Below are 246,058 nucleotides of genomic sequence, written 5' to 3' on the forward strand. Positions count from 1 at the left end.
AGGTATATTGCGATTGTTGTCTCAACATTGTTTTTGGTTGCGCAAAAGTACGAAAATTAAAGTTTTACGGATCTCGTCGTTGAATTATCTCATTTTCGAATTTCTTGTTGGTTATATTTCGGGAAAAATTTGACGCGGCTGTCAAACGATCGGAGAGAAAAGTCGCTCTGACTCGAAAAATTCCATTTCAATGTGTTCGATACTTTGAAAAACCAAATTTTCATCGAGGAACCTCGAATTTTTTTTTTAACTCGATTTTTCGGCAGGCGATTCCTATATTTTGGAATGGCAAACTGACATTTCTTGTCACAGGCCAAAGAGTTGGTGAGTTCGAATGAATAATTTTGCTGAAAATTGGATGAAAATACTGGAAAATCGATGCAGCCAATTACAAAACTCTTTTTTTAATGCTTTCATCGGAGAGAAGCAATTTTCAAATTGAAAATTTCGCGAGAAATGCGAGCGTTGCAGGTCTCGGGAGTTTTTACTCGATCGAATCGACTCTCGAGTTCCTTCCAGAGCCATCCCGTCGGCATTTGTCGGCGGTGTTCGCGCAGCAGATTTTCCTCGTTAGCCCCTCGCGGTAACTGGCGTCCCACGGCGTCGGTAAGTCCGCAACGGCGGCTTATCGGCCGTCGGTAATCCAGAAATTCGTAAACAACTTGAAATACTTGAATAAACAATTTTCCGACGTTTAACTAAGTTTCCTGACAAACCGACGTCGAGGACGGGACAAATGAGTGCGAAACGATCAACCCTAATATTATCGTTTAATCAAAAAATCTGTACGGAATTGAATAACTAATAAAACTAATAAAAAAAAGTCGTTATTTGACGCTGAAACGCCGACGGAGCTTCGGCCACGCATAAATATTATATGATACAAAAACATAAACGCTTAAATATTATTAAATATTATAATACAAATAATGAAATAAATTCACGGAGGTTCGAAAAGCTCGAAAAAGTCTTTGGGGCTTTCACATTGATCGAGGGTCGCTTTCAGCTCATCGATTAAAAGTCGTACACAAATGCCGTCATGAGCATATTACAGTCGGTTTACCCGGACGCATTTCCATCGTCCCCGAGATGAGCCGGTAAGCCGATCGCCCGATTTATAATCTCGCACTTTCTCAACTCTTGTTCGTCTCAACTCATCACTTTGTCTATCCACGGAACGAACTTTTGAATGTTCGTATAAACACCGGGCAAGTGCTCCCGACCGCAGCCGATTCCCCAGGACACCAAACCGATGAGGACGTGCCTCCCCTCGACCGCCATCGTCAACGGGCCTCCCGAATCTCCCTGGAATGAAATCGCCCGATTAGCGGCATTTCCCCCCGCCCAAGCGCGTGCCCCCGGGTCGGGTATCTCCCAAAAGATCTCACCTGGCAAGAATCTCGACCCCCTTCTTTGTATCCAGCGCATAAAAAGACGTCGTGAATGGTTTCCCGGCGACCAGCAGCCCTGAACCATCGCTGGCATCGCTCGTTCGGTATTACCTGCGATAAAATCCTTCATTTACAAGAAAACGAGGCTTCGGGTGGCCTGGATCTCGGGGAAAACGCTTCCCTTCGGCGTTCTCCTCATTTTTGGAATATCGCGCCGAGTAAACTCGCCGGAACACCGGAAACGCGAGATTTTATAGATTTCTTTTGCTCAAGGTCGAAACGGGAGTTCGGTACAACGGGAGATAGAAACATTTTTCTCACTCTCACCGCTTCACGATGCCGAGAACGAGGCCGATATAGAAACGCCTCCGAACAAAAATTGCTGCGCACTTTACCGCGGTTTCGCTACGGCGAGCGAATTTTCGGCAGCGAATAAATCTGACAAAATAATCATCAACACCGGTCGTCTTGGGACAAACAATCCAAAAATTCTGGACGACGAAACGCCGAGGATTTTAATTTAAAAAATTAGCCGATCTTTATCGGATTTTGAAAAAACGTGCTCAAAGCTTGTTTCCGCAAGTGCTCCAAGTGCAAAACAGCGATCGGTCGATCACAGCAAAATTAAAGGCGCCACCATTCTTTGTTGTCGTTCAAACGCCGCGAACCGACGTCCCTCTTTCGGCCTAACGAAGGCCCTTAATTAATAGGCGAAGCGGGTCGTGAATAATAATAGAAAATCACCTCGACGTCGACCTCTTGAAGTACCGACGGTGCGGTGCTCTGACCGTGACGAGTTCTCCCCCAGCCGGCAACCGTGGCCGTACGACCCGATAGTTTGAGGTTTCTCGCTGGTAGGCAGACCGGGACAATGTGCTGCTTGAAGGCCACGACCCTCGAGAGTTTAACGAGTGCGACATCGTTGCGGAAATCGGTTGGCGAGTACTGCGGGTGGACTTCTTTCCTCTCGATGTTGTATTCCTCGTGCAAATACTTTTCGGCAGCGTCCCGAACGTCCCACTCGCCGAGGCGGACCTTAAGGTTGTTGTTGGGTGTCCTGGAAGCAAGGATTTCGTCGTTGAGTAGAAACTTCCCCGGGGAAAGCTTCCTGGAAATAACTTGTCAAAAATAACTTTATTCGAAAATAACTTGTACACGAATAACTTCGGCGACAATAACTTTTGCAATAATATCTTTCGTACTAACAACTTGAATATATAATAACTTTTATGAATTATTAGAATACCATAAGATATTCTGAACTATTATAATGCTATGGCTGTTCACACTTGTGTGCGCGCGCGTGTGTGTGTAATGTGTCAATGCTTTGTATACGACAGATATAATCGTTGTTTGAGAAAATTTATTCAGTATGGCAGTGATCATTATGCGGTGAACTTGGATTATAAAAATGACGCTGGAAAGACTATTGCTGGGGATATTGTAGTTCGAAAAGAAAATGCTTCAGTTCTGTGGCCGAAAAATAAAAGTTATTGTTGCGGAAGTTATTTATGTAGAAGTTATTTTTGAATAAAGTTATTTTTTTTTTTAAGTTATTTTGACCAAGTTATTTTGAACAAGTTATTTAGACATGGAGCCCTAAAATACTGACGTGGCGACGCAGTGGGCGGCGGTGACGACCCATCGGTTGTTCAGCAAGGCGCCCCCGCAGGAGAGTTTCTTCGACAGGAATCCCGACTTGATAATCGCCGCCTCAAAAGGAAAAAAGAAATCGTGAAAATCGTCACGGAGAGGTTGGAGAAGCCGGAGAACGCGAATTTGGGGAACCGGAAACGCCGACTCTCACCTGCCACGGATGGCTGCCGAATCCGGAGCTGTGCCCACCCACGATGCGGTTGCTTCGCGTGTACAGTTCGCCGCAGCCTGAAAACCGACGGAATCGATTACTCCCCCCTTCCCGGCTTCCCATTCGCTTATTTCGCCTTCATAAAGCCCCCGCCGATAAATCGGTATTGAGATAAAAAGAGACAGGCACTCGAGACTATTTAGCGTGTCGTTTTGTGCATGTGCCTGAAAACAAAGTCCGAGGACGAGCCGAGAAAATCGAAGGAAAAACGAGGCACGCCTTCCGCCGATTTAGTCGGAAGAGACTCGAGTCGCCGAGCCGAAACGCCGAAGCAGCTGATAAGTTTACAGAGAGTGCGTCGTTGCTTAGTGCTTTGTGCCATGATTGAAGAAAGCTGGCTTTTATGTGTGTCCTTGCATTACCCCGGTACGAGGAGTGGTAAGAGTGAGATTCCTGGGGCCTCAGGAACGGCCCCGAGCTCTCGTAATCGTCCTGCTGCTGGCCGTAATCGCCGATCGGTTGATACGGACCGATTTCCGGTCGATCCGGTTTCGCGTACGGACGCTCGTAGATCAAATCGTTCGGACGGTTCTCGTGCTCCCAACTCCCCCCGAAATTCTGCTCGTACGGCACGCTCGTCGGCTTAACAGCGTTCATGCTCGTGTAAAAATGCCCCGGCGAATTGCCCAGCGACGGCCGCGTCGACATCGACTCGTGATGGAAGTGCTCCTGCGGCTTCGGCCGCGTCAAACCAGGCCCCGAACTGTAGATATTCACCTCCTCGTCAACGTACGGACGCTGGTTCGCCAGGTTTAACGAGAACGCTAAAATTCCATCTCCCACTCATTTAACACACCAGCGCTCACAGCCCCTTAACGATTTACTGATCAACCAACTTTTACTACCGATCCTACTGGCTTTCCAACAAAACGCCAACTACGACAACAATTTTTCGTCTAAAGGTACCAAAAACACTTTAATTAGTGAAAAATCAATAAACTCTGGGGACGAATCTTTTGGTACTCGGACTCTGGACTTGCCATGGTATTTTTAGTGATTTGACAGTTTTTGAATAACGCCTGCTGACACTCACTTTCACTATTTCGTTGGAAAAAGTGTCCCCCATCCCTGCTGTGTGGGCACCTCACGGTGAAAAATTCGATTTTTTATGTTAAAGAATGCGAGTTTTAAGGGCAGACTTTGTCGATTAGTTCCGAACCGCCTTAAGGTTGTTGTGGGAATTATTACCAACTGTCGTTAAATTATCGCCGCGATGCCATTTTTCGAGGGAAAAATCCGCATCGGTTTAAAAGAATATGCATTTTTGACAAAGTCATGGTTACAGGAATTATTTCTATTAGTTTACGACCGTATTTTCGATAATTTGTTAGAGACCGATTATCTGTTTCTTATTTACGGCTTGGGTTAATATTCAAAATACTTACTTTTGCTAAGAAGCCTGCCAAATTTTTATTTTAGGGAGGGGTCAAGTATTATTAAAAATGTTCTTTTTAAATCTAAACAAATACGAAGGAGCAGATATGAAAATCAAAATACGAAATAAAAATTTTTTTTAGCCTCCCCAATATTAAAATTAATCGTAATATAATTTTTTATCGATACTACACGCTGTCCAAAATTTTGGGACCATTTTCCATTGATGACAGTGGCGAAGAAACTGAAATTTCATTCGGATTTTTACAAATTTTTTTTTTGCTTCTTGTACTCCTTAAAATGAAACCCCGTGTCATTTTTTGTTGATAATAATACTGAAAAACAATTTTAGGACCATTTCTAGCAAAATTAAGTATTGCAAATATTTACCACGACTCGGTGCCGTCTACGCTGTTGCCACGATTCCGAAGCCTCGCATATTTCGTACTCAATTTTTGGATAAATTCGCTATTAAAATAATTAATAACTCTGAATCGCTGCTGCAAATCATTATTTTCAAGGCACCAAAAGTTAGTCCCAAATTCCATTAAACCGTGGCTGTTTTTTCGGCAGATATATTTAATAATATACTGAAAAATGTTCGGAATATTGCGATAAAAAAAATGTTACGAGCACGCGCCAAAAGTCCAACTTTGGGATTTTTTTTCTAAATAACTGTTCTGCCGATCGTTTTGAAATTTGACAGTTTCATTAGTGAAGGGATCATGAACGTTTACAAAAAATTTCGCTTAATTTATTTAAAAATTCGTACCTCCTCGTTGCTTCGAGGTCGTTTTACTGGCGCTTGCAATAATTGCGATTACATTTTGCAACGTGCTTCACCAAAGAAATACGGTGGTTCACGCTGAGATGAACTTTGATTCCTTTTCGAGGGAAAAATGGTGTGGAAATCGCCGCGGTTGCGCTGCAAGCGATTTGCTCGCGTATGGACAGAGCCCACAAAGGGGCCCAGTAATTCTGTTTCTTTATTCGTTTGTTTATTTCTGTTTACCCATGGAGGAGGCTCTGCGAGATTTTTCGCTGGGCTTAATAGCCCTCATTACACTCGGTTTAGTGCGTGGGAACAAGCGCATCTTGCCAAACGCTCAATCATCATTTTCCTCAAGATGAAATTTTTCGTTTCCTTTCGCATTTTTTTTTTTTCACGCCTTCTTATCACGGGAGCTGACATTAAAGTATTGCGCGATGGCATCGAGGTGCAGAGTGATTATTAACGATCGGTATACTTACTCGCATTTTGTAGCAAACCGACACTCGGTCTAGGAACTTTGTCAGGAATATCGTCGTCGTCGACGCAACAGCTCCAAATTAATCCACCCGAGCACAGATCGACGGGGCGACCGCCACCGAGGACGCAACTTATGCTCAAACCGCACTCGAACTTAGCACCTTTGTACTTGCAGGTTTGGGGGATCACTGAAAAACAAAAGATCGTTTATGAGATTCACGAAGACTCTTGGGCCTCCGGATCAACAGCGGAGTTCCGTAAAACCGTTTTCGCTAATTTCACTACTTTTGAGGGGAGCGAGAAATCTTTTGAATTTCCGATTCAAGTTATTTTGGGCGCGCGACCCCGAGGACCTCGGCCCCTTGCAAGGACGTACTTCTACCGAGCATATCCATGATTCCACTGTTAACAGCGTTGCTCGAGTAGCCTCGATAGTCGTCGGCGCCCCCAGGCTTCCCGGGGCTCGTGTAGTTGCGCTTTTTCCGGAGTGTCTCGACGAGGAGCAGGCCTTGCTCGTGGCTCGTTAGCTTCCTCCTGCGTCCGCCCCTCCGGCCTGGTTGGACAGCGTCGCCGTTGAACTCTTGGGACCGGATGTTGCGAGTGTCGGCCAAGTTTCTGAGGAAAGTAGCGAGGTTTTCGGGGCTGCTGGGTTCCGCGGTGTCGTCCTCTTTGTTCCAGGAGTCGAGGCTCTCGTCGAGCTCGAATTCGTCGACGAAGCGTCGGGAGTTGGAGTGCTCGGGGGCGTGCCGTCTGACGTGGGGGTTGTTGCGGCTCGCCGAGGAGGTTGCAGCAGCCGCGGGTTCCTCGAAGTCGTTCTCGAGGGCGAGTCGGTAGGCCCGGGGCTCCTGGTCGTCCCTCGGCTCGTGGGGGGCGCGCCGGACGTCCGGGAACCTCGTCGGCAGAGCCTCGTTCCGTTGATACTGAAAATGTCGCCTGGCTGCGGTGGAGCTCGGGCCGATCGCGAGGAAGAGGATGAGGAGCCTCGTGCAACGGAGTCTCCGGGCTGCTCCGAGCGCCCTTCCACCAGGTCTCGATGCCTTCACCATTTTAAATGCTCAAACCGCGTGCAGCGACTTCGGGGACGCTTCTGCTCTTCGCCGAGCCTCCTCGCATCGTCCGGTCCCCAGTCCCTTCGGCCCTGGTCACTTCCGGTGATCGCGATTCCACGGAACCTGGGTCCGGACCCCCCCGGACATGTTCGAGCCCCCCGAGACCGACCCGACCTCAAGCAAAGGCCCCCGACGCTTGCAGAGCCGCGGTTGCAACTTTTCTCACTAAATTCGGAACGTCCAGCCTCGAAAGAACTGCGAAGCTTCTCGAACCGTTGGACGCGCGGGCACTCGAGCCTCTTTGCTCCAGCGGATGCTCCCGTTCCCCGACAATTGTCACCGCGGCTCCGTGTACTCTGCACTGCGCCGTCGAGCCTCTCCGCGTCGTTCCCTCGGCCCCTCCTCAGCGCAGGCAAGAGGGAGAACACCAGCCGAGCATCGCGCCGAGCTCGCTTCTTCTCCGCTTTCACCGTGAACGCGAGAGCCTCGCCGCCAACGGTTTGGCTTTCCCGCACGAGAGCTAGCGTGTCAGCCGCGAGCCCCTGCCCCCCGGACAACAACGAGCGACTCTCGACCGTTCGTCCCCCGTTCCCCGGCCCGCTTTTCTCCGTTAAACTTCTCCGGGCCCCCTTCTGACCGCGCTCCTTTCTTATTATGTATGCACCCCGTGCACGACTACTCTTTTCCCTTTCCTCGACCCCCGACCCGCTGCTTTCTTTTGCTCTGCGATCTCCCACCTCCCGACGCAGCCTTCGATCAATCGGAGCCCCTCCCAGCTCCTTCCGGGCGAGCCGAACGCTCCGAATGACAATCAACGCTCCTGGCGAACCTCAAACTCCCGAGGCGCCCTCCATCGAGGGGATCCGTCCGCGATCCTCCGGAGAGGGACTCCCTGCAGGGGCTTCTGGGACTTCCGGAGACCGGTGGCCTCCACCGTTTTCGCGGTGACACGCTGGAGCCTCAATTCGAAGCTACGCTTCCCGCGAATCCCGAGAAACCTGGAGAACGGCCTGGACCGGGTACCCGGAAAGCCAAACGCACCGGGCCCAGCCGAGGCTTTTGAACTTTGACGTCGAATCGACCTGGAGCTGGCCGAGTCTCCGGTCCCCGATCTCCGGAGCGTCGCTTCGCACATTCTTCCAACGAATGTCGCCGGGTTTTTCGCCGGGAAAACCTCTTCGTCAAAACCTCCGGAAGGCTCCACATTTTCCGGTCCCCCGGAAGTGCCGCCGGGCCCAAATCTCCGTACCGGAAGTTCCCCGCGCCTCAGGCTCCTCCCGCGATGAGACTTGGCCCCCTAAAAACCGTTCCTGGCTCATCGACACTCGCCCCTCCCTCTTTTCGTTTCTTCCCAACGAAACCGAACTTCCGGATTCTCCGCACGGACAATCGGGGCCCGTTAGTCGCCGATAATCGAGCCCGGCGTCGCCTCCGAACGCCTCATAATGCACGGGGAGGCACACTCGACCCAAGAATCGGCCTTTCTCTTTCGTGCGAAAGCAACGAGTAGCTTGGCTTCAATTTGAGCCTCCGACTGACACACGCACGAAAAGAAAACGGACGCGGCAGATGGCGCTCTCTCGCTTCCGCGAGCGGCTACAAACCGCTCGACGAAAATCCTTGCACAAACTCGTACACGACAATTTTTAGTGATATCTTGATACGCTCTACCTTCCTTGAGCGCACGGTGACGAGCACGCCGGGACAGGCGTCCGCGCCGGGAGGGGGGACTTGTGACTCGAATGCCGAGTCGCTTGGAACCGCGCCTCTGTACCGTCGCACCAATTTTCTCATTTTTACACAATTATTTCGATGCTTTTCTCGCAAGAAAACTCAGCTTGCTCTACCCCCACAACGTGGGTCGAAAATATCACATTTTGGAGACCACGTCGAAGTGTGAAGCCTCACAAACCGTTTGCTCTCCGCTCACGTTCTTAAGGAGTTTCAGTACAGAAGTCAAAATATTAAGAAATTGATCAAATTTGGTGATAATGTTCTTCAACATCAAGTGCGAAAACTCAAATTTTTTCAAAATTTTCTTCTACTTAGTTATCGAGTAATTACGCATTAAAGCAGATTTATCATGCCCGGAATGTATACCTATATATATGGAAACGCTATGCTTATACACGTAAACTTTAGTGATCAATTACTCGATAACTGTGTAGAAGAAAAATCTTAAAAAATTTGTGTCGTCAAACTTGGCACTAAAGAATATGTTCACCAAATTTTATAAAATTCTGAACTTTTTGAATTTTTTAATTTTTTTAGCATGGATTAGCATGGCAACATTGTATCGCCTGTACCGAAACTCCTTAAGGGGCCAAATTAATTCACAAAAATCAATGATTTTCTCCTTTTCGCTGATATCAACGAAACTGAAATGGATACGGCAGAAGTTCGGATGGCAAATTTATTCGTTTTTTCGTGCTCTGCAGTAATGTGTTAGAAATTTTACAAATTTTTTTTATTCTCCTTTTACTTTCATTGAAAAACCTGTTTTTCGTACATTTTTGTATACTTTTTTATATTAAATCTTACTTTTCGCATTCGAAATTCAATCGTATCAATCCACATTGCTTTTCTTCCGGATCGAGTGCTCATTAAGGAGGGTGGATCGCGACGATACAACGTTGCCATGCCAAACCATGTTGAAAATATAAATAATTTCAAAATTATAAGAATTTCGTAAAATTTGGTAAATGTATTCTTTCAAAATATATAAGACGATACACATTTTTTTAGAGTTTCCTACCACGTATGACTCCCGAGTAATTGAACACTAAAGTTCACGTGTATAAGCATAGAGCTCTTCGATTTAACTTTATTTAATTTCAAAAGTTCTTCGTTTAACTTGGATTTAACGCTCGATTGTGCGGCAACCACGGGGTAAAAAAATTTGAAAAAAATTGTATTTCTGTACTCGATGCCAAAGAATGTTATCACCAAATTTCATCAAATTCCGATTATTCTGATTCCGTGATCCAGCCTCCTTAAGGAGATTTAATTTTTTGAAGCCCAAAAAATTTATAGATTGCTACTGATAACATGTTTTCACCAAACTGTGAAGTAGGCTTCTTAAGGTAGTTCGTGCACGAAAGGATTTTATTAAGAAAGTCTTGAAATTTACACAGACTTTGAATGGCTAGTCGACTCGCGCGCGTATCAAATTTTAAAGGCTTCCTCTCATTGGTTATTTATACAAACGTCCTTAAATATGAAGAAAAATACACGGGGTTGTAGGGACTGTGCTTAAAAAATCACGATACACAATAACGATGAAGTGCCCCACGAAGGTCTGGCAAAAAATTCGAGACGATTGACTTGCCAGTAATAAAGATGTACTGCCTTAAAGACCGAACGAAATTGGTGATGAGCAATCGTGACCTCACTCATTTCAGCATTTCGTTTTCTCTTGGCTCGGCCCATTCCTGTCACAGTCTTCTGCCTTTCATCAACACTTTTTTCGTGATCCATTTCCATTTGTGTTTTCCCTTTGCCCTCTCCGACGCGATTTTTCCCATAAAAAACTACAGTATTTTAGCCAGGGACGGATGAAATTTCGGGTTCGGTCAGTGGTGGATTCCAGTTTGATCAATCACTTGTCATTTCATTCGCCAAAAGATAAGTTTGGAAAAATTTATTTACAATTTCGAATTAATAACTCTCGCATTAATTTAGAGTGATAATATCCTTTATTGGGAGGTGAAAATCGACCGAATTTAGACACCCAAAAAATACGATCCTACGGGCACGATCTACCTTAAAATATCCTGTGACGTTTGCTTTTGGAGATTATTTTGAACCACGATGTCACGTTTGTGGTGAATTAGCTGTCATAACATGTTCGTGATACTAAAGACTTCGCGTCTCAAACATTTCTCCGAGGAGTATCATCATTGAAATTAACACACTCCATATTATTAAGGTGAAATAACTGACAAGTGCATAGGAGGCTTTCCCATTCTGCTTGTCACGAGTGCTAAGCACCTTAATAACTACAATACGCATGAATTGAAGACTTCTGGTTAATGAAATATAAATATATGTATATTGAATAAAGTTTCGAGTTTTATATTTGCGCATGTTAACATTTTCTGCTTGACAAATGTTCTCATCTCATTGTATTTTCAGGTTAAATCAAATTCGACGATAAGACAAAGGAAGATGTACAAAAATCCCGTTTTTTTAAGTAAATATAAAATCAATAAAAAAAGCTGCACAACTTTCAATAACACATTATTACAGAGCACTAAAAAATGAATAAATTTGCCATTCAAACTTTCGCCTTATCGATTTTAGTTTCGTACAAGTCAAAAACGAGAAAACTATCGATTTTCACGAGTTCCTTTACCCCCTTAAATATGCGAGCGGCCAGCTCATTTTTTGTCAGGCTTTACACTTTGGCGTGAACCACAAAAAGTAATTTTTCCGACCCAAGTTGTGGGGCTACAGTAGCACGGCCTCCCTCGTCAGTGGATTTTTCCCTCCTTAATAACTTACATCCAAGTTCGTCGAAGAATCTCGACTCCTCGGCTCCAGCTTCGACCTGGCCGTTGTTCAGCTCGTTCGTCGATTCCTCGTCCCCTGAAAACCGTTAAAAAATCATTTTTCCATCGAATCACTCCCTCCCTAGGTTTCTCAGGCCTCGTACTACCTTCTGCCAAATATCTGTCGTTCCGCCGACTCCTCGAGGACTTGAGAGACTCCCCGCTCATCCGGGGTACGCTCAACAGCAACGAAATCACCAGGAGCCTTAAAATCGAGCCGAATCTTTGGCTCACACTCATATTTCGGCAGAATTTATCCACGTTCGCATTCTCCTTCAATTGACATCTTCAGAGGCCCCCTCGCCCCCCCCCCTGCGGCTTCTTGATCTTTCTAACTCCCCTCGCCAGCAGCCAATTTTTTTCTCATCGTTTTTTTACTATTTTTCTCATAGTATTTATCATCACACATATAAAGACTCGAACCGTCGACGCCGCTCTTTGGTACACTCCCCGACAAAAGTGGGACACGAAACCAGGCCACTGAAACAAGTGGAACGTCTTTTAGTACACGTCGAAGCATCCTATCCGAGAGAAGCAAGGATCGTGCTGTACGATCGCTCGCTACTCGCGACGCTCCTCCTCTCTCCTATTTCAAACTCCCTCACGAGCAGCACACCGGCCTTTTATCGACGCTTCTCGCACTCGAATCTCTATCGGGGGCTCAACAACCGAATTTTCTACTTTCGCTCTTCAACCTCCAATCCCCCCGCACCAGTTTCGAAATCTCAGTCTCCGAAACTCCAGCTCCGAATATTCATTTCAATCAGCTCTTTTCTCCTCATTATATTTCATGGAAATTAAATTATTTATTCAAATAGAAATTATTAAAATTTATAATGGAAAAAAAAAAATTGTGCCTCATTTTTTAAATTGTTTTGAAGGCAACGATCAAATTGGAAACAGCTCGTGTCTTTCGAACATAATGCCATCAAAATAGAAAGTTTTTCGGCTTTGAGAGTGTCGATCAAAATAATTAAAATGAAAGAAAAATCAGAAAAATTTATACTTTCATCGAAGGAATTATTTCTTGGAGTTTTCATACTTCATTTCTGTTCTCTCAACCGAATAATGTTCGAGTTTGTAGACTTCTATATAAAAAAATTGAAAGAAATGAGCGAAAAAGCTTTTCCCTGCAGTTTTTGAGCTTAATGCGTTCCTCGTGATTGAAAAAGGCAATTCAAATTTTCTGCACTTTTAATGATCAAAGAAACGATTCAAATTTATTCTCGCTATTATTACATACAATTGTGGGAAATTTATTTTTTGAGATTGATCAACTTTTAATATTATCACAGCGATTCAAATACTTTCGAAGATAAATCTTCAAGCAAAACGTGACAACAGCCATTTTCTATTTATGTGCGAATGCATATCTGTACTTTATGCCAGCTGGCTCACGGTGCTGTCAAACCTTCCACCGTTTGTGTCGTTATTACTCGTTAACCTCAAATAAGTAGTATTTTTCTTTTTCCATTCCCAAGTGATTTTCACCGGTAACAAAAGCTTTCTCAAGACATCATTGATGTATAAAAACATTATTTTTTCTTATTCACGTTTTTGGTTCTTTAAATTTGGGAGGATCTTATTCATTAAATCCCAATCTTCGCACAGAGAGTGTGCCTGCCATAAGAGCCTGTGTATAACCCTCAAAAAAATGTGATTTTCGTTAATTGTTTTCTCGACAGCTAGACGCTGGATCCTACAATAATAATTCCGGGAATCGATGCACGCTGTATATTTCTGGAATATTTCCAAATTTCGATTCTCAAAGTTGGAATTTTCGTTTTCCATTAGATTCGCGTGAACTTTCTTAAAATATTTGTCGAGTCGCGAGTGGAACGGTTTGGAAAGAGTTGGTGCTTCGTACTTTGCAGTATAAAATTCGTGTTTATAATTCCCTTCGAAAATGGTAGTGTGGCGCTATAGTCGAGTGGATACTCGAGTGCGCCTCGAGACTTTTCGTCGTCGTCAGTGAAAGTTTTTCCTGGCCGTGTGACTTTCGACTTTAGAGCGGAGGGTCTGCTCCGGCGCGTTTTGCCTGCGTTTCTTCAAAGCGAATATATTACGATATTATTATCTCGAGTGCTGGTAACCCGGCTCCTCTTTCACCAGTTTGAAAAAGCGAGTTTACCAAGTAGTTGCATCTTATAAAAACGAAACGCGGGGCGGCGGCGTACATTGTCTGAGATAGAGAAACTGGCGCTGCTGGTAACAAAGAAAGTAAACCGCGCGTTGTTTCAGATGATTCGTGCGTTTGTGGCTATTTATCGCTCTCCGCAGCGCCGCAGTCGGGATTTCGGATCGTTACAAGGGCATGCGCACTTTCACCGGAGCGTGCCTCGGACCTTGCTTTGCTCATCCGAATCGGGGATACGCACTGAGAAACAAGCGAATCTCCCTTCAGCGATCGCTCAGCCCCCCTTAACTAACGGCTTCGAGGTGAGATCGACTCGAAAACACCTTTGCTCGGGTTCCCCGTTGCATTTGACCCTGAGACGCAATCGTCCGATCTGCTCCCTTTTCTATTCTCATATACGCGACGGTGTAAAGTAGTTCGGCCGTTCTACGACTAGTCAAGTTTGCAACTATTTTATGCAGATTTATCTCAAGTCTAAATTATTAATAAAATTTACTTATTTATTAATAATTAATTAATTAATAATAATTAAAGTAAATAATAATTTACTTTAATTATTAATAAATTATTATAAAATTATTAATAAGACTTACATTGAGAATATTTTAATCATAATAATGTAATAAAATCCTTGAAAAATATCGTAAAAGATCGAATTTATACTTCAACTTGACTAGTTAAGGATATATTATCGATCATATGACTTCCGAGTCATAAAAGAGCCCAGAATTATTAAACTCGTGGCTGTTCTGATTTATGGTTAACGGTGTTGAATATTCGTGTTATCAATTTTAAGGAGGGTGGATAGCGACGATACAATGTTGCCATGCTAAACCATGCTAAATACATTAAAAATTTCAAAATGATAAGAATTTAATAAAATTTGGTGCACATATTCTTTAGTGCCAAATTTGACGATACAAATTTTTTAAGATTTTTCTTCTGTACAGTTATCGAGTAATTGATCACTAAAGTTCACGCATAGCGTTTCCATATATATGGGTATACATTCCGAGCATAAGAGATCTGTTTTAAGGTATAACTGGATGAATAGCTCGACCAAAAATTATATCTGATTGGAATTTCCGTACTTCGTGATGCAATAAAAAACTGAAAACATTCAGCAACATTTGAAAAGCTATGAACAACAATTATCAATAATAATTGTTGCCCAAAAGTTGATAACAAATTGTTTAAACAATTAATTATTCAATAATTTTGCGGTGACCTATTGTTTTTTTTTACGAATCAAATGTGTGTATTTTTCCAAACGCTCGTGAATTTTTTCAGGATTTTCGTCGATTTTTCAAATTTCTCGAAATAATTTTGAAAAAAATTTTTAAAAATTTGAATTTTCGATATGTTTTAGAAGACATATTTACCATCACTTTTGAAAAGTCTCAAGGTTACTGAATAAAAAATGTACAAATAGAGCCACTTAAAAAATTTAAAAAAGGGAATTTCAAAAATCCACGAACATTCTGAAAAAAATCATGAGCATTCAGAAAAATGGGCACATTCGATTCGTAAAAAAAAACAAGGGTTTACTGTAAAATTTTTTAAAAATTATTTGTTTAAACAATTTATTAATAACTTTTGGGCAATATTATTATTGATAGTCGTAGTTCATAACTTTCCAAATGTTGCTGAATTTCTTCAGATTTTCATTGCATCACGAAGTACGGAAATTCCGATGAGGTATACCTTAATGCGTAATTACTCGATAACTAAGCAGAAGAAAATTTTGAAAAAAATTGTCTTTTCGCACTTGATGATGAAGAACATTATCACCAAATTTGATCAATTTCTAATTATTTAGACTCCTTACGGCCCAACCTCCTTAAGGAGCATAATTATCAACGACTCCGTAGTATTCTCCATATTAAATTACATATCGTCAAAGACTCCTTAGTTTTCTCATATAAGAATAGTAAACAAAAGACACTTGGCAACGTTGTCATTGTCCATATCCAGTATTGTTATTTCAAGTTAAGCTAGCTTATGAGCGCTGGCGACATTATCCGTTGTTTGTATGGCGTTGCCACATTTTTTAATACTACTTTGTCGTTCTCGCAATTTTAAACCGGGAATGAAAACTTTTTTGGAAGATTATTTTGTTAAAAACCTGGTGAGATACGATTTTTCTATTTTTTTTCAAATTCTTAATGACAAGACGTGAAGACGGTGAAAACCGTCTTCACGGCACTTCCGCTCGATCTTTTTCCACAATCGACGCGTTCCTCAAAATTCTCGACTTCGCAACTTAATTACAAAATAACTGGATGGTCAATCCAGCCCAAAATTTGCTTATCGTCCCGTTAAATATTCGTCTACACGACAGAAAAATTTCAATTCACGTTCTTGCATTCGACCTCGTGGTCAACCATCCTTAATGATTGACTCGGTACCGCGGTGACACTTGAAATACGCATAAACTACAGGCAACATTTTTATTGCGCGGAAGAAAGTTTGTATCGGTGTAACGCCATCGAGAAAAAGGAATGGTCCATTCGTTAGAAAAAGCGAAGCTACTCGACGAACGAAAGCACGTGAGTCAGTTTCGAAATAAAATTTGATGAAATTCCCGCGATTCCCGAATTCGCCCGAAGTTCAATCAGCTGTTACCAGCAGTCCAGCATGCGATGACTGACGTCCGCATCCGCGGCGCGTTAAAAACTCAAGTTTTTTCACCTTTTCTTTCTCAAAGTCTCGCAAGCTAATGTTTTTTTAAGGAAACGGAATCTGTGATAAATTTTCTTACAAACTTTTCCGAAGCTCGAACACCCTACAATTTTTTAACGATTAATATTTTATTGTGAGTTGTTCCACAGGGTGCCGTGTTAAAAACTCAAAATGGCGAATGAAATAATTGGAAATTGAGGCCCGTAGGAGGTATCGGAGGACCTTAAACTATAATTTGCCGCAAAAAAGTGGAGCTTCACCGCACTCGATCGAACGGCCGAACCACCTTAAGGGGCTTGAGCACTTTCTCCCGGGGCCGTTGGCGTGCATGCGCCGAGTCGGGATCGGAGTTCTCGAAATCCGGATGAATATCTCAATCGTTTAACTTGGCACGCTAATCCTCATTAAAATGGCACTTTTTCTCGGACCCGGAATACCCCGGAGGCGGGAATGTGGGTCACCTTGGTACCCGATATCTCGGAGGCGCAAGGAGCGTCGACAGAAAAAATTGTGTTGACACGCGGAAGAGTCACTTCGATCGCGAGCGTCGTATCGAGTTTCCTACCGGGATCAGGGTCAGAACCTTGGATCGCGACGATCCACTGTAACGCCGAGATTTAAAGGTGTTTCATTTTTTTACAGATTCGGAAAAGCGTTTTCTCAGTAGAAGAAAGAAAAACTCACCGAGACACCTGGAGGACGATTTCCGGCTCCCTTCCCAGGAGAAGCTTCGGAAGTTCCGCGCGCGATTAGCCGCTCGGGTGAAGTTCGCTCCTATATGACTTGGTCCGGCGAGCTCGACAGCCTGCACTGGCTCCAGCCCCGCGAGGACGGTTCCTCTAAAACTCGCGGATGCTGCTCCGTCAATACGCGCTCTCTCGCTCGCCCGCCTCGCGAGAACACCGCTCTGACTACTGATGAGGAACGGCGGATACCTCCGCACCACGGAGTTCGCCGCTTCCTCGCATCCTCACGCACACACCGCACGACAATCTCCTTCCTTTTATCCTCGATCCCTCTCGGCCTCATCGCCGATATCCGTCTCACTCTCACTCCAAAACTCAACGACGATCGCTCGACGATCCCCACGTTTCCGCGTCACCCACCGCATGTGCGGATACGCATACGTTTACACAAGACGTATCGCGATATCTCGCCTCTCCTTTCTCGTCATTGCTTCCCGTACCCTCACCTCGAAAGACAAACTTTCGGTCCATCACTCTTCAATTTCGTGTCCTTCCGTCTGATCGCACCAGCGAAAATCTCATTCCAAACGTCTAGCGTCGAGTGTTCTTTTTTTACGTGTTTTTCACCAAAAAATATTCGGATTTTATTTGATTTTTTTTTATTTTTTTTTATTTTTTGAATTGGTTATTTTTGTATTTCGAATAATAAAATACTGGAAAATGTTTTGCTTAATTATGATAATCGTAACAATGTTAATTAGGAATTATTATGATTTTTTGTGATACGAATTACCGCAGTTCGGTGCGAAGTTTCGTTGCGTAGGGAAAAAGAAGTTTTTAAATATATTTGTTGTTCGTGGGCTTGTATTTGAACTTGGGGGAACGATGCAATCGAATGAAGATAAAAAGTTCGTTCGCATGAAATTGTCGGCAAAACGATTTTCTGGTAGGAACATTTTTCTTCTTTATCACACGATGTGTTTTGGCTTGAATTATTTTTTTAGCGACCGATGGTCAGCATTTGGTGGGACACGAAATTGGATTGCGAGTGAGGATGGCGTCTGCGAGGTGGCGCCATGTGTCATGTCCCCCCGCGACGGCCGACGAGGCTTTCGGCAAATAGTTTTTTTTTAGCCCGGAGCTGTCAAAAAATCGAAATAAGAGAAAAAAACAAGAGCGAAGGAGTTTCTCGCTTATTTGCGTTGTGTTATGGTCGTTCCCGCAAAAATTCTCGCTACTTGAGACTCGTTTGATGATAATAACAATAGTTATTCGAATAATCACGGTATGGGGGAATCGGAAAAACCATTCGCCTGCCCCTCGCCAGGCTGTAACATGGTGAGTGTCGTTTCAATTGATTTTTTCAACTATTTCACACTTTCGGGTCATTCGAAACATTCGGATTTTTGAACTTGGGCTCCAATAAATTTTGATGTGAATTTTATGTTATTATAGAGCTTCACCAACGAGGATCATCTCGTTGTGCACAAAAAGAAACACGACATGGTTTTGAATCTTGGCAACAATGGGAAAAACACGTTTGTCGGTATGTAAAACAACGTTTCACGATTCTTTTCATCGTTCCTTCAATTTTTTTTTACCTTTTACCTCCGAACTTTTGATTTTGAGCTTTAATCATTCGCAGCCGATCAAACTCCAACGCCCACTAGATTCATCAGAAATTGCGAAGAAGTCGGACTCTTTCAAGACTTGCAGAACGTCAACCCTTTTGAAGAAACTTTCAGGAGGGCTGTCGAAGATGGGAAAACTGTCGCTCTCTCCGAGCCAGAGGTCTACTGAAGTTTTGTTGAGAATTTATCGAGTCAATGATACGGAACAATAACTTGATTCATTGGACATTTTTTGCGGAGGTGATTCAATTACTATTTTTGGATAACAAACTTTTAGGGAGTCGGGACCGACGACACGCTCCACACGCCACACATTTTTCCCAATTTGCCAGAAACCTCGATGACTACCGTCGAGCCCTCGGCTGACAATCCCAAAGAGAGTGAAACCCTGTCGAGGGAACATGGAAATGACGGCACTAAAAACGAGGCTGCTGTGGAAGTGAAAAAACTCGAAGAGTCCAAGAGAGCCGATCCTGTCAACAGAATCGTCGTTCAAGAAGTCACTAAATTTATTGCACCTAAAATCATTGAAACTACAAAAGCTTGCACGAATTTGTAAGTTTACGAATTTTAACTTTTATGTTGCAATCGTTGCAATTACTGAAAGGCGTGATGAAATTCAATGGAGAAAGATTTTTCAGGTCCATCAATGGGCAGGAAGTTCAATTGTTGCTCAAAACAGCCGATGGCAAGTTGATGCAGCTCTCCACTGTTCCGGTCTGCGAAAATCAAGTCGATGCTATTGAAATTCGAAACGTTCAAACCAAGGTCGAAGAACCTTCCAAAGAAATTAAGAAAAATCCATCGAGCAACGGAAACAGACTGAATTTTGCAAAAATGGTGAGTCATTCCCAATCATCATTTGAAGGCACTTTAAGGCATGATCAATCGATAATTCAATGCTAAAGTCAATCAATCTGAATTTTCAGCGGCTGAAACAAACTCTAACAAAAAATAGCTCGCCGAGCAACGAGATCTCGAAAAATTCGTCCGACCACGTGGAAAAACTAAAAAGCAATAAAAACAGCCCGGAAAAAAATTTTCCCAACTCGGAACAATGCAGAAAACAGGATGTTCTTGCCAGGAATCGCGCCAGCTCGATGAGAGCTCGAGCCAAGAGAAAAGCTTGGATTCAGCAGCTTCAAAAAGCTGCATCCAATGCCAACGAAAAAAACGCGCTTCTCCAACTCGAGATCAAAGCTCTTAGATCCGAGGTGACTAGGCTCAGGACTTTGTTGTTCGCGCATCAAAATTGTCCAATTACGAAATCAATGGAAAAGGGTAAGATTTTCTACTCAATCGATTCCCAAAAATAAGCTAATGTAATAAATTTTTGTCATCTCGATAAGTAGAAAAATCTTTTTATGTTTTTCGAAATTCGCTGTCAAATTTTGTATGGAATTTTCCATTTGAATAACTGGAAAATCTTTGGTTCAAGGAAAAGTTCGAATTGAGCCAATTTTTTTTTGTCATTATCACGAGAAATTTTAATTCTCGTGGATTTTGAAGAATTTTCATGCATTTTTTCGAATCTAATCAGTTGAATCGATGCGATACTGAAGATTTGACTGAAATTTTTTTAAATCGCAGGTGCAGTCATAGGATTAGAAGCGAAAAATGCGGAAATAGTTGAAACGATCGTGAGCTCGAGTCAACCGCAGATTTCGACGCGTGTGAAGCGGATTAGTACCAGCGAAACTCCGATAGCGCCGAAGATCCCAAAAATTTCATTGAATCCACCAATTTTGCCGAAACTTGCTGAAGCCAAGCAAAGTTTCGTCGTGAACGATCTGTCTGCTGTAAAAATCGTGGACGTCCGCTCGATTCCCGAAGACGAAATGAAGAAAATCGTCCTCGTTGACAGCTCGCACAAAAGAATAGAATTCGTAAAATCAGCTCCCAGGCAACAAATCATACACATCAATCCTACGATTTTACAGATAGAAAACGCTGCTTCAAAGTGCACGGGGACTTGATCGTATCACTAAAAAATCCTCCTCCAGGATTTCGATTTCGACTCATTCCCAATTTCAAGCTCGAAAATTGTTCCTCGGATCGTCGCTGTGAGAGGCCAATAACATGCATTTGCCATAACTCTTGCTACTGTCACATTCGATTATGGTATGTCGTTATTAGCTCAATCGATAAATTCAGGGATCTGAGAATCTGGTAATTCTTTTATTAATCAGAATATTTTAATCGTTTTTATTTTTATTTACAAAAAACTAGAGCATAAGTAGATACAAAATGCATAGCTTAATAAAAACTTGTTACAAGATTGAAGAACAAAGTTTAATTATTTCTTGTCGAAATTTCTCAGGAGGCCACCCCCCCGATTAGTCCAGAACCCGAGAATTTTTGTCATTTTTCCACAAAAGCATTGCGAGTATCCAACAAAATTTTTTTTCACTCATTCCACCAAGACCAAAATGATGAACTGAATTCAGGTTCCCTTTTTGTTTTTCACACAATAAAAATCATTCTCAAAACTCGACATATTTCTTCTTTTTTTCCCGGATGGTTTCTTGAGCCGAGTGTTTTGTTGTTTTTGATGTGCCAAGAATTTTGGATCAGCATACAGAGGAAAAATTTCTGATGATTCTGCAACCCTTGGGCCCTTATCAGTTCTCCGTCCAGTAGCGAATAAACATAAACACCGGACAGGAGAATGATAAGGGACTGTGGTCACGTTAAAAAATCCTTAATAGGATCCAGTTTCATACGAGGCCGTGTGTGCAGCCTTTTTCCTTTCTGCCATTCTTGATGCAGCGACTCATTGAGGCCACAGCTCGTTTTTCCCATTTGAGAGTAATACAATACTCAACTGTGAACAGTAAAAAAATGTGTCATTATCAAAATGATTCATGAAAATACAAAGAAAGTTAACAAAATTGGGAAAAACAAATTTTTTCATCAAATCTTAACAAAGTAATGAAGAATTCAACATTTTTATGCCACGTTAAAAATATTTCGATCGATGAAAACAATAATTTCATAAGAATTGAAGAAAGTAACATGAGATTAGAAAATTATTAATTGAAATTTTGTGCAAAAATAACTTTGTTTTGGATGCTCGACCACTTGAATTTTTATTAAAAAAAAATTCGTATATTCGAAAACATCGGGCAGGACAAAAAAAGTTACGGTCAACGCGATTGGAACGCAAATCCTCATTTTTATTTAATTCTTCATCGGCTCAAGCGTTTCGATAGATAAGGGAATCTCGTAACGTTTCCAGTGAGAGGAGATTGGAGGGTTCAATGATTTGTAATACAAAAAAATTTTCGAATCACAAATTATCAAAATATGAGAAATCGATCGAAAATAATTCAACTTTATTATTTTTTTCTTTCACTTTCGAACGATTTTGATTAATTGAAGAATTCTCGTATCAGTGGATGCATTGCGCACGAAAGTGAAGCGCTGCAAACCGTTTTCCTGTCCCGATAACGCGGAATCATGAACCGATAAGAAGTTTACAAAAAAAAAAAAAAAAAGCGAAACGAAAATCAAGGATTCCGTTGTCGTTCCATCAAGTAGAAACTTCGAAAAAATGTTTGGAGTATTTATCCTTGAAGAATTTGATAACGAGAAAATTGCGTTTTCGAAAAGTTGGAAAAATCGAATAAAAAGAAATTTGAATTTATCGGTGACGTGAGAGTGTCTGGAATTCTAGGATCACGCGTGAAAAATACGAAAGGGGATGATGATGGGGGGGTGGGGCTCGGATCACTCAACGAATCCCCAGACGGAGGGTGGAAAGGACAATTTCTAAGATTTTACGAAGTTTTCGAATAACGGAAATAATTTTCGGATAAAATTGTATATATATAAAGGCACAACTGACCAAAATAGCAGAGCCGGGGGTCACGACAGGCCGAAATTAATCCGTCGATTATTACGCATAGAATTTCGCAACAAATTTGTCGCGCCGGTCACGTGTTTTTCATTTGGTGTTTTTTTTCTATTCTTCACACACGAGATATAGAACAATGAGAGCGCCGGACTTTAGACTTTATACCTGCAAAAGGCGTGTATCTTAGAAAATCGTAGACAACGATTGCACAAGTTATTTATTTCGTTTTTCTCGCGCCACAATCGCGAACAAAGACATTCTGACAATTTTCGACGATACGCAAGAATTCGAAAATTCGAAACTGAAGATGAAAGTAAAATGAGAAGACGCGAACTACCCCATACGAGAGACGATCGTCAACTGGCGAAAATGAGCTTCGGAGAGCTTCGAGCAGTGCGAACTGTGAACTGCGATTGCTGCGAAGCTCTGCGACGATTGGCTTCGTCGCTCGCGCGCGGCCCATGCGCGCGCGCACCCGCGCGTCCTTTTTTGGAAACATGTTCACGCGCGTGATGAATTCTTCGTTTCGCCATCTTTTTTTGTATATTTCAAATGTATTCGATCACTAAATTATTTTTCCGAATATCGGACGCGATTTTTCCGGCAATTTCAACCGCGTTTGTGAAAACTTGACACTTTGTGCGAGAAAAAAACCGCTTTGCAGGGAATATTAAGAGTTGAGAAGCAATTCGTGGTTCGAGCGGTCCCGCAGCGATACGATTCCTGCGACGTTCGCTCTTCGACTGCAGAGAGACTAATTTTCTTGCCATCTCATAAAAATGTGTGCGTTCGAACGAATTTTCGTAATGTCTGCGACAGAACTGAAGTGCTCGACTTCGGAAGTGGCAGGTCATGGGATCAACTTTTGGCGGGACGAGCCGTAGCACGGGAGCGCGCGTTGTCTGTTTTTTTTTCTCATTCCAAATTGGAAGTAGCTCTCGCGAATTCGTGTTTTTTTTTTGTGTTTAACAAAGTGTGGACAAACAGAGTTCAGCTGCACATCGAAAAAGGCTCTAACGCTTGTCACCCTCAACGACTTTTGGACTTTCCAGGAACGCCCCGAACGTCTGAAAGGTAAACAAAGTAGAAGTCCATTATTCTCCGAACTTTGGTTGTATTGGAAATGAAAAAAAAAAATTAAAAAAAAAAAAATATATATATATATCGGGTTTTACCGTAGTAGCTTCGAACATAACAGGAAATACGTCTGTTTTATATGACTCGATGAAACAACGATATGCCCAGATAATGTGGCCCGTAGGCAGGAATTAGTATGGTCGTTTTTTTATCGCTCGCTCCATACATACACAGATATAGAAAGATATTTTTTCAAAGTTTACTCGTCCAGGGGTCGAGTCAAGGTGAATACACTATCGAAATGTGTTTGTATATATAAAACGTACAACCGAGACTTTTGCCCTGGGACAGACGAAATGCTAAATAGCCGAGGCGTTTTTTTTTCATTCTCCTTTTCCATTGTATTCAAAAAAGTTTGACTCTGTAAATCGTTCGAAGTGTACTTCGTCACGTTTTCTTCAAATCCCCTGCTCACTCGATTCCGGCTATAAATCCGATTTTTCTTTCTCCCCCCAAAATCAATATATTATAAAAGAAGATCACAGAGCGCGATTCAATCGCTTTCTCAATACATTTATCATGTTTTATTCATCCGAGTTGAACGACTGGAAAATAACACAACAAATTCGTGCCTTTCTCGCGCCGCGCACACAGCATTTATTTGTCTCGTTAATTTCATGCTTTTTACTTCATTCACATGCCTAACCGTCGTCCTCGCTCTAGACTACTATTCGCTCGCTCGCGCTTCGAGCATATGGAAATGAGACGTTGCCCCGGAGCTGCTGGCTCTGCTGCCTCGATCCCACGTGTTGACCCCTATATCTTTGTTACACGTACTCGGCCGCTCGACCCCACGGATATACGCGTTTCGTCTCTCGCCCTTACCGCCGAATATACGCGCGCGTAGATATATTTTTTTTTAATTATTTTTTTTTCTCCGGAGTCTCGCACGCACAAGAGCCCGCGCGCGCGCGCGCGCGTTATCGCTCGATTGCACAACGCTACTTTCAAATATACTCCCGATTAAACGATAAAGAGTTTCTTTCAAAAGATTCTCGACGCTCCTGCATTTTTTTTCCTTGTTTTTTTTTTCTCTTTTTTCATTGGAAATTCTATCGATGCCTCGCAGCACGCATTTTTTCGCAGTAATCTACTGCGAATTCATTTTTATCACTTTTTTCACATTTATTTATTTTTTTCTTTGACAGTTCCAGACTTTTTGTGGTTCTTTTAGTAATAATTTAAGGGGGGAGTGACGAATACGATTGCTGTTTTTGAATTGGTCACGAATTGCACATCAACGTAATAATTAAGTTTTTTATCGATTCGAAAGTAAATTTAATGACGAAAATTGGAGTTTTTCGACTCGATATTTTTAGGATTTTGGAGATGAAGATTGCGGCGAGGAGAAAAGCCGCGGGGAATCGCTCGGTTCTGGCTCGATTGGAAATCGATCGTCGTTAAGGGGAAAAGTTAATTAGCGATTTTAAGTTCGCTGCGCGGGATAATTGGGTCGCGGTTCGAGATGCAGGCTTCAGTGGTTGACCGAATTCTTTTGGCTCGATGTCTCTCGATGATGAGCCAGACGCGATTTCGGATCGCGAGTCAATGCGGCCCACTTGCAGCGGGATTCGCTGATTCCGCGGCCTGGAAAATACAAAATGAGACTCATCGGCAGACAATCGTACGCGCTCGGGCGAAATCGCGATGGAGACGAAATCGGATCATTATTTTTCCGCTTGGAGCAAGAAAATGGCGCTCGCGTAATTGTGGAAACTCGAAGCGAACGGCGACAGAATCCGGGCCCGTTACTTTTGTCAAAACGCATCGAAATACTCTCGCGCGAGACTCGCCTCGCCTCAGAGATAAAACAGCGCCGGGGGCGACTCTTTTATCTCCTTATTAGACACTCGATTCCGCCTTTCGTGTCAGATACAACCTCGTCGCGCTATCAGCCAACACACTCTCGCGCGTCCCACTTTGCCCATTTTTCTTCCAACCGCATTCTACTCATTCCACGGGATAGAAACCAAATCCAAACGGCTGGAAAATCGAAATTCTACGCGGAGGACATTTCGCTACGTTCCGTAGTCAATAAACACTCTCGACATACATTTTACAACGATCGCCCGAACAGTCGTATTTTTTTATGGGTCCGTCTATAATTCGCTCGATTTTTACTTCATAATTAAATATATTATGTTAACACTCTGAATCAGTGTCAGAGTTTTTCATTCAAAACTATAAATACATTTGTCCAACTTATTTTTTGTCGAATGAAATTACGAGAGCCGTTAATTAATCGGGGATCCATCACCGCGACTCGGCCCCAAATTTCATTCGTCCCTGGCTAAAATACTGCAGTTTTTCGTCTCAAAAATCGCATTCGAGAGCGCTAAGGGAAATGGATCGAGATAAAAGTTTTAATAAAAACATATAAATAGGAATGGGCCAAGTCAAGAATAAACGAAATGCTGAAATAAACAAATGTGAGGTTCCCAGTGCTCGTTACCAATTTCGTTCAATCTTTAAGGCAGTTTACAATGAGACGAGTACATTTATGTTATGACGAGTTTTGCTGTCGCAGAGACTCTTTACCGACAGCGTTTCCAATTGTTTTCGAAAATTAATTATTTAATTATTGTATTTCAGAGAATATTGCAAGTTGACGTATTTTTGCTTCCTCATAGAAAAAGCTATGTGACGATGAACATTTTTTTTTTCCAGTTTTCAATGCCAATGTCCTCCAAATGTCCCAAAACATCGAAAAATCATGTCTAGAATAAATGTCCGGATGTGTATGTGCGTGTGTGTGTGTGTGTGTGTGTTGTGGGACTGCAAAATTAAAACGCTTATAACTCGAAAACGATTTGAGATGCAGGGCTACCGTTTTGCATGGATGTCAATCTGAACGAGCTCTACATTCTGCTCTGACAATTTTGTCAGAATTCGAAAAAAAATACGAATCCTACGACGTTTTGAAATTTTTAAAAAAAGGCTGTCGACGCTCTAACTTCCGGAAATTTGAGGATTTATTGCTAATTTTTTTTTTCATAAATAGATTATCATAATAGGAAGGTTGGTATTGAATTTGGGAAATATCGGTCGAGCGGTTGAAGTTTTATGATTTTTCGAATTTTACGGAAATATGAGTTTTTCGAAAAATCGGCTTGAATATTTGGAAATTAATTTGGAATAGTTAAAAGTCGATAAATAAGTTGAAATCTTATTAAAAAAAAGATTAAAAGTAACAAGTTGCTTTCTCAAGCTTTTAGAACAATGCTTGAAGCTTCCCCTTTGAAAATTTCAATTTCCAGCATTTTTCATTTATTTTTTCCTTTCGATTGCGACCTCTTCGAACGCGTGAATTATTTATTTTTTAATTCCATCAAAAAATGGGTACGATTTTCACATCTTTATTACTGTTTTTCATAAACTTCGTAAGAATTCGTGGAAAGATGAACGATTTTTTAAGCACAGTTCCTAAAATCCCTTTTTTTTCATCATATTGAAGCACGTTTATCTCAATAACCAATAAGACGACCCCCTTAAAGTTTGACACGCGCGTCAGTCGACTATTCAAAGTCTGTGTAAATTAAAAGACTTCCTTAAGCAAATCGTTTCGTGCATGAACCACTTTAAGGAAGTTGAGGCTGTACAGTCATTTTTTTTATCCAAAAGTTATGACCTGTACCTTTCAAAAGTTAGGCCAGTTTACAGTTTGGCAATGTTGCATACACTTTAAAGAAAAGTTGGGGAAAAAGAGACGAAAAACTGGTGAAAGCTCAGTCGAAAACACGAACGGTGACGATCCTAGCCTCAAAAAACTGCACGGGAAACAGATTATTATTAATATAATCTCAGCAAATCTCCTAATAAATCTGAAAAAAATTGGCATTATTCAGCAAGCCTTGCTCATGTTGCCCAAAAAAATTTCATATTTTTAGCATCATTTTTAACGGAGATATCACTGAATGTGTCTTGACTTCCATAAGATTACATGTTATTTGGGCCAAATTGTTATTGATTTTTCTCAGCAACGACGCTCCTAAACTGTCTGAAAATTTAACTGATTTTTTTTTACACTTCACTTTATAAGATGCAATCGGTTTAAAAGCGGTGACATCATTTTCATTCTAATGCCTCAACTTCCTTAATTAATTTATTCATCAGAATATTTCAATCGTTATTATTTTTATTTACAAAAAACCAGAGCATAAGAAGATACAAAATGTGTAGCTTAAATGCAACAAGATCGGAGGCCAAAGTTTAAGGTATTACTCGATGGATAGCCCAGCCGATAAATTGTACCTGATCGGAATTTCCGCGATGCAATAAAAATCTGAAAGAATTCAGCAACATTTGGAAAGTTATGAACTACAATTATCAATAATAATGTTGCCCAAAAGTTATTAATAAATTGTTTAAATAAATAATTTTTTTAAAATTTTACAGTAAACCCTTGTTTTTTTTTTTACGAATCGAACGTGCCCATTTTTCTGAGTGCTCATCATATTATTCCGAATTTTCGTGGATTTTTCAAATTCCCTTTTTTTAATTTTTTCAAGTGACTCTATTTGTACATTTTTGATCCAGTAACCTTGAGACTTTTCAGAACTGATGGTAACCATGTCTTCTAAAACATATCGAAAATTCAAATTTAAAAAAATTTTTTTCAAAATTATTTCGAGAAATTTGAAAAATCGACGAAAATCCTGAAAAAATTCACGAGCGTTCGGAAAAATACACACATTTGATTCGTAAAAAAAACAATAGGCCACCGCAAAATGATTGAATAATTAACTGTTTAAACAATTTGTTATTAACTTTTGGGCAACAATTATTATTGATAATTTTTGGTCGAGCTATCCGTCCAGTCGTACCTTAATTCTTTCAATTCGAAAAGCACAGCAGGGAGTATGAAAAAAAGTCTATTCGTTGATTCGATCTGTGAAAGTTTATAATTTCCGTGCGAATCGCCGTGTTTTATCTGAAAATTGTATTTAACTCGAGTTTTTGAAATTCGTCATAAAAAATCGTGAAAAATCGTGCGTTTTTCCGAGCCCGTTGTGCATTCGCATTCCCAGAAGCCTGAAATTCGGACTCGTCTAATAAATGGCAAGGTTTCGGTAAAGAGTTTCCAAAACATTGGGAGAGCCCTGCCCGCCAAAGTTTGGGCGCGAAAGCTCGCGCCGGAAGAATCGTGTATAATTCGCGAAGCGAAAAGCAAGAAGTGCGTTCTGGCGCGGAGTGGCTTGTGGGAGAGAATCGTCCGAAACCGAAAGTACTAAGTTGATTGAATAAAGTCTCGCGCATGTAGAGGGACTCGGAGTGAATGACTAAACGCAACGTGACAAAGCCCCTCTCTTTTTCCCTCGGAGCGAGAGCGCTCGAACACATGGCAGGGGTCTCTCGCGCCGAGAGCGAGAGTAAATGGATATTAATATACGCGTATGTGGTCTCGCACGGGGGAGGAGGAGGCGCGCGACGTAGTTGGCTGCACGCCGGAGATCGGTCTCCCCCCGGCTTATCTCCGGGCTGCTTGCACCTCGTCGATGTGCGCGGCACACAGAGCAAAGTGATTTCCAGGCCGTGTGTGCTGCGGGAAGGAGAGCGAGTCGCCGGCGAGTCGAGGAGGACACAAAAGCTCGTGCTCTCTCGGGGCTCTCCGGGAGTGTCTTATCTGGGAGTGTACGCACAGGCCCGCGCTCGCCCTAGACTCGTTAAGATCCGTGCTCGCATAATCTCCGATCGGCCTCGAAAGCCGGAGGAAGCGATGGGAGTCGAGAGAGAGAGAGAGAGAGAGAGGGGGACGCGTGCGTTAAAGAAGCGAGGAAAGTCGCTGCGTCGCGGTCCGAATTGGTCGCAGCGAGCTCGCTCGCAGCGCGGCGTGCACCACGCGAGGAAACGTTTCGTAAGGTCAATGTTTTTGGGACTGTGGTCTCGCCTGCGTGCTGCTACTGGTGCTCGGCTAAGAGAGCAGTTGCCATGCCAACGCGGAAGAGACGCGCGCCGGGGCAGGGGCAGAGGGTACTGAAATAGGGGAGGCCGGGGAGCGAGCCAGACTGCGCCGGGAAAGAGCGAGAGACTCGGGGAAGAGAGAGAGAGACCGGGCGGGATGCTGCGAGGAAGGAGGCGAGATTTTGAGGAGGAAAAGTCCGGAGATTTTTCGCAAAATACGCGGACCGGCTCGTCACCGCGACCGACACGATCGAGGCGAGGACTCTGCGAGGGCTCTAGCTCGAGCGGCCTCGAGGGGCCGAGGGGAAGCGATTTCCTCTCGGTCTCGTTACCGACGGTGCCGAGGGGCGAGAAACGCTCGAAACGGAGCTCAATAAACTTCTGCAATCGCCCGATTTTTATTTGACGAAGTATCGGTCAACTACGAAGGGGAGATTATGGACGGGGAACGAAATCGTAGAACCGCTGGAATAATTGGGAGGTTTTCCGACCGATTGAAAAAACGATGCGAGTGGGAAGGAGGCTTCCTGGAAAGTGATGAGAAAATGTTGAGATCGCTCGATCGCAAGCCCGCTGCGAGGAGGCTGAACGCGTGAGCGGAGCCGGGCACCGTTCGGTTCGATACAGGACGAGGCAATTGGGCCCAATCTTTTAATTCGTTTGTGAATTACTGCGGTGCGCGTCTCGAGCGACGTGATCTCTCTGGCTCTCGGTGTGCGAGAGCGTTCGGGGCGCGAGCGTCGGCAGTTGAGAGTAAGAAGGGAGGCGGGGATCGCGGCCGTTGAATAATCCACGGGGAGAGTCGAGCAACGAGAGAAAGAGAGAGAAGCGAGAGTGCAAGCGAGCGGAGCTTAAAGACGCGCGGTGTCGCCGTCGGGCTCTTGCGAAAAGCCGCTCTTCCAACTCCTCCTAAATCCCATTTTTTAACCCTAGAACGCATGACTGGGGTGTGAGCACACCCCAGCACGCGAGCTTCAAACTACGCTCCCGTCCTAACAAGCGACATTATCGACTGATTATCGACGGATTTTTTAATATATAAATTCAATTGAAATTAGTTTTATCGAGCATCGTTCTTTTCGTTATAAAAAAACGAAGAAAGTGGTGTAGGATAAAGTCAGTTTAGCATCGTAGGACCGGATTTATAAGCAGAAAAAGATTGGGGTGCGTTCAAACCCCGGTCATGAGGTTGACGGTATGAAAAAAGGCACATGAGTTGTACGGTTAAGGGTGAATGATACAAAAGTCGAAATAATTAGAAATTGATCAAATTTGGTGATAATGTTCTTCAACATCAAGCGCGAAAACACAAATTTTTTCAAAATTTTCTTCTGTTTAGTTATCAAGTAATTACGCATTAAAGCAGATTTCTTATGCCCGGAATGTATACCTATATATATGGAAACGCTATGCTTATACACGTGAACTTTAGTGATCAATTACTCGATAACTGTGTAGAAGAAAAATCTTAAAAAATTTGTATTGGCAAATTTGGCACTAAAGAATATGTTCACCAAATTTTATTAAATTCTGATCATTTTGAATTTTTTTATGTTTTTAGCATGGTTTAGCATGGCAACATTGTATCGCCTGTGCAATATATCCTTAAGAGGATGGATCAGTCGGTATATCGTAACCGTGAGTGCGAGAGAGATAGCTGCAAATTTCGAAATCAAAATTCTTTGACACAGTTTGACCGATTAAAAAAAGGCTCTGTCAGTCGATTTTTGCCATCGTTCTGCGTAGGCTGACAGAGCCTTTTTTTAATCGGTCAAACCGTGTCAGAGAATTTCAATTTCAAAAATTCCAAGTGAGGTTAATCGACTGATCCATACTCTTAAGGGTGAATGATACAAAAGTCGAAATAATTAGAAATTGATCAAATTTGGTGATAATGTTCTTCAACATCAAGTGCGAAAACACAAATTTTTTCAAAATTTACTTCTGTTTAGTTATCAAGTAATTACGCATTAAAGCAGATTTCTTATGCCCGGAAACGCTATGCTTATACACGTGAACTTTAGTGATCAATTACTCGATAACTGTGCAGAAGAAAAATCTTAAAAAATTAGTATTGTCAAATTTGGCACTAAAGAATATGTTCACCAAATTTTATTAAATTCTGATAATTTTGAATTTTTTTATGTTTTTAGCATGGTTTAGCACGGCAAGATTGTATCGCCTGTGCAATATATCCTTAAATTCCCACTGCGAGCTTGGAGACGAAGCCTCGAAGCATCGGAGCCTCCGTCCCGCGCTGCCCGTGTCAAGAGCTCCGGGAAGTCTCCGCAGATGCGGAAGCGAGCGGGACTCGAGTATCAGCGGACGCTGAGCCCATCGTTCCGATATGAACGTCGGAAGATGTGTGCCGGGCTGTTTGTGCGCAGCTTTCGAGTACCTTGAGATGAGATCCCCAGGTACACAGAGTTTTCAGAGCCCGCTCACGGCGGAGAGCGCCCTTCCAGCTTTCCTCCATTTCCGCCTCGCAGCCTCTTTCTCACTCCCTCGTTTTCTCGTTTGGCCCGGTTTCTGCTCTCCAGCCGCCGCGTATTCCTCGTTCTCTGCCTCTCAGCCATTTTCCTCCCTCCGGCGACTCGCCCCCGTGGGGCCTCCACACGCGTAGCACTCTTGTTTCCTGTCCACGAGAACAAGCCCGATAGTGGGCTTTCTAGTGGCCCAACACAGGCGCGCGCACACGCACACGGGACACGGAACGTTTTCTCCCGCTTATGCGGAATCCCGAGGCTTCTCTTTACGGCCTCGTTTTTCCGCGCGCCCCCCGCCCCCGGTACTTCCTCGCAAATAAGCCTCGTCGTAGGCTCGTTATGACGCGACGTGTACGAGGAGAAACATATTCGTCCGGATGTATTTTCGCCGGCGGTACAGTTGCTCGCCGGGAAACCGTAACGAGCCTCGGCCAGCTTGGGGCTGCTGCGAACACCCAAAGCACGGCTTCGCGGTCCAACGTGTTCCGCAGAGCTCGAAAGCGATAACGGTTCGTTGATAAGGGCTCGCATTTACCTTTATGCGGCCCCTTCCACTTTTTCTATCTCATCCCGCCCCGCGGCGACGAGCCCGTTGCCTCCCGCGATCCGCAAAGGCTCCTCGCTCGCGCCTCTCTCTTTTAATATCTCCGCGGGCACACGAGCAACGTCCTCTCGCGCTCTCCCTTTTTAATTATCTCCCCCGGTTGTGATGGAAGCTTTTCCATCTTTCGACGAAATAAACGTAAAAGCACGGATGTGTTACGGGCTGACGAGCGGCGCCGAGTCGCGGGGAAGCCTTCCTCCGGCTCACAGCGCTGGCACCGCTGCCACTGCTAATGCCACCCCGATGTGTACGCGGGCCCAACGTCGTGCAGAAACTGTTGCTCCGTTATCCCGGCCTCTTTCCCTCCCAGCTCCAAAACGTCTCTTTTCCACTCCCTTCGCTTTCGTGCGAAATGTCAGATTTTAAAAACTAATCTCCCGATTGCCAGGTTTTGCGAGTCTGCGCTAAACGAATCACTCCTTCGTTTCTCAGACGCCCCCCCGTCGAGGCAAACTTTATTGCATTTTATAGAGCGGAGTCTCTGTCTCGGCCTCCGAGGTTTACTGCTGAGAGAGACTGGTACATGAAAACCGACAAGCTTCCCCCGTGTACCGAAATTCGCCTGATTCTCCGAGGCATTAAAAGGTGTCGGGATGACTTTTCGTCATATTACGACGACGCGACTCTTGAATCCATTAGGGCCTTCGCTTCTTCAGCCCAAGGCACTTTTTGTCTCCCTTTCTCTTGGTCTCTCTCTCTCTCTCGTGCTTTTTCGAGTGAAACGCTCCGTCGTAGCTTCATCCTAGCAATTATTCTGTCGGCGGTTCTCCCCTCCCGCGCTGCAGCGAGCAGGGCCGCTTCTAATGCGACGAGCAAATCGCACGAAGGGGGGAATAAAAATTCTTCGCGCTGTGTCGCCAACGAATTGAGTTTAGTTTCTCCTCGCTTGCTCCTCTCCGAGGGTTTGTTCTGCGAGAACATTATCTTACGGCTCCACTGAAGTCGGGAGCGTCGATCGCCATTTTGGAAAGCGTGTTTTTCCGCTAATACCTCGCAAAGGAGGCCTCCCGGGGGGAGAATGACGGGGACCTTTTTCACGGAAAATTCAATTCCCTGAAACTTTCCGTCGAAACGTTTTTTCCCCACAACCCTTATTTTTCGAGTTATCATCGACCGAACGACTCCACGCACGCTTTTTCCGCGATATCTCGTCAACGCTTGGAAAAACGGTAAGAATCGTAAGAAGCCAATTTTTAGAGGGGCAAATTCCCCACACATTCTGCCCCGAGCTTTTTCTCGAGGGGCCAACGGCTCGCGAGATACGGCCCACGAAAACTCGTCCAATCTCATTTCCACTATTTATAAGCCCAAGGCTCCAACTTCCCCGAATACGAGACTTCCCAAAGATTATCAACGAGCCCCAACAACCACAGCCCTATAGAGAAAAGCAAATAAATTGGCTCCCTCGCGCAGCCAATAAACACGCAAACGCGGGGGAGAGTCCTCGAGGAAAGCCCATCTGCGGAGGTGCGCGCGTGTCCTGGCCCGGGTGTCCGAAGTTTCATCGACTAATGACCGTTGTTGGCTCCTACAAACGCCGCGCACCGTTTCTTACGCGTCCGAGTTTTTTCTTCGTCCCCTTTCGACGATCCGACAAACGAATCGTCGTAAACGGGTCTCGTTGCGAAGGATGACGCTGGAGTTTCCAACGTCGGAGTCCAACGAAACGATCGAAAAAAACTCTCCAATAATTCCGGTAATTCTCCTATTTTGTTCTCTGCGATATTTTTGCGATTCGTAGCGATTCGTAGTTTCGCAAGCTGCACCAACGATTCGTGAAATAAAAAATTGGTGTATTACAAACGATGACGCTGAAGTTTCCAACGTTGGAGTCCAACGAATTGATCGAAATAAACTCTCCAATTATTCCAGTAATTCTCCTATTTTGTTCCCTGCCAAATTTGCGATTCGTAGTTTTTCGAGCTGCACCAACGATTCGTGAAATAAAAAATTGGTGAATTACAAACATTTTTTTCGTTCATTTCGTTGGACTCCAACGTTGGAAACTTCAGCGTCGTTTACAAACGTTTTTTTCGTTCATTTCGTGGGACTCCAACGTTGGAAACTTCAGCGTCGTTTCCGAAGGCTCATCCCGAAATCGATGACGACGACGGACTTTCCCCGAAGTTCGAGCCCCCCTGGTCACCGGAACGCTCGAAGTACGCGCGCCAGTGTGTGCTCCGGTCCGTTAATATTATTAGCTGCGCCGAAGCGTATAAGCGGCTGTGACACACGCGGCCTCGAAGTGGCCGAGCAGCGGATCGAGGCATTTTAATTGAGAGTCTGCTGCCTCGGTTGTTAGGTCATCGCTGTTAGGGCTCCTCGCGGGCGTGTGTGCGCGGCCCGCGAGGCGTATCCACGGAAGCGTAGACGCGTCCGCGCGCAGATCTGGCTTTAGTGTTATTCCGAACGAGACGGAGGAGTCGGGCGCGAGGTTTCGCGGGAGACAGCCTCGCGGTTGAGCCCGATATCTCCCGTTGAGTAGCCGAAAAGCGGGGCTTTCCTCCTCGATCAAACGAGCGGAATAAAAAGACGTCGGAGCGAGCGTCTTTCCGGGCAAGGCGGAGCGTCCCGAGGCTCGAGCCGGAGAAATAATGCGCGCGGAATCGCGCGAGAGCTCTCAAGACGCCTCTCGGATCGGCTCGCAGCCTCGAGAGTCTGACCTGCGCTGCTCGGCCGCTCTCGACGGGCCGCAGCTGCTCCACATTCGGAGGATGGATTCTTCGGGGGCTTTGTCAGCGGGCACAAAAGAACGAGAAGCTTCCGAGCGACGCTCAACAAAAGCCTCGAGCTCGACACGCACACTCGCACGAAACCCTACACCGGGCGATCTTCCCGCGAACGCTCTCCGTGGCTCGAGCCCTCTGGCTTCGTCGTGCTCGATTTTCACGGGCTGAAATCGCCCGGCTCCGCGGGACCGTGCGAGCCTCGCGGAGCTTGCTCTCGAGAAAAGCTTCTTCGGGGGTTCGAGCCGCTTCCACTTGCCCGAATTCGGGCAATCGATTGGAGCCCATTTCCTCCGATTTTATCCCGAATTTTTCGGCCTTTCTTCTCGGCCCTCTTCTTTAAGGTTTGCAAGCTGCGTGGCTCCATCGATTTTGGAGCAGATCCTCGAGCCGCGAGCATCCGAGAGATCATTTCGTCATTAGAAGCCTCCGTCTTCGAGTGAAAAAACGCCTCGCGGTGCTGGCGCCTCTTCGCAACATTCGATCGGTCGCTTAACAAATAAAGAGAGCGTTTATACGCCCAGAGAATAATAAGTCCTCAAAGTCCATTAAGACCGGAGACGTCAGCGGAGTGCAGCACGCATGCACAGAGACTGACTCGAAAAAAGAATAAGCCAAAGAAAGAGCAAGTGCGCCAAGAGAGGAGAGTGAGAAAAAATAAAAGAGCGCGAGGAATGAAAATAAAAAAAGGAGCTCAAATGAGGCGCGGGGGGGGGGGGGGGGGGGGGCTCGATAGCATTGGCGCGGGAGGGAGGCTCTCCAATTCGCAACAATGCAACATCTTTGAATACTCTCTGAATAGGAATTTGTCCCCTTCTCTCTTTCTCTCTCGCGCGGTCGCCGCATTAATGGGCAAACTTTTTATTCGGGGTGCGGGGGGTGCGGTATAAACGTGAGCTGGGAAGGGCGAAGTAAAACGCCTGAGGGAACCGGAGGGAATGAGGAAATATAAAGGAGGTGTGCGCGGGGGCAGGAAGAAGGAAAAAAAGCTTCGCGGAGCTTTTAATAAATGATAGGGAAGCCCGAGGGATAGGACACTCCGAGGTGTATACAATATTTTCTGTTTTATGCCTCTCCCTCTATATACGTATATTTATAAATATACGCGCTCGTACGTACGTCGGAGCACGGGAGCGAGGGGGGGGGGGGGGGGGGGAATTGAGGGGATTCCTTTTCCGGAGAGGTTCCGCGGGCGCGAGGGATGCGGAAAGTTGCATGTACGATATCGAGCAGGCTGCGGAAGGAGAATGCGTGTGACGCTTCGCGAGCCTATATCGAGTATTTTCTCATTCCGCAGCCCCCACCCCGAGCGATCCTTCTGCCAGCCATTACAATATCTTTTTTCATCTTTTCCTCTCGGCCCCTCTCTCTCTCTCCTTCTCCATCGGTTTGCCACGTTTTTTATCATTTTTTCCATCCTTACCGAGCTCTCATCGTCTCCAGCGCACATTGTCTCCCGGCGGCGCAAGACCTCGCGACGTTTGCTTCTTCCCTTTCATCCCCCCCTGCGCCTCCTCCTTTCAATAAACACGGCCGCCGCAGCCCCGACGATTGCAGCCGCAAAAAATCCTCGGAGACGTAGAAAACTGCGCTCACGCCGGGAAACGTTAACGAGGAATACACGCGCTGATTGAAAGAAAGGAAGAAAGAAAAAAAAAAATAATAATAAAAAATTAAAAAGGAAGATAAAAGCGTGGAATATCAACCGCGGGGCGAGCTAAAACTCGCGCTTTTCCTTGACGAACTTCTCGATATTGTTTTTCTCGACCCCCAACCCCAACCTCGCTCGCTCTCTTCCAACAGTTATTATTTGTTTTTTATTTTTGAATACTCAAGTCCCGAAACTGTTTGACACTCGAACGCTGCGTGCTCTAGAAACGAAACGGTCTGGCGACACGTCGCAGATGGAGCCAGAACACATGTGCACTAACGGCTTCGGAGCGCCGCGGCGGGGGACGCTTATCGCGTGTAGGAAGGCAAAGACAACTCACGGAAATACCGAATTAGGCGGGTTAGGAAGTCGCTCGGGCTAGCGGGCGTGAATGTTTGGCATTTTAATGAGGAAACGAGCGTTTACCTTGCAGCTCTTGTCGATGCAGCACGCGTCAGACTTTTACATGTAAAACCCCCCCCGCACTCCGCGCCTCTACCTCGCGCAGCTTTTATACCGTTGGACACGGGTCAGCGACGTTCTTTTTCTCCCCTTAATCCTCGCGGATTCACACACGCTCGTGCGCGCGGCCTCTTTCTAACGACGTTATAGCTATGGAAACTTCCGCAGTCGTTGTATCCGATATTGGAGCGGATTCTGCTGGGTTGATTCGGAGCCCGGGGGGACTCAGAAAATGTGCGTTTTCCAGTTTTTCGCAATCGCCACAGTCTTTGGTGCGGCGGATTCGGTGATTTTTTTTTTTTCGTTTCTTCGTCGTTACGTTTGTTGCGCCCGTACATCGCAGTCATTAAAACAAATAAAGCACTCTCAGCGGAAACGCAGCAGTGGTGAAATATCGATGCTCCCGAACGAGCGCATCGACCGTCGATCCGTCAACATCGAAACTTCCAGAATGAAGTCTAGGTTACATTCGCACGAGAAGGGGAAACCCCCAAATCTATAAAATTATCGAGTAACAAAAAATTCGACAGTCCTTGACGAGAATTGTAGCGATTGGTCTCGAGGCAATAAAACCTCGAATTAGTAACTTCTTAAATAAACTTATTGTTAACTTGTTGTAAAAGTATCGAGTTGGAGTTGAGCTCTTTCGGCTTACATCCCTTAAATACTCGTCCTTGATAACTCGTCCCTTCGCGACGGTCTTCGCGGACACGACACGTTGAAAAGTCTCAAATGCGGGGAATCGAAGTTTTTGGCATGCGCAGCCCCGGCCCGAGGAGCAATTTTCTCAGTGTCTTTCATCAACGTTCCCCCATGTTTCTTGATCCCTGATTGGGATCCCCGAGCAAAAGAGCTCTTGGCCTCTTTGAGCTCGGCATGCATGACGAATCCCGAAGCAAAATAGTGAAAAGAGCTCAGCCGGAAGTCCGCCGGCCGATTGGCCAATGGACACGTTCTCTTTGTCGATCGCAGGGGCCAACTCGCCGACGCGAGTCCACCGGGAAGTCTTAAGGGCGAATTAAACCCACGAGCGGGGAGGACGAGAAGAAAAAACTTGTAAAGGAGTGACTCGCGCGAGCGCGGCGACTATTTTTCTTCCATGCCTCGCCTCGAGGTCTATTTCATTGTTATGGAAAAGTAAATCCTTAAAAAATAAACTCGCAATGCAGATCTCGGACGCGAGTGTCCATCGGAGCCTCCTTTCCGCACGAGAAATCCGGTTTTTTCAAGCCCACTCTTGCGATCGTGTCCTCCCAACTGCGCTGCTTTTTGTTCTCTTCTCTTTTGTGCGCGTGTCGCTCCGCTCCCGTCGCCGCAACACGCTCTTCACCGAAGCTTCGTCCTCGTTTGGCTTTCTTACGACTCGGGGACGAATTTCTCAATCCTTTCCATCAAAATCCGAAGCTCCTCGTCGACGAGGTCTCTCCCGTGTTCGCGGAATATTCGCGACCTCGAAACACCACGATTCATCGCACTCGCACGACGCGTGTGCGAACGTTGAAATTTAATTAAAAGTTTTTGATGAAAATTTAATTACGCGCTATCGAATATCGATACGAACGTGTTATTACGAATTTATCACAATAAGCTAAAGCCCCGCCGCTCATTTTCCCCCGACTTTCAATCCCCTTTTACTGCTCCCACGACTCCCTCACAAGCCCCCATTCGCACCTTTTTTTTCTTTAACCTGCGACAGCCTCGTCGAAGATTCTTCACACTTTCTTCTCCGGCGACCCGCCCCCTCCAACAAATCTCCTTGTTTACGACGTTAAACCACCGGAACGGCGGATAAAAGAGATTGAGAGAGGCAGAGCGACTCGGATCGATGCCCGAAGCCGTATGCACGTGCATCCGACTTTTATTTCGACCCAAATATTCAAATGCGACGTCCGCACCTCCAGCCATGTAGTTTTCCAGTTAAAATCGATTCCATCGTCCCAAAGCCAGAGATTCGGCATTTATGACTAAACTGTCACAACAATTTTGACAAAAGTAAGAAATTTTCGAGCTCGTTACTTTCGTGGCTCTTTTATTTCGAGCCGAGTATTCAAACGCGATGTCCGCACCTCGAGTAACGCAGTTTTACAGTAAAAATCAATTTCTCCCCGCCCCGAATTCAGTGATTCGAAATTTGAGCCAAAATAGGGTTAAAAAATATATAAAAATGCATGTTTATGATAGATTTCGTAAAAAGGAAAGGAGAAACGTCAATATTTATTCATAAAAATGGAATCTTAATTTTATAATTCAATTTTAATAATCGTCCCTTTTCATCTGTTTTTCAAATGTCTAAAACGCCATCCGCCATATTCGATTCCAACGTGACGTCACTCCGATAGTAAACAATCTAGATTCTCATCGTGGGCTCTGTGTTTTTTCAAATTTTACAAGTTGTTGCGTACGTTTGTGAACTTTTATCATTAATTTTATTAAAATCGCATCGCGGAAGACGGTTTTGTGGAAGCAAAAAGTACAAACCTACCAATGATAAATATGTCGATGGTGGCGATGAATCCACAATTTTTGTGACATTTTTACACTCGTATTATCGCATTCAGGCACGAGACACCAATTATGTACTATTATAACTCATTGTATTGACAAATCTTGTTACTTGCTCTTTCGCAACCGCATTGTTTGCTGACGGAGTGACGTCACAAACCGAAACAACACGGCGGTTAGCGTTTCCGCGCGAAAATTCAAAATTATAAATAAAAAATAGTTTTCAAGACACTTTTCGGTCTTACAAAATTTAAATAAACATTCCACTGGTTTATTACGATCTCAGGATTATTTTGAAACGGTTTTCAAAAAAATACGCTCAAAAGAAATCGCTGTAAATATATATTTATATATATAAAAAATAAATGAATGATAATCTTGTTTTAGTAACGAGAAGAAAATAAAAGAAGAGTTGCTGTGGTTCATCGCGAGACTTCGAGCGATATACACGTAACGTTTAAACGTGCAGTACAAACGTTCAATATTAATTTATATTTCAATACAACATTTCACAACTAATCACAATAAAATACAAGGCAGCGATCGGTCTGGCCAGCCGATCCAAAGCCCGAGGTCTGACCCTCGATAAAAGCGACTTTTACTAAAGTCCATAGGAGTCGAAAATAATTTCCTCCTCGTAATAATCCACGGAGTCGAGAATAATATCCTCCCAATCTTCATCACACTTTTACATACTACACATATTCACACCATAATTTTTTCAATTTGTTAATCTTTTGTTAAATTTAATTCGTTCAATAAATTGGGTTTTTTAATGCGATAAAGGCTTTTTCCCAAAACCTTGTTTGTTAATTATTTCTATTATATTAATTTTCTCGTAACATAAAAACAAAATAAAAAAAAAGAAACTTTATATACAAAACACCGATTTCAACAAAAATTTGAAAATTTCGTGAAAAATTTGTAAATTTCATCTCGTTTGGGTCTCCTCCGATCGAGCGAATTGCTCGGAGCGCGCGTTCGGCAGTTTTCGTGGACGAAGGGTTTTTCAGAGGCTCGCGGCAAAGAGAGCCGGAAGTTAGGAAAGCTCGAGGAATGCGTTGAACGGGAATGCGAGCGGTAATCGATATCGCGTTCATCTATTCCCTCTCTCGTATTCGCCGGTGTCTCCCCTCGACAAAGGGAAGTGCGGAGTGAGTGTCTCCGGGAGGGAAGGATGAGCGAACGTCGGGGATCGGAGCGGAACGTTCCGCGCCGGAAAAATATGTCCCGGGGGTGTGCTGAGAGGGGCGGCAGATCGGGAGAGAGCTGTCGACATTAGGAAAATGTCATTGAATGTCAGGAGGCCAGAGCGCTGCGGCGTTCTGTTCTGGGTTAGCAGCGTCGGTTTATTTGCCCACGTTTTGTTGTGCACGGGCGAGGGCGCTAGTTTCCATGGCCTCAATAGCGCTCGCTCTCGCATTTGACGAGTCGCAACTGCGAGGAAAGAAAAAAGCAGGGAGCTTCGCATGAGCGTTGCTGTCAATTTATTTTTCCGCTCGATTGAAAAGTCGCCTCTGCGAGCGAGGCATCGCCTCGCGGTGATCAATGAAAGTGCACCAGGAACGCGCCGCGGATAAAATGATTTCTCGACTCGGGATAAAAACCTCAGCCAGCACGCGAATTAATGAATAAATAATTAGTAAATTCATTTTCGAGCGCACTCGCTCCCGCTTTTCTCTCGTTCCATTCAACTCCGAAAGCCTTTCTTCGCTCCAGCTCGGAGCGTGTTTAAGGCAGAGGCGAAAAAATGAAGCAGCCTCTCGCACTAGTGAAATTCGATGTAACGCGTATGAATTCTTCGATAATGGACGCTACTAATTAATAAGGCGGAGGCGAAAAGCGAGTCCGGAGCTCGGGCCTCCTCATTACCCACCCCGGCGCTCCATACAACGCGTTTTTTTAATTAGTCTCTCTCGCCCCGTCTTCGCGCGCCCCGCACGAATATCCGCGTATCGAGAACCACGTGCATGTGTGCACTCAGCCACCCCCGCCGCCGCTCCGCCTTTTTATTTCTCTCGGTGAATACGCGAGCCTCGTTCCATCGGCAGTCTCGAGATTCATGCCCCGTCGCATACGTACCAGCGAATATTTTGCTATTGTTTTAAGCCCCCGGAAAAATCTTGTTCCCCAATGCGCTGCGCCGCGGCGACGCATTTATGCGAGGCGGCTCGGGTTGGCTCAGCCTCCCATTTCTTCGGGAGCTCCTAGTTTTAGGATTAATTTTTCTCCTGGCGTTTAACTCTTTCAGTGTCGCCGGCAGGCTTGCCTCGGTGCGGAATTCTCGCTCATTTTTTCGGGAGAAAAATAACGCACCCTCGGAAATGGCCAATTCAAAATTTCAAGTTTACAATATAGCTTCTGTCGAATTTAGAAAATTCCGATATAATTCATAAACCGTTTTGGAAGCTTTTTTATTGCCCTACGAATTAGAGGGAAAACTTGCCAAGGTGGCAAACATCGGGGGCGCGGGGTTGGTTCGCGTTATACGAGTTCGGAGCCCGAGGCGCCTCATTTAATCCCGGATCGCTCGCTAACCCACATTCGAGTAAATTCTGCCTGTCGAGGCTGCCTGTTTTGCGCGTCATTCTCTTCCATTCTCACTTGCGTAGGATCGCCGAGTGCAGCTCGTACAAAGGCTCTTCATTCAGCAGGATTTCTTTGAGTTGATTTTTCAAAGGTTTTTGAGGAGAGATTATTGGAGGAGGGGTCGGGATTGATCGAGTCCTCGGCAGTGACCTCGTTGGGCTTCGAAACGCGATTTTCTTGATTTTTTCGACAATAAAATAAATGTTTATAAAATAAGTGTGAACGGTGTGTTCGTTAGGACACGTGATCGTGTACTCGTACAATTTTTTTCATCAAAAAGTTTCTCAAAATGGCGCAACTATTAATCCGATCCATGCGAAATTTATAGCATGGATTTATTATAATAACAGTTCGGGCCTGGACAGAGGATTTGTAAAAATAGAGATTTAAAAAAATGCCGGCAGTTTTAACAAAAATTCATTTCCTCAGGTGCTGAACTTTCGGTTTCTCGTTACAGGTTTTTTTTCCAACAAAATACGAAATCCTTCGTCCAGGCTCTAGCTGTTGTCATGAAAAATGACTGGTACGAATTTCGTACGGATGATTGGATCGGTAGTTTTTGAGTAATCGCCTCCACCGCAAAGGGATTTTTCAAAAAACACGATTCCGAGATAATCGCGTTAAGGAAATTGAGGCATTAGAAAGAAAAGGATGTCATCGCTTTTTATCCAATGGCATCTTACACAGTGAAGCCTAAAAAAAATCAACTAAATTTTCAGACAATTTAGGAGCGTCGATGCTGAGAAAAATCAATAACAATTTGGGCCAAATAACACGAAATCTTATCGAAGTCAAGACACATTCAGTGATATCTCTGTTAAAAATAATGCTAAAAATATGAAGTTTTTTGAGCAACATGTGCAAGGCTCGCTGAATAATGTCAATTTTTTTCAGATTTATTAGGAAATTTGCTCAAATTATATTTTAATAATAATCTGTTTCCCGTGCAGTTTTTGAGTCTGGGATCGTCACCGTCCGTGTTTTCGACTGTGTTTTCACCAGTTTTTCGTCTTTTTTCCCAACTCTTCTTTAAGGAGGGTACGAAATAAAAATAATGAGAATTTCATCAAATTTGGTGATATTCTTTGGCATCGAGTATACAAATACAATTTTTTTCAAATTTTCTAACCACATTATTTGTATATTATTTGTGATTTCTTAAGCACATAACCCCGTGTATTTTTCTTCATATTTAAGCACGTTTATCTAAATAACCAATGAGACGAAGCCTTCAAAATTTGATACGCGTGTGAGTCGACTAGCCATTTAAAGTCTGTGCAAATTTCAAGACTTTCTTAAGAAAATCGTTTCGTGCACGAACTACCTTAAGAAGCCTACTTCATAGTTTGGTGAAAACATGTTATCAGTAGTAACGTATAAATTTTTTGGATTTCAAAAAATCAATTCTCCTTAAGGAGGGTGGATCACAAAGTCAAAATAATCAGAATTTGATAAAATTTGGTGATAATATTCTTTGGCATCGAGTATACAATAACATTTTTTTTCAAATTTTTTTACCACATGGTTATCGCATAATTGAGCGTTAAATCCAAGTTCTCGTGCACGAGATGTGTGTGTGTAAACTCTGTTCTTATACACGTGAACTTTATTGTTCAATTACTCGAGAGCTGTGGTAGAAAAATCTAAAGAAATTTATATTCTCATATATATTTTGAAAGAATAAATTTACCAAATATTATGAAATTCTTAATATTTTTAACATGATTTAGCATGGCAATAACATTGTATCGTCGCGATCCACCCTCCTTAAAGTGTATGCAACATTGCGAATCTGTAAACTCGTCTAAATTTTGAAAGGTCATAACTTTTGGGTAAAAAAATGAGTGTACGGCCTCAACTTCCTTAAGGAGGAACATCAGCTTGAGAAAAATGGTGATAGCCTAATAAAATTTTTAGAATACATTTCCGGAAATATTTTCTACAGCCTCTTCAATTTTTAATCCATTTCTTTCAGCCATTTTTTAGCTAATAATTTCCAAACTTTGAATATTTAACATCTGCGCATAGGAAATATCTCCACAGGCCCCATCTTTCGATAAGTTAGAAAAAAATTACTATTCCGCAGTTTGAGCTCTAAAGAACATGTGTCCAAAATTGGAGGTCGTTTTTATAGTTCTGGAATGTTTAAATATTTCACACAAATTTCACCCAAAAATGACGTACTTCGTAATCGCATGGTTGCTTCAAATTCATATTAACATAACCTCACTTTACGCGAAGCTGATGTCCCTCCTTAAAGATTGAAGTATTAGAGGAGACCGCGCGCACGCAGGGCCGTCGGTCGGAAAAGCCTCGAAGCGCGAATCGAATGTTCCGCGATCTTTCCAAAATTTCTCGAAAATACTCTCCAGAGATTCCGCTCGAAGAAAATCTAATAAAAAGAATTTTCGATATTTCCGGCCAGCACCGCGAGTGTACCCAAGCCCTTAAAGCTTTGAAAACACGAAGGCAGCAGGAGCCAGAGAGAGCGACGAACGAGCAGGGAATGTTTGAAATCACTGCGAGCGGATTCCTGCGCTTTTAGCGCTATATCATCTCGCTCGTAACTAGCGACGCCATTGTCAGAAATTCCTAGCATTGTGAATGCAGAGAGAGAGAGAGAGAGAGAGAGAGAGATCATTGCAACGGTGTAGGTTGCAACCGCGAGTGGATTTTGCCTGCCCTCGGTCCTTGCCGGTGGAAGTTGGTTCGGCGGCAGGGAGCCGGAGGTTCGTGCAACCCTTGCAGCCTCCTTCTCGAGGTCTATACATGTCGTGTCTGCGAGCCGGGAGAGAGCGAGATGCTCGCTCGGATGCAGCGGGAGGCGACAGTGGCGCGTCCAGCAGCGGGAGACCGCGATCCCCGAAGGTCCGCTTCCGGGGTACGAAAAGCTCTCGAGAAGCGTTTTTTCAAAGTTCGACGAGGCTCGTGGAGCCTCGGGGAGCTCGGAGTTAGTTCCTCGGCCGGGAGGAGGGGCTTTCGAGACCTCAGAATCCTCGGAGCGCGCTCGGCAGCCCAAAAATCGTAGCTCACTCGAGGCACGCTGCTCCTCCTTAAAATTTCTCTTATTTTTTTGTTCTCAGGCTTGTCTAGCAGCGTGCAAATGCGAGCGTGTGTTATAACGAGGGCTGGCTGCGTATGTACCTATCGATCGGGGTTGGAGGCCTCGAAGGGGGTTCTCGGGAATGTACGTGGAAGCCGGCCGAATCACTTGGCTGCACCGAAACTCTGAGGGAGAGCGGGAGCGAGAGCTGGGGGCGCGAGGAGGAGAGTGTGACGACACCGCGAGAGGTTAATGGCCGCTCGGACGCGGAAATTTTAGCGCCCCGAGCGCCGTCCCTTCGAGAGGCGAATATACCGAGCGAGCGAGGCAGCTTTCCACGCCAATTTTTCAGCGGGAGGAACGTCCTCGGTATTTTTCTCTCCGGAAACGGTATTTCGTCGTGTCCGAGAGAAGCCGGAGTACGCGGAGCAGCAGTGGCAGCGGGACGTAGCGTGCGAAGCGAGTAGAGATGTCGCTGATAACTCGACGTCGCTCACAAGGTCGCGGCGTGCTCGGACTCGGTTACCTCATCGTTGCTCGCGTCAGCGGGCCAATTGATGCGGGGAGTTGAGCAAAAGAGGGGATTTTTCATGATTTTCAGGAACTCGCCTGTACTTTCAGGGCTCGCCGGTAAGGAAATAGTCGCGAAACGAGTGTAGAGCTTGATAGAAAAAGCATTCGAGTGGATTTTGATGGGGACTCACCGTTCGGGGAGCGGAAAATCGACGCTGGCTTGCCGTTCCCTCGGTGCGTGGTCTCCTCGTGCTCTCGGGGCCGTTATCGGGGCGTAGCTCCTCGTCACAGAGCCTTAAAGCCAGTATTTCGAGAAACTTTCGAAATGCGAGGCTCCTCGTTGGAGTTCGCTTCGGAGGTGTGCTCGCAGAGGCGAAAGATCGTCGCGGCAAGCTCGCCGAAATAATAGTGATCGAGTGCGTTTAGTGTCTCGTGAGAGAGTCGAGAGGCGAGTGCGAGCGAGATGAAAAATCGAGAGGGAGAGAGAGAGAGAGAGAGAGACTGGCAGATGTAGCACGCTTATTGTGTAAATCTCACAGCGGAGTCAACGATACGCTCCTCTCGGACGAACTGAGCTCTCCCCCCCTCGCGTATTCCATTTATAGCACCCCCACCCCTCCGTTTTTGGCCCCTACTGTTTCCCACTTCGCGCTAGCATCCCTTCCAGCACCGAGAGGCTCTCGCGCCCCATCGCGAGAGCGTGGGGACACGGACGTTTCTCTGCCCCTTAAATTTCCACGGCGCGCGTATTGCTCCGACGATATTGTACGAATCCGCACGCTCGCCTCCGCAACAATATGCTTTCCCAACTTTTCAAAGCCTCTCCCAACCTCGCCGGCTCTATTTTTCTTTATACTCGGCCCTCGAAAGGCTCCTGCTGGACTACTGACGTTTCAAATAACCCTTAATTCGGGCAGCACTCGTCGTCCCCCGTCACGGGGACTCGCGTGAGGAACGGAACTATCCAAATTTATTAATCGAGCCTGGGCCGGAATCGTTTCAACTACTTTTTGGCAAGCTGCCCAAAAATTAGCCTCTCTACTCTACATTTCGGCTTTTTTTGTAGGCTCCTCAAAGCCGGTGCAAAAAAATTGGTTCCAAGTTTCGTCTAGGCTCCGCCAGGGAAAAAAGTATCGAAGGGGGCTGCAGCCGGGGGGGGGGGGGGGGGGGGGGGGGGATGGAGGCTAGCAAAGAAGGGGGTTTCTCCTAGCTCCGCTAGTTTCGACGCTCCGCGGCCTAGCTTGATTTCTCGATCCCGCCAGGTGGCCAGGTGTAGGTCAATGTGGGTATCCGCAAGTATAGGAGCGAAGGGGTGCCACGGAGCATGGGAAGGGATGCTGTAGCCATGGCGACGATTGAAATGTGCAAGAGAGTGGGGCTCCGAGGCTTCGGGGGCGAGCGAGAGAAGGAGCGATCTCGAGGGGAGTAGGGGACTCGAGGAGCGGGAGAGCGACTCGTACATCTCGCGTTTGCAACCCCCTCGCACGCTCGATCTTTCGCCATCCTTCTCCAGCTGCTGTGCCTTGCCTCTCTCCTCGTGTACTCTGGCATTGATCGCGCTCGGAGCATGGACCATGCGTCCACCACCACCGGCAGAGACCCCGACTCCTCACCGTTACCTCCACACTCCTTCGGGACTGACACACCGACGTAAAACACCCCTCGACTCACCTCTTCGCTGAGAGGCTCCTGCTGCTTCGCGCGCGCACACAGACACACACGGGCGCACACACGCTTCGTGTGTCAACTATCGTCTCAAAAGTACATCTTATACCGCATTAAAACACTAATAGCATTTCACTCTCATTGTCCCTCTCTTAGCGTCCGGAGACTCCGGTGGCCCCGGCGTAGCCGTTAAAAGCACATCGTCTTTTCAGCTTCTCGCCCTACCTCCCTGAGATGCTGTATTAAAATTCTTGGCTAGGCATTTTTTTCACCCGCCAGCATTAATCCCTGAGCGCCGGAGCAGTGTGTGAATTAGAATTCCCTGAATTCTTTTTTCCAGGCTTTTATTTCTAGGATTATTGGGTTTAAGGGGCTCGAGGATTCGTTAGATCGACGAATTTCGAGTCGGAGGTTATCGTTTTATCGATCCTTGGGACTCGGACCTGAACCAGGTTCTCGATGAATTTTTTTTCGGATCGGAAGCAGCGGGGAGCGACACGGCACGGCGCTCTTTCGGCCGGGATACCACTTGCTCGGGATTCTTAAGGCAGATCGTCCCCGAAGGATCGCGCTTTATGGGTGTCTAAATTGAATCGATTTTTACTACCTAATAAAGATATCATCACTCTGAATTCATGTAATTGTTATTCATTCGAAATTGTAAATACATTTTTCCAACTTCATTTCTGGCGAATGAAATTACAAGCCTTTAAACTGAACCCCAAATTTTATTCGTCCCTGGCGAAAAACTGCAGTTTTTTCTGTTAAAAATCACTTTAGAGAGCGCTAAGGGAAATGGATCGAGATAAAAGTGTTAATTAAAAGACAGAAGGCTGTGACAGGAATGGGCCAAGCGAAGAAGAAACAAAATTCCGAAATAAGCAAATGTGCGAGGTTGTACGAGTGCTCATTACCAATTTCGTTCAATCTTCAACGTAATTTATCTTTATTACTAGTAAGACAACCGTCTCGAACTCTTTTCCGGACCTTCCTTTTCTGTACGTTTTTCATAAACTTCGTAAGAAGCGTTCATTCGTTATATGGAAAGATGAACGATTTTTTAAGCACAGTCCCTATAACCCTGTGCATTTTTCTTCATATTTAAACATGTTTGTCTCAATACCCAATAAGACGAAATCTTCTAAATTTGATATGCGTGTCAGCCCATTTAAACTCTAAATTTCAAGACTTTCTTTTTTTTATTATAACTTTAACTATAAGCTCCTATCAATATAGCATTAAGGTTGATCCTCTGCGACAGCCCCAACCAAAAGTTATGTACTGTCTGCATATTAAAAGGCTTCATAATTCGTTCGGATCGTAATCAATAACTTTGTAAAGAGCCTATATACGTACTCGGTGCCAGCAGATATAGTACAAATATCATTTGCTTTCGTAAAATTTATTCTAAAAGTATTTTTGATCCGACATCGTGAGTAAATTTTTTGACGGAACTATCCAGGTTACGCTTCAACACACAGAAAAGGTTGTCTATACAGACGACATTCGCTTGTTCGTTTGCAAAATATATCGTATGCAGCCTAAACCTTCGTACTTCTCGAGGCTATATCTGCCAAACTAGATGGTCAATCACCTTGATTTTTTTTCACAATATCTGTGATATCCTGCTCTAACTCCTCCTCGTTTTTTATAAACTTCCTAATTTTAGTACTAGCGGTAGAATTAATAATGTGCCGTTTGCTTATGCATGGTCCATATGTTACGTGTTAATTGAGTCAACTTCAATTACATATATCTCGGGTTCGGGATGGTGAAACTTGTTAAAATTTTATAGAGGTGTTGTTCATATGTTAAACAATACGTATGCCAAATTTAAATAATTTCCTAATTTAACTGTCTCGTGGAGGAACCACCTTAAATAGTTGTCTTATCTTATACATAGGTCTTATTTTTGTAATGTTATTCACGATTTCGTACATTGTTCTGGAATCGTTCTGGAATTATGTCCAGTGTTTCGAACTTCTTCAGCCTTCTGATGATGTTTAAAACTTTGTTAATAAAATTGTTTTGTCCATGTACTACCACCTTAAACTCCCCAGGTTATATAATCGCTCGATCCCTCTTCACACTTCGCAATGCGAAGTCTCTTTGGTGCAGAGGCTGCAAAGAAACCGATTGAAATAGTCGCTCGCCTCATATTCGCATGTGCGCCCTCGTGAAAGCAGAAATCATACTCGCTCTCTCCCTTCCCCGGGTTTGCTCTCTCGATGCCGAGCGTTGAATGATTCCCGCGCGACACGCTGCGTCGACCGATATCAGCCAGTTTCCAGACACCCCGCGGACACCGTCTCTCTCGCTCCGACGCTCGACCGGATCGAACCCCTTCGTGGGTAGGGTTCAATATGTCAAATAACCAAATTATATCATATTGGGGAAAAATAAGAAATTGGAAATTCTTATTTCCGATCGAGTATTTAGCAGATTATGTGCGTAATCGAATAGTCCTTCTTTGAATTCGTATTTACTCGAAAATCTATATTTCGATGGTTTTCATTTCGAATGCAATTTTAACAGACCACACGAATGTCAAAAGTTCATATTTTCGAATTGAAAATGGAGACGAGTTGTTTTATAAACAGACCAGAATACAGCGAGTAGCGAAAATCGAAAGTGAATTTTTCGAGCCTATAAAACTTGGATATGCAGAACAGCGATGGCCCGAAAAGGCAAAAGTCAAAGTAGCGATTTTTTGAAATTGGAGATCGCCGGTCTGAGTAAACGAGTGAGTGAGACGCGTGTATTTTGAGCTCCGCTGCATTTATTTATTTTGATCCCTCGACTTTCTAACGTTTCGCCATTTCGACCGTTCGACTTTTTGCTCTCTCAGTGTTTCAACCTCAGTAATATTTAGTCTTAGAGTAGAAAATCGATATTTTAGTCGTCCTTCTACGGACGATTTTATTTTTTCGATGTGAACGTTCTTCGAACCTTGAAGTTTCTAACATTCGAAGTTTATAAACTCGAGATTTTAGATGTTGAAAATTTTATTTATTCCAACATTTTATCCCTCCCCTCGCATTCAGCAGCCTCCGATGTCCCATTCCGCATCTCTCAATTTTCTCTTCGGATCCTCCTCCGTGTCCGGGCCGCATAATTCCTCGGAGAATGTGACGCTCTGCTAATTATCCATTCGCTGATCCAACTTCGTCATTTCGATCGGACGATCCGGAGCAGCTCTCGTTTTTTCCATCGAACAAATCCCCAGGAGAATAAGTCGTTGGATCTTCCCCACATTCGCCACCAAACGCCTCGTCTCTCGCCTCATTCCTTCGCCCTGTGCACACTCCGAGATATTTTTACCGGTGCAATATCCCGCGATCTAATGTATATAAAAGGGACGCCCTTCGTGTCTGCTGCCCCGAGATCGATCGGGAGGCTCTCATAAGAGTGCGTTATACGACGCGTGTGTACGTGCTTTTTCTATTTTCCTCAACGATTGCGCGCAGGATATTTTAAGCTTCCCTTTCTCTCCTCCCCGATTAATAACGTGTTTCTTCGCCACCAAGTAAAGCTTCGATTCACCTGCGATAGACGCTTTTTTATCGAGCCACTCTTACAGCGACAAAACCCATTTATTTTAGCCCCACCAGATTCATCCACTCTTCCCAACATCATTCCGGAAGCTCGCACAACCACATTGCTCAGCAACTTCGGCCAGGAGGATCGTGGACCTTCAATTCCAAGTGGAAATATACTGCGCCTCAGCTTCTTCTAGCAATTGGCTCATCAGCAGGTAGGTCAAAGAATTTATTGCATCGTCGCAGTGAAATAATGTCTACAAATGTCTGAGAAAGCTAATAAATATCAATCAATCAATTAATAAATCAATCAATCAATGGCCATTCTTAAGGAAGTTGAGGCATTAGAATGAAAATGATGTCACCGCTTTTAAATCGATTGCATCTTATAAAGTGAAGTGTAAAAAAAAAATCAGTTAAATTTTCAGACAGTTTAGGAGCGTCGTTGCTGAGAAAAATCAATAACAATTTGGGCCAAATAACATGTAATCTTATGGAAGTCAAGACACATTCAGTGATATCTCCGTTAAAAATGATGCTAAAAATATGAAATTTTTTGGGCAACATGAGCAAGGCTTGCCGAATAATGTCAATTTTTTTCAGATTTATTAGGAGATTTGCTGAGATTATATTAATAATAATCTGTTTTCCCTGCAGTTTTTTGAGGCTAGGATCGTCACTGTTCGTGTTTTCGACTGAGCTTTCACCAGTTTTTCGTCTTTTTTCCCCAACTTTTCTTTAAAGTGTTTGCAACATTGCCAAACTGTAAACTGGCCTAACTTTTGAAAGGTACAGGTCATCACTTTTGGGTAAAAAAATGACTGTACAGCCTCAACTTCCTTAAGGACCCATTTGCGTACGTTGATAAATAAATGGACTACAAATAGTTGGGAAAGCTAATAAACATCAATCAATAAAAAAATTCTCATTCGTGAGTACTCGACGACTCGGCCACATGCTCTGCGCCCAACGGCTTCACGCCTGAGGTTATTTCCAGCGATAAAATGAGGCTCGACATTATTGAAATCGTAGACTCAACGAAAAATAATTTTTTCATCTCTGCGCTCAGCCTCCCGGTTTGTTGAAAACTTTCTCACTTACATTTCGTTTGACTTGAGGTATCACCGGCACGAGACTCGAGCAAAGTCTAAGGTCGCAATCACAATCGGAATGTCGAAAAAGCGATGACAATGAAGAGCTAATTCACGGGTTACTCGGCTACTTAATAAAAAGGGTATTCGCCGGAATCTTTTAGCCATAAGCGCGGTGAGAGAATTCGGGTTGGTCAGCGGGGTTTGGGGCAGGAGTCGCGATCTCGATTCGAGCATCCACAACTATATAGCTACTTAACGTATGCCGGGGCACGAATCCAAACGAAACGCTTACCACTTTCCGGCCCCAAGTGTACTTTCGGAGGCTCTATACATGTACGTTTATTTAGAAGAGCAACGTCGACGCAGGATCGCGGTGGGCATCGGATTTTTTTCATGCAACGTGTACTAATTAAAAAATTCCACGAAGATAGAGATTCCGTGGGCTCGGGGGCGGGGGGCTCTGCACTGTTATCCGTGGCGCATCCCGAAGCTCCCTCCGTTTTCTCCTCTTTCTCTCTCTCTCTCCTTGTGGCTTTTCCTGCGTTGCAAATGTTTCCCTCGATATGTGTTACCGTACGTGTAAAACCGCCGGGCGTACACAGGCTCCCGAATAAATCGAATACGCTGAGCTTCCGGCCGCTTCTTTTTTTCCCCTCACCCCTAACGTCCATTTAATTCGTTACCAATAGCCCGGTGGGCGGCTCTCTCTCGCGCAGTTTTTCCCTCCGCACGTCATCGATGTGTACCTGTACACACGTCCACTGGGTTTGACGTTACCAAAGTGTTTTAACGGTTTTATGTCATTTCGCACACTTTGGCTAGTGACGGTGTCGCGAATGCTCAGGAAAATTTTAGTGTCGGGCGATTCACATGTTTTGAGGAAATTAAATGCTCTGCGGAGCAACACGTCCTTCGGATCTTAAGGTAGATCGTGCCCGAACGATCGTATTTTATGGGGGTCTAAATTGGGTCGATTTTTACTTCCTAATTAAAGATATTATCACTCTAAATTAATGTCTGAGTCATTAATTCGAAATTGTAAATACATTTTTCCAACTTATCTTTTCGCGAATGAAATTACCAGCCGTTAATTCATCAGAGTACCATCACTTACTGAACCCGAAATTTCAGTCATCCCCGGCGAAAATACTATAGTTTTTTATGTAAATTTCATCATATTTAAACTTTTTATTTATATTTATTTATCTATTTAAATTTATTTAAATTTATCATTTAAATAACCAATAAGACGAATTCTTTAAAATTTGATATGCGCGTCGGTCGTCTACCCATTTAAACTCTGTATAAATTTCAAGACTTTCTTAAGAAAATCGTTTCGTATATGAACTACTTTAGGGAGGAACATCAGCTTCGCGTAGAGTGAGGTTATGTAAATACGGATTTGATTGTTTTTATCTAAGTTATCTAGGTTATGTAAACCCTGTTTGCTTTGTCTATTAGCTCAATCTATAAATTCAGAGGTCTGATAATCTAGTAATTCTTTTATTAATCAGAATATTTCTATCCTTTTTATTTTCATTTACAAAAAACTAGAGCATGAGTAGATACAAAATTTATAGCTTATCGTCGACTATCTATTTAAACTCTGTGTAAATTTCAAGACTTTCTTAAGAAAATCGTTTCGTGCATGAGCTACCTTAAGGGAGGAACTAAATTCGAGAAAAAATCGGAGATCATCTTCGATCGCTGCTCCCAACGATCGTCATTGTTTCTGAAAACCCTTTTTTTCCATACACGACGGAGCTTTATTTGTGGGTATATATCGGTGCTTAGTGGTCCGTGCACAGGAGCAATCTGCAGGGGAGTTTGCTGCCTTTAGCAAGAATTTGCGGGAGTATTGCGAGCTCCGGAGGAGCGAGCTGGGAGGTCGACGCAGGGTGGCTTTTCCACACGGGTGTATATAGTCGTAGCGAGACGCGAATGCGACGGAGGAGTCGGTATCAATTGACGGGTGAACGTTGATGTTTCACTGCGCTTACAGAGGTCATTTCCATTGGAAATAACGAGAGTAGCCAACGAGAAATGCTATTTTTAGGATTCTCGTTTGTCCACGTTTAGAGAAACCGTCGAGAACAACGAGGCCGCCAGAAAATGACTTCGGACTCGATCCGTTGGAAGGGTCAGGGTCGCCACCGGGACCAATCGAGACGAGATGTCCTTTAGAAGCTCGCGTTAAGATCGACCTATCACTATACAGTCTTGGTGCAATGTAGGCCCATTGTTTCGTTGAGACAAAACAGAGGCCACTCTCTCTCTCTCTCTCTCTCTATTTCGTAGTACAAAGTGGCTATGCGTTCGTACAAACGTGTACTCGAACATCGGGGAGTACATAGAGAAACAGGAGGAAGAACGGCTGCACGAGAGCAGCTCGTTTTCGCGCAGGGCTTGGGCGCGAGAGACGAAGAGATTCCAAAAGAGAGGCAAACTCCGATGAAGCTTTGTCTTTGCCATGTGTATATTTGCGTGTGTGTGTGTGTGTGTGTGTGCGAGCGCATTTTCCTGACATAGAGTACACACGTGTGGAGCTGCTCTCTGCGTCGAGAGGCCCTACCAGTCACTGTTTTACACAACACTGTACAGTTGAGCCCTGATAAAACGTGGCCAGTTGTTCCAACCTGCTCCGCCCAGCAGCCTCCTTCTAGCTTGTACTAATCAAGCGAACACTCTACTGTTTTTACTGCGTTTACCCTCACGTAGGCTCTCTCTGTACTTGGACTAGTTGTAGTCAGCTCTCGTGGAAACTTCCCCTTTCCTCTCTCTCTCTCGCTCTCGCTCTCCTCTCTATATAGAAGGGTTTTGTTAACCGGTGGACCCGGAGAAATGCTCGAGAATCAACCTCCTATCAGCACAGAAAAGAGAGAGAGAGAAAGTGCTACGTATTGTCTACAGAGCTAATCAAAACCCCGGTGTTCCCTTTCAACGAAACGCCATCAAGAGAATGAGCGAGAGCAGAGAAATTTCTCTGCTCTCGATCCTCCCCCCTCGCTCGATCCTCTCTGCCTCTCTCTCTCTTTTCGTTTTGAAACTCAAAGCAGTCATGCCGGATGCACTAGGCAAGGGAACAGCTAAAGAACCCACTTCCTCAAACCGTCGAGCTTTCCCGACCTCTTTTTCATCCATTTTTCCTGCATCCTCGCCCTGAAGAAATTGGACTCCGCATCGGCGATTTTGCATCTTCCGTTTTGCCAACTATCCGATTCAACATATTTCGGAAACTCCTAATTTTGGACTCCGCTGAATAATGGAAAACGTAAAAACAACGTTACACTACCGGAACGTAAACACGTTCGATACGCCGATCGAGCCTTCCATGAGAAATCGAGTGTGCTCATCTTCATGAATATTTCAATGGCGAGTCGAAGCCCCCGGAACGAGAAGCGCTCCTTCAGCTCGCCCAACGGCACACTCCTCCCTCAACTCTCCCCTGTTTTTACCACCGAATGCTTCGCCCCCAGCCCCTCCCCGGAGGAAGCTATTTCGAAAATTGCACTCCCCCCGCCGCCGTCTCCTCGACCACTCCAAACGTATGGATTCACTTTTATTCCCTATAAGGCCCAGCATCCAAATCGAATATCCGACTGCAATTTCGACATTGACGAAAAACCTACGCCCAATGAGAACCTCAATTAATGAGCTTCCATCTCGTGCACACGCAGAAACTCTTGAAACAAATTTTCTTTCACACCAAAAACTCAATAACTCGTTAAACTCAAAATTTCATTTCTTCAAATAAATCGAAGCTTCCCATTTTCTTTTCCACGATCCCCTGAGTCTTTCCCCATATTCCCCCAGTCCATTCTCAATATAATCACTAACTAGTGATACGCAGATACGAGTTAGCTTCAACTCGCCCTCATTTCGTTCGCTCAATATTTTTCCCTTCAATTTTCATTTGTATTCTTGTCCTGTTATTTCTCATATCTTTATTTTCCGCTGTCGTGCCTTAATCGTACATGTTAAAAATTGCCTAAAAGTTCGCTAAAGCGTAATAAACTATGAAACTGACGGAGCTGCATCCCTCTGTCGATGCGTGAACGAGCCCTCGATTTTTCCTCGTGTTCATCTTCCGCACAGAAAGTGGACCGCCGCAGAGTCCTCGTCCTCGTAAAATTAATTCGATGTAAACGCGCCAGTTTTAAATGAACGGAAGCTCGGAATAGGAACAAGCTGATTGGATGAAAAATAAGATAATGGAGAAGGCCGAGAGTACGGAGGTATCGAGCGGTTGGTTGGTGCATCGAGCTCGTCGTATATTGCGGATAGAAAATGGATATAAACATTGAGAAGAAGAAGAAGAAGAAGAAGAAGAAGGAGGCGGCTGCGGATAAAAAGTAGGCTGGCAGAATACGTGTATTCGGGGTGTCAAATAAATCTACTATTAGAGGATCCCTTGGGGAAAGTGGGGCTTGGCCCTGGCGAAGTATATCGTAGGAGCTTGTCTGGCTGGAAAGGGCATATGGGGACGTTGTTGGTGGGGCGGGGTGGTTTCTCTCACTCTCGATTCGCATCTCCCGATGCTGATCCTCTGCGGAGCTCATACGTGTCGTGTGTTACCTTTCATACACGTACACGTGTCCTTTTATACGAAAGCGAATACACTCCACAAGTTGGCCAGCTGGCACGCGACCCTAAACTTGGCTTCCACCCTGCGGGTGGTGTTGCTTGTGTTTTTCTGCGTTGTCTTATGTCCCTTTGGCTGGATCTTCTCGGGGGGCTCTCCGAGGTCTCGTCCCGGGCTGGTATAGCATCTTTAGGAAATCCCAACGTGACGATATATTTTTGTTTTACTGTGGAAATCTTACGGGGATTCTGATTCATCATTTTCTCGAGGTTGCGAGATCGTCATACGCGGGGGGTGGCCGCCGGGTGCGAGGGGACACTGCATTGTTGAGAAATTCATGACGCGCGTGGGATTAAGATCGCGGGGCGAAATCCATTAGGGAGGTTGGCTCGGGCTGAACGCGGCTGCTACCTGGAGCCGAGTCCTTCGTGCTGCTCGCGGCTCTACGGCGCTTCGGGTTCGTCGATGCCAAAGACGCTAAATCAATTAAAATGGTTTTAGAGACTGTCTCGGTGCGGGGAGGAGTCCGGATTTCTCAAAATTTCCATAACTGACAATGGGCCCTTTCCCCGATTTAGTAAATACCAGGGGTCGGTGCATGAAAGCACGTCAGGGCGAATCCACTGCTTGTAGAGCTCTGTGTCTGCGGCGGTATATTTTTCCATAGCACTCACCGCGCTGCGGTTCGTCCGCGGTGGAGGGGCGAGGAGCAGTAAAAAAGATGGAGCACGCGAGAGAGAGAGCGAGGGAGAGAAAGAAAAGGCAGGAGGAGGAAGAAAAAATCGAAGCGAGTGCTTACCGGAGAATAAAACGAGAAAAATTGTCATTGTGCTGAAGAGGTGGACGATTCCGAGAGACGAATAGCGGGGTAGAGGAGCCAAAGCTAGAGCGTTGTATTGGAGAGAGTAAAAAAAAGGGAAGAGAGCGCGCGCGCGGCGGGCAGAGAAGCGCATGCACATAACAATGACAGGCGCTGACGCAGCTACGCTTTCTGCTACAGATCATCCCCTGGATATTAAAAAAGTCGGCTTCCATTCGTCTATCGCGCTGTTAGTCCACCCGATACCGAGCCCGTCGCGGCGCGCTCGCCTCATATACACATCCTCCGTCTTCCTCTTACTCTCCCATAGTTTGCTGGTACTAGAAAACGCGCCACGCGCCCGGCCATCCGCCACTGTGGAAACAATGCAACCCAACAGCGCCCCGGGTACTTGGCATCTCGATGCTTTGCCTCTCCCATCCCCTTATGCGGGAGCAGCTTTCTTCCAGCCCCGCAGTTTCATACCAGCCAGGATCGACTCTCTCGAATTATTCTTCCGCGACTCTTCTTCAGAGTTCCAACTGCCCCAACCCCCCAGCCTCCCACTCTTTGCTTTTATTCATCTTTCAATCCGAAGCAACCCCTCGGTGTCCCACAGTCATTTTCCTCCTTCCCGCCGATCCGCGTATATCTGTGTCGATGCATAATCGAGCTAATCGTCGCGACGATTAGCGCCCAGTGCCTGGCTCCGTTACACTCCCGGACGTGGACACTCGTCCGATCGGCATCGGCGTTCGTTTTCGAGTTAAAATCGTCGTCGTGGCATCATCCTGGATGCATCAAAGTTCGTTCCCTCCTCCATATGGGATTATAAAATAATCGATATTCATGCATTAAAACTCGAAACGTTTATGAGAACGGGACTAATGGAAGGAAATATCTTGCCATTAGCTTGCCTCGCCGGGGCGTCGGAGGCTCCGCCAGATTAATAAGTCAGTTTGGTACAAGGATAAAACGAGGCGGGAATTAATTGACGAGTATAAACTCAAGAGATTTCCATCTGTCGTAACGTCCTTTATTGTATTCCGGGGCGGTCGGCAGGGCTGATGCACAGAGAAAAGCTCGCCAGGGAAGAGGACACGTTGAAGCGGTTTCGAGTGGTCAGGGCATTTGTCGAGCAATGTTAAGTCCACCAGGCGTCGAGAAGTGCGGGGTTGATGCACTCGCCAAGAGGCAGGAGGAGGCAAGCAGGAGGAAGGGAGAGAGCGAGATGGAGAGCGCTGCCAAAAGCTCGAAAGCCTCTGGCGACGATTATATCATTGCAATATTACCCGGGCGTGGAGATGTTGATGCGCGTTTACTCGCAGCCATCCAACGATCCTCGCGTATCAGTACTAAATGCCCTTACACGAACAGCGTTGCGCGATTCAGTGGCAATAGAGAAGTTATCCATACGCTGTACTGGGCGATACACACCGAGCGAGGGAAGGTACACGCGATACAGTGTAGTAATGCAAATGTGACGGGTGCGTGACGGCGGCGTGGCTTTTGACGTCTAGTGGCCTGCCGATGACATTTACTGCTACAACCACGCCCCGAGCCCGAAGCAGCGTTGGCTTCCCTCTGCGCCCATCTCTCCTGGCTCTGTCAACGGCTCTGCGAGCCGTTACAACGAGAGCCGAACCCGGGCAGCGCCCTCTGGCGGACTAGTACATTATGGACTTCCGATGCCGCGTTCCTATCGGTTCTCCCTCTTCCCGGTTGGATCGCATCGCTCAATATCTCACGTGCAACGTTGCCCGGCGCTATCCATCCTCCCCAGACCAGCCGGGATGTCTCCTCAATTATCTTATCAACCAAGAACTCCCGGACGACAAGCGAGCAGCGCGGCACGTCGATATGTGGCTCGGGACTCCTTCGCCTTCACCGAAGAATGGATACGAATGTGGCAACCCTTTTGCGACACAATGCAACCCAGATTCGAGGCTGCTCCGGAGTGTTCTTGCCACAAAGCCTTCTTATTGACGATAAGAGCCCCGAGCACACTAGTCCTTTTTCGAGGATTCGATAGAGACGCGACTCCGACGAGTTCCGGTCTTTCGTAGCACGCTCAAGTGCACAGTTTTTCTGTGCACTCCCATGGATTTTATATTCCTTCGGAATGTACGTGTGCAGACGCATTGTCACCACGCGGATGTCTCAGGAACAGAGGGGCTCTGCCCAGCTCCTGCGTTATTGACGGAGCTCCGTCTTCCGTTAAATATTTCATAGCAACGCGGACCGAAGGAGCCTCCTCACAGCTATCCCCGGCCAGAACAACCTCCCTGCATCCTTCACCCGCAACGATGTGGTCGCCTGAGAAAAAAGGGAAAATAAGCTTCGGCTGAGGGACGAAAAAATTCACCAATTGATACCCCGCAGACGCCGGACGAGAGAAGTCCCCACCAGGGCGAATGGCACTCCCGGGAGCCCCAACGGCTTCTCCGGCACACGATCAACTCCTTCAGGATCCTCGTAGCGAGGATCGAGGACTTTCGACCGGGCCGCTGTCTCCACCTCACATAATCCTGGATGTCCCTGCCTCCGATGAATTTCCGTCAGACTCCAAGGCCACCTACAACGTCCATCTTGATTCCGCGCCGCAGAGACCATTTCCCCTTAGTCCCATTCGTCCGGCTCCCCGACGACGAGTCGGGCGACACGCTAAATCCCTTTGTCCCTTTCTACTTTTATTCCCTGGCATCGCGTCGCCCCATCGGAAAATCAGACCTGTAGCTAATACACCCGACTCGCTCGCCTTAATATCCGGCATCCCTGCTCGATCGCCGGTGCCCGGAGAGTGGCTGTTGTTAAATATTGCGAAACAAGACCATCTTTTAAGGGCAAAGGTGCGGTACACGCGCGTTAAGCGTTAGTGGGAGGCTTCTCGTTAGCCACCGACCTTGCTAAGTGATCTCGTATACAATGAGATTTTATGCAGAGTGCATGCTGCTCCACCAGAGTCTTTCTCCGTCCCTCGCATCACCGGAGGCTGACCCGGGTCTCTCTCTCTCTTTCTCGGTCTATTATCTTCCGGGTCAGACCCGCGCCTTCCTCGGATCCTTTTACTCCGCACTGATCGTCAATTTCACGAGTGCTTTTCCCTTCGGCTTCTCTGCAGCGCACCACTTCCGCGGCAAACTTTAAGCTCAGCCATTTCTCTCAGGTGTCTCGTGCCCCATAACTTCCGATGGACAACATCGGAGGCTGCATGACGAAGCGAGGTCGCCCGATGCCCCGGAGACGAGTGTGACGAGCCGGAGCTTTCGGGGTGTCGCGCGCGTCCCCAGGTATGACCGAGAGCCCTGTTCAAGGTCATTAATATATATTGGTAAATCACGAGAGTTTGATTATGAACTGGGCATCCTCACGGTAAATTGGCTCTGAAATATTAATCAGTAAAGTTGGGACGATCGGGCGTGATAACGGACGCGGATGAGCCATCGTCTTGTTCCCTCGAACTTCGTCGCCCCTAATTAAACGCTCTCCGATTTTTATGTCTCGATTCCACTCTCCCCTGCTCCCCCCCCCCCCCCCTCCACCGGCCGCGAGACTTCTCTGTGAAAACAGACAACATGGCAACACGTGTACACACCCAGAACGACGGCTCAGCTCGTTCCGGAGCGTTTTATCCCTTCTACCTGCTCAGCCTCTAATATAGCATGCTTACAAATGGCGCACCTACAGACCGGCCTGAAATTTGTTTGTCTCCGAGGTTTTACGACTCCAGCAGACCCGCTCTCGAGCAGCTTATTGGATTTCGTAGAGAATCTCGTCTCCGTCGATGTGCCATTCACCAGCGAACTTATTTACCGGCTCGAGCATGACCTCTTTCCTCATACATCTTGGAGGACATGTGCGCTCCTGGGGCGCCGCAGTAATCGCCCTGCCTCGGCGAGGATGCCGCGCGATCCGATGCGGAATTCAACGCGCATATAACAATGACGTGGTTTTCCACGTGGCCGGGTTCTCCCCGAGGAGCGCCAGATTGGATCTGCTGCCGGGGAGCCCTCCGTGCGGACTCCTCCGGGAACATGTGTCCGGGAAACAAAAGCCTAGACGCGCCACCGGCGGGGCTTCCGGGAGGCGGTTATCAGCGTCGCGAAGTCGCTCCGTGACGAGTACTGCCGGCTCCTCGCGGAGCCCGTCTGGAGCCCGTCTCCCGGAGTCCGTTCCTCGAATCGTAGAATCCCGTCGCGTAGGTGTTTACCGGCGGATCTGGCGGACCTAAGCCGAGGAGGCTTGGTGGAAGCACCTGGTGCGCGTTCCCCCGGGACTCTGCTTGTTATTCCTGCCGCGCCGGGCGCTTTTCTTGCCTCGTTGCTCGTCCCTCATTCTTCTCCGCCGAGGATCCCGCTTCCGGGAGGAGTCGCGGGCTGCTTTTATCCTCGGAGACTTAGCGTCAAGGTACGCGAGCGCGTCTAGACGCCTTCGGAAACTCATTTCGTTGGGATCTCCAAGTCGAGGCGCGGGCTCCCCCTCCCCGGAGGGGGACCGAGCACAAATGTTAACCAGGCGTCGTCCTCCTGCCCGGATGATTAGAGTCCCTCATCCAGCCGCGAAGGCTCCCTACAAAAAGCCCGTAAAAAGGGTAGACACCCGCGGCGGGCTACGAGCACCTTCCTCTCGACAAAAGCCCCCGGCACACGGAGACTCGCTCTCCTAAAAAAATTCTAAAGTTTAGGAGTTTCGCAAAGCCCCCAAGAAAAGGAATATCGAGTATCGGATCCCAGCCATATGGAAAAGCCCTCGAGCATTTCGCCTCCTCAGTCTCCACCGCGACGAGCCTCCCGACCGTTTTCAACTACACCACCGCACTCGCCCATAATAGTAGCAGTAACAATAATCACAATCATAATAATATATGTACGCGGAGGATTTGCCTGAGACTCCGGCACCCAGCCAGCCAATGGGAACAGAAAGATTTTCCGGGTTACGTAGTTGGCCGATCGGGAGGCTGCTAGGAGGGACGTAGGTGGAGCTCCGCCGAGGAACGCCCAGTAAAACAGGTGGAAAATACAGGTGATCGTACCGCCAAGGGGGCCACCAACCGTCGCTCGGGCTCCACACACCTTCGCCTTTTCTCACCTACGCCCGTACCTTTATACTCGCGCGTTTGTAAGCCCCGCGGAGTAAACTTGCCGATGCTTCCTCCATCGCCCCGGCTCGCCGATCCCCCCGCGAGCTCTAACTTCACCCACGAGCTGTATCCCCGGTCGTTCGCTACCGGCCTCTCGTGCAGCCGCAATTACTCTTCCCATCTCGCTCCCTCTGGCTCCCTCCAGCCTTCTCTTTTTATATTTTCGTTATTTCGCGAGTACGTGCGTACTCCACTATTTATCGAGCTCCGTCTCGCCGATCCTCGTCTCCCCGAGCCTCGGGGCTCGGGGAGAAAAATTCTCACGGGGAGAGCCTTCCTGGAGGAGCCTCCTCGCGGCTCTTCAGGAGTCATCAGAATTCCTGGATTTTCGAACAGACTCGCCGTGGTCCGGAGACCCCCCCCAGGAAGATTCTCCCGCGTCACTCATCCGCTGAACTAAAATTCTCGTTCTCCGGCGATGCTCGTTGTTTTTTGTCCTCACGTGCGCCGGGGGATGCTTTCCGATAAAGTGAAAAAGAAAAGATGAAAGATAAAAGTGCCGCGCACTTGCTTCCTTTCGCTTTGATCCGGGAGCTCGCACGCCACCAACTTTTTCGCTTTATTCAACGACAAACGCAGATGCATTAGAGAAAATAAAGGAAAACAGTGGAAATGGGAGTGAACGAGAAGTTAAAAGCAGATGCGGAGACGAGGAGCTCTGCGCCCAGGGAAAAACGTCGAGCCAACGAAAGACCGATCGATTCGCCTCCGATCTTCCGCTCTCAAATTTCCGTGCCTGCGGACTCTCCGATGATTTTTCGCATTCCTGGAAGACTCACGGGCTTCTGGGACACGCGTAATCCTGCGAGAGTCGTGCGCCGCGTACATTTGTGCGATTGCGGCAACGCTCGCCCCCGAGACGCCTCCTCTCCCTTTTTTTTTTCAGGGGTGCTTACAGAGTTCGCGCCCTTTGCTCCTTTAGATTCCTCGATAGAGCGCAGCCCCGTTCGGCACGTTCGGCGCCGCTTTCCCGTCTCGTTTAATCGCCCTCGAAATCCATCGGAAATTCAATCTCGCGCGATGCGGCGTCCAGGCCGTTTTTAATCTTCGTTATTAGAAGCTCTCGCGGTGACGAGAGGAAACTCGATCGGCACGTTCTTCCGGCGTTATCGCCAATTTCGAATTCACTTGCGCGAAGAAATCGACCTTTCGAAAACGAAACCCCTTCCACCCTTTTCCTTTCGCGCTCTAATCCTCCGGACGAGAAACCTCCGTACTTTCAGCCCTTCCCCAGCCTCTGCGGCGCTCCGCCCTTATTTATTTTCTTCAATAAATTCCATACACTTGGACACTTTAATCCGCACAAATTTTGCGACCTCGCCCTGTCACTTCGCTACCGCGCCTACTTCTTCCCACTTTAAGCATTTTAATGGACAAGTTATTAGTCTGATATATCGAGTTTTAAGCCGCGCTCCCGCGGAGACAATCTTCGAGTCTTCTTATCGCGCGTCTCGTCTCGCCCGCGCTTCCACCGCGCGACGAATTTATTTTCCGTCTCATCGTACCCTGCTACTTTCCTGTTTTTTCCATCATTCCGACCTGACCGTTTCATTTACCTCGCTGCACAAGTTCGAACAAACCCGCGGAATAACTCGTCCTCTGAGCTGCAAAAATAAATATTTATACCGCGGACAAACCTCTCGCTTTACGCGGAGAGCGCAGCTTCGCTACAAACTTGCTTCGGATCACGAAACCGGGCGACACTTTTAATTAAAAAATAACGCATTCCCGTTGCGCGAGACTTTTCTCCAGCTTTTGGCTTCCACGATCTTTTTTCTGTCCCCCAGATTCCTCAGCAAAAGAGCCGCTTTTTCGGTCCATTTGCACCAAAGTACGCTTCCGTCTTGCACGGCACGATCGAGCTCGGAACGTAGGAATCATTACTGAAAATATAAAAAATAGTAGAGCAACGTAAAAGTATATTTGACACTAGGCACGACGATTCAAGGATTTCAATAAAATTTCAAATTTTTAGGTGATTTTGAACGGGCCGTAATTCGGAGGAAAATGATCGCACAGGGGATAAAAAAAAAGCAAATTGTAGCTTCGAGTGTCTAGTTTCCGGAGCCGTCCTCGAAATTTCTTTAACTTCAGTGGTTCGGGAGTAATTCCAAGAAAACTATCGACCAAAAAATTTGTCGAATTTTTGTCGTCTTTCAAAACGGTGCACGAGCTTAAAAAATGTTTCCAAGTGATTCTACGATGATGGTTTTATAGGAAATTTAATTCCCTTCAATTTGACCGGCTTGCGAACTCTGTACGATCATTTCTCCCAGAGTTATCATCGATCAAAGCAAAAAAGTCATTTTCGACTTTATTGGTTACGAGACGTCAAATAAAAAGATGAGTAAAGTCACGAGAAATCGAGGCCCGAGGCCACCGACGGCTCCGTCGATTAATCCAAAAAAAAATCCCAAAAGTGTCCCAAATCGTGTGCCAAACGAGCTCGAAAGAATTCGTTACTTCGATTACGTCACATCCAGTCGCAATCGAGTTCAGAAAAAGTCCCATTTCATCAATTATTTCGGTCTCTCTTCAGAGTCAAGAATTTTTCTCAACTTTTCTAAAAATCCCCCAACTTTGTCCATTTTTCCACCCATTTTCCTCTCACCGAGGCTCTCAAAGTAAAAATTCGATAGAATTTCCTCATCGACCGAAAAACCCTTCGTCCAATAACGACGGGTTCACGCTGATCGTCGCGATGAAGCGAGACGAAGTTTGACAGCTAACAACCTTAAAGCAGCAGGCGGAGGGAGCATCCGAGCGAGCGAGTGTACAAGGACTATTGAAATTCCGAGTGGGGTTTAGGGTAGAAAAATGTTGCTTACCCGCTCCTCTCTCCCTCGGAGCAGGTCGGCCTCCTCGAGTAGGCAACGGTAGCAGCATCTTTTGGTAATGCGCACAGCCGATATGCATCTACGTGCCTGCCAAGAGCAGAGCTCCGGCTCTCTCGCTCTCCTCCAGCTCCTTTTTTTCCTCTCCGGTATTTCCGCCAGGCTGTTTTCCCTCTCTTTCTCTGGGAGCTTATTAATATTAAACAGTACGTAACCCGGCCGCGGGAAATGCTCGCCTTTGCCACCGCACTTCGGTACACGAAGAACAGTCACTTTTCTCGGGCTCGCCCTCGCCCGGGCACTTGCACGAAAAACGATCGTCTTTCCTCCACGTACGCGGTGTCTCCCCCGGCCCCGGCTACGAGTTGCCGAAATCGAACGGGCGGGGCCCCCCCGTTCGATTTCGGAAGCTTCGACGGCCTTAAATTCTTGATCCTTCGCCGAGGCGACGAGCCTCGGACTCCCGGTTGGCTCCCCGGCAGCTTTTTACCCCGGAAGTGGTGGTTACGCCCGCGCTTTTTTCCGTCCCTGACGAATTTATCAACGAAAAGTTCGCCCCAGAAGCTCCAGCCTCGAGATAACGCCGGGAGCACCGTTTTTTCTCAAACCCGCGAAGCCTCCACCCGCCGCAAGTAGGCCGCGCTCCAAGCGCATCCGAGGAAAGTAGCGCATCGGGAATCTCACAGCGGCAAACCTGCTTGCCGGAGGGAAAAGCCCAGAGAGAAACAACGCGCACCACCGGCAACTACAGCCAGAGCGAGCGAGGCAACTCCAAAGAGCGAAGGCACCAGTTATCTGTAATGGAATAAGTTGGTAACAATAGCCCATTGTTGAAAGAGCCTCCTGACTACACGCCACCAGCCCACCGTTGACGGACATTATCGCCGGACGTCGCGTTTCCGCGCTTCCGCGACATCCTCCCCTCGCTCTCTCCGTCCCTACAACGCTGCATCACAAGCACAAATATACGTTTCTGCAGAGCCCATTGATACACTCCGATGTACACGAGCCTCGCGACGCTCTTCTCGAACGAGCAGATCGGCCCCGCGTCGCCCATCGGGACGAGAAAACCCAGAGAAGGACTGCGACATCGACCCAGAACACGAAGACGTCAGGCGACCACCCTCGACCAACATACTTTGCGAGAAACCCCGCAGACTTTGCGCCCAACAACGTCGCAACTCGTTCCAACCCGGCCCCTTGACCCCGACCACCTTTCATTCGTTCTTCAAGGTTATTTTCGAGGTTTTTCGCTCCAGGGATCCCAGCAAAATGGCATTTTCCAGGAGGCCTTTTCCAGGGAAGGTTGCTTAGGTTTTTTTCATTTTTTGCGAAGCAGGAGTGTTTCAGCTGGCAGCTGGATTTCGGGCTTTTGTTTTATAGTCGCTTTTTCGACGAAAGTCAAAAGAAAATTGACCTTTTTCGGAATCTTTGGCATTCTTGTTTGTCGCGATTCTTTGTCAAAGTAGAAACATTTTCATTTGGAAAATCGAACTTTGGTTTTTCGTTCGATCAACTGCGGAAGGCTCCAGGGAGTCATCACCACAAAAATCACCACAAAATTCGTGGCTTTTCTCCGCGAAACACTGGACGCACCTGCCCGGGATTCGAAAATGGGGGTTCCGACATCTTTAGATTCGGTTCCGAAAAGTGAAAAATTCGGGAAATTCGACAGTTTTGAATCGTTTATTCTAAATGATCGAAAAGTTGGGCGTTTTTTTGAAAACCTTTGTTTTTCGTGGCACAAAAGTCAAGTTTTTCAGCTCAACTGCGTGATGAAAAATGAAACTGGCACGAGGGGGGGGAGCAAGTGCGAGCGTCAATTAGATTCGGTATGACGAAATCAGTGTTACAATCGGCCGATTGTTCTCGTTCGAACGAAGCTTCCAAGTTTTGAATTTGATTTGTGAACGAATCGTGAGTTTCTCGCGGTTTGGGGCTGTTGCCGAGCATCCGCGAGGCGCAAAGCTCGCGCTAAGCTTTACAAGGAGAGTAAAATCCCTCGTTCAAACGGCATAGAAACGTGGTGTAGCGACTTGTGCTACGGGGATTAAGACGCTGAGCCTTCCTGCTTGGCTTTCGCGATCGCACTTTCCCTCCTTTTTCAATCTTCTTCTTCCTCTCTGCTGCTGCTGCTGCTCTTCGGTCTCATTGTCCTTCCCCAGACGGGGGATCCCATTATCGGGCAAATCAAATCTTCGTGTATTACTCCCGCTAAGTCAGTTTACCTCGCACCCCGATCGCTGCGCACGTTCGCGTTAATCCTTCGCGGCTCGACACCGATTTTCATCGCTCGTTTCTCCGGCCCGGAGCCTTCGTTTTGGCTTCATAACCAGAGTTTTGAGGCGCTCGAAAACTGGCCGAACGATCCCGAGCCACCGGACGACGATGGGGGCTACAGTTTTTCTAAAAAGTCGAAAAAGCTCACCACCTTCGAGGAATTTCGAATGTTTCATCGCCGGGAGTAAAACGTCGATGGTAAACGGGCCTGAAACTTCTTCGAATCTCGTAATAACTCGGGAGGAGAATGAATGGGAGAAAGTTGGAGGATAATCGAGCAGGACTTTAGTCCCCCCGCCTTAATAGAGTGTGTATACATGAGCGGGCTCCTCTTTGTCGAATAATTCGTCGGGGTGATGCTGGAAAGCGGATTACAAAGCGTTCCTCCCCTTCTTCTTTGCTCGGTGAGCGAAGAGAGTATCAAAATCACGATGTACGCGCAGTCGGTGTTGCATATCCAACGGAATATCAGGGATGAGAAACGGGAACGTGGGGAGACCGGGGTGAAACGAAGGACTTTAAGAATTACAATAACTTTTTTGTCTTTCCATTTTTTATATTTATTCCGCATAAATGAACAAAATGGAATGAAATTTTTCACAAATTTTCACTACTTTTACAATATTTTTTTGTCAAAATTTCTTTTCTCGTTGCTTCCTATTTCAATGCGAATTATGCCTCGAATTAAAATCGGAGTGAAAAAAAGTTTCTGAAAAAATTACGAATAATTTTTTGTCTACGTTCTCACTATTTCGTTTCTTCTACCAAAAATCAACAATAATAATGAAACTTTATTAAGGTACTTCATGCACGGAACGATTTTCTTAAGAAAGTCTCGAAATTTACAGACTTTGAACGGACTCACACTGTCCTTAAAAAATCCTTCATCTTTCCATATAACGAATGAACGCTTCTTACGAAGTTTATGAAAAACGTACACAATAAAAATGAATTATATAACGAAGATCTGGAAAAGAGTTCGAGACGATTGTATTGCTAGTAATAAAAATATATTACCTTAAAGATTGAACGAAATTGGTAACGAGCACTCGTTCGCATTTGCTTATTTCGGCATTTCGTTCCTTCTTCGCTCGTCATAGCCTTCTGTCTTTTTATTAACACTTTTTTTTCTTGATTAATTTCTCTAAAGCGATTTTTAACATAAAAAACTGCAGTTTTTTGCCAGGGACGAATAAAATTTGGGGTTCAATCGGTGATGGATCCTCGATTAATTAACGGCTTGTAATTTCATTCGCCAAAAGATAAGTTGGAAAAATGTATTAACAATTTCGAAAGAGTAACTCTGACATTAATTTAAAGCAATAATATCTTTAATTATGAAGTAAAAATCGCCCGAATTTAGGCACCCAAAAAATACGATCGTACGATCCTATTTTAAAATCCCTTTAAAATTTTCATTACTTTCCCAAAATTTATTCTTTTCCATATTCTTTCGTGCACTTTCACACAATGCTCCTTTCCTGTCATTTTTTTCTCCAAAGCATCAGTCGAGGTCAAAAATATTTTTTTTCAATTTCAAAAAATCTTCATCCCTCCCTATTTATAAGGTTAAAAAATAAAAGTTCCCCAAACTTCTGAAAAGTACAATGTTTCCTTGAGTAAACCGTTTCGCCCCAGCCTCCCCCACAGCCGCGAGAGAGCAAGAGAGACTAAAAGTTTGGGCAGAGCGAAAAGTCCGTAAATATTCGGTGGCTGTTGTAAGACACAAGAGACACGAAATATTCTCGTATTAGACTGTCCTGTCCTTCATCCAACTGCATAAAGTAGAGTGTCCCCAGAAAAAAGTATCAAGATACGTGCACCCTTTTGCAGTCTGGCTGTGTGAGTATACGAGGAGAGGCTGTTTGTATGTGTCGTTGGTGAAAGAAAGAAGAGAAAGGGGCCGTGGGGGGGCTGCTGGCAGAGCAGAGTGTATAAGTGCTCCGATGGTTGGGCTCGTGAAAATATAGAGAGGCATGGAGCGCAGCGAGGAGAGATGAAAGGCGGGCAGCAGCATGCTCGAGGACACGACGCGACGATGAGGAGGACGACGACTGCGACGAGAGACCCGGAACATTCACATTTTGCTTGTGAACGTCAGGAAAATGGGAGCGGAATCGAGAGAGCGAGGGAGAGAGACGAAGAAAAAGAGAGGAGAAGCGCTCGCGCGTCTCTCGCCCTGGCTCCAGGATCCCTCGGGCTTTCCGGAGGCCTCTCCCCCGTTCCCCGAGAAGCTCGCACTTGCCGGAGCCTCGAGGCACGGGGCCAGGGTTTCGGCGTTCTTCCACTTTCCCAGCACACATTCCGCTCTCTTACGCGCGGCCTGCGGGGGGTTGGGAGCGCTTTTCCTCGGGCTTCCTCGAGGGGGTGGGAGCACCGGGGGACCGCGGTGACCGGGAGCCGGTCCTCCTGGTGCCTGCCGAACGCCCGGACACCTGGACACTCCGATCCCCCGGGTTTTCCCAGCGTCGATGAGAAATCCCGCGCACCAGCCCGGGGCGGCTGAAACCCGACGCGGAAACCCGCTCACCGCGAGAACTCCTCGAGCGACTCCTCCGCGAGCACCAAGAGAGTGAAGAGCCCCGACGACGAAAAGAGAGCAAAAGCCTCCGAGCGGATTATTCCTCCAGGCCCGTGAAACGACCCGCGCCAAACATAAAGAGGGCCACGCCGAAGCCGGGGTTGGGGCGCCGGAAAATCTTCACCGAGATGCTACCGCGTCGCCCTGGAGAGGCTTGGCAGAAGCAGCATCCAAGGACGGCCTGGAATTAAGCATCTCGCCTCAAGAGACTCCGAGTCACTTCAAACCCCCCCCGCCCCCCCCCCCCCCACTCTTCTTTCATCCTTTTTTCTCCTCGTACCATACTCTCGCTTTCTCAACCACACTCCAGACCGACACGGATTAAAATCTGCCTGCCGTGGCTGCTTCTCTCTCACCCACTCCACTAGGGCTGGGGGCACAGACGCGCAAGGGCCATGTCCCATCAGCCACAACGCTACGTCGAGCATCGACGAAGCCCTTTCTCAGCCCCAGCTCTGCACACCACCCATCGACACACTCCTACAACCACGATCCCGTGCACCAGACTCGACTCCTCGATACCTTTTGACGTCATCCAACATCACTCTCGAGCTGCCTTCCATCCCCTTTTTATGAAATCATCTCACCTACGAGCCTCCCGAATCGGACGAACGAGGCGCTCATCGCGCCTAAAAAGGCTTCGAAATCAAAGATTTTTGGGAGTAGGATGACTTTTTATGGGTGTCTAAGTTGGGGCGATTCTCGCTTCCTGATTAAAAATATATTCTCACTCTACATTTATGTGGGAGTTATTTGTTCGAAATTTTACATTTTTTCAATTTTCTCTTTGGGGAATGAAATCACATGCCGTTGATTGAGATATTGCTTCCACAACACCGAATATTCTACGAACAAGTGATTTTAAATAACAGTTATGTAAAAATAGATGCGAAGAGATTGGATAATTCATGTACTAAATAATTTTTAATTCTTGATACAAACTGTCTCGGAGATGGAAGAAAAATTCAAGAAACCCACAGCGACGATAAAAATGAAGGGTTACCGAATGCTCGAATGAAATATTGACGATAGAAGTTGGAAAAATGGCAGAAGCAGAAGCTTCTCCTGTACAACGACCACTTTTATTCTCAGAGGTTTATTTGGAATCAGTCGAATTTCGAGTGCCCCGATTTGCGCCACCAAAAAATACGGTCCTGCGGAAAGAGTACCTTAAACAGGGTTCTGACTCAACCCGACATTTCATTCGTCGCTGGCTAAAATACTACAGTTTTTTATGTTAAAAATCGCATTGGAGAGGGCATTGAAGAAAATAGTTTTAATAAAAAGACAGAAGGCTATGACAAGAGTGGGCCTAGCCAAGAAGAAAGGAAGAAGCAAATGCGAGGTTGTACGAGTGCTCGTTACCAATTTCGTTCAATCTTTAAGGTAATAAGAAGCGTTTATTCGTTATATGGAAAAATGAACGATTTTTTACGCATAGTTCCTATAACCCTGTGTATTTTTCTTCATACTTAAAATCTTTTGTCTAAATAACATATGAGACGAACCCCTTAAAATTTGATATGCGTTTCAGTCGACTGGCCATTTGAATTCTGTGTAAATTTCAAGAGTTTTTCATGAAAATCGTTTCGTGCATAAACTACGTTAACAAATTTTTTTGTGTTTAAAAAAAAAAAAAAAAAAATTTCTCAATTTAAAGCTACGTTGGAATCGCATCGATAGCCTTATTCGAGGGTATTTTCAAGTCCCGATAGTTCGTATCAGGGACCCTGAACCCCGCTCTCTTGGCCAAACTCTTTCGAACTGATCGCGTGGACGATTTAGGATTTCCGAATTTCAATGCCTTTTTCGAGGCGAAAATCGAACTTAAATTTCATCATTGTCTGGCCAGTCGCGCGGCGATGATTCGATCGGTGAAAAGAAGCTTTTTTGTTTGACCTTGGGATTTTGCTGGGACCCACCGAGCGAGGGAATAATTCGAATCATCAAAACGTTTTGATAAAGACGAATCGTCACAGCGAGCGCTGTTTTAAGGTGCAGCAATCAAGCCAGTTGATTTGGTCGCGAAAGGAGGCCTTAAAAATTCATCGAATCATCTGGATCCCGAGGAAGGAGCATCCCCCAGTTCGTCAGGATCCCTGGCACGGATGCAGGGACAACGTTGATCCTGCAAGTGAAAAGTCTCAATGCAGGAGGCACGCAGGGAGCTCGTGTGTGTTATTACGAAATGAGGAAATCGATTGCGGGGCTGTGGGTGGGTTTCAAGGGCGGTAAAGTACGGAGGCATCGGTGTGTCGAAGCCGGAGGATCACCATAAGGTGGGATATCCTCGATGGGAGCTTCGGTATCCGCGGGAGGCTTCCTCGGCTTTGGAGCATTTATTAGGTCGGAGGTTTCAACGTGGATACAAAGATCGGTGCGATGCGACGCTGTTATTTTCCTTGGCAGTAAGACGCCGAGCAGGAGATACGAAAGACGTTGGACACCGGGAGGCGGTGGCTCTCGGCGGAGACGTTCGCCGTGTCTCGAGGGAGCTTCGACATCGTCCGTTATCCATCCGGCGCCATTCCATTATTGGGTTATGGCCCTAATTCGCGAGATGTATCCGGACATGAGTATAACAACGAATTCAATGATCCTGGTGGGGGGGTGGGGGGGCGGGAGGGATGAAAATCGTCGAATTTCCCCAGCGTTTCCCCTCCGCTGCGCATTCGCCGGGGGATTTCTCGTGGGAAAAATCAGACCCTCCCTCCGGCGAATCGGGCGTTGGCCTTCATCAATCTCCCGGAAGGATCCAATCTTTGTGCCCTCGTTTGTGGCAACGTTTTGTCTAAATCGAGGTTAACACTCCGGAATAAACGAGGGGGAGGCTGGATCGGTAGTTTTCGGCGTGTCGGACCTGGCGAAGGCTTCCGAGACCGGTGGCGGGTCTCTGGAACTAATTCTCAGGGCGCTGGGCTCGTTTGACTGTCACCCGGAACGGCGACATCGCGTGCTCAGGGGCCACTGGACCTCGTCTTCGTCCAGCAGGTTTCCAGAGTTTTTTCTCCCTCGGCGTCCTTCTCTTTGGTATCTCCGGCGTTTTCGTCATCGTCGAAAACGCCGAAGAATGAGAACCCCGCCCCCCCCCCGCCCCCGTGGGGGGGGGGGGAGTTGAGGAGTCTCCGAAACCCACGTGCGTACGAATTCATGGCACACATCGGAGCCGGTGGAACGGTGGGTGGCGACTAAACGTTTATGGGCACTTGGCATAAGTTTTCCTCGCGCCCAACGCCGCATGAATAAATGATAAAACGGCGGTCTATCTCGTGGCCTCGATGGAGCGAGCTTTTCCTCGTGTATGGATCGGTGTATCGTTGTCGAGAGAGCGAAGCAGCAGCAGCAGCAGCAGCAGCACCGGCAGGGCGGGCGCGAGCCGAAGGAACCGTGCGGAGTATAAATTCCGAGTCGGTTGTCCTGGCGCTGTTCCCCTGGGGGGTGCGGAGCCCGCCCCGAGCCCGAGCCTCGGATCGGCACACGCGAACACTCTCGCGTTATACGACTCTTGTGCATCAGCCCTCCGGCTTAAGGGCTGTCGCCGAAGCGGCTCCGGAAAGGGGCCGGAACGTTGACGCGCGCCGTTTCCCTGCTTCCGGGAGGCTCCGAGCGGGGCCGCGACTCCGGGGACACCCTGTGCCTGGCACACGAGCATTGTACACACAAACCTAGCCACAACGACCACCGCAGCCTTTATATTTGATAGATACGAGCAGCCTCTAAGTGCTTATCGTATTTCTCGGGTCACGAGACTCTCCGCGCGTTTCCCCGCGCCCCGAGAAGCCACGCTCGCTTCCCCCTGCCGCAGACACGGAATCGCCTTGAACTCGGGGCCGCCGCCGCCGCCGCCGCGTTTTCTTCGAATCCTCGCGGCCGCGCGAGCTCTCACCTGCGGGTTATTCCCGTCGACGGTTCCCCGCCGGAAACCTCATCCCGATGCGCATGCATTACTCGATCATCATGAAAAAACGAGTTGCAAATATCGAGGTTGCTTAAACCGGGCTTCCCCAAGATTTTACCTCCCTCCGAGTTTACTCGTAAACTCCGTTCAACCGTATTGCACGCTCTATCGAGAAGCTTCTCGACGCCCCGGAAAGCAAATTCGAAGGAAGAATAAGAAGCGAAGCCGCTCCTGTGCCGGGACGTTTCTCTATCCCGATACACCCGGAGCCGAGAAGAATGCACGCCGGGAGGGTGGCGCACGCATCTGTGCTCTGGCCGATTAGGCGATCCGCGTACATTCAGAAAGACCGTGAAAGCCGGGAGGAGGCCTGGGGGGGTGGGGGGGGGCGGGGGGAGGAGGAGGACAAATGTTCGCGGTGGCGCTCCGAGGAAAGGGCTCCCGAGCCTAAACTTGGCTGTGTGTATACAAATCCACTGATATATATAGGCGCGAGCACTGGGGAGGAAAGAGAAAGAATGCCACAGGGTGGCGCTGGGTTGGGGTTGCTTTCAATTAGGAGCCGGTAACTCTCCCGGGCATTGTTCATTTCGCTCTAGATTTGTATTCACCGTTCGTTTGTTTGGCTCTCTCTCTCTTTCTTCTTGTTTCTTTTAACTCTCGTTTTATTTGCACGAGACTCGAGTCTCGGGCGCGCAGTCAAAAAGCCCGCGCGCGCGGTGCGCATCGCTCTCGGTTGTTCGTGTGCTGCTCTCGTGTCACGCTGCTCTGCGGGTGGTTCAGCCCTCAACCGCTTTTATTCGTCCCCACGAGCCTTTCTCTCATCGCTGCCCCGTCGGGGCGTGCGAATTTTCGAAAAAAACCTCGATTTTTGCAATTCTCGCTCTTTTCAGCCTCCACGTTTTCTTCTTTCCCCAATCAACTGTTTGTTCGCAGTGTCGCCCTCATCCCCCAGGCCCCTTTATTCGCCTGCCAGGGTTCTCCCACCCCCGCCAGCAGGCTGCCGCAGCCTCCGGACGAATGTTCCAAAAAAACCTCGGTTTTTGCAACTATTCTTCTTCTCTTCTTTCTCCAATCGGGTCCGTCCGGGGCGACGCCCCTTTCCCCCGGATCACCGGACCCACGAACCAGGCCAATCCCCCAAGCTCACTCGGTGCTTCCACAAACTAATTATTCCGGCGTCAACCGGTACTCACCGGCGCTAACTGCCGCACCTCCATTCCCACGCGGCATGGCGCCACCGGCGACAACCTCGCCTCGCGAATTACACACTAATAGCCCTGATTGCGCGCGAAATTCTAGCCTCCTCCGCTCACTTTTCCAACCTCCTTCCACACACTACACTCCTCGCTCCCCATACAAGCGTGCATTATTTAAGGGCCTTGTAAACGAAGTTTATGCACGTACAGACTCAGCTACTTTATGTCTTTATGAGAATGGGCGCGAGCTGAGCCAGCTTCGCTCGCCCCCAATCCCCCCGGCACCCCCAATAACCCACCACCCCCCCCCCTCGCCCCCGCCCCCGCCCCCGCAACCCCTCAACGTTCCTTCAGCCTCTTGAGGAACGAGGGAGTAAAAGCCCCAACAGCACCGTGTGCTGGGAGCCTCGTTACCAAATCCTTGGCGTTGGGGGCGGGGGGGGGGGGGGGACCCCCCGCACGATCTCGTACCTTCCAAGCCCCAAAATACTAAGCTCCGTACTGACTTTCGTTACTCTCACATATTGCGCAACATCTGCATACATGAGGCCTCAATTATCAAGGTTCCAGGCTTATTGGAGACACGTCACGTTAGAACCTTTCGCACCAAGAATCCCCACGAACCTGATGCTTAATGACTCGGGAACACTCGAGAAAAAGCTCACTGGGATCGACGCGGCTTTCGTTGCTCGAAACAATCTCGGTGCTGGGGACCAAAACATCGAGCAGGCTCGCATGCTTAACGAGGTCAGACCGAATGGTGGGAATTTTGAAGTAGCTGGTGATCCGAGCTTCGGTGGAACTTATTCGGGAAACACACGAATTTAGTGAGAAATTAAAAAACGAGCTCGGTACTTTTTTTTGGGTATTTGTTTTTGGGAATTTCTACGTTTTGAAAATGTTGTCTCTGCCAATGGGCAGGGTTCGATGTCTCAAATAACCGGATTGGGGGACGATCGATGTTTCGAAATTTTTTAAGTTGCAATGTCAGATTGGAGAAAAATAAGTAATTCGAACGTGAAAAATTCATATTTTCGAATTCAAAATGGAGACCGGTTGTTTTATAAACAGAGCGGAATACAGAGTGGCAAAAATCGAAAGTGAATTTTTCGAGCCTATAAAACTTGGATATGCAAAACAGCGATGTTTGAAATTGGAGATCATCGGTCTGAGTAAGTGAGTGAGTGAGACGCGTGTGCTTTGAGCTCCGCTACCATTTCTTCATTTCGATCGTTCGACTTTTTGCTCTCTCAGTATTTCAACCTCAGTTATTTTCGTTATAATATATTCGAAGTAGTGAATATCCACAGTATTGCCGATTGTAGTAATTTATGAATGGAAAGAGTGGTAGTCGAATTTGCTAGCAACTTTGAATTTTCGAAGTTTGCAAGCTCAAGATTTGAGCTGTTCGAAATTTCAGTAACTCTAAAATTTTATCCCCACCCTTGTACCAGTACACGGAGAGACTTTTATACGAATATTTCGGATGAATTTGTTAGAAAAATTTGCTATGTTTTGTAGCAGTGCTGTTCTATATCGCCATTCTATTACATTTCACCAAAGTGCATAGTAATTTTGATGCCGAAAGCAGTTCTCTCAAATTTTACTGTGTACGACAGGCAAAATTTAGGTCTGCGACATTCTTACATCGAACGATGTATATCGACATATGCGAATGTCACTCGTGTCTTTGGCAAAATGTTAAAAATTAGTGAATTGGACTGGACAAATTGCTTGAAATTTGTGCCACTGGTTAATTTTCATGTTTATACTCGCAACGCCTCGTAAATTGGTGGGCGCATGAATTTTGCTATGTTATTGAGCAAAATTCAGTGTGGTAAAAGGGAAAATACGAAACTATGAAATTTTTCGTATAGCACAGAGAAACGACTGCTATATTATCTCCTAAATTTTCATCAAATCATTTCATTATTTACTACGTTTTTGATCAAAATTCGCTCGGTGTTTATTTTTGATATAGTACAGCGCGTTATTTATTATAAAGTATGATAATGGTTCCCCAAGCTTTTGCATTATTTGACACGCTCTGTAGCGATTATTATTATAATATTGATGTGGCCCGACGTTACTATAAAAACAGTAATTTTTGCTATAAAAGTCTCTCCGTGTATCTTGGGTCGATTCGTATGGGCGTTGGAACAAAAGAGCGAGGAGGCATAAGAAGAGAGAGAGAGAGAGAGAGAGAGAGAGAGTTAGTAGCCCGCTGTCAAAACTGTCCGGAGGATTGAAATGACGTGCGAATAGTAGTAGTTGCATTTTTCCTTGCTGGAAGGTGTTTGATGCTCCTCGATAAAGCGTCAATCGGGTAAGTTTTTTGCTCGCCGGGTCCCAGCCTTGGTTATCCTCATTGGGAGACGTTGCTCCATCAGGGGATTGGCTAATCCTCATAATTCACTGCACTTCCGGTCCCCACGGAAAAACCAACCTCCTGGACATCCCGAGCAGTCTCTCTCGCTCCCCCCAGGGCACTTTATTCGCTATTTTAATAACCTAATGGCTCTTACCCCGCCACATTACACTGGGCAACCTTCTCCACCGCGTTATTACAATAAAGAGCGTCGGATCCCCCACATTTTTATTTATTTCTTGCCTCCTTCCTCCCCGCCATTTTTCTCTCATTTTCTCTTCTTTTTTCTTCTTCCTTCGTTTCCTCCCTTTTTTACATTCTTTTTAGCTCTCAAAGCGTGTAACCTTCGCGACTTAACCGTGAAAATAACAAAAACAAGCCTCCTCGTACCCTCCCAAGCTCCACCCCCTCGATCCGCCGGTTCCTTCCCGTCAATTTTTCTTCTTTTGCTTCCGTTTCTTCCTCCTTCCTTTTTTTCTTCTTCTTTACCGAGCTCCGCCCTCCTACTGCATACTTTTATTCCGACTTTTCGCTTTCCCTTATCGCAACGGCCTCGGAGGATCCACCCCCGATCGGGGGGGGGGGGGGGGGGGTGCCCCCCCCCCCCTCCGCCCCCGCCCCATTTCCCTGTCTGTACATTCTCGTGTCCAGATTTTGCACTCGGTCCGGTTTAATCAACCGTTAGAACATCGACGATACACCGGCTTTCCTCGACTTTCCTCATCTTCATACATTTTCCCTCGCATTCGCTCGGACCGCCAACTTCTCTACGCGATTGTGTGTCGCCCTCGGAACCGACGTTCACCCGCCGCGCCGACTCACCCTCTGGACTTTCCCTGTTTTTTTGAAAAGTAAATTCAAGTTTTTAAAATTTGAAGAACTTTTTTTGGGAATTTCATGAATTTTGGGGGTTTTTTGTCGAATTGTTGTTTTCTCGGTGGTTGGGCGAGTTAATCGCGATGAATTTGAGAAAATTTGGACACTGGCTTGAAAAACTGAAGTTGGTGGTTGATGAAAATTTTCTTTGGTTGGGGATTCGATGAAGTGAGGAATTTTGGAAAATTGAATACGATTATAGATCTGATGGGGTTTGAAAAATTTTTTAAATCGAGTCATTCGGCTCCAGGTTTGATTGCATCAGGGAATTTTGATAAATGGCCATTTTTTCAAATACGAATTTACTTGCGTTCAGATGTTTACAAATTTTTGTGGATGTTAAGGAATTTGGGATTTTCAGGGGTGATTTTGATGTTAAATTTAGGAAAATCGAGTTTCATTTAGGTGCTGATTGTGTCAAATGAAGAAAATTGAGTTTAGTTGCAGATTCGATGAAATTGAAAAAAAATTGAAAAATTCAGTTTCGTTAAGGGAATTAATAGAAAGACTTTATTCCTAATGATTATCGAGAAATAATAAAGCGTCTCGAGATTATTGCTCCCCCTTAACCCCTCCCCCCCCTTATTACGATGCACCAAACGCCACTGACAATAATTCACTCTCTCGAGCTTGGAGCTTTACGATCGGACGTTTTTTCATTTCCCTCCCCCCTTCCGAAGCCACCTTTTAACACTCTCAAAGGGTTCGACGAGAGAGGAGGTAGAGCGAGAGCGTGCGAGAATAACGAAAATGCAAAATGTGACAGTCGAGTTATGTCCAGCCGGGGGACTGGAAAAGCGATTGAATTTACGAGCGATCGTGAGCCTAAAAAAGCCTTTTGCAGACTGCTCCCAAAGAATTTACAGCTCGACTAATAAATCGCGTTCAAATCTTCAAATATTTTCATGAAAATCCTCAAATTTTCGTATTTTCATTAAAAAATTGTCAAATTCCAATATCTTCGTCAAAAAATTAGCAATATTTTTCCCCTTTTACCCAGAAGTTGTTAAAATTTCATACCTTTATCAAAAAGCCCATCAAATTATTCCATTTTCATTAAAAAAATCATTAAATTTTCATATTTTTACCAAAAAGCTTTTGAATTCAGATGAAAATAATCGGGCTTGGGCATCGATACGAAAATAAGGAATTTTCCGAATCGCCGACCGGGATGAAGATCGTCGTCGGATCGTTTTGGCCTTCCTGGACCGTGCTCGTGCTCGTGTCGGTCTGGCACTCGTCGGGCGTCGGCGGGAAGGATCGAGGATCCGAGGAATCTCAAAAGTTGTCCGAAGACGTATCCGGTGTAAGGAAAATGAGAATCCGGAAAGCCGAATTAATAAATTGGACTCGTGCGGGGTGCCCCGCCCCCGGGGGCGGGGGGAGACCCCCCCCCCTTCGAGGGTTTTTCCAACCGACGCGAAGCCCTTAAGCCCCGATCTCTATAATTTTCCTCGCACAGTTGGTAACAAGCTTTCGAAAGTTTTGGAGCGATTGTTAAGGAGACGCGCTCCTCCGAGGCATCTTTTGCTCCTGCTCGTCTTCGTCTTCCTCGCTTTTAGCGTATCCCCGCGCACGCTCCTACTCAATGACAAAATGACAAAGGGACCCTCGTATTTTCCAACCCCCGCCCTGCTTCCCCGGGGTGATATTACCGCAGTTTCTCTTTCGAAACTATTCGAGCTAAAGCCACAAACCCCCGGTCCATTCCCCCCGAGCCCCACCCGCTTCTACTAACGAAAATTCTCGCTCTGCCATACATGATTGATTATTCGCGTTTTGCCGCTCCCAAAACCACCCCCAAACATCGACCAACCCCCAAGGCTTCGCGGTCGTTCGAACACGCGTGCGTCTCCAATTTCGAGAAACTCCGGCAAAACTATTTTCCTCCGCTCTTTTCCGTGCTTTCCACGGGAATTTTCGCGTACATCGAAATCGCGAACTGGAGCGATTGAAAAATATGAAAAGACCTTACCTTTCTCGATTTCCGGTTGTGAAAATTTCTCCATTTATTCATTTTCATTTTTGTAACGAAACACACTTTTCTCACCTTTCGCTTTTGCTGATTTTTCGGGAATTTTCCAAATTCTCGAAAAACCATGGGCACCGACAATACGGAACGACTGGAAGAGATAAGTTTGTTGAAAAAAATATGATGAAAGACGACAAGCGAGGCATTAACAATAAAATCAGTGAAGAGGCCCATAAGCGTGTCCCGGAAAATGGGGGTTTCTAATAACGGGAATATTAAGGGGGCGAGAGACGGAAAACGAAAGAGTGAGAGAGACAGACAAATGTACGATGGGATTCTGGCCTGTGACAAGGCAAGAAAGCACAAGGAGTTGTACAACCGGGAATGAGATGCAGATTGCCAGAGGCCACTTCAGTCTCGCTGGAGGGAGTGAATTTTTAATAACACCGCCATACCTGAGGCACTGCTGGCTCTATATGTTGATAACCATTGTCTTGCACACGAGTGAATCTTTTTCTCTCCCCTTTCCCTCTCCAGCCTCCCGCTCTTTATCTTCTCTCGCTGTGCGTGTTGCAGGCTCCGTTAGACCAGCGGATCCGACCAAATGCTACCGCAAAACTAAAGCAACCGTACAATTCCACGCGAGCCCAAATCATACCGAAAGCTTTCCGACTAAATTTTTACCGTTACAAACTTTTCTCATCATTTTACATCTCCATTTTTCGTTACGACGAACGCAACGATGCAATTTCATGACCTTAATTATTATTGGCCTCTTATGGGACGAATCATCGTTTATTAAGGGAGTCGAAAATAAAAATATTCGCTCGGAGACTGCCGTGAAATTTTTTATTCACAAATCTTGACGATTTTTATTTAAATAATTATTCTTAGAGACATTCTACCACGAAATAAAGGAAATTGGGACTTTTTTCTTCATCAATTATTGAAATTAAAAAGTTTATGATACGAAAATAAAAAATTAGAGAAAAATTGAATTTTATTTTTATTATTTACGGTTAAATTGATTTTTTCCTTTTTTTTTTTTAAAGTAAAACGTCAAATTTTTCGTTTCAACGATTTCAGAATCGTAGAATTTCCAATTTTCGCAACTCCGAATGAATTTTTCTTCAGTCCCACTCGGTTGATTTCTCTCCCAATCCTTTTCGCTCGCTCCCGCAGTTTCTGCAGCCTTTTAAGGGGAAAAGCGTTGATTGTTTGTAAAAAGTGACTTTCGTTGCTCATTAAATTGAAACGATTTGGCGCAGCGTGAGAGTCCGAGAGATTCCGGGAGAATACAAACGGGTAACATCAGTCCGGCGCTTAATAATTTCTTGACGAACGTACTGAACGCTCAGAAGGAATTAAAGTGGATCGACCGAGTCGTTCACCGTTCGGAGGCGCATCGAAGCCGAGAAGTTCCGACTTGGAGGTATTATTTCCGCCTCCTTTATTTATCGACCTCCCAATCGATTATCACACCCTCGATTATTCGCTCAATTATTTATTCACGCTTCAGAGAAAATGCGAAGAAAAGTGAGAGGAAAATTTTGGAAAATGAACATTCCGACGGTAAAGGTTCGATAAACAAACGAGAAATCGACGCCCGAGTCGAGCCCCAAGACTCCCAACCAACGCTCCAGTCGCTCAAACGAACTGTCATCGAATTGGGCCAAAGCCTCAATCCGACCGACAGAAAACAACGAAAACTTGGCAGAATCGAGGACAAACCCTTTGAGCGAACGCGAAAATTACTCTCCTCGAAAAACATGAAATCTGATGTCGGGATTGCCATCGAATATTACAATTACGAGGACGACAACGACCCCTCAGCCCCAGTCATCAACCAAGCCTCAGGGCACGACGTAAAACGTACGTTTCTTCTTCTTAAAATGAAAATTTGGTTAAAAACTCATTTTTTTAATATAAAAATGGAAATTCGATTCCATTCGATTCGATTTTAATGAAATTTCATTGAAGTTGATATAAAATTGAAATTCGATTCAATTTAAAATTGAATTAGATTAAAATAAAAAGAGAAAAATGATTTATTAAAATAAAAATATGTCAAGATTACAATTGAAATGAAGAAAATTTTGTTGGGCGCAACATTAAAATGAAAATTTGGGTAAAATTCATTTTTTATTTCTAATATGAAAATTTTCGGTTTCATTTAATTCGATTTTCATGAAATTTTATTGAATGCACAATAAAATTTAATCGAGATTCAATTCAATTGAATATGAAATATGAAGTTTAAAATAATAATAAAAATCAAACGAATTCGGTGAAAGATGAAAAATGTTGAAAGCGCACTTTGGTAGTTGGAAAATGTTGGGAAGCAGAATTGAATTGCTCAATTATTTGTTCAATATTTTAAAAAAATGGAAACTAAAAATTCAACACGACTCGGGCAGTTCCAGTTCTCGCGATCGGCGCCGGTCCGGACGATTCCGAGAGTGGATTACCCATAAAAAAGGACGAGCACGAGGAGGAGGAGCGTGAAAGAGAGCGGGAGCTTAAATCCTCGAGGAACCAAGTGCCGAAAGAAGAATTTTTGAACAACGAGTCCGAGTCGGGAGACGAAGGGGAAAAAGTGCGAGGCGGTTCGTCGATGGGGCCGCGGAATTTGGCAGTTGGAAGGGAAATAATAGCGGCGGACGAAAATTCGGATTCGTCCGACGGGAGCCGATGGTGAGAGCAGAAAATTCGACAACACTTTCGGCGATTGGACGGTCGTCGAGTATAAAGCGAAATTAGATCGTTTCAGGAGAGCGGAGAAATCGAGGGACGCGAGACATTCGGAGCATCCAAATTCGCCGGTGGAATCGAAAAGCTCCGATTTTAAGGAGAAAAGGGGAGCCGAATTTAGGAAAAACTCAAAAAACCTCAAACTCGCAGCCTCGAAAGAAAAAAAAACGATAAATCGCAGCCTCGACAGAAACGAAAATGAAAAAGCAAGCGAAACCCAATCCAGACTCCACTCCGACGCTGTCAAATCCGCGAAAAACTATGCCGCACTCAAAAGCACCGATGACATGTTCAAAGGTGGCGTCGAGCAGAGCAATCCACTCGCCGAGGATCAGCTCAGCCCCGTCGAGAGTACTCGCCTTTCTGGCCACCCCACTTCCCTCAACTCTCCTCCAGCCTTCCGCAAATCCTTCGAGACCAAGACGAGCCTCGCTCCGGAGTGGAAAGTCTTTCAGGTTACGAGCACGCTTCGGCTTTTCCCGGTTTCCAATCGACGAGCCGGGGCGCTCCAAACAACCCAGTTTTTTCATTGTTTAAAAAATTTTTTGAAAATTATAAAAAAGAACGAAAGTAAAGAATTTTGGAAAAAAAATTGTTTTGCAGATAAACGGAAAAAATGTCGTGCAGCAAAAATCGTCGATAAAAATCGGTCGGCACTTGGCCCAAGTCGGTGAAGCGAGGCCGGTCGACAACTCGAGCATCGCGACGACAATCCTCGCGCCTTTCTCGAGCGAAAAATACTTCAACGGGAGGATTTTCACGGTGGAAAGTTCGCCGGCAACGAGCGTAAGAGTTTTAGAGTATTTTTCATTCCGAGGATAAAATCCTGATGGACCGACGTGCTCAGACGATCGGCAACTCTTCGCGGGAGCCCGAACCAACGGTCTTCGCTTCGGGAAGAGCCTCGGAGACAAGAGTCCAAAATAAGACGAGAATCAGAAGACAGGCGGGGTCGCTGAGACGGGAAACGATGAAATCGCGGATAAACCGGGCCCACAGACGTCGCAAAGAGCGCGAGGTAAATATCTCTTGGAGGTGAGAAAGTGGGAAAGTGAGGCTGGTCGTTTCCCCGGCGCAGAAGGTCCCCTCCTCGTCCGAAAAGGGCGCAACCGGGCTCATTTTTTTCGTGCTTTTCAAGCGAAAAAAAGGGTGCCCGATAATAAAGGCTTCGGCGAAAATTCCGCCAGGAAAGCTCCCGCGAAGGAAAAGCTTCCGGCGAAAGGGGAAACGAGCCTGGGGGTTTTGTAACTTTTCATTCCAGCCGGAGTTGAGCGCCCGGAAAAGCTGATCGAAATGAAAATTTGCCTTAAAGAACCCCCCCGCCGGCGCGAATGACTCGGACACGAGCGGCAGCCACAGCGGCAAACTGACCGTCCTCCTCGCAGCCGACAACATCGAGGACGAGTCCCAAATCGATTTGGCCGTCCACGGAGAGCTGGCCGGAAAGATAGTGGAAAAAATATTCGAAAAAGTAGCTTTTCGAGGGGAACAACATTTTCATAAATTCCCAGGCTTTTCCGAGCTTCCAATGGAACTAAGAAACGGTTAATAAAGACTGAATTCCTCGGCAGGTCCAACAAAACAAGGGACTCAAAAACGCCCTCGGCCCGGGCCTGTCCCGGAAGCAGAAGCCCGAAGGCTCCAAGATTCTCGGCAAGAATAGCCACGAGGGCTCCGACCAGGACGGAGCAAGTTGCCATTTTCATCAACAAATAAAATTATCGAAATAAAAGAACATTGAAAAAATGATAAACCGAAATAAAAAATAGAGAAAATTCAGTTTATTAAACGAGCCCAAAAATGCAGGTGAAAGAAACGGAAACGATGATGAAGCGCGTGATGGGGCTTCTGGGCCGGCTCGTGTTCGACGAAGTCCGACGTAAAACTTGTTCCCCGCTGGCTCCAGATCTGCGGAAATTTTTGCTGTGGACTCTCGGCGGGACGCGCGACTCGCAGCTCCAGGTGAGCAGCTCGCCTTTCCTCGACTTCCGGTTTCATCCAACCAATCGAACGACCGTTTCAGGGGCCTCCGGAGCCCGGTGTCGCGGATAACAGAACCGGCCAGAAGGCAACTGGCCAGCCGGACGAATTTCTCTTCCCCAATTCCTCGAGCAATGGCCAACTCGATGCCTCGGCGTCGCAGAGCCTCAACGAGCTCGCGAGAAAAGTCAATCTCCTCAAGGGACTCATAACCGAGTACAACGCCCTGAGCCAAGCAGAAAAAACGAAAATTCACTCGGTCCACGATTATTTGGTAATTTAATTGGAATATTCGAAGCCTCGACGGTGGGAGAGTCGACAGCGGAGTCGAGTCGACGACGAATCGACTTTTTTTTCCAGTTTTCAATGTCAATGTGCTCAAAATGTCCCAAAGCATCGAAAAATCGTGTCTAGAAAAAATAACCGGATGTGTGTGTGTGTGTGTGTTATGGGACTACAAAATCCAAACGCTTATAACTCGAAAACGATTTGAGATACAGGGCTACCGTTTTGCGTAGATGTTAATCTGAACGAGCTCTACATTCTCTGATGACTTTGTCAGAATTCGAAAAAAAATACGAATCCTACGACGTTTTGAAATTTTTAAAAAAAGGCTGTCGACCCTCTAACTTCCGGAAATTTTAAGATTTATCACTAATTGTTTTTTTTTTTTTAATAGATTATCATGATAGGAAGGTTGGCATTGAATTTGGGAAATATCGGTCGAGCGGTTGAAATTTTATGATTTTTTGAATTTTACGAAAATTTGAGTTTTTCGAAAAATCGGCTTGGATATTTGGAAATTAATTTGGAAAAGTTAAAAGTCGATAAATGGGATAAAATTTTATTCAAAGAACAATTAAAAGTAACAAATTGCTTTCCCAAGCTTTTGGAACAATGCTTGAAGCTTGCTCTGCGAGGAAACGAAAATGAAAACTATAGCACCTCGCAGAGTAAGCTTTGAGCACCGTGCATCTTGAGCATCTTGAGGAAGCATTTTGAAAATTTAAATTTCCATAATTTTTTCAATTTTTCCTCACTTTCGAAGTTTTCCACTTTCTTCGTTCTTCGATTTCGCCAATTTTAATCGCTTTTTCAAAAAATTTGGATCTTCGTCTCCACGATCACTAAAATGGTGCTTCCGTCGGTCGAATCAGCTGCACGAGCTGGCGTTGCTTATGAAGTTAATCGAGTCGAAAGAGAAAAGTGAGTCGAGAGCCGTCGGCTGGATAGGCACGACTCAAGGTCTTGAGCACCGCGTTACTCCGGGGACCGGAAGTCCCGACGAAACGGGGAGGAACTCGACGAACGGGTCGGCTCTGGAGAATGCGGGGACGAGGCGGAGCCGTCAGCAGGCTTTGACGACGCTTCTGGCTGATCCGAATGACAATTTCGTAGGTGAGTGGAGGTCGGGGGTTCGATTTATTTCGGGAGTGTCGTGAGAAGAGTTTGATTTCGTCGTTGTTGAATTGGCAGCTTCGCAGAGAAGCTCGTTTCCCCGGAAGGAGCGTTGGAAGCGCCGAAGCGTTGGGAGATCGAAAAAGGAGTTGAAATCCGGGAGGCGGTGGAGGGGCGATTCCTACGAGAAAATGCTCGGCGAAATATTGTCGTTGCGCCGAGAAAAGCGCGCGGATTATTTGGGCTTCGAGGCCCCGAGGATTTTCGTCGCCGTGCCGGGTGCGTCGGCCAGTCCGTTTCCCTCGTCGGCGTGGACGGGCTCCCCGGGGCCGGGGGGCGCGTCGAGCTTCGATTTGTCGGTCCCGATCCGGGGCAAGAACCGTCTCGAGGACGAAGTTTTGCTGCTGAACAAGCGGGAAGCCTGGAAGAAGGAGAACCGGCTTCTCCTCGAGGAAGTCGCCTTCGGCAGGGACTCGAGGAGCGACGTCGGGGAGCACGGCGCCGGGGGAGCGCTCGCCGAGACCCGGAGGAAGCGAGCCTTCGGGGGAGGCACGGAAAGGAGCGGGGTGAATTCGCCCCAATCGGGGGGGGATTCGACCCCCGTTTTTGGCAACGATTCCAGCCCGGTTATGGGCAGCCTCCTGGAGAGGAGCATCAACGTTTTCCCGCTCGAGGAAGCGAGCAGGGCCCAGGAGTCCAGGGCCGCTTGAGAGAGCGCTCGAATCGACTTCGAGTTCGAATATTCCACTCCTTTTAGCCCGAACCAAAAAAACCTGTCATTTCTTTCCGAATAAAGTTTGCGCCCCGAAGCCCCCGTGTTGTTGTCAACCCCGGAGTCTTTCCCTGCGTCCTCGAGTACCGGAAGTCGCCAAGAAGGTAAGAGAGGCCGTTGAGTGTCGCCAAGTCGAAGTTGAAGTTGCCTGAGAAATGAAACGGAACGAATTGTTGGGTTGGAAGCTTCCAGAGTTCCGGCTCGCGCCTCCAGCTCGAGGGATTTGGTAAAAGAATCGTATGATCGAGATCCTGGTGCGGAAGTCGTTTCCTTGGGGTCGTTTTGCTCCCGGGGAGGTCCCCCCCCCCCCCGTTGCCCCCGGTGCGTCATCATCGCCCCTCATTCCCGGAAGTTCTGCCTCCGTCCCAGTTTTCCTCGACGGCATCCGTAAAAAACGTCCAAGCCAAGTTCTCCACAGCGCTGTAGAGCACAACGAATCGAAGTCTGCATACGCGTAACTCACACAATTTCCATGGCCCCGAGAGCGAGCAGTAGCAGCGGCCCCGTCACGATTATACCAGCACCGACACAACCAGCAGCGCCAGCAGCAGGAGCATCGCACACCCGCACAGATTTTAGTAACTGCTTGTACGGCTGTCGTCGTCGTCGTCGTTGTTGTCGCTCGATGCTTGCGAACGGTGGGCAAACGCGTTCCAATGACAGATGGTATTTTCGCGTATCGCGATCGTCCGTTCTCCCGATTGTCCGGCAGCTCCCAAAGCTTCGAAATGCTGGCATACCTATGTCCCTGTGATACGAGCACAGAGAAGAGGGCCGGGGGCGGTGGGGTTGGGGTTGGGGTTGGGGGGGGGGGGGGGGGTACCCACACGTGTTTCCCCATGGAAGGAAGGACTCTGGTGCAGCAGCGTTGTCTTGTTCGACCACACATGGCACTCCGCTGCCACTGCAATGTCGACTCTCACCGAGTCTATATTTATAGGGGTCGTTCCGGGGCGGGGGTGTGGGGGGTGTTACAACCCCAAGAAAGGGAGGAGACGTTGGCTCTTGGGGGGGGGGGGGGGGCAGTGATTGGCCCGGAGGAGAATATTTGGAGTCTCGGAAGAAGCTCGAAGGTCCGTTGAATTTTTAAAAATGATTTTGGTCCTCCGGGGGCAAGGGGGGAGGGGGGTGGACGTTTTCTTCAAGTTTTTCTGCGAATTTGGAGACAAAGTCGAAGAAATTCGAGCCCGAGGGCCGGGGAGCTGAGGAATTGAGGCGAGTGGCTGACTACTGAGGGTGGCCGATGATTGTAGGGCTCTGGGGAAGGGCGGGGGGAGTCGGGGGCATATCATCGACATGTCGATACCAGGCTGGCCATATATGCTCCTGTACAGAGTCGGGCTTCCGTATATAGTTTAACGATGTCGAGGAGAGATCTTGCCTGTACATAGAGAGACAGCGAGGGTGGTCGAGCCGGTGTCCGGGGCGGGGGCGGGGGGGTCCCCCCCCCCCCGCTGTATTCTCGAGCACGCATCCAGGGGATGGCCCTCTCGTTCGACCGCTAAATGCTCGCGGCCCCTTCCACCAGGATGTCTGCGAGAAAGGGAACGATTCAGCGGGAGGGAGAGAGAGAAAGTGCAACCTACACATCGTCATCCCGATCGAATTCCCCGTTCCATCGCCGGAGCGAGCCTCCATCAATAATCCTCAATTATTGATAGCACAAGCCGCATTTATACCCGGTTATATTCGAGCTCTCGCAGTCTCATTTTCCAGGATCGTTACAAAACGCGGCCGGCCGCGTCGAGGCTGTCTCGAGCCGGAAAGTCACGCGGTCCCACCTCGTTCCCTCATTTCATTAGCCGTTTTTTCACATCCTTATTTTGCTCTCTTCTTCCGAAGACTTCTCAAGAGCCCCAAAGAAACGGAACATCCGGTCGGAAGCGCCAGGGATTGGCGATCGGCTTCGATAATTAGCTGGAGAAAAGTTACCGGGGGGCGGGCGGGGGGGGGGGGGGAAGCCGGGAGGTACGGCCGTGAGGTGACTCTTTGGAGTTTTTGTTCTCCGGGCACGAGAGTCCGTCGCGAGATACTTCGAAGGAAGCTTTCTGACCTCGCGAGAGCGAAGAAAATAAAGAGTCAAAGTCGCCTCGAAGAGAGCAGCCCTCGCCTCGCGTTCAAAAGCGACTCGAAGAAACGCACGAGAAATTGCGAAGGAAGAGGCTCGCCCGGAGCCTCCGGGCCAAGTAAACCCTCCTATTGAGAGTACTTCGGCCCCGAGACGACCTGGAAAAGCATCGCACAATCCACCACCGTACCATTCCTCTCCCAGCCCCCCCCCCCCCCCCCCCACCCACCGCCAACCCCCCGAAACCCACCCTCGCTCTTCCTACCCCGTTAATGGCACCCTCGGGCCATCCCCGGAGAAGCCTCTCCTATTTATTATTTAGCTTCTCCCGCCAAATGGGGCGAGTCTCAGAGATGGACCAGTATCGTCGTCGTCCTCCCCCCCGACACCCCCTTTCAACCCCTTAACCCCCCGAGCCCCACTTCTCAATCCGCCGAAACACCAACGACTCAGTCCAGATCTCCCATGACTTTTTTCTCCATTCCAAAGACCTCAAAATATGATTCCCCCCCCCCCCCCCCCCCCCCCCTCGCCGCCGACCCCCGATGACTCCAACTTCCGAGCAAATTTATCCGCACTAGTACACTCTGGGACACGCAAAAAAATAACGAAAATTCGTTTCTGATTGCCAAACCTCTGAAACTCTTCAAACGCCGGGCCCCCCCCCCCCACCCCCCACCCACGCCCCCGACCCATCGGTACACACGCTCGGACCAACTGATATCGTGATAAATCGTCCGCAGGTCCAGCCGACCGCGTATCAACCTGATAATCGACTTTGCCCGCTTTCCTTCAACGCTCTATTTCATCCGACCACCTTAACTCGCCGAATGTACGTGGAACTCCCCCCCCCCCCCCCCGCTCCCGGTCACCCGGCCCTTGATTGGCGGCAGAAAGTCACAATATTATCGAAATGATACTGAGAATTCGACTCTTCGTAAACGCAGATAAGCGAAGGAAGTGACGGAACAAAGTTTTGCAGTTTTTTATAAAAATGAATCATTTTTTTGGGATGGAATTATTAAATTTGATCGATTTTATTCATTTTTAGGAATCGTTTATTCATAAATGTTATTAATAAGCATTATTTTCAAATTTTTTATCATTCGGGACTGTGAAAGGTTTTTTTGGACGTGGAAAAATGAATTTGAATCGAATAATTGATATATTTTGGAAATTTGATTTACGATCTTGATGAAAATCAGGAATTTTGTAAACACTCGAAAAAATATTGAAGCTCATCGTCGGTTTCTACTGGTGAACAATTTCATTTTATTCGCCAGGATTCGAGGATCAATAAAAATTTCGTCAAACACACAATTTTACATCTCAGTGTTTACAGTTCTAGAAATGAATTTTATCTTCTTTCCTTTAATCGTAAATGAGAATTCGAATTTTCAGTGTCATCGATGCTGGCGAGCCTTTTTTCGAATCCCCCTCACGACGGGAGTTTCTCCACCAACAAAAATCCACGGTTTGGTAACTCGAAACGAACATCGTAATCAAACTTCCCTCGCAGAATTCTCCCCATTCCCCCCCCCCCCCCCTTCCCGCTCGCCCCATCCTCGGCCCCGAGCACCAACAATCAACTCTCCGCTTTTTATGTCGCTTTTTTCTCTCATATTCGTGTACATCGCGCTCCGGACTCTTGGCTTTGCCAAAATGCATGCTTCGATGCCACCAGCTGTGCCACGTTATTGATACTACATTTATCCCGATTTGACGAATTGCTTTCCTGTTCGAACTAATGGCCCGAGAAGCCACCGCGAGCCTCCCCTGCGCGAAGCACATTAAATATGTTTCTTCGAGCACCAATTCCACATAGTAATTCGATACGAGGACGTCGCACGTCATTTTTTCACAAAAATGTCCCAGAAACCGGAGGAGAATCTTTGGGGTTCGGTGTCGATGTAAAACGATCGAATTCGTCGTGTATAAATGCGCGTGAAACGTCAATTTTGACGTCCCGGAAAAACGAACGCAGCTTCAAATATTTCGCAATTTTTTTCTCCCTCGCAAGAGAAATTCGTGAAAAAAAAAACGAACGCAAATACAAATACAAACTCGGGTTATTGTCACTTGAAAAATATGAAATTTATTGAGATAAACTTTTGTCCAGAAATTTCTTACATTCGATAAGGTCGTTACGCCACAAAACCGAAATCGAGTCGAACGTTAGCTCCCATGATAAATGAGAAAATCTGCTTGTGAGCAGTCGGCAAAGCGGAGTCCGAGACGGAGCGCCGTCTCTCGTCGTCGAGAGGAAACAGCGGATTCCTGCTTGACCAGCGCGCGTCGACGATTCGTTCGGCTGTCCGAGCAGCGAAGGGGCAAAAACGATAGAAAAAACTGCGGATTTGGGTGAATGGTTTTCCGAATAAAAGATTCTTCCTGACTGCAGAGCGGGTCGACCCTCCATGGGAAAATGTCCACAACGAACGTTTTTTTTTCTCGCAACAGGTAGAAATCTCGAGCAGGTAGAAAAAAGGGGAAGAAAGTGTTTTGTAAGAAAAAAGGCGGGGAGGAGAATTTTCCTCTCGTCCGACCAGGTGCAATGCCTTTGTTGTGATTGCAGCGAGCCGACTCATAACGAGATGGTTTCTCAGAGGAACCGACGCTTTTGTCGAGGTCCTCGCGGTCCACGCTCTGCTGTCCCGGGCCCATGGGTGGGCCCGCTCCGCTCCCTCGCTTCCTCTCACTTTCCTCTTGTGCCGCGCGCTCGGTGGCGCCCTCTCGCTCTCTCCCTCCCGGTCGGGGGCTTCCCTCTCGTTCTCACGTTCGGCGAGCCGGTCGTGGGACTTCGTTGCAAAGTGGCCGCGGAGGGGGGCGGCCCCGGGACGCGCATTCCACAGCTGAACGTCCGGCAGTGAAGGAGCCGAGAATCTGTCCGAGTTGGTGCGCGCGCGAGGCTCACTGGGCTCGATTTTTTTCCGGAAATCTCATTTTTTCCCTTGTTTTCGTCCGAATTTTGATAAACAGTGTACAGTTTGGCTTTCGCTCTCCGGCGGGGAGACGAGTGCGCGAAAATTTCGAGTGTTTTAACCCCAGCGGCAAAAGCGTTCGGTTTCGCGAGCTTGGAATGCGGATCGAAGCGGGTGCCGATTGAGTTTCGGGGGCCCGGACCCCTGCGAAATGAGGAGCCCGCCGAGGGGCTCGTAGCGGGTTTTTTCATCGGTGGAAATGGCTCAGGAGGAGCGAGCGACGTCGCTGCTCGGCGGGCAGCGCGACGATCCTTCGAGGTTCGTCGAGCGATCGTGCCGCTGCGTCGAGCCGAGCGGCGAGAGTGAAGTGTTGTGCGTCGATCCTGGGGAAAGGTGCGGGGAGAAAATGCCCGAGCTGGGGGGCTCCGCGACCCCGGGGGCGGAGAGGACCGTCGAGAAGGCCCGGGCCGGCGAGCCGAGGAAGCGAAGCCCCGAGGACTCCGAGGAGGAACCGGGGCCCGCTCTCGGGCTCAGGTACGAGAACGAGCTCGAGCGGAAGCATCCCCAGGGCGAGCTCCACCTGGGCCCGGAAACTGAAGGATTTTCAAAGTTCGACGTCGACAGGGAGCCGGAGGAACGCGAGATCCTCGAATTCCGACGGGGAAACTCCCCCCGGACGAACGAGGAACGACCCGGCACCGCCGCCTCCTCCGCCTCCTTCGCCACTTCCTCCTCCTCCAACGATCCCAACTCCCGGATCCATCCCCGGCTCGACGCGAATCTCAACGACTCCCGCAACCGGTCCCCGATCCACCACCTCCCCGTCAACTCCAACCGCTCGAAAAACCACCTCCGCTCGCTCCGCGAGAGCCGAAACAACGCTGAGAACAAACCCGAAACCGAGGAACTCCACCGCCTCAACCCCCACAATCTCAACGCCGTTAATTACAGCCCTCGATTCTGCAACCTCCATCCGGAACACATCCTCCAGCCCCTTCAGCGAGGCTCGAATCCCGGCGCGAAAGGAACCTTCGAGCCGATCCAGGTCACTCTCGGGTCCATTTTTTCTAACGACGCTGAACTTTGCGACGTCGGAGTCCAACGAAATTCAGGGAAAAAGCATTCTCGCAAATTTTTCAATTCGCCGAGTCCACCTTGAAATACTACGAAATGTAAATTCTGCAGGCAACGAAACTCGAATTATCAGAGGCTTTTTTCAACACTTCGTTGGACTCCGACGCTTCGAACTCCACCGACATTTTTTCCGAGCCGATTTCAATCTGTCAGAACTCGTAAAAACCCATTAAAAACCATTTCGAATCCAAAGGGCAAACCTCATCGAGTTAAACGTGTTGCAGGTCCCGAGCGAAAACACCCCGGAGAAGGGCAAGTGCCAGTGTCACCAGATCCAGCACCAGCACCAGCAGCCCCAGCTCCCCGCGTCCAGGGAGCACCAGCACCACCACCACCATCACCACCACCAGCAGCACCGGCACAAGCTCGCCCAGCAGCGGTCCCACTCCCAGCAGCACCAGAATTATCGTCACCACCATTATCACCATCCCCATCAGCACATCGGACAGCAGCAAGAACTCCGAGCCTCCCAAGTCGACCAGAATCCCTCGAGGAAGCAGCTCAACGGATCCGGACCCGACGACGAGTCGGACGACATGATCGAATCCAGCATCGCCAGCCACCAACCACCTGCCTTGCCCCCAAGACCTCCACCGAGACCGAACCGACGATACGAACGAGACTCCATCGCTGCCTACGAACTTGGTATTTTTTTCATTCTTCACCAACGTTTTATAACGATTTTGCAAAAGGACGGAATTTCGGGACTCGAACTAAAGTCCTCGACTCAAACTTTGGGCAAATCGATTTCACTTTGACTATTCTAAGAATATTGAGTCGGAGAGGAAGTCGGAGATTTCGCTTCATTTTTTTATTTGAAAATTTTCGAATTTTCAAAATTAGGCGAAAATCTTTTAATTCGTTTCGATTAAGTTGGACAAAAATATGAGATTTACAAATCGAATGGGAGTTTGTTCATTCTTTTTTACGATTTTGTCATCAAAAATTCCCGTTACTTTGAACATTAGAAATTATTTTGAAAAATGTTTTATTTTGGAACAAAAAAAAACAGTTAAAAATGATTGAATATTGTTATTTATTTCAAAATTTTAAATATTGAAACTTTGTTTATTTCGATTGTACAAAAATATGCCAGTTTTGTCTGTTTTTTTTTTAATTCTCTGTATTTTCGTCCAACTGAATAGAACGCGTTCAATGGACCAAATTTTTTTCTCAGTGCATTCTTCAGCTGCTTTTACTCTCGATTTATGGGATCTTGGGTCGAAGAAATGCATGCAACGCTGCGTCATTCGGAGGCTCGGGGTCGTGGGGATTCTTATTTCATGTCTTTTTGGCTCGTCGAAGTTTTTCCATTGATCGCCAGCTCTCGAACGTGGTTTTTTAAGGTTCTAAGCGTAACGAGGTTTCGAGCCCGATTTTCCGACGTTTTCGACGCTCCTCAATTTCACTTTTACGTGGGAATTAAACTGCAGTTTCAATTTTTCCAATTCTTGAGTTTTAGAATCTTAAAGATTGAACTCTACGACGTTTTTGACTCGGACACTTTGCAATGAGAATTTTATTTTCTTTTCCTCCATGCACCGAAGATCCCTCATCGATCCGGTGCTCGATCATTATTTTTTTTAACGATGATTGGACTGCGATGATTTTCATGCGTGCGAAATTTTCCTCATTTTTTAAATGACTCGAAGGAAGTTCGCGCGAATCTAATGAAAATCGAAAATTCCAACTTTGAGAACCGAAATTTCGAAATATGTCAGAACTATACAGCGAGCATCTATTCCCGAAATTATTACAGGACCTACCGTCTCGTTGTCGAGAAAACGGTTAACGAAAATCACATTTTTTAAGGCTTATCCACAGGCTCTCGTCGCAGGCACACTTCCTGCTCAACCATTTAAATTTAATGAAATAGCATCCTCCCAACTTTAAAGAGCCAAAACGTGAATAAGAAAATAGAATGATTTTAGATATCAATGATGTCTTGAGAAAACCTTGAAAATCACTTGGAGAAGGAAAAATAAAAATACTCGTTCGAGGTTAACGAGTAATAACGACACAAACGGTGGAAGGTTTGACAACACCACGAGCCAGCTGGTTTTTTAAAGTACAGATATGCATACGCACATAAATAGAAAATGGCTGCTGTCACGTTTTGCTTGACGATTTAATTACGAAAGTATTTAATTATTTCAAACCGTGAGAAATATTCAAATACATTACAATCCTACAGCATTAGTGAATAATATTATTCACTAATATACCGATTATGCGGTATTTACAACGTTAATGAGAGACTCGAATCGAATTTCAAGCATTGGACACGCACAAAACAAACATCCATGGTTCAAATTGTTGACTATAATTATTTTTAATATTACGGCTTTCGATTTATTATTTTAAAAGAATGAGAAAAATATTATATCCGAAAATTTCATTTATTCCAGCCCATATGACAGAGTATTCCTCGATAGATCAATGTTTCAATTTCGCATTCCACACTCTGTTGATTTTTGTTCTTGAGTTCATCAATAGCAAGTTACATGAGATAAAAGAGAATTTTTTACTATCACGACTTTTTCTTGCCTACTAATAGCCAATTTTTATCTCAATTTTGCAAAACAAATAGGTAAGGAGGCACAAGAATACATCGATGTGACGAGTACTTTTGTCTCGTATGTGAACATTTGTTAAGGAGGGTGGCTAGCGACGATACAATGTTGCCATGCTAAACCATGTTAAATAGATTAAAAATTTTCAAAATAATAAGAATTTAATCAAATTTGGTGAACATATTCTTTAGTGCCAAATTTGACAATACAAATTTTTTAAGATTTTTCTTCTGTACAGTTATCGAGTAATTGATCACTAAAGTTGACGTGTATAAGCATGGCGTTTCCGGGAATAAGAAATCTGCTTTAATGCTTAATTACTCGATAACTAAGCAGAAGAAAATTTTGAAAAAAATTCTGTCTTCGTACTTGATGTTGAAGAACATTATCACCAAATTTCATCAATTTCTTATCATTTTGACGAATGTTAGAAAATTTTCAATTTTCTGATCCTAGAGTTAATAGTTTTTATTTTTTGAACTCAGCGTGATTGTGCATGGTTAGCTCAGCTTATAATTTAGCTCGGAAGACAAGATTGCAGAACTTTTGAGAAAAAAGGCGTGATATGTCAAGGTACTTGTCCCGAAACTCTGCCGAGTCTCTCGAACCGCTATGAGAGTATCAAAAATGGATGAACCTCGACAAATAAATTTCACACAATTTGAATAATTGCGAGAATAATTTTAAATCGTTTCTGCGATCATGAGGAAAAAATTTCAGTTGTTTTTTTGAATCACAAATGTCGCCTGGTGTTCCTTAAAATTTTGAAAAAGTCGGATTTTTACGAATGTTTCGAGATTGCAAAAGTTGAATGATCGCAAAGGCCCTCCTGGACGCTGATTGAAACAGCGGAGACGGAAAAGTGCCGAGATCCCGAGATTTTTGGAAAAAAGTGAAAAAACTTTAATCCAGTTGGATGTCCGGAGGTTTCGCGCGATCGCAGCTAAATCCGAGGGAACAGGAGTTGATTAGGAGGGAAAGAAAAGCTTCGGGGGGGCTTGAAGGGGCGCGGAAGGTCCGGTCGACCCGGAGCCCTTTCGGGGTCGTCGTTGAAAAAGTGGAAAAGTTGAGCGTCGATTTACCGGCGGGAGATCCGGGGCTCGAGGTCGGCCGGGGAGGGATTCGAGTTGGGGCGGACGGTACTGAGAATTCCGGCGATACCCGCTGCCGTTTTCGGCCTCGTGGTGGCGCTGCGGTCCCCCGTTGGGTATCGAGCGTAACCTAAAAAGTTTCAGAGTCTCAAAAGGGACGCTGGGACCCCGAGGGACTCGGACGAGGTCGAGGAAAAGGGTCCGGGAACACCCGGGAGCGGGGTTCCCCATTTCCCTTAAATTGGCCGAGCCCTCGGAGGGCTTTTCCGCCCCGAAAGCTCGCCGCGTCGATCGAAGCCCTCGGCCTGGATCGGAGGCTCCTGCGCCCTCGCCACAATCCGTTTTCTCCCGCGCGCGCGATCGAATCTTCGAGAATTTAATTGCTGGCGAGAGGCGAGCGATCCGTTCGGGGCTATCGAGCCGCGTTGAGTTCCGAACCCCGCGAACGGCGCAGGTCCACGGAGCGCGGGGCGCTCCGTCGATATTCGCCTTCCCGAGATGTCCGAGCGCGTCGCAATCCGCCTCGGATTTTGCGAGCGTGCGCGCGGCATTCGTTCCCAATCGTGCGTCGGCTCCGGCGGCCGACGTTTTTCTTGTCAAATTATCATTCGTTCTATTCGGAATTAAAGTGGCCGAGATTCGGAGCATTTTACATTTTCGTCCGGATGCCCGCGCCCCCCGGAGCACCGGCTCGACATCGACATGGACCCGGAACTCGCCAGCGCCGAAAAAAAGCCTCGCAGAGTCGTAAGACAAACAGCGGATTAGTCGGAGCCCAAAATGGACGGATATCCGGTGCTGCAAATCGTCCGCTGCCAATTCGGCAGCGACGTCGCAGCCGTCAACCTCCCCGCCAGCTCCGGCTACCCCTTCGGACCCCACTCGCACTCTCACTTGACACATCCGCTGAGCCATGCTCACTTAACCGCTTACCGCTGTCCGCCGTCGCATCCTTACGGTACGCTGATCATCTCGCAACCCTTTTTTTTCTATTATTAGTCTCGACGCTCTATCCCGAAGCACACTCTCAATGTCACCGATCCGATGCGTCAAGGTCTTACAGCAACCAACTTCTAATCACCTGTAAACTCGATAGATTATCAACTTTTTCAAACCTCATTTATTTTCAATGTTCCACCGACTTGTTACCATTCTCATATTTTTCAGTACTTGTCGCGCCTTTCTCCAATTTTTCATTACACTATTTTTTCACATTTTTTTACTTTACTGCTCGGACGAATGACACCTTCATATTTTCGCGTTTTTTCTCTCATTTTTTCTCAAATTTTTCATCATTTATTACAGCAGAGATTCGTATAATATTTATAGTAGAAAATTTGAAAACTTTTCGTCTGTTTTATTCAAATATTTTGCATGTTTGGCAAAGTTCAAAAAAGTTCACGAATATTCATCGATTTGCGAAGATCTTATTGATTTTTTTCAATAAATTTTTATTTTTCCGAACTCGCAAAATTCAAATTGATGGAATCATTTTTCAAGCAGTTCAATATTCACTGTTCCAAATAAATGAGTTTTTAATTTTTGTCACGATCTTTTGCAGACTCACGCGGCCACAGGTGGTGGAACGGAAAAGGCAAAGAAAATTGGCTCACACGAGTTCACCAAAAATGCCTGAAATAATGAAAAAATTTCATTTTTTGCCTTTTAAATAAAAAAAAATATATTCTCCATCTTTATGGGGTTTAATTAGCTCGTTAGTTGAGTGCGCGATTTTTACGTTCGTTTTTATGTCGCAGGACCCAACAGCGGCGATAATGGAGGGTGCTGCAAAAAATACGTCGTGCTCTGCTGCCTCTGCGGCGGTCTCAGCGCCGCGGTCGGAAGCCTTTTCCTCGCGGTTCACGCGGTCCTTTCCGCTCACACGGCCAGCCTCGCTCTCTTCGAGACTGTGCCCTCTTACATACCGGGGTCGATGGTAAAAAAGTGGATTAAAGCCTTTCCATACTCGTGTAAACAACCCTCGAGAAGGGAAAAAAGCTTTTGAACGTTTTTTCCTTTCTTTCTGTTTTTCAGCTCATCCTCATGGGGCTCTTCACCATCCTGCTCGCGAGGAGGAAACATCGATACGGTTTTCTGGTAGGCGAAACTATTTTCTGCCGTCGACGAACCGAGACAGCGAAATTTCCAATATTTCACTGCTAAATTTCAATTTCTTTTGACTGATTTTTCAAAAAATTACAAATCAATTGGAATCCTTTGTTTAGTTTTTGAAAAATTCGAAAAACGTTTCTATCATATTTGTAAAAAGATTCAAAAAATTCAATAAACGAAGGAGAAATATTCACTTGTAAAATATTCACATTTACGTAACTGTTTTTGTCCTCTTTTTACAGATGAAAATGTGCGGCTCTGTTGGCGTCGTCTGCGCTCTCGTTTGCGTCTTGGTCACAGTTACGACGACGGTTGTTCACATGTCAAGATTGCAAGGATTGCGGGAGTGCATTTACACGGAAAGAGCCAGGTGAATTCTGCTTTTTTTTTATTCTCGTCGAGAATTCTCATCTCCGTAAATTTGTGGATTTTTAATTCCATCAGTTTCATTAATTTTATTAGTTTTGAAAATGTATTTTTTGTCCCTCAATTTCAGCGGTGCGCAGATTTGATCGTTAACATGAAATTTGATCTTCGAAGAATTTGCTTTCCAATGAAATTTCATTGATGTTTTTGGGATTTTCAGATCTTGCACGTGCTACGGATCGACGCAGGGTCGGGTCTTGTCCGATCCTGGTGTATTGTTCGAGGAAACTCCGCACTGCGAAGCGGTGCACGGGGCTCTGTACGACTGCCTGAGAGCCCTGTTCGGCGTCTCGGTCGCCGGAATTTTGGCGTGCATTTTCTCGTGTATGCTTCTCTATCAGTTGCTTAGCCACGAGAAGAAAAAAATGTATTGGGAACAGTTGCAGCTCAGGTAAGAGCGCAGGGAAAATCGAGTCGGAAAAATGTCGCTTTTCAAGCTCGAGGATCGATTGAAATTGAGGCATTTTTCAGATGCAGATCCTTGTACGGTCAGGGCGGAAGCGGAGCCGTCGGGGCCGGAACCGGAGGCTCCTGCGGATGCTGCAACGACTGCGGAGGTACGAGCCCGTGGTGGGCTCAAACTCCCGGAAATTTGTACACTCCGAACCCGGATTTGGCACCTTTCAGGTAAAGAAATGTGATGAACGGAGTTCGGATACCGAAGCTACGATAGCGTCGAAACGGCTGGAGATAGAGCGAAAGTCCATGGAAGCAATTTTGTAGGAAATCGAATTTCCTACGAAATTGCTTCAGACGAAAATTCCCCAACTCCAGAACTTTAGTCACTAAATTTGAATAAATTGGATGAAGAATCGAAAAAAAATCATCGGGCCTAATTCGATTGGAAATTCATTCTCAGCCGGAGATGGCGTTTGCCGTGGTCCCGTTCCCGAGGTCCGGCGCCCACCCCGGATTCGAATTACGGTTTCCACACGCAGTCTCGAGGCGCCGTTGTGATGAGGAGCAGCGGAAGCAGCAGCGGGGAACCGGGCGACAATACGCCCGGGCCTTACACAGTTTTGACGGACGAATCGCAAAACGGGAGCGGGGCTCCTTACAGCCTGATTAATTCGACGGGTTCGGCGCCCTACGGAGCTTGCGCCTCCTCCGTCGCGTCGTACAGTCTCCTGGAGAACGGGCCCGTCCCGGCGCTCTGGGGTCCACCGCCACCGTACAGCGATCCGAACAGTCCGGCCCGGAGGCCCCAAATCAGCGAGGAACGCCGAGCCCCCGGATCGACGATTCGCTGCAACTCCACCGGAACCACTCCGGTCAATGCTCCTGCCAACAGAATTTCCAGTGTCAAAAGAATAGAAAACTTCGAACCGGTCACTTGCGACGGTAAAGATTTAAAAAATAATAATAATAAAAAAATGACCGAGAAAATGAATTCTTTCAAAATTTTCCTCCTTTTTTCTGCAAGCTCATTCATTTTCTTTTTTACAGAATATCGACAACAACGCGCGACGAATATGCGTCCTTCGGACAACTACGAAAACACCGAGGAAGTTATGTTCGCCGGGACCGAGCCGGACATCGAAATGGGAAACTTGCATCTCCACAATCATCACCTGGCGCAGCGAGCACAGAAAGAGGAAGGGACGAAAGGGAGACACGTGAGAAAAGCGCTCAAAGGCGTCGAGAACGGCGGCTTTCAGCAGGAGCCTGGCAATAATTCGCTCAACAAGCAATCCGAGAGCGAATTGTACTTCGGCGACGTTTCATCGTGCTGCGGACCCGAAAGCAGCTTCTACGATCTAGCTGTCGAGAAGGATCAGCAATCGAGTAAAGAAATATTTGCTTTTCCGTCGCAGCATTTTCGAAAAATTCGATAAAAATTTACCCCCCCCCCCCCTCCCCCCCCCCCAGCGTAAAAAATGAAAAAAACACATTCGAAGAACTGAACCGAACTATAAAAATCGTTTTCCAGGCGCCGTCGACTCCACGGACAACTTGATCGAGTATCCGGCCAGCAGTAGATTCAGCAGGCAGCGTCAGTCGTCGAAGCGCGCACGGCAGCCTTTGCCCTTGGGCTCGAGCCACACCCCGGAAGCGTCGGCTGGCCCGTTGGCCGAGAGTTATTCGCCCTTGAACAGCATCTCCGTGGCGGAGGAATTTTCGAGAAGTTCCTCGAGTCGCGGCCCCTTCTTGGCTCCGGACGCTCAGTACGAAGTAATCGATCAGCAGACCCGCTACACCTATTACAGTCCGAAGAACAGCGCCAGCGGTGCCGGGAGCAGCGGCGAGCACGTGCTCGAGATCCCGCTCCCGTCGCTCGCCTCGCTCGCCTACCGGAGCGGAAACTCGAGCGAGCAGCAGATCGACCTGGACGAGATCGACGGCTCTCCGGACTACGGGATCGACCGGCTGAGCCTGGAGGGCCGCGGCAACAAGGGGAAACCCGGAACCCCCGTCGCCAAGTCCCCGACGCCCTCGAGCCTCGTCGAGGACATTCCGTCGTCGCCGAATCCTCTGGGCCAGAGGTCCGGCAGCGAATCCACCGGGAACTCTCGCGACTCGTTGTGGCCCGGCGAGCATCAGAGCCGGCCGAACGAAAACGTGTGCCCCGTCAACGTCTGAGGAGTCGGAGGATCACCGCCGGTTAAGGCTCCGGGCGAGTCCAACGGAAACTAGAAAATTGGAGGTTTCTCCCCGCTCGACTCGCTCTCGTATTTCGAGTGTGCGATCGTAGATAAATGAGTCAAGTGTCGTTTAGGATTCTTGCCAGAAACGGTACTCGCAGCGCGTTTTAGCGCCGCGTGATTAATCTCGCTTCCCACTGAGGAAAGGGCTCGAGAAACGCCGAAGAAAATGGGACAATAAGCAAGAGGGACTCGCAACCGAGTCGAAACGTCTTTTTCCTACTCGCTTAAAACAAGCAAAAACGTTATTTAAATATTTGTATTATAATTGTTGCTGGATTTATCGTAACGGAAGGGAGGCCCGAGGGGAGGCTGCTCAGCGCGATATTCGGAGCTCCCTTTTTCGCCAAGTTTTTCTTCCAAATCCAAAGAGTTCAAATTATTTTAAATTCGTCGCTCAAAGAGGCCGATTTCGTGGGTTCGAAAACGTCAGGAATTTATGTCTTTGTAGCTCTCCGGATTAGTGATAATTACGATACTTTAACCCTCGATTCTCAGCTAATTTATTGAGAGAATCGATCTTTTCTCGTCTGCGTATAAAAAATAAGCGAACACACAAACAAATGACAAATTCGTATTTTAAAATGCCGAAAAAAAAAAAATAAATATTTATCGATGTTTTGTACATAAATCGCTCTCTCGATACCTTTTCCTCCCTCAAACTATCGCGATCCGGTAGTCGCGTGCTTTAATAAACAGGCGAAGTCGAGTGTGCTCGGTTTATCATTAAGCAGCGAGCGAGCGAGGGAGAAAGAGAAGGAAGAGGCTTTATGCTCGTCCGTCCGACTTCGGCAGCTGGATCGTGCGTTTGGGGCACGCGTCTCAACGGTCGTTGCAGCTGCCTCTGGAAGTGCTCGGGGTACGCTCGGCTCAGCGAGGGTTCCTTCGCCGGGGCCTGCGTCCAGGTGAGTTTCCCTGCGACATCGAGCGCTCGAGTTATTTCTCTAAAAGTCGAATAACTTTGTCGAAAAAAATCGCAGCCAACTTTTTCAAAAAGGGAATTGAAGCTGGAGGTTCCGGCTTCGATGTTCCGCTCGGAAAGCGGCGTTGAAAAATTCCTCCCGGCGACGAGGTTCGGCCGAAGCTCAGGAAGCGGTGACGGACGAACCTTGGCTTTCAAACCTGCCTACCGGGCGTAAAAACGGTCGTGGAAAATTTTCAAAAAAACGTAAATGAGGCTAAAATTCTCGGCTTTGAAACGCCCGTCGTTAAACTCGTCCATCCCCGCTAATGGAGAAATGCCTGGCGGTGGAGCGCCGCAACTTTTTCGACCTTCAGAGTCAGCCAAAAGCGACAAAATTTATATCCAAAACGAAAATATCGACGAAAAACTTCATCCCAACAAACAGCAACAAGAAAAAACCGAATAATTCACATTCGTTTATCGATTTTAATGTAAAATATCAAAACCAGGAAGAACATTTTGAAGAAAACGAAAAAAAATGCTGCAAATTAAAATTCGCAAATTGCTTCCTCAAGATGCTCAAGATGCACGATGCTCAAAGCTTACTCTATGAGGTGCTATATTTTTCATTTTAGCTTCCTCATAGAGCAAGCTTTGAGCATCGTGAGCAGCTCTGAGGAAGCAATTGTCAAATTTTAATTTGCAGCATTTTTTTTTTACACAAGCAAATAATGTATTTTCTCTACCTTCTTTTACGAACTTTAATTTATCTCTGTTTGAATACATAAAAAAAAAACTGAATGACGAGCCATCAGAAAAAACAGTTTGCACCTTTCAATTTTCATCGTTTTTCTATTTACATTGAAATTAAATAATTCCGACAACTTTGCTGGAAAGTATAGAGGAAGTACAGACTTGTACACGATATCTTACAAAATTTCCAAAAATTCAAGCGGTCAGACGATCTTTTGAAAAACTCTCATATTTTCGTAAAATTCAAAAAATCATAAAATTTAAACCGCTCAACCGATATTCCCCAAATTCAATACCAACCTTCCCATTATGATAGTATATTTATAAAAAAAAAAAAAAATTATCAATAAATCTTAAAATTTTCGAAAGTTGGAGCGTCGACTCCCTTTTTACGAAAATTTCAAAAGGTCGTAGGATTCGTAATTTTTGACAAATTTTGACAAAATTATCAGAGAATGAAGAGCTCGTATAGATTAAAATCTGCGCAAAACGGTAGCCCTGTACCTCAAACCGTTTCCGAGTTATAAGTGTTTTAATTTTGCAGTGCCAAAACATACACGCACACACACACACACACACACATCCGGAAATTTTTTTTAGATACGGTTTTTCGATGGTTTGGAAAATTTTGAGCACATTGACATTGAAAAGTGGAAAAAAAAATGTTCATCGTCACGTAGCTTCCTCTAGAGGAAGCAAAACAAGAATTTTCGGGTTTTTCAATTCTCGCTGGAGCCGAAAACTCTGGTCGAGTCGAGTATAGTTTCGAGGACGAGAGATCCGAGGGCCCGAACGGTTTCGGTGGGAGGGGAAAGCGGCGATGGGGGGAGCGAGAGAGAGCGTCGCACCGGGCCCGTATGCTGTTCACCCTGGCGGGTTCACCCCTCGTTGGAGAAACAGGCGAGCCCGTTTCTCGGAGCATCTGTCTCCGTCTGCAACGGTCGTGTGTGACTCCGGGGGCGCCCCGTTCCGTTGATCCGCTCCGGATCGTCAGTTTCCTTCGAGCCGCGTTCGAGGGAGGTTTTGAGAGAGTGAGCTCCGCAATTTGGGATAAAAAGCGAGCGCGAGCGGCTCCAGGGACGTTTTCGTGTCGCGCGTCGACGTAAAATGTGTGAAAGAATCGAGTGTCGAAAAATCGACAGTGGAATTTCGCCAGCTTTCCGAGTCGCCAGGAGTTTTGCCCTGGAAACTTGGCCGTCGAGGGTTCCCTTCGTCTCCAGCGCGTTGCTCATCGTCCTCGGCGCCGAGAGCTCCTAAGCCCCTCGGCAGGGTGCCCCAGGAGTCCGCGCCCTCGGAGAACGAGTTCCGGAGAGCCCCTTAACCGCCAGGATGGCCTACACCAATCCGAGCTTCTGCCAGCAGTCGGAGTTCGTCCAGAACCATCGCCTGGAGGAGCTGCCACCCCCGCCGCAGTTCCAAGCGGCCGAGGAGCTGCCGCCGCCCTCGCCGTCGCCTCCCCCGCCGCCCCCGGGCGCCCAGCCGCACCAGCAACGCTTCTACGACGCGGGCAAGTCCAACCCCGGCTTCCGCTACGCAGCCGACGACGATGCGCCGACCCGGGGCGACGATCGGTACGCCTACCTCGAGCGGAAGAACGTCGTCGCCGCCGCCGCCAGCTTCCAGGACGCCTACGCCGTCCCCATCAACGAACGACGACCCATCGTGCACGAACGCGAGGTCCGTTCTCGCTACGAATACATCCAGGACGACGACGAGGACCCCGTCGACGAGAAAACCCACCAAAATCGCCCTCGCACTCCCGAACAACTCACCAGGAACTCCAGCCGATCCTCCAGGTACGGCTTCCTCGAGAGCCCCGACAACGTCCCCGCCGTCTTCGCATACCAGCGACGCGACTCCACCAGGAAAACCGAAGTCTCGCGGTACGCACTCCTCCCCGCCAACAGCCTCGACGACCATCCCAGAGAACCCAACCAGTGGAACTCCCCCGTCAGAAACTCCGGCGTTCTCGCCAGCCAGAGATCCAACTCAAACCGAGGTAAGAAACAAACGAAAATTCCTTCGATGCTCAATTTTTTCAAAAACATCCAACATTATCTATTTTTCATGGGTTCTTTTAAAAATCATTTCCACACTCCGCTTCGAAAATTCCATTTTTCAATCCTTTTACTTTCGCGCTCTTTCGCCGAATCGGCACCATTTTTTTAAACTACTTAAACATTCGCCTGCACGAAGACCTTAAATTTTCGTGGGGAAACTCAAAACCCCATATTCCTCGGTACTTTCCCGGGTGCATCTCGCTGACCGATTTTTCCAATAATTTTCAGCGGAGTCGATAAGAAAACGAGAAAAAATAGCAACGAATGAGAATATTTGGTAAAAATGTCCAAAATTTTTCGGAGCTCAGTAAAAGGACTGAAAAACGATGCTGAAAATGATTTTTAACCTGGTTCGATGCTGACCGCGCGTTCATTATCGTCCCCCAGGTCGTTACGCTCGAGTGCCGAGCCAAGAGGTGCTGGATCCGCCTGTGGTGCCGGAGCGAAATGCGCGTGAGCAGCAGCTTGCAACGAGACATCCGGAGGAGATGAATTATTCATCGGGAAAGAACAACGTTGCGACGCAAAAACTCCACGAGATACTGACGACCCCGAGGAAGCCGCGCTCTCGCTCGGAGGAGCGAACGCTCTCGCCGAGTAAAAGGCACCAGCAGTACGCCGGTGTGAGCAGCAACGTCGTTCAGCGGGGAGCGATGACACCGACGGGCTCTCCTTCAGGTGTGGAAAATTAACGGAATTCCCCTCAGTTGGGGATGGCGAATAAAAACCAATGAACTTGAGGACGATCGATCACGGGGTCGAATCCAAGATTGTGACCTGAAATTTTTCTGTCATGTAGATGAATATTTAAGGAGTTTCGGTACAGCGATACAATGTTGCCATGCTAAACCATGCTAAAAACATAAAAAAGTTCAAAAAGTTATGAATTTTATAAAATTTGGTCAACGTATTCTTTGGTGCCAAATTTGACAACACAAATTTTTTATGATTTTTCTTCTACACAGTTATCGAGTAATTGATCACTAAAGTTCCGGGCATGAGAAATCTGCTTTAAGGAAGTTGAAGCGATATATATAGGACATCATACGAAAAATACATTAGATTTTGTTATTCCAAAATAATAATGAATTGAAAATTTACGTGAATTTTCTTCAATAGCGCTTAATTATGTGTGAAAAATTTGAAGAGGTTTCACCGCCTAGTAATCGAGATATTCATTGTATAAAATGACAAGGTTAAACATGGGCTCTTATATGGAAGCTTTCAAAAAATGGCAAACTTCAATAATAAATATCTCAATTTCACGACGGTGAACCATCGGCATATCCCGCCAGAAGTTTAATACTGTCTTAAGCTTTCGGTTTAAAAAATTTTAATGTGCAAAGTTGGAAAATAGTTTTAACATAAGATACGCTTCGACCTCCTTAATGCGTAATTACTCGATAACTAAGTAGAAGAAAATTTTGAAAAAACTTGTGTTTTCGCACTTGATGTTGAAGAACATTATCACGAAATTTCATCAATTTCTAATTATTTAGACTTTTGTACCATACATAATTAATGATTCGATGGTATTTTCGTTTCCCGAAGGTCGTTACGTGTCGAGTCCGTCCTCGGGTTTCGTCTCAGGAAGTTTGAGTTCGCGACGGGAGCAGCGTCAACTGATTCACGGATCATCGCAGCGAGGAATCGATTCGTCACCGAGTAGTTCAGGGACGTTGATGGGCCCGCACACGTCGACGCCGACGAAGGAGCCTTCTGCGCGTCGCTGTCTTCCCCTCAACGTGGACAACTCGTCGAGCACGCGAGTTCGCGACATTCGCGAATCGGCCTCTTGTCCGGCCAGTAATTGCGGACGCCAACGATATCCGAGCAGGAATAATAGCGTTGTCGGTTCGCCGAGTGAACCCCCACCTCGATACGCGTATCTGGATGGCCTGAGCGAGGCGATCCCGATGGTCACCGGATCCCCCAGGTATCAGGTCGTTCCGACGAGCGACGAGAAATCCATCGAGAGTGCCTTCATCGCGCGAACTGCGGTTGTAAGTGTTTTTTCAGTGTTATTTTTGTTCAATTGAGGAGGGTGGATCGCGACGATACGATGTTGCCATGCTAAACCATGTTAAATACATAAAAAAACTTTAAATGATAAGAATTTAATAAAATTTGGTAAATGTATTCTTTAAAAGGATATAAAAAAATATAAATTTTTTTTTATTTTTCTACCACATAGCTCTCGAGTAATCGAACACTAAAGTTCACGTGTACAAGCATAGAGTTTACACATATACAGTCATACATCTCGTGCATAATATTGGATTATGGAAGCAGGTTTCGAAATAAATGGCACAAAGTTTAAGCAGAGCAATTATATATTTTATTAAATGAACTTTACTCTAAGAGATCTATCGATTAACTGAGCGTTGCAGTGGTCGAAAAAGTGACTCTGACTCTAACGACAAAGGGCCTCGTGTCGACCTCTTTCTTGATCTGTATATTCGTTATATAAACAAACTTATAGGACTGCGAGCACGCTCTCATGTGTATTGTTTAATATCAAGTTTTATTACTATGCTGATGGATTATTTTTGCTCATATTCCAATACATAAGAACTTCGATTTAACGTTCAATTATTCAATAACCATGTGGTAAAAAAATTTGAAAAAAATAGTATTTGTATATTTGAGGCCAAAGAATGTTATCACCAAATTTTATCAAATTCTCATTATTTTGATTTCGTCATCCAGCCTCTTTAACAATCCATTGATTCACCGATCATGTGCATGCGCATTAGTTCATTAATTTATTCATTTATCGTGGATTCACCGATTCACTCGTTCACGTATCGTTACTTTGGATTTATAATTCAATCGTTCGTTAAGCTTTCATTTAAAATTCATCCAACATCCTTCCAGTCAATATTTATCCATCCATCCATTAAGGAAGTTGAGGCTGTACAGTCATTTTTTTTACCCAAAAGTGATGACCTGTACCTTTCAAAAGTTAGGCCAGTTTACAGTTTGGCAATGTTGCATACACTTTAAAGAAAAGTTGGGGAAAAAAAGACGAAAAACTGGTGAAAGCTCAATCGAAAAGACGAACGGTGATGATCCTAGTCTCAAAAAACTGCACGGGAAACAGATTATTATTAATATAATCTCAGCAAATCTCCTAATAAATCTGAAAAAAATTGACATTGTTCAGCAAGCCTTGCTCATGTTGCCCAAAAAATTTCATATTTTTAGCATCATTTTTAACGGAGATATCACTGAATGTGTCTTGACTTCCAAAAGATTACATGTTATTTGGCCCAAATTGTTATTGATTTTTCTCAGCAACGACGCTCCTAAACTGTCTGAAAATTTAACTGATTTTTTTTTACACTTCACTTTATACGATGCAATCGGTTTAAAAGCGGTGACATCATTTTCATTCTAATGCCTCAACTTCCTTAAACGTTCACGGATCTATTGAACTTTCTTCCATCAATCCATTAATTATAATTTTATTCTCAATTAATTGAATCTTCATTTTATTCGACAGGTTCCACCTCTGTCACCTCCAAACAGCGAAGCAAACACGACTCTGGCTAGTGGCATAGAGAAGAGCGAGCGCCGGAACGCGCCACTTCTCCTTCTACTCGTCGGTGTTCTCACCTGTGGTTTGGCGCTCTACCTCTCCTGGAGCCAGGGTCGAAGGTAAGCTACGAAAAATCACATTTTCTGCCCTGCTCTTTATTCCTTCGCTAATTCTGAGCTTCACCTTTTTCAACGAATCATGCCTGCCCACAGATACTACTTGGACAGCGCAGCTGGTTGCGGGGCGTGCTGCGCCCTCGCCGGAGCTTGCAGGAGCCTTCGGAGAACGTGGACCGGCCTGGGCCTCGCTGGCCTCTCGGCTCTGAGCTGCGGTGGCCTCCTCCTGCTGGCAGCCAAAGCACCGAGAGCTGGGACTCCCCTGCACGACGTCACCGCCGGCGCACTCTGCGGCGTTTCTCTCCTCGGTGCAGCCCTCGCACTCCTCGCTCTTCTCTCACCGAAATGCCACTTCTCTCGACACCGACGCGTCCACTCCTGGATCCCACGATTTTCTCCCTGAATTCAATCAAATCTCATTACCTGAACGTGTATACTCGCTTCTCGACGCGCATACCAGATTTGTAAGCTAATTGGATTTTGTACATTTTAGTATTCTTGTTGCGGAGACTCACCGAACGAAATTTCACGACGAAACAATATTGTATATTTTTAATAATAATTTACGAATAATTTATGATATGTTAATTTACGATATTTATGTACTGAAACGCTCTTATTATTCAAGTTGTAATAAATAAACAATCGTAATACCTCGCTTTCGTGGATTTGAAGTGAAAACATTTTTTCAAAAGTCCCAAATGGAATGTTTCTGGATTCAAACTAGATGGGACTTGACGAGTCACAAAATGTGTTTTCTTCGTACGTATAACTTGCTGCTTCACGATGCTGGTCCACTGGATTTTTTATCGTTGGAGATAATGACTTGGAATTGTGGAACCATGCAGCTGGCAAATTGGTCTTGGTCGAAAAGACTCAAAATATTTGTGAAAAATGATTTTCTGGTTCGGAAATCAGAGGCTCGATATTCGTGAGGGTTCATTTATTCTTCGAATATTTCGTTTCACATCACATCGGTTACATTAATAATTGTTTTGAAAATGATTAAACTTATTTTTCATATAAATCGATCTGTTTTCATGGAATTGAATAATCGATCCTTAAACTTAAATATTTCCACAAAATTAAATGGTTTTTCATTGAATTGTAATTATTATTTGTGAATTAAAATAAAATACGGAGTCACTCATCTTTGTACGAAAAGAAGTTTCCAGTACTCAAAATTATTGAAAGGTCTTTTTACAATATTATCGCAGCTGTTATTCTCGAGGAAGCAATCGAACGAATTTTCATTCCTCCAATGCGCAGGCACGATCTTCATTCGAAGTCAGGGCCGTTGATAAATCATTTCTCTGGAATTATTCGATACGTGAATAATCGCAATTCGGTGGAACGGTCCGCAGTTGGCACGCGCAATTCTATGAATCCTTCCTTCGATCGCAATCGTTTTCCAGAACGCTCTCGTGACGACACAATTGTGGAAATTTCTAAATTTTTCTCCATTTATTTTATTTCTTCCTTTCTTTCCTGTTTTTCTCATCTGCCAAAATTCGTCGACTTCGTTTCATCCCGAATGGTTTTATAAGCTAATTCGTCATTTTTACTTCGTTAAACTTATATTGCTCCACGGAAGAAATATTCCAAAAGTTGGAGCGTCCACTTTGGTTGATCGGCGAACATGAAATGTCCAGCGTTCCTGACAACGGCTTCGACGAGGTTGCCGGATTTTCTGACGTAACCAGCGACTTCGTCGCGGGCGTCTCGCCATTCTAGTTGGACAGCGTTTCTGAATCTCTTCGCACCAGGCCAGCTCAACGCATTGAGCCAGACTGCCATCGACCGATAAGAACAGAGAATGTCAAGGTTCCCGGTGTACACCAAGATTCGGTAGTTCGCGAGGAGTTTTCTCACTGTATCTGCTTGGGAAATCATTGAATCCGCTGCCTTTTCAGCTAGACTTTTCGCGAAGATCGGTAGAGAAATTCTACTTAAAACGCGAGAATGCTCCAACACAGCATTCAACAGTTTATTATAGTTAAAGAGTTCCGACGAATTTTTCTCATTCCGAAGAATGTTGAAGGGACGAGCGTATCCAGTTAACCTTCTAAAAAAGCTGCCAGTGAGATTCTGGTAAATTTTGAAAGCCCCGACGTAATCTTTCTTGAATAGGGCATCCCGGACACTTTTTTCCATCCGCAAGTACTCGGATTTGCCGTTCGCATCGATGAGTCCACTTTCGTGGAGGAATCTTCCGAAGAAGAGCTGCTTGGGCGGGTCGATGAGAGCGCTTCCGATCGCGATGCCCTTTAAATTGATCTTTTCGTCGGATTTCTGACGATTATTGTGCTCGTGGATCGACTGGGCAACGTAAAGAGCTAATTTGCTTCCTTCACCGTGGCCTGACACGAAGACGTCGTTGTATCGCAGACTCGGAAAAAGGTGGTAAAACTGCTCCAGTACGTTGAGCAAGATGTCACCCTTTTCCTTCGGCGTCGACGGAACGCCGCGAAAATGGTTGGCAAAACTGAAATTCGATCCAATGTCGTGGTCGATGTAAATAACGTGGTGCTTCTTGCTCAAGAACTCCGGGCGCACGTTGAAATGACCTAAATCGTTGAACGAGATTGGACCGCCGTGCATGAGTACACATTCAATGAAATCTTTGCAGAGGGATAGCACTACCGGAGCTTTTTCAGAATTTTCCTACGAAAATAATTTCATTTATTAGTTTTAATGAATAAAAGTAAGCGATCTGAGCGGAGATTTTGTGATTTATGAATTGACCCTTTTGTCTGGTATTTGCGTTGATTTTCACGTTTTTTTTTTTCAATTTCTTTGAGACTCTCATTTTGAATACTCTCAAATTTTCCATCATTAAAGTTCGCTATGATGTCAGTGAATTATTTATTTTCGGAGTGAGCATCCAGCGAATCTGCTGTCAAACGCAAAGTAAAGCTTGGTTGCAGAGACCAATAATGAGCGAGCATTACTGAGAAAGAAATTTTAGTTGGATGAAGAAACAATGATAGCGAAACAAATAAAATTCGTACACTGCTGAAATCTGATCGAGTCAACAAAAAAATGAGAAATTCTTACCTTGGCAGGAAAATACCAGAAGAAAAGATTAGTATTGAAGGTTTCGTTAACAATGAAATAACCGGCGTGACTCTTGATGTTCAATTGCGCGGAAAAATTAACGTTGGATCGGATTAAGGCATCGGAAATCTTTCCTTTCCGTATATAAGCCGTTAGATTAAGAGACACAATCCCCATCGGTTCCTCCTCCTCGTCTTTTCTGATATCCCATGAGTCTGAGTCTGGGCCTGAGCCTGAGCCTAAGGCGTCTACGTCGAAGCTTCGCTCCAGTTCTTCATACCTTAAAGGCTCCAGGTATAGCCTTCGGACTCTTCCTTGTCTCTGTTCTTGTCCTTGCACTTGGCTCTGTCCTTGGCCTTGGTTTTGGATTACCAGAGGCTCGTTATTCGTAATCAATTTGCGATCAGAGTCGGCTCCATTGGAATAGTTGAGAGGCGGTTGAAAGGGCTTCCCTCTTAGACCAAAGTTCGAATAGCTCGAAGCATGCTCAAGAGTGACAACGAGGACCAAAAACACCACTCGTACACCAAAATTCTTTGGCCAATTCATGCTCTTTGCTCCTTTTCGTGTCTTCGTACGAGTCTATCGATTGCTGGATGATTCGAGGCTGGCCTCCACTAGCACCGGAGATCAAACTGCGTTTAAGCTCCTGTTCCAATTTCCAGATCTTATGAGGAACCTGGATACGAATGTTTCTGGAAATATATTGAGAGTGATTAGTTTCCCTACGAACACGAAACATTTTCTATTGTACCGAGCACGTGCTGCTCCCTAAATCACAATAAGTTTGAGCTCAACAAAAACAAAGCTCCAAGGCACATAATTTAATGATATGAGATTCAAGGTCAAGCAGCTATATTGCACAATAAGAATTCTGGGAACAAACACCTCATCGATGGGCGATAGGAAATTTACGGAGAAACGATCGAACGATCTTTTAAAATCATTTTTTTTTTGTTTTTTGTTTTTTCGTTGCACCGTTTGCTAAAATTCTGGAGATCTTTACTTCTTCGTTCCTTGTACGTGAGTGATCATAATTCGTTGATACGGTCCCCAAGCGACCCGTGCATTCCATGAATCCTCGTAATCGACGAAATTCTGTTCCTTCTCGGTCAATCTTCTCCTAGAAAATCTCTAGTCACATTGTATCGAGGCCGTTTCGCCTTATCTATGGCAGTAAAAAAACTACTTTTGAGCACGAAAGAACGTGACAAAACAATCTCAAAACTCATCACGAAGAATGGAATTGTGGGAAGTCTCAATATGGCCTTGGAATATTCGGGAAACGAATTTTCCTCTTCATAATTCAGAGTCTCAGAATTTAACGTGAATATAATACGATAAAGATGTTAAAATGTGAGAAATTCGCCTAAAAATTATCGAAGGACCTTAATCAAGGAATTCGAAAACTAAAATCCATCTTTTTCCCATTCACCATAACATTATTTTTTTATTATTCAAGTACTTCTTACAATTATAAAATAAACGAAATTTTCCTGCGTTAATCACCATTACGGCGTAAATGGGAATTGAAATTTCACCCTTCCAAGCTAACTTTTTGAGGTGAGAGTGGAAACCAAAATGCAGAGATGAGCAGGGGATTTAGGGGTGAAATTTACTCGCCAATCTCGTGGTCCATTATCGAGTTGAGCATTGATGATAAACTGGCAAGAAAAATTAGATTGAAAACAGTAATTTTTAGTATATTTCTAGAGAACTACGTCATGCAGCATCGCACAGCTAAGCAATGAGAATTAAAGCGGAGATGCTGCAAAAAAATTCTACTTTCATGCACATTATTATAAATAAAATATGATAAAAAATCGCTTCTCTTAATTTCTAGAACTTTTTAAAGGTGAATTTCTCCAAAACTTCCAAAGTCCAGCTCGGTTGGTCGATCATAGACAAATGCCCAGAGTTTCTGATAAGAACTTCGTAGAGGTTGCCTGCTTTTTTGAGGTACCAAGCAAACTTGCCATTCTCATCGTACCCGAATTCTCTTTTGGCGCTTTTGTACTCAGCAACGTGTCTCCAGTTCAACAGGTTTTTAAGGTACCTTTCGACGGATGTGTAAGAGCAAAAGGCATCGAGATTCCCATTGTAGATGAGAACCGGATAGTTGTTGAGGACGGCGGTGAGATTGTGGATTTCAGGCTCGATGAAAGTGGATCTGAGCTTGTTCCTGACCTTGAGGGAAACCTCGCTGAATTTATTTTTGCCAACATGGAGGGCACCCCGTACGTCAGGTTTTTGGACCCACTCGAACGGCTCCCATTTGTTGCGTCCAGATTTGGTATCGAGGAGGTTGAACATCGAGGAGTATCCAGTCAATTTTTTAACGAGAGAGTCCAACTCTCCGAAGAGGGGAGTCACTTGCTCGGTGCCTCGAGGGTGTTTTGAGTCAAAGTGTGCCTGAGCCTCATATTGAATTTTCTTCTCTAGCTGACTTAGCCGATCCCGTTCTTTCTGGCTGACGAGTCCAAACTCGTAGAGATGCTCGCTGTATTCGAGCTGGTTCACCGGGTCCATGAAGCCATTCCCAATCACCATTCCAGCCAGATTGATCTTATTGTCATCCGACAAGTGGATATTGTTCTGGTGGATCAACCAGGTTAACGCTGGCACCAATTTCCCAGCGTACGACTCACCAAACACGTAAAATCTGTTGGAATTGAGAGCTGGGAAGAGCCAGAAGAATTGGTACACAGCTGCCCACAGGTCCTTGACCACATGCTGCGTCGACGACGGGTAACCCACCTCCCATTGAGTAAAACTATAGCCGCTACCAACTGGACTGTCAATGTACAGCATGTGGTGCTTCCGGTTCCAGGCTTTCTTGCGTATACTGAAGTAGATGTTAGACTCGAGATCGACCTGACCATTTTGCAGGAAAATGCTGTAGAATGACGACACTCCGGGGCCACCCTCGACAAACAGAACCACTGGAGCTGTCTCTGGACTCTGTTGGGACATTAAATCATCCTTATTTTGTTTCTGCAGTTTTGCAACCCGAAAGAGGAAAAGCCAAAAATTCCCCCACCAAAGATTCTTCTAATGACGCTAAACCTTCATATTCTCTGATAACAAATTAATAAAGTGAGAAGAATATTGTTTGGTGAATCAAAGAGGTTGTCGCATCGAAGCAACGAATTAGATGAAAATTTAACAATTTTATGTTCACTTATTCTTCAATCTTTCAGTATTTTTATTATTCTTTAGCTTCATGTCGTTTCATTGTTTCATTTTCAGGGTTTTTTTGCATTGTTAAAACTTTGATGATTAAAAAAAAAATTCTTCTATATAATTACTTCGAATGTTCAATAGTACAAAAATCATCATATCGATATTTTATTGTTCGAGAAACTCTCATGGGTCAAAATATATAGTTTTGAGAAATATTTTCCAAGTCAAACGTCATTTGATGAAAAATTAGCTTTCATGAAAAATTCTCACTTTTATGGATTGGGGAAAATATTTTAATAAAAATAATGGGAATTCAAAATTTCTAAATCGATGATAAAAATATCGCATCAACGAATGCTTGGTATGCATGATATTCACATGGAATTAGGAGGGACGAGAAATCGCATTTTCTGTAGTTTTCACGATCGTGACATTTTCAAACAAATAATCGTGCGCAGTATTTTGTCGTATCAAATTTTGGTCGAACGGGACAAAATTCGTTTTGATCGGCTAATTTTTCTTTTTCACATCGAATGCGTTTGCTAATTCTAATTTAGTCGAACTACTTTATTCGCTTATTCTTCAATTCCCGGTTGTTATGCGCCGCGTCCCGCGTTTGCATCAAAATACATCCGCCCCACTGCCCCCACTGACCACTATATACTACTTTTTCGGCTTTTTTTCCCGTTCGGAATCTCAGAATCGTTCAATCCGGTAAAATGAACAAAAAACAGTAATTCTTATTCTTACTTACCTCACGCGCAGGAAAATACCAGAAAAATAAATTGGAGCCTAAGTTTTTGTTAACCGTGAAATAACCGGCGTAGCTCGGAATGTCCGGTAATTGCGGATGTGATACCTTCGCTTTAATTTGTGCGCACTCGGGGTGCCCGTAGTAATTTCTTAGCCATGACAATACGTAAAGGGGTTTTCCCGCACTCGATGTGTCGTTCGAAGTGTCATAAAAACATTCCACTGAAACGCTCTCATCGAAAGTGACAGCGAGGATCACGAGCATCAACTCCACACAAACGTTTCTTCGAAAATTCATTTTGCTCTCGCGTGTTTTCTTGACTTCGAATCCTCAATTTTTATTGTAATAAAGCCGAGTCCAAAATCCACCGTCGTGATGAAAATTTACGAGCTTCTGAGCCATTTTTTCGGCTTCGAGAACTTATGAAAATTGTGCACAAAAACGCGGGAGTGAGAGAGAAACATTTCTTGTTACTGTTTGTTAACTGTGTGTATTGCGATATGAATTGGGTTGATACTCGTGCGCGATGTTTTTCATTACAAAAACATCTTTCTGCTAATATGTCAATATTATTCTTTTCACGTTTAACTATTCTTGGAAAAGCTTTTTGATAAAATATTCGTTGAAGTTTGGAAGAAAAAAGTTTTTTGTAATTGCTCCACAGCGTGGACGTGATGGGATCAAAAGATGAAGTGAATTGTGATTTGATCACAATTCGTTGAAACGCTTTGCGCAGTTAAACCAATTTTAATATGTGTACAATTCTGGCCTTGACGCAGATAAAGCGTCATTTGAAGAAATTAAGGAAATTAGCTTAAAATCATAAACGAAAACCTCCGGGAAGATACCATAGATTTCTTCCAACTTTGCGATATAAATTTTCCACACCGACGAAGCACAATCGCTGCTCGCTGCAACGCGCGCAGAGGAGCGCGTGGGTAAACGTAAACAAAGACACTAACCCCACAAAATGTTGAACATAATAAACGAGATCATGAAGACTCAATTTTGTTACTGGAAAAAATCATCAAGTAGATATCGCTGATTTTTGTTTCATCTTACTCGGAATTTTTGAAATCATGGCGAATTTATTGAGAGAATCTGGTTTTTTTAATGCAGTTTTTGACTGGAACAAGTGTTTCGTATGTGCTGCTTGTGCGCTGCCCTCGCTCCAAACGTATGATTTTCGAAATTTGACATGGCGAATGGCGACCTTACCCACCAAATTGGACTGTCAATCGACGACAAAATTGCGTCGAATTAGATTGACTGAAGCAATTTATAAATTAGTGTAATTTTAACGCCGACAAAATTCTGATCGTTCGCGTTTTTATTAACGAGTTCGAAATCTTTGTTGATAAAATCATCGTTGAAATTCATGATTTTTCGTGAAAAATTTTCAATTTGAGGTTAGTCGCCGTTTGTGTATAACGTTTATCATCCATAAATCCCATCGGACAACTAGTTCTCTGAGCTAAATCACGAGTCATTTGGTTTTCATAATCGAATAACAAAAATGGAGGATCCTGGAATGAATAACACGTCGATCGAGAGTGATTTTCGCTTCGAGGATTCTCAGGATCGAACGAACAGTTCAGGAACTACAACTTCGACACCATCCTCGTGCTCGGATTACGTTACGGGAGACGCGGATGACAGTTCCGAGAGCAATTTAGTCGTACCTTTCAGTCTCAAATCCGTAGAGGCTCTCTTAGCTATTTCCAAAACTACTACGCAGTTGGATCTTCTAGAAATGATAGAAAATTGCAAACGCATGGTTTTAGACAGCAAAGAATGCTCCGAGGAGAGGAAATGGCTGGTAAGACGCCTCATTGAGCTGCGGCTCAGAGCTCATGAGCTGAGAGAAACGAGCGGTGAGAATGTGATGGAAACAAAAGTTGTCCTCGGACATCATTTAGTGCCTCAGAAATATTACATCGCCACAACTTCTCCGACTTATTGTGATCCTTGTAGCAGAGCTATCTGGACGATTTTGCAATCCTGGTACATGTGTAGAGGTAAATAAATATTTTTATCAATATCGATGCTCTGGAACGTCAGAATGAATTTGAAAGAAAATTTTGGATGGATGAGTCTGAGGGTGTTTTTCCATCAGTCCCATTTCATCGTGAATTTTGTCAAGACTAAAAATATTGTCCTAGCGTTTTGATTAAAATAATTAAATAATAACGATATACAAAGATTGCAGTTTTTGTTGTCACTGGAAATGCATCAACAACATCAGACGAGTGTGCGCTCACGTAGTTGCCTGTGAAACCGGCGGCTATACTTACACCATGAAAATTTGTCCTGAGAAAGGACTTTCAGCCCAAGCTTATCGTTGCGCCGAATGCCAGACACGAATAACTTTCGGTAAGTTCAAATTGAACAAATAAAAAACTTGTTACAACAATCCTGATGACAAAACGAACGTTATTTCTCATGTAAATATGAATTCTATTTGATTTACGCAAGCTCTCTCTAAAGGATTGTCACTGTCCTGTTTCGGCAGTCCCTTTAGACAATCAGGTACAATCAGCAGCTTATAAGAGTGTAGAACATTTTTTTATTTCTCTATTTTAGTGAAAACGTTTTTTTTTTTTGCACCAAAAGTTATCAGTCGTTGTTTTCTTCTTAATTTTTCATCATTTTTCTACAGAGTCTGCCTGGATTGAGCCTCGTCTCTGCGACTATACCGGCCTGTTCTACTGCCAGCGATGCCACTGGAATTCAACGGCAGTCATTCCAGCAAGAGTTATAAGAAACTGGGACATGGAGCCTCGAAAAGTTTGTCGTTCTTCTGCCCAAATTCTTGCCATCCTCGAAGACCGACCGGTTCTGCAATTGGAAGAATTGAACACGAAACTTTTTGGGCTCATTCCAGATTTGACATTAATCAAGGTAAAGTTCCTGAAGCAACGATGAAGAATTTTTCTTGCAATTCTATTCCTACTAAAAAATGTCAGTTTTCATCCAGCTTCCTGATTGCTCCATCAATTTTTCAGATCCAACTCAATTGTTTTTTGATAATCTTGCATCTTGAAATAAATTTTTTTATAATCACCAAAAATTTTTAGACAATTTTCGTTTGGAATTAGAGAGAGCGTTTTATTGTAAATTTGATACTTTTATTCCGGAGCAGCACCTTCGAGAAGAGTTACAAATGATGAAAAGTTACTTGGTATTTTGTCCGGAGGCCGACATCGAGGGATTGCCCTGGCGAGTTGGTTTGCGTACGCATTTTATCGAGAATTCAGGCAACTATTCGATAAGGGATTTGATAGATTTGCAGAATGGAATTCTCATGGATGAGATCCGATCGGCATACGACACGATGCAGTATCACATTGCGGAGTCTTGCGAATTGTGCAAAGCGAGGTATTTTATTGATTCATTCGAAGGTTTAAAGAGGCAACAAAAAGAGTTTTTGGAGTTGAAATTCAAATGAAAAATCGTAGGGGTCATCTTTGCGAGATATGCGGCAACGATGAAGTCATTTATCCTTGGGAAGCGAGCGCGGTTTCATGTCGAGAGTGCAGGGCGGTTCACCATCGAGCTTGCTGGTCGAAGCGCAATAATTGTTGCCCGAAGTGTGCGAGGATCGAGCAGCGCATGGCCCTCAAGTCGAAAGGCGATCCGAGGGACCTCGAAGACGAAAATTCGACGAGCGATCCTCACTCAAGTCCCATTTTACGGTAGCAAGAGACAAAAAGCGAGAAAAAATCGTGTCCGACCTCGAAGACGAGAAAAAGAGACGGAAACAAATGTTTTTCCTTTTTTTGAGAATATCGCAAATTAGTTAAAATACGTAAATATATACGTGAACTTGCATACACGAGAGATTAGATACGATTTGCTGGGAAGCGAACGAATGACTAATTTTTTGATAATCTTATACCCGCAAAGCTTCGTTTCCTACTTTTTTATATTATCGTTAACCGTCGTTTTTTCTTCAAATCGTGATTTCGATAAGACTCAAAGTCGTAAAAATCCCTTCTATCTTATTTATGGCGGTGCAAAAATTGGGTCCTCAAAACTGAAGGCCTTGCGCCTTGTTTTCCTCCTCCGATTCTTTCGAGTTCTCTCGTTAAATTGCTAATTATCTGAATATTTTGCCTTTATAACTTTCTTCGTGGAACGAGCACGATTTATGTCACGAAAAATTAACCGAACTCGTGTCTTTTTTTTATCAGGCAGAATTGAATTAGCGGAAATTTGCTTAAGGAGGGTGCATTACGAGTTTGCGGGGCAGGCGGTGAGAGAGAAACGGTTTTGCTTATGCACGCCAGTCCAAGCTCATTACCAACTGCTGAGATCTACATTTTTTAAATTGTAAACACCAATTTTCTGCATGGCACATCGATGATATATATTTTAAAGTAATGTAGTTATATGAGATGAATTAGATTGCAAATTACTTTAAAAAATCAATGGTAAACATATTTTAATTCATTTTTAATGATTTGTTACTGAAAAACTACGAAGTCAAAACATCTGAAGTTTTGCACAAATCTTTTGTTATTATTCGTGCACATAGAATTATTTTTTCAGCCAATTCTTATTACTTTTATTTAGTGATCCAACCTCCTTAAATGGCAGTCGAACAAAATTTACTGATTTTCGTTTTTCTAATTTTGTTTCTAGAATTAATCATTCGATTGCGAGTTTTGTAGATCATTTTTCAGTTTTTCTTTACCCAATCTTTCACGACGAATCGCTGGCTTTTTATTACTTGGCTATCGAAGAAAATGTAATAAAGTTGTTTTCTTATGAAACGAGTGCCTCTTCATTTAACTAAAATCCAACTTTAAGGAAAATTTTGCATTTTGTCATGGAAAAAAAATTTTTTTTTATTCCTAAAAAGTATTTTCCGCAATAAATGTCGAAATTTTGAGAAATCGGCGTTTAATTTCGATGAGGAATTGGCTGCTGTTCAAATTGTTGGTTCTCGTAATTGAACGAATTTCAGACTCGTCGCCACCGAGCAAGCAACGATGCGTAACGAGCATGAGAAGCGAAAAACAGCGAAACTGGAAAACTGGACGGAAGAAGCGTGAATCGGGAGCTCGAGAAAATTCACATTTCCCATGGAGATCCGGAGATGGTAAAAATTCAATTTAAATCGACTCGATCGAATGAGCGATTCAGCTGCGATGAACCAAGCTGGAATCTCCGATCACGTAATCTCCTCGCTCTTGCTATCAACACTGCAAAAATATTCCAGCTAAAACGAGAAGAATAAAGTAGAGAATATACAATTATGAAATAACTTTGAAAATTAATGCGAGAGTCGCTCGCCGATGTGAGGAGGTTTCCCCTTCCATTGCCCTCCTCCTACTCTGTCCTTGAGGCAGTTCGAAGAGCCTGAACGGGTCGTCGTGAAAAAGTTTAGTTTTTTTCAATCTTCGATTAAAATCACTGACAGAAAAGATTAATTTCTTATTTTACGTTTTTTCAGCCCTCGTGCGAAGGAAGAAGGATTTTGAGGAAAACACTGAGGACCGGATGAGCTTCTGCATCGCTTTTGGACAATTGGATTACGAATAAGAGCAAAATAACTTAAAAACGTTTTTTTCGAATGGACTTTCAAACCGGAGAGTGCGGACGAGTTTGCTCAACGTAGCCGAATTCCATTCTGGGAAAAAATGATGCTGAAAAATGGATCGATCGTGCCTTGTTCTCGAGAGAAAAAAACTTCGGTTCACGCTGCCGATGGATTATGAGCGCAATTTCCTCGTCGAGACGAGCAGCAGCGAAGATCGAAGCATCGATGATGCACGTTTCTAATTGTTCGTGCAACATAATTGCATCTGCGCGTGTTCAGCACGAGCGATAAATAACGTCGGAATTGATAGATGGTTCGAAGAGGCTCGTAGTTTTGTCGTTGAAGCTCGCTGTCATTCCAAACAATCAAGTGACGAATCGAATCGTAAAAAAGTCCATTTCACTTGCAATTTTCACTGCTCACTAAATTTTCTCGAACAATTATTTATGACGTAGCTGAACGAGGAGGTCGGGTTGCTCCAAACGTTAAAAAATGAAAAAAAGCAGCAGCAAAACAAATGCAGATGCGACGACAAAGCATTCCGAGTCAATGTTTATCACACTATTTTCCCCTCTTTTTATCTCTCGCCACTTTTTGCTGTCCTCACACATTCCATCCGATTTGCACGCCGTATAAAAGAGCAAGTTTAACCTTCCGGAGTATTTCTGTCTCCTATGAGCTCATCCGGCGAGTTTTAGTCGTGGCGATTGACCGGAGTGTGTCAAAACCGTTTTCCTGCCATCGAAAATAGGTGAGCAAACGTCAAAATTCCTCTGGCACTCGTCCCCCTCAATTTTCCTGCTCGATCTCGATCCGATTTCAAGAGAGACAAGAAAACGCCGACGAACCATCCTCGCGATTCCCACCCGAGGCTCACCTTCAGTTTCGACATTCGTCGCGTTATCTGATGAGGTTTCCAAAGCCTGAGAGAGTGCGAGAGCCGAGGATATGAGCAATGTCTGCACTACGAATCCCCCCCGCCAGGAATTCCCTTTCCCAATCACCGCCTCCGTATTAATAACCATGGAAAAAAAGAAAAAACAACAACAACAATAACGATACTCCATAAAACAACAAAGAAACTCAAAAGCCAGCCCATTCCCACGAGCCTCTTCGAATCGTGTTGAGTATTATCACTTATAAATCAAATATTTTCTTTTTAAACATCATCAGTATTGACCGAGTTACAACAATCATTGCAATTATGATACTCGATCATTTGCCATTATTATAATTAGAATTATTATCGATTTTCAGTTATTATAATGAGGAATTATTAATTCGTCGTTTATCAATCAAAATTCACTTCAATAAAAATCTTACGTATAAACGTTTTATTTGAGTGTTCAAAAGTGTTATTTAATGACATTAAGTTTTCATAGCTTCGAAGCATGTGAATATTGACAGTTGGCATGATCGTGCGAAATGAAAAACGATAAAGGAATCATACGAACGAATGAAAAATCAAATATTTTTCTTCATTCAGAAAATATAATCTTGAATAACAAAATAACTTGAAAATTCATGAATACAAGTCCAAAATTCTCGATGCGTGACGTTATTTATTTCACATTTTTCTTTCATAATTCGTAAATTCGTAAGTGGAAAGCTAATAATAAACTAAGTTATCTGATAAATGAGTGAAAAAGAAATAATTAACATTGAGAATCGCTAGAAAAAATGAAAATTTATACGATCGTAACAGAAATGTTCGAAATTTGTAAATTTTGGACAAAACATTGAAAAAAAAATTCATTTATCAAATCTAACGAAAAGTGATTTACAGATTTCGTGAATATCGAGGATTTTCACATTCTTCAAAGCAGAATTCTCAGTCGCGAGTTCAACAAGTCAAAGGGAATAAAAATGCTGCTTGGACGACGAAGTTTCTTGCTGATATTCGTGCTGGGACTTTTCGCACGATCGTGCTGTCAAAGCAACGAGGACTCTTCGAATGACGAGAGCAACGAGAGCGAGCTCATTGGAACGTACAGGACCCCGATCGAGAGATTGTTGCAGGGATTCCTGGGCGTAGTGAGCGAAGTCCAGGGCCGAGCTTCGAACGGAAGCAGCGACGGTATCGGTGGATTCCTCAACAAAATCGTCCCCAAGCCCATTAAAAACGTTCTCGAACCGGTTGAAAAAATTACGATCAAAGGTTTCGGTGACCTTCTCAATCATTTCGAGGATCGATTTCACGCTATTTATCCTGGTGAGGAAAAGTCAATGAAAATTTCAAACTCACAATAAAATATCCAAGTATTTTCAAGAAATATTGAAAAAACAAAAAAATTGAAGAGAAAAAATTGAAGAATGTGAAAAAATCGAAATGAAATTTCGAAAAATACGAAATTGATTAAAATCGATCGGCATGAAAACATTTCGCTAATAATTGAACAGCGTTTCCACGCGGTGCGAAAACAAATGTTTTTCTAAAAGAACATTCATGAGATTCGAATATTCAAACACTAACGAGTTTTAGTCACGCGATTCTCATCGCGTGTTTGGAGAAAAAAGTGAATAATCGCGTTGGCGAGCGCGAATCGTCGTACTTTTAAAGCGACGGTTCCGGGCGATTTTTATTGAAATTTTTTCTCCCCTGTTTTTTCTAGGAACTCTCTGGTGCGGCGGCGGAAACATCGCGAAGAACGACGACGACCTCGGCGTGTTCGCAGCATCCGACGCCTGCTGTCAGGCCCATGACAAGTGCCCGGAAAATATCGAAGCCGGAAATAGCCTCGGACCGCTGCTCAATAACGGGGCTTTCACCAGGTCAAGATTTTTTTCGCTCCTGGAAGGCTCGAGGGAAAAATAAAATTGGTAGTGAGGACAGAGAATCTTTGAACGCGATGACACTCATGGAATTCTCGCACTTTCCAGATCCGCTTGCTTCTGCGATCAGCAGTTTTATCACTGCCTCAAAAACGTGAGCAGCCCCATCGCCACCAACATTGGAATCACGTACTTCAATGTCCTCAGACCACAATGCTTCGCACTGGAGTATCCGATCGAAAAGTGCGCGAGACACGCGAGGTAAACGTCGTCGAAGACGAGGGACGAAGAACTCGTTAAATTTTCCAAGATTTACTGAAAAGTAAAAAAAATAGGTTTCGTTTAAATTTTCTTACAAAATGAAAAAATTCGGTAAGCTCGGGGTTTTCACAAGCGAAAGTTTTCATCGGTGTGACTAAATTTTATGGGGAAATGAAGATTCGAGGTAGAAATTTTCCATGGAATTCATGAAAGTCTTGAAGGGGGTTCAACTCGCTCGAATTTAACTCGAAGAGTCCCAAAGCTACGTTTTCACTGTGTTTTCGTTTCTGGCTTTTCAGGAATAGAATCGTCGACCGAAAATGTGCGGTGTACAAACTGGACACGTCGAAAAACAAGACTTTGGAATGGTTCGACAATCCGGACTGGTGAATGTCGACATTGGACTCAAGTTTCCTGCTGAGCTGTTCTCGCTGTTGTTTTTATTTTTGTTGTTGGATAAATTAAAAGAAATGTTGTTACCAACCTCGGACCTCCCCCAGCTTCGACTCGCTTTCTTCGTATTTTTCTCCTTATTTCTCGCGACTTTGAAAGCCGAATTTCAACGATAAATTGAGTGAAAACGAGCCATGAAAATTGGGGGCGATTTCGTGGGGTTAAGAAAAAGGAAAAGGTCTGTGGGCCCACGCACGAGGCTCTTTTCGTCAGGGCTTTCATCCTCCCCCGTTTTGACTGGACTGCCACGACGAGTGCAGTCGAACGAGTGTGTAAAAATACGAATTTGACTCCCCAAAGTGTCTGCTCGAGCCGGGGGAGCTGATTCGAGGTGAGCTCCAAGTTTTTACTCGACTTTTCCCAAATTTCCACACTCTGTTGGTACGAAGAGTGGAAAAAAATGGAAAGAGCTTCGAAAACTTGGAAGGAGCTCCGAGCATGTGAGTAATTCGTCGGATGCGATGACGCGATGCTGAGGAAATCCCGGGCAGGAATTTTCCGCCTCGATCATCGCATCAGAAGAGAAAAAACCGCATGCAAAAAGGAAAATTCAGTGGCTCGGTCGGTTTATAAAAACAAGAAGGAAACTCCGAAGCTAGTGCATTCTGGCGAGGCTCCTTCATGCGCGCGGGTTTCAAAAAACCTGAAAAAATTTTTGTTTCCTTAATTTTAAGTAAAAATTCAAAATTTTACAAAATTTTCGACACTCTGCGAAACTAAGTGAGAAACGCAAATGCTCTTCGCTCGCCAAGCCCTTCTCAGCTCCATTGCTCTCGCCTTAGTCGTCCGATCGACCGGACAGATCGACGAGCTTTCTTGGCACGTTGAAAATTCGGGGTTGAGCGATGATCTCGTGCCGACGTACAGGACGCCGGTCGAGCGTGGGCTCCAGTCGCTCGCTGCCATTTTCGACGGCGTTTCAAAAACTTATTCGAGAAACAGTGGAAACGGGGTCGCTTCATTTTTCAATAAATTCGCACCAAACAGCCTGAAAAGTGCGCTCACACCCAGCGGCGAGAGGGCTGTCAGAGGCTTCGGTGATTGGCTCAACCGTTTTGCCGGCCGATTCCACGCAGTTTATCCAGGTATAGCGAGAACACGGCATTTTTTAAGGCCCTTGGACTTGCAGTGCGAAAAAACGTAATTTTCTTGATTTTTATTTTTCGACAAGAAAATAAATGTTTATTGAAAAACTGTGAACGACTTTCATCAGTGCACACGATCGTGTACTCGTATAATTTTTTCAATCAAAAAATATCTCAAAACGGTGCAACTCGAGCTGTATTCCAGCAGCACGTTTTTTAAGCACTAGTGAACGTGGTAACTACAAAACTATTAATCCGATCCATGCGAAATTTATACCACTTATTTATCATAATAATAGCTTGGGCCTGGACGAAGTGTTTGTAAAAACAGTGATTTAAAAAAAAATTGCGACAGTTTTAACAAAAAATTCATTTTTTGAGGTGCTAAATTTTCGGTTTTTTTGCTACAATTTTGTTTTACCAACAAAATACAAAGTCCCTCGTCCAGGCCCTGGCTATTATTATAATAAATAAGTGGTATAAATTTCATGTGGATCGGATTAATACTTTAATGTGAAATCCAATTTCGTGGAGTTTCCTATTTTTTTTAGTCTCTAAAAATATTTTAGTGATTATCGAAGCTCCAAAATTTCACTCCATGCCCGAATGATTTTCAGGAACTTATTGGTGCGGTGCCGGAAATATCGCGAGTGACGAAAACGGCGTTGGACTTTTCAGGAAAACCGACGCGTGTTGTCGCGCCCATGACCAGTGTGGACTCAACATCGAAGCGGGAAAAAGTCTCGGCCGGCTCCTTAATAGCGGGGGATTCACGAGGTGAGCGACTGAAAAAAAAAGCACGACCTTCCTTAATGTATCGTTGAACGACAGCTTCAATTACAGTTTTCTATCGCGTTGTTAATTCAATACGACTGCTACACATGTTTAATTTAACTCTGAGATGAGAAACTCGACAAAAGAGAGCGCCGTATCCAATGCAAAATTCACATTAAAATTTTCACCCAAAACCATGGGAATTTAATGATCTTTTTTTCGTTTCATTGAGTTTCAAGTCTCCCCAGTGCTATTCATTTCAAAAAAATGAAAAAAATCTTGATGGGAAAAATAATTTAACGTATTGCTTTTGAGGAAAAAATGAAAATGCTCATTGCTCAAAACGTTTTTCCCAGATCCGCATGTTCCTGCGACCTCGATTTTTACAACTGTTTGAAAAACGTCAAAAGTCCAATTTCAATGAAAATCGGATTCACGTATTTCAACGTTCTCAGACCACAGTGTTTCGGCTTTGATCATCCGATCGAAAAGTGTTCCCAGTACGCAAAGTAAGAGTGACAAATGACGATGAAAGTTGCTGCTACTGGACGAAAGTTCCAAATATTTGCCTCATTTCAGTCCCACTTGTTCTACAAGATTTTTATTTTTTTTTTTTTTTTTATAGGAAAAGAACGATGAAGGCAAAATGCATTAAATACGATTTGGACCGTTCGAAAAATAAGAGGCTCGAGTGGTTCGACACTCCGGACTTTTTGGACTGAAAAAACACTTTTGACTTTTTGCCTAGGAGAAGAAAACAGAAAATATTTTCTGATCACTGCCAACGAATGAGAAAAAACCAATTTTTCCAATCATTTTCGTCAAAATTCTCAACCGACGTTGCTTTTTGAGCTTCGGGCCGACGAATTACCCAACTTTGGAGTTTTGACAACGTTTTCCTTGGGGCCACATCACGTTGAGGAAAGATTTTCTCGATACCAAGTGGCCTCGTCCAATATTTCATAACTGAAAAAACAATGTAACGATATTAACTTTGAAAATAATTAAACAAATATTTAACGTAGCGTTATACTTGAAGCTTCGAACAGGCTCGTGGCCTCTTAGTTTCACACTGGCAAGTTACAAAATTCGACGACGTTTGACTAATCAAACATCGAAATATTGTGAGCGAATGAACGTCATTATCAGACATTCATGAACATAAAAAACCGTTTCAATGAGACAAAAATGTCTCATTGTTCAAAGAGCAACGAAACTCGTTTGGAGCAATAAACTTGAAAATACCTGAAGTCCCTGGAATGTTAAACGCAACATTTTTCATAGAAAAACAAAAAAAAATCTTAGCGCTTAGCAGAATAGAAAAAATGAAAAACTCAACTTTGTCATATTCGAAGAAAAATTTGAGTTTTCTTCTGTTTTTTTTTCAGGCCGAATAGGGCAACAAAAGAAAATTGAAACACTTTGAGTAAAAAAAATCGATGAAGAAACGGCGTGAATAATCCGGGGGCGCAACACCCCAAAAATTTGACGTTTCTGTTTCCTGACGATAAATTGTTTAACAAAAAAATTCTACGAATAAGTTTTATCTATTTTTTAAACGGATTTTGAGGAAAAAAGAGCGAAATCAAGGCACAAGCAATTTACAGGCTCGTAAGTAAAACTATGATTACGAAATAAGAAACAAAAATGCAAACACAAGTGTCCCGTATTTTCATTGACGCTCTTTTTTTCTTATCACTATTCAATCATCTTTACAATTCTATTTCATCGTAACGAGCAATATAAAGCCGTGTTTTGGCTGAGGAACTGTATTGTGGAGCTTGAGGAAGCGATCGGACAAGTTGAGAAAATTTCAATTGAACACGGTGAGCCAAACTCTGTAAAATCAAATTCGATAGTTTTTTTCACGATCGATTTAATCCATTTCTGTTTTTCGTTTTCTCGAAATTCTCATCTCCTCCGTGACTGGGGTCATAGAGCGATGAATTTGGGGGATTTGTTTGAATAAAAAATGTAAAATTACGAGAACGTCGAATTTTAGTTCGTCAGGATTCTCCGACGAAGCGAAGCACGCAGAAATGTTTCTCGTGGCTCGAACTTCCTTGCTCGTTTGCATTTCCCTCGCAATAGTCGTTCGCGGACGACCCCTTTCCGAGGATGCCAACGGCAGCGAGAATGTCATATCCCCTGGGAACTCGACGAGGAGATCTGACATAAGCTTAATGATTAATTTCATGGATGAAATTGTCAATCAAGTGATCGACACCCTCTTCGGACGTCAGGATGCGCCTGCCTATAGCCCGCCAGATGGTTACGTTCACGTTTCGAACCGTCAAAACAACGGTTCTCGCTTAATCGTACCACGTGAGATAAGAAATCACAATTTTTTCAAATGATTTTTGAGAAAATTTGAATTCTCCTAGCTATTCTCTGTCATAGCAGCTGAAAAATCATTTTTTTCAATGAAATCCTCGATCTTCTCGTTCTTCATTCAAGCCTCCGGGGTGGTGGCTCCCATTTTTCAGATACTAAATGGTGCGGCGAGGGAAATATAGCAAAGGACGTAAACGACCTCGGACTCTTCAGGCAAACCGATGCTTGCTGTCGGGATCATGACCTCTGTCAGGCCATCATCCTGCCAGGTAGAAGTTTTGGGCCGCTTAACAATACCGAAACTTATCCGCGGTGAGAAACTGAAAACAAAAGGGAGGAAAAAATCTCATGAGAAATAGGAATTAATGAAAATATTGATTGAGCTTGAATTCAATCTTCGTCAATTGACTTATTCGAACCTTACAAAATTCACTGAATAAAATTCATTCTAACGAATAATCAAATTAAAAGAAATTGAAAATATAAATATTCCATTTTTTTCACAGATTCTCGTGTTCATGCGAACTAAAATTTTACCAATGTCTCAAGAAGACCGGCTCTTTTAAATCGAACATGGTAGGATGGGGGTACTTCAATATTTGGAGGCCTAAGTGCTACGCTGAAATGCCTCCAATCACCGGTTGTGCAACGTACTCGGAGTAAGAACGATCAAAATGAACAAATCATAAAGAAAAAATGAATTTTATGAGTTAAACGTTCGAATATTTATTTTCCTCGACTTTTTTTCTGGCAGGTATAACGTGTTCTCCCCTAAATGCTTACTTTACAAAGTAGACGAAAAGCGAGATGTGATACTCCAATGGATCGACACCAAAGACTGGCTCGAATGAGAAACGAATTTTTTCACTGCGTTTCCCTCGCTGCTGTGATCATCGTTGCTACTGGATGGACACTGCCCTCTGAAATCGAAATAAAATATAAATTTTCTATGAAATAATTGTTCATTTGAACTCCTTCAATCTCCTCACTTACTGGCAAACTATTTTGAGGATCGAAAAACTCGTTTTTCAATAGCAATTTTTTGATTATTTATTTGGAGGTACGAAGATTATTTTCTGCTAGTTTTTTCCAATTTTTTTTCTATTTCTGTACACTTTTCGTGTGGTTTATACAATGGAAACCTTAAATTTTTCCGTGCGAATCGAGCTCACGAACTGAAGCGAACTGAACTTTCCTTCAGAAATGCAGCTCCGAGCTGAAACCAACGAAAAATGAAAAATTGTACAAAAAATCTCAAATTGATAAAAAATCGAGGAAATTCAATGAATAAAAGAACTGCCAAATTACCAAAAATCGAAAAATTTTTCAAAAAATCGATAAATAAAGAATCCCTTAAAAGATCAAAGAGTTTGCCACCTTTTGCGAGTTTTCATTAAAATCCATGTTGGAATTCTCCTCGCGATGAGTTTATAATAGCCAAATATAAAAACGAGCACACCGAATCTAAAAAAAGCGTAAACAGCTGACAACTCATGAATTTTAAAAACTTCCCTTGCCCTCCTCGGATCTCAATATTTTCGCTCGAGGCAAAAGCTTCTGTGATTGCGTCAAATATTTCTAGATTTTTCCTCGATCGCTTATATACCGAGAAGGCCATTCGTCGTGTCAACGACCTCAACATTTATTTGGTCAGCCACCAGCTCGACTTTTGTGAAAAATTCATTAAAAAATATCTGATCGCGATACAATGTGAATCGAATAATAATTGAACCGACGAAAAACAAAAATGCAAAAAGTGTCATTCGAAAAAAATTTGAAAAAAAAAAAACATTACTTCCATAAAGATTTTTTGAAGATCGATTAACTTCCATTGATCGAATTAGTTTAAAACTTTTTATTTTATTTATTTATTATAATAGCTTATTAATAAATAAATAAAATAAAAAGTTTTATAATAAATGAGGTATTCGAAAGAAAATTTTCATTTTCATGTCGAAAAAATTCATAAAATATATTATTTATTATAAAACTAAGGCGACTCGCACGAATATTTTTCAAATCGAAAACTTCGTAGGCTCAACGTTTCCGTGTTCCAGTGCCAATTCAACGTTGCTCTATGATTCGCGACGGAATTAGATCGAAAAAAAAACGATGGTGAGCTTTTTTCCATCGTTTTTCTATTTTCGTTTGATTCGATGCTCGTATATATAAGTGCGAATTTCTACTTCCGGAGGTCTATTCAAGTCGGGGAGTCGACTCGGTGAGTTTGCACTTTCGTATTTTGGTCGAGGGCCCAGAGCCCGGTTTCTTCGGTAGCTGAAAAAATGCGGAAAACGAAATAATAGAAAATCTTGAATAAAAATGTTTTTTTCGTACTCTACACCGAACTTTTGAAAATTTAACGAATTGTGGAGCGAGTTACAAGGAAAAATCGTGTATAAATTCACTTTTACTTTCGATCGAATTTCCTACTTCGACTTTAGTGCTATTCAGAGCAATTTCACTGTAAAAAAAATTGTTAAGGCCCACAAAATTGAAAATCAAAATTCTTTATGTTGACAAATAATTTGCAGATTTTCAGACCGAGCTAAAATCGAAGGGAAGAAAGATGCTGGCACGTCGAGGCTTGTTTGTGGTCTGCATCAGTCTCGGGCTCGTTGCTTTTTCGAATGGAGCTGATGACAAGGAGCTGGAGGCTTCCGGTGCATTTAGCATCACTGCAGACAATCTCGTAACGCCAAAACTATCGAAAATGGAGCGTGCGATGCGTTGGTTTTTACGCAGCAATAAGCAAGGAACGCTCAAGGAGCGCTATGACGTTGCGGATGAGCAGGACGAACCGAGCGAGCTGGCAACGGGGAGGAGTTCGAGTGACGCGTCACCGAAGGAGCACTGGCATCAGAAATTGAACCATTTGAAGGGAGAATTTCGTGCGATTTTCCCCGGTAAAAAAACGTTTTTTTCCTTCGTGAAATATCATTTTTCTCTTTTTTCCTCCTTTCAAAAAAAATGATTTTGAATAATCCACTTTCCAATCCTTTTCTGTCTTTTATTGTCTCAGGAACGAAGTGGTGCGGCGACGGAAACATTGCGGACTCCGAAACCGATCTCGGTAAGCTCAGGGCACTCGACGCTTGCTGCAGGGCTCATGACAATTGTCCCGAGGCCATCGGAGCTGGAAAAAGTTACGGACGACTCCTCAACGATGGCACTTTTACCAAGCGAGTATCTCCAGCTGAAAAAAAAACGACGAATGTTAAATCACGAAATTTTTCTATCGAAACTTGAAATTCATTTCAACTTTGAAATGATATTTTTCGCAGGTCTCATTGCTCCTGTGATCGGGAATTTTACACGTGTTTGAAAAACTCTCACAGTCGCACCGCAAAAGCTATCGGCAAAACGTACTTCAATGTTCTAAGGCCTCGATGCTTCGCTCTCGAAAATCCGATAACAGAGTGTGAGAAAAGAGGAAGGTGAGTACGAGCAAACAAACATTTTTAAATACCAAAGAATTTGAGTCGAAACTGTTTTTTCTTCTCTCTTATTACCAAGAAATAAAATTATTTTCACTTTCCATTGAATTAGCGGAAAAAAATCGAATTTATTTATTGAAAATATGAGTTAGAAATTTTTTTTTAAATTAACCATAGAAATATTTGTGTAAAATTCATTAGAAAAAGAAAAATATTTTTAACTTTGTTTTTTTTAACGAAATGACACTGAAATTCAAAAACTAATATCTTGTTTGTGCTTTTCCTTCTTTTCTTGCAGAGCTCATAGAACCCGATCGAGAAAGTGCGAAAAATATCGTTTGGATACGAGCGGTGAGAAGAAATTGCAGTGGTTCGACAACATCGACTTTTAAATGGAAATCATTTTCTCTCACTTTGCCCTACTTTCGTGCTGTAAAAGTCTCTTTTTCAAGAGCGAAACGAAGTTTGTAAGAAAATTGTTGTCAGATTTATTAGAAGCCTTCGTTGGTAAATATCAACTGTTGTAAATCAACGCCTTTTTCGACCTTATCAAGTGCCCTCGGGATCATATTTGAATTATTCAAATATTCCACCATTAAACGAACGTTTGGAGGAAATTTTTAACGTACTCAAATAAATGTTCCAGTCTTAATATTATTCGAATTTTTGGAGTAGCTTTTTTCTAAAAATTTAACATTGAAAAACCCACGAACGTAGTTCCAATAAAAAATTGTTTTGGATCGAAAACGAGCAACTGGTTTTAGAGTGTAGAATTCCGGCTTCTTCGATCTGCAAAAAAAAATCAGAAAGCCAAATATGAGTACAATCAAGATGAAATATTGAGGAAAATCCCATAAAACTGTTTGATCGATAGAGAAAATTTGGCAGAAAATGAAAATTGGGGAATTTTCTACATCAAAAACAAAATTCATTTTGGTTTTTTCTTCTTCGCATCTTCTATCTGTTCCGAGCGAGAAAATGTGAAAAATATCGATTTGACACGAGCGCCGAGAAGAAATCGCAGTGGTTTGACAACAAGGACTTTTGAACCGAAATAAAATTCTCTCCATTTTTCGTTTCTTCCCCTCGCTCACGTGCTGGGAATTTTCTAATCTCAAGAATGTTACGAAGTTTGTGCAAAATTATTGTCCAATTTATTCACACCATTTTCCATGGTTTCGATAAATACAAATAAATCATTGTGAACCAACGAAATGGCACCGTTCATTGGCATTGTTGCTATCACTGGACGGATACTTCGACAATACCGTTGGAAGAACTCGGTGGAACGCCTCGTTTTATCACGTGAGGTATCGTCTTTGACACCATTCTGAAAAATTTTCAAATATTCCATCATCAAAACGAACGCAATTTCAGTTAAATAAAAAACAATTCTCCCTTCTATCTGTACATTAATTATTCGGATTAGAGAAAACAAATTTTGCCAAATTTTCTTAATGAAAAACGTTAAAAATTCGTTAATTTGAAAAAAAAACGTTTCTGACAACAAATTGTCCAAAAATTCATAAAAGTTCGATCACGCAATGATGCTTCGAGATCAGAATTAAGAAATTTTTATGAATTCGCGAGGTAAAAATGAAGTTTTAGAAATGAGTTTGAAAATAAATTTCCAACAATCCTAAAATTTTCTTTGTCCAGTTTTTTATCGCATTTTTAGAAAATTTTTGAAAATGTGCATCCTTAATTGCGCTCACGTTATGCAGTCGATGATTGGACAAACAGAGAGGCAAAGCGTGCACCCGGTGCAGTCGTCGGTGACGAGGGGAATGTGAGTGTCGGCGTCGAATTTGATCGCTTGGTATCCCGAGTCGGCGCAAGCCATGTAGCATTTCCCGCAATTGATGCACATGTCCTGAAAAAATTGAGAAAGAAATAAGAAAAATCCGAAAAAACCTGTTATTAGAAGGAATTTTGAAAAAATTGTCAAATTTTGGAAAAAATTGTGTCTCACGTCGTCGATCAGAGCGACGACCTGCTCCTTGTTGTTCAATCGTTTGTACGCGCCGATGCGGGGTAAGGCTTTGCCAATAACGTCCTTGAGCGGAGGCACAGGAAGCACGAGATCGGCGATCGGTCTCACCGGCTCAGGAACCTCGTCCAGTGGATTCGTCCGGGATTTCAATTCAGCCGTTTTTCTCTCTCGCATCAATTGGTATTCGCCGAAGTATGGAACGTTCTGAAAAGCCAGCAGATTTGAAAGCGTTCGAAAAAAATGGTTTGGTACGTGAAAAACGGAAATTTTCGAAAAAGAATCGAGAAAATTCAAAAAATTAAATTATTGGAAAACAAAAAGTACGAATTTTTGGAAAAAATAGGCAATTTTCGATTGTATTTTTAGAATAAATAATGAAGGAAATTTTCGAAAAATTGTAATCGTTGAAAACAATGGCATGAAGAAAATCGAATGAAAACGTAAAACTTTAAGACATCATTTTGGCAAAAAAAATAGTTAAAATTTGAAAATTTGTACTTTTCCAAGAGCGTGTTGCAAGGAAACGGGTTTGCCCTTCTGGTGTTTGAAGGTCGGAGGACTTTGTCCGTCCCATTCTTTTTTATCGGCTAAACTGGAGAGGTACAAAAGAGCCTTGAGTCCGACGGTGTAATCGTCGATGAGAGTGAAGTCCTGATTCTGTACAGCGCTGCCAACCTGCAGGGCGGAAGCTCCGCAATGTAAAAACTGGAGAGCGACGTCGGCGGAGTCGATTCCGCCGATGCCGAGGATCGGGAAACCCGGCAGTTTCCTCGCGATCGAGGAAATCGCTCGCAGGGCTTGCGGGCGCGTAGCGTTTCCTGACATTCCACCGTAAGTCGTAAATTTTGAAGCCCCGACCGCCGGCCAAGGAGTCCCGTCGCCGTGCAGCCCCATCAATCCTTGCACCGTGTTTATCGCCGAAACTCCGTTAGCACCACCCTCGTACGCCGCCTCCGCTATGCTCACGATGTCCGTTATGTTTGGAGTCAGCTTCACGAAAAACGGTATTTTCACGGCACCTCGAACCCATTTTGATATATTTTTTACCAGCACGGGATCCTGCAACCGAAAATTACACGATTTTAGAGGTTTTCAGAAATCTCATTGAATCGTGGAAGGGAAAACATGAATTTGGACATTGGAAAATGCATTTTTTATCGATTTTCGTAATCGGTAAATTTTCTTTTCCGAAAATGCTAATGACAGTTTTTGGCATTCTGCCACAATCGACATACTTGGCCACACGCGAGGCCCATCCCCGACTCGCCCATGCCGTGCGGACACGACAAATTCAGCTCCAAGGCATCGGCCCCAGTAGCTTCAGCCCTCCTGGCCAGAGTCGTCCAATCTTCTTCGTTGAAACTGCACATTATGCTGGCGATGACGACCTGAAAATGGAAAAACCGTAGAAAAAAATGGCGATTTTGTATCAGGATTTGGTGAAGGCAGTTAAAATCGATGCTTACCTTCGTCGGAAAATCTCTCTTCAACTCGACGATGCTGCGACACCAGTAAGCCTCGGATTTTTCGGAAATGAGCTCGATGTTGAGAAAACTACCCTGCTCAGGACCGTAGTGATGACGGGAGGTCGTGCCTTTGATTATTCGAGGCGAAACGTTCGTCACGAGATCCTGTTACGTGAGTTGGAGGATTAAATTTCTAGGGAAATTCCAACCGGTAAAAAACTGACGAGAAATTCAAGTTTCTCGATGAATTTGAGAAAGTTAAATACGCTGAAGGATTTGAAAGAATACAATTTTCAATTTTTTCAAATTCGAAAGTAATTTTATGAAAAATTCGATCGAATATGAATTCCCTCATAAATTTGGGAGAACAAATTTCCAAAAAACCTCAAAAGAATGAAATTTCGTCAAAATGTCGCTAAAAATTGCCTGGCAAATGGAATGTTTTAACGAATTTCTCGTACTTTATCGAGACTGTAAGTTTTCGTAACGGCAAAGGCCCATCCAGCCTGGAAAGCGCGTCGAATCATGGCGCTGGTAGTGGCCGGTGGTGCGGAGGCGAGACCAAACGGATTTTCGAATTTGATGCCGCAGACTTGGACGCTGAGATCAACTTCGTCGACGGCGGTGTGAAATTTCGGGAGCTGCGGTTCGTCCGGGAGCGGAGAAGCGTTCGATCGTTGTATGAATTTGTGGATGTGCCAAGCGGCGGTTTTTCCATCGTTTACCGATTCGACGGTGGTTTGAGCGACCCCGGCGAGATCGCCGCCGCAGAAGACTCCCGCGACCGAGGTTTCCATCGTCTCGGGGTTGACCTCCGGCAGTCCCCATTTGTTCAGTTTCACCGGATCCATCGCCAGTTTTATCCGCTCGTCGTAAAGCCCCGAGCCGAAAGCCGAGATGACGAAATTAGCTTTTAAGCGGACGATTTGATCCTCGTCCTCGATCCAATCGCCGTTCTCGTTTTCCTCAGTTCGATAAAATTCCATCGCGACTATTTTCGAGTCTCGGACAATGACGCTCTTCGGCGATTGGAACGGGACGAACTCGCATTTCTCCTCGCGTGCCAACTCCACCTTGAAAAAATCATAAATTTCAGTGAGAAATCAAGTTTTTTCAAAATTTTTGCGCTAGCTTAAAAGAATTTAGAAAAACGTCGATTTCCCAAGGTTCACCTCTTCGGGGACGGCTCGAACGTTGGTAAATCCTTTCCTGAATACAACAAAAACTTTTTTGGCGCCGCAGCGGAGAGCGGAAGTGGCGCAATCGAAGGCGGTGTCTCCGGCGCCGAGGACGATCACGTTCCCATGCAATTGGGGCAAATTTCTCGAGCCATTTTTGCACGGACACATGCCAGCTTTGCTGCCGAGGGAAACGGCAGGGAGGAAATTTTTCGAGGTGTAAAATCCCATTTTTTCGTCGAGATTTTCGAAAATGCCAATTTTCTTTGGCTCCGGAAGTCCGATGCCCAAAAAAATGACCTCGCAGCCGTCCCCCTGGAGACTTTTTATCGTCAAATCGTCGACCGACAAAGATCTGCCGAGCACGATCTTCACGCCGAGATCTTTAACGAGCTCCGTCTCGAAATTAACGACGTCGAAGGGCAAACGATACTGCGGGATTTCGGAGGAACTCAGACCCCCGAAATATTTTTCCTTCTCGTAAATCGTCACGTTGTCGTAGCCCAGCCGAGCCAAAAACGTCGCACAGGAAAGCGACGCAGGCCCACAACCGATCAAAACGATTTTCGTGTTCGGATGATCCACCCTCTGACCAGGAATTCTCTTCTGACGAATGTTCATTTGCTTAAAAACCTGAAAATCCCAAGCAGGCGTTTATGAAATATTTGAATTTTCGGAGTTTCCAAAAATCCCCTCAAAATTCCATCAACTTGAAAATAATTGAAAAATCCAATGAACTCGATGAAAAATCTAATAAAATTCAATAAAATCGTATTTCTTAATTGAAATTTTTCTTTTCGCATACTTCAAAATTTGTGAGAAAAACGTGTGAAAAAAAATTTCGTTTGCTATTCTATTTGTAAAAGCATCGAATAAATAAAAATTTAAGAAATAAAAAAATATTTCGTTCTTTGAGAAAACGACCGAATTCCTTCAGTTCGAAATCCCGATTGGGATGAAAATGCAGAAAAATTCACGTCAGTAGCAAACTGCTGGAGCCCTCCAATATTGATAGGGCCTTCTTCGACGGCGGCGAGGTTGCATCCACCGACGCAGAGGTCGCTCGTCGGACAAACCATTCCACAGGTGAGGCCCAGCGGGTTGTCCGAGAGGATGGCCTTCGCGGCTCCATAATAATTTTTGTTCGAGATCGAAGTTATGAAGGATTTGACGTCGAGCTGCGTGGGGCACGACTTTTGACAGGGCGCGTCCGCGCACTTGAGACAGCGCGCGGCCTCCTTGAGAGCTCCGCGCTCGCTCAGGGTCGTGTGTTTGATGTCATCGAAATTCTTCTCCAAAGAAATACAATCCTGAAAGCCAAGAAACCGATTCTTTAATTTTGTACAGAAAAAAAAGCATTTCAGAAGAAAAAAAGCGATTTGAATGAAAAAAAAAATTGGATGGCTCAGGGACGTGAGATTTAAAAAAATTAAAAACTCTCCAAGCAGAGAAACAATTTTTGGTTGTTTAAATCGTAAAATTGATCGAAATATTGGATTTTTTTGCATTTCTCCTTCCAGGCGAAACTCACCCCACACTTCGTAGCAGGATTTCGTTTCCAGTGAAGTTTGGTAATCTTCGTCCGAGCAGATGGAACTAAATTCGTGAAGGTTTTCGTCCTTGGATTCAGTTGCAGTAGATTCTAGTGTAAAATAACGAGAAAGACAATTAAAAGGGTGAAAATTAGCAGGAAAAGGTTGGAGGATCCAAACGAGTTTGGCTCACTTCGATATCCGGCAAATCCTCGCTGAGCGTCGCCTTCAAAAATCCGGACATTTTATATTCGAAGAAATCAAGTAATCCAGTGACCTCGTTTCGTAGATTGACGTCTCTCAAAGTCCACGCGCGACTACAATCGACCTCTCGAGACTTTGAAAAGCTTTCGAACGATAAAATCACTTGTAACTGAAGCAACTGACTTCGAGCTACGAAAAACCCCGAAAAATTGAAGCTGCGATGAGTTTTCACTGATTTATCCCTCCCACTGTGGACCTACGCAGTTTCCTAACATCTCATAGATCGCACTCTCTCCAACGACACTGCACTGGCGACTGACACGATACGCGATCCGAATGTGTTTCGTGTTGTCAGTAAATGGAGAGGGGAACGCATCTCAGCTTATTATCATTATTCGAGATAAGTCGCACGCTGTTATATCTCAATTGAACGGGATTCTAGTCGAGGGCTGGCCCCATATTTTCTCCATTTTCTTCTCATTGCTTTTTCAACAGTTTTTTCATTCCTCCTCAAGCTTGTCATTCGAATAACGAATTTTTTCATTTTTTCAGTCAATCTTCTTTTCCAGCTGTCTTCGAAAGCTCTGAAAAATATTTAGGGACGAAGAAAATTATCGAGGGATTGAAGCAAATGCATCGACTGAAAGAAAAGTTCGATTATCGTTCGAGCCAGTTCTACGAGAAACGAATTAAATTTTTAAAAAATCGAATTTTCGAAAACGCAAAATGTTCGTTAGGAGAGCTCAAAATGTGGGTCATCGATCTCGACTCAAAGGCGAAACAAAATTGTCCAAACTTGGTAGGCTCGGCGAGCGAGATAAGGTAAAAAAGAGTTTTGAGTAACTTTGTTGCATGAAAACTCTCAAAGACAATTGTCCGCTGGAACGCGGACAATTGTTCGGGAGTTGAGCGTCGCCAGTGTGATTACGTCCGCGCGACGTTCAGCGTCGAGAGGAAGGCTCGGCCTCGTGAATAATGAACAACGTTGAAATCGTTCCCGGAGCGTTTGTTCGCTGGAATTACTCGAGGGGAGTGTGGGCGGCGCAGAAACGTTGAGAATTTTGAATATTCGAGGGGGAATTAACGCGGAGAAGCTTAAAATATTCCGAGGGCCGATTACATTCGAGGGGTCGCGCGTTTCTCGGAGTATAATTTAGTAAACGTTGACAAAATGCCGTCAATTTCGTTTCGCGGAGGTCTAATGAACGGTCATTTTGCTGGGGATGGAATTATTCGAGCATTTTGTTAATGCCCTGGTCGAACCGCCGCAGAGGCGCGTCGACCGGAGCCATGGACGGGGAGAGTTTCGTCTGGAGGAGACTGCCTCGCATAGAGCCGAACAAGAACTTGAAAATAAGCTTGGAGCTGTTGAGTTACATCGGTAACTGGCCACCGGAAGGGAAGGCCAGAAAGCTCTACTACGTTTATTCGTTTTTGTATTTCACCCTAGTAATATCGCTTTATCTGTTGGTCCAAATGGCTTTCATCGTCTCGGTCTGGGGCGACGTCGAGCGGACGATCGCCGGTTCGTTTTTGCTCATGACGAACACCGGCAACGCCTACAAGATGATCGTAGTTTTGACGCGTCAACGAAGAATCAGGAAGCTCGTTAAGCTCGTAGCGGGCGAAATGTTCTCCGGGGATAACGAGCGGCACGAAAGAGTGGTGAGCCGGTATACGTGGCTCGGGATCTTTCACCACGCAACTTATCAGAGCCTCGGAGCGGTTTCCATCGCGTGCTGGGCCCTCGGCTCCGTCGTCGACATCCTCAAGGCCGGGGTCCGACGTCTTCCCGTCGAAAGTTCGTATCCTTACGACGTCGCAGTTTCTCCCAACTTCGAAATCACCTGCGCCCAGCAAATCCTCGGCCAGATGATCCTCTGCCTCCATAACATCGCCCTCGACACCCTCGTCACCAACTTTCTCAACGTCGCGTGCTGCCAGCTCGAAATCCTCAGACTCAACGTCCAAGCGATCGGACACGATGGACCCGCCGATCGAGCCTCTTCCGGCGACAACGAACGGGCCAGGAAGCAACTGAACGCCTGCGTCGAACACAACAAAGCTATTATATCGTAAGAAACTGCGAATCGACGAGACATTCTGACGGGAAAGCCCGCCGAGGACACGCCGGGTCTGCGGGACCCGAAATTACGGGGAACTCAGGATTTTACGCCCGAGGACCTTTGAGACTCGACCCACATCCCGGGGGTCTCGCAGACCCAGTGTGCTCGAGGGGGGCAGCAAAAAGTGTGTGGAGAGCTTTCAACTTCGACAGACATCGACTCTGCACCGGACACAGCACGCATGGGTCCCTGAAACCTCAGTTTTTACTGGGGACTGATTTTCTTGAGCTCGATTCATCATTTAGACTAAAATAATATGGACTCTCCCGGGTCTCAGCGACCCAGTATGCTCAAGATAGTTTGTGAAAAGTGTAATAAAAAATTGAAAATCACGTGATTTTTCTCCATATTTTTTCAGCTTCAAGAAAGAGATCCAAGAAATCTTTGGCACTTCGATCCTCTTTCAGTGCTTCGTAAACTGCGCGATCATTTGTCTGGCCGCGTTCCATATCACGCAAATGGAAGTTTTCGCACCCGCCGAGATCCTCGGGACTGGCCTCTACCTCTGCGGAATGACTTATCAGATTTTTATTTACTGCTGGCACGGCAACGAATTGGCTCTTCACGTGAGCACTGAAATAAATTAAGACATTGAAAGTTTATTCGAAAAAATTGAAAAAATCATTCTTCCCAGAACTTTGCGAATTTTTACTTCCAAGTTAAAGACACGCCGAGGTAACGTTTGAAAAAAATCGAATTTCAGAGCGAACGTGTGGCTTTTGCAGCATACTCAGGAAATTGGTGGAAATTTGACAGGAGATTTAACAGCACGTTGAAAATTTTGATGATTCGTTCTCAGAGGCCGCTCTTTTTGACAGCCGGAAAAATCATGATCGTTTCCCTCGAAACGTTCACGTCCGTGAGTTCACAGATTGAATATTTCGTATAAAAAGAACGAAGAAAATGGTGAAAAATCGGCGACTCACGATAAAATTTTCAGATTCTTCGAATGTCTTACTCGCTTTTCACGGTTCTGCAAAGCTCGACGAACGACGACGACTGAACTCGCATTCTTAAAGTCCCTTCGAAAGTGTATACATTTGAAAACATAAATTCGTCGAAGGACGGGAGGCGCGGATGAATCGTCGAAAGGGCTTGGATCCTGAAATTCATTCGAGAGGATCATGTCGTTTTATTAAACATTAAAATGCATTTGTCATCACAGCGAGCTCGGAAAGTACGTGTTAAAAAAATGATAATAAAAATGTGTGTAAAAAATGGTCGCGTGTACGTTTTCAGGCCGATCTTCGTTTTATGCTTAAACCGCCTCAACCATAATCGCGATTCCTTGACCACCTCCGATGCAGGCTGAACCGATTGCCAGCTTTCCAGCGTTTCTTCTCCTGAAATTAGTTTCAAAAAATTCCATTAATTATGAATTTTAATAAGATTCATTGAAATTGCTTGAAATTGCTCGAATTCGTAGAAACTCAAAGTATCAATTGCTTTTCGATGAAAATTCAAGTGACCTGAGCTCGTGGACGATGTGAGCAGTGATTCTCGATCCGGAGGCACCCAGGGGATGTCCCAGGGCGATCGCACCGCCGTTTACGTTCAGTTTTTTCATGTCGAGTCCAAGGTCTTTGACGCACGCGAGAGTCTGGGCTCCGAAGGCTTCGTTTATCTTGAAATATGGAAATTTCGATAAAACAATTGAGACAAATGAAGAAAATTCGACTGAAATATTGTTCTCTTTTCTCGAAATTTTCTCACCTCGATTATTTCCATGTCATTTAAAGTTTTTCCGGTGAGTTTCAGGAGATTTCTTATCGCCGGGGCTGGACCGATTCCCATGACGCTGGGGTCGACGCCGACGGTGCTGTAGCCGACGAGTCGAGCGAGGGGTTTGAGGCCCTCGGATTTGACGGCGTCCTCGCTGGCGAGGATCACTGCACCGGCTCCGTCGCAAACGCCCTGAAAAGTGGAAATAGGAAGATTCGAATGAGAACTCGATTTTTTGCATTTCGGTCGGTGGCGGTAAATTTTTTCAGGACTTACGGATGCTGAGCCAGCTGTGACGAGTCCGTCTTTCTGGAAAATCGATTTGAGCTTGGTCAGATCAGCCATTTTGGTTTCTGGTCGGGGATGCTCGTCCACGGCGACCTCGACGTCCTGCTTTTTTATTTTCATGGAAACTGGCGCCATTTCAGCCTTGAAATGACCATTGTCGTTCGCTGTGTGGTTAAAAATTTAAGATTTAGAACGAGATTTTGATTGGAAGAACCCAGCCACTTGGATTATTGGCAAATGCTGCCAAAACGGCTGGACGTAGAGCAAAAGTCCGTAGGACCAATGTCGTAGAGCACGAAATTTCCTACAAAAAAGTTCCCCACGAAGTTTTTCTATCTCCGACACTTTAGCCGCGAGAGTGAATCGAAACAAGGCTTCGTGGACCTCGCTCAAAGATGCTTGAAGTTGTGCCTCCGATCGGCTCCCGAGTCAAAACTACTAAATACAGATAAATGGCGCCGGGGACTTTTTTGTAGGAAATTTGACTGGCTACAATATTGGTCCTATGAACTTTCGCCGTATCTCCAGCCAATCTGGCAGTACGCTTGTCACAAGACTCTGAACTTTAGAAGCTAGCAACCGAGCATGAAATCGCTTCACAGAAAAGCGCTCCGAGACTTTTCGACTCGAAATTCATCCCGAAGCAGTTCACATTCGTCATGAATGATAAAAAAAATCACCATTTTTCCAGAGCTGTTGGCTCCTCAGAGCGAATTCGTCGACTTCCTCTCGAGTGATTCCATATTTGGCGCCCAGTTTTTCCGCCGTCATGCCCATGGGAAGTCCGCAGTAAGTGTCGGCGAGTCCGACCCAAAGGGCGTCCTCGAATTCGTATTTTTGTCCCAGAGTCGTGCCGAATCTAATGTTTCTCACGACGAATGGCGTCTGGCTCATATTTTCAGCTCCGCCGGCAAGCACGATCCTCGATTCACCAGCCGCGATGCTCTGAGCTCCGTTCACGACCGATTGGAAACCCGAACCGCACAACCTGTTCACACCCAGAGCTGGCTTTTCCAATGGTATTCCACATTTAAGGAGCACGTGACGTGGCAAATAAATGCCATCGGGTGACGTCAACTGCGAATTTAATACAATTTAATTTTCATCAACTTTTGTTAAATAAAAAAAAAACAGCCAAACTCAAATTATTTGACCGATGCATTTTATTCTACATTCAACATTTTTTGGGGCTGTTCGCTCACTTTCAGTTCCATCCCAATTGATTTTAGAATGAATTTCAATTTTCTAAAATTCATTGATTCACTCAAACGTTGAGTAAACTAAAAATAATTGAACGCTACGAATAATCCATTGAATTCGATCCAACGAATTCTTGTTTTTCAATTCATTGAAAATTCGAAATCGAAGATGTTGAATTTCAAATAAAAATCGATTAATATTTTCGATATTTCGAATCAACGAATTATAGTGAAAAAAAAAAAAAAAAAAACAAACGAAAAAATTAATTACTCATTCAATGATCGATTGTAAATGAAAGTAAATGAATTTTCAATAAACTCGGAATTTATTGGTACGTAAAAAAAAATAATCGAATAAAGCAGTCACCGTGATTATTCGCCATCACCGAGCGACAGGCAGGCAGAGTTTTTTTTCTACTTTGGTTATATATGAAGAAAAAAAATACTTACGCTCATAACATTACCGAAAATGACGTGATCGATTTTATCGGGAGTGAGAGAAGCTTCCTTGAGGGCAGAGTTCGATGCAATAACAGACAAATCGGTCATACTTTTGTTCACAAACATTCCACCCATTTTACCGAAGGGTGTGCGCTTCGCAGCGACGATAAAAATTCCTAGAATAGAATTCGGCGACGATGAGCGAGTAGCAGAAAAAAAAGGGAAATAAGCGCGAGCATTTTCATTTATTTACCTTTTGTGGCGACCGACATCGTTTTAAATCGAACATGAACTTTCGGGAGCGGAACGATAACGACGACTGACTCTCGAGCTCGAGACTCGGGACATCTTCGTTGCTCGGGATCTGAGATCAGGCCGGTTCGTATAGTGATGAAATGATTAAAAAAATACGCGGAGCTGGGAGAGCGGGAGTACAAAGCAGTACAAAGTCCGACTAGTCCGACTGCCCCCCCCCCCCCCCGTCCGTCCGTTTTTCTACTTTGGTGGGGGACTAAATATGTTGACGTTGAAAGCGTGGTTGTGGTTGAAAGTTTCATGGAAGGAGAAGCAAGTGGGGCGTTGAGCGCACGGGGACGTGGAATTTACACTTTGATGCGCCTCAAACGTCACGAACTCTCGTAACTCAAACATTGTTTACACGCGCTTCCAAAATATAATTGCACGGAAGGACGAGGGTGTAATAACTTCGATTGTGGATCATTCGTGCGAAAGATTTCTATCAAAAATGTCATATCGCCATTGTGAGGCGGTGATGAAGAACCGAAAATTTCTTCGTTTGCAAAGAAATTGAAACGAAAAAATCTTTTCCGTCAATGAATTTGCTCTTGCTCGACTTCGATGAAAAATTATCTCGCCGTAGCTGTGTGCTGCTATGGCAAGGTTCCAACAATTTCTCAAGTTGTAAACCAAAAAGTCAAAATCAAATGATTTTATGAAAAATCTCGGGATTCATGAGGAGGCGATGGAATAAGTTTGAAAAACATTAAATCTCGTCTCTTCTGAGACTCGAGTCGCTTCAATTTGCCCTTGCAAAACTCGCGACTTTGCCTCCGTTCGGATCAGGAGTCCAGAAGCGTCGAGTAGGTTGCTCGAGCGTCCCGCTCGCAGCGCCACTTGCTCTTTGCTCTCCTGATCCCATAGCTCGGCGGTCGGATCATTTGGCCCAAAAAATATTGACGGAGAAGGGGCAGGCGAGTTCCTTTGTTCTCATGTGCGCCTGATACCAGAGGAGAATTTCAATACCCAAATTCGCGACGTATTGGCTGTTTTGAGGACTTTTCATATACTTTCTATTCACAGTTATTTGTATAGACGCCGTTGAGAGGCTTATTTTGAGGTTATTCCCGATAAAAGTGCAACGTGTTTTCCGAACGAGCTAAAAGCAAGTTCGTTGAGAGGAAACGATTTTTTTATTCGTACAATAAAACAGCCGCATTTCAATTCGTACGGCGATCATCGGATAAACGAGGATTTAAGGTAGAAAATCATTCATTTTTGTGCCGCATCTTCGGAAGTCAAATGATCCGTCGATTTCCGACGAAATGAATTGTCGAATTTGGAGGAGGGAGTTGAAAACATTCGAGTACACAATCATTTGCGTAAATGATAAATTTTGGTTTATTCGTGTTTTATTTTGTTGTATCGTGTTTTTTGCAAAATAAGGTTAACGGTTCAATGATTTGTCCTCAGTCTTAAAACGTAATATCCGTATTAACTAATCGAATAATAATATTAATAATAATAATAATAGTTGATAAGATGAGGAAATGGCCCGTTCCTTCGTCCATTTGCGCAAGATTTTTCATCGCTGACGAAATTAATTTTTCCTAGCAACAAACGCAACATCCTCGAGATGGCGACTACGAATATCGTTAAAGGAATTATTAAAAAATATACAGACTCGATAAAAATGAATAGAAATTGGACACCGCTTGGCAACTTTTCGTCTAATTTACTCATTCTTATTATTATTTCCTTCAATTTTTTTTCTCTCTTCGCCCCTCCCCCATTTTTACTCGATTCTCGGATCGTAATACGTGTTTTCGCTGATGTCGGCCTGTTTCGCGTATTCTTGACCCTGCAATTGAAATTAGTGAAAATGAAAAGTGGATAAAAAAAAAAAATGAATTTTTAAGGTATCTGATCAATCGAATTTACTTTTGCCCTTAGACGTAAAAAAAAAACACGAATCAGTGAACTTACGTCCTGGAAATTCATGTACATCTCATGAGCCAATTCCGAGGACTCGAAAACCGCTTTAAGGGATCTCCTCGTCGGTGGAATCGGGACTTCGTCGATTGCGGTCCATATGCAGGAATTTTCGTTGATCTGTGGACGAGAGGAATGAAAGAATAAGAAATTGGTGATACATGAAAATATTTATGGGCTTTTAAGGCGGTTTGTGTTCCAGTTTCTACCTCCATCGTCGTTTCCATGCTGATAACCGTATTGCTGAATATCTCGCCGGTGCTGTCAGCCTCGACGATGATTTTGGCGCCGTAAATTTCTGAGTCGTACAGAATTTTGAGGGTCCCCGTGCCCAGAGATTTCCACGCGTTATCCTGGAGCGTTAGCAGGTCGGCGCGACTGGCAAATATCATCGAGTGCTCCTCGTCGTCCTCGTCTTCGTCGTCCTCCCCGACTTCGTCCTCGTCGTCCTGGTCCTCGCCGTAACAATCCGCGGGCTCGGCCTCGTTCACTCTCTCTGTTGGAAGGAAGAATCGGCGTTCAATGAATTTGTATAAAAAATTTTGTCCGATAAAAGACTCGGAAAAAATGGTTTATTATTCTCACACTAAAAATATCTTTGACGAACCTTGTCCGCTGGTGTTTTGGCGTTCCTGTAGATGAGATTTGGCTTTTTCGAGGACCTCTTTGAACTTGTTGGCGAGGTCCGGGTTCTTGAATTTAACGGCTAACTCTTCGAGGGCGAAAGGTTCCTCGGCGTGGTTGAAAGCGGCCCACACCCAGGCGCGGTCGGAGCTGTGCAGGGGTCGAAGCTCAAGGTCGAGGGTGAGGAGTTGATTGCAAACGACCTTGTGGACCTGTTCGCGTCGGAGTAGGAGCCGGTAAGTTCCGTGGGCGGAGTGATGCAGAATTTTCATTTCTCCGGTGCCGCGTTCTTTCCATTCTTTAGTCTCGGATTCGTATCTGTAGAGTTTGGCTCGTTCCCCGAACAGCTTGTCCTCGTCCTCCTCGCCGGTGCGAACCTCGATGGCGTCGGGCAGCGGGACGATCGGTTCGAAGTGGGGGTCGTGGGCGGCGTCCTCGGTCTCGTCGCCGGCGTCCTCGTCGTCCTCGCTCTTTTTCGGCGTCGTAGTTTTGGCGCAGAAGACGGTCGCCCCGGCGCCGGCGAAGGAGAAGTTCGGGTCCTTCTTGAAGCTGTTCGCCGGGGTCTGGGAGGCGAGGGTCTCGAAGGTGAGGCTGCTGGTGAGGGGCAGGTACGCCGTCAAGTCAATGTTTTCGTTGCTCTCCGGAGTTTTGCCGTCGGGGTCGGAGTCCTTGGGGAGTTCCTGGGGCTTGGAGCTCGCAGTCCCGAAGCCGCTGAACGCGTTCTCCGGCGCCGGGCTCGTCTGGTTAAAAATCTTAGTCGATCTACCGAAGACGTGGGTGGCGCTCCCTCCGCCGAATATCGCCGGGGGGGCTGGCGTCGACTGCTGGAACGGCGCGGAGTTGGTGCTCGAGCCAAAGCTCTGGGAGCCGAAAGGCGATGGGAAAACCGGGTTCGGGGCGCTGATCGAGCTCTTCATGCCGCCGCCGAAAACGTTTTGGAACGGCGAGCTGGATTCGGGGGGTTCCTTGGAGGTTTCGCTCGCCGCGGTTTTGGTCGCGGTTCCACCGAAAATCGAAACCCCGCTGTTCGGAGCGTTGCCGAAGATCGAGGGGGCGCCGAAGATCGAGGAGCTCGGCTTGCTCAAATTCGTCGTCGGCGTTTGTTCACCGGCAATCGTCGGACTGCAAACGCTCAAATTTTCGACGCTGAAGCTGCTCGTCGCCGGGCTCGTTTTGCCGACTTGATTACTCCCTGAAAAAATGTTGAGCGCCCCGTTGCTCGCGCCGGTGCCGAATACGAAATTCGAGACTTTCGGCTGCTCCTCGGTGCTCGCCGAATTGCCGAAATGCAGAAGCCCCTTCTGGCTCGATTCGCTGCCCGTTTCCGGCGGAGTTTTCTTCGCGAAACCAGTGAATTTCGGCGGCGCGATTTTCGGGACGATCGGCGACTGCGTCGCGGCTTTCGGCTTCTCGAAGAGCGGCAACTCCGGCTCCTCGCAGCCCCGGCAACCCGGGCAATCCTCCTTCAGCTTGTACGCGTAAAAGTTCTCGGGCAACTGGAGCTTGAGCGCCGCCTCCTTGTCCTCGGCGCTCGCCTTCGCCTCGTAGACGATCTCGAGCTCCTGGAGCCCCGGCTCCTCCGCAGGCTTCCTCGCTTCGGGCCCGTTCTTCGTCGCGGCTTCGAGCGCGGCAGTGAGACTGTTCCGGAAATCCTGGGCGATTTGGGCGGTTTTGAATCGGCAAGCCAATTGGAGGTACTCGATGTCGCCCTCGCTGTAATCGGGCGCGTTCCACAGCCAGGTTTTCTCGTCCTTGGGCTTCAGTTCGAGGTCTTTGGTGACCGCGTGGTTCAGACACAATTTCAGAGTCTGATCGCGCCTCATGACCATCCGGAGTTTCAGGCTCTCAGGATTCCGCAGTATTTTTATGTCCCCGAGGCCCCGCTCTTTCCACTCCTTGGCGTTCGAGTCGAAGCGGAAGAGCTTGGCTCTGTGCGAGTAAACGATTTCCTCCTCCTCCTCGCCGGTTTTAACTTCGACTTTGTCGGGCAGTGGAATTACGGGAGTGAAATAAATGTCGTCGGATTCGGCGACTTCGTCCTCGCTGTTTTCCCCCTTGGCGGTGCGATCCCCGGGCGACTTGAGGGGCGATTTCGAGGTGAATTGGAAGTCGAAGGATTTGCCGGGCGAGCCGAAGGCGAAGCCGCCGGCAGGCTCGGTGCTCGGGGGCGTGCCCGGTCGGGCTGGCATCCCGAACGAGAAGCTCGTGCTCAGGCTCGAAGTTTTGGGGGCTCCGAAGATGCTGAAGCTCTCGGTCTCGCCGGCGCTCGTTTTGTCCTCCTGCGTCGGCATTTTGAAGGTGAAACCGCCGGTGCTCGGGGCGCCGCTGGTCGCGTTAGTTTGAGGAATTCCGAACGAGAATTTCGAAGGTTTCGTGGGCTCGAAGGCGAGCTTGGACTTGGGAGGGAGCGAGGGGTCCTTGGGCGACTCGCAGGAAGCGCAGTGCAACGTCGTCGCCGTGTTCCGGAGGAAACAGCCCTGACACTCCCAGGAACCGGCTGGCGGCTTGAACATTTCGGCGAGCGACTTCTCCGAGGATTTCTGCGGAATTCCGAAGGTGAAGCTCTGCTTCGGGGCTTCCTGGAGGTTGAAACCGCCGGGCTTTTGCCTCGGCGGCATCGTCGGATCCTTGGGGCTGTTGCACGCCGCGCAGTAGCCGTTTTCTTTGCCGTTGCGGATGTAGCAGCTCTGACACTCCCACGATTCTGGTTGGGGCTTGAACTGGTTCCAGAGATTCGATTTATCGCTCGAATCGCTCGTCTGGCTCGGCTGAACCGCTTTCTGGAGACGATCGGCCTCGCAGGCGACGCACTTCCGGGCGGAGGCGTCGTTGCGAGTGTAGCAGGAATTACACTCCCACGAGTCGGACGGAGGTTTGAATATCTCGGAGAGCGAAGGTTTCTCGGAGCTTTTCTTGCCGCCGGAAATAACGACGGTTTTGGCTTCCACGCGGATCGAGCTCGTCGGCAGGTGGTCGTTGGTCATTTTTGTCGTCAGGGAAGCCACGAAGTCTTGGAACTGTTTGGCTAGCTCGGCGCTTTCGAAGAGGCAGGCAACGGCCTCGGGTTTTCCTTTGGTGCTTCCGGGCACGCTCCAACTGACGACGTTGTCGGTACCAGGGAGCAACGTGAACTTGCTCTGATCGGAGAGGATGTAAGTGCATTGGAACTTTCCGGTCTCGTCGCGCTTCATGAACAGTCGGATTTTGCCGGTTTTCGGATCGACGAAAATCTTGACGGTTCCTGGACCGCGGTTCTTCCAGGTACCGGCCTCCCCGCTGCAGCGCATAAGCGTCGCGCGCTTCTCGAAGAGCAAAGCTTCGCCGTTTTCGTCCAAAGTGCCCCGGACCTCGGCCCCCATCTCGGCGAGTTGTCCGGGCGACGGTGCGTGCGGACGCCTCAGGGTGGGCTTTGTTTCGTGCGTCGTCGTGCTCGCAACGCCGGATTTGAGGAACGAAAATCCTGGAGCCTCGGTGCTCGAGGTCTTGGTGAAGGAGAAATCGGCGAACGGACTCGGCTTCGTCGCTTCCTCTTTTTTCTCAGGCGTTGGATCCGCGACCTTTTGAATAATCGGCTCGGAGCTGAAGGTGAAACCGCCGACGCTCGTCTTCGAGTTCTCCACCTTCGGGGCACTCGCCTCAGGCTTCCTCGGCGCCTCCAAGCTGCTCTTCGCCTTGTCGAAGCTCTCCTTGAAAGACTGGGCCTCCTCGACGTACTTGAACTTGATGCACAATTTTTCGAGCTTCACTTCCTCGTCGGCGAAGTCGTTGGCGACCCAGATCCAGGCTCTCTCGTTGTTCGTCATTTTCGTGAGCTCCATGTCCGCGCTGAGCATGTGATTGGCGCAGATTTTCAGCACTTGCTCGCGCCTCATGACGAGCCGGACTTTGCCCTCGGAATTTTTCAGCAATTTTACGGTTCCGACGCCGCGTTCCTTCCATTCGCGATCGGACCATCGGTACAGTTTGGCTCGGGCGCAGAACAGCGCCTCTTCGTTTTCTTCGCCCGTGGTGACCTGGACTTCGGCAGGAAGGGGAATAACCGGGACGAAATCGGGCAGCGGATCGTGCTCGACTTCCCCGGTGCTGTCGCCCGAATAATTGTGTCCGCTCGTGTTCAAAATGCTCGTATTTTTCGATTGATTTTTCTCCTGTTCGGCAACGGTCGCAGAAATCGTGTTGGTGATCGTGGTCGAAAGGGGAGGGAGGTTCACCGTCGTCGGAATCGTCGCGTGTGAGGGCATGGAGATTTGATAGCTGTGCGGTGCGCTGCTCGTCGTGCTGGTGATGGGAGCAGCTACGTGATTCGTGGCTGCTAGATACTGCGCGGGAATCGTGACGCTCAGAGTCGGTTGTACGGAGGGCGCGGTTGTTGGGAGAGTGTCCGAAGTCGTTATGACGACGTTGACAGGCGGCTGGCGAGAGACGCTGGTCTCCTTGCTCATCTGAGGCTGCGAGACCGGCGGGGGCACGTCTTTGGCCGGAACTTCGTTTCTGGTCGCGTCGAAACTTTGGAGCCGCATTGAAAGCTGCGGAGCTGCCAACGGCATCACAGGCTGTTGGGGAGGCGTTTGCAGCGGCTGTTGGGACCCGGGTTGACCGACCATGTCGCCCAATTGATTCATCAAGCGATTCGTGAAGAGCCCGTGCATGTTTTCAGGCATCTTGGGCAGGCCTCCGAGGGCCGGGTCGAGAGCCGGGCGGGGGTAAAACGTCGGCATCTGGAATACTCGAGGACCCCCGTACAGGGAGGAAATGTGCGAGGCGTGGGGATCGTTGAAAGGCATTGCGGGAGGATAATAAGTTTGGAAAGGTTGCGGATAGACGAGAGGCGAGTAAGGATTCCGTTGCTGCTGCTGCTGCTGTTGCTGTTGCTGTTGCTGGAGGAACAAATTCGCCGGAATCTGAGGCTGCTGCATGGTGCTCTGATGCTGCGGTTGACTGTAATTCAAATCCGCGTAATCCTCGTCCCCGATTATGTAAAGATCGTCCTCAATGTTGTTCTGATTTGCGCTCATCGAACGAGCTCGATTCGATCGTGATTGCGACGAATCCATACAAAACTTGGAAAATTGACGCTGCAATTCTTCTATCTTTTCACTCATTTTTTTACTCGACTCCACCAGAGACTTGTTCGTTTCCAACAGAGTCTTGTTCTGCTCCAGGATCGTCTGGATCATGTTGTCTTTCGAGTGAATCAACTGACGGATCTGAGCGTCCAAACGCTCCGGACTTGGACGTGCTTCTTGCTGCTGAAAAACCAAAAATTCTTACTTTTTTTTTCTCCTTCTCGACAAGCCTCATTTCTTCAAGGTTTAGAAATGAAAACGATCGAAGAAGGATAAAGATTTTGAAAAAAATAATTGAGAAAAGTAGATTCCCTCCAATCGTAGAAATGAGTAAATTCGACTTGAGAAATTTAATTGAAAAGCACGTCGAGAATTGTCCGAGCACTCACTGCACTCTTCCTGGTCAATTCTCGAACATCTTGATGCTGAATCCGGCAAGGAGTGCTCGCTTGTTTGGGGGTGCGATGAACCGAGCATTTTTGTGGTGTTCCGCCTATGGGAATGGTGCTGCCGATCCCGCCGGTGCAACTGTTTTGAATGGCCGGTTGTTCGCCGCTGTGGGCGGACGAGTAACTTTCTTCGGACATGACGTCGCACTCGTGTCGATTGGCTGGGAGTGAAGAGTCGAAATAAATTTTTAGTCCACGAGAATTGAAGGAAAAGCAAGTAAAACAAATAATTCGAGTATTTACAGTCGCCGAGCCACACGTCGGGGTCGATTCTCTTCAAATCATTCTCAATGTCCGCGATCCTCGTCCCCAGCTCCGAGTTCAGTGGATGCTTTGGATTCATTCCCGGACTCCGGAGGCGATCGAGGGTCAAGTAATAACAGGCACGAGCTTTCGACAGCAGCACGACGTGCTGTGACCTCATCGCCGAGGTTAAGCTTTCTTTGGGCAAATTACTCATCAATTCGTCAGCGAGATTTTTGTAGATCTGAAAAAATTCAAATAAATTCATTTTTTTCGTACTCAAACGTCAAAATACGTGAGAAACCTTTCTCAGAAGCTTCGACGTTAAAAAAACACTCAACAGCGTTCCAAATCTTTTTTTCATCACGAAAACTTACTTCTCCCTGCATAAACGAGGCTTCAGGACACTTGAGAGCCTGCAGTGCCTCGATCGCTTCCTCGTGTTGTTTGTCTCGAATGTATCTTTGCGCCAACAGTAATCGTCCTTCTTCAAGAGCATTCGATAGCTCGAGATTGTTCATTTCCTTTCTGCGAAATGAGCAAAATAAAGAAGCATTTGAAAAATAATGTCCTTGCGAAAGCAACGAATTTTATCGAATTTCATCGTACCCTTGATAGTCGAACAGCTTGGTGCTCGTGGTGCGAATCGCTTGATTGTTGAGCAGCCTTTCCAGCAGGGGCACGACGGTGGACCAGTAAAGCTCGCATCTCGCTTCAACGAACGGCAAATCTGAGTGATTCTTGTCTTTTTCTTTCAACAGTTTGGCCTGTTCAAAAAAAATTGGGAGAATCGATGTGAGGAGTGATGAAAAGCGAAGGAGAACAACTCCAAAATCATCGTGTCCGTCGACTTACTCTGTGGTGAAATATCCGCGCGAGATGAACGAGAATCGCGGGATGCAGCCCGTGGTTCCCGATGCATCGAACGACCTCCAGGCCCCGCTGCAATTCTTGCCTGATCTCCCCCAAATCGCTCGAGACTTCGTCATGTTTGCGATAAATTTTATAAGCCAAAGTCCACCTGTAAATTCATCAACGAAACGCCCCTTAGACTCTATACTTCATCTTCATTTTCAACATTTTAAATAATCGCTTTGTTGATTTTTAATGCTTGAAATAAAGAGGAAAATTACCCACCATTTTTCTTGGTTACAGGTGCAAAGTGTATTGGTGATGTCTGCCGGCAAAGTTGGCAGTCTGTCAGGGCTCAAGAAGCCACTACGCTGTTGTTCCTCAACAACCACAGAGGCGCACAAAACTGTTTGCACAATCATACGTATGCAGTCATACAAACAATGTTTCTCATACTGTTTTTTTTGTATTTCAACGAAAAAGGAAAATAAAAAAAATTCAATTATGTACGCATTGTTGTCTCGACGTTAAAGGACATTGAAGAGAGTTTCAAAATGAAAATGAGAAATTTGAAGAAAGAAAACATGAACAGCGTGTGCGAAAGTATGAAAACAAAAAGAAAAAATTTATTGATGAAAAGGATAAAAAGTAAACGAGCATTTGACGATTCAAAATAAACAATGATCAGCACCGCGAACTTGTCCGTTCACTCATGAACTTTAGCACACCCCTTTCGCACCAATCTCGCGCGCATTTTTGACCAATCTCTTTAGTATCTATTTTTGTTTATTTTTTTAATCGAAATATGAAAAAAACGACTGACCTGCGGCGTTGAGGAAAGCGTCGATGTCCAATTGCCCCAGCGTGTCTGGAGCTGCTTGACTCAGATTAAAAACCGAAAGCTGGAGCGACGGAAATACGTGACAATATTGGTGCGGACGGGGACCCGCTTCGTCGTTAATGTTACTCCGATTTGACGATCGACTGTTCACGATCCCCAGCCACACGTGGTGGTGCAACGATGCTGGCCACACATCTTCCGCGACTGCAAACAATTTTTTCATTCAGTTACTTCGAAATACAAATATCTTTCCTTTCATAAAATTTTTCATTCACATTAAAAGTCGCAATTTTGTCTTCTTCATGACCCGGAACAGTCGAGAGCTTTTAATTTATTAAATTACGAAATTTTTGGCCACTCAAATTTTGACCGTAACTAGAAAAATCGAAATTTTATTTTCAAAGGTCGTCTAGAAACAAAAAAAATTTGATGAATTTGGTAGAGAAATGGTTTTGAGGTAAAACCGCACCTTCGTCGTAAATTTTCATCTCCGTAGTCGAGCACAGTCGAAGCGGTGGGTTGGGTGTTGTGTGATTGGCGAAATAAGAGGTTGCGATATGAGCTTTGCTTATGAAGATTCTCTGGTAGATTCTCTCGCGCCAGGGTCCAACGCAAAATTTATCGATTTTGTCCATCAATCGTTTGACGTCGTCTCTCGCGTAACTTTGCAGCACGTGACCAGCCTGGCTGCATCTGTAGGAAGCTTCTTTCTGCCACAGCTGAATTTGCGAGGTGGTTTGGTCTTTGAGACTCAGGGCCCAAACCGAAGTGGGATCGATCGGTGGCACGTGCATGGCGACCAGCAGGAGAGGGGCGCAGAGCCTCCCGGTGTCGCTCCAGCTGCCTTGCTCGCGTTTCGTTTTTCGCAACAATAAACAAGCCAAATGGTAGTGCAGCTGGCCCCACATGTGTGTGAACATTCGTTCCGCCAGAGTCCCGTTGTTCAAGAAATTCTGAAGCTTCGCCTCTGTCAACGCTTGATCGAAACTGTAGAAACATAATAATTTATGAAAAATCAATTACTTCGAGTTAACAGTGAGAAGGAGAAACTAACAAATCTAATTGAAAAAGCAAATTTTTTATTTACTTGAAAACAGCCTGTGCAGCTTCGGCGATGGTTTTTTTCAGCACGTGACCTTGTTCTTTGAGAGCGAGGGCAGCGTATCTTTCCAAAGAAGAGACGTACAAAATCCAGAATGCCCATTTTGATTGCCTGCCGTCCTTGCACTTTGCGAGCAGATCGCAGAGGGCTTCGTACCAAACAACGCTATCTCTGTGAGCGTGGGTTGACTCGACTTCCATGGCGTGTCTGTAAGCCTCTTCCAAACGATTTTTCTCCATGTAATACTTCAAAAGTTTCACCCGCAGATGAACGTCCGATGGTCTTGCTGATAATTCTGCTGCGATCAGAGCCTCCAGGTCTTCGCTACTGCTGCTGGACTTATCCACGGTTAAGAGCTTCTCCTTGAGCTGGAAAACGGTCGGATGGTGAGGGAATCTCTCGTCCGCTCTATCTACCCAATACTTCACTCTGTTGACGTCATGACCCACGTCCATGTCCACCAGGAGCTCGCAAACTAAAAACGTTCGATTCAATCATTAGGCAAATCCTAAAATTTTTTACTGCTCCATCAAGATGTAAACAAAGTTTTTTAAATAAAACTTCTTTCCTCCATATTTTAAACTCTGCATCATTGAATTCTCACCCAACGTGGCATTCTATTTGTTATCAATATGCCAAGAAAATCATACACGAGTGACTCAGTTATTGTGTACTTGGAATATTTTATGCTAATGAAGACCGTTCTGGTTTACAAACGTGTTCTTGAATTTATGTTTGAAAGAATAAAATTTATTAATATTGGCTTGACAATTGTACTTGATAAGATTTTCTCAACGATCAACAGTTGTAAAAACTTTTCAAAATCGTCTCTAATCTAAAATTGTACATTCCAAATTCTTCTCCATTGTTTAGAGAATATTCAACAACGGTAGCGCCTCTGCCAATATTATAGAATTTTTTAAATTGGTTCACAGTTGATGGAAAATTGATAAAATACAAAAAAATTTTTACCTTTGAGCACTAAATCGTCCTGCCTCGATTCAAGTTCTAGAGACTGTTTGTATTGAGAAAGTGCAGACTCCTTCTGGCCCAGGGCTTCGTAAATTTTGCCCAGAAGTTTGTGAGGAGCAGCCTGGTCACCCTTAACTTCGAGATACGAAGAAACGTAGCGTCTCGCTGACTCATAATCCTCGACTTGGAAGTAAAGCTTCGCTATGTTGTAACATCGTAGTGTTCTCTGTTTTTGAAGAATTTAAAGTTTTGGACAAATTGAAAAAAAAAAAACGGAATTAGTGGAAAAATTACGGTGAAGTTTGGACTTGAGCTCGACGTAACAGAACAAGAGATTTTCGAAAAACTTTGGTTTCAGGGAAAAATTAAAAAAAAAATGGGACTCGAACTACAACGCTGTCTTGAATGAAAAAAAAAAATAAAAAATGTTCAATGGAATGGGTGAGAAGAGTTGAGACGAAGTTGTGAAGGAAAGAAAAAGCCGGTGTTCCGACAGCGCGGCAAAATCACGCTCCTTGAAACTTAACCTCACTTTTATTTAGTACCTTTTTCGTTCGAAACTCACCTCGTTTTCGTCCTTCACCTTTCTGAAAAGTTCTTGCACATGGCGATCGACCGCAAGTTTGGTACGAAACATAGCGCGATTCAATGATTGCGTCCACGTATTTCGACAAGAGATATATCACGAGACTATTATTTTAACACGCTGAACCATTGAATACACGTTTTCGGCTTATTTGATTTATACAATCGTTCGGAAACTTGCTGTTTGAGAATGTTCTCGACGACACGCGAACTCTTGCGCGACCTTCCGCTGTGTATGATCTAACGAGACACAATGTTGAGACTTTTTTTTTCTTTTATTCACCACGAAAACGCACTTGCGAAAGCGCAGAAAAGCGGGGAACGTGTAAAATCGTGAAGCGAGATCAACGAGATTGCGCGCGCTAGGTGGTATTGTCTCTATCTCTCTTCCACCAAGCCCTCTAACGGTAATTTTCAAACTGTTTCGGCGGTTGATTTTCTATAGGTTAGTCAACATAAAAAAGCGATCGATATTATCCTCGAAATTCAGTTCCACCAATAGTAGAGTCACCCGCGAAATTTGAATGAGAACACAGACTTGATCGTTTTTAACCTCAAAACTGTACCAAAACCAAAACCAAAATATTGTTCATTTCGATATTTCAATGGCAAAGGGAGTTGTTTGCAAATGTGAACAGGTCTTTTTTTTCCTATACATTCGGGAATTAAATATTAAATGGATTGAAGGAAAAACATGTCACAAACCGTACAAATTTTACGGTACAGCGAGAATTTTCTAGTCCTCGAAAAACCGTTTGATATGGTTATAAACAGTAACGATCCTGATAAGGTAAAAATGCCAAATGACCTAACCACTTTAAATTAAATTAAATGAAATAATTAAAATCGACAGCAAAGTGTGCAAACGGAAATCCGGAAGCTTTTTCCAAATCTGGCGAATCCAAAACTTTGCCACGAATTTTATTTCGTGCATAGGCTGGATTTTGCAACCAGTGGAGTAATGTGCTTAGCTTTGACTAAACAATCAGCCAGAGCAGCTTCTTTTGCCTTTGCTGAGAGATCAGCAAAAAAATATTATTTGGCTCTTGTTCATGGACATCTCCAGCAAAATTCCATGGTCATTGAGAAACCTGTTGGTAAGTGCCCCTCAGCATTATTATGCTTGCACAAAAACCAAGAAAAATCAAGAATATTTTTGAAAAATAGACTGCATTGTGGGTGCTGTCGACAGGTGAAGATCCTCGAGAGAAAAATGGCAGCCGAAAAATGTGTACAGACGACGACGATTTGTGTGAAAAACCAAGAAAGTGTAAAACTGCAATTTTGGTTTTGGAGCGAGGTGTGCGCAATGAAAAACCAGTGACAAAAGTTCTGCTGAGGCCAGGAACGGGCAGGAGACATCAATTGAGGGTTCATTGTCATTCCATTGGTCACACTATCGTCGGAGATTACACATACAGCGAGAGAAAAGATTGCGAGCCACACAGAACATTTTTGCATTCCTACAGATTAATAATTGACAATGCAATAGAAAAAATCGATGAAATGACATCGGATCCCTTTGTCCCCTCGGATCCTCTCAACCAATGGACACCAAATTCTCTAGTGAGAAAAATTGACACAGAAATGTTTACTGAAATCGATCGAGTCTTGGATACGATTTTGGCCAATTGATTTATTCGTAGAATGTACAAAAATAGAGAAATTATGTATTTTAATGTAAATAGAAATTTAATGTTACGCGAGAACTTTGCTTTCTCATTTTTCAAATTCCCCTCACACCGGATTGATGAATTTCGTAAGGAATCGTTGTTCGAGACAAGTAAGGAGACTCTCGAACGTGCAGGTAACGACGATCACCGTTTTTCACTAAACATAAAGAATTTGTCACGAGATTAGCCCACGTTATCCCAAGCGTTGGCAAATCTCCTCCACAAACGTTTGATGAATTTTTGTTATCCACTGCTGAAGTAACCTGAAGTTGAAAAAAATCTTTCCACCTTAGAGAGCAATTTGGAAAATTTTTCAGACATTTTGCCCAAAAGATATATAAAAATTTGAGCATTTCGTTCACCTGATTAATGCAGACAACTGACAGCTCATAATCTCGAGAAAGATTGTGCAAACACTGGCCAATGGAACGCAGACTTTTGGCTCGGTTTTTGAGCTCTTGGTCATTGTACTCGGCCCTGTAAGGCGCAGCAATCGAATCGATTACTAAAACTGACACTTTCTGAGCTTTTAGTAAACCAGGAATCCTGTCAAAAATGCAGCTCTCCAAATCAGTCTGGAAAATATTATTGAAACCCTAATGACCAATGCTTTCTAGCTTATTTCTCATTTTCATTGTACTGTCAAATAATTAAATTTACTATTGTAGAGACGTGCTCGACAAATATTTTGTCCGCTGAAGCTCCGTGCTTAGTCACAAGCTCAGAAGATTTCAATAACTGCTGTAATCTTCTTGTTGGGAAAGCAGACTCTGTACAAATGTACGCAGCCCCTGCAAATGGGATTACTGTGAGAAACAGTCTTCAAATTTATTGAGATTTCAAAATGTCACTTATGAATTCAAAGACGAATGAAAATCAACGAATTCATCCAATTTATTAGTGAATTTCAGATCGCCGAGTTATTAAATTTTTTGAACTTTCAGTTTCTCATTTGGTCGAACGAAAAGTCGACCAAAATTTTGACGTGAATCGAAAATTATTGTTCATTGTTATTCAAAACAAATTCGAATTTGAAATTAGTTAATAAAACATTCGAAAATTATGCACCGGCCTCGCAGCCTCCGTTTGTTTTCGATGTTTGAACAGATAGGCAAAGTTGCAAAGCATATTGAGTTTTTCCTGTTCCAGCAGCGCCATAAATTTGCGTTATTCCCTTTTGAGAAATGCCTCCTCTGAGAGCAGCGTCCAATTTGTAGCAACCGGTCGTCAAGTATTTTTCCTTCTCGAGTCGTTCATCGGCACTTGTCCAGAACTCCATAATCACCACTGTCAACCACCGCAAGAATTTCCCGCTCTTATATTTTGAGGTTACGAAACGACCGTTGGGCCCCCGTCCCCGACGAAATTTCTTTGTAAAAATATAAATGAAAATCGAGTAGTTTTCGAATTTTGAATAACCTCAAAAAATTGTCTCGTTCAAGGTCAAAATTCAGAATCTTCGTGGGGAAATGACGAATAAAAACCACGCAATCACTTTTTCGTACCTTAAAAAATTATTTATTGGTTTTATTTCTAGTACGCTCCCGTTTCGGGAGAGATGGAAACGTTTTCAAGACAGAAAACAGGAAAAAAGTCATCGAAAAACTGCAACAATAGACTTGTTTTTTCAAATAATTCAATAACACTGTGAAGCTACAAAATCCAAAATTTCACTTGACAACGATAAATTGTAATAATCTTTTTATCCTTCTGACCAAAGCTTCGACGAAGCCTCGATCGACCATAGTGTACTCGTTCTGAGTGTCCAGTAATTGAGCGATGAAACTGTCGGTGAAGATAGACGCTAATCCTTGTTTCAAGTCCGAAAGAGTTTCGTCGGAAACTCTCCAGTCGAGCATCGTTTCGTCGATTCCTGTCAATGAAATTGATTTTCAGTTACAAATCGTGTATGAAAAGCTCAAATAAAATATTCCAATGAAGTTATTCACAGAACTTTGCAAACCACTAAATACTTAAAAAAAATTGCGAAAATCATTGAATCTCAAAAAACGACGAAAATCGAAAACGAAAACGTGAAAACAAAAAGTTCGAATTCCGAGATTCGGAGACCGCAAAAAAACATCAAATTTCAAAGAAATAAAGAATAATAATAATTCGAAAAAATATCGAAATAACGGAGATTGATTATTTGTTTTCAATTACCTTGAGTCCGGTTGTGCCTCGAGTTGGATTGAGTGATATAAAAGTCCAAATGGCTCCAAAGAATGTAGAGGCTGTGTTCGAGTATGAGGGAGAGATACTTGATGCCTTGTCTCTTGGCCTTGACTTGTCTGGTGAGTCGTTTTTCGACGACGATTCTGCGTTTGGAAATGTCAAGTTCGATTTCTTCGTCGGTGAGATATTTTTTAAGGTGGTTGGCAGGGAGGAGGTCTTTGACCATGAGAATTTTTCTCATGAGACTATCGACGTAGGGTAATTCGGAGTGTATGATGTTTGTGGAGGAGACGAGTTGATCGACGACAGCGCCGAGGGGGACGCCGGTGACGTTGTTCCGGGTGGTTTCCTTGGAGCTCAATTTGACAGTTAATTCAGGTTCGAACAAGAGGTTCCTGATTTTTTGGTCCATTTCCGAGTGTTGCATTTGATTCCTCGAGTACAATAAAATGTTGGCAGCGATTTGAGCGACGGCGGAGTGTTGTTCGTCGAGTTCGTTGGGCCTGGTTCCGTTGCAGTAAAAATGAATGGCTTGTGGGTTGAATTTGGGGAGAAGAGCGACGACGAGACGCTGGAGTCGGTAGAGATGAGCCCTGAGTTCTCGCATGCCGGTGTTGTCGATGACGTTGGCCTCGTCGGCGTCGCTGCGGGCGAGCTCGTCCTCGACGAGCTTGTACATGTCGATGTTGGCGGAGCGGGCGATGACGCCGGTGAGACAGGCGACTTCTTTGAGGAAGAGTCGATTTCCTTGGGGGAAAGCGTTGCGGAGTATCATCTCGACGGTGTCGCGATGCGACTGGAGGAAGCCGCAGACCTGGACGGCGCAGGATTGGTTCTCGGTGCCGAGGGTCGTGAGGAGGGAGTCGCAGAGGTAGAGGGCGGGCAAAAATATTTGCTGGTATCTCTGGCCGATGGAAGGAACGAACGAGGATTCGGGGTCCTCGAAGGCGACGTGGACGTCGGGATGCTGGTCGAAAACGCACATGCTCGAGAGGCACGAAAGAACTTTGTTCTCGAGGAGGTTCTCAGCGCCGAGGCGGCTCGAGGCCATCCTGCAGAAGGTCGCGATTTGGGCTTCGTAGAGATAGAGGGGCCGGAGGGTTTGGGGCTCCGGTTGGAGCATGGCGCGGAGGAGGGCGTCCGACTCGAGGAGCCCGTCGATCATGTTCTTCAGGTATCCTCGTCTCGCGAGATAGACGGTCCAGGTGTTGTCGCAGTCGAGCTCGAGTATTTTGTCGAGGCACGAGAGGGCGAGCATCTTGCAGACGTCGTGGCCGCTGGAGCAGTTGTGACAGAGGATGTCCATGAGTTTGTCACCGAAGCCGTTGATCACCTGGATCGTCGCGTAGCGGTGGGAGCGCTCCTGGTTGCTCGAGGCCCGGTACAACGAGCTGTCGAGTTGGCTGACGTAAGTGGAGTCCGCGACGACGCTCCCGTTGTCGGGTTTCTCGCGGCCGACGACGCACAGGAAGTTGAGCAGGGCCCCGTACAGATGAGTCCTGACCTTCTGGGAGGATGCGCTCGAGTTCAAGATCCACTGGAGCACGTGGGAGAGTATGATCTTCATCATGGTCGTGTAGGAAGGCGAGGACGGCAGAATAACGTTCTCGGACTCGAGGGCGAAGCTGTTCTTGAGGTTGACCAAGAGGATGAGGACGGTCCCGGAGACGAGGGTTTTTATCTCGTGGAGGGCCTCGCAGGAGGTCATTTTTTGGAGGAGATCGTGGGCGAGGTTGAGAAGGAGACTCTGACGGTGAGGGGTCGGCAGTTGTTGGCTGTTGGCGATGGAAAAGAGGATCTCGGTCGTTTGGCACCAGCCCTCGACGAACTTGACTGTGGCGTAGGAGAGAGTCTTGGTCTGGTTTCTTTTCAGAGCGTAAGACAAAATGGACTGTAATTCTTGCTGCATAAGCTTCCGCTGCGTCGCGGTAGAGCTGCTCTGGGTGACGGCGAGTTCCTCGGTGATGAGGGAGTGGAGTTTCCTGACGTCGACGAGCTGGGGACCGCCGCCGAGGAGGACGGGAACGCTGCAGCGTCCGAGGACCATTTCGACCTGGGAGGGATCGAAAAATTCCCAGGATTTGGTCGGCTCGAGGTGGAGCTGGAAGTCGATGTAGTGGAGCAGGTCCATGAGGAGCTTCTGCGTCGGCATCGCGGGCTCTCGCTCCTGGCTGGAATCCCCGACGAGCCTTTGGACGAGGGAGTTCTGGAGGTTGCCGCCGGTGACGCGGAGCTCGATAGCGGCGATTTTCAGGAGCCAGGACATGCAGGCGAGCTCGGTTGCGCGGTTGGGCCCCTGGAAAGGCAATTTGGATAGGTGCCTCTGGACGAAATCCTGATTCGTCGCGGTCCGGAGGAACCGGAGCACCGGCATCGAGGTCTTTGTGTTCGCTGCCAATGTGTGAAGGAAGCAATAAGAAGCTTCGGTTATTTTGTCCCTCTGTCGCTCGAGACCGAGCTCCAGGATGCCGAGGATCGAGTGGAGGCACGTCCGGGGAAAGCCGAGCAACCCAGGCTGCTGGATTATCGTTTTTCTGATGTCTTTGGCGATGTAGAAGTCGAGGAGATAGTGAGCCAGGTTGGGCGCGGGCCTCGTGATGCTTTGCATCATCAGCAGGAGGATCCGCTCCTTGCAGTTGCTCGACTCCTTCAGAGGATCGTCCTCCTCCTCCTCCGTCTCGTTGTCGAGACACTCGACGAAACCGTGGCGAATGCTCAGGGCGAGAGACGGCGTCGCTGTGAAGGTCGAGAGCAGCTGAGAATCGGCCCCCGGCTCGGAAGCGACGCCCTGGATGACGCCGATCGCGACGTACGCGTGCCCCCGGAGCCAAGAATTGTAAGAAACGTAATTAGCGACGTTGATCATGTGGTCGGGCTTCCCGGTGCGGGGATTAACGCCCAACAGGAGACGCGACAAGCCCGTGAGAATCTTGTTCGTCGACGTCGCCGCTGCCAACTGCGTCATGTAATGGTGCTGCGTCCTCAAACCGCACTCGAGAATCTTCAGGCAACTGAGCGTGCTGTCCTCGAGGTCTTTCTTCCCTGGAAAAGAGTCATAAGTGTTAAGAAGCTGGCGACCTTCGTCGAGGACGTAGAGAACGGTGTGGAGCAGCTGGGAATTCGTGTGCAATTGAGTCATCAAATGGTAGCCCGGCTCCGGGTTGACGACCGTCGTTTCCCCGGCGTGGAGCTCCACTTTGCAGCCGACAAAGTCCTCGACGCTCGGCTCGTACTGGGAAGCCAGTTTGTTGAAGATCTTCAAGCAGGTCTTCGCCACCTGCCATTTCTCGGCAGGATTCCGGTACGATCTCGTATTGAACCGTAAGAAAACGGTGTTGATGATGAAATAGAGATAAGGGTCGAAGCCGGGGTTCCTCTGGCCGACGCCGAGGAGCCTGGGGATCGGGAAATCCGTGAGGGAGTCCAACAGCTCCAGGAAGGCCCGGGTCAGCGGATACTCTTCGTTTCGGGACTCTATTTCCTCGAGCTCAGTTTGAATGCCTCGAGGCTGGTAGCTGCTCGTGCTGGGAATCGTGCACACGATTTGAGCCGCTTCGAGGCTCTGCCAGATCGTGGACGAGCTCTCCGGCGATTTGGCGAGCGCGGCGAGGGTCCGGACGAGCACGCCTTTCAGGGGGATCGGCATCGCGCACCCGACGAGCCCGATCAGGGACGGGAGGACCTTCCAGCCTGGATGATCGCAGATCGCGACCCTCGACAACTCGTCGAACGTGGCGACGATTTGAACGACGTTGAGAACGGCCTCGAGGCCCTTGACCTCGTGCGGCGTTATGCCCTTCGGGTGACTCCTCTGCCGGTAAATCGTGTCCTGACTCGGCGGAAGTTCCTGACGGAGGTTGTAGTAATAACGACTCAAGGAGGTGAAAAAATGGTCCCAGGATATCGTGCTCGATCCGGTCGTTCCGTTCGGCTTCAGGAAGTTGAAAGCCTGCCGCGCGGCTTGTTTCGAAGAGGCCAGGGAACCGATCATCCGCAGGTAGGGCACGAACAACCCCGAGGGCAAAATCTCGCCTGCGAGTCTGACGAACTTGAAGAGAGCGGCTTGCCGGGAGGGCAAACGATTCGGGTGCAAACCGGCGTTCATGTGCGAACTTTCGGACTGTTGGTACCAATAATCCATGGTAAGATTCAAGTTGAGAGGATCCGTTTTGTAGAGCTCGGCGATCATGAGCATCAGGTACTCGAAATGGTTGTCCAGGTTCATCGGAGGCTCGACCCCTTCCTGCTGATAAGCTTGAATGAATCTCATCGACTCGTCGGCCCGTGAACGAAGTTCTTTCACTTTCAGGGGCATCAGCATTATGAAGTCCGCGATGAGGGCGTGAAAATGACGGAGATAAAACTCTTCGTGACGTATACTCTCACATTGGAATATAACTTGAGCTAAATAATGAAAAGCTTTGTTGGAGAGTGCAGTTTCCAGGAGGATTTCATCCTCCTGAGTAATGTCCTGCATTTCGCCAAGGTTCGAGGCCGACTTAATGACGGTCATGGCGATCGCGAGGGCGAATTGAAAGACCCCGCGTAAGCCGGGGCTTTCCCAGCTGATGTTTTCGCTCGTGAGCTTTTGCACGATTTCTTCGAGGACTCCGCCCTCAGCTACGAGGGGCATGGACCTCACGATCTCTTCACCGTCCTCTCGGCTGTGCAGAGCGCTCAGATTCAAACAGTTCAAAAGCGCCATTATCAGAGCCAACGTCACTCTGTCCGGACCACCCTCTCCGGCCTCAGACTCCGGTTGACGAGTTTCCAGGAGGGCCAGTAGCCGAAACATTATCGGCGGAGGGAGCGAAGTCTGGGCTGACCAGAGGTACAAAATGTCCGCCAAGTCTTGCCTCGTGTCGTTGTAAAGTTTCATCACCATTTGGTGATGCTTAGCCCCTCCGAGAGCCCGATTTTGCTGAAGCATGTCTTGCTCCTTCGTCGCATCCATTTCCTCCAAGAGAGATAAAATACGGTCGAGCAAACCGTCCTCCCGCATTTTGTTCGTGTATTCCGTGATTTTTTTCGTCAATGATATCGGCGTGTCCAATACCCAACTGTGACCTATTCGTGCTTGAACCAAACTTCGCAGTGCCGACGTCAATGCCTTTCTGCCGTCGTAGTACAACAAAACTGCTGTCAAACCTCTCGTCAAACCTGGGTGATACGGCATTTGTAGTTGCGCTGTACACAACAGATCCAACGCCATGAACTCGTTCAAATCGTACATGTCGGATATTATCAGAGTCTCGTCCACCAACTCCTTCGATAATACGTGGTACCCCAAACCTGGTAATGTTATTCCCTCTGTTACACCTTTTTTAATCTCTTCACGGCTCTCCGCATTCTTGGGCTGTAATAGGAAGAATTTATGGTTTCAGTTTTGGCTTGGAAAATCCAATAAAAGTGGTAGAGTATTTTCATTAAATTTGTTCCGCCGCAGTTGAGAAAAAAAAAAACTGTAAAAACAGGATTTCAAAGTGTTTTGAGCTGCTCTTCTCAAGAATGAGCAATAAATTGTTATGGGGTACTTACAGGATTTTTCATGAGACTAAGAAAATTTTGTCTATGATTACGAAGAGCCTCCATGAATTCATGATACTGTGGGTCATCGTTACTCGGAGCGGAGGTTATGTATCGTTCGACTAAACTTTGGAGCTCTTTATAAGGCGTCCACATATCCTCGGTGCCTGCTTTGTCTGTGAAACGATAAAAAATCACTCGATTTTTCTAATATTCTCGTGAAAAACAAGGTTTGATGGAAATTTTGGGGTTAGGATGAAGAATCGCGATGTTTTGAGTTCTCGAGAATTTAATTTTCGACTCACCGTCCGTCATCGTGTTCCTGGATATTTTTCAATCACTTTTCAACAATCTAACAATAATTATACAACGTACTGGCACATATAATTGTCACGCGAACTTAAAAAAACGTTACGCGCGAAAGAAACATTCGAGAAGCCGGTCATATGGCAACTCCAAACCCAAACGAGTATAACGAGTAACGAGTCGAAAGCCGAAAGCCGAAGCCGAAGCTCACTCGCCGAGGACAGCGGGAACATGGCGACCATTTTGAAAAAATTTAAACATCCAGCATCTATCGGAAAAATTGTGAAACTCGGTTTCCAGCAACCGGAAGTTTATCGATCAAACTTCCGGGAATAAGAAAAATAACCGTCGAAAAAAGGCTACGAGTAATTTCGGTTACTTGACTAGTGCGCGGTATAAAGTTGTTTTTCTTTTTTTTGCTCTGGCAACTGGCAAGTGGCAAGTGGCCGTCTTCGGTCACGCGTGTCAGTTCTTTAGCTCCGTCGTGTGTAAGGACGGACTTTTCTGTTCCTTCATTTTTTATTTTCTCCTTCAATTGCGGCGACGAGTTACAGAGATCATCACGTTCCTCGGCCCTCGTGCGTACATGTGCGTGTAACTGTGTGCGTGTGTGTTTTTTCTTTATTTCCCAGTGTGTTTTGGGCAAACGTAACGGGGCAACGATTTTTCCCCCCCAAGTTATCGGGCGTAATTACAATTTCTTCTCTCGCGCGTGAAAGTCGTTTGGACTAATAAAAAAATAAATAAACACGCTTTCTTTCCGATCGCAGCCGACGGGGAAACTGTCAAACTGTCAAAAAATCGACAGCCACTTTTGGGATCGATGTTTTTTTTTTCCTAACCTGAAAGTTTTTGACGTTTGTAGATAAACAAGCTCTATTTTCAACGCTGAGGATAAGATCATCGGGTGAGCAAATTTTGTGTTCATTCCAGTGGATTAATCTTCCTCAATTGACAAACATCTGTTAGCAAAAATTTTACAAGGTTTCACCACCGTCTCACAAAATTTGCGATTTTTAGTGTTGTAAATATCGATTAAAAATTGCGTCATGAAAAAATAACGTACGAAAAGAGATATTCTATTTTTATAACTTTTCTTTAAGCTCTCGTTATTTATTTGTATTTTTTTTTTTTTTGGCAACAGGCTGCTGCGCCGCATGAACGGAAGGGGAAAAAAAAATGTAATGCGCCTGTTAAACAGTGTGGCCTCATGGCTCAGAAACGTCACTCCTCTTTATCCAAATATTTGTCAAAACAGCCTTTTTCTACCCTGCAAATTTACAAGGTAAGCTGCTTTTACTTTGCCCGTATATTCATCTCTTTTGCATGCAATTTTAGGAATAAAACTCCAAACATTTCTCTCAGTTATTGGCTTCTTTGGGGACAGAGATTCAAAAGCCTGAAAAAAAATGTCAATTTCGTTGATGAAATAATAATTTTAATTACGAATCCTTCTTTTAAAATTCCTGCTTGCTTTCCTCTTGTTTCTATCAATGTTTCATTAGAATTTTGAAAAAATACTCGTTACGTGTGAAAAATCTTGCAAATTGAACTAACTTTGCCAGGGGTCGTTTGTTGCCCAGAGAAATGAGCCAAGGAGAGAAGCAAGGTCACAAGGAACGCAAGGAACATCGAGAAAAATGTAGAGCTTACAGGAAATACTCGGAGTTGACACCGCCGAGCGTGCAGACTTGCTACGACAATTATGGGTTTGTAATATTCCAAATTTTGCACTGATTTGTCCCCTTGTGCACGATAATCGTAATTCCAATCCCTACAAATATGCTATGAGAAAGGAAAAAAATGTAGAAAAGTATAAAAAATTGTTGGAATTTTTTCACGAATGCGTTTGTTGTGAGTGTTCTTTTTGTTTTCTTTGTTTTTGGTAGAAATTCAGTAGCGAGCAAATCTAATTCACTACCAGGGCGATGTAACAGCAATTCTCAAGTTTCGGGGGCGAGCGTCGCGACAAACATTCAAGCGGAAGACCTCGCCACCCAGCTGACGCTCTTGGATCTTGGTACTTTCAAAGGCATAAGGCCAGAGGAATTATCCAGTTGTTCGTGGAACAAAAAAAATAAGCTTCTCGTGGCTCCCAACGTTGTAGCGTTTACTCGAAGATTCAACCACGTAATTATCGATTTTTACACCCAACCGAATATCGATCGAAGTTTCAGGAGTTTAACTGAAAAATTTGAATGTTCAGGTGAGCTTTTGGACGGTGCAAGAAATCCTGAACTCCCCGACGCCGAAGCAGCGGGCTGAAACGATAGCACATTTTGTGAGGGTCGCCAAGAGACTCTACGACCTCAACAATCTTCATTCGCTCTTTGCCATCATTTCAGGACTTCAAAGCGCCTCGATCTACAGATTAAACAAAACCTGGTCTTGCCTCGGCAAAAAAGATCGTGGCACTTTTGACAAACTGGCTGAAGTTTTTAGCGACAAGAACAACTGGATGAATCTCAGGGAGCACATGGACACGTTGAAACTTCCCTGCATTCCTTATCTCGGCCTATTTCTCACTGATCTTGTTTACATCGATATGGCCCATCCAGCTTCAAAAGTACGTACCAATTCGCACCATCAAATTCGATTTTTCCTTTGTTTGTTTCACGTAAATCGATCTTTCTGCTTACAGAACAGCGACAATCATCAGAGAACACTCAAAATGGATAGCGTTTTGACGAGAGTGACAGTTTTCCAAGCGAGTGAATATCCCGGAATTATTCCTCTGCCGGACGTTCAAAGATACCTCAATAACGTTCGTTACATCGAGGAGTTGCAGAAATTCCTCGAGGACGATCATTTCAAGTGAGTTTGCCAACGCATCCCTTGCATAAAAACTGGAAAATCATCCTGTTAGTGTAAATCATTGATATTTTAGTTTCTGATCAATATTCAGTAAAAGTACAAAAAAATGTTGCTTTTTCGATTTTTCAACTTTTCCCCAAGCTCGTGCCATTTTTTTGTACTTTTTTCATCCGGAGTCGAAGGCACTAATTTCAGGATGTCAAAATTCTCACAGTTTTCCTTCGAGACGCAAGAGTCGGGTTACGCCGAATCGTAAATGACATTTCATCCCTTTTTTCAAGGTTGTCAATGAAGTTGGAGCCAAATTCTCCGGTGGCGTCGTCGAGCAGCAGCAAAGAGTCGGTGGGCGACGTGGTGACGGGGGTGGCAGCGTTGTCGCTTTCCCCGGCTCGAGGTTGTGCCGGATCGCTGCGTTTGCACGCAGCATCAGCGGCAAATAAATTCGTGCCAGGGCACCGAAAATGTCGAAGTTTGGGAACAAAGTGAGTGTCCGAGGGCCTCGAGCCTCGCAGATTACCAATATTCTCGTGTTTTTGTTCGATTTCGTGAGATTTTGGTGGCGGAAGGCTTGTCGCAAGGGAAATTACGGTTAATTTGTGTAAATTGTGTGTGTATCGCGCGACCTCCGTCAGATTCCGTAGCACGAGTCTACCACGCAACTTCCACAAGCAGGGCGGACGCTACGGCTCTGGCTTGCCGAATTCCGGGTGAGTTGCCCCCTCGCCCGTTCACTTCCTTAGAAAAATGCATTTGTTTGTTTCGTTTCGTCGACCCAGCGCTTGCCGAGGATCATTCGCGTTTATCTTCTCCTTGTCCGAGGGAATCGTGTGCATTCAGCAATTTATTGCATGGAAAAATATTGTGCCCCCCCCCCCTCCCTCCCTCCCTCTCAGTTACTAAGGAAATTGAATTTTAACGACGATTTCGATTCACTTGAGCACTCCTTAAACCTAGTTTTAGCTTAGTACCACAAATTTATTTTTTTTTCCAGTCGTTTCGTCCTCGTTTCTGACAGCAATCGTACGAGCGATTATTATTTTCGCATGTTTAGCCGAGATGATCCTGAATGAAGGAGATTTTCGAGGGATTTTTTCGTTTTCTAGCCTTGAGTGTTTGTCAACTAACTCTTTAGGAGGGTCGCCTACTGTCGCCGTTTAGATCGCCGTCGTCAAGTTCTCTTTAATTTCAGTATCGTAGTGCATGGATTATTTTTTTCACCTCTGCCAGGGAATTTTTTGTAATAACAAAATCGTTCGGTTTTCAGTGTTTTCGGAAAATCCGGAGCAGCGGCGATGGAGACTGGCCAACTCACCGTCAGACACCTGCTCGACGATTCCGTCCTCGAGGAACCCAATCTCGTGCCCCAGATCGTCGATATCGACGAACACTCGCCCGGCACGCCGACCGATACTCTCAACGACGATTGCAGTCTTCTCTCGAGAACGAGGCAAGATTTTTTCGATTATTTTGGATGATTCTTTAGTGATAGAAAAATTTCTAACAGCATTTTCTCCCTTCAGTACCGCTCCGACTCTGCCGGATCTGGAATTCAGCTTGGAACCTCGTTGCAGCATGCAGGGCTCGTTACGACGCAAAGTTATTCTCCGCGACGGTCGTAAGCCGGCGGTGTCGACGTGGCAGCGCTACTGGATCCAGCTGTGGGCATCGTCGATCGTTTATTTCTCACCAAAATGTTTCAAAGGCTGCGACCGATCGGATTTCAAGCGAGAGCCCTACAAAATGGTCTCTGTCCTCGGGTGGATCGTCGAGCCCCTCGAAAACTCTTACCATCGAGACACATTCATTCTCACCGATCCTAACAAAGGTTTTTTCACCATTTTTACAATCGACGTTGCGCAAGACCCTTCGAAACTTTCGAATTTTCGGGGCTTTTTCAAAAACGCCAAAAAAATTTATTGAGTTGAAGAAAAACTTGGAAAACCGAAGAGCTTCACGAAGCACCGAGAAAAACTGAATCAGAAAAAAAGATGAAACATTTTTTTATCGTTCCAGGAAACGTGTACAAATTCAGAGCAGGTTCGAGTGACCTCGCCGATCAATGGTTCAAGGAGCTTCGCGCCACGGTGCGCGGTGCAACCGAACGAAAACCGATACCAGCCAATCTGATGTCTTTCGAATGAGAGGGGCAGGGCGGGGAGGAAAGAGGATTTTTACGTGTTCCCGTTAAGCAACTACCAATAATGTAATAATCGTTACATCATTCGCCAAGCTTCCATGTTTAACGCGCGCGCCGAAAGCTGATAAATCTTCGAGGATTTCGCGAGACGATAAATTCGACCGAAATAAAGCAGCGAAAGTCGACCAAGTTCGGCAAATTCGTTGCTTCGAACGAGAAAACTTCGCAAAATTCATATTTGCGAATAAGAGAAACTCTCTGCACGAGCGATCCGACTCGAAACTAAAAACCTTCATTTTGCTCTCTATCGAACATTGCTTTGTTAATTATTTTCATGATTTTTTCACTATTAATACGTGTTTAGTCTTTGAACTTGCCATCTTCGATATCGCGGTTATTTCAAGCCTCTGATTTTATTTATTTAATCGTTATTTACTAGATTTTTCTGTTCAATCGTTTAAGGGAGTGCACTAAAGTTCGCTGTTTTATTGACAAATGTGTAAATATTTAAAATTTTTTACGCTATTTACGTTTTTGCAAACGACTGATCTACTTACTCGAATCAATCCCAAAGACCACATATTCTCATGAGTAAATTGAAGGAGTTTTTAAAACTTGATAAATTTATCATTTTTTTATTTCACTTATAAACGAGAATTCACTCTCTCACGCTTCAATAAGCGCGAATACCGCGCGCTCAATTTATTCACGTATCGTCAATTATATAAATTATAGATTTTTCTAATTAAGATCAACGTTTTTACGACTCGACGCTGCGAGATCGGGCGAGAGGAAAATTCAATTAGGCAGACGCCATGCTCGATTTAGGCTACGAATATGGCGATGTCCATTAAGAAGGAATTCAAAAAATGAAAATTCCACTCGATCGAACGAACGAGAATGGGAGAGAGCTTAGGACGATTTTTGTGAGTCTCTCGTCCTCGCGAATCACTAATTTTGTTCCCTTTTTATCGGCTATGTCCGCATAGCCGAGTAGCTCGCCTTTTTATTCGGCATATCATTAGGAATAGAAACTTAAGAAAATCGTCGTTACTTCGATGTAATATTCAACGTTTCGGAATAGGTCGCTTTTCCAAACGTTGTTTTATTAACGCTTTCATTTATTTCGCTCTACATCGAATTGGCATTCGAATCGGGGAGAATGTCGACGAGCTCGGAAGCCTGAAACGCTCGTTTTCTAATTTTTGTTTCTCGACTCCCCCAAAACGAACATTTTCCATGCAATAAATATGAAATTTTCAAAAACTGTGACTAGCATTTTTCGGCTGCAAAAAAAATTGGGCTTTTGTGAAAAATCGTCGAAAATGGTGAAAATTCGTTTTATATGGAGTCGAGAAATGAAAAACCCCAAAGACCCGGAGACTCTGGCTTCAAATTGTGATGAAGCCGAAATGAAGCGTCACTTGTGTGAGGGCTTCCGATTGCTCGTCGATGCTCCAACGACTCAAATCTCCCCGACGATGCTCCGTCTATTCTTATCGATAAATTGTGCGTCGTAGAAAGCGTTCGGGGGGCGTCTTAAGGGGAGATATTTATTGTGAATCAATAGAGGATAATGCACTGATGCGAGAATGAAAAAAAAAAAAGTAATAATAACGATAATAATAACGATAATTAACCAGCGAAAAAAGAGATTCGTCCGATTTGCGTACAAAGGAGAGAAAGTGAGAGAGAACGAGGAAACATATCAATTCGTGTGTCGTTGACAGTAAAGTTGACAAATAGCGATCGAGAAATAAAAAACCTTAAACCGAAGGATTAAAAAATCAATGAAATTCGACGGATTCGAGTCCCCTAGATTTTCGTATAAATCCCATGATTTTTCGTTCTCTCGAGTGCTGATTACCGAGCATCATTGTACGATGAAAAGAAGAAAAAAAATGTCGAGCTTCGTGAAAAGGGCTGTTTAGATTTTGTGCTTTCCGTTCTCGTGCCCCTTCGTAGTCCGATGAATATTGCATTGAAATTTAACCTCAACGAGAGACTGACGGATCGTGAGAGTTTTCAAGTTTTCTAAATCGCTGTCTCGAAAAACTAAAAAAATGTGAAAAATCGTAGTCCATTAGAAACAGCCGATTTCGCACCTGACTGAATCCATCAACAGCAACAACAAAAAAGCGCTTCTCGTTCGTTTATCACTTTGCTCATTATTCACGATAGCTTATCATCGCCAGGAGCGAGTGCTACTTTCTCACGTGTGTGTGTGCGTGTGTGTGCGTGAGTGTGCGAGTGTCGAAAGCGATGCGTCTAATATTTAGAGAGAAAAACGATGCCAAAAATATCTGTAATTTCCTACCTTCTGAGACTTTTTATCCACCCACCTTCTTTTTTCTCGTTTATTAGCCTCGATTAAATCCTCTTTGTACAGTAATTACTTTAAGGCCGTCTCGATTCGTCGAACGACACGATCCACGGCTCATTTTCCATGGTTCCAACAATTCAAAGAGCCTCCAAATCAAACGTCATCGGTTGCCTGAATTTTTCTTCAATTTCGATAATTTTTTTCATCCCCTACAAACTGCGGTTGATAAAATTATGAAAAAAATGATAAAATTGACGAAATATGTTGGCGAATTATGGAAGACCGAAATTGTAATAATTTGAGCGATTTTTTCTCACCTTTGACGTCTCGAGACTGAACCAACAAAACCGTGAAATTATTTGCGATTCGTTTGCCGCATTCTCGTGCAACTGCACGAACATTTCAATTGAAAGATCGTCGTTGTCGTTCGTATTGTAAAATCTCAGTGTTTTTCCTTTCTCAACGCGGTTGTGACTCAATATCGAACAAAAGTTTATTTTTTTTCTATCGTTTTAATAACTCCTTAATATTCGTCTAAGTGTTAACGAAAGACAGTTGCGGGGGGCTTTGCGCACGCGGAGCTTCTGCATCGATTCGTACTCGCGGGCGTCAGGTTGGTCCATCGAGCTCGATTTTGAGGGTCCGAGTTTCAAGCAAATTGTCTGTCAAGTCCCAAAAATGGATCATTCTGGCGCGATTAAAAAAATTTTATAATCGTTCGTGTGTCCCCGGTTCGTGTAACGAAAATTGTGAAAAAATCAATGTGCGCGCTTTTTTGTAATATTATTTTGACGAATGCATGAAAGAGATTAAAGAAGAAAAAAAGAAAACGTTAGAAAATGATAATTTAGAAGGAAACTTACGTGTCGTCGATAAACGCATCAATCACGAGCATCTTCTTCGTCGCAAATTTAACCTCGGAATGCAAGAATAATAGAATACGAAACAATGAAAAAAAAAAGAGAGAGAGAGATGAAAAAAGGAAACAAATGAAATTAATATTTTACACCACGAATATGTAAATCTGTTTATTTTTCTAAACTATTGTCACCGCATACTATATGACGATGAGATTTGTATTTTTAAGTGCGACGAAAAAAACATTAGCAATATCCACTTAGCGAAATATGTAAACTTATGTATATGAGCCAATAATTTACGTAAAAATACAGCAGGAGATACAAACACGAGTGCAACGGTCTCTGTGTCACCGCATTTTATTCTGACTGGAATTTCCAAGTTTTTTTTCTTATCGCTCATACATTTACAAAAAGTCGAAGAAATTGATTCCTTATTCAGTTTTTTTCGAGGCTTTTCGATTCTTTTTTTCCAATATTCCAAAACGTCTTTTCCGGGGACTCTAGATTTTTCATTTTTCATTTTTGGAAAAAATAATGAAAATTTTTCATCTTTTCGTGGATTAGGAGAAAAAATTGTGAAAATTCGTCGTTTGGATTATGGATTCTCTTCGGTTTCGAAGGGATTTGCGGGGCTGACGATTTTTATTGTTAAAAAGGACAGCAGAGTCCACCGACGTCGTCGATGTCGATGCAATTACCGTTTTCGAGGCAGACCATCCGTTGCAATATGAGCGTACGCATTTTAACTTCGTTCAGATTGTATCGGGCTCGTATCCAAACGTACAAATTCGAGGTAAAATCGTCCGGGTAAATTAATTGCTGAAATTTTGAATAAATTAATATCTCGCGCGAAATTTTTGTCATTAATTAAGTGGCTGATTGAATTATTGAATTTCCAATTCGATCGAAAGAAATATTCATACGCAGGTTCTCGAACGATCATGAAGTTTGATGAAAAACATTTTCATTTCGCTTCGATGAATTTTTCATTGTTTCAACGAAACAAGAGCAGTCGAATATTTTAATGGTAAAGGCGGATTCTGGAGGAAATATTTGATGAAATTTGACTCGTTGAATTGAAAATTAGTAATTTGCAAAAATTAAAAAAAAAAAAAAAAAAAAAAAAAACTCGAAGTTTTTATGAATTGAGAATTTTGAGGAAATTTGAATTTTCGATAAAATGAAGAAATTAAAACAATAATTTCATTTCGTTTCAATGAATATTTTAATGTTTTATCGAAAAAAAATCTTTTGGAGTAAATATTTGATGAAAGTTTGCTCGTTTAATTGAAAATTTGTTATTTTAAAAGAATTCAAAAAAAAAAAATTGAAAAATAACTCGAAATTTGTATGGATTGAAAATTTTGGGGAAATTTGGGTTTTCGATGAATTGAAAAAATGGTAAAATAATGGAATTTCGATGGATATTTAATTGAAAATTATTGAAATTTGACGAAATGAAAATCGAATGGGAAAAATGAATATTAAAAAAATTTGAAGAACCTGAAATTTTTCGATGTGTTCTTCGCTGATTCCGAGGGAGTCAGGGAAGCGGAAATCCGGGGCTGAGGTTCGCTGGAGTTTGGTAGTTTTCTTGGTGTATCCGTGGCCCAATGAGAAGATGAGAAAATCGTGTTTTTCTACGAGCGAAATTTTCGATTTTCGTCAAAATGGAAAACCCTTGAGAATAATCCCTTGAGGGCTCGGTGTTCCCAGAAAGCTCAATTTCGGGTGGAATTATCGGGAAAAGCTTGGAAAAATTGACGAAAAAATGTTGAAAGTGAAAAAAAATCAGGAAAATATTTACCGTCGTCGGGCAAGCCCAAGTAAAAGGCTTTTCCGGGCGGCGTGACGTCGCTCGAGCCCGCGAGGGCCACGAGCGCGGCCAGAATCGGGACGAGGCCCCAAACCGTTTTCATTATTATCTCCAAAAAGCTTCGAATTCGAAAGAATTGAAAAAAATTTTGAAAAATGAATAATTTTCCGATTTTTTTTAACGACGAGGTAAAAACCGGGTCCGCTCCGCGTCGGGGCTCCGGTTCGAGTGAACTCGATGACGCTCCGCGCTCCCGTCGTCGTTTATGAGCGCGCCTCGCGGTATCACAAGCTTCTCGCGTTACCGCCGGCGCGGTGTCACCGGGAATTTTAATCCCTTTTGACAGTATCAAAAGTTGGTGATTGATCGAGAGCTCCTTAATACCTTTGCTCGTGTTGCGCGACAAACAAAAGGATCAAGCGCGGCTGCGATCGCGATTCTCGTTACGAAAGTGCGATGACTCGGCGAGCAGCAATCGATCGAGGCTGTTTACGCGCCGATTTCAACACGCGTCGAAAGTCTAGCTCGACTCGTAATTTCGAGAGGAAGACTTTTATCTTGATCCGGGAGGCGATCGATTATTTATTTTATCGAGCGCGGAGCAGAAGCGCCGAGGCGGGCCTGGAAAATCGACGCTGGCGATTCGGAGAGCTTTTTTCGGAGCGAGCTCGCTCGCGATCGATCGGAAATCGACTGCGAAAATCTTTGGGATAAATCGGCCCGAGGAAAGCTCGGGACAAATGTTTTTTCCCGGAAGCACAGCTTCTCCGAGTTTTTTCAATTAAATTTCATCTCTCAACGCTCTATTTGCTCACAACCACTTTTCCCGAGTCCCTTTTAACACCGGAACGAAAAATCAGTTGAACCATCAATCGATCTTGTCGCGCTCCTTCGATAAAACATTTCGTCGACGCACCGAAGCGTTTTATCCTTCCATCGCGAAGTCTATTCCCGTCCAAAAGCTCCTCGCCGTCCCTCTCGAAGTCGCGTCAAATCCGGCAGCGAAACGGAGTGTGACGTCCCGACCGAAGTTCGCCTCGATAGCCCAGAAGCGAATTTTTGACAAATCTTTTTTAAAAAAAGTGTCCCCGGGAGCGCCCCGAAACCGTAAAAAACACAAATTTCAAAGGAAATTCTCATTTTTTCATTGAAACATCCCAAAATCAATAGCAAGTTCAAATTTCAATGAAAAAATGACAAATTTTCATTCAAATTCAAAACTAAGAATAAACATTTTCAAAACTCCGTTTTTTCATTCCGAGAGAAAAATGTTGGAGCCCGGCAACGAGTTTCCACCTGCCACGAAGCGAGATCCTCCAAGCCCCTTGAGTCCCGAGGGCAAAGCGAAAATTTCGAAAGCCCCCAAAAGCTGTTATGCCCAACAGGAGGGAAACCGAGCCCAGCCCCGAAGAATCGGTAACTAAAAATATCTCAAATAAAGCTTTCCTTCCCGAAAACTCGGTGCGAAGGGTCGCTCGAGATTGAGAAACGGCGCGGCGGCGTGCGCAGCGCGAGCGAGCCATTGAGGTCTGCCACGAGATCTTTCTGTTCGGCTGGTTTCTCACGATCGTGGTCGCAACAAACTGGCTTGGTTAAATAATGAAGGGGGCAGCAGCCGGAGAGTTTATGTTCGAGGAACGTCGTCGGGAGCGAATGTGTGTCCGTGTATTTTCCGGAGTATCTTTGCCGAGGGAGCGAGCGCTATAAAGTCGTGAGGCAACTTCTCCTCTCGTTACTCGGCTTGTCTTGCCGCCCGGCGGTGCTCCGTTTCACCGCAACGGCTCGTAACCAACCGAGCGACGCATGCACATGCAATACACACACGTCGCGACGCTGTTTTCCTCCCTTTCGAGAGGAGACTGCTGCGTCCACCCGGTGAGAGCTTGACCAACATCCGCGTGGCAGGAGACCGAGCTCGCGCGGGAGGGAGCGAGACGGAGCGAGTTACGAGTTGAATATGCTCATAATTCTGGAGGAAGGATAGTTCTGAATTATTCAATTTTCATCCCCCCAGCCGCGAGGGCGGCCCAACGAGCTGGAACCGCTCTATAAAGCCTCTCGATGCATAACCTGACCCTTCGCTTCTTCGTGGCTCGGGCGCTCGCGAGCGAGGATGCGAATTTTCTAAATCGACGATTATGCTCGACGTTCGTTAGCATTTCGCGACGCTCCGAGGCCCGTCTGGGCTCGGGGGGGGGGTGGAAATGACGGCGTGGAATTTGGGGGGGGGTGGAAAAATTGACGGGATTTTGGAGTTTTATTATGGGAGTTTTGATCCGTCGGGGTTTCGGTGGATTGGACATTTTTTTGGCACTTTCGGGCGAGTGGAAGGCTCGCTGAATCATCAGGGACTCGGTGAGCTCAGAACTGGGCTGAAAAATGGTCAATTTCAAAATAATGTTAATAAATATTCGAACCGAGGATAAATATCGGAAGAACTGAAGCGCTGAAAGGAGCCGAAACTTTTCAAACTTGGAATTCCGAAGATTCCCGAAAAACTCGATTATTAAATCTAATCATTGACATACGAATAATAAAACCGTTCCGGAGTGTCGACCGCGTAAAAAGGGCCACGAAAAAAAAACAAATTATTCGATTAATTTGGATGGAAGGATTTTCGGTGCGGAGGCACGATTCGTTATTTTCGTCGGAAGATAAAGAGAGAAAAAAACGTCGTCTGAGAAGGAGCGAGCGAACTTGAGTTCGTACTCGGGGCATTCGGAACTGGATCACGGTGCACACGATTGTAGCGGTTGGTACGGTGTCGTAGTCGTGGCAACGCTCGGCAAACACGCTGTTCGCCCTCCCAGCGGCGTTTTTTCTGTCTTTTTATTTTTATTTTTATTTTTCTTTTATTCTCCTCTCGTAATACATATGAGAAAAAAGGCTCGAATAAATTCGTCAATTTTGTCGAAAAACGTCGAGAGCACAAATATTTATTTGCCCACGTTCGGTCGACTTGGAAAAAAAAGAGAGCGAAAATTAAAAAAAAAAGTACACACAAACGAACAACCTCGAGGGCGATTTTTATATGGGAGAAAAAAACAAAACAAAACAAAAAAAACCACGATAGAAAACGTATTTGGAGCACCGATCGGTTTTTACCCCGATGAAAAAAATATTCGAATTCATGGCTCTTCGATGCAACGCGGGAAATGAAAAGTGGACGAGGCAACAAATAAACACGGAGAAAACGAAAATAAAGAAAAAAAAAACAAAGAGTGCGAATTCGCAGAGAAATTTCGAATCGATCGGGGAAAAAAATGAAAAAAAAAAAACACAAAAAAAAACACAAAAAACTAAAAAACATTTTAAAAAATGAGAACGTAAAAAAACGAAAAAAAGAAGCGTAAAAAGATTGATTGGAAATCGAAGAGCAGATTTGGGGAAAAAATGGAAAATACGAATGAAAATAGTATGCGTAAAGTGAGAATAAAAAAAAATTTGGAGAAAAAATAAGAAAAAGTTGGTTACGGAGAAAAAAAGAAATGAGGCACCGACAGAAAAAAAGAGAGGGGAAGGTCTGGATAATGCACAGCAACTTTTAACTGCACGGCTTTATGGCCGGCTCGGTGTGTCGGGCGCCCGCAGGAGGCGCGGACCTCTTTTGCGGAAAGAAGCAATCCTTGAGGGCGACAGCGGCGAGGAGAAGTTGAGAAAGAAAAGGGAGAGGCACGGAGAGTCGGAGAAAGGGAGTCGCGAGGGCCGAGACTCCGGGAAGTAGAGGCCCCTTTACGACTGTCTCGTTTTTACACCACCAGGCGAGAGATGAGGACCCGCAAAGAAAGCCGGAGAGAAAGAGCGCGAGCGCTCGGATGCTGCGCCGAGCGATGGACCCGGATCTTTAAATTATTAAGGCTAACGTAGTTACCGCTGTGTTTTTATAACTGTTTTACGGTTTCAACGTCCCACCAAGCTTTATACTTATATTTTAATGGATCTATGTATATATATGCAGGGGCCTCACTTGCGAGTGTGTGTATTATTTAACCGGACACTTTTCAAACTTCAATCCCCAAGAGAGAGAGAGAGAGAGAGAGAGAGAGAGAGAGAGGCACCCCCGATATACGTACACGGAAGTTTAACATCCTTAAAACGATCTTTTTTTACATCCTTCGAAGTCAGGACCCCTCGCCCTGCTCGCTTTCCCCCCCCCCCCCCCCCCCCTGCGCTTGCCAAACGTGCCAGTTTCCTTTTGGTCGAGCACTCGAAAATCGGGAGTCGTTTTCATTTTTACTTTTGTCATGAGGGAGAGGCTTTTCGGGGGGGCGGGGGGGGGGGGGGGCGACGACGAAAATTCGGAAGTTTTGCGACATCGTCCCTGGGATTTGGGGCATGGACTTTTGGGTGGGATCCGTGGCCCGGTTATTCAGTGGGTCAAACGACGCTGGGATACTAAATGTTTTTTCTCATTTGAATCTCGCTCGGTTTCGGGGGAACTCGAACCCACGTTTTGGCTCATACAATTTAATGGTTTGAGGCGAAAACTCGATTTTTTATCGAATTTCGCACTCGGCCAATTGGCTACTTTATTTCGACAGCTTTCTCGATCGAATAGTTTTTAATCACCCGATGTGATTTGCCTCTTCCAATCAATTTATTGGAAAAGAAAGGAAAAAACTCAGATCTCGTTCGAACCCAAGAAATCCCATGACCAATGACCCTCAATGATTTCCTGACAAAGGAAAACTTGAATTTTCTAAAAAAACTTGAATTTGTCTAAAAAAAACTTTCGAAAACGACCGACAATTCCCTCAACCCGAGCCAGAAGTTTCAAAGACTCTTCGATCCTCGGTACGACGACCGGATTGGACGAAAAAATCATGAAAAAATGAAGGAAAGGAGGGCAGAAAAATGGGAATGAAAAAAAGCATCGAAAAAGAAAAATGAGGAGGGAAAATTCGAAAAAATTCTCAACTATTTCGCTGCGAGGCGAATGATTCTGTGAAAGTGTAGTTTTGTGCTTTATTTTCTTTCGACCGACTCCCAACAATATTCTCATCTGATTAAACACTAAAATAAAAAAAAAATAAAAAAACCCGGAAATAGGAAAAAAGACTTTCCAAAAGAGCTCCAATTCCGTCGACTCGAGCCAAAAATTTCAAGAATTCTTACATCTTCCGTACAACCGAATTTGAAAGCATTTAAAAAATAACGAAAAAAAAGAAACACCGAAAAATGAGAATGAAAAAAAAAAAAGCGTCGAATAAAAAGAAAAATGAGAGGAAAAAATTCGAAAAAAAGAGATGCCCCAATGATTGTGTAAAAATGTAGTTTTTGTGCTTTTTTTTTTCTTGTCCTCGCATAAATAAAACGTGGAATAGCACGATGGAAGTATCGCCTCGTCGGAGGGAGTATATTTGTATATTGAGAGGCTAAATAATAGATGAACGGTGCGGAGGGTGTACGGGATCGCGATCGGGGAATGCCGACAGCTGTGTGCTGGGTTGATTTCGGCGAACGAGAGCCGCCAGCTAGCGCTCGAGCGAAAAACGCACAGCGCCCCGTTTGGTTGTAGGCACGCCGCGTTGTGCTCGTCGTTAAATCGAATTCGCAGCTTCACCGTTGACCAGTCCGACAAACTTTGTGCCGCTCGCTCTCGCTGCTACGGGAACACGCCGCACGGCGTAGGCCGACGATAAAAATTCAGCTTTCGAGAGTTGCTTTCCAAGTGGAGATTCATTTTCATCGATTTGGAGGCGGCGACGATTTTCGAGGGATTTTTCATCGGAGCCTCTTCAGAGTACAACGGAAAGTGCAAATTTTTCGTGGCCACGAAAATCGGAGATTTCGATTGAGAATAATGCCATTTTTTGCTATTTTTTCTCGGGGGCGAAAACTGTCGAGGCAACGATTCATTTTTGTTTTTCGAAAAAATTGGAATTTCCCGAAATTTTACCACAAGATCGTTGCAATTTTGGGCATTTTTTTTAGCCTCGGGGATTCCCGTTCAGAATCAAACGTTTTGCAATATTTTGCCCGACCCGAAAACAATTGAGGCAAAAAAACTGACTTTTTTTCGAAAAAATGGCAAACTTTATAATTTTTTCGAAAAATACATTCGAATTTCGGACCCTTTTTTATTTCCAGACATTTCTCGATCCATTACCAACCGCCGCGATCTCTTTCCGAGACTATTTCACAAAAAATTTCGAGTTTCAAGAATTTTTACATTCCCGAAGGTTTCTCGATTTAAAAATGCCGGGGATTTTTGGAATTCCGAAGTCAAAGAGACCCCTAAAAAGGTGAATTTTATATTCGTCCTTGAGAAGCTGTCAAACGACCGAAAAAAATGAACAAAAAAGATCAAATGCGGGGATGATTTGAGGAGGGTTTGAATTTCGTGAATTCCAATAATAAAATAAAAATAACGGAAGAGGAATTCGGCGTGGAATGGGGGTTAAAAAAAAGCAATTTTCTCCTTGTCTTTGTTGTTCGTTCGTTGTTTTATTCTCAATCTCAATCCTGCTGGCCAAGAGAGGAAGAAGCGAGATAAAATGTGAAAAAGGAAAGGGCGATGGAATTCTCTAAATGTTACATTCGCAGCGGCGTATAATCTTAATATTGAATGTAACCGGCGTGTATCGCTGCACCAAAAACTCAAGCGCGAGAGCCTGCCTAACATCCACTTTTCTCACCAATACGATCATTTATTCACTGCTTCATCTCTTTCTCGTGCTGCTCCTCCAAAAAATCGGCGGCGCCCAGATCCTTCGAGCCAATCGTCCCTTGTTATCTCGCACCCACGAAACTCACTTAAAATGTCTTTATTCCCATAAGAAAAGTGACGCCTTTGTTTACCAATTGGGGGAGCGAAAAGTCATTCGCAAAAAAAAACAGCACAAAAAGTCCCAAAAAACTTCAAAAAAGTGCCTATTTTACGAAGAGGGAAACCAGAATAACTCATTTCGTAAAAAAGGTTAAAAAGAGTTTTCATTCCCCAAAACAAAGTCACTGGAGAGCGTTCGTTTAAAAAAAGTGTTTATTTTGGAAAAAAGGGTAACCCAAAAGTCTAAATTACCAAAAAGATTATTTCTTTGTCAAGAAAGGGCCAACATTTTGTGAATTTCTCAAAAAAACGTCCCGGAAAACTTCGAAAAAGTGTTTATTTTTCCAGAAGAGAAACCAAAATTATTCATTTCGTAAAAAGCGGTAAAAAAATATTTTAAAACCCCGAAAAAATTATTCGTGAGCCAAAAGGGGCGGAAAATTTTCTAAATTATTAAGAGAACGCCGAAAAAACCGATAAGTCTCAAATATCCTAATAGAGTAACAAAATTCGCCAAAAAAAAAAAGTCCCAAAAAATTACCCATTTGCCAAAAAACGCCCAAAATTCTGTGAGTTTCTCAAAAACCCCCAAAACCCTGAAAATTCACTTTTCCCCATTTTCGTTCGACCATCCCTCGAACGAAAGTACCAAAAAAATGTCGTTTAACAAAACATCAAAATTTCCGGGCCCACGGACCAGCCGATCGTAAAGACCAGCAAAATTTCACGAATCTTCAATTCGCTAATGAATTCCGATGAGGAACATTGCGAGGGGCCAATAAATTTGAAGATTTCTGCTCGCTCAAGAGCGCAAGAAATCACTGAATCGAAACAATAAAACAATTGTACCGCCCCCACCACCGCCGTCTAACATCGCGTGGCTCTTCCTACTGCTCTTCGCTATCCCCGACGCAATAGTCATATTTCTACGAGATGTACAGCGGCAAAGGGCCAGTATCTCATGAAATATTTACCCTGGAGAAGAAGAAGACGAGAATCGCGGGCGCGAGAGTTCCGAGCGTTCTCGAAGGAAGGAAGAGCGAGCGAGAGAGTAAGGAACGGAGAGTGGGTGGAAAAGAGAATTCTTCTGGCTCTCGGTGAGAAATAAAAACGAGACCGAAGCTAGGTACGAGGCGGCAGACTTTCGAGATTTACTTCATGATTATTGGTCCATTGTTCTCCCGATATTACCCTCTAAATTCCCTAACCGAATGCTCCGCGATATAACAAAACAATTCTCTATTTCCATCAGACGAATTCACTTTTATTATCGCTCTAAAAACGTCCTCGAAATTTGGCGGGGAAACACCGGAGTACGAACCGGCGACGGAGGACTTTTTCGCCATTTTATTCTCAGAATGTTGAAGGGCCTAGAATTTCTTCTTTTTCTACTTTCATTTTGAATTTTTTTCTTTCCTCTCATTTCAAATGGAAATTATTAAAAAACCAATGATTTGGAGAAAATTGAGTCTTTCGAAAAATTCAATCGAAAGATATATTTTTCACAAAATTTCGAAATATTCCGTAGATTTTTTATTCAATTCAATATTTTTCATGGATTTTATAATACTTTAACCAATTTTATTTCGTACAAATATTTTTGATAAAATTTTTTTTAAAATCCGAACGTAGAACCTTAAAAACTCATTAAAAAAAAAATATTTTCTTCAAAATATTCCCCAAGAACGTTAATTCCAAATTTCTCACAAAATTTTATAATATTCTAACAAATTTTATTTCCTACAAATATTTTTAATAAAATTAAAAAAAAAAAAACGTTTTAATCTAGAATATTAAAAAACGAATCGTTTCCCTATTTTCAAATAAATTTTCAAGAATAGGCGAGTATTCTTCAAGAGGATTGTAGTTTCCGTCCAAAAGGGTTTATTTTGGGTCACGGAGCGAGGTTGGTGGGCTGGGGGGGGGGGGGGGGGGGCATTCGGAAAGGTCTCCAGGCGCATCTCTGATTCTCGAGTCGTGTATGCAGTGCGATTCGGTGGGGCCGGGGGGGTTGTTTTCTTTCACGTATCTCCAGTGTCTGGTTGTTGGCTTCCCAGAAGACGTAGCGAGTATAAAGAATGAAATTTGAGAAGCTCCGGGGTGGGGGCGGGGTGAGAACGCTTTTGATAGAGGAAACAGAAGCTTCTGGGGGGGGGGGGGGGGGGGTTCAGGCTTTGACAGAGCCCCACGGGTACATTACCAGGATTGCTGCGACCGATTCAACTCCCCTGACAGTGACTCCTGGCGGGGGGGGGGGGGGGGGGGATGGTCCAACGGGTACCAGGAAGTTCGATCGCCCCCCGAATTTTTCTCGGGGCCTCTTTACGGAAGTTGAGCGTCGTCGTTATGGGGAATAATGAGGCAGCGACCTTTTGTCCTTGGAGCAGTGGCCCTGGCGTCTGCAAACAGGAGAGGACGCCCGGGGCGTCGACGAGGCTCAAACAGCGAATCGCTTCGGCCTCGGCGATGGTCGGGGGCGGGTGGGGCGGGTGGGGGGGGGGGGGGGGGAAGCCCCCATAACCGGCAAACTCGCCAACTTAAAGCTCTCCATTGTTGGGCCCCCGGTATTTGAGTTGCCGAGCGGCGGGCCATTGTCGGCGCGATCCGGAGCTTCATCGATTCCGGCGCATACTCCACCGATAATCTTCCGCCTGTTTTTTCGTCTCCCCTTCGTGGCTACAAATTTATTTGGCCCACGAGACTCGAGCTACGTGTCCGGGCTGCCGAGCGACCGGCATCAATGATGGAACAACGAGGCTCTCGAAATCTCGTCGATTTTTTCGCGAAGACAACCCCCGCCCCCGCCCCACCTGGGGGTTCTCCCCCCGAACTCCCCGTTCTACAATGGAAAAATCCTCCCCGTTTAAGCAACTCGATCAACGAGCAAAGCACAAGCACTTTGGCCATTTCCCGAATAAGTCGAGACTCGGGCCAGTTTATAATCCCGAAGAAAAACGTTCCAACGCAGGTAGGCCAGCGAGTGCCATGTTTTCTCTGGTTTCTTTAAGCACAAACGTACGAGGGCGAGAGGCCGACACGTTTTCAGCTTCCTCCTCGTCGTACAAGGACCAGAAAGAGGGAGAGAAAAATATGCGAAAAGAAAGAAGGCGCGGGGGCGGGGGCGTGGGGGGGGGGGGGGGCGAGAAGGAATTCGTAATACAGAGGGCTGGTGTACGGCTCCACTGGGAGGAATTCCGGGGTACGTTTTAAATTGCTGCATCCCCAACCTCCTTGTTTATGTATGCCTTCGTGTTTCTTATTCTTGTGCGCGGCTTGAGGGAACATGTACAGGGATATAGAGACGGATACATATGTAAAGAGGGGCCGGGGGGCTGGGGGAGTTGAGGGGAGTAGGATCCGTTCGCGTTTTCCTAGGCGAGACTGAAAGAGCAGGCGGGCTCGCGCGCGCGGAGCCCCAACTTTATGTGGAGAGCGTCGACATAAGTATGGGGATCTTCCGTGCCTACGCGGAGCAACTTTTTCTCCCTTTCTTGCCTGCTGCTGCCCCCCCCCCCCCCCCCGCCCCGCGCCACCGACCCCTGGCTTTCCCCCTTCCGAGGCTTCTTCGTCGTTGTTTTTCTTCCACTTGTTCTACTCCAAGTCCAACCCCCTCGTTCTTTCGTCCATGAAATTTCGCGTGTGCCTGTTCCGCGGCAAGGCTCGCGAGGCGCTCGCTCGCTCGATCGCTGGGGTGAGCTCGAGCCGCCCTCCTCGAACTCGCACGCTCCCGAGAAGTTTCTACTTCGTGAAAGAAACGACGCGGCGTCACGGCCGGGGGAGGCCGAACGTGACCACGATTGTGTCCGCCGTGTAAAATGGCCGCTGAAAACTCCCCCCACGCTCCGGGGTGACAACCCCCCCCCCCACCCGGGGCACCGGACCGAAAGACTTTTCGGCGACTTTTCACCGAACCCCCAAATATCGGACGCTCCTCATCCATTTTCCCGGCAACGCGAGCCTCTTTTTTCAACTCGCGAAACGTACTTTCATGCTTTCCGAAAAATTTATCGTCCCCCCGCTTGTGGGGCAGCGCCCCACAAGCATCCGAATTCTCTCCTAAACTTTTCCCTTCCCCTCAGCGTTTTTCCACTCGTTTCATCACCTCTTCCAAACCTCCCACAGACCCACAGGGAAATCCGATCACTCACCGTCGACGAACACCCTCAATCCAGGCCCCAGCCCCCCAAGCCCCCACAACTCCGATTGCTCCGAGCACCAATTTCTCGGCTGAAATCTCGGTCAAAATTCAACCGATTTCGGCCTCGATTCTTTCCTCCAACTTCTCTTCTGGGCTCCAACTTTCTTTCTGATTAACCCCCGCGGGGGTGGGAGCGGGGGGGGGGGGGGAGCAGACCTCAAAAATATTCACTTCCGGGGCCATAAATCTTTCAGCTCCCCTCCCGCTCGCTTAATTAGGCTAATTCATTAGCTCCTGTAAATTTGGACTCGTTTTAAGGAAGCGCGCCCGGGTCGAACAAAACGGAAGGGGAATCGGGTCGGTTGGCACTAAAAAAAGGCATGAAACATGCAGCGATCGCGTGAAGTTAATCCGAAACATCTTTCTCCAGTTCTTCTTCGAGCCCATCATTTTTTAAGCACCACTTTTTGTACGCACACACGCACACATCGAGAGCGCCGCACGACTCCGAGGACAATGGCACTTGGTGCGAGTAGCGAACGGCAATGGTAGCAGGGTTAAAGTGCACCCGGTTAATCCGAAAGTGGTCGCACGCGGACCACGTCTCCGGCCCTACGAACCAATGAATTTTACAACTCCCCTCGTCCCATTCTTCCCTCCCATTAAAACGATATACGCGCCTAATACGACTTTAAATATAACCAGCTCGCGACCGAGCCATCAATCACGATGATAAAACACTGGTGGATCCCCCCCCCCCCCCTCGCAACTCTAAGTAAAACCCCGAAATAACAAACTCTCATGATTTTTCATACTTTTATCATCAACCTTAATCACGGTATGAATGAAAATTAATGGGTACCTCGCGGTCACCAAATTCATCGCTCAATTCATTTGGCCACCGATTTTCAACGGGCGACCAGCCCGTTTTCCCGAAAGCGTCAATTTCGTCGCCGCATTCAGGGGTGTTTTTAAAATGGAGGAAAAACCTCGGTTTCGCAACGGACAAATCGGTCGCTGGGAAAATTGGTATTTTTTTGAAAAAGTCGAAGCTGCTTTTTGGATTTTGTTTGATACAGTGAGCGAGAACTGGGAGTAAAGAAATCGTTGAAAAAAACATTTTTGGTGTTTTTTAAATTTTTTAGATGTAGAGCGAATTCCGATGTCTGCGGGAGCATTGGGCTGCTGACGCGAGAGTGCGATAACGTCGGATGTAAATCAGCTGTAACCGGAGCAGCAGAATTTTCGCATCGATCGATTTCCTAATTACGTTTGCACTCGCGCGATGAAGATTAAAAGAGGATCCAGGGAGTCTGACCAAAAATGAACTTTCTACTTAACGCTCAACCCCCGCCCGATATCGATAAACTATTATTCGAAATAAAAATAATAATAAAAATAAAAGCAGTGTCTGGTGACGCGAGAGCTTGCACGAGTCTCCGAGTCCCTCGGGGGAGACCTGACATATGTACATACATAGACCCACCTATTGCACGCAAGCACGAGAGAGAAACGAACAGAGAGAGAGCCAGAGACAAAAAGAAAGAGAGAGCTCCGAGCGCTCGAGAAGAGAGAGAGAGAGAGAGAGAGAGAGAGAGAGAGAGAGAGAGAGAGAGAGAGAGAGAGAGTGGGTTCTGGGGTTGTGGCAAGCGTCGCTAATGAAAGCATACTCGATCACGGTGCGCTCATTTGGCAATCTCAATATATCAAACAGAGAGAACCGGAGCCTCGAGTCCTCAAAAGGTGGTGGGAGCGAGAGATACAGTTTACGTACGTATATAGGGATATACGTGTATATTGGAGAGCGGAGAGTACGGTGATAGTGGTGCTTGAGGCCTAAGCCAATAGACCTAACATGGCAAACAGCAAGTACAGTACACACGTGTAAACGCTCTCTCTCTCCCTCCCTCTCTCTCTCTCTCTCTCTCTCTCCCTCCCCATTTTGTATTTCGATAGTTAGCTAACAGTTTGTATGATTTTGTGTGGATTATATGGTTCTGTGATTTTTATGATTTTGTATGATTTTCGAAATTCTGTGCGATTTCTGTGATTTTGATGATTTTCGAAATTCTGGATGATTATTGTATTTTCACTTGCATTTTGGCTTATTTTTCATTTTCATTTACTTTATTTTATTATGATTCAGAGTATTTTATTTTATTAAATTTTTATTGTAAATAGCTCAATTGTTTAAAAATTGATATTGAGGCCAATATAATTATCAAATTAAATCAAATTAAATCTCTCTCTTTTGCTATTTTGTATTTCGACAGTTAGCCAAGAGTTTGTATGATTTTGTATGGATTATATGATTGTATGATTTCGTATGATTTTTCACCTGCTTTTGTTTCTCTTAGTGTATTTTTATTTGTGTTTTGGTTGATTTTTAAATTTTAATTTACTTTTTTTTATATGATTTAGAGTATTTTATTTTATTTTGTTAAATTTTTTGTCAATGGCTCAATTGCCTAAACAAATATTTCTTATCAAATCAAATAAAATCTGTCTCTCTTTCTCTATGCAATATTCGAATGTATCGAGGATTCCAATCGAAAACGACTGTCCATTGTTTCTTGTGGAAAAAAGTCGCTGACAACTTTCATTGGCATGCTTCGAGCACCGGAACAACTTTTTTTCGTCGCCTCCTGCTGTGAGCAATCCCAGCAAACGGGATGGAGCCGACCGAGTGTCGAAACTCCAATGGAACTTGCCGGAGATTCGTAACAAAGTCGCGGCATCCCTCCAAATCTCATTAAAACTGGAGAAAATACAAAATTCGAAATAGCACCAAAAATTTTCTTCTTTTTTTGAGAATTTGCTAAAAAGTCTCTCACCATTCGGATCTCACGTTTGAGACTGGACAAAAAATGGTAATTCTTTTAGAAAAAATATTTTACCGAGGAAATATTCAGGATTTGAGTTTTTTTTCAGCATTTTCTCGCCCCAAGAGGTTCCATCGAAAAATTGGGTGTAATTAGGCTGAAGATGCACAAAAATGTTGCCCTACGGGAGCTCATTCGAATGCATTGAAAAGTGGAAAAACAAAGCGAAGCTTTCGTCGCTCCGAATGCGAATTTCGGCGACGAGCCCGCGAGCCCCATAAAAACTTGGGAATAGTGAAAAAAGTTCGATTACTGGGCATTTCCAATGAGGCCAAACACATGCGGCGCACCTCGAGTGATTGGCTCCAGGGAAAATGGAGGAAAATTGGGCTTCCGTGTAGACGTCAGGGGGGCGAGCTGCCCCGAAATTTGTGTAGGCAAGCGTGATTGAATCATCATTGCCTCGGGCCACGGCGTGTGTTCCTCGGTCCAGCCGGGAAGCTGCGTCTCGGTGTTTCGTGGCGCGGAGAGCGGGGTCAGGGCGATCGGAGTCACGCAATGACGCCGCTGATCCCGGGGGCGCCGGTGCCGTTTAATCAGCCGAATTTGCACCAGGGAATTCGATCGAAATCAAAATTCTGATCGAATTGACTTTTCATCTCGACTCGAGCGCCCCCGATCAACGTCCTTGCCGATCGGACGATCCGAATTCGTCCGAAAAATCGGGCCCTTCGGCGATCCGTTCGGCGCTCATTTTACCGAGATTCCGGTGAAGCTCCTCGAGGAACTCGCGCGCAGACAGCTCCGAACGTCATCGGCCTTTTTTCTCACATTTTTCCTCGAGGATGCTCCCGAGCCGGAAGGAAAAAGGCCGAAACGGACCGAGATTTCGGAGCCGGCGAATTCGGACGCGGCTTGTCAGGCTCAAAAGCTTTCTCGCGTCAGTACGTTGGAGACAAATGGAAAGCGGGAAGCCGGCGAGGGAGAACGAGAGGGAGCGACGCTCGCTGTCAAAGCGCAGTTTTCCCCGAAATCGGAAAACCCCCACAAAGACAAACAGAGCCGGGAAATCGCGTACGTCGAAACTTACACATCCGGGGTGAGCAGCACCGCGGCGATAGAGATCCGAAAATCATGGACGCCTCGCGTCTCACTCCTAATCGACGTGACAGACGCTCCCAGAGCCGCCCCGACGCCCTTCTCCACTCGCCGCCCGTCGTATCAGCGCAGTTACAATGAGTGACGTTCCCTTAAAAATTCAACGCACACTTCCCCATCATCCGCTTCCTCTTTTCCTCCGCTCCCGCCCTCCGATAAACTTGCTCAATATTTTTCACCCCTTAAACACTCGTTCCGACTCATCCTTCGCAGGCCACCGAAAGTCGAGAATGTACTTTCGACGAAATTCACTTTCCAATTACGAAAGCACCGGAAAAACTCGTCTTGCGGCTTTTAGAGCCGAAGCTCCGCGATCCTCGCATAGTAAGGGAACATTCGAAATGAAATTCGACGGTTCGAAATCACTCGATTTTCAGCCTCGAAATTTAACGAGTTTGTACATTTTTTTAAAATTTCGACTCGATTTTTATTATTTTTTTTTGGCAATTTCACGATTTTTCTCGTTCAACTTTCTTTTGAAATCCGCTTTGATCCTATTTTTGTAGTCTTTGTTTAATTTTATAAAATTCAAATTTGGTCTAAATTCAGATGCTCGAATTTTTCAATTTCGTGTTTTTTCTTTCGTTCAATTTAAATCCAATTTTTGTGTCACTTCGATTGACCGCGGAGAAACAGAGTTTCAAAATTTTTCGTAAAAATGTGAATTTTGGTGGGGGAATGGTGAAAAATTTGTATTTTCTTACAATTTAAATCCTGCAATTCGTCACTTTGGGTGGTTTGCTTTGACGAGAGCTTATGAAAAAGGAGGAATTGACAGGAGAATTATTAGCAGGCGCAGAGGCTCGCTCGGGACAGGCTCGCAGGTGGTTTTGCTCCTGGACGCCCCTTTTTTTCCACCCCTGCTCGCAGGCTCGTGGTCTGTGCTTTCACATTTTTTCAGCGCGTCACGGATCTCAAGGGCGGGAAGAAGGGGGCGAGTGTACGTCGATTTATGGGACGGCAGGGTCTCGAGCCTGAAACACGCAAAAGCACCCTCGTCAACGGACGTTGGAGCGTACGAAAGTTCGGGTTCTCGCATCCTCCAGGAACCCCCGGAAACTGGGAGCGGAGCTCCGATGATTATACTCATTAGCTTGATTGGAAATACTCGTTATTACCGCTGCGACTCCTGGAGGCGAAGCGCTCGCCCCAGGATCGCCCGGGAGCGGATCCGAAACGGCTAATTTCCAGGGGAAAACAATCCCTCGGTCTGGCCACTCTCGCTTTTTTCCTTGCCGAGGCAAAGCCTGTACTTTCCTCGCTAATGATAGACGCGAGATCGACTCGCCGTTCTCCAGCGCTTCGTCCCCGCCGTTTGTTGACTCACCTGCGACCGCTCTCGATCCACTTTTCTCTGAAGCTTTTCCGCCGCCGTGTCGCACTGCCCCAGGAACTCCGCGACTGGAAACTCGGAAATCTTCACCGAGACAGCCCGAGCGAACCGGTTCCGAGAAACTTCCGCTTACCGGGAGTCCGCGGGGCGCCGACTTCCGGGGAAGGATGAGTTTTCGGAGGCCGATCACTCGAGAGCCGAATTCCCGATCTACTCCAGATTTCCCAAGTCCCGAGTCGGAGAGTTTTTCAAAAAAGTGGTCAAAACTCGAAAGCATTTTGCCTCGGAGCCTCGGAGCCGCTTTCCGAACCGTCGAAACTTCCGAACCCCGCCGTCAGGGCCCCCGGAAAGTGCGATTTCGGATCGCGCTCCGAAGAATTCACAAAAATTCCAAGATTCCGGGAAAAAAGGCGGGCGCTGAGAGCCCGCGGGGAGGAAAATAAAAAAACGATTTGCCAAGAAAATGGTGGCGACTGGGCGCATCGCGTAAACTCGTTTGTCAGCCTCGACTCGTCTTGCCCCCTGCAGGGATCTTTCGAAGGGCTCCGTGCGCGGTGTTTCGCTGCTGGTGTGCGAGCGAATGGGAAGGAGGATTGAGAGAAGCGTGGGGCCGAGTGTGGGAGATTTGTAAAGGGTCGAGGCAGAAGCAGCTCGATCCTGGAGATAGTCAAGGGGGCTTGGGATCCAGGAGAACAAGAGAGGAAGCGAGAGGGCCGAACGGAGCGCGGTGCAAGTAGGTTTAATATTTGATAACGCGGGCTGGTCATCCTGGCGAGGCGATAACACGGGCCCCCCGGGAACCTTCCGGCCAACATCCCTCGGAAAACGAGCGGATCGAGCCCGCTCCCTCCGCCCTTCCTCTCATTTCACGCTCCCCGAGAGCGAGAGGTCGTTCGAGAGTCCGAAAAGTCCTTGCCACATGACCCGCGCGCACTTTCCCTCTGGCGATGAAACACGAACGCGCCTTTTTCTACGAGGCCGACGAAAAAATCCACTTTTTACTTGCTTTTCTGGAGCTCGTGCTCCAAGAGCTCAATTTTCTTATAGGAGGACTCGCGTGCCAATAATTCCCCCTGCTCCCAGCCCGCAACAACTCTTTTTCCTCCAATTTCTTGTCTCGCATCAATATTTCCAGGGACTCTTGCCCTTTTTTTTACAAACGATTGCCTCGAACTCTTTTGTTTATACGAATTAAGGGAACTATCGGTCGATCACAGGCCTCCGGCTCTTTTCTGACGGTTTCCGAAATTCTCTTTTGAGAAAATGCAGGCTCACTGGGTTCTGGACGCTGCTGAGGCCAGCGCATTTCGAAGTATTTCGTTTACAATTTTGGGTTTTTAATACGGGAAAGTTTATATCGTCAAGAAAATTTATCACAGATTTTGTTTCTTTAAAACGAAACATTACCTTACGGGGCTTCTAAGAAAGAAAACATGAAAAAAACTCGAGTTTTTGACGCGTCGAAAGGGGATTGAACTTTGGGAAAATTCAACAAATTTATTTTTCAGACTGACTCACGTGCTTCCATTCGTCGAGTAGCTTCGCTTTTTTCAATGAATTGACCATTCGTTTTTCTTGGTGCCTTTAATGCGTGCATTTAAAATGTCACCGGTACCGGTTGAAGTATAAATTTGATCTTTTATGACACGTTTAAAGCATTTTATAAAATTCTTGCGATAAAAATGTTCTCAATGCAAGTGTTTATGAGTTTTATAAATAATTTAGACTTAAAATTAATAAAGATGAGGTAGTTGCAAGTGTTGACTGAAGTTGGGACGACCGGAAGCAAAGGGGGTTGGGAAACCGAGCAGGTTTTCTTCTGAGGAAAAGTTGGTTGCTGCATAGCCAGAGAAAATGGTAGAAAAGTGAAGCACCGATGGAGCCTGAATAGAAATTTTTCATTCCCCACCAAAAAAAAAATTCTTCGAAATTCGTTGATTCCCCAAAACTTTTCCCAAAACCCCAAAATTAAGGGGTCCGAATCGAAATGCCTGAGGATGAAAAAGAAGCCTATCGAGCCATGAAAATAGTTCGCAAAAAGCTGGTCCCTTAGCGTTCAGATTGTCCAGCAGCCTCCCAATAACCTCGCCCAATCGAGGGGTTGAAAAGCACGAAATTAGAACGAAATTTCCCGCTCTCGAATGTCGTGGATGCCTCGTCCATGGTGCGTCGAAGTAAAAAGTCTTATCGACGGAGCGTTGGTCCGTTGGTTTGAACATGAAACGTCGAAAGTAAGTGTGTTTTGGATGCTTCTGGCTGGAGTGGTCGGTGGCATGGGTGTTTTTATTCGGTGTGGATGTTCTCGGAGAGGGTTGATTTCGGTGGGCGATTTGGGAGTCGTCGTCGCCAGGAGTTGGGGGTGGAGGGGTGCGTCGAGGGTTGGTGCGAAGCCGGTGTGAGTGCGCGGCCAAGTTTTTCGTAATAAAAGTGTGGAGGGAGGGGGTCTCGAGAGGGAGAGAGAGCAGCGAGGGGGATGCAAGATGGCCGCTGGTTGGAGCGAGGGCGCAAGCGTCGTGGGTCGGGGCTCCGCCTTCGGGGAGCGTTTTCCCCCCACCGGGTGGGCTCATCCATCTCGCGTCTTCGTCTGTTTGGAGGCAGGGGTTGCTGGGCGACTGGAGGCTCGATTGTGGCGGGAAGCGCGCGGGCTTCATAGTGGCCTGCTGCACACGCGTAGTTTCCGTCTTGGTATTCCTGGTGCCGGTTTAATCCGCGTCTCTTTGCTTTTTCGGGCTCTTCCGTAGGGCCGTAAGAGGCGGCGGGGGGTCGAGGGGGCTCGAGCGATCGGTGCTGTCGTGCACACTTTCCTGGAGGGAAGCCCCGTCTCCGGTGGCGATTGCGATTCACCAGCCTCCGAGGGCGCAGCAAGCCTCGAGCTTTCGTACAACCCACCCCAGGCCACCCCACCCCCTCCAGGACGGAGAACCACCTCGAGCTCCCTCCCCCGAGGCGGCACGGTTGATCCGCGAGCCAGCAGAACATGTCGCGCACTCTTCCGTGCTAGTCGCCGAGAAAAAGGTCTCGATAGGGGCGCCGAGCCGCGAGAGCATCGAAGCCACGACGTCGGGCGGGCACCTTCGCGCCCGAATATTCTTTTTCTTATTTTATTTGCTTTTTTTCACGGCCTCCTTCGCGAGATCCTCCGAGAGCATCCGGTCGAGTATCCCTCCCCGGGTCATTGAGAATGCAGTTCCGCTGGCGCGCCAGTGACCACGGCGCGACGTGACTTCCCTCCGGTCGGACCCGGCCGTAGGCTCAGGATCGTCTCCTCCTGGCGAGCCGACTCTCTAGTGCAAGTGATCAAAGTTCGTCGACGGAGATAAACACCCCCGAATATGACGATGAGGAAGCGGCGTAGCCTCCGGGCAGACCTCGAGCTACCTCGGCCTCATTGACGCGGCAACGCTCGCCGAAAAGCTCACCGGCCCTGCCGCTGCTCCCTGTTCGGCCACGAGGAAGATGCTGCTTTCGGGGAACCGCCGATCCCGGGGTGTGGCTAAAAGCTTCTTCGAGCAGTGACGCGCACCACCTCCCGGTGGAAACTATCTCCCGAGATCAATCAGTGTCGTGTGTGTTGAAACGTTGAGTGCGGGGGAGCTACCGAACACGCCGAATTTTCGCCGAACCCTTTTGCCTCCCAGACGATACGAAATTTCCCGCCTTTTAAAAGACCCACGATGATGTACTCGCCGGACAAAATGATGGGGAGCAAAGGACTCCACGGGGCACCCATCTCGGCCCCAGGGTGCTTCCCGTCCGGGCGATATTCACCGCCGTCGTATCGCACCGCCCAGGAACAAATGCCCCCGCCACCGAGAAGGTGCATGCCCAATCCGCCTGTGAGTACTATTTTTCTACCTTCTTCCCTTCTTCGAACCTTTCAATCAAGCCAGTTTTAAGGAGCCACTCGAGCTTCCGTCGAAAACGGAATCCCCGAGGTTTGGTTAAGCTCCGGCTCGCCCGGGGGAGCTTTTCAGGCTCCACCGATCGACGGAGCGAGAGAATCAAAGCGCGGATTTCATCGCCTCGGATTCACGATAATCCTACGCTTTTCGCATTCACTTTTACTGCTTTATTCGGCACCCGCACCATTCCGCGCTTCCCCCAGCCGTCGAGGCTCCGCTTTTTCTTCTTGTTTTCGTCCCAGTTTCCGTGCCTCCGAAACTAAGGGCGTCGGGGTCCGTTATTTTGGCTGAAAACGCTCGATGAGTTGCGGGAAATAGTTTTCGGACGATATTTTTCTAGGCGAATCTCCGGCTCGTTTGGACCGAGAATTTCTCCTTCGGGAGACGGAAATAACTTTAGTAACAACGACGAGACTTCGGGAAATGATAATCCGTAGAAATTCGTGAAATCTCGACCGAACTCCGGGTCGCCCGGAGCCTGCATCGAATCTCAATCCGAATTTCGGCCGAAAAAACTTCGAGTTTTCCGGCCCGGTCCTTACGGATGGAAAAAGGGACGAAAAAATTGTGCAAACGCGCGAGTTTTAACGAGGGAAGAACAGGAAACGAGTGCAAACTTTGGCGAAGGGTGAAACACGCTAAATTCACATTTCGGAGGCTCGAGATTTCGGAGCCAGCAAAATTCCGGCCATTCGGACCCGGCGGAGAATCGAGAGCAGGAAAAGTCATGTAAATGGTGGTTTAAAACGATCGGAGCTGGCGAGGTTACGCGAAGAGCATAAAATTCATGATCGAAGTGCTAAGCACCGCCGGAAGTCTGCTCGGCCCCGGAGTGACGACAGTCGCTTCCTTCACTCACGTGACGTAAAAGGATTAAAAGCGTCGGTGTAGCGTCGATCTTTATTTCTTCAAACTTTCTTCGCATTGTTTTGATTCTTTTAAGCACTGGGGGGGAGCGAGCAATCGGACGATTACGGTCGCAGGATCGCTTCGATCCGAAATGAATTCGCAATTCGGCTATTTCGGACAAAACTTTTCGTTATTTTCACGCGTTTATGAATAATCTCGGGAGCACCTGCCACGTCGGGGCTAATTCAATTCAATTATTCGATCTGGAGCAATCGCGCGCTCTTTCACGCTCGACGCTCTCGCCGGTGAGCGCTCCGAGGGAGTGAGAGAGAGGAGCCGTAGGGTTTCCCCGAGAATCTCGTTACCGATGGTAATTAATACAGCTCGACCGCGCTGCATATTAATGGAGCGGACGGGCAGCATCCTTTTTAATGAATTCGGTGTCCACCGGACGAAATTATCGTTCCAATTTTACGGATTGCCAGAGTCGCGGGTTTTTCCTGATGCTGCTTTTCCAATTAAACCATAATCGTAACTCATTTTCATCGGATTTCTCTCATGCTTTTTTCATCTTTTTCATTATTTATTCGCGCTGATTATTCGGATTCGTTGAGGGCTGACGAGAATTCGGCGATTTTTTTTCACTCGAATCCAAACGCGTTTTTTATCCTCCGAATACAAACGGCAGGGGAAACGATGCTCAATGAAAATATCTCTCGGGATTATCGATCCCTCGCGACGGCGGCGGTGGAGCTACGAAGAAACGAGTGCATTTCGTCCCGCCGCACATGGCTCATTAACCATTGAAAGTAAACATCGCTCTTTGCCAACCCCTTCTCGATCGGGTCACGAAATGGGTCACCGAAATTACAACTCCCGAGCCGGCCGCTCCTGGGTGCGTGTGTGTACGCTCCGCGAACTCAAGGAGAATCATTTCTCGTTCATTCATCATTATCGCCACGCTCGGGCGACCGGAAATTCTCTGTTTTTCTCGACCTCGTAAGGAGAAACTCCGCGCAGCCGGAGCGTGAGATAAATATCGTGGGATCTTCGTAAACAAGGTTGATTCGGATCGCAGCTCATTATTTTTGGGTTTCTCGGTGATTAAAAGGAGCTTGCCACTCGCCCGAACACTCCTGTTCCGAGTCCCTGCTCTTTTTATCGAAGAGGAATTACGATTTTGGTATTGTTGAGTAGAACGGAACTTTGAATCATTGCTCGAGCCGCAGCCTCCCACTTTTGACAAAAAAAGCCTTTTTGTTGCTAAAACCGGGGTTTGGACTCGTCCGACGTAGTTTCAGAGTCCGAGTTTCGTTTCCGAGCACAAAAGGCTACGGAGCCGAGGTTTTTGGGGTAGAAAATCGTGATCCCGTTGGTGAGTGTCCGGAGGTAGGTTTAATCGAATGCCTTTGATGGGAAAACAATCGTGTTGATGGAATAATTGAATTAAGTAATAGGAAAAGGCAAATTAGTGCGTGGGGGGCAACGAAGGCAGGTTCCCAGGGAAAAATAATTCACTGGTTGGACGTACTCGGGGGTCAGGCTAACGTCGATGTTCGCGAAGGAATTACGGCGCAGTAGTAAGCTCGAGCCGGAAATTATCGGAATCGAGAATGTCGAAATGTCACGCACCTAAAATGTGGGCTTTATATTTATAGGGAAAAAGGAAAGTGGCCCCGAACAGGCGAGGCATGAAAAATAGTGAGTGCACTATTTTGGCGAGAAACTCGATCGGGCTGGCATCGATAGGGAAAAAATAGATGCCCAGCGGAGGGGGCAAGAGACGGCCACGAGATCGAGCCCGCACACGGGACGCTGGGGACACATAAAGCCCCGCTCCCCTCCCCACTTACATCCAATCACTCCTGATTTATATTTACTACTCGCTTTGCCCTTATTTATTGTGCGACTTCACCGCGGAGATGCTTCCAACAGGAACCTTCATTTCGACCCACCAAATTGAAAATAATGCTCGACGCAACGAGCCTCCTTTTGCACCCAACAAGATGCACGGAAACTCGAATCTATCCCCGAACAACTGGCGTTCCAAGCACCCTGGAAAAACTCTCACTTTAAGGAAGCTCGAAGACGTTTGAAAAGAAAAAAAACATTTTTTCGGGCCAATCACTGCTGCGACGAGCCTAAGAAAACTGGGACAGTGTGCCCTCGTTTCTCAGCTCGGTTTTTCTGACGACCTTTCCAACCGGGAGAACGTTGGAGCTGAAAAATTGGGGTTGTGACACCAATGGGAGGAACAAAGTCAAATTTTAGTGATTTTAACCAGCGAAATGAAAAATTCGATGGAAAAATTCCATTTTTTCTCAGTGGGGGGAATAAAACGATTTGTACTGCGACAACCCCGAATTTCTGGTCTTCAAAATTCTTTTTTTTATTTTAAGCCCTTCTTTTTGTTCCTTTATTGGATCCTTTTATTTGATATTCTACTGTTTTTAATTTTTATTCATTTCGGTTTGTATCCGGTTTTTATTTTATGACATTGCATTTTTTTGTTAAAAATGTTCGTTTCCTTGCCATTGAATTTTAAGGCTTTCCATTTATTTTCATCTTCTTCAATCGTTATTCAAGTTTTATGGTTTACTTTTCATTTTTATTTTATTCCTCAATTTTCTCGCATACTGTGGCGTTTCGTTTATTCATTAAGGTCTTATGTGCACTTGCAGCGAGCAAGAAAACGTGATTTTCTTAATTTTTTTTTCGATACGAAAATAAATGTTATCGAAAAACTGTGAACGACGTGCGTTAGTACACATGTTTATGTACTTGTACAGTTTTTTTCATCAAAAAATTTCTCAAAATTGCACAACTTCAGCTGTATTCCAGCAGCACCTTTTTTTTGAGCACTAGTGGACATGACAACTAAAAATTTATTAATCCGATCCATACGAACTTTATACCACTTGTTTATTTAATATCTTGGGCCTGAACGAAAGATTTTAAAAAATGTTGATTTAAAAAAAAATGGCAACAGTTTTAACAAAAAATTCATATTTTGAAATTTCGTATGAAATTTCGATCTTTATGAAATTTGGTGAGATCTTTTCTTCAGAGATTGTGCTTCAATAAAAACAAATTTCGATTTTTCCGCCCATCACGAGTGTACATAAGCCCTTGAAACTGTCTTTCTTCCAATTTCTTTTTCCAAAAGAGTTGTCCCGGATCGATTGAATGTACCTTTTATTTATCGAAGAGTGTAACAAAAGTTGCCCTCAGACCCGGAGCTTCGACGGAGTTTCGGCAAAGTTTTTCCCAACCACGCGCTTTCAGAGAGGCCTTAAAAAAATCAAATTCTCGAATAAGAAAAGTTATCCGAGTCGTAATATCAGGTTGACAAAATTCGTAAGTGGAAGCTCCGCGTGCCGGCCAGCCGCAGAGGGGGGCTCCGCTCAAGTTCGGCAAGTGGCGAAGGATCGATAAAAGTTCAATTGTTCCCCGAAACTCCGTTGTTTTTAGTTGGAAATATACGAATCAGCTGCGAGAGCCCCGGGGCGAAGGTTGAGAAATAAAAAAGTTTGGGAGCGCGTCGAAACTCTTTTGGGTGACGCAGTCCGGGGGCGGGCAAAAAAAAGACGACGGAGATTCTCACGTGACTGCAGCGAATTAGCGAAGTGTGCTGCCGAATTGTTTCGAGTGTCCTGACTCGTTCGAATGGAAAAAAGAGAAGAAAAAAGGAGGGGGAACTGGACGAGTGGGACATCGACAAGTGCTCGTGAAGGTCTGCACGCGTAAATAGAGGGCCAAGGAATCGCACGCGGGGTGGGGGTGGGGGGGGGGGGGGGGGGGGGAACAGGCAAAGATAGAAAATGAGCAGCGACGCGGTTTCGACGAGGTAAAAGGGCTCGCGTGGCTTTGCAGTGGTCACGCACGTTCACGAACGATGACGCGCGATCCACCTTTAATATGAGAAAGGAGATAAAAAAAAAAGAAAGAAAAAAAACGGGGGAGTGGGACTCGATAAAATCGTAATTAATCGCCAGCAAGGTTCCTTCCGGGAGTGCTTTTAATTAGGAGAGAATTTCTGGCCACAGCGTCAGTGGAAAACGCTCCTGAAGCCCCCCCCCCCCCCCGGGGGGGGGGGGGGGGGAGGAGGAACTTGCCGATTTTCAGCACCCGAACCGATCAGCCGGAAGCAATCGCGTCGCAAGCTCCTAATCCCGATGTTAAGTCTCACAAAATTAATGTCAATGTATGAGTATAAAATTAAGCACGTATGCGAACGAAAGACAAACATGACTCGGGGGCTGCGAAGGGGTTGCGAAAGTTTGCCGCGTGAGCGCTATCCCGTCGTGGCGCAGGATTAAAGGCACCGGGAACGCGAGGGCGAAAAGGAACTTCCGGCGAAAGCCGCGCGGCTGTTAACGCTCACTTATTATTATTTTTAGTGGGGTTCTATCGACCCCCCCCCCCCCCCCCCTCGCCCCACACCGCCGGATCCACCCCTAACTCTTGGCCCATCTACACGACCTCTTGAAACGCGATTTCCGAGGCACGTAATACCATAAGCCGATGCGGAGCGAGAGAAAAGCACCCACCGCGAGGGTCCCCCCCCCCCTGCCCCCGAACTCGCGTGGCTTACACACAGGAAATAAACCTAAGTGTGTAATTACAATAATACTTACAGCTCCTCCCTTCACTTGCGGTCGGGGATATACCCGGGACAAGTGTATAATAAAATAAAATAGACGCACGAGGTATAACGATACGGAAAGCAGGAGCAACCCTCGAGGGGAGGATCCGATACAAAAAAAAAAAAAAAAAACACCACTCGAAAGGTACCTGCGAAAATGACAAGTGGAGGGCCACCCTCGACGTCGACGAGTCGGACCTAATGAGTTCTAAATATCATCCAACTCACCACCCCCCCCTCCCCCGGGCGGGGGAGGGGGGGGGGGGGCTCCCCACAAATTACACACTCATTTTCTAATCATCGAGCAATCGACGAAATACCTCGAATTAATTGCCTCATTTCAGTTTTACTTCGCGTACTTCGACGGACTAATTAGTGCGGGCTCAATTGAGTTTTTTTTAGTAGTGAAACAATCGTGGAAATGGAGGAAACTGCGGTGGGAATATTGGAGGAATTTAAGCCTGAAATTACATCCGAATTGTTTGCTCGGGATCCGAAATTCGTTTTTGGATTTCATCCGGGTAGAGACGTCGGTTTCAATTATGCGGAGCGAATTATAATTGTTGCCTGTAAAATTATGCTTGAATATTCAGGGCCCCGGCGAACTGACAAAGGATCCGAATTTTTAAGGCTGAATCCCCGAGTCGCAAATTCGGATTCGTCGATTTGAGGCACGAAGCGAAATTGAACTTGGGGTTTAGAACAAAACGGATTTGAAGGAAAGACGGAGGAAGCGAAGGGTTCGATATGTCAAACAAGCGAATTGTAGAGGGTCAATGTTTCGAAATTTTAAAAGTTGTAACATCAGATTGGAGAAAAATAAGGAATTCGAAATTCTTATTTCCGATCGACTCTTCAGCAGATTACGTGTTTACAATGATGCCACGCTAAACCATGCTGAAAATATAAAAAATTTCAAAATGATAAGAATTTTATAAAATTTGGTGAACATATTCTTTAGTGCAAAATTTGACAATACAAATTTTTTAAGATTTTTCTTCTGTACAGTTATCGAGTAATTGATCACTAAAGTTGACGTGTATAAACATAGCGTTTCCGGGCATAAGAAATCTGCTTTAATGCGTAATTACTCGATAACTAAGGAGAAGAAAATTTTGAAAAAAATTGTCTTTTCGCACTTGATGTTGAAGAACATTATCAGCAAATTTGATCAATTTCTAATTATTTAGACTTTTGTACCATACATCGTTAACCGAATATTCCTTCTTCGAATTCGTATTTACTCGAAAATCTATATTTCGATAGTTTTCATCTCGAATGCAATTTTAACAGACCACACGAATGTCAAAAGTTCATGTTTTCGAATTCAAAATGGAGCAAAATGGAAAATGGAACTTGGATGTGCAGAATAGCGATGGCCCGAAAAGGCGAAAGTCAAAATGGCGATGTTTGAAATTGGAGATCGCCGGTCTGAGTAAATGAGTGAGTGAGACGCGTGTATTTCGAGCTCCGCTGCGTTTCTTTATTTTGATCGTTCGACTTTTTAACGTTTCGCCATTGCGACCGTTCGACTTTTTGCTCTTTCAGTATTTCAACCTCAGTAATATTCAGTCTTTCGTTATTGTATTTTCGAAATTGTGAGAATATTCAAATAAAGTAGAACATTTAAGTTTCTACATTATTTATTTTTTTCGACATTCAAAGTTCTAGTCGAATTCTTCTGTTTTCATTTTATCATTCGAAGTTTACAGACTCGAGATTTGAGCTGTTCGAATTTTTAGTCATTCTAACGTTTTATCCCCACGCGGAAGCAAATCTCGGGAACGGTGAATTCACGCTCGAGCGGGAGTTTGAAAGTTTTGTGAAACCGAGAAACAGCCCCTGACGAAGGGAAAATCAAGAGTCTGTTATTACAGCCATATGCCTCGTTTAGCGATCCGTATCGGAGGCTCGTCTCCTCCTGCATACACACTTCCAACTCAACGACGGAAACGCACACTCGCTTCAATGTTCTACTCGACACAGACCTCCTGGTGGCAGTGAAAAAAACAGTGAATCGCACCTGCTCGCTTCTCGATACTCGCTCCACTGACAGACCCTCGTTTCCCCCTTTTCGTGACCCTTGGCCGGGGACAAACTCGGACGGGGCGCTCTGTTTTGCGTCGTCATCGAAATTCTTGGTATTGAGATTGCGAGGAAACATTTTTTTTTTATTTTCTCTTAATTTCTCACCGAGAATCGAATTTTCAAAAATCTTTTCGTCAATTTTTTAGATTTTTTATCTTTTTTTCCAATTTATTTGGTCTCGCATCCCAGTTTTTTGGGGTTTTCCAGGCCCAAAGTCTCAGTCTACCAAAAACCGTCGGAAAACACTGGCTTTAAGTCGTTCCACGACGATATTTCGACGAGTCACAACAGCTCGAAGTTTCCATTTCATTGTCACTGGGCATCGCCTTGAGAGGGAAAAGAAAAAAGCTTAATTTCCTTTCGCGATCAAGGTTTCGGAGCCACGGTCCGTGAGAATTGAATTTTAGTGCAATTTCACGAAAATTTTTTGGAAAATGCTTCCGAGATGATTTTCGGTGAATTTATATCGAAAGGAAAGAAAGTGTGCTCCGAATTCGATCGAGTTTGGAGGGTAAGCGATGAGAATAATACGAGAGCGGAGGTCACTCGAGCCAATTTAGTCAATTAAAAACACTTTCCCTGGCGATGAGGAGAGAGCGAGCGGCAGGATCGACCGGGAGGTATTTTAATGTCGAGACTGCGCAAATAGTGATAACGAAGAATCGGAGACAAAAAGAGAAAACGAAATATCCGAGAATGATACGCCATGGCACAGGAGGACGCGGATAACGAGGTTGAAAATTATTGGACAAATTCGATCCTCTTCCCAGTGGGCTCCCGAGGCCAGCACTCGCGAGCGAGCTTCATATTTAAAGAGTGACACTCGCTTGTTCCGACCCCAATGCGCTCGACGGAAACGGACTGTTTACCCTCTTCGAGGTGCACCTCGCAAGGGGTGAACAGTACCCGAAAAGTGGGGATCACGAATTGTTAAAAAAAATTCATCGATTCTGCGTGAATTTCAATGAAAAATAATTCATCATGAGAATGATTTTTAAGGAAGTTGAGGCATTTGAAGGAAAATTATGTCGTCGCTTTTAAACTGATTGCATCTCATAAAGTGAAGGGTAAAACAAAATCAGTTAATTAAATTTTCAGACACTTTGGGAGCATCGTTGGTGAGAAAAATCAATAACAATTTGCTGATGATGCTAAAAATATGAAATTTTTTGGGCAACATCAGCATAAGATTTAAAACAAGATTTTTCTATGCTGTGCTTAAACTTTTAATAAATGGCTGTGTAAAATGGTAAAATTTCAGGGTTGCTTATCGAGCTGGTTTCAGAGAAATTCAAATCGGATGGTCTTTGTGGAGGAATTTAAAAACGGGTTTCACAACACCTAACTTCCGGTTGCTATAAAATAATATATTTGCATAGAAATCCATGAAATGCTGGAAAAAAATTGAAATATACTCAAGAGTTGTAGTAATCTAATAGTTCCGAAAGAAAGTTGCATTTATAGGCCTATTTTGGATGGAATATTAAGTTTAATTTGAACTTCCGGTATTGGATCTCTTACGACTCGCTACGATAAAGAGACGTGAGAGCCAAGCAGCAGCTGAGTAAATTTGACAGATCGACGGAAAAGAGGTTTCAGCCCGTGTGGCAACCGGATTTTATGGGGTTTTTTCGCCATTTTTTTGCGGCGAGGAATAAAAACGTAGACTTTTGAAATTCGAAGGGTTTATTCATTGGTATTTCAACTGCATAATAGAATTTTTGAACTCTGATATCTCGGGTAGATTCGGTGTTTTAATTAAACACAGAATTTTAATAAATAACGACGTGATGAGTGACATCCGCTTTCGGCGGGTCAAAAACTCGAGTTTTTCATGTTTTCTTTCTCAAAAGCCTCGTAAGGTAATGTTTTTTTTTTTAAAGAAACGGAATCTGTGATAAATTTTCTTGACGATATGAACTTTTCCGAAGCTCGAACACCGCACTATTTTTTCACAATTAATATTATTGCGAGTTCTCCCTTAAGGTACCGTCTTAAAAACTCGAAATTGTGAATAAAATAATTCGAAATTCAGCCCCGTAAGAGGCTCCGGAACTGTGCTTATCGTCATCATGGGACCTTGGACTATGATTTACTGCAAAAAAGTGGAGCTTCACCGTCCTTCATCGAACGGTCGAACTGCTTTAACCAGTGGGAGAGAATCGATCTGAAAAATCGATCCTGAGATTGGCATCCCCACCAAAAAGGCGACTGACCTCGATCCGGATTATCGTTACTCCGAAAAACTCAAATTCCCTGATTTTTCGGATGAAAGTAATCCAAAAATTCGCTGCAAGCATTGACGATTTTCGAGCGACTCAGGCCTGAAAAAGCACCCCCGAGCAGGACCGAAACATCCGAAATATTGACAGAACCGTATTCGGATCGTCGTTCGTTTTCGGAGAGGCCGAATTCTTCGATTCTATTCAAACAAAAACGATGAAACGGTTCCCTCCAAATAATTGGCATTGGCGGGGGTCTCTTCGACCGAAACATCCGAAAAGTCGACAAAACCGCATTCGCGTGGTCCTTCGTATTCGGAGACGTAAAATCTTGCGATTTCCATCGAAATAAAACAATCAGAAGATTCGTTTCGAGTGGTTGCTACCCCGGGGTGGTGCTGGTTAATAAAATTATTCGGTATCCGGCGCGTACGAACAAATCGACGTTTCAATTAAGTTAATGCTCACGTTGCGAGTCCGGAGGGATCGAGGAGCGCGTGTCCCGTGACAGCGGAGGTTTGTGGGGGACAGTGGCACGCGTTCGAGGGAATTTAGTCGCAGAGGAAAGTGTCTGCAGACGTTTTCGGAAGGAAGGATGAGGACTTTGGGCGAGCAGCCGATTCGGGCTGTTTTTAAGGCCCTACGTGCGGTCACCTCGGACGCGGAGGTTTCCCCCTCGAGGGGGAGATCTCTCGCCGCGATATTTCGAGCAGGAGATAGTTTTGTAAGAGGTTCGGATAGTACGCACGTGCTGACACGTGTTTCGATCGTCCCTCGAGCGAGCCGAGCACCGGGCACGTGAGCATCGACCTGCTGCCTTCCCCGAGCCCTTTTTCCTGCTCCGCTCCTCCACCGACCAGCCTTTTCGAGCATGTGTCATCCTCGAATTAACAAACGCACCTTCCCTCCCGAGGAATCTCAGGATTAAGGTTGTCACAACAGCCCAGCAGGTCTGACAGCTCGAGTGATCGATCGCGGAAGCATCGCCACGATAAAAACTAACACGACGCACCGAATCCCGGTGGCAAAAGGAGCGAGGAATGGAAAAACGTAAACAAACTGGAGGGGGAATTGGAGGTGTAGCGTAAACGAAAATCGTGTCCGAGGCATCTGGAAAAAGATTTTTTACAATTTACGAGGATCGCTCGTTCGATTCGAGTTTTTAAATTTTCTTTGTCCCTGAAATCCTTTAATCGAACCCGTTAACGTTGAGGCTGCAGACAGCGAATTTACTGCAACATTCATTTTGCCTCAAAATATGAAGTTTTAAGCAGAATTTTTTCAGTCTCAATTCCTCGTTCGACGTTAGCTTCGTGTATATATTTTTTTACCTTTAGAATAAATAAATTTATGTCAAAAATCGCTTTAGAGAGCGCAAAGGGAAAGTATAAAGGGAAATGAATAAAAAAAAAAAGTATTAATAAAAAGACTATGACAGGAATAAAAGGCCATGACAGGAATGGGCCAAGCCAGGAAGAAACGAAATGCCGAAATAAGTGAATGTGAGGTTGTACGAGCGCTCATTACCAATTTCGTTAAATCTTTAAGGTACTACTATATCTTTATTACTGGTAAGACAATCGTCTCGAATTTTTTTCCAGACCTTCGTTATATACTTCATTGTAGTTGTGTACGTTTTTCATAAACTTCGTAAGAAGCGTTCGTTCGTTACATGGAAAGATAAACGATTTTTTAAGCACAGTTCCTATGACCCTGCGTATTTTTCCTCACATTTAAACACGTTTATCTAAATAACCAATAAGACGAAGTCTTTAAAATTTTACAAGCTTTTGACTTTCTTAAGAAAATCGTATCGTGCATGAGCTACCTTAAAAAAAAAAACAAAAAAGTGAATTAAACATTCTTTTTCCAACACAGAAAATGTTTCTTTTCGAAATAATCGAAGAGCCCATTTTACCATTGACAAATATTTAAAAAATTTCGTCAAAATTATGTAATTTCTCATAATTCAGAGTCCTGTCAGTGGGTAGATTGAGAAAAAAAGAAAAAAAAAATGATTTCATCGAGTTTCCAGTGAGGATTCGTCCGAATGGATTCGGCACAGTAAAATAGTGATTGGGCAGGTTCGTTAAAGGGATCCGGAAACCTGGCAAGGGTAGGGGTAACGAGTCAGGTTGGATTCGAAGGGTTGAAAGTGTGAGGACAGCGAGACAAGTCGAGGGGCAGTGGGGGAGGGGGGGGGGGGGGGGGGAGAAGAAGCGAAAGGAGGGTGAAAATTTGAGGTTCTCCATTAGGGCCGAGAAGTTAGTAGTTGGATGGAAAGTGTTCGTGAATGTATAGCAGGAGGTAGTGGAGCGAAATGGTTATTAGGATCGTAGTGATAATTGACGAGGCTGCCTTTTGGTTGGGGGGGGGGGGGGGGCGTTAGTACCCATCTCTAATGCCGGTGCGAGATCGAGCATTAGATTCTCCGTGCCGTTGGATCGGCACTCCAGACACTCAAGAATCAGTTGGGGTATGGTGAGGGAAATGGAAGTTCGAGCAAATGGTGAGGTTGATTTTATGATTAAATTATAATTTCTGGGGGAGTTGTTAGAAGCACTTTACACACACACACACACACACACACACACACACCCCCGGATACAGAGGGGCTCGATTAAGGGGGCGGGGGCAGAGGGCATCAGGGTTTTGTAGCAACGTTCCCGTCGGCGGTCTCATCGATCGAGGAGCTACCGATCGCGGGTTTCTTCGGATTGAAGAATCAATCGAAGAGGTGAGCGGAGAGTGATTTTTCACGAAGCTCCTGCTCGGGCCATCGCCTCCTCCTCCGGTAGCCTTTGAGGTAAAGTCTCTCGGGCGTTCCGGGATTGTAATCCGTATTGTCGTGTATGATGGATAGGGAGACACAAGGACAGTCGAGCGAGGCGAGGAGGCGACGGGGCAGCCGGGGCAGAATGGCCGACGCTCTCTCGTGCCTGCTCGGTGCTTCGCATCGGCCGCGAGGCGGATGGTGTGTGCCGGCGGCCCCGGATCGATGAGGAAGCTACGCGAGAGGCAAAGAGCGAGAGAGAGAGAGCGGAGGAAAAGCACGACGACGGGTCTGATTGGCGGGGCTGCGGGGGCGGAACGCTCCCTGAGCCAATGAGCGTCGGTGGCCTCGATACGAGAGAGAACACCGGGGCTACGAAATCACTGATTTTTACACGCTCCCCCCCCCCCCCCCCAACCCACCCCCGCCCCCCCAGCAGCGTAGCCTATTTTCACAACCCTTTCAAAAGAGCTTCCGCGTATTTCACCCTCTTCAGGCTTACCAATTTCTACTCCCAAATAATAACAATCATGGATTATCGTCCATTCGAACGGGAAATTAATGACGCTCCCGGCCGAAGCCTCTCCCGGTTAGACAACCCTCGACGACTCTTCCTCGAATTTCCATCTCCCTTGGAACAGGCTGCATGGGCACTTAGTCGCCATGCGAACAGAAACTCCTGGCCCTGCGAATCAGAATATTACATTAAAGAATTTCATAAATTCCCTTTAGTCGGCCCCCCGGGGGCGGGGGCGGGGGGGGGGTCTCTCTTTTTACCTTCGCAGATTCGCTCTCGTGTTTTTATCCTGAAATAATAATGAGCTACGACTCAACGTGAATCCGTCTAGAAAAGCTGTCTGCTGACGAAGTCAGGAGGAAAAACGTCCGAAAGCAGCCCTTTCCTTCACCCCGCCCCCGGGGGATGCTCGGTTACTCGCGTGTGTGCGGCTCTTGACTTCCAGGACGACCCCCTGAACTCCGGGAAAGCCGCGCGAGGCGATTATCTTCGTCCTGAATCCTGGAAGGGGAATTTTGAATCTGTTTTTTTTAATTTTGACAGTAATTCGGGAAAATTCATCAAGCCTTTTTCATCTGATGAAATTGTTTTGTTGGCTCGCGCATTAAAAGGGTGAAAAATGAGGGGAAAAGTGACGGGAGAGCGAGCCGTTTCATCAAACTGTTCGCCAGCTTACACGGAGAGGCTCGACAGGTGTTTAAACTTCTTTAAACGAATCCGGTGAATAATAAAAATGGCGGAAAGAGCCGCGGAAGGGCGGCCGCGAGGAGGCAGAGGCGGACGTTGACAGTGACGATGGAGCCAAGTTTCTCAACGATTATAACAAAAGCTCGGAGGCGTAAGCTCCCCTCATTTGTTATTAACGTACAGGAAAGAGAAACAAGAGAGAGAGAGCGAGACTCCTGCCAGCGCCAAAGTGCAGGGGACTCCGAACACGACTTCACACTTTGACTCGCGCCTCCCCTACTCCTCTCCAACTTCTCTCTCACTCTCTGTCACTCAGACAACGTCTTCGTAAATCCAAGTAATTATCAGCCAAGTTCCTTCGCCGAGAAGAAACTTTGCCTTAGCTGCTGCTGCTCGCCCCCCCCCCCCCCCCCCCAACCCCCAACCCCCAATCCCCTCACACTCCGCTGGTGATAAAAGCTTCGATAAGCTTCTCTAAATATAATCACCAAAGACTCAACGATTCTAGAAAAATATGGACGTTTTCGCGTAAGAATCATCCAAGATTTTGGGCAGCCTCGATTCTATCGAGGGAAATACGAAGCTTCGTAGCTGGAATAAAATAGTCGTGGGGGGGGGGATGAATTCAATTGAGGATTCTGGTGCAAGCTCGTGCTGGTCGAAACAACTTTCGAGATACTTTACAAAGTCGTTTTGGAAGCAGGAACATTGGAGTGAATTTTAATTGAGTTGAAAATTTGGCGTGAGGAAAAATCGACGCTGCTCGTTCGAGGAATTTCGAGGATTCTGATGAACGAGAAGATTCGGGATTCGAGAAAATAATGGTTGGATCGACCGAGTTTTCCCGGATGGAACGGGTTGGAATTCTGACTCTTTCGAAGCCCACGAACGCTCCGAAGTGTGTCGGGAAGATGGTAAAAAGTGGGAGGAAATTGGAGCGCCAATCGCGCGATGCTGCTCCGTTATCTTCTGGCCTCGTACTTTAAGGGATGAAGCGCGTGTCACGTACCCGCGGAGGGGGGTTACGGGAACATCAATTCGGAAAATTGTGGCTTTTTTAGGGGCGACACGCCAGAAAATTTAAGGAGAAACGGACCCGAAGATGTTTCGTGGCTTTCGGAGCTCGAGCCCCTTCATATTCGCGTTTTATCCAGCCCCGAACCACCCCCGAAGTTGGGGCTCCGGGAATAAACGTCTCCGGTAAAATAACGAGACTTTTGTGGGGCTCGCGTGACCGGGAAGGCGATCGTTTCGCCGGAAAAACATTCTCAAAGACGAGACTCAGGTGCGCCTCGCATTTTTCAAGGGAAAAATACGATTCGCGGAGCCACTTCCGGACCCCCTTAAACTCGGGCTGATTTTTCAAACGAGCAAATATAATTTACGGAAACTCCGATCTATAAATATTTACGAGTTTGTCAACATTGTCCACCCCCCCGTGCGTGTCCTAACAAATATGAGAAAAAAACAATGAAAGAAAGAATGAAAATGTTGCACCGTGAACGAGGGTAAACGCTCCTCTATACTTATCCGCCGCTGCTGCTCCTCCCCGCAACGGGTGGCAATGCTCGTAACAGTTTTCCGGGGACAAATTGCCCCCGGTCTAGCCTCGCACGAAACACATATTTTTCTATTGCGATCGGTCCCACCCCCAAACTACCGTGTCACGGCTTTTCTACCCCTTAACTATTTTTTTTACTACCCCGTATACGCTCTCGCCACACCAATATTACCGGCGGTTAAATTCCTCTTTTGAAATCAACCTTACAATTATTACTCGACGACGCAGCCCTGGGAAGCGGAAAGACGCCTGGAAACTCCCGGAAAAAAGCAGCAGCGAGGGAAGCTTTTCGGGGAGCTTCTTTTCGAGACATTTTTTCGGAGAAATCCTCTTTGGCAAATCGTTCCTCAAGATTTTTTTGCGGAAAATTCTTCCTGGCAATTGGCGTCGGAACACTTGGGGGGAAAGTCGAGAGGGGCCGATTTTTTTTTGGGAATTTCTTTACTGGAGATTTCCTTCGGGAAATGATTTCTGGGAAATTGCTTCGAAACAATGCTAGATGAAAAAGTTTCGTCGAGGAATTTAACGAGTGTGGAAAATTCTTTGAAATATTTAATCTGGAAAATGAGGAGAATTTCATTCTGAGAAATGAACCCCGGTAAATTATTTCCGGGAAATCCATATTCCACAAAATGCTCCATGAAAAGTTTTCTTCGAGGAATTCCGTGCTTGTGGAAAATTCTTGAAAATCCCTTGGAAAATTGTGCCTGGAAAATGATTTCCGAGAATTTTTCGCGGAAAAATTCTCTCCAGAAAATGATCGTCAGGAAATTCCTTCCGGAAAATGCTCCGTGAAAAGTTTCCTCCGAAAAATTCTGGGTTTCTGGAAATTCTTTAGAATTCTTTGGAATATTGATCCTGGAAAATGATTTCCGAGAGTTTCTCCGCAAGGGATTCTCTCCGGAAAATGATTTCGAGGAAATTTCTTGGAAAAAATGTTCTATGAAAAGTGTTTTCCGAGGAACTCCGTATCTCCGGCAACTTTTAAGAATCCTTTGGAAAATCGAGTCTGGAAAATGGTTTCCTCAATTTCTCAAGAAATCTTTTCTAGAAAATAGTTTTCAAGAATTCATCTCCGGAAAATCGCCAAAAAATCTTCCTCAAACAGCCGAAATTCCAGAGTGAATTTCTTTGTGAGCTTTCCATGAAAATTTATAGATCGGGAAGGCGGTAGGTAAAGGGGACGGGGAAGCTCCGAAAGTAACTCGCTTAATTGGCGACGTGCACGGCGTCGCGACAGCGTCGGTCTCATACCCCGAATCCGTCAATCTTACACGCCGATTAGCGTGGATTTTCCGCCGTTCCACCCCCGGCTGGGGGGGGGTTGCTGATTCAAATATACATTTTATCCATTCGCTGCGATAAAATATGCATTTGGACAGATAAATTTCGAAGCCGGAGTGTTGCTTGGAGCGCGGTTCGTGACCGACATCTCGTCGAGACACGCCGACGGCGGGCTCTTTGCCTCTCATTCTTCCCCGAAATATGTACAATTATATGGTGAGCTGAATGTTAATTTTCGGCGATGAGCGACCAGACGCCCGATCGCGATTAATAAATGAGCGAGCAGAGAGGATCGAGTAATCGTCTGGGACACTTGACACCTGTAAACGCTCCGATTTAGGGCTCCGAACGTATTTATATTTACGGATGCCCATTAATCTGTGAGAATAAATTAAAAAGTAGGACCAAATGAAAAGCGGAGGGTGAACGGGGCCGAATATCGTCGTCCGAATTATTTTTAAGCATTCGAATCTAAACCGACTCTTTCGGCTGGTTTCGGAGGGTATTTCGGACGCCGAATCCGGCGTAGAGACTCGGATCTGCTTTGTCGGCGATTTCGCAGACTCGATTTTCTGCGATGCAAATAACTCCTGGAGCGTTTTATCCTCCGTGGTTGTTATTTCAGTCCGAAAAGTCAGCTCGCGTCGAATCGATATTCAAAATCGATTTGCGCTACATTTTAATCCGTCGGAGAGCTTAATTAGGCCAGTTTGTTTCGCGTCGTCGTCGGGAAAGCAGCCCCCGACGTCGATTCATTTCGACGTCGCGTTATATTTAGAGAATTTCAAGTTTTTCATCCCCCCCCCCCCCACCCCTGTCCTTGCTTAACGATCGATTTTTCATTTCCCATTTGTTTTTCTCATGTTACAGAGCCGAATATTGGAGGATGCCTCAATAATGTGCAACTCGTGGTCACCGAGACACAACGTGAGTACAAAACCCGATGAAATTGATGCTTATTTCGGACCAATCAGAAAACAACCCCTGCGGACTTTTTCCTGCGACAGTTTTTTTGCATCTGAACACTCGCGGCTGAGGAAAGAGGAAGCCGAAACGCCCACTTCCGGTTCGGTTTCCCAAACTTCTTCTCGAGCCGGGAAAATAATTAACAAAAAGTGGATAAAAACATTTGACGTAAACTCGCCAACTCGTGGTCACGATTATCGCCGCCAGGCGTATCAATTATTTACGTCGACGATGAACGAGCGCATCGTCTCTCCCTCTCTCGTTGCCACCGCACGTTTCGAGTCCCATAAAAAGTGGCAAGTGTCACTTATGCGCTTTCCACGGATGCGAACGGACACCTGCAACGTGAACAACCCTCGTAGCGGAGTTATTCTCGCCCTCGCGCTTCGACCGGGACCTCGAAATCGGGCAATCTCTTCGAAAAGTCGATTTTTCGCGTCCCAAATTCCGTTGCTCTTTTTTCCTCATTTTTCAAAATTCATTTCGTTTCTATCGCGTTTCGTTTTATTCGAAATATTTAACAGATTCGCACCCATCGAAATCAAACTCGAAAATTCCTAATCAATTTTCCAATTTTTTTTCAATTCCTAAACATTTTTTCGAGATCTACTTTCTTCCGGTGATGCAACTTTTCGATTAAATAATATTTTCGAAACTCGCACCCCACGGAAAATGCTCGAATCAATTTCGATTATAAAAATGGCAATAACGAGGTCGAATTTCCTCGATGAAAATCGTTTTTCGTGTTGACGTTATGTCCGTGGGTTTCGAATGGTTTGATACTGCTCCGTTCGATTTAGGGGTGGGGCGCGGCAAGACGGGCCGGAGGGGTGGGGAAGGGTAATTTAATCGAATAAACTTCAGTCGTTCTCGGTGGAACGAAAGTTCTGGCTTGTCTCAGTGAAAATGCCAGGGTTTCGACGTTTCTCGAGCTGTGGAATGGAGGAAAAGTGAGCTACACACACGGGGAGGCAGGAGCGCGTGTGCGAGGGGCTCGCGAAACAATCGATTTCTATTAGCGGACGTATTAACCGTGTGCCCCGTGTACAAGTGTGTCGTATGGAAATGCAGTTGGAAAGTGAGCGAGAAAAAGGGAAACGAGAGAAAAGTGGAAAATCCGGGGGGCTTTTGAGTGTGAGAAAATGGCGGAAAATGAAAAACCCGGAATTTTCTTCGGTCCTCGCGGCGCCGGATCCTCCGCCACTCAAAGGTCGATTTCGTCTGCTCCATTTTCCTGTCGAACGTCGAATTTTCCTGGGGAAAAAGCTTTTTTAGAGGCAGACAAGCCCGTCGCTCCCCGAGACATGCAGCCCCGATGATGCCGCGGCTCCATTCGCTTTATAAAAGGATATTGAATCGAGGGAAAATTACGGAGAAAACGTCAGCGACGAGGGAAGTAGGTTAACCGCCGAAAATAACGGATCCCGACCCGCCGGGGCTTCGCTCAAATTCGAGGAAAACGAGAACGGAAAACTCTCGAGGAGCTTTCCCGAAAGCTTCTCCTCGAACGTTCTTCAACCGCTGAATACTCCGCGGATAAATAATGCGCCGCTTTCCTCGCAGAGCGATTCAAACCTAATTGGCTAATCCTTAACGCCCCGCAGGAGAGAAAAAAAAGACGCTTTCAGGGCTCGCCTTCACACCTCGAAAAATGACTCCATTAACCTCTACGCCAGCCAAGAAGAAGCGCCCGACAAGAGAAGAAAAACTCACCCCCACCCCCTCGCCCCTCGGTTAACCCTCCAGCAACAAGTCTCCTAACACTGCGAAAACAACGGCCTGCTAACTAGCCCCTTAACGAGAACGATTTATATTCGCGAGAGCCACTAAAGTTCGGCCGACAGTACCAAACGCATTACACCCTTAAACAAGCCCCAACCCCACCCCCTCCTAATGAGAACAATATCAAGGGATGATCCCTCTCACACTCCAACTCCGCGAGTCTCTCTCACGATTTATCGCCCAGTTAACGCACTCCTTAACCCAAACATTCGTCTCCATGAAGCCAGACAAAGAGACCTGCTCGCTGACTCGACCCTACAAATTTTTCTTCAACGCCATCTCCCCGCCGGAGATTAAACTCGCTCATCATCGCCTATCAAATGTATTTTATCAGTTGATCGAGGCGTTTTTACTCAGGCACTATACGAGGAGGAATTTCCGATTTTAAAATCCTTGGGCAAACACCCCCAGTGGCCGGGACTCGAAACCGCTTTTTCTGACATTTTCCTTCGAGGAAAAATCCTTGGATCTCTCGAAATCGATTTTTTGGAAATATTTTTATGCCCCCGAGTACTCTGGTTGAGAAAGACGAAGATTCGCGGACCCGGGAATTCACCGGGTTTACTAGAGACTGACGAATTCGACTAGAACTTTGAATGGCGAATATAAATAAAGTAGAAACTACACACGAATGAAATAGCGATTTAAAATTACTGCGATCAGCGATACTGTAAATATTCACTATTTCGAAAATATTATAACGAAAGAGCTAATATTACTGAGGTTGAAATACTGAAAGAGCAAAAAGTCGAGCGATCGAAATAAAGAAACGCAGCGGAGCTCAAAAGACACTCACTCGCTCACTCAGACCGGTGACCTCCAATTTCAAACATCGCCATTTCGACTTTCGCCCTTTCGGGCCATCGCTATTCTGCATATCCAAGTTTTATAAGCTCGGAAAATTCACTTTCGATTTTTTGCTGCTCTCTATTCTGGTCCGTCTATAAAACAATTACTCTACATTTTGAATTCGAAAACATGAACTTTTGAAATTTCACAGGGTATGTTAAAATTGCATTCGAAATGAAAACTATCGAAATATAGATTTTCGAGTAAATACGAATTCGAAGATGGAATATTCGGTTAAACACGTAATCTGCTGAAGAGTCGATCGGAAATAAGAATCTCGAGTTCCTCATTTTTCTCCAATCTCATGTTACAACTCTTAAAATTTCGAATAACTGAATGAAGGAAAATCGGATGCTTAAAATTGCGTTGGAGACGATCCTCGTGGATTGACACCTGAAAAGAAACGGTTTGCTTCATAAATAATCGAAGGGAAAACCTGCTCGAGCAAACTCTACTTTAGCATGAAAGATTAATGGCCCAGGGTGGGGGGCAGGGGATGACGAAGCCTTGGGAAGTTCAAGCCTCCCCGTCCCAAGCCAATGTTTACCTCGCCTAGTTCCTTAATTATTCGGGCTTTCGACGTCCGAATATAAATGATTAATCGATTGTTTATCTCTTTCGTTGCAGGGTGACATTTTCGGGGGACTGAACAGCGGGCTCCAGGACGGTTTGCTCTCGAGAGCGGAGGCCCTGGCCGCCGATCTCGGGAAGCACAACGCCGGCACTCCGATGCCCCTTAAACACGATCCGGTCTCGGTATACCATCACGGGGCTCACATGGCGGCCCCACACCCGAACAATCGACCACATCATCAGGTACAATCACACCTATTTGTGAGTCCGCCAAAATTGATTATAAAAACCAAAAAAATAAACGTTAGTTGCAACTTTGTTGCGGGGGGGGCGCTGCAAAACATTTTTCACTTGACTCGATGAATTTTCCTGGCGGAAAATCGCTTCGACGGGACCGCTGGGCGACTGAAGATTCGGCATTTTGTTAAAAAAATTTCTGGACGTTGAAACGCGAAAGAATTTGAAAGTGGATTTTCGGATTTGGAGCCGAATTCGCATTCGGAGCTCGCCGAATTCGGAGTCCATTTTTTCGGGGCCGTGGATCCGCGACTTTTTAAACGAAAGGAATAAAAAAACGTTATCGTATGCTGTCCAAATGAAGGGAGAAGCCCGGTGGATCCGAAGTGGGAAGATTCATCGAGTCGGGGGAGCCGAAAATCGGCGTAGATATCGGCGGATCGCATGAGCGCCGCGTAGGTAATTTTGCGTTAGAAAGTACCGTGAAAATGGGGAGAATTCAAAAAAGGCTCGTGGTCGAATGGGAAGCTGGGAGGACCGGGAAAGATCGGAAAACAATGGGGCGAAAGGAGGGCGGAGGCGGATCCGATTTTTGGGGTTTTTATTTAAAAAAGGATTGAAAAGAGTTGAAGCGGAGCTTTCCGGGGTGGGGGCAGTTGAAATATTTGATGAAGTTTAAAAATTCCTTTCACGCGGGACACGCGCTCGGCGGAGGCCGAAATATATTTTTTTCCGAAGCTTTTTCCCTCCTCGCGGAGGCTTGGCTATGATTTATTGACAAACAAGAAAAAAGTATTTCCGCGAGCCGGGTATTTTTGTATTATTTCGAGCGCAGTCTCCCGCTCGCCGAAACGGTGGAGTCCCCTGAATCATACAAATTCGGATCCGTCACCGTAAAAAAATCTCTTTTTCGTCAAGCCCACCGAAAAGTAATGAAAAATAAAACGCACACGCCCGGCGAGCATCAACCCCGAAAAAAGCAATAAAAAAAACGATCAAGTCGGATGGGAAAGGGGAGCCCGGCCGAAACGAGTTCGGATGTTTTCGGAACGCTTCGGTTGCTCGTGACAGTTGGCAATTAGCACGCCACTTGTCGCTAGCAAACTCACGCTCGCCGTCATCCGAAATGAATGACTCCCCGCTGGCTCGGACCCCCGAAAAACACAACCTGCTCATAAATACACAAGCTCCGTCGGACCTCGGTTTAAGCACGTGTTACGAGAATGTGTGAAACCTCCCTCGCGCTTATGATTCCTGAGCACAGATGGTCCGAGCGTCAAGTGTCGCATAAACAACCTTTTTATTCGTTCCGCCGAGAGCGAAAGAGCGAGATATTAAGGAGTTGAGTTCGAACGAATTGAATGTTATGAGGGGAGGGTTGCGGCGACGAATCGCGAGAGCCAAGCGTGTAACGAGTTTCGTATTATGAGAATTTCTTGTCTCTCCGAGACGAACCAGCCGAGACGGAGCAGCACCGCGAAGGGGAGGGAGAGCCAGAGCTCGTTTCCAACCCTATCCCTGCCTCCCTCCCTCTCTCGTGTCACTCTAATGATGAAATATTGCGTGGGGTCTCCGGAGAGAAAACAAGCCTCGTGCAAGCGAGAAAGAGCATTTGCCACCGGCCCCGAATTCGTATATGACTACGGGGATCTCCCCGGTGCGACGGGAGCTCGCAGGACTCGGTGGAAACCGAGCTCGCATCATCCCTTCGTTCTCTGTATATTTTGCCCGCGCGTATAGATCGACGAGAGAGAGAGAGAGAGAAAGAAGCATCGAGAGAATTGGCTACCCGCATAACGCCGATGTCACTCGAGGGTGGTTTTCACCCCCTGCTCCATCCCCCCCGTCCAACCTAATTTACAACGTATATCGATGCCGGCCGACATCCACCTGCTCGAAACACGGGAATTCTCTTTCGCTAGCAGACCTTTTTTGGGCCAAACGAAAGGGGGTTGTTGCTGCGCTCTTGTACAAAAATTCTCAAAAACTAATGAATAAGATTAATAAATGAAACTAAATTTCATTTTTTTTTCTATTGACAGTACGAACGAGTGGACAAGTATGAACTGTTCTATAATAACGTTAAAGGTAGTTGGGCCGTTCGATAAAGGTGAAGGTCCACTTTTTTTACGGTAAATGGTAGTTTAAGGAAGTTGACGCATTGGAAAATGGTGTCATCGCTTTTAAAACGATTGCATCTCATAAAGGGTAAAACAAAATCAGCTAAATTCTCAGACAGTTTAGGAGCGTCGTTGCTGAAAAATTTCAATAACAATTTGGGCCAAATGGCACGTAACCTTATGGAAGTCGAGACACATTCAGTGATATCTCCGTTAAAAATGATGCTGAAAATATGAAATTTTCTGGGCAACATGAGCAAGGCTTGCTGAATAATGTTAATTTTTTCGGATTTATTAGGAGATTTGCTGAGATTATATTAATTATAATCGATTGAGCTTTCACCAATTTTTCGTCTTTTTTTCCCCGACTCTTCTTCAAAGTGTATGCAACATTGCCAAACTGTAAACCGGTCTAACTTTTGAAAGGTAGAGGTCATAACTTTTGGGTAAAAAAAATGACTGTACGGCCTCAACTTCCTTAAGGTCCTCTGATAAGGATAAGCACAGTTCCAGGGCGTTTTACGAGGCAAAATTTTGAATTATTTCAAATAAGCTGAATTGGAGGAAAAAAAGAACAGAAAAGGAAAAGATCGCACTTCGAAGATTTCAGAGAACTCGTAGAAAATGTCAAAGTTTCTTATGGCGAAGAGAAAAACAACTAAAAATGACAATCATCCAAAAGCTTTCGATTTTCATCCAAATTCTCGAAAAAAAAAAAAAAAACAATAACACTCTGAAGATGGATTTGTATGACCTTTTGGTATTTTTTTCTGAAAAGTACACTCGAAGACAAAACTTTTTAAAAAACGTTCCAATAAGTCAATTTTCCAAAGCGTTGTGTCACTTTGAACAAAAATAACGCCGAGGAGTTTTGCAGACCGCAGTTTTTATGTTTTTTTAAGACATTTTTGTTCAGTGGTTCAAGAGGGTGTTTCAGAGCAGGCACCGACTGATGCTTCATTCCCTGGCTTTTGATTTTATCATGCTTCTTTCATTGGAAGCGTTCGCGCAGGTCGACGAGCTTGAATTTCTTCAATCTTCCAGCTCAACTTTACGAAATAAAAAAATAAAAAGTTGCTGACACGAACTTACGAAAAGCGACGATATCCGAGGTCTTCGTATCCAGAAAGGGGATGATTTTTCCACCAAAAATCCAAGATTTTCACATCAAGACTGTGAAAACTTGATATTTGTTTTTCTGAAACAAAAAAATAATCGAAAAATTAACGAAATTTTTGACTTCCCGCCCCAAAATGTGGCGGATTTTCACCTCAAGACGTTGAATCTTTGTAACTGTTTTTCAAAATTGAAAAAGATTTTAAAAAATTGAGGCATCAGTAAAAATAGTGATAATAACCGAAATTCTCGACCTCCCGCTCCAAAAAGTCGCGGATTTTAATATCAAAAGGGCGAATCTCGAAGATTTTTTTTCGAAATGAAGAAAAAAAAAGTTTTTCGTCAAAAAAATGGGAAAATTAAGAAAATTCTGGATCTCCGGAGCGAAAAGTAGCTTGAAAACCGAGTCCATCATTTCCCGGGGAGGAAACTCGTGTTTTTTTACCTCGTAAGGAATGTACGCGAGGGGGGAGGGCGGAGGGTGGAAAAAAATATGAAGGGAGCTCATAAATAATTTGTTAGGGGTCGCGCGCGGCACTTTCGACGTCGGCGACGTCGCGCTCTCCTCGACGCGTTCTCGTCACACGCCCCGGTCACCGGAGACGCGAAGCTACTCTGCAGAGCGGCAAATCCACGCGTTTAAAGGGTGCGCGCAACGAGCTCCGGCTCGTCGCGCGCGGACCGACGTCACGCCACGTGCTGCATAATTGTTTCTGTGCATCCCTTATTTATGCACATTTATGGGGACCGTGCTCCGACCACGCGTTACTCTCGCATTTTACACTCCGCTGAACCTCCCCCCGCTCGCTCGGCCAACTTTCAACGCACAACTCTCGGATTACACTTGAGCAATTACCGAATTGAATCGACGATTGAGAAAACCCCTTCAAAACGACCCTCGAAATCGTGCAAATTTTTCATTATTTTTTCAATTAACAACTCCTGAAACGAGAATAAAATTTCGGACTTTTACTTTCTGCTATTTTTGAAAATCAATTTTTATGGAAATACGAATATCAAGTTACTTTTCTTGTTTGCTTTTACAAAGATATTCCAAATTCGTTCAATTTTTTTTAGTCCAGTCATCAACTTTTGGAAACGCATGCGAACGCAACGCCCTGAATTTTTCATATGTTGTCGGACATGCCTAGAAAAGCTCAAGTTCAAATTGTCGACCAAGATTTCCCTTCTGCTTTCCCGCCATCTTCGAAAACGGGTTGAATTCAGTTTTTTTACAATAACTTGGCTCTCCGTTGAGATACTAAAATTTTGACTCGGTACTTTCTTATTGCTTTTTTTACGCCCTACAATTTAGGTCTGATACACTTTTCACCTATCGTTCATGGTTATTGAGATATCGATCGAACAAGTCACAAATCATGGAAATTTAACGAAAATTTAAAAATTCTAGATTTTGGAAAAACAGTTTTTTGAATTATCCGTTTTGGAGTATTTGAAAATTCCAGTATTTCGAGAATTTTCGAAAAAATCCGAGAAAATACGAGAATTTATGAACTTTTCGTTTTCTTGGTTATTTATTTGAAAAATGCTTGAATAGAGAAACTTTTTATCACTAATACTTTCTGGCTGCGAGGACGAAAATTTTGAACTTTCACCTATCGAGGTTGAAATTATCCGGCGATGGGATCAGCATCGAAGGTAAAAGTTTGACACACTTCGATGAAAAAGCTCGAAGCAACGGGGATTGAAAATTGTAATGGAAAAAAAATGTTAATCAGAGTAAAAAATGAGGGGAAAATGGAATAAAATGGTGGAGCAGAGAGTAAGGAAGATCGATGAATAAAAGTTGAAAAGAATTGAAAAAAAAAATGAGTCAATAGGGCTCGAAATTACAGGGAGGGAAATAAAAAGTTGTAAAACTTGATGCGTGTGTATACACGAGAGAAATACAGCGAAGAAGAATGGCCTACAGAGCTAGAAATACATAACAGGGAAAGAAAGTTTTCCTTCCGTTTGTCATTGCCGGATCGAAGTCTCGATTCCCGAGTGTGCTTTAGTACATCGAGGTTATTTAATCGGATTTAATCGAACAATACGTCAGTGGCGTTGGAAAGTATTACGACCTTCCGAGGGCTCGGGTTCGTCGGGCGTTTCGTTCATCAACTTCCGAGTTTATTGAGCTTCCGTAAACGCTCCAAGTTGTGAAATGGCCAGGGGGACGTGAAACGAGAACGTGATTCGATCCGAAACCACGAACCTCCCGAAAGGAGCCCTTGGCCCCGAGAATTCGCGTTTTCAGGGCGTCCGAAGAATTCGGAAACGACGCAGAATCGCTCGAACTCCCAAATACCTGTTTGGACGCTCCGAAAACTTCGGAAACGAAATCCCTCCGACTCGCGATTCAGCGTCTCAGTGAATCCGAAAACGCGAGTTTTCTCAACATCCTCAGACAACCGCGCTCAAGCTCTCGGTGTCCGAGTAGAGAGAAAGGGTTTTCGCGAAACGCTGGGGAACAAGAGACATTCACGATTCACAAAGAAGCGACGTATGAATATAAATGAACGGTTGGAAGAATGTAATGTACATCCCCAAGAGCCACGAGAGTGAGAGAGAGAGAGAGAGAGAGAGCGGGGGCTATAATTCTCGTAACTGTGCGAGTGTCACACTCGTACGAGAAACATTGCGCGATATCGATCCTCCTCTTTTCCGTGCTGTGCTTTTTCTTTCCTTCTCTCTCTCGCTTACGGACGCTCACGTCGAGGTTCTTTCCCGTATCTTTTCACCCTCGACCGTTTTTTCTCTCTCCTTTCCCTGCTGCCTCGGCCAAGACTATAACTCTTCGATTTTTCCAATCCAATTTCTCAGCCGAGCTATAGTCGAGGTTGCTCTACGTATGAGAAATGGACGGATCGAACATCCCTCGAATCGCGAACCTCGCCTGCCTCCGCCGTTTTTCCCTTTTTACGAAAATTCGCAAATAAAATACGAGACCGTTGCTTCCTCGAGAGGCTCGTCCTGCTTCGGATTATCCGCCGCACTTCCTGAAAAACAATCGCAAATTTATCGTTAGAAATTAAAGAAGCTCAAGTACGTTAATGCATGGGGATGCTTCGTGAAAAATTAGCACTCGATCGACCACCGATCGTGATTCGCCTGCCTGGATCGTCTTGCCCTCTAAAATCTTATTTTCGGAGACGAACCCGCTCAAATTTTCAATTTTTGTCAAAAACTTACTTTCGCCATAAAAGCAATGAAATTAACGGAGTGCTGCAACGATTTTAGTCCAAAAATGTCATATATTCGAACGAGAAAATCTCAGAAGCCGTTCGATCGCGTCGCGGTTCCAAATGTTTTTCAAAACTTTGAAAATCAGTTTCTTCAACAACAAAAATAATTGCAGCAGCTCGTAGGATGTCAATTATTTGCATTGCGTCGAAAAAATTGTCAATTTTTTGTGTAAAGCAGTGAATTTCGTTGCATTAGCCCAGCCAAAATGAAACGGTGCTGGGAAAAGGTTCGAGAAATCTGAATTTAGAGGGCAAAAGACGTCGATAAAAGTGTAAAAACGTAGCGACCAAAGTTTCGATAGTCGTAAAAGTATGAAGCGCGTGACGAAGGGCCGCGCGCGCGAATTAAAGTACGGGGCTTATTGTTTGCAGATGAGTCATCCAGGGATGGAGAGTTTGGACATGCTGGACCCGGCGAATTCGATGACGACGTTAACGCCGATGTCGGAGGGAGGCGGCGGGGGCCCGGGTCACCACGGCGGGATCCACGGTCCGTCGGTGTACGGCGGTATGAACGGCATGATGGGGCACCATCACCACGGGAACATCGGTGGGAGCGTGCCGCATCCGCACCATCACCCGGCGATGGCGGCTGCGGCGGCGGCAGCGGCGGCGGCGGGTTTGCACCCGGACGCGGACACGGATCCGCGGGAGCTGGAGGCGTTTGCGGAGCGGTTTAAGCAGAGGCGAATAAAGCTGGGGGTGACCCAGGCGGACGTGGGGAAGGCGCTGGCGAACCTGAAGCTTCCGGGGGTCGGTGCGCTCTCGCAGTCGACGATATGCCGGTTCGAGTCGCTGACGCTTTCGCACAACAACATGATCGCGCTGAAGCCGATACTGCAGGCCTGGCTGGAGGAGGCGGAGGCCCAGGCGAAGAACAAGCGGCGCGACCCGGACGCGCCGTCGGTGTTGCCGGCGGGTGAGAAGAAGCGCAAGCGAACGAGCATCGCGGCGCCGGAGAAGAGATCCCTCGAGGCCTTCTTCGCCGTCCAGCCGAGGCCGACGGGCGAAAAAATCGCCGCGATCGCGGAGAAGCTCGACCTGAAAAAGAACGTAGTTAGAGTGTGGTTCTGCAATCAACGACAGAAACAAAAACGCATGAAATTCGCAGCCCAGCATTGACCCGAGGGCGGCTTGTGACAGCAGAATTGACTGTACCCTCCGCCCAGTCTCGAACCAAAGCCCGAACCCATGAGCGAGTATCAGGGCTGGCCTTAAGACAATAACGCGAGCTGCGGAGCTCGCGGGAGCTGCGCGAATGAGCAGCAGCCGCGAGCCCCGCGCTCCGTCACGGTTCGGATTGTGGCCGAGGGTGCGAGTCTCCCTGTCACAGGCGCTTTGCTCCCGCAGCAAACTCAATTTATTCCTCTTCGAGGCTCGAGTCAACGGATCTGTGCCTCCGACACCTGTACAGTAAGACCGACCAGCCTCCGCCGAATTTCTCGGCCCCCCCGGAAGCGCAGCTCCTCGTCGCTCGCCCGGTGGCGCTGCCCTCTCTCCGAGGCACGCGCGCGCGCGCGCGCGATCGATCCCGCGAGTCTTTACGTTCTGACAGCTGTCGTCAGGAGTCTCTCTTCCCGAGGCTTATAGAATCGCGCTGAAAAAACGAGGCTCCGAGTCTCTTCCGAGCTCCGAGCGAAAACAATTTTCCTTTCTCTATTTCCACTAGAGCCTCGTGCCGAGTGCCACCGGCTGTGCGGCAGGGGGGCGACAAAAGAGCTTCGTGACCACTGTCGGAAGTACGACTCGAGCTGAAACACACACACACACACACACACACACACACACACACACACACACACACACACACACACAGAACATGAGAAACAGAACGAAAGCACAGAATAATATAAAACGTATTGTTATGTAAAAAAAATCGATGTGCGGGTCCCCCGATCTGCGCGGAAAGTGATATTAATCCTAATGAACAAAAAACACGTAAAGAAAAACCTTGCGAAAGCAAATGAACATTGCTGAAGCTGGAGTCTGACGTTTCCAGCCTCCTCGTTGCACCCCGGTGCAACGAGAGCCCGGAGCACCTCGGAAAACCTCGATTTAATCATGTTACGTAGTGATATTGGACAATCAGTGAAAAGACTGTAATCGCGTAGCCCGAAGCAATACGCAGAGACGCCAGAGTCAAGAGCGCTCACGCAGACGAGCCAGCGGAATCCCGGCGAGTCGCCGTCGCAGCACCACCGAACTTATCGTTTCGAAAGATCCACGCAGAGAAACACAACCTCGTTAAATCCTTTCCCCTTCGTTTCTAAGTCTTCGAACGTGTCGCGAGCATCCGTTTGTCGCTGAACGAGAGTCGAGCAGTACCGAGATCTATAAATATATAAATAAATGAGTTAACATAGATTTAATAAACAATAAAGAGACACACAATTCGTTTGATATCATTGTAAAATCGAATTGAGTCGGTCAAACATTTCGTCGGATTTATCTTATAATGAGAGTTTTAATCATAGCTGTTTCTATCGGGATTGTAAATATGCGTCGAGGCGACACGACGATACGTTTGTTTTCGACGAGTACACACAGCCTCCGACTCAATCTTGTTTCATTGAAAATAACGACCACGAACTTATGGAAATCGACGCATCGTGTACGAGGACGCGACACTCGAACGGTGCGCCACGAAATAATTAAACGAGATTTAAAAACTGTAACAAAGCTCTAGTGCAATATTTAGCGAGTAGGAATACATTTAACGCGAATTTTCCTCCTCTGTTTCCCGTTCGTTTACATTCTTCGGGGTTCTCGAGCCTCCCACGACTCAGGGACGTGCCCAACGCGAGCTCACTTTCCTTCTGCTCTTCATTCTCGTAGTTTATCCATTTATATGATTTACTCAGGTCGTCGGGACGGCTCGTGGACCAATACGTAACTTAATCTCGTGCAAGGTTTATCTAAGTAACGATTATCCGCTGTAATCACTAGCGTCTCGTCGTCTCTAAATTTCTTTTTCCAATTCCTTTCGCTCAGGCTCAGTGTACGGATTTTCGTTGATCTCACACCAGCCTTACATTATAAATTTTTCATGTTTGCCAAAACCCTCTCGAAAAAGGAAACTTCGGCGGGGGAAATTAAGGCCTCTCTGGCCCTGCGAGCCCCTCAACCAGAATCTTTAAATTACGACTATTCCGTAGGTATTTAAACACAGGGTAACCCGAGTCATATCGCAATATGCTTCTAACTATTCGTTGTAACACACCCAACTCGTCGGACACTCGACCAACGTCAAATGAGCCCCGTCCTTTCGACCCTCGTCGAACGACTCCGCCGCTCCGCGAACAAGCAACCGGAAATTCTCGCTGCGAGCCTTCGAGCCTGACTCGTTGGCTGCCGACCGGAAGTGCACACTTCGGCGATGTTCCCTCGAGGAATCCGAACATTCTTCAAAGTGTCAAGGTAGCCCGAGCATTTTGTTTTCCTCTCATCTATTGCTGCGACAGGAAGAAACAAAAGTTTCATTAAAATTAAGCTTTCGAGGGATTTTCTCAAGAGTTTTTTCAGTTATTTTTACTCGACAGTTTATTGGGAGCATCCCAAAGGCGGGGGCGACCAAAAAGTGAGAAAATTCGGCGAGCGGGGCGGTAATTTTGTCGTGGGAACGCGAGCAATGTAATAGAAACCGTAAAGTATTAATTCGGACTGTGGTGTACGAGGCTGATTGAAAAGTTTGTTGAAATTTGCATTGAATTTGAGGAAAAATGTTGAAAGGAAAACTGCGCGAGGTCATTAGCCAACTTTTCATTTCGATGTTTGTACCATTTAAAAAGAGCCAAAATGAATTGTTCAAAGGCGCCGGGCTCGCTCGTGTCTTTAGCGCCCCCCAAAATGGCCAATTTGTTGTTTTTTATTCCTAGAAGTTGCAGAGGCTCGTGCGTCGTGGATAAAAGCCACCGGGAGATTGTGAGCCTCGAAAAGCGTCGATTTTCCGGACGAAATTTTCAAATTTCCCGCCATTTTTTATCCCTCCGACCGCACAGCGAAGCAGGAAACTTCCGGGCCCACGGCGCACAATTCCGCCACGAAAATCTGTAAAAAACATTATTTTCATCACAACACGGAAAATCGGCGTTTACGGAATCTTGAAAACGACTAAATTTCAGCGATAATTGCCTCGGAGGGCGACTCTTATCGAGTCTTATTGAAAATAAAAAATTATCCGCCATTTTGACTTAATTTTTTTCGCTGCGAAAGTCACGAGCGAGACACCGAACGCCGAACGCGATGTAAGAATATATCGAAGACATATCATACGATGGATTAATGAGAGAGAGAGAGAGAGAGAGAAAAAAAAAATTAGTGAAATTGCCTGACAGTGTAGAAATTTTTATTGCGCCATAAGCCGATAACGATTATTATTGCGTTGCGTGCAACCTTCGAAAACGCCAGCACGTTATTTCCATTGTGTATCGAGAGCGCGAGAGAGAGAGAGAGAGAGAGAGTGTGTGAGAAAAATAGTTGCATTTTGTTTCGAGTGTCCTCGAATCGCGCGTGTACATAATTATTCAAACGAGTTGTAAATGTACTTATTGTAAATTGTTATGTAAAGTGAACGATGAACGAAAAAAAGCATCGAAAAGCAAGAGTCCCGAGTGGCGGGGAGGGGGGGGGGGGGAGGGGAGGGAGAGAAAAAATGATTTTTGGATCGATCGAGCGTGTGTTCTCGTCTAGTAAAATTGAATTTTCGGCTTGTCAAAAATAAGAATCGATTCGTTACTCACCTTTTTATCGCGAATAGTAAATTTCTGATTTCCATTGAGTTCGATTTTTCTCTTGATCCTTTATTTGAATTGCACGCAATGTAGGATTCGCGAGGGGTTGCAGAAGAGCACGACGATTTTCTCGTCGATCCAACTCGAGAAAGAGTGTCGGGCGAGTGGATAAAGACTCGAAAATACGACAAAAGCAACGAACAACAGCCCCTCATTGTTGTACATATCATGTGCCATAACCTCATTTTATCATACTTCGTGTCCAACTTTGTTCCAGAAATACCTACTCAACTATAAATAATATAGTATAATGAAAAATAAATCTCGATGTTATTGATAAAAAACGATACGAAAAAACAATTGATTTAATCTCTGTGTCTTCCTACTCATTTACACGCGTGTGGCCCATTAGAGAGTGAAAAAAAGTGGAGAAAAGTGTCCTCGAGGCGAGAATTGGGGGGAAAAACACTTCGGTCGGAAGGGGGAGCTCGGAACGATATTCGGGGCTCCCCATTAACTCGAGCGAGTTATTTAATTAGCGTTGGAACCGTGCGGTGGCGGTGTCGGACGCGTCGGTAGTGGCAGCTTGAAGCCGTTGGATTGCTGCGGAAAAAATGGCCGCTCTCGCAATCGTCGCGAAATCTGTCGCAGTCGAAAATTTTGGCGCGGGGCACGGTTTGCCGAGATTTTCGGCAAAAATTCGCGGTTCAGCACGCTTTTCATTCTCCCCCGTCCGCGAGTTCGATGCGGGCAAGATCGTTTACGTGAGTCGCGTGTGAGCGATATCCTAAACGCACGATAAAGCTTCTTTGCTAAGGATTATAAATTCATAGACTCGAACACGAATACGTCATTACGCTGCTACTGCTGCTGCTGCTGCTCGCCACAAAATGAAACGCGAGAGCGCAAGGATTCACCATTCAAACAACTCAAATTATTCGTGTACAGTGTCGTTAGTTCCATCAATCAGATAAACCGTTAAATCGGACAAACATATCTCGGGAGAGTTTCCTTTTTTATTTGCAGCGCGACGTGTATAGTGTTTGGTGAAAAATCAGCGAACAGTCGATTTTTGTCTTTCCGATAAATCTCCATCTTTTTTTTTTCATCTTTTTATTATTAGAAAATTCAGCCAATCGACGTCCCGTTCTTTGATTACCGAAAATCGAGACTCCTCGACTCGTGTCCTCGCGATTTATTGCATCGAAAGATTAATTAATGAGCTGAGAATAATGAATTAGTTTCTCCTCGTGCTGTTCGCCGCTTCTTCATCGACGTTTCGACGTATGGCCCAATCATCCTTCAATTTCAACGCTCCAAGATGCAACCGGAAATTGGTAGGTCAATAAAACTCATTTATTTTTATACCGCAAATCTGACACCGTCGGGAAACAACATTCTTTGGAAACACTTTAGTCTGACACTCCACGACGCAATGTCGCGCTTTATGGAGTCGCAGGAATTTTTTTTCCAACATTTTTTCACGAAAACACAAATTTTAACCTGAATATGCTTTTTCACGATGCAAGCGATTGAAAATTCGAAGATTAAGGGGGCGTAATCAAATTTGTCGACTTTTTCTTTCACACTCTGACGAACGATTTTGCCGAATGTGAGGAATTTGAATTTTTTTTCAAATTTTCACAAAGCCAAATAATTTCAAGTAACTTTTTATCAAGAATCCCAATGTTTTCGTATCGAGTAACGAGAGAAAATCGGGTATTCATTTCCGAAATCTAACGTCAAAGAAGACAAGTGGCGACTCCGCAGCAAAAATGCTCGTTTTTGGTATTTTCAAAAAAAACGCTTTTAAGTTTAACGTACCGGTTAAATGCATTGTCAGTGGATTTGTGTCACAGCATATGTTGTGGATCAGATTTGTGTTTTTTCATCGATTTTTTATTGCAACAAGTCTCATTTTGTTCCTAACTGGTCCTCCACGAATTATTTATTATAAATAATAAATAACAATAATAAGTTAATCAATTAATTAATAAAATAAATGAAAATAAATAATAATAAAATAAATAAGAATCTGTTGAAAAATAAAGACGGTTCTTTGAAAAAAACCTGCGAAAGTGTCATCGTAGAAATTTGCATTTATCAGTCAACGGTTTTGCAAAACTACAATTTTTCGTATTTATCCACGTTAATAAAATACGCTCGAATGCATATCTACTAACAATAAGTTTCGTTAAGGAGGGTGGATCACGAAATAAAAATAATGAGAATTTGATCAAATTTGGTGATAACATTCTTTGCCATCAAGTAAACAAATACAATTTTTTATTTCTTTAAATTTTTTTACCACATGCTTGTCGAATAATTGAGCGTTAAGATGATGGATCAGTCGGTAATCACACCTCGAATTTTTGAAATTGAAACTCTTTGACATCGTTCGTCCGATTAAAATAATAAAAATGTCATCGTACGCAGCATGATCGCAAAAATCCGATGACATTTTTATTTTTTCGATCAGACGAACGATGTGGAAAAATTTCCTTTTCAAAATTTGCAGCTATCTTTCTCGCACTCACGCTTGTGATTACCGACTGATCCATCATCTTAAAACGACGCTGATGTTTGCAACGTTGGAGTTGAACGAAATGAACGAAAAAAATATTTATAATTCATTATTTTTTTATTTCACGAATTATTGATGTGGCTTGAAAAATAATGAATTGGAAATTCGGCAGGGAACAATTTGAGATTTACTGGAACTATTTGAGAGTTTTTTTAGATCATTTCGTCGGACTCCAACGTTGGAAACTTCAGCGTCATCATCTTAAATCGAAGTTTTTATGCACGAGATGTGTAACTGTATATATGTAAATAAACTCTATGCTAATCCGCGTGAACTTTACTGTTCAATTACTCGAAAGCTATGCGGTAGAAAAATCTAAAAAAATTCATATTGTCTTATACATTTTGAAAGAATATATTTACCAAATTTTATGAAATTCTCATCATTTTTAAATTCTTAATATTTTCAACATGGTTTGGCATGACAACACTCCTTTAGCGCGATCCACCCTCCCTAAACTCTGTCTAAAAGCGTTCTGCATGCAGTACAGGAATAACGTTAAATATATTTTCCCAAATTTGACGACAAACAGGCGCAAAATTTCGGGCTCTTTTGTTCCTCGAAAAAAGCCGTGATTCGGTAGCGAGTAATAAAAACGCTCGAACGGGGGGGTGAGTCGCGTCGACTCGCCGAGGGCAGTACATATGCGTGTTATCGCGTTCCCTGGTTATATAGCTGTCGAGTAATTGGCGCGGCGTGTAAACATTGTGATCGAGAACTCCAATGGGTTACACACGAGGCTCTCCTCGGGCGATGTTTGCTCGAGAATACGAGGGCACTTGTTCCATGCACAGGTTGTACACACGCGCGCGCGTGTTAAATTTTTTCTCCTAAGAATTTCTCGCTCCGGATTTCCGCTTTGGAAATCCCCTCGGCGTCTAAAAAATCGAGTTATTCGTTGACACTTGATTTCCTTGGTTTTTTTTTATTTCAATAATTCGATGAAAATTCGCTCGAATTTTTAAGCCTTTTCCGACTTTTCCCCGGTCCATCCAGCGTTCCACCTCGTCTCTTACGTCGCCGTCTAAATGTGTGCGTATCCAAATGAGAACATGTGGCGAGCGAGTGCACCGGCTCCGGGCTTTTGTGTTACAAATAATGTTTACATTATCCTCGTCCTCGTCGACGTTTCTCCGTATTATAGCGACGTTCTGAGTAGCGGAGTGGATGCGAAGCAGCGGAAGAGCGGCTGGAGGGGGGACGAAAGAGAATTCTGGTCCGACATTTACGTGTTTACGTGCACATGTTTTGACAATAGCCCGAGGACACTCGAGCTTGCCGATTCACTGGTCTCCGGGGACAAACGTCGATTAGTTTGATCTTCGCCCTCGTCGTCGGCTCTCTCCTCTTTTTTTCTTCTGTTTACGAAGCCTCGTATCGAGTTATGCCACTTTAGGACGGAGCCGGCGCTCCGCTGATTTATCGAAAAGATCAATTCCCCATGACGCTGAAGTTTCCAACGTTGGAGTCCAACGAAATGATCGAAAAAAACTCTCCAATAATTCCACTAATTCTCCTATTTTGTTCCCTGCCAAATTTGCGATTCGTAGCTTTGCAAGCTGCACCAACGATTCGTGAAATAAAAAATTGGTGAATTAAAAACGTTTTTTTCGTTCATTTCGTTGAACTCCAACGTTGGAAACTTCAGCGTCGTCAATTCCCCCCGAGCCTTTCTCGTGTGCAAAAAAGAATCGGGGATAAGCTTTTAAGCAAGTTCAATGGAAATCGAAAATTCCAACTTTGAGAACCGACATTTCGAAATATGCCGGAAATGTACAGCGAGCATCGATTCTCGGAATTATTATAGGATCTTCCGTCTAGTTGTCGAGAAAACAGTTAACGAAAACCACATTTTTTAAGGGTTATCCACGCGCTCTCGTGACAGGCACACTCCTCGTGCTACTGTTTCGATTTAAAATACGATCCTCCCAAATTTAAAGAACCAAAAACGCGAATAAGAAAATATCATGTTTTTTTATATCAATGACGTCTTGTTACCGGTGAAAATTACTTGGGAATGGAAAAAAAAGACTTATTTGAGGTTAACTAGTAATAACGACACAGACACGGTGGAATGTTTGGCAACGCCATGAACCAACTGGTTAAAAAAAATATAGATATCCATACGCATATAAATAGAACTTAAAACTTAATCTCTGTGAAATTTCGAGGTCTCTTAACGACGGTTTAATCGAAATATTTTTGGTCAAAAGAACACAATTTTACGCGTCAAGCCACAATGACTTCGAAGCCTGTATGACTCAAAATTTCATGATATTTTTACATCAGACCTTTTTGATGATTTAAAAAATGTCTATTATATGCATTGAACCCTGAGGCGATTTTAACGGTTCGTTAAAAAAACGGACATCTGAATTAGAAATATAAAGTTAAAGACGACAAATGCTCACGGAACCTCAGGATTTCATAACCTCGTAAAGTAGTAGTGGCAACGTCGCACAACCTACAAATGTAAACATTTGTACAATAGGGTATTTTACAGCATGTAAAAAACTATATAAAAATGCATGTTTATGATAGATTTCGTAAAAAGGAAACGAGAAACGTCAATATTTATTCATAAAAATGGAATGTAAATTTTATAATTCAATTTTAATCCGCCATATTCGATTCCAACGTGACGTCACTTCGATAGCAAACAGTCTAAATTCTTATCGTGCGCTCTGTGTTATTTTGAAATTTTACAAGTTATTATGTACGTTTGTGAACTTTTATCATTAATTTTATTAAAATCGCATCATGGAAGACGATTTTGTGAGAGCAAAAAGTACAAATCTACCAATGATAAATATGTCGATGGTGGCGATGAATCCACAATTTTTGTGGCATTTTTACACCCGTATTATCGCATTCAGGCACGAGACACCAATTATATACTATTATAACTCATTATATTCACAAATCTTGTTACATGGTCTTTCACAATCGTATTGTTTACTAACGGAGTGACGTCACAAACCGAAACAACACGGCGGCTACTAGCGTTTCCGCGCAAAAAATCAAAATTATAAATAAAAAATAGTTTTTAAGACACTTTTCGGTCTTACAAAATTTAAATAAAGATTCCACTGGTTTATTATGATCTCAGGATTATTTTGAAACAGTTTTCAAAAACAGGTGTAATATCCTATGCTCTATGGGACTTTTTGTCGTTATGGTAAGCTCTAACCTCGTTATAACATCGTTATTTACATCGTTATAACTACGAAAGTATTTAAACCGCTATGATAATATTAAAAATTGACGAATCTCAAAAAATAAGTTACTCACAATTTAAATAATTGGGAGAATAAATTTTAATCGTTTCTTTGATCATCAAAAGAGGAAAAAAGTTCAGTTGCTTTTTTGAATCGCGTATTTCTCAATCGGAAAATGTGGTCATTAAAATTCGATCGGAGACTCGCGAGTTTTTGCCACGTAAATATGGAATCATCGACTTTAGAGGGTTATGCAAATCTCGATATCGCACGGAAAATGTAATTCGCGGAAGGAAAAAAGACTTCGAGTCCCATTAACCTCGCTCGTTTCTCATCCAACCGTCTCCTAATCCCCGACACTTTGGCCCCGTCAGTTTACAAGGAATATTTAACGCCGCGCGCTAAGCTCGCCAGGATTAAGGTCCGCGCTGACGCCTTGATTAGCGACGCCGCCGCGGGGCGGCGGCACCGAGCTTCTCGTCTTTTTTACCGCGTCTCCGGCCGGCACAGAGCAGGATTGTCCGACATCTTGCAAACCAGCAATTACCGCCCGTTTCCACCCTGGGAAACGGCTCTCCAATAAAAACTCTATTTTCACAGATTAAAATAGAATTTTACTATTACCGCTTCGTGGCCTGCTTCGCGCTTCGAGTTTATATACGACACGGAAAGTACCCTCGCTCGCGCGGATACAGCGCCACCAATTATTCGGCAAAAGGTCGCTTCTACATTCGTCATTAACTCGCATATTAATTGAGCCAAGTCAGCATACATTTTTAACACACTCTACGAATTATTTCTATCCTCTGTGCGACTCCTTATAAATTCAAATTCTAAATAACTTCTGGAATATTTTACGCGTTAGGAAATTCGCTGAAATCGTCGAAACGAATTCTGCTCTTTGACTGCCTCGCTTCGAAGTCGTGTTTTTTTTAAGGAGTTTCGGTACAGGCGATACAATGTTGCCATGCTAAACCATGCTAAAAACATAAAAAATTTCAAAAAGTTCAGAATTTTATAAAATTTCGTAAACATATTCTTTAGTGCCAAATTTGACAATACAAATTTTTTAAGATTTTTCTTCTACCCAGTTATCAAGTAATTGATCACTAAAGTAAGTTAAAAATTTGTGTTTTCGCACTTGATGAAACATTATCACCAAATCTCATCAATTTCTTAATATTTATACTTCTGTACCGAAACTCTTTAATAAAACACACAAAAAATTGAATTGGGTATTTTACAGCATGTAGGAAAATGTATAAAAATGCATGTGTATGATGGATTTCGTAAAAAGTAAACAAGAAACGTCGATATTCGTTCATAAAAATGCAACGTCAATTTTGTAATTGAATTTTAAAAATCGTCTGTGTGTTATTTTGAGATTTTACAAGTTATTGCACGTTTGTGGACTTTTATCATTAATTTTATTAAAATCGCAGCGTGAAAGGCGCTTTTGTGCAAGCAGCAAGTAAAAATCTACCAATGATAAATACACGTTGATGGTGCGCCGCTGAATCCACAATTTTTGTGGCATTTTAACACTTGTATTATTGCATTCCGCATTTCCGCGCGAAAATTCAAAATTATAAATGAAAAATAGTTTTTAAGGCACTTTTCGGTCTTATGGAATGAAAACAAAGATTCTTCTGGTTCACGACGATCTCAGGATTACTTTAAAACAGTTTTCAAAAAAGGTGTACTGCTCTATATTGGGTCTCGAGCCTCATTGACAATTCTTACCGATTCCAGGGCTTCGATCACGTTCCCGAAGGCGTTTGTGAACCTTTCGAAAGAATTCTTTTCCATCACGACGCTGAAGTTTCCAACGTTGGAGTCCAACGAAATGAATGAAAATAAAATGATTTATCCATCAGTTTTTTATTTCACGAATCATAATTGTGTAGATTAAAAAAATACAAAGTACAAATTCGACTGGAAATAAATTGGAGAATTACTGGAATTATTGAGCAGTTTTTTAGATCATTTCGTTGGACTCCAACGTTGGAAACTTCAGCATCGTTTTTCCATCACCATTCTACGAAAGCCAGAGAATCACCGCAAAATGGAAATTTCGAGTTTGAGATCCAACGAGGAATCCTGGCTGTGAAAATGGTCGCGAAAGCCGTCGTAAAAATCGTGGAAAACCGAGTTGCAGCCCCGTGCCAAGGAGACGTTAAAAATAGGCGGATTTTCAAAAGCTGCGAAGGTAAAAAAAGCAGGAAAAATCGAGTTTGTGACTCTCATTGAAAAAATTGAGCGTCCAAAACGTCGTTGACGCGGCCGGCTCGAAGGTTTCGGCCATTTTAGATAAAAAAGCTGCTGCGGAGCTTCCATTCCTGGGTATGAAGAAGAGAGGGATCGTGTGTAACGGCAGCTGCCCCACTCGGCGTACACACGCGACGTTTCGTAATTACGCGGGCCTGCGGACGGCGCGGGGGAGCGAGTCTAATAGAACGTCTGGACGACACAGCTCTCAGCAGTCGTTTCTTTCACCACGCCCTTGCGGCGAAAGTATACTTTGGCGATATCCACGAGGGAAAAATGAAGAAAGAAGGAGGCGGCGGCGGCAGTTCATCTTCGGTGCGAGTGAGCGCCGCGGGGAGGAAAAAGTTTACATTTTTTTCAATTAAGACAGCGCGCGAGCGAGGAGCGGCTCGCGCGCGCTCCATTAACGACCTCGTAAACAATGTTCGCTGGGAATACGCCTCGCGTATTTGCGCCGGTGTGCGGTGGAGTGTTTGGGCGAAGGGCGATACACGCGAGGCAATTGAGATGTTAACAGGAATTTAAGGGGGCAGTGGTGAAATAAAGAACACTGAAAAAAGAGAAAAATAAAGACATTCCTCGAGACGGGAGGGAAAATTCATTTTTTTATTGTCTCGTAATTGGCTGATAAGGGAGAAGAGTATTAAGGGAGGGGCATCGGCCAACGACGCAGGTCCCCTCTTTTTGAGGAAGTTTCCAGGCTACAGGGCGCCGCTGCATGCTTAATGCTCCCCGTTTCTCCGTCCAAACTTTTTACTTCTTATCGTTTCACTCTCATACGAGTTTCGATGACAACTCGCAATCCTCCGGCAAAAATGAATTCTAGTCCCTCCTGCAAAGCCCGCCGGAGAACGAAGCCCTCCGCTAAATCGCCCCCGCGTTTACACAAAGCTCCGCTCTCCTTCGATTCACACCGAGCGAAGCGCAACGCCGCGGGGAGAGACTTTTATAGCAAAAATTACTATGTTTGGTATAAATAAATGTATAAAAGCAAAAATGAATGTATGAGGGAAAATGTTTTTTTTTTTTTGCGAATAACATCTTGCGCCACCCGAATATTGCTTTTGCTCATGTTCTTTATGCATAAAAAACGCAAAAAAAATTCCAGCCCGATTACAGCAGGAGCCGCACACTTACGAATAATCACCTTATGTTTTTATAGTAACGTCGGACCATATCGATATTATAATAATAATCGCTACAGAGTGCGTCAAATAATGTTAAAGTTTGGGAAACCATTATCACAGTCCTTAGTAAATAACACGGTGTACTATATCAACAAAAATTAACACCGAACGAATTTTTATTAAAAACATAATAAATTATGATTTCCACAAAAAATCAAGCATTTTTTGTACTCGAAGTATGTCAAATTCGGACTTTCATTATGGGAAACGGACAAACCAAAATGTTGAGCTAGTCCCACCGGAGACATGAAAAATCTAAAACTACGATGTATGTAAAGTTACGTAAACATGCGTTCAGTCATAAATAAAGCAATGGAAGCCAGAAGTATGGACATTAGATAATATGCAAATACATGAATTATAAATAAGTCTTTTGTTAAAATAGTACTGTATTGGACCCACAATTAAATGTGTAAGCACACCGCGATACTGGTGTCCTTAGGATTCCAAATATTTTTGTAAACATAATGTATAACCATTTGTAAGCTAATGAGTTCGAATTTCGCGCAACTCTTTTCCCGAAGTAAACCGAGAATTTGATCCCCTCTTCATTGTTATCCCCACTGAAAAATCTATTGGGAATTATTTGCGTGCTCCCAAAATCTCGCTCTCTTCGCGCCCGGGGACGTCAACGAGGTGGGATCATCAAGCTGGCCAGCGTTACGTGGAGATTGATCCGTCATTGCTCACGCCGAAATTTCAGTCTATGGTCCTCGGGCAAGAGCCAACGAAGATCGTCACGTAGAAAAGGTAAGTTATTCGAACATTTAATTATATAAAACCACGGAAAGGATCATTGCCTGTATATTGAGACTACCGAAAAACTAATGCGTAATTCCGACTTCTGAGTGATATATGACGGATAAAAGTAGAATAATATTTTCGCGAAATATAACGCGAGTGGTCATGAAACTATAAGATTCAAAAATTTGTGTTTTCTTTTTTCAATCTTCACAATAAATTCACAATCCTTTGAAAAAGGCGCAAGTCTATGTAGAAATAAACACTACTAATACTACTGATGAAATGATTTGATGAAAATTTAGGAGATAACGTAGCAATCGTTTCTCTGTGCTATTCGCTCCATAGGGACCGTGCGCAGCGTCTACAGTGTCACTATGCGGCCAATTTCATAACTTTTCAGATGAAATTTGAAGCAGGCGCATATGGGAATTATTACTTTTCGCATTATTTAAAAAATATTGTTGCATTCGAGAGAGTGCTCTAATGCACAATTTCGACGCCGAGACGTTGAAGTATCAGTAAAATTTTATTATTTCCCAGAGGGCACAGTCCATTCTCCATGGAAAAGTGAGAAACGGACCAAGTGGATCAAAAGGTTAAACACTGTCAACTCATCCATTAAACTTTCTGTTTCGAATGACATTTAAAACGTCATTCGATTCAAACAGTTTTTTTTCCTTTTACGTCATTTTGATTTTGAATGCGATCATTGTTGATCGGACAAAAACCGTATTTGATTACTTTAATCATTATTTTTTTCCGAAAAATTAATTATTTTCAATGATATACAGTCAAAATATCATCAAAAAAATTGCATATTCAGACACAAGAGAGCGCGCTCATCGACTGTAGTGCTGCTCTCTATAGCTCACGCACGGTCCCTATATGCGCGTACACATACTACTTTGAAAGTAAGCGTGTCTCCTGTATACGTATAGTTCTGTATTCCTCCAAAAACGCCGGAGCCCCCTTTATGTGTACGATTTATGAGTACGAAAAATAGCATAGTTTCGTATTTTCCTTTCCACCGCACTGAATTTTGATGAATAACATAGCAAAATTCATGCGCCCACCAATTATACGAGGCGTTGCGAGTATAAACATGAAAATTAACTAGTGGCACGTGGTAAAATTTCAAGCAGTCGCTTCCTTCACAAGCGGACTTTGTCGAGTTAATATTTTTCGAAAAAAAAATTAACTTTTCGGACGGCGGGGCTCCAACAATGCAAAAATTTTGACATTTCACCAAAAACCCACGAGTGACATTCAGACGTCGATACATCGTTCGACGTAAGAATGTCACAGACCTAAATTTAGTCTGTGTCGTACACACAGTAAAATTAGAGAGAACTGCTTTTGGCATCAAAATTACTATGCACTTTGGTGAAATGTAATACAACGACGATACAGAACAGCAAATTTTTCCTATGTATTCATCCTAAATATTCGTATAAAAGTCTCTTCCGTACAACGACGCACTCACCAGCCTCCACGACTAACCTGCAAAAGAACCGAAAACACTCGGCGCCGGCAGCGATGGAAAGCTCGACTACGGAGGGACCGAATACAGCGTCGGGCTCCCGCGCGTTACCCAAGTGTGTATGTTTTGAGAGCGGTATTATATCGAGCATAAAGAGCCAACCCCCGTCCCCAGGGGACAACACTCCGTGCGTGCACGCACCCAGCGACCCCCCTGCACACTCTTTTCTCTCCCTTCCCTTCCCCCCCACTTCAACTACCGCGCCAAAACACTAGGCAACTCCGTGTCTCTCTCTCACTTTCCATTCCATCTCGGCTCGAGCACCGAGCCACCGATCCGGCCCCTGCGAATTTCACTTACGACCTTATGCCTAACAATTCAACATTCATCCATCGAGCATCATCACCGAGGGACGATCCGCTGCGAGATTACTCCTCGAGAACTTGGCCAACCCTTCTCGGGCCTGGGGATCGTGTCACGTCAACGTCGTCATTGAAATGTTACACTCGGAACTAATTTTCGTGGAAATTTTAAATTCATACGAATTTCGCATGTTATTGTGAACCGAAAGTCTCTTCAGGCTTTTTGAAATTATCTTTTTTGCTGGGGACACACGATTTTTTCGGCTCGAAATTTCGCGTTTCGGTAAGGAACTTTTTGGTGCTGAAATATTAGAGATTTTGCTGCCCAAACTGCCAAGTTTCGATTAATATTTTGAGGTTAAAAATGGAGCTTTCTCATACTGGAATTTTACAGTGAAAACGAATTTTTATGTACTCGAAAATCTTCGGTTTTTTGACTTTTTTTTTATTGCTGCCCAAACGAGTGTTTGTGGCCCGGACTTTTGCCCATATTATTTGACACATGAGAATCGGTCGAGTCTTATGAACTTCTTTTACGAGTCCAATGAGAGCAATGACATTTGTTCCCTGTTAATTTGAAGATAGAAATTGAGATGTCGTCGAAAAACACTAAAAGTCCAAGTGTATTTTTTATAAATTCGTTTTCCTCGCCAAATATAGAAAGGACAGAGGTCGCTGACGTTTTCGCAGTTTTGTAATCAAATTTCATGCAAATAATTGAATACAAAACAAAACAAACCCCAACAAACAATCGATGTGATGGAACAAGTCCAATCAGATCATGGTGGCAAAGGACAATGGCAAAAGTTAACAAAGTAGATTAAAGTAATTGAAGATTAAAAATCGTTGAAAAGTGTGCATTTCTCGGAATATGGAAAGTTGGTGTTATAAAATCTCATTCGATACCCGAGTAATCGAAACGATCGATTCGACGCGTGTTATAAAAAAGAATGAAAAATAATTTGAATAAAACTTGAAAAGCGATTATTTTCGTAAAAATTCCATTAAGCTTCAAATCGGTAGAAATTTCATTAGAGCTCGAGTGAAAAGGAGGGTTTGAGGGAGGTTGGAAAAATCTTGGCAAAGTTGAAAGAGCGTCGAGTCTCATCGCCGCGACGAAAACAAGAATCGACGCGGAGAGGTTAGGCCAGAGATAGCGAAGTGGCGAGGGACCGGGGGGGGGGAGTTAAGTTAAGAAGGTCGACGAGAGTCTAACGTATTGAGTCGGGGGTGAAGCAATCGAAGTGGCATTGCTTCGTCGAGGGAATCGGGCGACTGTGCCATTCTCGATAGTAGTACTTCTCGTTCCGCACGCTGGCCGATACTCTTGAAAGATTAAGATCTGCTTTTTCTTCCCGTACACTCAAGCGTATCGGACGTTTCGTTTAAAAGCCGCAACGATCTGCGCACGCAAAATTCCTTCCTGGCTCTCGCCATTTCCTTTTTTTCTCAGAATCTCCTTCCTTTATTCCTCGTTATGCGAATAAAAAAATTAATAAAAATTATACATTTTTATTTGAATATAACAAAAAATTATTTTTTTCATTTCTCGAAATTTCATCAATTTTTTTTTTTTTTTTTTTTCATCAAAAGACGTTTTTGTAAGCAAAAGAAATATTTTTATAACCGAATTTGAATCGAATGGAATAATTTCATTTTCAAGAAAATTTTGTTGATTGAAATTAGCAAGTGATTCGATTGAATGAATTTTTCGTTGAATAAAAATATATAATTGATTTTGACAGCAAAAAATGGTTAATTAATGACTTTGAATTGCACGAATTTCAATAAATGTCGATTAAATCCTTAAATTCCTATTTTTTGACTTTTTTTTACGAAAAAATTGTTTTTTTAATGTTTTTTCTTTTCGGGCTAGAAAAGCCCATGCGAATTTGACATTTTCGGCGCTATCTTTCGCTCCGAGTGACTGCTCGCCACCGGAGAAGAGTCTTTCTCCACTTGCGTCCTCGGTTGTCGTCGTTTTTATTTTCTTTTTTCCATCCGTGGGTGACGGTCCGCCGAGAAACTGCGGGCATTCCGGCATTTTCTTCAAAGAACGACCTTTTTGCGGTCAGCATCCGCTTGTCACATTCAACCAAACTCCATTCCGGCTGACCTGCTGGTAGCGTCGAGAATTTACAAGAGGCCGAAATCTGAACCTCGCTTCCTTCTTTTGAGGCCTGAACAGAGAATTACACCTTTCGAAATATTTCCTCAGCAAAATAAAATTTGAATATTCGATCTCAAAATTTGTTAACTTGAATTTTTATGCAATTTTTCAAAAAATTTGCAAAATTCGTTCGTGATAAAGTATTCGCCTGACGAGAGACAATTTTAATTTTTTTTCTCACTTTTCTTTTATTTAATCGTTTGTAAAAAATCGTTGGGATCGAATTCTCGTGTCGCTTTTCACCCCGAGGCTGGAAAAAAGGGCAAAAAAGCTTTTCATAGTAAAAATGGAGAAACCGAGCCTCCGTCGAAGCAGTTTTGAATTAAGGGGGCGCGCGCGTCCTCGGAGGAGGCAAACCTGGTCGGTTTTTTTGTTTCTCGTTCGCAGCGAGTGCTCGGCTCCGTAAAAGTCGGTCGGAGAGCGCTCTTCCGGGCAGTCGGTGCTCGGGGTCTGTTTCCCGTGATTTTCCGGAGGTCGCTCGCGCGGCCGGAGATCGGTCCGGGCGTCTGTCCACACTGTTAAGTGAGCCGCTTTGATTCGCTTGTGCAAACAGTGCGAATCCGTATTGACAGTCGCGGGGAGCGGACATTCAGGCGTGCGTGGCGGCCCCGGCTCGTTTAAGGGGGTTTCCGCGTACCCTTCGAACTCGTTTATTCGGAATGAGAGCGAACGAAAAGTGAGGAAAATCGAGGTGGACGGGGCGCCGATATCGGTCAACGGGATCGATCCCGAGGCCGAGGTTCTTAAGGGGGAAACCTCTAATTTCATCCCCGAAGGAATTTCTTCGGGGAATAAGAAACGAGGGATGAATTTTATAGGAAAAGGCTGCCCCGCGGCCCGGAAAGAGGTCGCCGACGGGACTCCTTAGAAATCCTGAGAAAAAAACGACCCCGCAAATTTGAAAATGCGGAATTTTCCCGCGCGCTCCGGAAAAGAAACTCGGCGAGGCTCCTCCGCAGCGGAAGCAAACAATCCACGTAGCCGACGACAATGGAAAGTTGCTTTTGTGAAACTCGGCACCGGAGACAGGAGATTGGCCCAGCACCTGGTCGGAGCCTCAATTATTAAGGGCCTCGTATATCGCTCCCGATCCATTCTCCCGAAGCTCCTTAAACTCGTGCCCG

General features: G+C 45.1%; 22 protein-coding genes and 3 long non-coding RNA genes across 50 annotated transcripts; 13 read left to right on the forward strand and 12 right to left on the reverse strand.

Moving 5' to 3' along the window:
* Positions 1-753: 753 nt before the first annotated feature.
* Positions 754-17,308, reverse strand: LOC122417854 (serine protease filzig-like). 3 transcript variants are annotated; one of them, XM_043431698.1, is made up of 10 exons: positions 16,984-17,308; positions 11,588-11,960; positions 11,434-11,517; positions 5,884-6,069; positions 3,621-4,022; positions 3,199-3,275; positions 3,004-3,104; positions 2,136-2,448; positions 1,389-1,502; positions 754-1,305 (listed from the first exon to the last, which is right to left on the reverse strand). In XM_043431698.1, exons 2-10 carry the CDS (start codon positions 11,718-11,720, stop codon positions 1,150-1,152), a joined length of 1,566 nt encoding a protein of 521 aa, XP_043287633.1. In that variant the 5' UTR covers positions 11,721-11,960; positions 16,984-17,308; the 3' UTR covers positions 754-1,149. The 3 variants fall into 3 exon arrangements, with proteins under 3 accessions (XP_043287633.1, XP_043287631.1, XP_043287632.1); XM_043431696.1 differs by lacking the exons at positions 11,434-11,517; positions 11,588-11,960; positions 16,984-17,308 and adding an exon at positions 6,258-7,415; XM_043431697.1 differs by lacking the exons at positions 3,621-4,022; positions 11,434-11,517; positions 11,588-11,960; positions 16,984-17,308 and adding an exon at positions 6,258-7,415.
* Positions 17,309-18,062: 754 nt separating this feature from the next.
* Atf-2 (Activating transcription factor-2) lies at positions 18,063-21,110 on the forward strand. 2 transcript variants are annotated; one of them, XM_043431709.1, is made up of 7 exons: positions 18,063-18,323; positions 18,441-18,531; positions 18,631-18,776; positions 18,894-19,171; positions 19,249-19,456; positions 19,546-19,897; positions 20,207-21,110. In XM_043431709.1, exons 1-7 carry the CDS (start codon positions 18,273-18,275, stop codon positions 20,590-20,592), a joined length of 1,512 nt encoding a protein of 503 aa, XP_043287644.1. In that variant the 5' UTR covers positions 18,063-18,272; the 3' UTR covers positions 20,593-21,110. The 2 variants fall into 2 exon arrangements, with proteins under 2 accessions (XP_043287644.1, XP_043287645.1); XM_043431710.1 differs by having other exon boundaries at positions 18,064-18,323; positions 19,258-19,456.
* Positions 20,776-46,641, reverse strand: LOC122417871 (uncharacterized). The gene is made up of 3 exons (XR_006262387.1): positions 46,278-46,641; positions 22,464-23,539; positions 20,776-21,440 (listed from the first exon to the last, which is right to left on the reverse strand). It is a non-coding gene; the product is annotated as an uncharacterized lncRNA (long non-coding RNA).
* Positions 23,437-87,838, forward strand: LOC122417862 (uncharacterized). The gene is made up of 8 exons (XM_043431714.1): positions 23,437-23,546; positions 82,182-82,345; positions 82,433-82,785; positions 83,331-85,135; positions 85,236-85,626; positions 85,688-85,918; positions 86,802-87,042; positions 87,121-87,838. The coding sequence occupies exons 5-8, from the start codon at positions 85,465-85,467 to the stop codon at positions 87,750-87,752; spliced, it is 1,266 nt and encodes a 421-aa protein (XP_043287649.1). The 5' UTR covers positions 23,437-23,546; positions 82,182-82,345; positions 82,433-82,785; positions 83,331-85,135; positions 85,236-85,464; the 3' UTR covers positions 87,753-87,838.
* Positions 87,839-92,740: 4,902 nt separating this feature from the next.
* On the forward strand, positions 92,741-103,406 carry LOC122417852 (uncharacterized). 2 transcript variants are annotated; one of them, XM_043431692.1, is made up of 10 exons: positions 92,741-93,848; positions 94,162-94,582; positions 99,359-99,537; positions 99,636-99,698; positions 99,956-100,083; positions 100,300-100,530; positions 100,611-100,766; positions 100,999-101,480; positions 101,586-101,924; positions 102,070-103,406. In XM_043431692.1, exons 1-10 carry the CDS (start codon positions 93,063-93,065, stop codon positions 102,717-102,719), a joined length of 3,435 nt encoding a protein of 1,144 aa, XP_043287627.1. In that variant the 5' UTR covers positions 92,741-93,062; the 3' UTR covers positions 102,720-103,406. The 2 variants fall into 2 exon arrangements, with proteins under 2 accessions (XP_043287627.1, XP_043287628.1); XM_043431693.1 differs by lacking the exons at positions 92,741-93,848; positions 94,162-94,582 and adding an exon at positions 96,920-98,559.
* Positions 103,407-103,539: 133 nt separating this feature from the next.
* Positions 103,540-110,815, forward strand: spdo (sanpodo). Of its 2 annotated transcripts, XM_043431699.1 has the most exons (6): positions 103,540-103,949; positions 105,039-106,437; positions 106,886-107,176; positions 108,050-108,501; positions 110,004-110,158; positions 110,252-110,815. In XM_043431699.1, the coding sequence occupies exons 2-6, from the start codon at positions 105,768-105,770 to the stop codon at positions 110,556-110,558; spliced, it is 1,875 nt and encodes a 624-aa protein (XP_043287634.1). In that variant the 5' UTR covers positions 103,540-103,949; positions 105,039-105,767; the 3' UTR covers positions 110,559-110,815. The 2 variants fall into 2 exon arrangements, with proteins under 2 accessions (XP_043287634.1, XP_043287635.1); XM_043431700.1 differs by lacking the exon at positions 103,540-103,949 and having other exon boundaries at positions 104,805-106,437.
* Positions 110,816-111,083: 268 nt separating this feature from the next.
* LOC122417857 (venom serine carboxypeptidase-like) lies at positions 111,084-114,514 on the reverse strand. Its single transcript, XM_043431701.1, has 3 exons — positions 114,219-114,514; positions 113,213-113,907; positions 111,084-112,819 (listed from the first exon to the last, which is right to left on the reverse strand). Exons 2-3 carry the CDS (start codon positions 113,759-113,761, stop codon positions 111,731-111,733), a joined length of 1,638 nt encoding a protein of 545 aa, XP_043287636.1. The 5' UTR covers positions 113,762-113,907; positions 114,219-114,514; the 3' UTR covers positions 111,084-111,730.
* Positions 114,515-114,889: 375 nt separating this feature from the next.
* Positions 114,890-117,594, reverse strand: LOC122417860 (venom serine carboxypeptidase-like). The gene is made up of 2 exons (XM_043431711.1): positions 117,150-117,594; positions 114,890-116,173 (listed from the first exon to the last, which is right to left on the reverse strand). The coding sequence occupies exons 1-2, from the start codon at positions 117,444-117,446 to the stop codon at positions 115,052-115,054; spliced, it is 1,419 nt and encodes a 472-aa protein (XP_043287646.1). The 5' UTR covers positions 117,447-117,594; the 3' UTR covers positions 114,890-115,051.
* Positions 117,595-117,767: 173 nt separating this feature from the next.
* On the forward strand, positions 117,768-122,749 carry DEF8 (differentially expressed in FDCP 8 homolog). 8 transcript variants are annotated; one of them, XR_006262386.1, is made up of 10 exons: positions 117,768-118,326; positions 118,672-119,167; positions 119,352-119,522; positions 119,625-119,678; positions 119,809-120,050; positions 120,292-120,527; positions 120,608-120,844; positions 121,343-121,481; positions 122,119-122,535; positions 122,608-122,749. XR_006262386.1 is itself a non-coding variant. In XM_043431702.1 (10 exons), exons 2-9 carry the CDS (start codon positions 118,294-118,296, stop codon positions 122,204-122,206), a joined length of 1,557 nt encoding a protein of 518 aa, XP_043287637.1. In that variant the 5' UTR covers positions 117,768-118,180; positions 118,269-118,293; the 3' UTR covers positions 122,207-122,253; positions 122,608-122,749. The 8 variants fall into 8 exon arrangements, 6 of the variants coding, with proteins under 6 accessions (XP_043287637.1, XP_043287641.1, XP_043287640.1 ...); XM_043431702.1 differs by lacking the exon at positions 121,343-121,481 and having other exon boundaries at positions 117,768-118,180; positions 118,269-118,326; positions 122,119-122,253; XR_006262385.1 differs by lacking the exon at positions 121,343-121,481.
* A 62-nt stretch (positions 122,750-122,811) lies between these two features.
* On the forward strand, positions 122,812-126,210 carry LOC122417864 (phospholipase A2-like). Of its 3 annotated transcripts, none has more exons than XM_043431716.1 (5): positions 122,812-122,938; positions 124,481-124,906; positions 125,307-125,466; positions 125,575-125,727; positions 126,027-126,210. In XM_043431716.1, exons 1-5 carry the CDS (start codon positions 122,869-122,871, stop codon positions 126,115-126,117), a joined length of 900 nt encoding a protein of 299 aa, XP_043287651.1. In that variant the 5' UTR covers positions 122,812-122,868; the 3' UTR covers positions 126,118-126,210. The 3 variants fall into 3 exon arrangements, with proteins under 3 accessions (XP_043287651.1, XP_043287652.1, XP_043287653.1); XM_043431717.1 differs by lacking the exon at positions 122,812-122,938 and adding an exon at positions 122,945-123,445; XM_043431718.1 differs by lacking the exon at positions 122,812-122,938 and adding an exon at positions 123,452-123,816.
* A 139-nt stretch (positions 126,211-126,349) lies between these two features.
* Positions 126,350-129,289, forward strand: LOC122417865 (phospholipase A2-like). Its single transcript, XM_043431719.1, has 4 exons — positions 126,350-127,265; positions 127,883-128,042; positions 128,396-128,548; positions 128,665-129,289. Exons 1-4 carry the CDS (start codon positions 126,914-126,916, stop codon positions 128,759-128,761), a joined length of 762 nt encoding a protein of 253 aa, XP_043287654.1. The 5' UTR covers positions 126,350-126,913; the 3' UTR covers positions 128,762-129,289.
* A 142-nt stretch (positions 129,290-129,431) lies between these two features.
* Positions 129,432-131,263, forward strand: LOC122417868 (phospholipase A2-like). Its single transcript, XM_043431723.1, has 5 exons — positions 129,432-129,865; positions 130,042-130,364; positions 130,526-130,685; positions 130,880-131,032; positions 131,128-131,263. Exons 2-5 carry the CDS (start codon positions 130,079-130,081, stop codon positions 131,222-131,224), a joined length of 696 nt encoding a protein of 231 aa, XP_043287658.1. The 5' UTR covers positions 129,432-129,865; positions 130,042-130,078; the 3' UTR covers positions 131,225-131,263.
* On the reverse strand, positions 130,556-131,789 carry LOC122417872 (uncharacterized). The gene is made up of 4 exons (XR_006262388.1): positions 131,682-131,789; positions 131,367-131,589; positions 131,157-131,293; positions 130,556-130,693 (listed from the first exon to the last, which is right to left on the reverse strand). It is a non-coding gene; the product is annotated as an uncharacterized lncRNA (long non-coding RNA).
* Positions 131,790-132,368: 579 nt separating this feature from the next.
* Positions 132,369-135,212, forward strand: LOC122417866 (phospholipase A2-like). The gene is made up of 5 exons (XM_043431720.1): positions 132,369-132,594; positions 132,908-133,279; positions 133,396-133,555; positions 133,658-133,810; positions 134,109-135,212. The coding sequence occupies exons 2-5, from the start codon at positions 132,943-132,945 to the stop codon at positions 134,200-134,202; spliced, it is 744 nt and encodes a 247-aa protein (XP_043287655.1). The 5' UTR covers positions 132,369-132,594; positions 132,908-132,942; the 3' UTR covers positions 134,203-135,212.
* Positions 134,942-141,766, reverse strand: su(r) (dihydropyrimidine dehydrogenase su(r)). 2 transcript variants are annotated; one of them, XM_043431695.1, is made up of 12 exons: positions 141,629-141,766; positions 140,173-140,767; positions 139,979-140,089; positions 139,425-139,757; positions 138,442-139,080; positions 137,731-138,342; positions 137,270-137,434; positions 137,039-137,191; positions 136,302-136,862; positions 135,783-136,007; positions 135,526-135,683; positions 134,942-135,140 (listed from the first exon to the last, which is right to left on the reverse strand). In XM_043431695.1, exons 2-12 carry the CDS (start codon positions 140,221-140,223, stop codon positions 135,053-135,055), a joined length of 3,096 nt encoding a protein of 1,031 aa, XP_043287630.1. In that variant the 5' UTR covers positions 140,224-140,767; positions 141,629-141,766; the 3' UTR covers positions 134,942-135,052. The 2 variants fall into 2 exon arrangements, with proteins under 2 accessions (XP_043287630.1, XP_043287629.1); XM_043431694.1 differs by lacking the exon at positions 141,629-141,766 and having other exon boundaries at positions 140,173-141,123.
* Positions 141,130-143,368, forward strand: LOC122417861 (odorant receptor Or1-like). Its single transcript, XM_043431712.1, has 4 exons — positions 141,130-142,258; positions 142,668-142,875; positions 143,013-143,168; positions 143,250-143,368. The coding sequence occupies exons 1-4, from the start codon at positions 141,432-141,434 to the stop codon at positions 143,310-143,312; spliced, it is 1,254 nt and encodes a 417-aa protein (XP_043287647.1). The 5' UTR covers positions 141,130-141,431; the 3' UTR covers positions 143,313-143,368.
* A 49-nt stretch (positions 143,369-143,417) lies between these two features.
* yip2 (yippee interacting protein 2) lies at positions 143,418-146,366 on the reverse strand. The gene is made up of 7 exons (XM_043431715.1): positions 146,213-146,366; positions 145,969-146,135; positions 145,000-145,396; positions 144,308-144,483; positions 144,023-144,223; positions 143,779-143,933; positions 143,418-143,652 (listed from the first exon to the last, which is right to left on the reverse strand). The coding sequence occupies exons 1-7, from the start codon at positions 146,229-146,231 to the stop codon at positions 143,568-143,570; spliced, it is 1,200 nt and encodes a 399-aa protein (XP_043287650.1). The 5' UTR covers positions 146,232-146,366; the 3' UTR covers positions 143,418-143,567.
* Positions 146,367-147,573: 1,207 nt separating this feature from the next.
* Positions 147,574-159,268, reverse strand: Nup358 (Nucleoporin 358kD). Of its 2 annotated transcripts, none has more exons than XM_043431525.1 (15): positions 158,903-159,268; positions 158,338-158,563; positions 157,351-157,840; positions 156,733-157,250; positions 156,246-156,467; positions 155,708-155,828; positions 155,426-155,591; positions 155,180-155,337; positions 154,948-155,098; positions 154,571-154,814; positions 154,268-154,488; positions 148,796-154,058; positions 148,398-148,684; positions 148,183-148,308; positions 147,574-148,057 (listed from the first exon to the last, which is right to left on the reverse strand). In XM_043431525.1, the coding sequence occupies exons 1-15, from the start codon at positions 158,972-158,974 to the stop codon at positions 147,992-147,994; spliced, it is 8,331 nt and encodes a 2,776-aa protein (XP_043287460.1). In that variant the 5' UTR covers positions 158,975-159,268; the 3' UTR covers positions 147,574-147,991. The 2 variants fall into 2 exon arrangements, with proteins under 2 accessions (XP_043287460.1, XP_043287459.1); XM_043431524.1 differs by having other exon boundaries at positions 148,796-154,061; positions 158,903-159,267.
* A 107-nt stretch (positions 159,269-159,375) lies between these two features.
* On the forward strand, positions 159,376-160,631 carry LOC122417730 (RNA pseudouridylate synthase domain-containing protein 1-like). The gene is made up of 3 exons (XM_043431530.1): positions 159,376-159,712; positions 159,776-160,019; positions 160,115-160,631. The coding sequence occupies exons 1-3, from the start codon at positions 159,617-159,619 to the stop codon at positions 160,555-160,557; spliced, it is 783 nt and encodes a 260-aa protein (XP_043287465.1). The 5' UTR covers positions 159,376-159,616; the 3' UTR covers positions 160,558-160,631.
* On the reverse strand, positions 160,539-162,240 carry LOC122417729 (DNA repair protein XRCC3-like). Of its 2 annotated transcripts, none has more exons than XM_043431529.1 (5): positions 162,101-162,240; positions 161,664-161,964; positions 161,256-161,386; positions 160,958-161,170; positions 160,539-160,858 (listed from the first exon to the last, which is right to left on the reverse strand). In XM_043431529.1, exons 2-5 carry the CDS (start codon positions 161,872-161,874, stop codon positions 160,649-160,651), a joined length of 765 nt encoding a protein of 254 aa, XP_043287464.1. In that variant the 5' UTR covers positions 161,875-161,964; positions 162,101-162,240; the 3' UTR covers positions 160,539-160,648. The 2 variants fall into 2 exon arrangements, with proteins under 2 accessions (XP_043287464.1, XP_043287463.1); XM_043431528.1 differs by having other exon boundaries at positions 160,958-161,191.
* Positions 162,087-168,797, reverse strand: Nup205 (nuclear pore complex protein Nup205). The gene is made up of 4 exons (XM_043431526.1): positions 168,602-168,797; positions 168,309-168,472; positions 162,759-168,126; positions 162,087-162,468 (listed from the first exon to the last, which is right to left on the reverse strand). Exons 1-4 carry the CDS (start codon positions 168,609-168,611, stop codon positions 162,266-162,268), a joined length of 5,745 nt encoding a protein of 1,914 aa, XP_043287461.1. The 5' UTR covers positions 168,612-168,797; the 3' UTR covers positions 162,087-162,265.
* A 155-nt stretch (positions 168,798-168,952) lies between these two features.
* RalGPS (Ral GEF with PH domain and SH3 binding motif) lies at positions 168,953-176,693 on the forward strand. Of its 7 annotated transcripts, XM_043432057.1 has the most exons (12): positions 168,953-169,190; positions 169,468-169,509; positions 169,747-169,887; positions 170,168-170,311; positions 170,492-170,732; positions 170,809-171,168; positions 171,244-171,416; positions 171,698-171,898; positions 172,049-172,123; positions 172,681-172,863; positions 172,937-173,241; positions 173,430-176,693. In XM_043432057.1, the coding sequence occupies exons 3-12, from the start codon at positions 169,760-169,762 to the stop codon at positions 173,555-173,557; spliced, it is 1,938 nt and encodes a 645-aa protein (XP_043287992.1). In that variant the 5' UTR covers positions 168,953-169,190; positions 169,468-169,509; positions 169,747-169,759; the 3' UTR covers positions 173,558-176,693. The 7 variants fall into 7 exon arrangements, with proteins under 7 accessions (XP_043287992.1, XP_043287991.1, XP_043287990.1 ...); XM_043432056.1 differs by having other exon boundaries at positions 168,953-169,509; XM_043432055.1 differs by lacking the exon at positions 169,468-169,509.
* A 198-nt stretch (positions 176,694-176,891) lies between these two features.
* On the reverse strand, positions 176,892-178,822 carry LOC122418055 (uncharacterized). Its single transcript, XM_043432063.1, has 3 exons — positions 178,544-178,822; positions 178,240-178,376; positions 176,892-177,555 (listed from the first exon to the last, which is right to left on the reverse strand). The coding sequence occupies exons 1-3, from the start codon at positions 178,653-178,655 to the stop codon at positions 177,385-177,387; spliced, it is 420 nt and encodes a 139-aa protein (XP_043287998.1). The 5' UTR covers positions 178,656-178,822; the 3' UTR covers positions 176,892-177,384.
* An 18,924-nt stretch (positions 178,823-197,746) lies between these two features.
* Positions 197,747-231,290, forward strand: acj6 (abnormal chemosensory protein 6). 3 transcript variants are annotated; one of them, XM_043432265.1, is made up of 4 exons: positions 197,747-198,608; positions 216,171-216,227; positions 219,525-219,731; positions 226,543-231,290. In XM_043432265.1, exons 1-4 carry the CDS (start codon positions 198,447-198,449, stop codon positions 227,311-227,313), a joined length of 1,197 nt encoding a protein of 398 aa, XP_043288200.1. In that variant the 5' UTR covers positions 197,747-198,446; the 3' UTR covers positions 227,314-231,290. The 3 variants fall into 3 exon arrangements, with proteins under 3 accessions (XP_043288200.1, XP_043288201.1, XP_043288202.1); XM_043432266.1 differs by having other exon boundaries at positions 226,564-231,290; XM_043432267.1 differs by having other exon boundaries at positions 219,525-219,713; positions 226,564-231,290.
* LOC122418195 (uncharacterized) lies at positions 211,782-223,026 on the reverse strand. Its single transcript, XR_006262464.1, has 3 exons — positions 222,920-223,026; positions 212,029-212,269; positions 211,782-211,936 (listed from the first exon to the last, which is right to left on the reverse strand). It is a non-coding gene; the product is annotated as an uncharacterized lncRNA (long non-coding RNA).
* Positions 231,291-246,058: the final 14,768 nt, after the last annotated feature.

The sequence above is a fragment of the Venturia canescens genome, chromosome 11 (genome assembly GCF_019457755.1).
Source record: "Venturia canescens isolate UGA chromosome 11, ASM1945775v1, whole genome shotgun sequence".
Classification (NCBI taxonomy): Eukaryota; Metazoa; Arthropoda; class Insecta; order Hymenoptera; family Ichneumonidae; genus Venturia; species Venturia canescens.

Coding starts and splice junctions, on each gene's coding strand:
- Nup358 (XM_043431524.1), bottom strand. CDS start 158,974: ATGTTTCGTACCAAACTTGCGGTCGATCGCCATGTGCAAGAACTTTTC. Junction 157,841..158,337: donor GGACGATTTAGTGCTCAAAG/GTAAAAATTTTT, acceptor GAACGTTTTTAG/TTTGCGAGCTCCTGGTGGAC. Junction 155,338..155,425: donor CGCGGATATTTCACCACAGA/GTAAGTCGACGG, acceptor TTTTTTGAACAG/GCCAAACTGTTGAAAGAAAA.
- LOC122417852 (XM_043431692.1), top strand. CDS start 93,063: ATGGCTCAGGAGGAGCGAGCGACGTCGCTGCTCGGCGGGCAGCGCGAC. Junction 99,538..99,635: donor CTTACATACCGGGGTCGATG/GTAAAAAAGTGG, acceptor TCTGTTTTTCAG/CTCATCCTCATGGGGCTCTT. Junction 101,925..102,069: donor CGAGAAGGATCAGCAATCGA/GTAAAGAAATAT, acceptor ATCGTTTTCCAG/GCGCCGTCGACTCCACGGAC.
- Nup205 (XM_043431526.1), bottom strand. Junction 168,127..168,308: donor TTAGTCTCATGAAAAATCCT/GTAAGTACCCCA, acceptor TTCCTATTACAG/CCCAAGAATGCGGAGAGCCG. Junction 162,469..162,758: donor GAGGCACAACCGGACTCAAG/GTAATTGAAAAC, acceptor TTTCATTGACAG/GAATCGACGAAACGATGCTC.
- LOC122417862 (XM_043431714.1), top strand. CDS start 85,465: ATGCAGGTGAAAGAAACGGAAACGATGATGAAGCGCGTGATGGGGCTT. Junction 85,627..85,687: donor CGCGCGACTCGCAGCTCCAG/GTGAGCAGCTCG, acceptor CGACCGTTTCAG/GGGCCTCCGGAGCCCGGTGT. Junction 85,919..86,801: donor ACTCGGTCCACGATTATTTG/GTAATTTAATTG, acceptor CGGTCGAATCAG/CTGCACGAGCTGGCGTTGCT.
- LOC122417854 (XM_043431696.1), bottom strand. CDS start 6,927: ATGGTGAAGGCATCGAGACCTGGTGGAAGGGCGCTCGGAGCAGCCCGG. Junction 3,105..3,198: donor TCGGCAGCCATCCGTGGCAG/GTGAGAGTCGGC, acceptor TTTCCTTTTGAG/GCGGCGATTATCAAGTCGGG. Junction 2,449..3,003: donor GCCGCCCACTGCGTCGCCAC/GTCAGTATTTTA, acceptor CCTTGCTTCCAG/GACACCCAACAACAACCTTA.
- spdo (XM_043431699.1), top strand. CDS start 105,768: ATGGCCTACACCAATCCGAGCTTCTGCCAGCAGTCGGAGTTCGTCCAG. Junction 106,438..106,885: donor GAGATCCAACTCAAACCGAG/GTAAGAAACAAA, acceptor ATCGTCCCCCAG/GTCGTTACGCTCGAGTGCCG. Junction 107,177..108,049: donor ACCGACGGGCTCTCCTTCAG/GTGTGGAAAATT, acceptor CGTTTCCCGAAG/GTCGTTACGTGTCGAGTCCG.
- LOC122417861 (XM_043431712.1), top strand. CDS start 141,432: ATGCCCTGGTCGAACCGCCGCAGAGGCGCGTCGACCGGAGCCATGGAC. Junction 142,876..143,012: donor GCAACGAATTGGCTCTTCAC/GTGAGCACTGAA, acceptor ATCGAATTTCAG/AGCGAACGTGTGGCTTTTGC. Junction 143,169..143,249: donor CCCTCGAAACGTTCACGTCC/GTGAGTTCACAG, acceptor TAAAATTTTCAG/ATTCTTCGAATGTCTTACTC.
- LOC122417857 (XM_043431701.1), bottom strand. CDS start 113,761: ATGAATTGGCCAAAGAATTTTGGTGTACGAGTGGTGTTTTTGGTCCTC. Junction 112,820..113,212: donor TCTGGTATTTTCCTGCCAAG/GTAAGAATTTCT, acceptor TTATTTTCGTAG/GAAAATTCTGAAAAAGCTCC.
- Atf-2 (XM_043431709.1), top strand. CDS start 18,273: ATGGGGGAATCGGAAAAACCATTCGCCTGCCCCTCGCCAGGCTGTAAC. Junction 18,777..18,893: donor TCGCTCTCTCCGAGCCAGAG/GTCTACTGAAGT, acceptor ACAAACTTTTAG/GGAGTCGGGACCGACGACAC. Junction 19,172..19,248: donor ACAAAAGCTTGCACGAATTT/GTAAGTTTACGA, acceptor CAATGGAGAAAG/ATTTTTCAGGTCCATCAATG.
- LOC122417729 (XM_043431528.1), bottom strand. CDS start 161,874: ATGGAGTTCTGGACAAGTGCCGATGAACGACTCGAGAAGGAAAAATAC. Junction 161,387..161,663: donor AAACGGAGGCTGCGAGGCCG/GTGCATAATTTT, acceptor TCCCATTTGCAG/GGGCTGCGTACATTTGTACA. Junction 160,859..160,957: donor CAGTTGTCTGCATTAATCAG/GTGAACGAAATG, acceptor TTTCAACTTCAG/GTTACTTCAGCAGTGGATAA.
- acj6 (XM_043432265.1), top strand. CDS start 198,447: ATGATGTACTCGCCGGACAAAATGATGGGGAGCAAAGGACTCCACGGG. Junction 198,609..216,170: donor GGTGCATGCCCAATCCGCCT/GTGAGTACTATT, acceptor CTCATGTTACAG/AGCCGAATATTGGAGGATGC. Junction 216,228..219,524: donor CGTGGTCACCGAGACACAAC/GTGAGTACAAAA, acceptor CTTTCGTTGCAG/GGTGACATTTTCGGGGGACT.
- LOC122417864 (XM_043431716.1), top strand. CDS start 122,869: ATGAGCGCAATTTCCTCGTCGAGACGAGCAGCAGCGAAGATCGAAGCA. Junction 125,467..125,574: donor AATAACGGGGCTTTCACCAG/GTCAAGATTTTT, acceptor CGCACTTTCCAG/ATCCGCTTGCTTCTGCGATC. Junction 125,728..126,026: donor AAGTGCGCGAGACACGCGAG/GTAAACGTCGTC, acceptor CTGGCTTTTCAG/GAATAGAATCGTCGACCGAA.
- LOC122417730 (XM_043431530.1), top strand. CDS start 159,617: ATGTCACAAACCGTACAAATTTTACGGTACAGCGAGAATTTTCTAGTC. Junction 159,713..159,775: donor ACAGTAACGATCCTGATAAG/GTAAAAATGCCA, acceptor TAAAATCGACAG/CAAAGTGTGCAAACGGAAAT. Junction 160,020..160,114: donor GGTCATTGAGAAACCTGTTG/GTAAGTGCCCCT, acceptor TGCTGTCGACAG/GTGAAGATCCTCGAGAGAAA.
- LOC122418055 (XM_043432063.1), bottom strand. CDS start 178,655: ATGAAAACGGTTTGGGGCCTCGTCCCGATTCTGGCCGCGCTCGTGGCC. Junction 178,377..178,543: donor CTTGGGCTTGCCCGACGACG/GTAAATATTTTC, acceptor TTTCGCTCGTAG/AAAAACACGATTTTCTCATC. Junction 177,556..178,239: donor AACACATCGAAAAATTTCAG/GTTCTTCAAATT, acceptor TCAAAATTTCAG/CAATTAATTTACCCGGACGA.
- LOC122417866 (XM_043431720.1), top strand. CDS start 132,943: ATGCTGGCACGTCGAGGCTTGTTTGTGGTCTGCATCAGTCTCGGGCTC. Junction 133,280..133,395: donor ATTTCGTGCGATTTTCCCCG/GTAAAAAAACGT, acceptor TTATTGTCTCAG/GAACGAAGTGGTGCGGCGAC. Junction 133,811..134,108: donor GAGTGTGAGAAAAGAGGAAG/GTGAGTACGAGC, acceptor CTTTTCTTGCAG/AGCTCATAGAACCCGATCGA.
- LOC122417868 (XM_043431723.1), top strand. CDS start 130,079: ATGTTTCTCGTGGCTCGAACTTCCTTGCTCGTTTGCATTTCCCTCGCA. Junction 130,365..130,525: donor TTCTCGCTTAATCGTACCAC/GTGAGATAAGAA, acceptor CCCATTTTTCAG/ATACTAAATGGTGCGGCGAG. Junction 130,686..130,879: donor AATACCGAAACTTATCCGCG/GTGAGAAACTGA, acceptor TTTTTTTCACAG/ATTCTCGTGTTCATGCGAAC.
- yip2 (XM_043431715.1), bottom strand. Junction 144,224..144,307: donor TCACAGCTGGCTCAGCATCC/GTAAGTCCTGAA, acceptor TCCACTTTTCAG/GGCGTTTGCGACGGAGCCGG. Junction 143,653..143,778: donor CACATCGTCCACGAGCTCAG/GTCACTTGAATT, acceptor AACTAATTTCAG/GAGAAGAAACGCTGGAAAGC.
- LOC122417865 (XM_043431719.1), top strand. CDS start 126,914: ATGCTCTTCGCTCGCCAAGCCCTTCTCAGCTCCATTGCTCTCGCCTTA. Junction 127,266..127,882: donor ATTCCACGCAGTTTATCCAG/GTATAGCGAGAA, acceptor AATGATTTTCAG/GAACTTATTGGTGCGGTGCC. Junction 128,549..128,664: donor AAGTGTTCCCAGTACGCAAA/GTAAGAGTGACA, acceptor TTTTTTTTATAG/GAAAAGAACGATGAAGGCAA.
- LOC122417860 (XM_043431711.1), bottom strand. CDS start 117,446: ATGAATTTTCGAAGAAACGTTTGTGTGGAGTTGATGCTCGTGATCCTC. Junction 116,174..117,149: donor GGTATTTTCCTGCGCGTGAG/GTAAGTAAGAAT, acceptor ATGTCCCAACAG/AGTCCAGAGACAGCTCCAGT.
- DEF8 (XM_043431702.1), top strand. CDS start 118,294: ATGTGCTGCTTGTGCGCTGCCCTCGCTCCAAAC. Junction 119,679..119,808: donor CAGTCCCTTTAGACAATCAG/GTACAATCAGCA, acceptor ATTTTTCTACAG/AGTCTGCCTGGATTGAGCCT. Junction 120,528..120,607: donor TGCGAATTGTGCAAAGCGAG/GTATTTTATTGA, acceptor GAAAAATCGTAG/GGGTCATCTTTGCGAGATAT.
- RalGPS (XM_043432055.1), top strand. Junction 171,417..171,697: donor CTCGAGGACGATCATTTCAA/GTGAGTTTGCCA, acceptor CCTTTTTTCAAG/GTTGTCAATGAAGTTGGAGC. Junction 172,864..172,936: donor AGTCTTCTCTCGAGAACGAG/GCAAGATTTTTT, acceptor TTCTCCCTTCAG/TACCGCTCCGACTCTGCCGG.